This window comes from Chroicocephalus ridibundus, chromosome 1, assembly GCF_963924245.1.
Source record: "Chroicocephalus ridibundus chromosome 1, bChrRid1.1, whole genome shotgun sequence".
NCBI classification, from domain to species: Eukaryota; Metazoa; Chordata; class Aves; order Charadriiformes; family Laridae; genus Chroicocephalus; species Chroicocephalus ridibundus.
Genome location: NC_086284.1, coordinates 104,047,279 through 104,335,636, shown reverse-complemented (window position 1 = coordinate 104,335,636; position 288,358 = coordinate 104,047,279). Strand labels below are relative to the sequence as shown.

Here is a 288,358-nt window from a genome sequence, read left to right as displayed (position 1 = left end):
TTCAGTCAATTCAGTGTTCCTCACAGAAATCAATACCCCTGCAGAGATTCACTCTGGTCAGGAAACAACTTCACCCTTCCCCAGCAATGGTGGCTTCTGGTTTATGCCCAGAGAACTCCAGCGTTGCAGGACGGAGTCTCCAACCTGCCCTACCTCTGCGCAGCTCCCACTGAGAGCATAGCTGAAAGGAGACGATTACTGCTCCCAAAAACTCAGCCACAAAAGCAGCCTCAGATCAGAGCAGTCCTATCGGCTGCAGGTGGGGCACTGCATGTAGCAGCAGAAGGTACCATCTCTCCCGTACCCGTTTTGCTCATCACATTGCTGTGACACCATAGCTGATGCAGAATACAGCTCTACACATTCACCAGAAAAAATACAACCCTCCAGTGGGGAATATTCACTAGTGATCCCTCATGTATTTTGTAATTACATTGTGCTGGTTTTTGATATACAGAATGTTATTCGACAGATTACAGAACATAAATCTTTGTCTACTTTTTGCCTCTTCCAAGCTGCTTCCAGTTCCAGTTTAAAAACCTCTCCTCATCATAAGCAGATCAGTCCCTCTACACAGGGTTAACCCACTACATTTGAAAGAACTATGAGGAAGCACTTAGTCATCTGGACAAGAGCAGCTTGGCAGGAACACCTGTCTGCTGCTACATTGCTCTATTTCTGAGTAGCCAAATCTCACAAGATACATTGCATTATTTGGAAAAGTGCTTTAAAAAAAAAAAAAAAACCAAAGTCTTTATGATGTATGTTTCTTCTCTCCAAAGCCAGGCACAAATTTCTTTGTGGTATTAGCTCTTAGATCGAGATTAATGGAGATACAGATGGAGCCATGCAAATGACACTAAATATCAAAGATAAACATTCACTTTACCTGGTCTGGTCAGTTCACTAAAGAGCTGAAGTAGAAAACAAGGATCGTAGAAGTCATCAAGATTCTCGACAGTTTCATCTCTATACAGCGACTCTTGGGTCTCCTGAAACCAAATCCAAACCAGTATTTGTACAGAACAACACCGATTTCCAGCTTGGTTTCAAACTTCCCCAACGACCTCATCCCATTATAAAGGAACCAATACTAAACCTTGCAAAATATAACGCAACACAGGGTGAGACACACTTGTGTTTAAATCTGGCTTTCACTACCAGGGTTCCAAAATTATTTCTTCGGACTAGCACAAACAGATACAGAAGCATGTTAGTAAACTGTATGAAAGACTGAAGAGCCCATTGTTAGTGGATCCCTGGACAGTCAAATTTAACAAATGTTTAAAAGTCAAATTCTGGTCTCACTTATACATGGCAATCTTTGCAATGCTGCACAATCACACCTGCCGACAAGATGTGGTCCATACATTGCAATTCATCTGAAAAGTGCTCCTAAATAATTAATCCCAGATCTCCTATGAATTTAAATTGCTCTCCTGATGTAAATAAATTGCAATATGTTACACGAATGCAAGAAAGAAATGACTACAGCGAAAGGCTTTTTTTCTACATCAAAAGAAGGACAGTTCATCAGTCTGAACCCAAGCACCTGTGATGACAGAAGACGGCGATGCTGAGGGAAAGACAGAATTGTCTTCATCATCTTTTCACGATCTAGCAGACACAGAATCTCCTCCATGCTTGGTTGCTGCCATAGTGACTTCCCTAGACTCTTGCAAGTCTTGTGATGCTCCACAGCAGCTGGACCCCATAGCAGCATTCTTAAACATTGTTAGAAGTAAAGGCATTACTCAACAAACTGCTAGCACTGAGTGAAAAGCAATTACAGAGGATATAAATTAGTATTTAAATTTTCCTTTCACTTGTACTTATTATCCTGTGGGAACTTGAAACTAGAACTCGTTTCCCTGGCAACACCTTTTTCATCCATCCAAAAGCTTTTCAAATTCAGTCTGAGGGTGTCTCATTAACTATTTGCTACCCTGTTAGTCCAAATCAGAACTTACCTTCTCAGAAAGAACACTTTTTTTATTTAGGCTATAAATGCAGGTAAATACAATAAGCAGCTGCATGAAGAGATGGTGATCAAGACCTGGTGAGACATGGTTGTCTCAAATGCAATCAGTATTTCAAACCAGCTTCACTGTGGTTCAATAAAACATAAATCCTTACTCTCCTCCCCCGAGTTGCTCCTTAGACCCCACCTACTTTGCTACTGTGCTTTAAGTGCTATTGATATCGTCATTTATTATGTGGGTACTGCCAGGAGCATGCCTTAGTGTCAGTGAGGCAGCTGGAGCAACGGTATTAGGCTTCTTATCAACCAGAACCTGAAGGCTCCCATTTGTGACACAATTTGGGCTCTGCTGGGTTACATGTACAGCACTTTTCCTGGATATTCACTCAAACTCTTCTGTGCTGGCATCAAGTATAACCAAGTGTCTGGCTACCAATTCACTTCAGAGCATAGTATGAAATTGTTTTTCCTTTAAAAGGGCTACAAAAGTTCTGGGACCTAACTACCTCTGAAATCAGCCTCTTCCTCGCATAACACCCTCTCATTTGCAAATGCTTTCAGTAAAGATTTATGCAAGATGTGTCTAGTACCAGAGCCCTGGCTTCTGGAAACTACTTCAATTCCGTGCTAAGAAGAACCTTCATTTGCTGTCCCCCTTCACAGGCTGCAAGGATTATCTACATTCTCAGACAAAGCTACAGGAGATTCTTAATTCAGAGTCCTGTCCTGCTCCAGATGCCTGAACCAGTACTCTTGCATTGCTGTTAACATTTATGCCCATGCTTCAAAGACAGAAAAGTGCATTTGAGCAAGGCAGAGCAAAACCAGCAGTGTCTGTAAGAACTAACTGTTACCAACAACAGACCTCCCTGTGGACTGCTTGGGCACAGGGCCTGAAAAGAAACTTGCTGATTTTACACAATACATGGTTCTCTCTTATGAAGCATGAAGATGTAGATGTGCATGGCTGCGCTATAAGGAGAGACGCAGTTCAGACTGGTGAAAGACAAAGCAGGCATTGATACCATGTTAATATCCCAAAACTAACAACACATGTGTTAATGCAAGAGGTTATACACTCAGTCATCCACTGGCATATTCCTCTCCTCTCCAGCAAAGCACCAGAGCTGAGTATCACGCATACAGGGGAAAGATCATTGAAAAGGGCAAGGGCTGTGCTGGGTGGCAAACCCTGTATGCCAAGGGAACAAGGAAAGGGGAAGGTGTGCTACGCTAGCAACCTGGGCTTTGGCCTTTATCTGTGATAAAACCCTATAATGGGTTCTTACTATGGAGAGCGAGGGACTACGGAAATGAGAGAGTCCCTCACCCAACCCACAGATACCCAGAAGTTTGGGCAACACACGAGAATGGCATTAAGAGTAGGAAATACATAGGAAAAATGTTCCCAAAAGCAACATTCACCTCTAGGTTTAACCTTGCTCGCTGTTTACCTCAGTTAAAAATAAGACCCTGGAAAAATGCTAGCTGTGAGACTGCTTGTTTGTATGTAGTTAGCTGAACAAAGGAAGGTGGTCAGCTTACCTGGAACTTATAAGACTTTGATTATTCTTCTCATACAACTGAAGCAGTAGCAGTACCTTCTGATCTAAAAAACAAGATGAAACCCAAAGTCAGGCACCTATGAAGATGAAAACCCAAGATCTAGTAGGAAGTACCTTTCTCAGGCTAACACACTTACCTACAGCACTCAGTGTAGCCCCGTAGGCACCCAGCAACACGGCAAGGTGACTGCTCTCACAGAGAGAAGGGCTGAGTTTCACAACTGTCAGCAATATATCCACCAAGGCCTCTGAAATAAACACACAGCTTTACCTTCATTGCTCTCTCGGTTAGATAGTGCGTATATAAATACCCCTACACACATATACCCTCTCTAAATAGATGCATACACAGTACTGTACATTTTATATCAAGATCTACCTCTATAATACCAAAACCATTTCCTCAACTACACTAAAGGATGATTACGATGCATTTCATGCAAGTAGAACAACTTTTTATGAAGAAGTTAAAACAGTATTTCCAAGCTGGACGTACAAATGTTATTGTGAGGTGAGGTCCACAATGTAGCACACTACCCTGCAGAAATTTTCCATGTGTACACATTTGCTCTCAGGTTAAAAAGAAGTGCTATACCCTATCCTACCATACCGCAGCTCCCTCCCCTCCCAAGAAGGCACCTTAAACTAACTCAGGAGTTGCACAGAGTGGAGACAGACGTCCCAGCAACCTCCCCAAGCTACTCAAGAAGTTACAGCTAGAACTCATAAGTTTGCACCCCAGCTGCAGTAACTTATAAAAATTCTTCTACACTGTGCATTTAAACAGGGATCATCACGGCAGAATCCAATTCATTAGCAAGCTATAGCAACTCTGTCCTGGAGCATACAAAAGTTATCCACCTTTATTTTATAACTAGCTGGCAAACAGATCAATTAAGCGATCAGGTTACTCAAAGGCAAACAGGGTATCTGTGGCAGATTCAAGACCTGAATTCAGATTTCTTTACTCCCAGTATCTGAAAAGGCATGGCCTTTTTCCCTTAATATCTACAGGAATATAAAATGTATGTCAAAAGAAAACAGATCATAAAGACAACAGCCTGAATAAAGGCACTCTTGACACCAAGTTTCTGAATTACTGAAGTTAGCCCCAAATAATCCATCTTGCTGCTCTACAGAAATACATTCAAAAGGTAAAACACAAACAGTATGCAGCAAAATCTATTACTTATTTTTAATTTCACTAAATTCGTGACTTCACAAGAGCTTTTTGCTCATCTTAGGTGATTTAAAACTTTAAAGTTTGTTTACATGTTGCTCACAGATTCACTGAATCTCAAAGCCCTGCAGAGGGGGAAAAAGCTGAGGTATATGTAGATTAAATGATTGGTTCAAGGTCAGGCAGTATTTCAGTTGGCAGAGACGAAGAAACAAAGCCAATCCTACACATGAACTAGCACTCAATTTATATTACTCATAGAAGGATACTCCTCATGAAAGGTTGCAGTATGAAATACACATCGATTAAATTAACATTTCTTATACAACTTGCAAAATCAACTTAAAATCTTCTGCATCAACCTATTTTAAAACACGTTTAAACATCACATACGTTTCTAAATGAACCTATCTGCACCTACAAGTGATCTTACACTAACAACCTTGCAGAAACCAAAAGAATCAATTCAAGATTTCAACAGGGTTAAAAACCGACCAAACAAAAAAACCCAAACCCACCTTTTCAGTAGATTTAGAAAACCTAAGTTTTTAAAACTGGCAGCCATAAACCAAATGCAACATTTGGATCCCAGTAGAGCTATAATTAAAAACTAAATGCTAATATTCTGGAATTGTTTAATAGCTCTGCAAGTACATGTAGGTGGATAGGTTACTGGATGGATAAACTATAACGCAAGGAAGACAAGATTACTAAATATAGTTAAAAGGAAGAAGATGATAAAAAAATACCTCTTGTCGTCTGGATGTTCATGCCATCGTCTTCTCTTGACCTCAGTATGGCTGACAAAAATAGAGAGTGCTGCGTGACCATCATGTGAAGTTTGGAGAGCTTGAGTAATCTCTGACTAAGTGAGGATTCTTTTTTGTATAATAACTGAATAGCAACGTTCAGGACTTTCAAAAATGCTTCATTTCTGTAGCGGTACCTTTAGAAGCAAGGATCACAGAAAAGTCAGACCCCAACAAAACCCAAGGAAATCTGCTTGAAAAAAATCTGTTTAAGATATGAAAACTTGCAGAGAAAGCAAACTTAGTAAAACCAAAGCAAATTAAGGAAAATGAAAACACATGCACCTCTTTCCCTGAGCTGTTTCGATTTAAGTCTTTTTAAGATATACCGGTATCTTAATCATAAAAAATAAAGGAGAATCAACACACAGTCACACTTGTAGCTGCACTGATCTTAATAAAGGATTAAAATTTGCTTACTAACCCTTCAGAAAGAAACCCTTCAGATTAACACTTCTACCTCCACAGAAGCTAAGATTATCCTAACCTATTTTTTATTTCCTTTATTTAAACGGTTTAAATGGAAAAGTGAAATATCTGATGCTGTTTTCACATGAATTGTATTTAAGAAATATCTTAAATAAAAAGAAAAGAAGTTATACCAGCATAAAGCTTCTTTATGCCAGCTGAAAAGAAGCTAGTCCAGCTATCCACTTAGCTATGTTAGTTATGCTAACTGGAGCACAAAATCCAAATCTGCCTGCAGTTGTGCAGGTTCAGGCTCCAATGAAGCCAGCAGATGCGACATAAAGTGCACCCTGACAAACAAGGAGCACCATCAAATCTGACTGAATTCAAGTGAGACAGAGTTTTTCCAATAAAATGCAGGACAACGCCAAGTGAAGAGAACTGCACCTCCAACAGCACCTTTGGTGCATCTCAAAATTACTTACTTGAGTCCCGTCTTCACAAAGCTGTACCAGTCATCTGGGTCCACTTCTTCAACAAAGCGCTGTGCATGTCGTAAGTAAAAACACATTGTTTACAATTAGCGCACAGAGCTTCTACAGATCATGAAGGCCAGCCATTTCCATTCAACAGACATGCTAACAACATGCAAGACAAACACCCAGGTGGGATGATCAATGGATAACAGGGAAGAAAGCTCCTGGATACAACAATCCTACCTCCTCATTCAAATGAAACCGCAAGTCTTGTTTTGTTGGTCCTGGGATCAAGGGAGCATATGGACTGTATGCAATCAAAAAACAAGCTGGTCTGTAGGTACCAAAAGACCCAGCGTCTTGAAACTCTTCACACTCCCAAAGTGTGAAAGGAATAAAAAGCCAGCAAGTCAAAGCAAAAGACTCAGGTACAAGGTTTTTATGTACCTGCAATGTATATAAGCTAAGCAAGGTTTGCATGTGGCAAATAGGGGTGGCTGGGTGTATGTGTTACTTACAAAAACTGATCTTCCCTGAAATGCTATAAACCACAATAAACAACAAGTTTTAAGAAGACTGCCAGCTGTCCCAGTAATGGCAGGTGCTAACCTTGTCAGGCCTGCGAACACCATCAGGACGAATATTATGAGGCAGCTCCTGAGGTCCTGCAAGACTCCTGTCCTGTACAACCAATCATGCACTAACAGGGAGTGTCACCAGAAGCCAGCAAGAGGTCAACTGCATTCACTGCCTGCAGACCTTCATTTTTGTGTCTTACAGGGATCCACCTACCTTACTGAACTACAAAAGAAACAGTAGTACAGAGGGAATAATCAAGTAGTGTTCTTTATGATTAAAGTTTGGATTTCTATGATCAACCTGATTTCTGCCACAGACTTCAGAAAACATGGGTCTTGTTGGAAGTACCTGTATCACTTCTTTTTTTTTAATAAAAACATGCATTGGCAACCTTTGATTTTTAACTCTTGAATACCTCAAACTCTGTTTTTCAAAGGGGACTGTTAACAGAAAGCCATCATCAAGAACAACTCAAAACTGCTTCTTATAAAGGATTAGGCAAGGCTAAGTTAACTCCATAAAAGCTGTTAAAAGCCCACAGAAGCCATAATCTATAAAACAGAAAATAAAGTCTATGTTTACCCAAAATACAAGAGCATAAAAACATATATGCACAAAGTCACATTCTGGCAGTGCAGATAAGAAGTCTCACCAACAACTCTTCTAGCCTCAGCAGCATGGACTTCTCCATTTCTTGCTTGCTTTCTTCTTTACTGCTGTTGTACATGAAAACTAACCCCTTCATGCAGGCTGACAACAGGCATCTCCTCCAGGAATGCAGCTCTTCAGAGTTTTCAAGCACCCTAGATATGGCATCTGCCACTGTCCAACTGCAGAAAGATATTTATATATTTTTTAATGTTATAACATGCTTTGTATATATCCTAAAGATGTCTTGCTGCCAAAGCTTTGAAGTGACAGACCATCTGGAGGAGAGGATATGATTGTTGTTCACAGTATTTGCATTCATGCATATCTATCAAAATGTTTCACAGGACAAACCTAGTCCTGAAACAAGGCAAATGGATTTGCCTACCTCTCGTTATTTTCTGCTTTCTCAAGAGCAGCCGGAAGCCGGTCAATAAGCTTTTGCAGCCCTTTGCTTTCTGAAGATGGCAACAGCTTCGAAAGAACTTGCAGTTTCACAGTGGTCTCCTGCAATGCTTCTGTGTCTTGAAATATACCACAGAGCTCCTTCCACAGAGCTTTCCTCAAGACAGGTATAACACCTGAGGCAACTGTTGGGAGAGAGCAGGGGACACAGGTTTCACCATCTAAGTGTGTTAAGCCACAACAGACTTATAACTACAAAAATCCAAAATTGCTTTTCTAATCAAGCTCCAGATTACTTAGTTTCTAGGAAATTACACTACAGTAGCTGCTAAGCTGCTACAGAGGAGCGCACTCTGTATTGCTCCATAGCACCATTAGGAAGTATTTAGCATATGTACCAGACAACCACTTGCACACAGCTGAAACGATTAGACATGAGCAAACAATGCAGACCTTCAAAAGTGGGACAACTTCCTGATAAAAGGCTTTGTCCTTGCATCTCAGGAAGGACGAAACCATACCAGTTCTCTAACCCTGGCTCAAAGGAAATTTTCTCTCACATCAACAGACAGCTAACAGATACCTTATAAATCAAGTCAGTCGGACAGCAGTTTCCCCTTCTAGTGCTCAAGCACGAAACCACTGGTGTGCATTAGGTGCTAGAGAAAGGCTTAGTTCTTTAAACCATCCTCTACTTTCCTGTGTGCTGACAAGGTCTTTTCACTACTTGAATTTCTCCTAGATAGAGCTAAGCCTTCTCCACCAACAGTTACAGTCAGCCTGTTTCTGTTGCTATTCACATTTCTACGCAATAAGAGAAATGGAATCAAAGTGATCCTGTTCTGTCGAGCTGAATCCTAACTCATAGTTTTGCCAGTAGAAAATTTAACAGTCTTGTCAATTTAATGCTGCTGTTGGATTGGAAAGTTTTGGACTGCCAGCTTAGGAAGGCATTACTGTAAGAAGCTATTCTTGGGAGATTTATTTTAGAAGAAACTTTCGGACCCTTACACTTGTAAAAGTGAAAGCTCACGTTCTGCAAAACCATATGGCTATGGCATTCCACTCACCAGACAGTGTTCTATCTATGCCTGAGAAAAAGTTTTTACCTCCTACACTAAACCAAGATAAGCATGAAGACAGATTTTCACATGCACTAAGTATTAAATAAGGGTTTCAAAAGAGAAAACTGGGCAACAACTACCGTAACAGTATTTTGCTTCAGTCTAACGGTCACCCTTCACAACAGTCCTTTACCTTTTGTGCTGTAGAGGTACTTATAAGAGAATCATTAGAAGTTAGACACGTAAATTTTATCACCTCTACTTATTGTGCAGAGGATCCAAGACTTTAAGGCCAGCAGAGCCTACACTGAGAATCTGGCCTCCCGAATCACAAACAGGGATCAGTTGTGGCTTTACCTGCGGAAGGTCGGGTGAAATCAAACTGGTCTCTGCATTGCAAATACACATAAATGAGTGGAAGGAAGCTCTCCATGTTTTCCCTGAGGTACCTTCCAGTGGCACTGCTGAGACACCACAGCTCAAACTGGAGCAGGTGAGTCCTACAGTGTTTTATCAGCATGCCTACAATGGCAAGGGAGGTTTCTGACCTCTGGTTAAGGCAGTGAACATGCACCTCTACACTGACTGCGTGTGCAAGGACTGGCTCGCTTTGGAGAGCCTGAAGGAAAACTTTCTCCAAATCTTTGCTGACTGATGCTGACATCAATATCCCCAAAGCTTTAATGTGGTCTGTAGACAGCAGTAGTTCTCCTCGCTGGGGCTGCTTTTGGTAGCTCTCTGTGAGGAGCTGCACCACAATCTGTCCATAGAAGCTTAGTTGTTTCCCTTTTTTAGGGGATTTTTCAGATTTCTGAGTAGTCAAGCTCGTCTCAGGAAGTCGCAGCATGGTTAAAGTGATCTCCTTCAGCTGAGCTGCAGCCATGTATATGTGCAGCTCCTCCAGAGCCTCCAGCTGGCGAGACTTCTTGGGAGAGACCTGGTTTCTGTCTTTCCCCGCAGCCTTTAGCTCTTTCAAGACACTTTTTGTGATAGCTTCAAAATACTTCGATAACACATGCTTGTGATCCATGCTCTGCAACATCGGGGCACCCGTTTTCAGCAGCTGGAGCACACCGGAATTGAGGTGAGCCGACAGGAGCTTCACAGCGACAGGGTTTAAATTGTGCTGAGGAAGAGAACGTTGTTCTAAAGCCAGGAACCAACTCTCCAGTGTAGGATGTCTGAAAATCAACATGAGCGTATCTTCTAGTGTCTGTAACAAATGGTTGTAACAATATCACTGAATGGACAATTATACTTTGGAGGGGGAAAAAAAAAATAAAAATCGTTCATCTGCCTATTTTCCAGAGCATGTTTATTACAATTACTGAACATGAAATTGTCTATCAACTAGTCAGAGAATAAAATTATTAACAAACTACAAGCACGTAAATACCATTCTTCTAACATTTATAATGTGGGAGGCACGCCTTCACTCAATATTCTCCACATGTCTAAGTACATTTCCAGGGGAAAATTGTATATTCTGAGGTTTGTCAATCCAATTCCATTCTAGTTTCCACTCACAAATCCACAGAAGATGAAAGGGGGGCAACAATTCATTCCTTCAAGTACATAATTTTCATAAACAGGCTTTATACGGGGCTTAGGGAATAGAATTTCTTCTGCAAAGGTGAGTGATCTCTGTCAGGACCTCTCTTGACTGTATTCCAGCTCAGGGGTGAGACTGTGGATGATGGAGTCTGGTCAAATCTACAGACAGTAGTTTCGTAACTGCCGGACCACATGTTCAAAGTTCTGAATTCCTCCTCCTAGACCTTAACAGCATCTCTCTGCATCAACCTGCTTTCATTCAATACAACTCTGTGAAAAACAGAGTGTATGATATCCTGTTCACTCCCTGCCCTTCTGAGGACCTGGCAAATGCTATAGTAATGCTTCTACAAAACAGTAAAATCCTACTCAAGCCCTTATACAGCAAGCGTATGACAGACACACTTCAATCCTAACCAAAATCCCAGAAATCCTCATGACTATTATCAAGTCATAGCAGTCACAAAGCCTGATCCTTGCCAGATCCCCTGTTCTCTGTCACCTTTAGACAGTTCCATGCTTTGGTGGTTGGTGAAAAGACATTGACATAAATTGTGCTCAAAAAATTGTTCATGTCTAAGATAATTTGCTTTAATTCAGCAAAAATTATGACTATTTCCCTAGAGAATAAATAAAACCAAAGTTTACTAACAGGTGAGCTTCTGGCCTGTGTATCAAGGGATTTGGTACCTTGTCATTTGAAGACTCCTCTGTAATCAGAGATTCCTCATCCATAAAGAGATCTGATTCAGTCTGATGCTCTTCTCGTTTCTGCTGACTATCCAACTCTATCTGATTTCCCCGGCACAACAGGCTGCTCAGCAGGTCCATATAAAGGTCAACAAGGTGAGGACCAAAAGTTCTACCAAGCTGTGAAAATAACAGACATCTTGGAAGTTGAGAAAAGAGAAGGATGGGAGCAGAAGGATAATTATCCAACAGGAGCAGAAATTAGAACTTCCTAGATTACAACCTTTTCTGGGGCAAGGAATCACTCCCCGCTATAGAAATCTGATTCTAAGAAAAGTCTCAGGGTGGCAAATAAATATTTATAGATTTTCATTTACACTGTGACTTTTGGTGTAACACAGGCCAATGAATTTCACTCTCTGGGGAGGCTTCTTATGGAAACCCAGGAGATGGACTAAAATCTGGAGTCTATTTGCACTACACATAATTCAGTAAGATAACCCATGCAAAGTAAATCCAAGACTCCTCAATAATTACAAGGATGGATATTTGTTTACAAATTATGTGCAGGTTTGTCTGGTGCTCTATAGCCCCAGTGAGAGCTGAGTATGTAAAAAAGCTGCAGAACTGGATCCTTAAGTTTTAACAGCCAAGTCAGTTGTACTTGCTGCATTAAAATAAAACAATCTAACTCACAATATCATCACAATATTGCTCTTACACTGCCAAAGTTCTCCACTGTGGATTTCAGGTATAGTAACACATGCTTTACTCCTAACAAAAGCTGTTCAGGCGGGAGCTGGGAAGCCAGGTCTCTCAATTTTGTCTGGATATCATCTTCTAGTAAGGTATCGCTTCCTCTCTCATAGGCTTTCTTTAGCAAAGTGGTAAATACAGAATCCAGGACCACAGGAGGTTCTTTGCATACATCTTTGCATTTTTTAAACTGTTCAAAATGGAAAAAAAAACATAAGAGATAAATAAAGATGAGTATGAATCGGAAGTTTCTTTAGCTACCTCTGTTTAGAAATTAGTTCTGTGCTGGAAGAGGGACTGAAGCTCCAGGAGCATACGTGTACAGTCCTGCTATCAAAGAGCTAGTCAAAGGTGTCCCATGGCAAATCTGTATATGGTCACTGCTGGGCTAACAGAAAACCACAGCCGGACCACGCATTCCCAACCCACACCTGGGTGAACTCCAGCCACTGTAAATTGGATCCTTGGGCCACATCACACACTCTTCCAGATGAGGAGCTGTAGTCTGGGTGATCGTGTACAACCCTTGAGCCCTGGCTTCACTTCCCAACCACAGCACGGACTTCTTGTGTCATTAGAGAAAAGCCCTTAAGCAAATTTGTGTCCCAATGTCATCAAGAAGCAATACAGAATTAGCTTAATGTAAATGCACTTTCTGATGGAAATGTAACCTTTATACACTGTGAGGTTTTATAGAAATACTGGCTCAAGCATTCAAGTGACTTCAGGTATTCCGTACCACAGGTTCCTGAGATTGCTGGGGTATCCAGAGTTTATAGTACTGGTTAAATCGGTAGAGCTGAGGATACTTAGAAACTTTCAGGGACTGTAGATCTTTATCATAGAGCTGGAACATCAAGCAGAGGGCGAGGGGTTCTCTCTGGGAGTGCAGGAGGTCAGTGAAAACAGCAACAAGATATTCTACGATGTGTGCTCCTACATAAGCAAAATAAAAAAAATGAAACCCGTTGACAGAAGTAATCTGCATGAGCACAGACACTAGGGCAGCCCTCTTTCCTTAAGACTTGGGCAACAGGCCATATAGCATCATCTAGAAAACTACCAAATAGGATTAAAAGGTGCTTGTGATGAGCTAGGCAAGTGCTCCTGACCCACTGAGGTATCTGGAAAAATACTCCATACAGTAGTCACCACTGAAGTAAATAATCACCCCACTTTAAGATATATGCTTAGGTTGGCCTGTTTCCTTCCCGACAAGCATAAAACTAACTCCGCTTTTACTGTGTTATGCTAAACTTGTCCGTATTTTGATGGATAAGGACCCCAGCAAAGCACCACCTAATAGGAGAACTGATTTGTACTGGGGAGAACACACCTAGGTTAACATGCACTGGTTAAATATGGAGGATTTTCTTTCAGAACTGTGACTTTCAGTTCCACTCTAGGTGGTACTCAACAGCCAAATATACATAGGACTTAGTGAGGTGCTGTGTGGTTGGCAAATCCTCCTCTGAGGTGCACAAAATCCTTTCCTCAAGGAGGCGGTAGAACTTTGGAACATTCACCCCCTGGAGCTTCATATCTGAAGAATTTTTCTTTGGAAAACGCATCTATTTTCTATTCAACGTCCTGTCTTCTCTTCCCTACTGACTGGTCTCAGTGGAATAGCTGCCTACAGCCATTGAAACCACCTTCCTCTCACAATATGCATACTCTGAGCTTACAACACTGTTATTGAAGCACAACTGCTTCCAGGCCAAGACTGCCCATGCACGGACAGTGTCTCTGCACTGCTCCTCAGTCCCCTCCGTGCTCAGAGCCTGGGGTCATCCTCCTCCTCCACCTTCCCTGTATCTCATAGGGGAAAGGTGGGCTCTCTTTTTCTAACCTGGACAAGTTTATCTTCCCACTCTAGGAGCTCCCCAGAGTCAAATGGGAGTTTATAGAATGCCTGCATTTCCATCTATTTTTCCTAATCCAGAAACAATAAGCGAGCTTCTTTAAAGGCAGGAAAATAGGACAGAAGCACCTCATAAGCTTTAATGCCTCTCTTGAGCAGGGAACACCATAAATCTGCATCTCCTTCTGCTTGCAATTAAGATAATAAAACGTCTCAAGGAGCTCATTGGGTAAGAATGATCCCACTTTCACGTCACTAGCATAGACGATACATAGAAACAAAAAAGTCTGTACCCGTTCCATTTTCAGTCTGAAGCAACAGTATATTCCTAGCTTCTAATGCAGCAGGGACAACAGCACTGAATGGAAATGTTTGGATAATCATGTCTTCATTTAAAGTGAGACCAATTTCTTCATCTAAGCCATCACTGCCCTCAATTAGGACATCCACCATATCCAGGACATCTATTAAGTGAAGAAAAAACATAAGGAGAGGATTCAGACTAACTAGAAAACAACAGAGGCAGAATCCAACACTCCAGGAATACAAGGCAGCTTCTGAATTCCTAAAGCAGCAAAAAGAATGAGAGACACATTTGCCTAGCAATGTAATGCTAAATACAACTGTAAAAATTACTGTCTCTTACTGTGTTTTTATCTTTACTTTTTGCCTTTCAACATTGCTGTCCAGCTGACAGAAGTAAGGGAAGGAAAGAGGTGCATCAGCTACTGCTATCATGACAGCAGGTAAGGATGATCAGAGCGAAAAAGTGACAGGAAATGTGTACAGGGAAGTACAAAGGAAGCAGCCACTTCCCAATTAAAAGAACATCCTGAGCAGTCCTTGAAAAGTTTCACAGCTCTGTATGTCCAGAGAATCAAGTCTTGGTCATGAAAGAGTCAAAGACAGCTTTAACATACAAAGAAGATACCATGTATTCCGTGGCTGACATTACACCTCTGTAATACAGTCAACTCAAGGCAACTGATCCACCTGGTACCAAGTGTAAAACTATCTCAATTATCTTACATTTACATACTGCAAAATCCTACGCAGGGACTGTTACAGCAGAACAGCTAGCACATGGTAAGTTGTCCAAGTGTCAACATCTGCAAACTTTTTAGTTTGTCTGCTGTAGGGCTGTGACTGGTCCCAGACAGCAGAAGCAGCAAAATTGCAGTTGTGTGCCTGGGAGTAATAAAGTTCCCAGGGCACCCCAGCCCCTTCCTCCTGGATGAGCAGCCCCAGGGAGAGGAACTGTAATAGTTTTCGTTTTAGTTAGAAAATGCAGCTGCACAAGCCTGAAGAGAGAAATTTAAAATACTGTTAAAATGGCATAACTGCATCAGAAATTACTTCTGGGGGTAAAGAGGTAACTTTGCAATTCAAACTTCTACTTCTGATACTAAATACAACTGGAGGGCTGAATCCAATAGGTCCTTACTTAAGCAGGATTTCCATAGTTAGCAGTCGTCAGTTTGCATATTAGGGTTAGAAAATTTAGCACAAGGTCTTGTAACTCTCTGTTGTTCAGGGAATAACCACATACCGTCAATGTGAGAGATGGGGATGCTGACGTTATCAGAGTCTTGTTTAAACATATTAACTTGGAGCATACTGGCTTCCTGAACAAGGTCTGCTGCTTTATCTGTATATGGATAGGGATTTGTCACCAGTTTCAACAGGATCTGTTAACAAAAGTTGAGAGAAAAGTAAAGCGCACAAGCTATTAGGTCTACAGGATCCATATCTTGTAAAGAGAGACTATGTTCTAAAAGTGGTTAGAAGCTGGGAAAATTTTAGGAGGACAACTTCCATATATTCCTGCAGGAATCTGCCTATGGTTACTGCTGTACATGGGACGCTGGGCCTGCTGGAAAAAGAAATGTTCACTGCAATTTTGCACCTGAAGTGCTACCACACATTGAGTCCCTGGGAAACTGCAATGAAAAGGAAGCACTGGGCATTTAACATCCTGAAAAGCAAACAGGAAATGTCAGCTTTTCTTGTGAAAGATTACAATTTATTCAGGTCTAATAATTTTGGCAGGTATTGCCACATAAAGAGGAGATAAGAGCTACCCACATACAGAACACTCTACTCTTTTATCAACAGTGCTGTAATAACAATTTATCTTTCTGGATTTAATTTTCCTCCAAATCATTTCACTGTCCTCCCACCCAAGACAAGAAAGATGCCAGCTCTGTATAAAGAATTACAAACACTGCTTTTCTCAGAATTCATTCACTGATCTTTGACAGGTTTCTCAACAATAGCAACAAAATAATTAGTTTCCATTAACGCTATTCTTGGCATTGTTTATCCAGCTAATTTGAACAGTTGTTACCCTTTCCAAAAATTGAATCACTGCTTCCTTTTTGTCTTCTTTTGTATTATCCAAGTGTTCCAGCCAAATTGAAAGTTCCTTCCATGTGTACTCAAACACTCCACTGTCACGTAAAACCTGACCAGAAAACAAAAAAAAACCCCATAACAATTTAAATACAAAACCCCAAAAAAGCACAGATCTTTTTGTACAGCAACTTTATGTTTTCCTCTTCTTGGGAAGAAAAAAAGAAGAGCAGGCTCATGAAAAGAAATATCAGTCATTCTCACCCCCACAGTTCAAAAGGCCTTACTCCCACTCACCAGGGCCATTCTAACTGTTCAACAGTTACTAAAACTGAATGCATTTTTTAAAACAAAATCTCCCAAGACTGTATAGTCTGACCTCAGCCTAACTAGGACCAAGGCCTAGTATCTTCAGCACGGCTATTTGCTTACTGGTCTCTGAGCAAGAGCAGTAAGAAGTGAGGCACGACTATGTTACAGCTGACGAGTGAAACCCCCTGAGCTCTGCCAGAGACACACAGGCTCTGTAGGAAAAGGGCAGGAAACCGTCCCAGGGCAGAGAAAGGAGGGCTTTAAGAACTACCAAAGTAAGAAACAAAACATGGCTTACTCTCTCAAAACTGGTAAAATCAGCTGACAGCAACTTCTTTCTGCTCCTGTCTTCTCAGAGCCTCTCCCTCTCTCACCTGCTGTCTGCAGCACAAACCCAGTAAACTCCACTTGGTTCCTGCCCTCACACTGACCATGTGTATGGGATAGATCCCATATGCACCCCATTCAAGTTACGCTGTCAACAGCTATTCACCAGGCTGGGCAGCGAGCACATGGCGATCTCACTATGAACATTCATTCCCATGCATGTGGAATGCTAGACTTTTCTAGAAGCACTCAGGGCACAGGAACCTGCTTCAGCACATGCCAGGGCACCATGTACCAGATCCAGAGGCCGTTGTGCTACCTGCAGGGCTGCTCACTGCAGCAGTGTCTCTGCTGCTTCACTGCTCGAGGCCTACGGTGCAGGGACAGAGAGGAAGAGAGCCTGCTACAGTACAGAGCCACAGCCAGGGCCAATCCATCTCATTGGTCCCAGCCTGCAAAAAAGCCTTATATGTCAGACAGCTTCAGCAAAGTGGCCTGAAAAAAAAGATGTGCTTCCTACAATGTGGGCTACTACAACTCTGTCTCACACACTGGCAAGGAAGGTCCCCCCAAGACACAGACAAAGGTAAAAGCCAGGATAAAGGCTAGGAGACTTTGGTCAAGTCCTTCTGTTGTCAGCAGTCAGTCAGCACAAGCCCTACCGAGGTCAAAGTTGTCTGGACACAGAGCATTCGATCCCTGCACCGCAGTAAATCTTGTAAATTCAGGGGAGCAGGCTATACTGCTTTAAGAGGGTTGTACTTCTTTATACCATTATAGCAAGAAACAAAGAGTGCCATACCCTTAAAAACAGCCTGTAGGGGGGCTTTTGAAAACTACTGAGGTAATACAAAAGGAAAATCACTGCTAAAATAAACATAAATCTACTTGTGCTTAAAACAGTTGGGCAGATAGGTAAACCATCAAATAAACAAACAGTGGGTTGTGACCACAGCAAGGTCCAGAAGGAAGCGCAGGCAAACTCACAGTTACTGTGGGTGGTGAGGTAGATGCAATTTTACCACAGTCAAGTAACAAGCATTAAAATATTTAGAAATTTTTGCCCACTTTCATGCTATCTAAATTCATGCCCTTATCTGAGGCACACAAATTAGGAACTCGGTGACCCTATGCTACGTCTGTTAAAGAAAGAGAGGAGGAGGAGGGAAAAGAGGAGGAAGAGGAATGGCTGTCTGAAGGACAATCCAGATGACAGGCAATTTGAACAGCACAGTGGTAGAACCACCTGCCCCTCACTCTCAACAACAGAAGAAACCTTGACCAGCTTCCTAACTCTGGAATCTATGTTAAGTGACTGTAATTATGTGGGATGAATCTGTCCGTGCCTTTGTTTTTCCCCACACACAAAGGAAGTTATCACAGTTCATTTGGTCTACATTTACTCTGTGTACACCACCATCAGCTATAAAAATAACATCGCTGCTTACATGAATCTGACAGGATAATTCATTTAAAGAAAGAAAAAAAAAAAAGAAAAAAGGATTCATTTTTAAATAATTAACTATTTTTGGCAGAGTCTTGAAATAGAAATACACTTGCAGCTCTCATGAAAACAGGCAGGAACAGAATGTGAAATCCAAAAACATGCCTTCCGATTATATGGCACTGTGTTGAAAAATAAGCAAAACACACTCATTAACATCTATTCTTAGCACCCTTTCTGCTGACACAACTGCCCTAACTTCACTGCTCCTGTGTTCTCTTCAGAGAAAATGAAATGGACTGAATCTAAAAGAGGAAACAAGAATGACTCAGGCAGCCCACGTCTCCACTCAGCAAAAGAATCCAAATACACTAGGAAAACTGTACGGGGTAGCTTCTGATTGAGATATTCATTACTGTGGGACAAAGTTAACCTGCCTTTAATCCCTTATGGCGATCAAGGGCAACTAGAACCTAGTTCAATCACTGTAACTCTGGTGCAGTGGTTTGGACATTACAATTGCACCCTGTGATTGAAACTAAATGCAGAAATTAAATGCAAAAAGCTGTATACAGACTTGTATACCACTATTACTATGGGACATTGCATGAGGAGCTCTGTTCAGGCCTTCGAACAGCGTTTTGGATCTTCTCTTAGCGGGGACCGTTGTTTGGTTGGGTTTGTTTTTATTTTAGGTCTCTACCCCAGCTTCGATAACCAGAAGATGCCCAGTTTTAAAAAGATATTTGAACCGACAGCCACTGGTGCCCTCATGAGATCTGTAGTTGATCAGCACTTCTGAAAAGTCATATAACTTATTTAAATGCACAGAAGGGGATTTTAATTCATTTTTAAGGCAACAGTACTCCTTGCATCAGAGCTTGTATCAGACTGTAACAAACAGGACTTTTTTGCAAGGCCAGAACAAACTAGCTAAGGCTTTAGGAAGGTTGCAGTGATGAAGTATAGATTAAATAAATGAAGATAAAAGAGAAAGATCAAAAAAAAAAAAATCTCTTCTTGATCAATGTCAAGACCTTTACAGGTACAAACTACATCGGTTTATTACAGTATCAAAACCAATTCAGCCAAGAGAGGGTGGGTAAACATTAAAGACATTTTCCTTACTATTTCATCAACTTGCAGCAAATTCAGTTGACAGCATTTACTTTCATAGAATACTTAGCCAACAGGTAGTTATCTTACAGAAATTTCCAAGAACAGCCTCAGAAACAGGAAAGACAATGGTTGGCCACACAAGTATGCAGTAAAGGTATCAGCTTTAAGAAAAATTTTAGAGCACATAAATTTTAGATTAATAAGATATAGTGAATATCCCGATATTTCAGATCAAACACTTACCTTGATGATCAGCTTTTTGGTTGAAATTTTCAGATGAGAATGGTTACTTGTAACAAACATTTTCATCAGTAAATAGAATACTGATTTTTCACCAGATGCCTTCTCTGTCTCAGAAACATTCTAAAAGAAAAATATATTAAAATTCCCCTGGTACAGCAACACTTTACAGGATTATGTTGCATTGAAGCAGATATGTAATGAAAGTATATTATTTTATAGACCTGCCCAAAAATACCAAGGCCAGAAATCAATGGCATCATTTATACTACTTTGCTTTCAGAAAATAGAGTACAACGGTTTTTTGGAAAGTGGAAGAAGAGAGGAGTAACAAAAATACCAATAAAAGAGTCCAAGATAAAGCCACATTCCTCCACAACCATCCACCCTACTTCTATTTTTTTTCTCCCCAAGAATTCAGATTTCCTACAAGTACTGTCTGAATAAGAAATATAATCATTTAAGAGACTGATCTCCAAAGAACAGGAAAACAATGCAAGTCACAGTGATGTCAAATGCTGTCTGAACATCAAATGACGATCCTTCAGCCACCTCCCCTGCGTTTCTCACTGACTTGCATTTGATGTCTAACAACTGTAACCCTCTATAACATCGCCAGATTTGGCTTGTAACTTTTCTGTTAAAATCTGTCTATACTAGAAGGGCAAAGCCAAAAGAAAATACTTTAACTTCTTTGCCTGTTTCCAGTTTTTCCTTTGCTTGCTCTTAACCCTCCTCAGTCTTCCTTTATGGCCAACTGGAAACGACAGAAAATCTCCTACAAAGCAGGATCGCAGTCACAACACCCACACGTCTCTCTGCTTCCCCCCAATGCTAGGCCCACTCTTTTCTCCAGACATGAGAAGCAGGCTGCCAACAGCTCTCTTACTTTACAAGCCTGCAGTAAAAAAGAGAGCAGGGGCCCTGAAGGTTTCCTGTAATCATGGAGAGGAAGGACAGCCTTAAACGACAGAATCTTCCCCAGGACTGTGTGGGATGGCTCCTACCAGCAGCTCATTCCCTTGGTCTGAAATCTCAGGCTTTACAGACAAGTGGAAACCAGCAAATTCCCAATCTTGCCCCTCCACAAGGAGAGGAAGAGCTGAAGGAACCATTGTCCAGCCCTCTTCAGGGAGGCAAAAATTTCTGTCCTTGTAGAACAACTTTTCAGCTCAGACAGGATTCTTCACTAATGCTAAGACTATAATTCTGACTGGTTTTACAAAAGGATCACCTCCTACAACTAGGACTAGTTTAAAACTAGGCAGTGACAGATGTAAAGACTTGAGGACAAGAGGCTAAAGAAACATAAATCTGCCTTGCGGTTTCCTACCTGTACTCTGAACCAGGCAAATTTATTTGCAGGAAGTTCCAAAGCTACTTTCAGTATATGGTGCTGCAGAACAGGAGGAACCTCCTCTCGGAGGCCTTTTTCAGTGACGATACCTGAGGTTTGAAAGCAATACAGTCATCAACTTTATTTTGGTATATTTTCCTGAGACTTCAGGAACACAAATTATTTAGGGTTTCAAACCACCACTGTGAGATAAGCTGGCAATCCACAAACTTTGATACCATGACATCCCCAGACACATTATGGTTATGTTTGGCCAATTTAAGGCTGGAATCCAGCCCTCAGCGGGGAGAGACTAACACCTGTTCTCAGCACAAGCCATTACTGGTACATGGGAATACAAAATCTCTTCTATCAGTCCCAGTGACCCCAAAAAGCTGTGTCCCACAGGAAGTAAAGAGGATGGATAAACTAGAGACCAAAATATTGGTCTCTAGTCAGAGAATAAATTGCTGGACAGCAATAATTGGTCAGAATTATTCACCTTACAGCTGTGCAGAGACCCTTGCAACGTACTCCAAAACTGTCCTGCCCACACTTTAACAGCCTTTAACAATTAAGTTATATACAGAGATCAACTGTATAAAGCTTTTGTTTCAGTGTGCTTTTCATCGTCTGTGTAGTATCTTCGTGGTCCATGTTAGAGACAACTATAAATTTTAAAAACGCAGCATCACTACACAGTCTAGCCAATAGTAAGACCAAACAATAAAACTGTACCAGCTGTGTAAAGCACATATTGCTACAAGGTAGAAGAATATGCTGCCTTTGGAGTGTATGTTTCAATCGGGTGAGAGGAAGGAACGACAGAACTCTCAAGCTGGCATCTGAGAGAGTAAAGTTTCAAGATTAATTTACACCATCATTTTCTACCATATCATCTGCATCAAAATGAATATACAGGCTCACTTCATCACATTTGTTTGAGAAACTTTCTGCTCTATTCAACTTTTTAATTTTATTATTTTATACTGTAACAAAACATACCATCAAAGAGACTCGTGGCTCATAAAAAGGTGTCCTACCTTTTGTCCATTTTGAAAAAGCAGACCAATGCTAAAAATCATGGGATAAACGGGATATGTGACTTGGTAAGTCACCAAGTATACAAGCCAATTAAACATGCTTTGACAGAGGGAAAAAAACCTCAAGCATGAGACAGTTGATTCACAGGGTTTTTTTAATTTAAAGCCCGTTTTTTCCCCCTGGCAAATTTCAACCAAGGCATTTACATAACGCCCATTCTTATACATGCCAGACCTGCCTAAAACACAGATAGTTGCTCTGCTCTGGTGGCCTACAAGCTCTAGTGGCCCACAGACAGCAATGATGCCCAAACAACATTTTGCTTTCTCCTTCAGTCCCAATTTTAAATGGCTGTATTTATTGTGCCACAAGCAGTACTGGAGGATCTTGCCCACAGCCCGTAATTGGTGGCTGATCATCCTTACTGCATTAAGGAGGTACAGAACGTCTCTGTTTACTTCTGCCATATGTAGAGGAATACCCTCTGTGAACATGACATCAGAGACAAAAATAGAACAACGCTGCTAAAGTGCTTCCTCATATAGATTTTCCACAGGAGATAACACCATACAGAATACTGTTCTTCTTCCCACACACTGCCAAACTGTGATAAAGTAATTCAAAACACAGCAAATGGAAAATATACTTGAATATTAAAACATTTTCCAGAGGAGACAGATGAATTTGTATGTGCTTCTCCCCCACCCCAAACTTCTGTGAACTATACTGTTAAAAAAAAATTCTGTCATTGCAGCTAAGAAGAGTTTGGAAATAACTTACTTATGTTGGATTGTTGACATAGGTCTAGGAGAATTACACACCCAAATCTCATTAAGACTTCGACATAAGTCTTCCTCAGAAACATTAGAATTAAAACCCCATAAAGACCAAATTTTTGCAAGAATATGACACACAAAGAGGAAGACTGTAGGGCAACCTACCACTTACAACAACTGAGTGTAGCAGAGCAGCTATGGAATTTAAGAGGGCAGAGTGCCAAAGTACTGCAAAAATAGCAACAATAAATGCCAACACAAGTAAGAAACTACAATGAGTTACTTTTAGATAACAGTTCTTCCTCTATCTACACAGAAGAGCAAACATTCTCTTCTGCTGTGGACTTTGTAAATATCCAGAGAAAGAAATGAAGGTAATAGAAATACCTATCACATACCTTTTAGCAGCTTGCTAAAATCAAAGTTGCTCCGTGCTACCAAGTGGGGCACAACCTTCTGATAAAGGCATATGACCTGAAGCAGTGCAGCTTTCAGAAACAGTGTCTCAGCATCATCTGAGCCTAAACAAAGTGTTTACATAATTAGTTTCTTCTTCCTTCATACCAAAAGAGCAAAGTGTAGCACCAGCATTATCCAACATGGGAATTACTAACTGTATTTCTAATAGACTTGCATATGAAATGATCAGTTACCTTCCTCATTAACAAGAATGGGGGGAAAAAAATGGAATCCCCAGCTTCCCTCCCCAGCATTCCTGTGTGAATATTTTAAAAAGTAAACTAGCTTATTCAGTGCTTAAACTGACATTTAAAGTGCTCACATATATAAAAGACAATCTCAACATTTGGATTCTCACTATAAGAATCCAATCAGTCCCACTGCTGTTCAATTTAAGGCTGAGCAACAGAAAAAAGTGAAGGCAAGGACACGGTCAGGCTGCTGGTTTCCGGGGACACTATTTTTACCTAATGCCAGGTAGGTTTGACTGGGGAAGTGCAGGACACAGTACACTAATTTTTTATTTCAGTTAAAGGTTTCTTTCTTTGCCTTCCCTCTTTCAAAATAATACTTTCTCAACGTGACCTCTTGGCAAGAAGAAGACAACAAATATCTGTACGAGAGAAACACCAACCCCAGTTAAGGCAGCTGTTTACTTCTCAGGAAAAGCCATTTCAGCAGCTAAACATTCTTTTAGTTTATGAGGATGCATAAAAGCTACTTGTTATCCAGTCACTAATGAAAGGAAGCAAAAGAAATGAAGGGCAGGGGCAGCCAGAACTTTTTTTTTAACACCTACTTTTTGCCTGTTAACTGGGTCTCCCTCAGGGAGCCATGAAGAACTGGATGGATGCCATGCATAAACTTTTGTCTTTGTTTGCCTGAGTCTCAACTCCCATTACAAAAGAATTCTCTAGTGGCCACAGTGCAAACAAAGCTGTAAAAGGTGAGCCCAGAGTAAGTGATACAGTATCATCACCCTAGTATGCAGAGAAACTACAGCTACAGTACTTTAGAGATGAGCTGCTCCGTTGGTTTCAGCAGGCATTCTACCAATAAAGAGCCTTGGAGTGTCAGTGTTGATAACTATTTTGCTGCCCAAAGCCACGCATAGAAGGTCATACACTGAAAAACTCTCTGCTCCAGGAAGTCTCACTGTGTAATATGCCCTGTGAACTGGCTATAGATTTATCTTCCCTCTGTAAGTAAAACATTGCAGGCTGCTAGCCAAGCTACAGAGAGTACTAAAACTTCCAGTTCCCTGCAATGGGACTACGAAAGCAAGTCCTTCAGGACAGATCCTGGTTTCAAGAGAGAAAAACTGAAGCCTTCACTCCAACCCTCTCTCCCTCTTCCAACACTTGCATGCTTTTACTCCTGTGATACAACAACACAAGCATTTGTGTAGCCACAGTAACTAACTACTTCAAAAAAATTAACTCATGGTAAAATAACTTGGCCAACCTAAAATCCCTCAAAAAATTATTTTTCAGACATATCAGTTTCCCTACCTGTTTTATTGTGTGTGCAAAATACTACTACTAGCATAAATGGGTCAAGAACAGGAGGATTAAGTTCAACAAGGGGAACAACTCCATTCGCCAGTACATGCTGTGGGCCATCCAATTGGAAAGCAGACTGGCAGACACGGACCTGGGGGTTCTGGTGGACACCAGGTTGAACATGAACCAGCAATGTGCCCTTGCCACAGAGAAGGCTGCTAGTATCCTGGACCGCAACAGGCAAAGCATTGCCAGCGGGTCAAGTCAGGTGAGCCTTCCTCTCTACTCAGCACTGATGAGGCCACACCTGGAGTGCTGTGTCCAGTTCTGGGCTCCCCAGTACAAGAGAGACAGGGACACACTGGAGAGAGTACAACAAAGGGCCACAAAGATGATGAAAGAAAAGGAGCATCTCTCCTGCAAGGGAAGGCTGGGAGAGCTGGAACCGTTCAACTTGGAGAAGAGAATGCTCAGGGGAAACTCACCAACGTATAGAAATACCTGAAGGGGGGGTGCAAAGAGGACAGAACCAGGCTCTTTTCAGTGGTGCCCAGTGGCAGGACCAGAGGCAACAGACACAAACTGAAACACAGGAGTTTTCCTCTGAACATCAGGAAACACTTTTCTACTGTGAGGGTGACTGAGCACTGGCACAGGTTACCCAGGGGGGCCGTTGGAGTCTCCATCCTTGGAGATGTTAAAAAGCTGTTTGGACATGGTCCTGGGCAACCAGGTTTAGGCAGGGGGATTGGACAACATGACCTCCAGAGGTCCCTTCCAACCTCAACCGTTCTGTGATTCTGCGATGGCAGAAAGGAAAACTGCTTAACTTCCTTGTAGCAATGGCAGACTATTTGTCAAACTGCGTTCGTAGGCAATTCTGACACTGGTCAGAATTAAACTGCCCAGAGAACTGAACAATGCAAAGATGAATAGTAAATGCACAAGTGACATCTGGACTCTGCTGAAGTTAACTACCTTACACAGGATGAGGATTTCACAACATCCATTCACACACATGTAGGAAGGGGTAACTCCACCTGATTTGCCTACCATGCTGTTCAGCAACTTCTGCTGTCTCAGTCGTCTCCTTCACAGTGGAGGTATCACTTTCCCTTTTCTCCTGTTGGCCATCATGGTGTTCTTTCCCTTGCTTCAGAAGGGCCTGCCAGGCAGCCACTATGTTGTTCATATCTGGTAGAACCTAGAAGCAAAATGAGTAAATTGCAGTGGCTCTCCTGCATGAGACAAAGCTACTGTGATAAAAATATTCACAACCAACCAACAAGAAGTTGGTTGCTGTTCTTCACAAAGGTAGTAACTGATCTTGTATGCCATCAGAAAAAGATCTGAAATCAAGCAGTGTACTTTCACTTCTGCAGAACATAAATACTGGAAAAAACATTTTATTCAAGAAGTTTCCTGGGAAAAATTTAACATTTGGTTCTTTATCCCCATGGTATATTTTCAACCCAAGTGCTACCTTGCCTAGTAACTTCTAACTCTGAATGAACTTTGCTGGCTACGACTTCCTTGAACCACAAGGATAATTCGCTTCTGAGCCTGCTCTTGGAATTCATTTGCAGCACAATCGCTGCCAATGCCACAAATTTATCTCACAACAAAATTTTATTTGCATTTCCATCAGACAGCTTTGTTAAGAAATGTAGTCTACTACTACATCAGTTATTAACCTTTTAACCCACAGTATTCCCACACCACCACCACCCAAAGATACTATCCTTCTGGCTCCCAGGCCACAACCACTTCGGCAGAAAGTGCAGAGGAACAGTTACCTGCTGCAAAATGACTCATGTTAGACCCCAATTTTCTTTTTACTTTGTACCTTGCTGATGGCTTCTCTGTACAGCTGTACAAATTCCTGCATCATTGACAGTGTGTAGACTTCTGACTTCTGCCAAGTTTCTTCATTCAAACAGTACTCAATATTCTTCAAGGCTCTTCTCAGAATCATTGATACAAGTGACAGTATGCTGTGCTTCACTACTACGCTGGGTAACTAAAAGAAAGAAGTTGAATTATATGACATTTCAGTGCTTCTTCTTATGCTTTGCACATAACCTGTACTCTGAATATATGTTAAAATTTGTTAATAAATTAATTACTTCCTAAACCTTGGCTTGCAGGAAAGAATCTGTAGGTTTTCAGATTCCCAGCCTAAACCACTCGTGAGCATTGGCAGAGTTGGTGTCTATGAATGGCTCTTGGAAGCAGCATCAATGAGTTAATTAATTTTCCAGGGCTTCCCCAAGCCAGCTTTATGCTGGGACAGAAAATATAAAATATATGTAATTAACCAACGTAAGAAACTTCTTGGATGATCACACACTTAAATCAAACAGTATTAACTCAGACAGAAAAATCCACTGAAATACTACAGACTGCTCTTACATTTAGTCCTTGGGTGAACATTATTTTATTGCACACTGCAGGGACTGTTGTTACCATCACCATAGAAAGCAACCTGGGAAGAGGAATAAACTCTGAAGTCTTAAAAGAATTGGAAATCTCTCGTTGGGCCTCATAGATCTGAAATAAAAATAACAATTTAATCAACATTGATATAGTCCTGGAGATAATAGCTTCTTCGGCGGAGCATTTCACAGAAGGGCTTTGACTTGTCAAAAGTGATGACAGCACTAAATATCAATTTTTATGCAGAAATGCTACAGCCCATCCTCCAGACTTCTATTCAACTAAATGGAATATCTGTTATGTGACCTGCACCCTTGCTAAAGGCCACCCCTTTTTAACAAAAAGGGCTACAGATCCTACTTGCCCAATTTAAGCTTAAGCAAAGAGTCAGAGGAACACTCAAAAAGGACAGAAGGATTTTCTATCTGAGCTTCGATGTCGCTGCATCTCAAAAAATGTATCATCAACATGATGTCTCCCACTGCTTCTTATGACAATTCCTTCTTTGCTGGTTCAGTTAAATGTTTATACAGCCTCCTGCTCTGAGCATGGCTTTTTACCAAATGACCTTCCAACTCACTCTATATCTACACTTTTTAAAGCAGCTGTGGCTCTGAGCCATGGCTCATTTTCCTCAGCACCCACAGAAAACAGGATGCCGTTTTCCCCCCTTCATTTACCATCTTCGACATTTAACAGCATCCTGCTGCTGCTTTTCTAACATACCTACGGTAATTGATGGTGTTATTTCAGAACCATTAAGTCCTTCCTGTTTAGCTCGCTTAAACCTCAGTCACCTAACTTCCCTGCTGCTGGACTGGTTTATTTTTAAAATAATTATTTATGAAATATTGTGCCTGTCTGCTTTTTAGTGATTTTAATAAACTCTAACGCATTGTGCATTTACAGCTGCGAAGACAATACACGAGTTTCCTCTGATACAGAACAGCTGCTTCTGAAACAAAACCAAAAAAACCCACTCCCTGATCTTCAGCTCAGTTCCTCTGAAATCAATGAAATCTTGTTCCTTGTCACTATGAAGACGTCGGCTAAATTCATTCATTCAGAGTTAGGTTACACCTAACGTGGCCCCATCACAGGCTGGCTGGGCTCTCTACTGCACAGTACCCAAACTGAGATATTATAATGCCATTCCAATGCAAAAGTAATTTATCTGTAATAAAAGCAATCAAAGGCAGGCTTACCAATCTACTACCAAGTTCCTTGGCTTGGTAACTTTTCTGTAGGTCAGGAACATTTGACTTTACCATTACTATTGCAATTTTGTGTAATTCTGCACTACTGTTTAACAAAAACAATTTTTGGAAGAGAAAAAGAGTATTGGGATTGTATTTTTCTGTGGAGATGTGGTGTGCATCATTCATACTCTTACCTTTTTGAGTAACTTCAGATTATCCATCCAAGCTGACTTCAGTCTAGGAACAAAGGAATACTGGGTCTCCTTAAAGTATCTATTCAATAAATCTGGGCATACTTTAAAAATATTCACCATGAGATCAGCAACCATTTCGTCTTCTGTTGCAGTTTTTAAACCAAGCAGAAAGCGCAGAAGCACCACATTTCCTCCCCTATTGAAGACAAAAAAACACTTTAAAAAAGAAATCCCTATTTCGATACTTTACACGTGATGCTAACTCTGCAACTCCTCTAACCATTGCTGGGGTAAATTCAACACAAGACCTTTCACACTGCTTGCGTAATTTCAGAGTTTATACTCAGAAAAGTAAGAACTGACTTTACCTCCAGGTTTTCTGCATGACAAACAGTAATTATTTTTAATTAAAACCACAATGTTTCAGAAATATTCTAACCAAACTTCACAAAGCTAAAAACGTAGAATTAAAATTTAATATTAAACTTGGAAGCATTTTCTGTGGTCCTTCAGTTCTTTTTTTTTTTTTTTTTTTAAGTTTTCTTCTGTATGTCCCTAAACAAAGTGAGAATACCGCAGATGCCAGATGAATACCAGTTAAAATTTTGTTTAAAGCAATAAACAACCTGCTCCAGCACCACTCAGTATTAGTACCTGCTATTACAATCTAGTACCTTTCTTGCCCAGCTAATGTGATGAAGCATAAACTCACCCTATGAGGAGAACCCCTCCATGGAATTACAAGAGTCTCAATTATTTTCTCTATCAGTCATAACCTTAGTGCAAATGTATTTTAACTAGTTAGCAAAAGCAAACAGTAGGGCAAATAAGTGCTTCCAGATTAGGTGTTGCAGGCAAAATTCTGGCACTACTGAAATCCATGTCAGCATTTTGCCAAAATCTGGGATAAACCATGTCTGGTTCTACAAAATGTAAATTAGACTAGATATTTCACCACCCTCTGCTTAACACCGCAGCTTTGGTACTTTACTGTCATATCAAAAGAATCTAGGGTCCAAAAATCACACCTTGCAGTAAGGGACTTGGTATCTAGCTATTCATGGAGACGGTTCAGAGAAACACAACCGTTGCCTAAGCCCCTATGAATAGGGCAGAGCATTCTCTCCTCTAGTAAATAGAAGTATAAGGAGATCCAGTAGTTTGATCTTGGGAAGCTAAAAACAAAAACAATAAAAACCCAAACGTATTTATTTCTTCTGACACCGAAGAAAGAGAGACAGAAGCGGAATTCAGTGAAGTTACTGGCAAAGGCCTGGAAGGGCAGACAAGGTAACTAGTGAGGTGTCTCTTGTTCCCAGCACAAAGCACACATACAACCGCAGCTGTCTGGTCACTTACTTGCCAGAAGTTCCAAGACTTGGATCATAGAAAGTTATGCCATGTTTCAAAGAGCAGCAGACTTCCATTAAGAAATTATGAACAAGTTCCCGTACCATCATCTTTCCTGCCTCTTCAGAACCTCGAGTCACCTACAAAAATCAGAAAGGAGTAAAAAAGGAATATGATTTTTGGTATCACAGAAGAAAATCTTACATCAGTTTCACTCTTCTCAAAATTTAATGAAGCTCCTTTTATACAGAAATGCTAAAAGATAGTTTAGCTTTTGTTCAGATTAACAAGACAAATTTCAGTTTCTGTATTAAATACATTAAATATTAGAGTTGTTTTGTTGTTTCGAGGAAAGCAAACCTCCCAAATTTAGGTACTTCGGGCTTTTTGCAAAGTCAGACAGAAGAAGATAGAGAGAAGTCAAGCTAAAGAAAAGCAGTGATATTAAACTTCCATAAATTGGGCAAGCCATCCTGGGACTTTGAAGTCAAGGACCTACTATTTAACCTGAAATAACCAACTTTCAACCTTGCAGGACAGGTTCACTATGGGAAAATTCAGAAAGACCAAAAAAAAAAAAAAAGTCACTGAAATCTTCAGCACAAAGCATGCAAAACAAGCATGCGTACATTTGTTGGACCAATTTGGCAGAAGACAGAACAACTTTAATACGGGGCAAGAAAGATAGATAGCTAAAAACTGAATATGCCAATGCTTCAGGGAAATGTGAGACATCAATGCCATTACAGTTACCATCCAAAAATGGAAGAAATGACCAAATATCCATGCCAAGTAAAAACTAAAAAAAAGTGAACCCAGGTTCCATTAAGCTTTTACAACCAGCACAACTCTAGACCCCTACAAATGAGAAGTTTCTTGACAACTGTGGTTGGGAAAATCACAAACCATATGACTCACAAGAACTGCATGGAATTGTAAGAATTTAAAATTACTCAAAACTGAAATGCGTGTTTATGAATAGTGTCACAGATTTGCACAGCTCCAAGCAGACACCTACTAGAAACAGATCTCCTCCAAAATGCATTTACAATATGTCAGGATTGGAATGGAATAGGCATAAACATCCAGTAGAGCAAGGATAAGAAGGCAGTTGTTCAGTGTTACAAGTTTTGAAGAATGGTTGGGCTTCTAAAGATCAAGCGTTAATCAACACAAAGATGAAGAATCTGCAGCCAAAACCCAGTGGAAGCATAGAAGTCTTTCTACTGCTTTGCATTGGCCTTATAGCCATGCCTTAGATATTCTCACAGTGAAAGGGGGGAAAACAGAGATTACATGATTAAGAAAAATAAAAAAAGCAAAAAAGTAACCGATTTATGAGAAGATGACAAAATATCTGCAGTACTAACACACACCCACCAGCTGCGGCCCTGATCCTTGCCTCATCTATGACTTTAGGAATGTCATTTCACAGGCCAATAGAACCAATAACAGCTCAGCCCTCAGAAACCCTGTCAGCCCCTCAAGCAATGCAAGCTGAAAAGGCTGGCAACCATCTCGGGAGTTTAGCTCTCAGCTAAACTAATCTAAAGCTAATCAGCATGTAGGATGGGAATGAGGCATATGGTACGAACATTGTTTCTGATATATTCTCCAATACAGACACAAACGCGTCCAGGCAATGGAATACAGTACTCACAACCAAAATCCCCAGTTCTCCCTGGTTAACGGATTTGCACTGCAGTTCTGGTAATCAGGGAGGGGAAAGGAGCCCTCCTCCTTGAGCAGTGAGGAGCAGCAGAAAGTCAGGGTGTCTTTTTAAGTAGCCTCAGCAGATCCCTCTTCTTGAGAGATCAAGGTTAGAGTTACTAGGAGCTATTTCAAAACCAGTGGGCTGCAAGGGGATGGGGGGTGGCGTGGAAAAAAGCAAGATAAGGACTCTAAGTTACAAAGAAGTAAGTTACCAGACCTTTAAATCCCCAGGGCTGACATCAGTAATCCCATTCCACCGGTAAAGTGAAGCGATGCGAATCAACACTTCTGCAGTAAAAAAGCGCACCTTCTGGGTTTTGGTGATACTTTTATTTTCGACCACCTGAAAACAATGAGAAAAAAAAAACAAACAAACAGACAACTCTGTTTATTGCAAGTTATCACAAAATAATGGCAAATTAGCAACACACGTCATTCCTCTAGTACACACACAGTTCGCTCTCCTCACTAGAGGAGACTAAAAGGTTCTGCCTGTCCTGTTAACACTTCTTTCACATGTTCCTGCTCCCATCTTGACGCAGTTGAAGCCATAGGACTCTACACCAACTTCTGCAAACACTACACATGCTAACAGGATAGACTTTCAAGTTCAACTAAAGAGCACAGAACATATTTAGAGTAGCACAGCCACAGACTAGGATCATGGAAACCTGCTGGTAGAGGTGGTAGAACTCACTACAAATAAAGTTTGAATGAGAGGGATTTTTTAAATTCTCGTTTTCCTTGCTAAACTGAAGGAGTCATACAGTGTGTTAGGTTTCATCAATAACCTAACAGTACACAATGTACAATTCCCACATGGGAAAATCTTCATTTAGAAAACAAAGCTTCAAGGAGGTTTATTTTATATTTAAATGCTAGCGTTTCTCTTCTTCTTCTTCCAGAGTTATTGCAATAGAAAAATGAAAGAATATTTTTGGCTTTAAATTGTCAGTTGTGAAAAGCCTGAGTCTGAGGCAGGCTCTTTGGTTACACTCTAAATTTGAAAATATGTTTTCTTCTTTTTCTCAACTGCAACTTCCTACAGTAATGCCAAACACAGATTCAAAAAAATCATAGATACTGGAAATAAAAACATTTTAAAAACATTTGTATAGAAACAAATATCTGGTGCAGTTGCTGTACCCACAGCTGCAATAAGCTGATGCATCACAGTAAAATAGGCACTGCCATGCTCAGAAACTAAGGAACAACAGAGCACAGGAAAGTCAGTCAAGACTAAACCAACACTCACACCTTTGAGCAATTCCTACTTTCAAGTTTTCTGTCTCAACCCTGCTATATCACGAGGTTATTTCTTTCTGCTTTCAAAGAATCAGAAAAAACAACTTCAAAGAGGAGCTGACTTACCTCTCCAACAGTACTTTCTGATAGGAGGTGGTATGTACCCTTCCTTTTTCAAAAAAACTTCTTTGATTTTGGGAAGACAATTTTATGATAAAACTTACCTTTTCCTCTACCACACCAAGAAACACCTTTGACTGAATTTACCTCCTGAAGCAGAAACTTCGCCATCCTAATGGTAAGCAACTCCAAAGACCAGCTAACCAGGACCACAGGATGTGGCCTCAACAGAGCCCTGCCAAGACTGGTAGGGGAATGGTAACACACACCCTTCAGCTGCAACCAGACAGCTCCTAGGAACCCATTTCATGGCACAGTCCCCATACTACAAACACACAAAATCCTTTTTCTCCTGGAAAGAAAATTGTACGTCATTACGTAGTTCAGAGGTAACAACCCTAGTCAAATCTAGCTGACCTCTTCATTTTGGCATGAGACGTGCTAATTGAAGGACCAATCTTACTGTCACTGGAACAACCAAAAAGACTCCAGTTCTTTTGACCTTCAGGCTTGGCACCAATGCAATCACAACCCATGAAACAATGGGAATCTGCTGGACACCACACACTAACGATGAGCTGAAATTAGCATCCAAGTACAAGCTACAAATTACTTCCTTTAAAAGAGGACACTGGAAAAGCATAACAAGCTTCAATCCTGAAACAGTAAAATGGCGAAGCTATCAACCTTCAATATTATTGGTAAAGGACACATTGACAAACTTTGAGCAGCAGCACAGTGCCAACATCTTAAAGAGCTGTACAATTTATGAGAAATTACTGCAAAACTGTTTACAGCAACACAGAAAATAGAAAACAAGAGACAGCACAGCATCAAGGGCATATCATACCTTAGTTCTCAGTGTGGAAAGTAGAAGATTGACAGTAGAAACTTTGTCTTCCTTTATTTCCGAGCGAAGAATATCTGGAATGAAATCTAAGAAGACATTTCAAATGTGAAAATGTGAAAGCTAATTTCGACTAAAATGCTTGAGGGAATTCATACCCATTTCTCTTCAATGTCATATTATTTACCTTGCTGTTATATTTATGGATGAACCAAATGGCTGCAATCAGAGTTCAGAAGGATAACGTGTCTGTAACTGAAGTGATGAACAAGTAGTGCTGCCAAATCCACTCTCACCGTAACTAGCTAATTTGCCAACTTGGTTATCAACACTTATTGCAACAGCATCTGTCACCTTCAAATATATTTTGCGCCCTAATGTGCTATGCAGTATTTCGACTTGAGTAAATGCCTATCCTTTTCACTGAAGGACTCACAACAGTTTCACTGACTGATTCTCAAATGTTTGGAGGTTACATTTTCAACCACATACATCATCTTTTGTCTCACCTGTCTTACCAAGGGTTGCAATTCACAACTTGAGAAACATCAGCAGTAGATTTCAAACAATTAAAGTCAACAGGAGTTTTACATTACCTTCAGCATGTAAGAGATCAAGTATTAATCAAGTGTATGTAAGATTCAACTTTCTGGATCCTCTTTTTTGTCAGTCCAGTTTGACCGCCTCCTCTAAGAGACAGGGAAGTAACATACTCCCAGACTGCACTCCCATGCAATGTCTCCATAAAGGATGCAAAGGACGTTACCCTGGTCTCCTGATCACTGACAAAAAGCGGTCTAATGGAGTACACAACAGTTGTCCGGCATGAGGAATAAAAGAATACTAGAATATGCACAGTCTTTATCACTTTTAAAATATTTTTAATGCAACATATGCACTATTACTGTGTCATTAGCAGCCGGAGGCTGTGAAGTTTTTTTTCTGCTTATTGAATCTATGGTCTCAAAGTTATATTACATTTACCTCTTTTGCATCTGTGTCACCAAGGGCTTCCTATTTTTGGACAGTTTTTGCAGACAGCAAACATTATTCTCAAGCAGAAGAGACACTCACTAGAATACTGCATAAGTGTAAAGCTTTACAGCTAATAAGATGAAAAATACATATTTTGTATCTTATTAGTGCTGTTTAACTGATTCACATTGTGATTTAGCTCATATTTCTTATCACCTATAAAAGACTCTGCCTTTAAAAAAAAAAAAAAAAAAACAAGCAATTGTGAAGTACCTTTTAATTCCAGCACCTGTGTCAAGATTGCATTGTCACCAGCAATTAAAAAGGAGACAGCAAACTGAATATAAGCCATACGGACATCACTTATCCCCTAGAAAAGATAAAAGGCACTATTAGCACACAGACTGTACAGAACTGCAAAATTAATGCTGCAACAATTGACTATCATCGTAAGTACTATAAACAGGTAAATTAAAAAACTTCTATAACCACGTTGCATGTAGCCATACACATGTATTTACATGCAATACATCCACAGTATATTAATTCGAAAAGCTTCTTGCGTTAAGCAGATCACAGTCTGTTAAAGTTAAAATCAAAAAGGAAGGTGTCTTATAGTTTTGCATATTTTCCCCATTCTCGATATATGAGATAGGCCATAAATAAAAAAAAGAAGACAATGTTAACAGTATTTTCATGCCAAACCCTTGTATACACATCACTGAACATCCTCACTTCTGCACCACTTGGTACACTGGTGAATTCACAAAAATACTCAAGAACGCTAATGGCAGTAGTGCTGCTGCAATTTCTTACTATATAGGCTTCCAGAGCAGTGCCAGCCTTGGGGACCCCCGCTGCTCATTGCCATTTCTAAGCTGCAGGGCATTACACCCATCCCTCAGCTATCACAGCTGCTCATGCAGCTACCTGGATCATATAACTCAGATTGGCTAAAAAAAAGAAAGAAGCTCTTAAAAAGGGGGCTAATACATTATAAAACTACAGATTCAGGCACAGTGTAAGTAATGAAAGCTTTGCCTAGAAAAGCATCACAGGATGTGAACATGATTTGTTAATTTTTTTTGAAACTTACTGTGCAAAACTAAGTTTCATGTAAAAATGCTTGAAAGTAGACACTAACTAGGCTAAACATGAGGCAGAGGTGACTTATGAAGGGGCTGAAAGAACAAATAAAGAGAAAGAAAAGAGATTTTGCTGTAAGCTTTGGGCCTGATATTTTTGTATTAGAAAATTCACCTATGTTATTATGTCACAACTGGCTAATTTCACTGAAGGCTGAGCAAGAGTAAGATCTTCAATCTGTTTCTGGAAACTTTTTTTCCTTGTACCTTACCTGCCTATCTAATAAGCTTGTGGTCAAAAGACTCCTACATCCATGCATTTTAATTTAAGGAGTGAAGGTACTCCTCGAGACAACTTCTGCAGTAAGGTCAAAACCTGTGAAATCTGACATTCCTGAGATTGTTTATATATAAGGCAATCAAGTAGAAGGCAAAATACAAACACACGCCTTTCTCCCTGAAACCACTATTTACAGTCTCATTTGTCACCACAGATGGCACAAACCCAACACAAATGTTCAAGTTTATTCTGCAAGTCATCTTTAAAAACTAGAAACAATCTATCAGCATTGAAAATAATACTGGATTTATTATACCTTTAAATCTGGAATTAAATATAAATATTCTTGTTCTGGAACAGTGGTTCAGGTCAACCCTAATTATTTTTAGCAAACTGAGAGGAAACAAGAAATAGTTCCTTTTGGAAAAAGAGGAGTGATTTTTTCTACTTAATTCCATATCCTCCTTAAGGATTTCCTCCAAGAGGTTGTTTAAACCTCCTGGTTATATTTTCAAATGCAATTATTCTGACTGTACTAGTACTGGGGAAAATCCTTGCTCCATTTCTACAACTGAAGAACCTCCATTTACTTCAGTGACCCAAACTGCAATCCACACATTGGAAAAAAGACTGAGCTCTTCCCAAACACATCACTGAATAGTTTTCAGAAGTTTACAGCAACTTTCACTCCATTTTAGACATGAAAAGGGTAGCCCACAGAAACTATACATTTATATTTCACCACAGCTTATTAGAAACAGACAAGGCACTTTGACGTTTTGCAGTAAATTCTACAAAGCATTGTAAAGACAAGGTTATCCTGAGGAGCTCTGCACCCTGACAAGATGAGAAAGACCAGCATGGGGAGGAAAATTAAGCAAGCTGTACGTCAAGGGTGCAGGCCAGTTCTCCCACTATTGCAGATATTCAGAAACAACCCCTGGGGATTTCCTATATAAATAGATGGAAAGCTCTTGCCCCATAGATCAGTTCTGCTCCAAATTAGAAACAATCAAGAAGCATTTTGGCCTGACACAGGACACGAAGGAAGAAGATGTATCTTGAAGATGAAAATACAGCAGAGACTTGGGCAACAGCTTAGTTTTAAATACTCGGCAAAGGAGAACTGATGAAGCTATGGCATAGCATTTCATGGCACACAGCAGCTTAATTTACCTTCTTACGTCTTTTTTTCAATAATCCAGGCAGAAACTTATTATTGAAATCAAAGTGGCTATACACATCCCTTGCGGAGTCTGGCCCCTGAGCCACCATTGCTGATAACAGGGTAAGGCACACTTGGTTCATCCTAAAATGAAAGGCAGGGGAAAACCTACAGGTTATTTCCAGGATGACAGTTACACAAACAACCAAATAAAGACATTAAAATTTAAAGAAAGACCTTTTTCCTGTAAAAGAAATTATGCCACTCCATCTCCAGCATCCACACAAGCCTTCAGGAGTTTCAGGCACAAAGCAGTTCTGAGTCACTCCCAACACAATCAATCAAGATAGCCATTAGGAAAGTATCCCTGGTCAAGCAAAGCTCTCGCTGCAGTTGATGGGAGCTTTAATTGAATATGTGACCAACCCCTTTAATGACCATCACAATACAGATTTAGGCCAAACACAAATTATTCCATTATTCATAAAGAACTTCGATCTTCTTTGTGAAAAACCTATTTCTACAAGCATATTTCTCGGACAGACCCCCCAATCCTGCAAATGCTTATGCACTTTAAAGCCACAAGGAGATCCGCAGAAGTCACAGCTGATGCTAAAGTTAAGGACACACAGAGTGTAGGCCAAAGTTAAAACTGCATTTTTTGTGTTTTAGCTGAATGACAGAGGTTTTCTTCAGTTTAAGTATGCAGCGTGGTCCTGTCATGAAGTAAATCCCAAGATCTACACTCAGTTTTGATTCTTGCTCACTGACTACTGGGAAAATAGGCCAAAGTTAAAACTGCATTTTTTGTGTTTTAGCTGAATGACAGAGGTTTTCTTCAGTTTAAGTATGCAGCGTGGTCCTGTCATGAAGTAAATCCCAAGATCTACACTCAGTTTTGATTCTTGCTCACTGACTACTGGGAAAATTTGCCTGAGGAAACAGAACAGAAGTTAAAACAACCAAAGCCATTATAATGGCAACTGGGAAGTAGGGGAGAGGGAAGAAGAGAAAAGGGAATGCCTATTCATATCCTTCCCAAAAATTAAGCTGTAATGAGAGGCTGGATATTCACTTTATGAAGTGTGACAAAAGGAAGAAAGTGCCAAGAACTTCTAAATTCATGGGAGTCTGACATTTATTTCAATAGGAACATGACCTGGCCACCAGGTATACATCTGCAGACCTCCATCATCTGAATAGCCACTACCCCCTAAGGGTTTTGGAATCTGTCCATCATGTCTCATTCATGGACAATCTGTAAGAAAGCCATATGATTAAAGCAGAGATCCCACCTAGACATACCACAATAAAACCCCTTTGCACATCAAAGAGGTAGCACTGAAAAAGTAGTTCACATACTATCAAAATACCATCAGAAATCTGCAGCCTCCTCTATGCAGGTTCTAGAAGGATTTCGTCAAAAGCCGTAATCTTTCAATGCTAATAAGAAGTGTAGATCTTGCATAGTTTCAAAATTTATTTACAATATACCTATCCATCTGTATTTGGCATTCTATGTACAGTAAGACCAACTGAGTGGTGCAGGAAGCATGGTTGGGTCCGTGAACTGGAAAGCAGAAAATGCTTTTCTAATTCTGGCCTCTCCAAAGACCAAAAGACAAGTCATTGGCCTTGGACAAGTCATTTGCAGTCTCTATTTTTTTCTCTCCCTTCCAGGTTTGTATAAAAATGTCTCTGCCACTTGGGACTTCTCACCCTGTCCACAGAACATGAGAAACTATTGTTTAGACTGGACAAGATAACACATGAGTGCTTCAATCGGCCTAAAATGGCCTTAGATTTAAGAGACAAGAAAAGTTACAGAGGAAAAGCCAATCTGAAAGAAAAAATTCTACTATAAACATGGAAATCTGACTACAAAACATACAGGGAAATAAAACACTCAAGAGCAGCTCTTTTTGCCATAAAACCATGGACTGCTCAGCCTCTGTGAACTAGAAGAAAGCCTGTTCCCCCCTGTTCCATGCAGTACGTTTCACTTCACAAACCAAGTAGCATTAAAATAACAGGACTCAAGATACTATGCACTTCACCTCTCACCAGGACAGGCACAATCAATGAAAACTACAGCCTCAGGAAAGTATCGTATAGGATTAGATTAGATTGTATATTATATATCAGAGCTTCCACCCTTCAAAGACTTCCACGTGCAATTATTCTATGAAATGTGGAACAGTATCATTAAATAAGCCAAGATGAATTTTGCCACACCTTGTACACATGTGCAAGACCCAGACAGCCCCTCGGCATCAATTCAGAGCAACTGACAGATTCTCCACAACAGTACAGAGAAGACTTACCTGGGATTTTCAGAATATAAAGCAGCATAGACTGATTTCATATGGGAATGAATCAACTTTTTGACTATGTTCATTCCCACAACAGAGAAATGGGAGAGGTCGCTGGCTGTCCTCAGTAAAATGGCCTCTAGAGCTTGGAAGATTAATAGCATCTGTAAGATAATAGAGATATGTTATTACCTGCCAATATCGAGTATGGCTTGAAATTATTAGCTGAGCAAACAGTAACAAACACCATTAAAACAAAGAGTAACCCCACCACAAGATGAAAGCTTCCACATATGAAGTTAAATTCTGAATTCTCTCACAAATTAATGCTTCCTCTTCTAAAGGATTAGTTCTGAGAGTGCAAGGAAGCCCCTATACAACTACTAAATGAAAGACCAGAGAACCACAGTAGGTCAGCCGACTTCTCTTTTTTTTCAGTTGCTAAACTCATGGAATTCAGTAGTAGGGAGGGACAACCCCCGCTGGAAGCCTAAGCCAACGTGCTGACTGAAGGCCTGGACAAATAAACTGAATGTTAAAAAGGGTCCCTCCTCATGTGTGAGTTGACACCTAAATACATGATTCATCTCCGTATGCACAACAGCTTCTGGGGATGCAAGCACGGACTGCAGTGCAAATCTCAGCACAAGCTGACTGATCTGAAGGCCCTTTACAAGCTGGAGGCAGGGGTCTAGGGCTAATGAACCAATGCTTTAAGAGATAACTGCTAGTAAGTGCTCAATGAAACATGCTGAAGAAAACCATCTAAGCTGCTCCAGTCTTGCAATTAACTCCTTCTAGATGAGGCCAGAGCCCACACAACACTGGGACCGTATTCATTACAAGTATTAGCATCTATTTGTAAAAGGATCTTGCAGGAAGCAAGAACACTGTGTCACTGGACACGACACAGGTCAACATTATACAGACAAAAATTATAATCTAAGGTAAAGACCAACAAGTGGAGGCTAAAAAGAACACTGTGCAATTTTATGTTGTAAGCAGACTTAAGTTAATAATGCTGCCACAGTATTCGCAGTGAAAAGAGTTTTTTAATTCTTTAGTTCATTCATTATATTCTGATGGGGAAAAATTGGGTCCAGCTCAGATAAGAAAAATGAGGTCAACTTTACCAGTGGCTTCCTACAAATACTGATGTGTCAGGGAGATGTCTAGTTATCTAAAACAATTACTTTCACTGGACTTTTTTTTTTCCTTTGCTTAACTGCTTCTGTTGACTCCCTTATTTCATAAATGGTCTTTTGATGACATTTAAAGAACCTTAACAGCTTGATTTTCGCAGAACTACTGGTTGTGTGTATCATTAAATCCAGGAACACCTCTGCACTGAGAAGGGCATTCCCCACTTGATCAGTGCTTCTGCCACTGTGACTTCCAGGAAAAAAAAACAACAAAAAAACAAAAGCATGCCAATAACAAGTTTTCAGTTATTTATGCCAGAAAGTACTTCTTCAGTGGTTTTCAGTGGTTTCTCTCCCACTCAAGACACACGCTGCCAGTCATTAAACTACGGCACCTACACCCAACTTACTTCACTTTCACACTTCTTTTCTCCATCCAGGAGTTTGAATATTTCAGCGCACTCCATGGAAATTTTTATGTACCCCTCCACGACATCATATATTTCGGGTGACGGCAGCGTCTTCGCAACGGAGACGAAGGTATTCAGACCTGCAGGGACACAGTTTCACCCGGGGACCCCACGGCCTCGCCCGTGACACGCTACGAGCCCCCCCACCCCGGCTCCCCGGGCCCAGGGACATGCCGGGACGGCCGCCCGGCCTCTGCGGCGGGCCCACGGTATAGCAACAGCAACCATCACCATCTTCATTACCATCACCATCATCGCCATCCCCACGACGTCGCTCTAGGGACAGGACAAGTCTCTGGGGAGCCGCTCTAGCCCCTGGTGCGCCGGCGGAGCACGCCTTTACCTCAGGACCGCACCAGCACGCCGGCCGCCGCCACCCCACGCCCGGCCCGGCCCCTCACCCTTCCTGGCGGTGGCGGGGTCCCGCAGCAGCGCCTTGAAGCGGGCGCCGTTGAATTCCCCCTCCTCCTCTTTCTCTTTCTCCTTCTCCTTCTTCTCCTCGCGGCAGGCTCGCTTGGCCGCCGGCGGGCCGGCCGCGGGCACGCCGCGGCGCTTCACCGCCATGGCGCTGCCGCCGCACCGCCAGAGCCGCCCCGGAAGCGGCCGCCGCGCCCCGGCAGGAAGCACCGGCGGCAGCGGCCTTCCCCCCCACGCCGCGGCCCCGCTGACGGCGAAGGCAGGGGAGCGGGGCTGGGCCCGGCTCCTCAGAGCAGCGGGGCCGCGCCTCTCCCGCCGTGAGGAACCGAGGCCCGGCCGCAGCGTGTAAGGGCATCTCGTCCAGCCCCCGCCCGCCCCGAGCCGATCTCCCTCCGTGAGGTTTCGTGGCCTCGCTGCTCCTCCGGTCTCTGCCCCAGCTGCCGTGCGGCTCGTACGGAGCCCCTCGGGGCTTTCTCGGTGGAAAATGCCCCCCGGCGTGTTTTTGTGAGGCAGCCGCGGGCACTGGGCCGCTCCTCCCTGCTGACGGGCCTGGCCCTCTCACACATTTCGGTTGACGCTTCCTTGCCCAGAACTGCCCGGTGTGTGTGCAGGTATTCCTTGTCAGCGGCCTTCCTGGGCGAGCGTTCAGTGCATCGAAGCATAAACTACCCTTCGCATAATGTGAGCGTGCCTTTGGTTGACAGTGCGATCAGTGCCCAAGTGGACTTTTAAAAGAGTTAAAAAATAGTTATCACACCTTTTCTTTCTTCCCGCTTCTGTCTCAGGGTGCTTCGGTCGCCTCACTGGAAGTGCAGCCGTACGTGCCCGGCTGGTACTGCTGAGGCGTGAAAGCTTCTGGAGCAGGGGGGCTTCGAAAGCAGATCTCCAGCACCCTGCAATGGTCTCATCCATCGCTGCTCGCAAGGCCAGGCAGGTTTTTGTCTCCGCTGGTATGACAGTTTCACAGGACTACAGCCCCATGCGGCCCTGAACTAAGGAGACACAAACGTTGGAGTGGAAGGGGAAAGCACAGGATGCCAGGAAGCAGGGAGGGGAGAAAACTGCTTTGGATACTAGAGAAAAGCTAAAACGACTTCCATTTGCAAAAGCAATAGTCCGTGTTTACATTACATTTTTAAATCTGTCTTGTTAAAATGTCCTATATAAACACTGACAATTACGAACAAATAATACAAGGGCACTGGTCGCCTGTAAGCCTGGGGAGCACTTTACTCAAGGTGGCCAAATATATTGTTCTTTAGACTTAAACTGAAACCAGAGGTTTTGCTTTCAGCAAGAGTTTTCCCAGGAGAATCGCAGCGATAAGGAAGAATAGAAAAAGTCTTGTTCCAACAAACTGTTAGATATGAAATGCCAACAGTTGAAACAGTAGTGGAAGATAAAGGAGATTGTTATATTAAGTCAGTTAAAGAAAAAGAAAATCAAGTCACTGATCTACCCAAAATCGATTCTTTTTCCTATTTATAAGTGAAAAATGAAAGCAACATTAATATTTTTCTGTTTTTCCTGACATGAGTTTTTGTTAAAACTGTTTTTTTTAACAAAATACTGTTAAAAAAAAGTGGTCCAGAAGAGGGCAATATTAACAGCCATTCTAAGACTTAGGATGGACAAATGCTTTAATGTTCATGGAAGATGCTGCGATATTTTGAGAACAGATGGTGTAGTAAAATAAAAGAATGTGAAGTTAGAAGGCACAAAAGGGTAAAATAAAAGGAGTACATGAGACTGGGGGAAAAAGGAAATGTGAAAATACAAATTTCTAGGAAGTAGGTCCAAGGGCTTTTTTAAAATAACTTAGAAGAACAAGGCTAAAAAGCATCTTAATGCTGCAGTTACATCATACTCCAAACTCTGCTCATCATTCATGATATTTCAAGAAATACTTAATTTTTAACTCTAGATTTCAACTATTTTTATGCTTGTTTTGATGGCAGTTTCATTTGGAATTCACCATAGTATCGGAAATTCTATGCAAGGGCAGAGACTGTTCAATTCTTCCGTAAAACCTTATTGATGAGTTGTTCTGAATGATGGGAATCCTTTGTTTCAACCTTACAGTTTTCTTGAAAATTAATTGAAGGTATGCAGATATACCGATACATTTGCAATTCCAGAAATTGGGGGCACATAATATGGAAAGTAAATAACATTCTAAAGACTGAGTTGTTTTGGTTTTGAGGGGATGAAAAGGAAGACTAGAGCTAGTAGAACTGAAAAGAAATTATTTAGCACAGCTTTTAGAAGGCTCAAAGCACCCACCTTCCAGGTGGAAGTCATAGTTGTCAGACTTACAAGCCTGATCACTATCATCACACCATATTTCATAGAATATCCAGTATAAAAATATTACTGCAAAATGCTAGCGAAAATTATTTTAATTTCAATTTTAAATTCATTTGTTCTCTCTGCTTGCTGCCTGAGTAGCTGTCATAGGCTATAATGACCACGGTGAGGAAGACTCTTAGTTTCACTTCAAGCCAGATTACTTCCATGTTCTTGCTGTAGTGTACTTTGAAGCCTACGTCCTTTTCTTTCTCTATGACAATTTTCCTCCCCCAGGTCTGGTTTTTTGGCAAGCTCCATTCCTGGAGGCCCAATGCAAGAACGAGGCATCAAGCTCAGACAAAGTTCATCTGCTCAGCTGTGCCTACATGTTTAACAGATGTAAGCAGTGAATGAGTCAAGTATTAATTTGTGAGCTGCACAGCTTTCAGTAAATTGAAATACATTTCTGTGATTCTTGCCAGATGAACATATAATCATATCCAAGATACACATTGCCCCTTTGGCATTTGCAAGTCTGAAAAATAATTTCTGGTCCCTTACATGAACCTTAGCTCTTGCCCTTGTTCAACGAACAGTTCCAGATACAAAACTAATCAAGCCAAGAGACCCTTTCCTGCACCAGCCATAATCTGACCTCTGAAGCCTTTACTGGCTTGAACAGTATCTAAAGTAACAAGACCCAGCCCTGCAGTCCTGCCTAATTTGCCTCCCAAACTTGAACATTATTCCTCGCTTTAGGATCCTCCCTCATGCAATCCTGAAGACAAAATCTGTTTTGGCAGATTAGGCCACTTCTTGCCCAATAGCTTCATCAAGGCCTATCTTCTGATTTCCGACATAAACACGCCGGTCCTGCTCACCCAGCCCCTATCTCTAGGCTTTAGCTATAGCTCTGCAATACTCGCTATGCCAGCCCTCCAGCTTAAAGTCTGTTGATACGAATTTACATCATTCCCTAATCATGCTCTGGCGACCTTTACTAAACTCAGCCCCATCTCCTGGCCTGCAACCTCACACTGCAGATGAACGACTGTCCCTATGAGTAGGGCTGCTGACAGACCTGTACCTAAACAGAGCCATACAGCCCATGCTAATCCTGGATCAGACTTAACCTTCAAAACCACTGATGTTTGGTTTAGCGGGGCCCCTAGCAGTTACAGCACCGCTGCACTACTATTGCTCTCAGTGGTGGTATCACTTGATGCCCATATGTGATCTGTGATCCCCTGCTCCACACTAATTTTGGTCCAGAGCATGTAGGAAATGCAGTGGTTTCTTACAACGAATTTTTCACTTGATGTATAAATTAATTATAGAAAGCATTCAGAAGGACTGAATTTCGTCAAAAAATCACGTTTAAAACTGCTGTTCTCAGTGTTCTTTCATGGTTTACAGAATTATTTCCCAGAACATTTGCTTCAGTTTTTCCCAAAATTTCAAGTTCCTGTGTGAGATACAGCTGTTTCCACTTTCTAGCCTTTGACACCTGAGGCATGGGGTCACAGAGGTAGAGAGGGTGGATGCTGCCAAGAGATGGGCTAAGTGTCAGGACCACTTCCTCAACACAGCCTTGCAAAAAGGGAATATTCCCCACACAGCCCAACACCATCACTTATCCATCATCACATGTCCAAATGCCCTGTGCCCCATACTTCCACCATCCTCGCTCTGATCAGCCCCGCTCACACACTTGGACACACAGACACTGCAGAGCTTGAATTCCAGAAGCTTAGAAACAAGGGGTCTGGGTGACGGGCAAGAACAGTGTATGGACTCAGGAACTGAGAGGGGAGGCTGGGCTGAGGCCTGGTGAAACTGCCCTGCAATGCCAATGCTGCTCTGGCGTAAAAGTTACAGCAATCTAGTAAAACCACCGCTTTTTTTTTGCTCTTGGTGCTGAAAATCAAAATCACCCCTCTTCCTTCAGTCTCTTAGTTTTCAGCTGGAGCAGCACTTCTCTGAATAGCTAAAGGAGTGCATTTTAAAACCTGACTAATGACAGTTTATCTTCCCGACCGTTCCACTAGAGCCCTATCGATACCAAAGGATCCAGCTTGCCTGCGGAGTCAGCAGTATGAACGTGCATTAGCACCAGGGTTATGAGCCAGAGCATGGTATGAATCGGGAATCAGGCTGCTTGCCCAGATGCTGAAGATGGATGGAAAGATCAGAAAAGAAGGGAAGAGGACAGAAAAGTGGGAAGCTCAGTGAGCAGACTGGGAAAAGCTAAGGGACATATAAGCTATGAAAGCACATATCTACTTGTTATGAACTGAATAAACCCTTTAGTTTAATGTACAGAATGAGACCTTTGGCACTATGGGATAGTTACACCCAGAGACAGAAAAAAGGGTATCTTCCGTGCGTACTGAAATCCTTCCCGCCTTCTATACGTGGAATAATCTTCAGCCATCGTCAAGCCCAAGTTAATTTAACATAATCACTGAGCATCTCTTCAGAATTTACCATGGAAGCCTTATGGTCCTGAGGGGAAAAGCAAGCACTTAGAAACAATGCAATATTATTTTCAAATTTTGTTCTTTGGTCCTAATTTTGAGGTGTTCAGGTTGAATTAGTGTGAGGTCTGGATCTCAAAACTACTAACTGTCACTGAATAGATATTGATACAGGCTACTCTTTTCTGAAACACTACCAGTTGTGCACGCCTTTGCATACCTGACTCAGGAGACCTTGAGGCCTGATTTTCCAAGGCTTTTAGAAAAGCCACTGCTTTTTCAGTGCTTTGACATTGATTCTGTGGCTTTAAAAAGCTGCTGTCTTGAATTTCAAGTACACAAAATCATTAGTCATTTTGGAAAATCTTAGCCTAGATACATATTAAAGGAGAAACAGTGACAACAACCAGCCAACCTTCGTAAGGCACTTTCACAAGTAAACAGGCTGATTTCCAAGATTGTGGTCCACCCAGAAGCTCTGTCCTGATGTCCTTCCTAAACTGGGAGGAAAGACACATAGTCTCTTCCAGTCTTTGAAGATGCATGTCAGGAAGTGACCAGGGATGACTCAAGTGCTTTAGGAGGGCAAGGACAACAAAGTCAGGACATTTTTTTCTTGATGCATTTATTCTTCCTCCACCTTAGGTCTTTTTTTTTTTTCTTGTTTCCAGCAGTAAGCTGTGTGAGATGGGGCATGCCTCCTACTTCATGTCTATACAAGTGCCCAGGTGTACTGCTAGAAAAAAATAATCTGTATAAAGGAGAGGTGCCAGTAAAACTGTCAGCATTCAGAAGGATGAGGAGTGGTGACCTTTCTGCTGTGTGTGATGAGGAAGTTGGAATAAGATTTCATTCAGATGGAATGAAACATGAGGAGATTGGTTTTACAGACTTCATATGTTACATCTTACTGTTTTTTTGTGAAGTGGACAGGGTCTCTCTGATGTTCTGATTAGTTCGGCCAAGAGCTGACTATGTAGGAAGCAGCTTATGACCACTGTTGTGGTTTGGGCTCAAAACTTGCTAAATAACTTTGCTCCCTCTGAGGTGAGTAAAAAAAAATGGCAGCAAATAGCAAATATTTCCCCTCCTTCTAAACCTGCTGGGTGAAGTACTGTGCTCTGTATTCATTCAAACTTCTGCTTACGCACATGAGAATGTTTCCTAACTACGGCTTGCAGATTTGGTCCTCTCCAGTTCAAATTACTGCACACTTGAAGATCTTGTTAGAGCTTAAAATCTGTAGCACTCTGTGAGAACTTACAGCATCTAAAACACATTTAGAATTGAAAAAATACAAGAGAGGCTTCTCTACCACTATTTTCATTGTGGTGTCCATAGGAATAGAGGTTGTGTTGGGAAAAATGTGCTGTGTTATTTTAAATAATCGCCATATAGTGATTACTGTAAAGCATGTGCTTGGTTTTAAGTGGTCTGATACTCATTTCCATAGAAACAGAGAGAGGATAGCAGCCCACTTGTTTGAACTGTCTTGTAGATTGCATCTGTGTCAGAATGCAGGAATATAAAGCATTTAAAGATGTGGGAAAAGCCTGGGGTTTTGTACTTAGATTTTTTGTTTTATCCCCAAAGCCAAAGAGAACTTCTTAGAAACTTTATTCTGGGAGAAGAGAGTGAAAATGACATCTATCAGCTCCTAATAAATTTACTGGGGAGAAAAGAGGAAGAAGAAGCACTAGGAGGTATAGTGGGGAGATGTGTATATATACGTGAAAAAGTATTTCTGAGATTATACATTTCTGATAATTTTTGTTACTGTGCTATAAATCTTGTTGTGATTTTTTTTACTAATAGAAAATTTTAGGCCATCTAACTCAACTGTCTTCTATTATTTCACATTGTTTATTTCCTAACTGACAGCACTAATTTTATTTGAATTTCCACACTAAGCCATGATATGAGTTTCAAATTGGCAGTTTGGCTGAAGTTCAGAGAAGAATGAATAATACGGAGAAAAAAGAAATTAAGAGCTCAGGTTTTGGCTTTGCTCTTGCAAAGCTTCCATGCAACAACACAGTTCCTGTATTTTTGACACTGTGAAATGATTTCTTTTCTCACCAAGTTCAAAAGAGAGAAACTGTTTGAAGCAGACATATATCTAGCCTGGATTCTAACTTACAGGCTTTCATTTTTTCTTTGGGGAAAAAATGAATCTCAGTCCTGTTGCTCATAAGGAAAGGCTAAGGCTGAGAGATTCTGTAATTCTACATGCTGAACATGTCTGGATTAGTTATATTGTCTTCCAACTATTGAGCATTGCCAGCCTGTAGAAGCTGCTTTCAAGGCTATGGCAAAGAACCACATTTTGCACATCAGGATAAATAATACTTTCTCCCTTTCTACCTTTGCGTTTTACACCAATCTCTCTAAATTTACTATTTAAGCACTACCTCTAGCAGGGAATAGCGGGAATAGCAGGGATTACCAAAAACATTACAGATTTTAGGTTAATGTTGAATAGCAAAGTAGCCCCCATTCGGGTGAAAAAAAAAAACCAAAAAACCAAGTTGCCCTCCTCCATAGAAAGGCATCCCTAAAAGGCAGATATCTATACACAGGAGCACCCAACTCATTCTTGTGTTGTTATTCAGCCCTCACTGCTTCACCTCCCTGGAGGTTACCTACAACATTTTGAACCTCTCCCAGTTCAGTCATTCCGCTTGAAAACTGCCTTTGCCTTTGGGTTATACCTGCACAGTGCCAAAAGCATACCAGACTCATTCCTGCACCACTGGATGGTCTTTTTCGTACAGCACCACAGGGCTAGAAAAAGCAATGTTATCATCTCATTGAAAAGAGAAGATTCACAAGTTCTCACTAGGCAAACAGACCTTCGGGATCTTCTGATTCAAAGCCTTTCAAGCACGAGTACAGAATATTTCTCAGTCATTTTTTACATTTTATATATTCCTCTGCATTAATCGTGTACTTGTCACAGATCCATTGTCTGCTCGGAGTCACACACAGCAAACTGAGTTGCCATTCTTGACATCTATGTTCCAGGGATCAATTCAAAGAGGAGGAGGTGGCACACTGCCTGTTAGAGCTATAGCAGGTGGCCTGAATATGAGATATCTCTCCATTGACTGTACAGGGAGTGAGGGTCTGGCATCTTGAAGCCATCGATCATCTGACTGCACTCACCTGAAGTTACAGTAGATATGTAGCTATGGTAGACATGGCAGGTATGAAGTTAGGGCAGACAAATAAGTTCACTGTAGTCATCTAAACAATTTTCTAGAAGATACGAGTATGGCCCCCAAATGCTTTCTTTTATGGAGGGGTAAAAATCTGTGCTCCTTATAACATTCCCCTGGCATTCATTTCTGCCTTCGGTGGGACTGACCTGTGCCAGCAAGTGCGGGAAGTATTAGATTAAATGACCAGGTATGGCAAGATCAAGGAATAAATGAGAAGAGTAGGCAGAAGACTTCCACAGTTGGGAGACACAGGGTAACTGGTTCAGTTCAGAGGCAAACACTGTCCTTATCTGAAGTAGCCAGAAGAAAGAGCTTCACACACCTGGCAGAGTTACCGTTCTCTCTTCCCATCTGTGTTTGCAGTTGCAGATGCTTCAGAGCTATTCCATTTTATCCTGTTACTTCGGCATCTTTGATCCCATTTATCAGAGTTTGGTAAAACTTAATGTAACGTCCCTGACCTCAAGCAGGTTCATGTGAAACCTGGTTTTTCTCTTATCTGCTAAAGAGTAAGGAAGCATGACTATAATGTATGTGTTACCCAGTTGTTGTTCTGTGTGTAAAGAGAGAGGGGGTGAGGAAAGAAAATGGATTCAGATTCAAACATGAAGTTCAAGCTGGTCAAAGTTCAGTGTAACCTCCAGAAAGAGGTTCCAAAATTTGGAAATTCAAAGCTGGATGTCACCCAACTTCAGTTGGAGCAGGAGGAGAGGAATGGATTTAACAGAATTGGTTTGGTTCTGTCACCTCTCACTCATGGGGTTTTTTTTTCAGGAGAAAGATCAGTGCGAACATGCATGCCAGGATGTAAACAGCTAGATGTTGCCTACCCACTTTATACCCAAGCACAACCCCAGGGCAGAAGATGCTTTCATGCTCTGTTTCCAGTGTTGCTTCTAGGCTTTCTTTCCCAAGGGCAGCTCTTACAGGAACTAGGAAATGAGTGTCTTTATTTATTCTCTTTAGTCCAAATTATATCTCCAAATTATATTTGAAGGTGGCTTAGCAGGTTGTAACGACAATTTGTTTGAACTTCCCGCTGGTTTACTTTTCAGTCTTACAAAAGATTTCCGAGAACAATGTGAACTCTCTCAAAGTAACTTAAGATGTTTTCTCACCTTGCAGTGAAAAAGCTTTAAGCAAGCCTACACACTTCAAACTCAGCTATGCTGAACGAGTCTTAAAGCTGAGGGCTGCGATAAGGTGGCGTCAGGCAACCACACGAGGAGAGGAAACAGAGAAAGGGAAAGTTTCTTTTGCAACGTGGAAGAGTCGGGGCCGTTTCCTAACACAGCTACTGAAATCCCTCACCCAGAGATCCTGCCAGGCATAGCTGCCAGCTGGGTTTCCCCCGGAGACCTGCGACACCCATGTATAAGGGTGAGGAGCTGGGCTGGAGCAGCAGATTTGGCAAGGTCTGCCATGGGGGGCAAGGAGGTCCGAAGGAGGGAAAGAAAGCAGTGATGGGGAGCACCTCGCACCTGCCTCGGGGAAAAATAAAAGCAGGGAAATGCTGTCACAGGAGCCGGGGGGGTGTGTGTGTAAGTCCGTGACGGCCCTCCAACCACCGCCAAGCAGAAACGAGGGGGGAAAAATAAGTTAAAAACAAAGCCCTCCGCACGGGGTGCGAAGGCGAAATCGCGCCTCTGCGCCAAGAGGGAGGTGCCGGGACCTCCAGCTGCCCGGAGAGGGGTGGAGAGAGCCGGGGGAGGGCGGGCGAGGTGCAGCCGGCTCTGAGTCAGCTCTGCCCGCACGATGTGCCTTGAGGGCAGTGCCAGCCACGGCGCCGCCGAGAAGCCTCTTCCTTTCCCCACCGCCCCCGCGGGCTCCCCCGCCGCGGCGACCACTCGACTCCCGAGGCCCCGCATCGGGACACCTTCCCCCCCACCCCTTCCATCCTCCTCCCGCCGCGGCGGGGGGCGGCTGCGCTGCGGCCTCGGGCAGGGCTGCTCCGCCTTCCTCCTCCTCCTCCTCCCGCCCGGTCCCGGGGCAGCCGGCGCTGCCCCGCGGCGGAGGGCGCCCGGCGGGCCGGGGGTTGGCCGTGCCGCCAGCCGGGGCCGGGCTCCATCATGTGAGGCGGCGGGTCTGGCCCCCCGCCCCGAGCTGCCCTCTCCCGCACCATGAGGGACGGGGACGCGGGGCAGCACCCACGCCGCAGACAGGTAGAGCCCGGGCGGCTCCTCCGCCTCCTCTCCTGCCTGATCCTCGTGTGCGGCGCGGAGGTGGCGGCGCTGGCCGACTTCTCAGGTACGGGGCGGCAGGGCCGGGGCCGGCTAACGGTCACCCGGGAGGCGGCGGCCGGCGCTGGGGGGCTGAGGGGCTCCGCGGGGCTCGGCCGCGGCGGGTGAGGGGGCTCCGTGGGGCTCGGCGGCGGCCGCCGGGGCAGGAGGAGGCGGGCGGGGGGTCTGGCGGCTCTCCCTCCCGGCTGCCTCAGGAGGGGAGCAGCCGTACCCCGGGCACCCGCGGAGGGGCGCGGGCGTGAGGTGCCGGGGCTGCCCGCCGCCCCGTCCTCCCCGGCCCGGAGGCGGACCCCGCCCGAAACATCTGCGGGAGCTGCGTAGTGACCGGGGAGCTGCAGGCACGCCGTGTCCCGGGGCCGGGAAGCGGGCCTGGACCCAGGGGAGCCGGGGGACATGATTCAGATGTGCCGTAGCAGCGGCAGCGAGTGAAGGAGGGGAGGAAGGAAGAGAGGGTTAAAAGGGGTCCAGGTGGGAAGGGGCGTGAGGACTTGAACCGTGGGCTTCTTCTCAGCTAACGCGCTGGGAAAGCCGTGCGTGAATCAGGCCAGGGCCTGACCAAAAAGTGCGTGGAAGTCCCTGGAAAGATTCCCACTTTTCTCCCGGAGACTTGGAGTCGGGCCCTGCCCGAGCCGTCCTGAGCTCCAGTAGCCAACAAACCCTGTGCTTTTCTCCACTGGGAGAGCGTTTCGCCTGGTAGCGCTGGGATGGCGAGAGCCGAGGCGCTAGCTGTCATTGGGAAATCCCATCCGTGATCGCTGCAGGGGTGCTGCGCCAGTGCAAAATGAAGTGACTGTCAAAACTGGGAAGGCATCCTTGTTTGCAGCAGAAGGAAGAAGCGATCTTTCTTTTCTGCTTGGGAAACCCACGCTCTTGTAACTCTTCTTGTGCCCCAGGACATCTCCCTGCTATTAGAAAGTTACTTAGAAGAGCAGTTTCTCTCCTTTCTATATTTAACAGTAAGCACAGCATATTCCTGGCAGTTGCAAGGTTAAGGAACTGCCTCGAGGGCAAAAAGCAAACCTTACCCTTAATGAACAGAGCAGAACTTTCCAAAAGCCAGTTGAGTGCACCGGAACAAAGTTAGTATATAATTAATAGTCCAAATGTGTTGTTTTGTATATTAATAGAGCTCATGTTAATACAGTTCGAAATGCTGGTGATGGTTCTGTAGAAACTATTTTCTCGGCAATAGGAGAATACAGTTTGTGATTTTATTATTGTGTCCAACTCTAAGCCCGAGCATTTCTAAGCAAGCAACCACCAAATATAAAGACCAGAGTTACATACTTGGATAAACTACGTTTCTCCTATTGGATTCCTTTCACATGTAAAAGGCTTTTAAATGCTTGCTATCTCATTCTTTGGTGTTTTATTGGCTTAACTGCTGGCTTGTAGATGTTAGTTTTGGAATCACATGGTAGTTCTCCACAAGAAAATAAAATAAATGTTCAAATTTCCCCTTTCAAATAGCCGCTGAGTTAAAAAAATATCCCTCTAGTTTATCTAGGAAAGTTCCTCTCACAGAAGTCCATTCACTCTTCAAATGAAGTTATTTAGATAAGGTTATCCAAGATACATTTCAGAAGTACAGCTGTATCCAGTATTCATTGTGCATTGAAGTTTCTGAATAGGTAGAATGACCAAGGAAAAATCTCTGTCTCACCCCAGAGATCAGTATTAAAAATGTCATGCAGACAAATCAGTAAATAAGATGTAGAAAAGAAAATCAGATTCCAAAATCCTTGCCAGACTGGGAAGTTTCCAGGCCTGAACAAATTCTACTCTCATTTTCTTTTTAATTTTAACATGGAGATCTAATCCAGAATGACAGAAAAGACCGAAATGCTACTGGAGCCTTTTAAAAAAAGGTATCCAGAGCACATGGAGAAGTTTTTTAGCTACTTCAAAAGTAGGTGCTGTGGGCCAGGAACTGTTAGGTGTAGGATGATACTGCCATCCCCAGTCTGTTTAATACCTGTTGAAGAATTACGACAAGCTCCGTAACAGCAGCTTCAAGCTGAGCTTCTAAGAGCTGCTGAATTTCCTTATTTGCTCCCTCCCTCAGCAGGAACAGCGACTTGATTTTTTTTTTTTTTTTTTTCCATAAGCTCTGCTGAATTTACATGAAAACAAATCTGCCCCGTTTAAAGGGGCAGCGTCCCGCGGCTGCCAAGGTGCAGGCAGCCCCCCGGGGGATTATCCCAAGGGATGAGGAGCTGAGAGCTGGCTCTCCCCCTGCTTAACCCACCACCCACACTTTCACCCTTCTGGAAAGGGTCGGCTCTAACCCTGCCCTTATGAGGGTAAAGCTTCCAGGCAGCAGGTCATAGGTTTCCAGGTGCAGCCTGTGTCGTAGCAAAAGGAGCTGAGATCTGCACCTGGAATGTGCCCTGCGCAGTTTCACCTGGCACTGGGAATTTAGGAGTGCACAGAGAATTGGAACGCCAGTTGCTTAAACTTTTCCTCCTTTTTATAGATTTCAGGGTTTTATACTCCGATTATCAGACGTGTGCTTTTTTGGGTCGTTGCCTTTTCCCCTCCGTGTGTTTCCAGCATCAGATCTCTACCTCAGCAGCCCAAACTCTCTTCCCTTCTTCCTTCTCCCCCCACCTTCCCAGATGGCTGTCAGATTGCATCAACTGCACATGTGATCTTTGTTGTTCTCTTTATGTATGTATTAAATCATGCTAGCAATTCTAACCTGCCCAGAGTCCATTTGTTAATCACAAGACCTAGCTGCTTGCTTGTAACAACACAAAGATGACCCCTCTTGGGAATTTGTTTGATGTTTTGGAAAGGGGAGCAGGGAACAGTGTATGTGGATAGTGAAGGGTTGTTTGGGTTTTTTTTTTTCTTTTTATGTTTGGCTCGTATTTATTTCCCCATTCAGAAAACTGTGATCAATTTTTATGGATCACTTCACGGAACAGGAGGAGTGAAACTAGTACAGTATTTGTCCCTCCCTTTTCATAAGAGAGAGGTTGGCAGCTCTGGCTGGAAGTAGTCTCTCTTCATTTGTTTATTGCAGGTCAGTTGCCATTGAGGTCTTCTTATTACTCCTGCCCTTACAGGATATAGAGCTGCAGGTTGTTGTTCCCATATGTTTCTCAGTCCAGCTTTTAACAATGAAAAAAAATTCTGTTGGTGCTTTTTTTTTTCCCCCCCAGACATTTCTTCACTGTACAATAACATTTTATGAATTGGGATGTGAATTGGTATTTTCTAGGGAGAAAAATGTTCTGAAACAAGATTCCAGCAGCAATTCTAAATCAAACTCTGTGGGGAGGACTGAGCGTTACTGAGCAAAATTAGTTTCTCCTTTTAATAACAGGCGATATTTGAGGTAAAGTAGTGTTGATACACATGATACTTGAAGATCCACATAATCTATTCTTCTCCAGCAGTTTGGTGACATCGAAGTGGAGGTTTGCCCTGAGGTTTGCAGTCCTCTATGTGATTAATTTTTTAAAGTGGAATCCCAAGTGTATATGCCCAAATTTGAAAATGAAAACTGAAGGTTTGGAAGAAGAGATAGAGACTTAATCCACAGTTCTTTCCTTAGATCTTCATGCATATTGGTTTGATCCTACAGCTAGAGAATTTTCTTCCCCTTGTGCCTGTTTTTCAAAAGACATCTAAAATCCTTTTTTACCTAAATATTTATGTCCACAGTTTCATTCCTGCTTGACAAAGCTCTATCCTCATGTTGTTTTTCTCAGTGATCACTTGCAGCTTTCACATTTGAGATCAGGTCCCAGACCAGGAGACTGAAGACTGCTGTGAATTTTGCTAATTCTCCAATCTCTGGGAGCCAAAATCCTAAATACTCTGGGCTCCCAGGACACTGGCAGAAGTGGAGGGGGACACGTTTTTCGAGAAATGAAGGCCACAGGACAGCCATTTCCTCACAGCTCCTCTTATATTCAAGGACTGGTTCCCAACACGGGCAAAATAAGGAGCTGGCAAGACACGCAAACTTATAATACTAGTACTTATATACCTCTTTTAGTGCTATAAAAAGCCCAGTTCTCTGCTACCACTGCTCCTGAGGGGGGGTTGGTTTTGCTGGGGGTGGTGGCTGTTGCTTAGGAGCGTGTAGCTTCCCGACAGCAGAAGTCACTGCTCCTTCATCTTATCCCTCTGCCCTCCTTGCTGGCAATGGGAAAAGGGCTGCGTTTTCCCCTTGGCTGTCTGTCCTACCCCTGCTCTGCCTCACACCTTTTCCTCCTCTGTGGCAAAAGTGAACTGCCCTCTTATCCTTCTGGAAGCAAATTCCTTCTCACAAGCAGCACTGAAGAACATTCATTTACCTTTTTTATATTTACTTGTGGATATTTTGCATCCATCCTTTCACTTCTTCCTCTTTTTTTCCATGCTACTTGGAGCTTAAGGGCTTTTGCTTGAACTGGCCTCCTTTGCTCACTTCATCAGTCAATCTCCCTTTCTTTACCTGAGTCCCAGCCAGGTTTTCTGGGCAGCTTTTAAGAAACGCGGCTGTAACCAAAGATCAAAAATGAACTAACTCTGTGATTGCATAACTGGGCTGAAGAATGACTTTCTGGATGTGAACAGAAAAAGCAGCCTGCTGCTTAGGTAGAACCTTTTAATCTTTGTCCGCAGGTGTCAACTTCTCTTTCTTTTTCCAGAACCGTTCAGACGGCATTGCTTTAAATCCATAGACTTGATCTTCTGACCCAACAATGGAAAACAAATGGATCTAATGAAAAAGCAAACTAGTTCACCCAAGAAATACAATCTGATCTTGTGGCCTTTCTGCATTAAAAGTTTCCATTAAGTTCTGTGGCACTCGCCCATCCCCGATTCCCCCAGGCAAAAGGAAAGCAAACAAATGCTTCAAGCAAATGCTTTGTTTGTAATAATGTGGCAGGATCAATCATGACCAACCACAATGATGCAGAGGTTTTTTTGTTGATTTTGTGTTGGTCAGATAAAATCCTGTATAAATTTTCTTGAGCCTGTTCTGTTGACTCACTGTGGCAAGTGGAGCTTGTCCTTTGACCAGGATATTTAAAGAAGTGCTAAAAAGAGTGATGTCAATGATGCCTTTTCTTAATACCGCCTTGTAAATGTCAAATGCAAATTTTGGTTGCTTTGTTTAAAGAAAAACATTTTGTTTTAAAAACATGTTTCAGTAATACGGGAGTTAAACCTCAAAGTCTGCTTTAAGGTTTCTTAAACCGGAGCAGGTTTGCATCTGGGATTTGTTCTGCAGAACAAGAGAGGTGTGTGTCAGAAGGGAGATTTTAGTTTAGATCATGCTGCTGAGATCCGAGGTTTTGTTTCAGGCTTGTCTCTGCAGTTCTTGCTGCTTTCCTGAGGAAGTGTAGCTTATGAAATCCCATTTTAGGTGTGTATTTTGCCTAACATTTTTGTTAAATCCACTGATCAGATTTAATCATCCTTGTTAGAGAAGTTAAAGCTTTGGTCCTATTAAGTTCCTACATGTCTTGTGAGCATAAGCAGCTAGGCCCTACTGGCATCCCCTCAAGAAAGGATGCTGCTCCGGAAGCTCTCCCAAAGTGAGTTAAAGCGTAGTGTGATGCCCTTGCCCCTACAGCAGATGTTGGGAAATTCAGGCATGAGACACAAACCTGTAGGAAACTTGACTTGCTGAGTTCCAGTGCTCAGACACCAACATGGTTGAGTCTATCTTTCAGATTCCTGTACCTTTGGGGCATGAACTCCCTTTGTTTTCACTGTGCAAATTGCTGGCACCTGACACATCATATGTTATTTTTATTCAAAATAAATAGCAGAGATAGCTCCCTGCTGCCTTTCCTATTCCATCTGCTACTGATACCCTTCTTAGTAAGACAGAGCTTCCAGACAGTCTCAGCTTTATTAGAGAAAGGAGTTACAGACCTGTTCCAAATAAATACTCAGATTTTGATGGAAGTGTCCCCAGACAGAGAAAGCACTGTTTGACCAGTCACCAGTTATCAGAATTCTGTCATCTGCCAACCATAATCTACAATTAAAATTGAAATATTTTGATATATTACCAAACACAGAGAAAATAGTGTCTTAAATGGAGCTGAAGAGCAGAAGGAGGCATGGTTGCACCTTATTTGTTCAGCCTTGGTGAGTCATTTCATCTGAATTTCTATGCGTTTTAGGAGTTTTGTTTCAAAGGTCTATTGTGTGGCTTCTGGCAACAAATTAAATACCAGTGATGTTTGGCTCTTAATTTAGAATTAATTTTAAAGCATCACTCATAATATAAGACCTGATTGAAAGCATGTGGAGGTCACTGGAAGGATTCCCAAGGATTTCACTGGGCTTTGGATGAGGGTCTCAACCCACAAATATCTGTTTATTTTTCTTCATTGTGTTTATTCTTGGATGGGAAGACAAGCATTAATTTTTCAGAATAATTTTGCAATTTTGGTCTTTTCATTTCTTGAGGCTAAAACTGAATTGGGGACCATGAAATGTTGTCGTAAAGGAAATCATCAGGCTATGAGGGTAAGGTGGGGGGTTTTTTGCTTTTGTGGCTTGGACTCACTGTGCTATGAGGCAACATAACACTGCAGATATGTGAGCTGCCAGAGGATGGGCAAATTCCCTGATCTCTAATTTATCTGATTTTTTGAGTGTCAAGTATAAATGGGAATATAAAGAAATGCAGAGTTTGAGTCAGAGTTCTGTTTCCAAATGAAACCTGTATTTTGTTTTCTGAGGAGCTGGCAATGAAGAGCCGCCCCTCTCAAGTTTGCATGGAGGTTCAGGTTCATAAATTCAAGTTTTCAAAGAAGTATTTTCCTCTAGTCCCTGAGGTTCTCCTACTTGCAGTCTTTGGGAAGGTCATAACTTTGCTGTCTCTTGGGCATAATGATTCACTCATTCTGTCTCCAGAAGCAGTTGCCGCCCATTGAGCCTTTCTCTTGTTACTTTGTGTTAATGACGCTAGAAGATGCTACTCTGTCTGTAATCAAAAGAAAAATTTATTGGCAAGGGCAAAAAAGAGCCTCACAGTCTTCCTTAAAAGTGTTGTACCTCCTGTCAGCATCTTAGGATAGGAGGGAGGAAATCTTCCTTTTCTACTGTAATAGTTCCAGATTAAGTCCCAGGACAAGTGGCTTCATGGAATAGCTGAGAGAACTATAACTGACTGTAGTGTGGAGTTTACTACAGACCAAAATCTTTGGGGATCAGTAATAAGTTGCCTCTTCCTAACACGAGAAGGGAAAAGGGAAATAAAAAGAGAAAGTGAGTGAGAAAAAGGAATTGCATAGGGATCTCTCTGATTTCCTCATAAAGCCATTGGGCTACAATGAAAATAAGCATCACTAAGAGAAAACACAAGGGAATGTGAAACTGTGGAGCTGAAGGAAACAGAGAACAGCCTCCTCAGGATATGAGAGAGAATAAGCATCTGGTCTGTGAGTGCAGGATTCATGGATTTTTTCCACTCTGCAGAAATTTAATACACATAACTGCAAGTCTGAGCTGAGTTGCATGGATATGAAGAGGTTATGTGGTTCCTGGAGAAACAATGCCCATTTGGCATAACCAAAAAGTTACAGGAGGTCTATATTTTCTTCATGATGTCTTGGTTCTGTTTTTCTAAAAAGAGCTCATGGCTTGATTTCTTATGTGTGCTGCTACTCACTGAATAAACCCTGTTCGCATATTAGAGTTTGATGTGGTTTCATGCTGAATTATCTGCTGGTTACCTGGGTCCTTTCTCTGGCTTAAGTGTGACCAAGCTCTTGCTTAATTTGACCCTCAGATTTAGCAGACAGTGAGAGTCAGGTTCAATAAAATGGTTATGATCCAAGTTAGGATCCATGAGGTTTGACTATGATGGAAAAAAAAATAAGTGAAACAGTTTCCTTAGGAAAGTGCACACATTGATAAAGCAGTTCATGGAAAACCTGAGTGAGGTCTTCATCACTGATGCCTGCTTTGATTGCCATACTATCTCAAAAGCATTTTCACTTTTAACTTAAGCATTTTTTTATTGAAGGCTTAATCCTTCATCTGTCAGTAAGGCCAGCGAAAACAAATTACTCCATTAGTAGCAGTCTGATGAGCTCTCTAGCGTATGTATGCTGTCTCTTCAGCAGCGAGTGGACTTTTATTATTAGTAAGGCGTTGAGTTGGAAGTGACAGCTCTTGTTTTGACCTGTCAGCTCAGTGTTTAATTTTCATGAAACTTGTAGGAAGTTTATTTCTTTGAGTTCTGTACCCCTCAGGTTTGAGACTGGCCATTGAGTTTAAAAGTTGTTGAGTTGAGTAAGGGAATGGCAGATGGACTGAGGTCATGATCTCATAAGCTTCATTTCCTTTAGAAATGGTCAACTGAAAACTCTGAAGGTCTGATCCTGAGAAAAGTAACAGCTTTGGATGCTCTGAAACCAATCTAGACGTTCGGAAATGGAAAGTTTTTCGATGGTTGCTAGCTTATAACTGTAACTGGATTAGCACTAGTTTTTCTAAGTGAACATCCACCCTCACGTCAGAAAGGTTTAGATAACATCAAAAATACAATGATTGTGCAAAAATTATTTTCCTTGCATGGCAAAACAGCTTTTCATACCATCTCCTGCAGTAAAAGCAAAAGGATAAAGTTAGTAGGGTAGCAATCACTAGTAAAAAGTATGAGTGTTGAGAGAAATAGTAGAAAAAGGCATACTGAAGGAAAACAAGCAATGGAGGGAAATAAAGTCAAATTAGTGACTGCAAAAAAGCATGTATTAAGCAAGCATACATTTTTATGTGTATCTGCTGAGTGAAGCTGTTATGCTCTTTTCTGAACAGTAATTAGAATAAACAATGCTTCTGCCTAAGGGTATTTCTTATTGATAAAAGACCAAGTCTGGTTAGAGTGACTCAAACAGTATGCTTACAACGCACTGTGATGAAAAATAATAAAATGATGGGGCAAGAAACACAATGTTGTGAATTTTAGAAACAGTGTCTTTCCTGGATAACATTTTGCCCTGTGTCACAATTACTAGTTCTAAAAGAGAGCTACCACAGAGAGAACTTGCAGGCAACCGAGATAAGAGACTAAAGAGAATTACAGGAGGCAGATCCTTGCTTCTGTGAATGGAGCCAAATAAGCACTGTCACATCCACACACACAGCCCGGCTCTGAAAGCAGTGATTATGCAGAAGCCCTGAACAGTACCGTGTGGTGTAGCTGCCTCTAAAGACCAGTGGAGGGGATGGCAGAGGGGATGGGGGAGGAAACTTAGGGGTTGATTTCTCTTCAGTGCTTCCTTCACAAACCAATGGAGAAAATATTGCTGGAGAAGTACTGCAGCTGGATCCCAAATACCAATAAGTATCAGATTGATGCTTCTAATGGTGTTTGTAGTAGAGTTTATCAACAATTCTGTTATCACCGCATGAGATCTCTTCCTTCAACCTTGCCAATTTTGCTTGTGCATTTTTAATGACTCTTGGCACAATTCTTCATAAAACTGCAGGGGCTGATGTAGATTTACCGAATGGATTAGCCTTCTGGGACTCCCACAACAATATGCGTGCTCTTTCAGTCTATTTTGATCTAAAATGGATTTGTATGTCTTTAAAACGAGCTAGCAAATTGCTGTGCTAATTAAGCTAGATTGAACAATGCACAGGAACTAATATTACTAAATCTATATATGAAGGCCCGATTCTGAGAATCCTTGTAGGCTGTGTGCTACTCAGCTTTGGGCTCTAAAAATATTACATTGCAAAGCTGTTTGCTTGCCAACAAGACATTACATCAGTCAACGCTGAGATTGCATTTAATATGTGCTAGGCATTCGACTCACAGCTTGAAATGCTGTTCTCCTTGATGCTTCCATATGGTGAGGTTCATGCCAGTGCAGTGAGGCTGGACAGAATATACACATTTCTTCTTTAATGCTGACAACTGAAAAAGGCCCTTAGAGCCTTGTGTTAGCATCCTCCACCATCAGGAATGAATCCAGCAAATCAGAGTACCCTGTACTGTCTTGTGCCATGTGTGGGAGTCACATCTCTTGACTGACTGCTTCCAGGCTTTTTGGTAGTCGTATTTTTTTAAACTGAAACTTTCTAAGTTCCAAGTTTTTCAGTGTTTTTAAGAGGAAAAAAAAAATATCTTTCCACTATTTTCATACCGTCAGGTTCATTACTGCCATTATTGTTGCTATTCAAAGCAATAATGCCAGTTGCGAATGTTGAGTATAAAAACTATAAGCTTTTAAGAGCCCTGTTTCACACACAGAGGTATCTATTCACTACCTTTGCTCCTTCAGGCCAGTTATTTTTGTCTGTCATTGTTATTATGGTTTATGAGTCCTCCTTTGCAACAAGAAATGATCGGTAAGGCTTAAAGCTTTGTTCAGCTGCTCAGCTGCAGTGTTTTGTGTGTTTTTCTGGTGCTATGTTTTTTTTGGTTGAAGTTCTTTGTCAACACAGTGGATGCTGTGACTAATTTGGCTAATTCTGGAAGAAAGGATTATGCTTGAATTCTGTATTGATGTTTTGAGTCTCAGTAGAAAGTTACAATGAGTGAGTAGTCTGGGTTATGCAGACAGTTGGGTGGGATGATACCTTCTGGCCTTCACATCAATGGGATATGTTTATTGCCGTATGATTCAGGCTTAACTTCTGAGCCAGTCTGTAACTGGCTTGTACAGGATTTTGTATGCAGAGCACCCCATACATTGCTTATGAATGTGTGTCTTGGATAAATGGGAAAGCTCCTAGTGGAGCTTTCACACAGAGGCATAGAGATGTTATTGGGACACTGCAGTGTTGCCAAGTTTTTCTAATTTAGACAATTCTCACAGCAGTTGACTTTTTTTTTTTAGTAATGTTTCATATTGTTTTAAAGAAGAGTGACATTTATTACTTTTGAAAAAAGAAAGAGGAAATCTATAGCCCTCCTTCTTTCAGAATAATGCTTGAAAAAGCAACTGCTGTAGCTAAACACCACCTCCCCCTCCATCACCCAACAACCCAGAAAACAAAGAGAAAAACCCCCAACATTAGGTTTAAAACATTAAGTCATCTAAGGTTTTTTATAGAGTCTGCTTAAGATTCTGTTTCCCCAGGGAAAGAAACCCCATAACTCACAAGTCCAGGTTTCCCAGTCCAGGGGCATGAACAGCCATGACCTGACTCCATCCACGCTGGGGTGAGCCGTGGTTGTGCTCCAGCCCTCCCTGTGCCTTGCTTTCCAAGGGAAGGGAATCTCCTCATGTGCTGGCCAGAGAGAAGCTAGCGAGTAGTTCCCTGGCATGCAGGGAACCCAGGCTTAGAGGTGTGTTGTAGTCCAGGCACAGTCTCTAGCTCCCCTATTAGATATTTAAAAAAAAAAAAAGTTTTCTCAGAATTCACAACGAACAGATATTGATTAATTAAACAAATACAAAACGAGAGATTCTGAACAACAAATAGTGCCCTGAAGTGCCTGTAGCTTGGGTGATGTGCTGGGACGGTGCCTGAAAGTGACACAATCCTGCTGTCTGATTTGGACGGTGACACAACCCCACTGTCTATTTTGGATGACCTGATTTAACTGTGCCAGCTGAGAGAAATGCAGAAAAGGAAGCGTGCCTCAGAAAGACTGACAGACCCATTCAGCTGTTACAATGCCCTCTCTCCTGATAATCATGGCTGTTATTAATTGTGGAGATAAGAACATATTTTTCCCCTAACCTTACATTGTCATTCGGCTAAACTTGCTGCCTCAAGGGAAGTGTGGTTTTGTACAGAAGTTGGCAAACAATATAAGGATACTCATGGTCTCAAGAAGATGAAGCTTTCTACCGGGGTGACTACAAGGCCATGCTGCCCAGGAAAGGAGGGAAAACAGCTGCTCAGCGCAGGATGGACATGGACCTGTTGTAAGTGAGTCCAGAGGAGGGCCACGAAGATGCTCAAAGGGCTGGAACACCTCTCCTACGAGGACAGGCTGAGGGAGTTGGGGTTGTTCAGCCTGGAGAAGAGAAGGCTCCAGGGAGACCTTATAGCGGCCTTACAGTACCTGAAGGGGGCCTACAGGAAAGGTGGGGAGGGATCTTTATCAGGGAGTGTAGTGATAGGACAAGGGGTAGTGGTTTCAAACTGAAAGAGGGGAGATTCAGATGAGATATTAGGAAGAAATTCTTTCCTGTGAGGGTGGTGAGGCACTGGAACAGGTTGCCCAGGGAAGTTGTGGATGCCCCATCCCTGGAAGTGTTCAAGGCCAGGCTGGATGGGGCTCTGAGCAGCCTGGTCTAGTGGGAGGTGTCTCTGCCCAGGGCAGGGGGGCTGGCACAAGATGGTCTTTAAGGTCCCTTCCAACCCAAACCATTCTATCATTCTATGAACTGGAAGCTACTCCCCCCTGTGCAAGCACTGCTCTGGGACTGAGGTGAGAGGTGGCAGCTGCCAAGAAAACTTTATGCCCTCGCTGAGCCCCATCGTTTGGGTGGCCACAGGGCAGGCAGTGCCCCGGTATGTGAAAATGGGCCAGCATGAGGAGAGGAAAGAAGCTGGAGTTTTTCAGGGAAGAGCAAGAGGAAATCATGACTTTTCCGAGTGGGAATTCTTTCTCAGCATGGGCTGTGATCTGCCCAGTCGGCAACACTCTTCGCAAAGGGCTGACCGCTCCACCTGTGTCTGCATAGTCTGTGTGTATAGTAATAAAAAATGCCGGTTTACGTGGTCTGCCTTGTGAAACGAGCAATTTAGATACTAGTACGTCACCACTTCTCTTATCAGAGAACATTAGGTTTCAGCCAATTTCCATTACTATTTTTATCCTTTATTGTGTGCAAATACACAAGGATTTTAATAACAGCAGAGTCACTTTAAATGCATCTTGGAAGGCTGGAGAACATGATGTCTTATTTTCACCAGTCTGTCTAACGCTATTTTTACAAGTGAAGCATATTGCTTATACAGAATCAGAGCAAGTTTTTTAAAAAGGCATTTTTTTAAAGGATTGAATAGTTGCAATTGTTGGAGAAAGGTGCTTAGATACTGGATTAGGAATTTGCAGGATCAAAGTAGCAGTTAAGATGCCAGGGAACTCATCCAAATCACAACATAGCTGATATTCTTTAGGGAATACTGGGCTGTTTTGTATACAGCACTCTTGGCTCCAAGTAACTTAAAACCTGAAGAATTGAAATGATTACAAATATCGGGCTAAATCTTTCAAGGTGTTGAGTGCCCACAACTCACGTTGGGCTGAATGCTCTTTTACACTGCGGCCCTTTATGCTATGATGGCACCGTCAAAGGTATTCAGCAGCAGTAAATGCCATCGGAGGCCCCTTTACAGTAGGGGACCATAGCAAAATCACTTGGGTGCAATTGGGCATTCGGCCCATTTTCCTGGCAATACTCAGCACCTTTCAGGAGCAGGCTGACAGAGGAGTGGCTCCGGCAGGAAAGCTCAATTATTTGTGATCTCAATTACACGGAAGATGTAGGGGATGGATTTGGTTTGGATTTTTTGTTGGGGTTTTTTTGTTGTTTTTTTTTTTTTTTAACCTGTGAGACGCCATGGGGATTTCTGCTGGCTGGTCTCCTTGAGATCTAGACTGCAAATACAGGGCATGAAATTCTCTCCATCCTGATTTTAGTGCCAGTGCTCAGATTGAATTCAATGAGGTGAGGAATTCACTTGCATCTTTGCTGCACTGGAAGGTGCATCTAGCTGACTCCTGTTCTCTCTTGGACTCTGGATGAGGAACAGCAAAGACAATAGCAGAGCAGGCTTCCCCTTTCTCCAAACTTAGTAATTGATAGGGGAGCTGAATTTTCCTATCCAGTTGCACAGCTGGTGCTGGGAAAGATGCCAGAGAACCAAAATATTTTATTTTCATATAATTTACTTGGAATACTTAAATTTCTATTTTAAAAACCTTTTTTTAAATTGTTTGTCTTTGGTGAAAGGTTTGAAAAGAGCAAAAGGTGTGAAAATTAAATGGCATGAGCAAACTCTTTTTCAATATTTTCTTTGAGAAAACTAATTTTTTTTAATTATACAAAAAACTTGTCATTCTAGTTCTGATTCAGTCACTGAAACAAGAAAATATGGTTTGTTTGGTTTTGGTTTTTTGCGATACACTTAACAGTAATAATGTCACCACAGTGGGGGTAAGCAAGGCTTCTGAGGAGAAGATACTAGCTTTTGTCTTTCATGAGACCAATTATATGTTTGTAAAAGAGACAAAAATTATAATTTTTGAAATTAAAAAGATACATATGTGCCATGGTTTCAGCTGGGATGGAGTTAATTTTATTTTTTTTTGCTAGCAGCTGGTGTAGTGCTATGTTTTGGATTTGGGATGGGAATAGTGTTGGTAGTGCGCTAGTGGTTTTGGTTGTTGCCAAGCAGTCAAGACCTTTTCTGCTCCTCACACCACCCCGACAGTGAGTGGACTTGGGGGGCCACAAGCAGTTGCGAAGAGGCACAGCCGGGACAGCTGACCCGAACTGACTAAAGAAATATTCCATGCCATATGACGTCATGCTCAGTATATAAAGCTGGGGAAGAAGAAGGAAGGGGGGGACATTTGGAGTGACGGCGTTTGTGTTCCCAAGTAACCATTAGCGTGTGCTGGAGCCCTGCTTTCCTGGAGATGGCTGAACACCTGCCTGCCCAAGGGAAGCAGTGAATGAATCCCTTGGTTTGCTTTGCTTGTGTGTGAGGCTTTTGCTTTGCGTATTAAACTGCCTTTATCTCAACCCACGAGTTTTCCTCACTTTTACTCTTCTGATTGTCTCCCCCATCTGAACTGGGGGGAGTGAGCAAGCGGCTCCATGATTCTAGCTGCCGGCTGGGGTTAAATCACAACAGCATGTAATCATGGTCTCAGTTTTAAAACCTCTACAAATCTTTTCTCAAATTAATCAATGGAGGCTCTTAGTGCTTTCTCATTACTTAGTATGTTGGCCTTGGAGAATTTTGTTCAGGTTTTTTGACGTGAATGTGGATGAACTTGGTGTTCTAGAAGTTGGGAATTTATTTTAGAGAGACTTATACAGAATTTAAAGCACGTATAAGAATAACGAAACTATTCAAATATAGTTACTGTATGCACATTAATAAAAAGTTTGGTTAATAGTGTAAGAATTAGAAAACAGATTTGCTTTGATTGTAGCATATTGGGTTGTCATAAAACTCATGGGGAAAAAAGTGGGTTTGGGTCTAATTTCCATGTGTTTGTGGATGAGAGTAGAGGAAGGATATTGCTTTGGTTGCAGACTGGTATTTTGTATCCTTTATCTCTCCTGTTCCTCATGTCTATTCTTCCCCTTCACTTAGAAGCCTTTTCTGCTTAAAGATAGATTTCAATCAAGTGTGACGGAGTGGTAGAGATATCAAAGCCTTGTAAGTATAGGTGAGGAAAGTTTTTGAATTAGATTACCTCCAATAGTTTCCCATCACAATGGCTAATTTGTAATGGTCAAAGGTAGCAACCTGCATGTTTCCATTAAAGTATTCTGCAGAACAAAGAGAAGGGCAGTAGGAGGTTAGATTTGTAAATATTTGCGGTGATAACAGAAATCTTGGCTAAAGAGGCAATGAAATACAAATCGGAAAAACTGCTGTCATTAGCTCTGCTGCTCATGGACTCACTTATTAAAAGATGCAAATGGATGGTGCAGTGGACAGCTGCGTACAGATCCTACCTCTCCCTCTCCTGGTAACACTGACAAACTTTTTAGCAAATACAAAATTCTGTGTATCTTACATTTGTGTTTCTGTCCAGCACTTATGGACACCTTGCCTCTGTTGTCGTAGCATCTGATCCAGTGATACAGGGAGAATCACTTTTATTATCACCTGTGGGGAAACATGACTGCCTAGGAGACCAGAAGTGCACAGCATCAGTTTAAGACGAGGTGTAAGAAATACCTTAGCCAGCTGGAACACAAGAGTCTAGCCCGCGAAACCAAGTAGTAGCCCTTCTGACTTCTGCAAACATGCCATGAGATTGTTAGCAACGACGACTGGCAAGGACCTGAGCCCATTTATTGTCTGTGAAATGACGTCTCCGACATAGTGCCGCTGCTGGAGTGCTGGTAGGGCTCTGACTCACTGCCACACAACCTCTTGTTTTCCAGACCCAAGCATTACTAGCATGTAAAGGTTGACCCATTCACAGAACCATGTGGTGTGGCAGCGGGCCATACGTATAACCTTGACTACAATGCCCTTTCCAGAGACTAACTGTGGTTTTCTTATTATCTAACGAACTTGTCGTTTCCTGTACTAGTTGTAACAGAGCTGAATATTTTCTAGGTTACCTAACCAAACTCCTGCAAAATCATACTGCCTATGCCTGCGATGGGGAACATTTGAGTCTGCACTGTCCTCGGCATTCAACAATAAGTGTTCAGTCAGCATTTTACGGGCAAGACTACCACATGTGTAGTACTCAGGAGCCTGAAACCAGGATGACAGAACCCATAAACTGTGTGGCGCCCACCTCTTTGCAGGTATCGCATGTTGTAAAGGCTCTTAATGCACAGAATGTTTTTGTCTGTTTCCATGCAGTGAGCTATGCTGTGTGAAAACGGCGAGTGTTCACAATGTTGAATGAAATGACATCGTGTCTATGTCAGTTTACCATCAAAAGTATTACAACTGAAAGGATTTGTCTGGCCAGCAGGATATTACCATAGGATTGTGAAAGCTTTGTAGATTGCCTTCTATTTTGATGAGCCTTGCTCGGGAAACCCCCTTCTTAAAGTTGCCTAAGACAGTCTTAATCCATCACACAGGCCCTCCTTGTCCCCAGGAGAGGATAAAACATCGGACAGAGCTGGGTTACAAATCCACTGAATACGATGGCATTCTGGTTGGCATTAGGCTTGTTCCATGCCTGTCTTAACTCACTGAAAAGGCACCGTTACAGCTAAACAGCAGATCCTAAGCACTTCTGCAGGTATCTGCAGTTCTGTGAATACGTGATTTGTATCAGTAATATCCTATGGTTTTTTTGCTGGGCCCACTTAAGTGTAGCTTGAAATGATTTATACTTCATAAATTACTTTCTGCTGTGGAGGCTTTTGTAACAAGGGTTAGAAGGTCTGACTTACATTGCTGTCAAAGACTTGTTTCATCATAGTGAAAATACCCAGTGTTAGGCCAAATTCAGTAAATCATTGCAAAAATGAGTAGTCATGGAATCTGAACATGTTCTGTTGGTGAAGCTGTTGTAAATGCTTTACAGAAACTTTGACGAAGCTTGCAACATTTGTGCTTGCAGCCGACACATTGCTTCTTGACAACAGGGAATGTCTGTTCCCGCCACTAGTGAGTTGAAGAGTTTTACGGAGTGGTTTGGTGGTAATATCCTCCCTCCAGAAACAATATTAGGGCAGTTTTACAAGTGTGGCTTGCCCATGCTGTACTGCAACTTCTAAAAGGCATTCCAGACATGACCTATAGGCCATGTGAAAGTACATCTCTCCACCAAAAACAGTAGGCCAGATGCATCCTTGATGTCGTTTTACTGACCACAGTGAAGTGACACCAATGATTATTTTGGGCTTGTGAGTGCCTTTGTGATGTCTCCATGGGCAGTTTTTTCCCTTGAATGTAATAAACACAGCATGGGATAACTGTTGTATAAACTATCGTCATCATTCAGGCACTGTCACTGATCAAAGGCATGCAAGCATTTTGATGAGGCCACAAGCATGAGAGATACGAATGCTCTGCATCTCAGGGAGTTCCGGTTCTGTCAAGGAGAAGAGACACATCCTGTAAACTGGTTTCTTAGAAAAGAGCACCAGTGATCTCATCCCTCCTCCCCTTCCCTTTGGAACCGCATCTGCAGTCTGCATAATCGGGCGTGATGCTACCCTGCAGTCGGGAGGAAGCATAACAGGCATTTTTTACAGTGACCTCCCATTAAAAGGATCACTGCAAAGTTAGATCTGTCTTGAGATATTAACAGCCCAGTGCTATGTCATTTTGAGTATCATGTTTGCTTTTGTGGTAGCGTGTTTTTGCACAGCAACATGATAGAAAATGCGACTGCTGTTTGCGTTAAGTAGGAGAAAATACAAACAGATGCACAGGAGATGATTCAGCTCAGGTGCAAACAGAAGGTGACTCAGTAGGGTACAGCTATCTCCACTTGCTAAAGATGTAACTGTATTGCACTGGCCTGTTCCAGAACAATCCCAATTAAGGAGGAGTTATTTGTTTGACTTCCAACTCTGTAAAAGACAAATTGACTGATAAAATTAAGTCTGCTGTGCTTTTCCTTCCCTTTTAAATTCTTTAGAGTGCACTTAATGCTCAAAAAGTGTTGGACGCAAGTCCTCTTCTTCTACCAACGGGAACAAAAAGGCAAGAGTTTTATAGGATTGCAGCGGTGTGCTGCCTATGTATATCATTTCTGCTTGGGAGGGATGGCTTCCAGGGATGACAGGAGGGATTCAGCCACTGCCAACTCTCTCAGCCTGGAAACAAGAGTGCAGCTTATGCTGTCACAGTGGTAAATTTCTGATTTGGCCTCTTGGTATGACTGAGACCCCTTATGATGAGAAACAAGGCAAAATCTCCCATAGATGTTATGAGAGTACCTAAAATTATTAGAGTGGTATCTTACAGTTACTGCTGTTAAGAGCAGGGTGACCTGGAGACAATGCCCTCATCACAGTCTGCTCTGATTTTACACATCAAGAATCCTGGGCACAACAACAGAAACTATTCAAAAATAGCGTATAGAAAGCCCTCTCTAAACTGGGCTTTGAAGATTAATAGGAATTTCATAAGTATACTGCTGCATTTAGACTGGATTTTTTTAGGTGCTTTGGCTTGTGCCTGTGTTAAATACTGGACTCAGACTCCTCTTGGGCAATGTCTTCGTATTTTCTATACAGCTCCCAAACCACTGATGAAGTGGGAACACTAATGTGAGCACTAGGAGTACTCAGTCCTTCTGCTGAACTTGGTGAGGGCCCATGTGACCCTCTGTGTTTAACACTGCTGACCTTTTTATTGTCCTCCTCTGTTGCCACTCCCAGTGAAGCTGCAGAGTAAGAACCATGGTATAGGGCTGGGCCAAAAAATCTGGGGTAGGTATGGCCTTAGAACAGCATTTGGGAAAAAAAAAAAAAAAAAAAGACAAGCAGGCTTAGGATAGACAGGCACATCTGGGCTATCCGATCAAAGCAATTCTGAAATTTGTTCAAGTGGCAAGTCAAGTAAATACCTGATAATGTGTGTAAATGCAAGCAAGAAGTAAGGGCCCCTTAAGCAGGAGGTCCTGCACGTGGCTTAAAGCTGGGGTGTACTTAAGCGTCACTAAGCACACCAAGTCATGAGTTAGAACTCTTTTGAGTGAAGATACTACAGACCATGATAAGGTAAACTTGAGTAGATTGGGATGAAATGGTTAAAAAGACATCTTTTTGAGTTATCATGCTTCACCTGGACATTGCAGTCCCATAAATGCTCTGAGGAGTGCGTGAGAGCCTCAGGCACATTGGTGAAGAGGCTGGGGGCTGAGGGTGTTCCCACTTGCTCAGGGCTCTGCAGAGAGACCCAAGCACCACAGAGGCTATGGTGGCACACAGCAAGATCTGGCTGACCGGCTGGGGGCAGAGGGAAAAGTGACAAACAACAGCAAATTGGTAACATCCTAAGTTGCCTTGGGCATTGCTGTGATGAATACATTCCCATAAACTTGGCCATGACTCAAAAGATGTGGCTTAAATCCAGTGATACGGAAGTTTCTTACATGTTCATAGTCAAAAAGTTGTGAAGGAGTGATTTTCACCTGTATAGAACAAAGTACAACTAAGTGTTCTCATTGCTGTATAGCTTCATGCCTTGTTTTCAAGCCTATGCTTTTTGCCCGTTGTTCTAGAAAGTACTGGATGAATGCCAAAACCTGAGATCCTGCCAGCTTCTTGTCAATAGTCGGGTTTTTGGGCCTGATCTGTGTCCAGGGACCACTAAATTCCTCCTTGTCTCCTTTAAATGCAAACCTAGTAAGTAATCCACATCAGGCAAATGTGTTTTTGTGTGTGTTTTGTTGTTCGTTTTGGTTAAAATGCTGCTGCACAAGGCTTTGCATAAATCTGTGTGAAGTTTTGAGGCTCTTAGATTAATAGCAAATTGGGTTTTTTCTGCTTTGCCTTAGCTCTCCATTGTGTTTACAACTTCAGTGTGCTTGCTGCCAATTTAATGACCAGTGTAGTTTGGCAGAGTCAGATGTCAGACATCAGACTAGAAAGGAAAAATGTTTTGGAAATTATTTTTAAAGAGATGGCAGCGATAATGTCATATTAGAAATATAGAGCTGAACAGCAAAAAACAAGTGGTTGGGCTAAGGATCCAAATGATGAAGAAGATATCGTAATAAGCAATATGCAAAAACGCTTCAGGAGGTAGGACCAAAGCTTTCAAAGATCCTCTGTTACTACCTCCCATTTATAGAATAATGGCTGGAGGATACACGTGCATGGCTGACTTTATTACAGAATTTCATTGTAGAACCTGTGTTCGATGCACATAATTGACGTTGGTATGTAAAGGGACAAATCCTGCCTCAAAGAGAATGCACTTTGTAAATATGAGAAAAGTGTAAGAAAGATTAAGACAATCACCATGAGGTTTCATTTATTTGTATTTTTAAATTGTTTTTCTTGTTGCTATTGTATATGAGAACAAGCCTCAGTAGCCCGGGGGCTCAGCTTTTGTTGGCAGCTAATCCCCAGTGTGGCTGAAATGGGTCCCAAAGAAAATAGTTGAATGATGATTTATGGGTAGGTTTACCAGCCAACTCAGAAATACCATCCCACAACTAAAGGAGGAAGCACAAAAGAGATTTTCTTTAATCAGAGCATTAAGATAGACATCACTGGTGGAATAGGAACAGGGGTGGCAAGCAAACTGAAGGGCAAAGTATTGAAGTCAGAGCAGAGATACCGGAATGGAGTAGGCAGGTGTTACCTTTGGCAAAGCATTGGTACAAGAACTCCCAGGGAGATTTACTGGGCCAATCATCGGGGGGGAAAAAAATGTGAAATTTAACGTTTTTATGATCTGTTTGATTATCTTATCATTTAAAGATTTTTTTTTTTTTTTTACATATTACGGTTACTGCATTATTAATAGTAGATGGATTTGAAGATCATAGTTGTGTCTGTATCATTCAAAATCTCCCTTTACTAATCAAAAGTGGATTGGGATCCTGTTTGTTACTTTTATAAGCTGCTTAGTATTTTTCCCACTGGAAATGAGCTACTTAGAATATATAAGATTCTCTGTAATCTGGATTTTACAAAAACCTGTGGAAAGTGAATTTAACATCAAGTGCTGCCTTCAGAACTGAGGAATAGTCCAGTTTCAGTGCAAATTACGTGATTTCATGTGACAGGAAATTTTTACTTGTAGGTAAGACACCAATATTCTTAGGCTTGGCTGTGGAAAACATCCTTACTGAAGAAGTCACTTGAGTATAACTTTATTTTACAGTCTCCTTGCCTTCAAGCAGGCACTTAAGCAATTGCCTGACTCCCTTGGTTTTTCGTCTACTTAGAAATACTGTATTTTCCTCTGTTATTGCTGTATCCCTGCAGAGGTCTCTCTTGTATTCCTACTGTGTCTTAACACCTCTTGGGTGTTTTTTTTTCTGTTGTCCGTACTTCCATAGCCTCTCCAGCAGCCACGGAGTGCAGCTGTACAGACACAGAGCCCCTCTTTAGGCTGTCAGCCCTTGGGTCAGATCCTCTGTTTTCTTGGCATGATCCTCATGGGTGTACGGTATGGCAGGTGCTTCTGCAGAAGTAACAATCTGCAGCAGGTCAAGAATTTTTAAAAATCACACTTTTTACACTTAAACTTGTGACTGCTGATGAGCTCAAATGGAAGAAACTGCACTATTACCGAGAACATTAACCCGTTTTTTTATCTGTTCTATTCTAAATGAAACAATAATGTTTTCTTTATTGAATAGATAGGAGGTTTTTCTCTCTCCAGTTCCCCTAGCACCAACAGCCGCGCTCCACTCGCTGGGATACCACTCAGTAACAATAAGGTTTCCCTTTTCTCCTGCTTAGCTCAGGAACCTCCTTTTCCTGTTTTCACATTTTTGAAAGACAAAAAAATGGAGCAGAGTAAACTCTTCTCCCTGGCGTTATCTGCACTGAAAAGGTTTGCCACCATACCTAGACCAGCAAGACTTGAGCGGTAAAATGCTGCAAGCAGAGCAGCTGCTTAGGCCAGCAAGAGACCTCCTTGGCCAGACGGCAGATTTTAACCAGTCCCTAGGAGGGATGAACCATGCTGTCTGGAAGACGATCTCACTGGCTTTCCCCACCTCTGTGCTGAGAGCGCTGCCAGTGTGCCTGTGCCAGCTGGGAAAGGGAGGGGGTGTATTTTTCTCAGCCTCCTGATTCACAGCAATACTTTGTCAGCAAAACTTTCAAATGAGCCCGTGCTGGATAGTCAACGCCCAGGGAAAGTCACTGACCTTGGTGGAGCCATGCAAATGTAGCTGAGAGCACTGTCTGGCTCAGGGTACGTAGCCCGTCCCCGTGCCTTTGTGCCTCCCATTCTTGGGTGCTCACTTAGTGCTGTGCACGGCGGCACTGGGTGATGCCAGCCGTCCCCATGATTGATGAGTGGTCGGAGGCTCTCAGCACTCAGGCGGGCATCTGAAGTAGGCGTAAGAATGCAACATTGTCCCTGGGAGAGACAATAGGAAAGGACGAGGCTTCTCCCACTGAGCAGCGGTGGAAAGCAAGCCAGGAAATCAGGCGGGAAGGGGGGAGGCTGTTCCACTGGGAGAGGAGATTGGCAAAAGTTAACTTTTCAGTTCCTTTCAAAAAGGAGCCGGAGGCTTTAGATAGTCATATGGGAGCAATTCAGTTGGAGGAAACACTCCGCTTTGCTGTTGGCTTTGTCTCTGGTTGTAATAGTGCCACATATCACTCGCAACAGAACTTGCAGAAAAGCTGTTTTCTGTCATGCTGCTATTTGCTATTAACAGTCCAGCCGAGTAAATTGCCTCATGCTACCATATTGTTATTTGCTTCTATTTTAGCTGAATACAAAACCAAATCAGCATGTGAAAACCAGGAACTGAAACTCCACTGTCAGGAGTCCAAGTTCCTTATCATCTACTCTGCCACCTATGGCAGATGGGCACACGAGGAGAACGTCTGCTCGACAGAAGTGGAGCGCATCCCCCCCTTTGGTATGTTTTTACGCTGTTGATAGACCTTCTCCAAGCAGGTGCGCAGAGGAGAGGGGAAACATACAGGGAGAAAACTTTAGATGCAAGAGCAATGGTGTTTTGAAAGCGCCAGTGGTTGAAATATAATAGAGATTATTTCTGAAACTCAAACAAATTGCCCAGTATGAGAAAGAAACATGGAATAAGAAATGCAGCAAAGGAATAAAGTTTCATATAGTTAATCGGTCCTTAGTATGATTAACATCAGAAACTCTAGTTCTGCTAGCTGTCTTGAACTTAGGTGACGTATACTAAAAATCAGCTGTTTGCCTCTCTTCTTCCTCCAACTTCTGACAATGATTAGGCAGCCCAAGTGTCGTGACACTTTGTCTTACTGCTACCTTCTTCTTCGATCTCTGTTTCTGCCAGCTCTTACTTGCCTTAAATGCAGACTGTAAGGATAGGGTCCATAGGTTTGCTTTGGATGCTGTTGTATGACCAGACTCCAAGGCTCTAGTAGTATACTAGAAAATTAAATGTGCCTGGGATTTCTCTCTGGCACCAAGTCCAGCAGACAGGAATGTTCTATGTATGTAGTGTGAAACTCTTACCCTCCAAAGCAGGATGACTGCATGCAGACTGCTTCTTGAGGCGGCTCCCTGGCCTGTGCTAGCTCCTCAGCTGTGATGGCGAGTTGCTGAGAGGATACTGTTGGCCTGGGCCAGACGGGTGCAGGGACCATACTTATCGGAGTGGAGCGCTGCATTGCAGTGCCAGAAACATGCCCTCTCACTGCTGATTTACTAGCACAGGTGCATCCCAGTATATATAAAACACATAGTATTAATGTCACTGTAATATTAATATTGCTTTGGTCAGACTGTGAACACTTTCAGGCACGGACCATTCCCTTTTGAATAGGTAGAAGAACCCAAAACATCATAAGCAGTTGTATGGTCTACATCGATAACCAGTCATTGACTTCACTGTGTAGTCTCAGCTGGGGTATGAATAATGACTTAGGACTCACTTTTTATCACTAAATTATCTAAATTTGTAGTAGCATGTGGTCGTGAGGGTGCTTGATGCTTGTATGAATAATATGGTCAGTGGTTGACACTGAAGGTATGAAGGTAAATTTTCATGCCATGGAGAAGGCCAGCAAAAGATCTATGTGCTGTTCAAATCCCTTAATGCCACACAGGGAAGGACTGATATGACTAATGCCAGCCCTGTGCAAAGGCTGAACTTTACTCCTAAGAAACATGCTACAAGTGAAATCTATAAGAAGCATCTCTGAACATCAAGAAGAGATCAATAATTAGTCTTAAAAGCCATTTTTCTGCAAGCCAATGTTTCTGTTTATTTATAAAGATGTTATTAAAAATGTATTGGCTGAAAATCATAATCTGTTCTTAGACAAGAAGCTATTTAAAATTGCCAGGTCTGTGTTTCATGCTGGTTATCTTCTGTCGCCCTTCACACAGACTTCAGCTCTGACTGTCTGTTTTGTGGAGGAAACATTTTAACGGATTTTTGACAGACCCATGCATCCTTTGTGATGGTGGCATTAGTGTATGACACAAGGCAGAGCAGAGATAGCTCAGTTGATCGAGAAAGGCTGCCACCATGCTTATTTCTTGCACTCTATTCACCTCTGGAAATCACTTGCCTCTAACGTCAGCACTTAGAGTTCACAGATCAGAATATTGCAAACCTTTCTTACTGGATAAAATTTCCCAGTATAAATAGAGAAAGAATCTGCAATAGCAACAAACTCTCTGCTGTGGCCCCCTGCATACGAGCACCTCTTGAGCAACACCCTGGCTGTTGCTGGTTTTATGTTGTATAAAGCAACCTAAAACTGTAGTAATAGGAGAAAGCATAAAACATGAGACAAACGCAAGGTAGACCTATAGAAGGTAGATCCTTTTATAGATTTCTCAGTGCTTAATGGAAGTGCTTGGCCTCTTTCTGCATGGTACCAGTAACCCTCTGCAGTGAGAATAATTTTCAAAAGCACCTATATGGCTTGGGAGTACACGTTCAGTTATCACAAAAGACTTAGCACTTAAGAACCAGATCCAATTGACTCCAGATCTGTCTGTCTCAAGCTTAAATTTTATTTATGTGGTTAGTTAAGCACATGCAGATGTGAGTGGGTGCATGATTAGACTTTTTAAATGTCTGTGTACCTTTCTCTTGGGGAAAGCAATGGTAATTTGAATGTCAGTGTGATTTTAACGATATAAGACAATTTAGAAAACTAACTTCAGCCCCTCTTCATTCCTGAAGCAGAGCCCACGTGCTTGTATATGTTTGCACCAAAAGCTAAATCGGCTCCAACACACATCCATTGTTGTTTATATCCACGTTTGTGCATCTCAGCCTAAAGGCAATGCTTGAACCTTTCCATTTCTTTCACTGCATCACAGGGAAACTGTGAGGCGTTTTTTTAGTACTATGCGGAAGAGAAGTCATCTGTAGATCCCAATGACAAGTACAGGAAGTCTCTGTTGAGCTCAGGAGTTTTGTATCTATCCATACTCGATATGGTCCTGCTAGGAGTACTGGGTATTGAATTAATTAGATACTTAGCTAGATTTTGGTGACTTCATGTTGCATGTAATATAGTTGATAAGCAATTAATGACAGACAGCAGCTTTGGACTGAGACGGGTGCATTCTGAACTATGGCTTTTCTGTGAACAGTCTGTCAAATCAGCTGACAGATTTTCGGAGCTTTGCTTCAAAGGGAACACAGGAGAACGTAAAGTTTCTTTACCATAAAGGCTTTTCTCTGTATAGGAAACAGTATATAAATCCATCTCTGGTGTTGGGGATATCTGTGTGGCCTTGGAGCTCTTGTAGGATCCTGAGCTTCAGCTCAACGTTTAGCATGACTGCCTCCTCTTGGAACTAGTTTTCTGAGCCAGTTTAATAATGTAAATTAGGTGCCATTTTCAATACAGAGGAGGAAGAAGAGCAATGGTATCGTGGTGTCACCCCTGCTAGATAAAGCCTTTACAGTAGAGTTGTTCTCTGGTCTGGTTAAGTCTTGCTTGCCCTAGGCAATGGAATAGCTTTAGGACAAAGCAAAGCCAACTGAAATACCCACCCAGGGTGGGTTATGGGAAACATATGTTCAAGTCCCTGCCCTGATTCAGGTAAAGAGAAGATCTGAATCTGGGTAAAGATTTGAACTACGGAGTACAAGAAATGCTCTAGCGTGTACCGTAGCTGGTAAGACAGCACTACTTTCAGTCAAGATTGATACCTAATTATATATGTAACTTGCACCTTTCATTTCAAAATGTCTTTTACTTTTGTTAAAAATGACCAGAAATAAAAACCTGCACTTAGAACAACTCATCTTGCTCAGTGCAGTTTGCGGGAGAGGAAAGGTTCGTCAAAGAATGTGGCATTTCCATATAAGATCACTATAAAACATTTTTCCTGTTTTTTATAACTTTCACCATCAAACTGAAATATGGTATTTTTACATGGTTTTGCTCTCTGACTTGTCATCAGGGCCGTTTATTCCTATGAGCAGTCACCTTTGCCCACTTCGAAGAACAGTATATAAAATCTCGTCTCCAGGCATTTTAGGATATTTTGCCTTGAGGAAAAGTTTCTTCTACAAAGTAAGCTCGTACCATAAGTAGCAAAGTTCATTGAAACACAGGGAATTATTTCCATTGTAAGATCTCTGCATCATTGCAGGAAAAGAAAAAATTCCAAGCAGTGTCCTGCTTCTGCAGCTGTTTAAACGACTGGCACTGTTAAGACTATACAGAATTTACAGAAAGTCACTGCCTTGTTTTACTAAGATTATCAAAAACTTCACAGGAAAAATAAAACTTTTTTGGGTGCAGTTTTGTAGCAGATGGTTCTGCTTAGACGAATCTATTGTGCCCAGCACCAAAGCGGGAAACCGTAGCAGTTTGTTCCTGTGTGAGTTACTGCCTTTTCTGACATATTATCTCTTTTATATTTGTACTAACATGTGCATAAGGAAAGAGAAAATTTATTGGCCAAAAGAAGTCAAAGAGTTGTGCCAGAACAGGTTACCATAGAGAGTGTGGGGAAGATTCAGGTCAACAAACACTTCTCAAATCATAAATTATTATTGTTAATACATGAAAGTACTTGAAAGAAGGCTTGGTAGTGGGTCACCTCTAGCTGCAACTTGCAAGGTAGAATACCAAAATGTCCTTCCCGGAAATTTCACACGGATGTGCAATGGCTGGTCAGATGTGCATTCCCTCAAGCACTAATGACCAGCAGAGTCCCGAGTTACATATCTTCATTACTGGAAGGTAGGGTCCTTTCCAGCACAGCCCTCTTTCACCTGTTCCCACTTTTGGGAGTTTGAGAGGAGAAGTGAAGAATTCAGGCGCTCTCATCACAGCGTCTACCACGGTATGACATACCCTGGGGCCGGGTTTTGTCCTAATCCCCTCTTCTCAGTGAAATGGCATTCAGGTAAGGAGAAGGAGTGTTAGCAAGGCAAGAAAGAGAGATTTCCAAAATCCTGTAGTTGCTTCCTTCCAGCCCAACAATACGTCATGACTTTGTTATATAACAGTATTTTGTGATACTGTGATTCCTTTTTTTTTTTTTTCCTGTATTGGTATTGTGGACAATTCAAAGGACCTACACCTCTCTTTTCAATCATTAGCAGTGATTAAAAATTTTTTGGTTTCTTTCTCTTACTAAGAGGTATGTATTCCTCCTAGTGTAAGCCAGTCCCTTATACCAGTCTCTTGAAAGAAGATGTAAATGGAGTAAAGGTACAATCAGCTATAGGCAGATCTGGAAATGCTTACACTCTGAAGTTACTAGGTTCATGCTAGCTATAGACTTCTAGGTGCCATAAAACACAAACCATGTGAGTTGGGCAAAATTTAGGAAACGCTGGATGTTGAGGTATAGGCACTTCAAGGAGCACTTAGTCAATTAACAAAAACACTGAGCCCAGGCCTCTGCTGGAGGAAGAAGCAAGAGCTTGTAGCTCAGAGCTGCTACAGAGAAAGTGATAAAGTCCTTTCTAGACCACAAGCGTCACTGGCTCAAGGCCTGAGTATGCCCTTCCATTCCTGAGCATCATCTGCTTAGCATATATTTACTAGCTAACTGTGGGGCTGATTTCAAACACAAGCCCTGTGGGCACTCATGCAAGTGGCAGGCTCCTGAATGGAAGAAACCTGAGGCTGCAGTTATTTTAGTTACACGACACAGGACCTCTTAACAGGGACACTGTGAAAGAGCAAATGTGCTCCAGCTGTGAAGGCAGCAGGATGGTGTGAGCGGGGTAGATGCAGAGGCACTGTTCTGTAGCAGGACCAGGGCTCAGGGACATGGGGTAGGTCCACATGTCCCTTTGCAGCTTCTGCCACTAGTGCCTTGCTGCTTTGGATGTGGGAGACAACAGTCAACTGAATTTTATGGGTGCAAAAGTAAGGATAAAATTGTTCAGAAATCCTTAAGTCAGCTCCCTCTGTGTGAAGACATCAGATATGAGAAGTTCCTTGTCCGTGTCAGCCTGAGCAAACTAGGAAGCTTAGTGGGTGCTTTGGGCCCCAAAAGGTGCCAGTAAGAGCCATTGCACCCCTTGACCCCAACAAATCTTGTCAAGACAAAGCTCCCCAAAAAGAAAAGGTGTTCAAAGCAGTGGCAGGTTGAGAAGCAATTGTTTGAAGGGAGGAGAGAGCAGCCACCGTTTTTAGAGTCCAGTTAACTTTCCGCTGAGATGAACAGGGAGGGTCACATTTGGCTGAGCAGCTGTTTGAAGTTACTTGGAGCGCACTCAAGACGCACATCACTTCATCCATTAATGTTTTCTTGACTAGCAATTCAAGGGTTTTCACGTGTATAGTTTTTTCTAGCTTAGATTTTTGAACTGTTTGGAAAAGTACACTTGGCCGTCGAGTCTAAAACAAGCCAGGGAGCTCCTGCCTGCGTACGTGCAGACCCAAATGGTGTAAGACAAAGCAACGAGCATCTGAGCGGGGTGGGGGGGGGTGTCTGGTTCCTGCTGCCACCAGCAAGCGTGGGCCGCCACTTGTCTCTTGCCCTCGGTGTTGGTGCTGGCACACAGATCCCCCACTCTGTGCGCATGCACAAGAGAAAGACCAGGGTTGGTTTTTTTGTGCAAGGTGCTTAAAGCCTGAATTCTGAACTCGGAGACGCTTGTAAATTAAACCAAGCAATGGGCTAATCTCATGCAGGCTACAAGGGCCTCACAACAGGCACCGCAGTGAGAGGGAGAGAGAGGGTGCAGCTTTTCAGAAAGCCTTGGTGCTGTATTCACTTCTAAGGAATGGCCTGCGCTGGCAGTAAGTAGTATTTTTAGCGTATCGTACTGCCTTGTTTACTGACAATACTTGGGCTGGAATATAAAGGTACCGGCAACACTTTTCATAAGTGCTGCTGATCATATTGTGTGTTTTTGCTAGAATCAGCAGTTCAAATGGCCTTTTTCTGATGCATAGGCAGGGCCCTGTGTGCCATGCTCTTGCATAAATTACCATATTGTTATGGTAACTTTCTTTAGGAGCCTGCAGCCTTAGCTTACTCTGAACTCCATAGTTTCCCCTTGTCAGTTCTTATGCCCAGAGCTGATATTTGGGCTCCACAAAGCACAAGCCATCCCGATTTGGTAGTGTGAAATCTTTGCTTTCAGTTGATTTTAAAAGCGAGCTCCTTATTCTTTTGCGGGTAGGCACAGCCCAGAAAGCATAAAGCAGCATAAGCCAGCAGTTTGGGATGAAAGCAAGAAGCAACTGGGCTCTGGTATTGCAGTGACAAATTGTGGACGGCTTTCTTTTTTGTGTGCCCTGGTCCTTCACCAACATGTTACTTTTTATGTCATGCAGATGGACATTTGAGACACGTACCCTGCCCACCGTGTCCTGAGGCTCATCCTGTGCATAGCGATGTGGGAGAAGACGGCGGTTAGTGGTGTCTGGAGAGGGTGTGACAGGAGGCTGTTGGCAGAGCTTGGCACGAGATGCTCAGGCCAGTTCTGGCTGCTCCATCACCTGCAGGTCTTGTGTGGCAGGGTGGAAAGAAAGGAAAGGAAAGCTCCTCCTGTCTGCATTGAGAGAAGCTTTAAGAAACCAGAAGACAAATTGCTTCTCATTAAAGCTTGCATGATTTATGGCATGTCATTTGCATGCCAAAACTTTCCTAAACAAAGCTAATTAGGGAGCTGAAAGAGCCTTTCCTCCTGAAACAAGGCTTTCTACTCTAACTGTTAAATAGCTGCAGTCAGATTTGATAGTTGATTACTGCGTTAAGAACCTCTTCTTGACACCCGTATCTTCATGCCATCCATATAAGTGTCGGTTTCAAAAGATCCACCAACAGTCTTGGTGTGTAGCGGGCAACTTTGAGAGAAAGGCGTGAAGAATGGAGTGTTTTCCCAGCCACACATGGCTGCCTTTTCCACCACTGCTGGTGGGTGCCACCAGGCTTCTAGCATGCTGGGAAAGTGCCTTTCAAGAGGCAGTTTATTTTAAATGTATGGTACCAATTTAGCAAGCCCCATGAACATATGTGTAGCTCAGACATTACTTAGATATTCAGAAAAAAGACACATTGCATATTTGTGTTCATCTCCTGATTGGTGATTTCTTTGGGCCCGTTCAGTGGGACTATTCACGTGTTTACTCAAAACGCAGCACTGACTGAATCCACCTCTCGTTCAGACACTGCAATAAGGTGTTTGACCAGAAGGAGGATAAGTTATTCCTAGCGTGAGCTCTGCGTTGCTTTAGGTGGATTGCTATTAGACCCCAAGCAAGCTTGGTTGAAACTGGCTGGAGCATCCCTTCAGCACACACTGATTCCTCTGACGTCGGTGCAGATACGCTTCTGTAATGCCTGCTCGTGGGAGATTGTACAGGCAAAGCTGAAGGCATTGAAAAGTGGCCTTTGGTACGGAGTACACAGAATTCCTCCAAGCTGAAATCATTGCTCAGCTGGCATGGTAGCTGCCAGGAGAGCTAGTGCGGAGATAGCAAGGACACACGTAAATCAGAGAGAAAAAAATTGAACGTATTTTGACTGAATCACTAAAAGCCGAAATCTTGTTAGACCCCAGGAAGCTGTTAAGTAGGGAGGCTTTGTATAGGTATGTTAACATCTGTGGTGTCCTGCAAAAGTAAGCCAGCCTTGGTTTGCATTTACTCACCTGTGACACCAGGCAAGCCTTGGGAAGTCCTCCAGAAACTAGCCTGCCAGGAGCCTGCAGGCATGTGACGACTGGCTCCTCTGGTAGAAGAGCCAAATCCAACATGAATATAGACGATAAGGAGCTATTAACTCCCACAAAAACATGAGCAAACATCTACCAAAGGCAAAATGAAACACGTACTCACTGTATCACCGAATTTGTAGAAAACCATCAGCACAACAGACTCCTGTTTTTTAAGACACTGTGAGTAGCTCCCAGGGCAGGAAATTCTGCAGAAAACATAATTCAGTTTGCCAGATTGCTGTTGTGCTCCCAATCCATTCATTTATGAATCATCTGATAATTCCTCCTGATATTCTTCAGTTGTTTTTGTACTTGCCAAAATAAGCTACTTGGCTGCCTGAAATGTCCACCCAAATATATCCTTATTCATCTGAAATCACGAGGGAGGACAAGTAAAATGTCTGAGGTACCGAATCAGAACTACCCAGTGTTTTAGGTCAGCCTTCCCTGCCTGCCCAGTAGCCGGCCAGGACACACTGGCATTAGGATTTTAGGTCTCTGAAAAGACAAAGGAAGAGTTGCTCTCCCAAAAATCCATGTCCAAAGGTAACCTGCGAGTCCTTTGCCAAACAAATGGATCAGCCCAGTGTCTCCCCATGGCCCTGCTCAAGCATGTGACTGACTTAGTGCTGGTGTCAAGGGATTAACTCTAAAAATCACAAATCTGTCCCATTTTCACATATTAAATGCCAGTCGTCTTTGTCAAGAACTCCAGTCTCAAACCTCCTCTTTCTTTTCAAACAAGACTGATTAGGGGAACCTTTGGGGTGTCTTCGCAGGCGCTGTTTCTCCTTCCTCTGAGAAGGCGCAAACGAGCTTCAGCAGTTGGAAGGTGACAAGATGCCGTCCTTGTCTAAGTTTTATTATAGGACTGTTTTAATGCCCAGAGAAATATGTTCTCAGACCTCTAGAGTGTCCATGCCTTGGAAGACTAGAGTGAGAAATATCTATCGTCCACAGAAAGTCATAAAATGCGTGAGGTAACACTGACTGGAAGCGGACAGCTTCAGGAAAGCGTTACTTATTCCAGACTTGTCATTTCTGTGTACTTTCTGTTTAGAAAACAAAACTAAGGGGTGTTTTTGCTTTGTGGCTTAGAGTTTAGCACATGCAGATACTGGGAATTTAATCACATCTAGAGACGTTCTTTGTGTTTTTAAAGCAGATTTTTTAAAGTTAGTCTGACACACGCACTTTCCCACTCAAATAATTTCAGCTTCAGTGCAAAATCCTGCTTATCAAGTTTTATTCTTTCATAAATTGTGGTAGAAGGCGTGAGTCTTGAATAAAGAGATCCCAGCTCTGAGTGTAGATGTTAGCAAGGCAGGTTTTCACACACGGTGCATGTTTCTTGCTCAGTCCGCAGGGGGAGGTTCAGCAATCTGGACTCTCTTCATCTGCGCAAAGTCAGGGGTAGTTTAGGCTGCTTTAAAATGATGTGGGTTACCTCCTGTAATTAGGGCATGAAGGCAGTGCAGTGTAGATGCCGTTGAGGTTGCTTTAGGCATGCAAACTTGGCCTGTGGTGGCAGCCTTACTAGAACAGCCTGGAATTTGGTACGGGAGGAAAAAGCCAAATGTTTCCCTAGTTAAATATTGAGCCCATTTTGACCTCTTCGCCACGGCAGAATGGCTCCTACCAGTGACAGGCAGCATAAAGCAAAAGCTACCTTTAGTACAGCAAACTTCACTGTAGGCCTAGCTGTTGCGACACACAAATATTGATCTCACCTGACTTGAACTGAAATCAGACATCCAGTCAAATCATCTCAATGACCCAGGGACCAAGAGAAAGACCTGCAAACAGCATTGCATCTCCCTTTATTTGCACACTCATCTTGAGATGGAGTAGGTGGAGGGCTATTTGGACGTGCTTAATCTTTCCAAGTCATTGTGAAGGGAACATAGAGGTCTTACACTGGGCACCTCGTTTGGAGCTTGACGTGAATCTTACTGCGACCTTAGTAGGCACCTGGAAGTCGGCATGAGGTAGTTAGCTTGCTGCAAGTTCACTTTTTCATTGCAGCTGACTTCCTTGCATTGGCAAATATTAATATTTAATTCTGACATCCTTCTTAGGCCAACATATACCTGAAATCAATAGCACATTTGTATCTCTAGTAGTGCATGTGGCAGCTATCATTTCTGATAACACCGGGGTTGTGTATTTATTGTCTGTATTTTTCTTTCAGACTGTTTGTCTTACACGGCGCTAGAAGTTGTATCAAAAAGGTGTTACGGGAAACAGAGATGCAAAATCATTGTCACTAGCCGGGATTTTGGAAGTCCGTGCCTACCTGGAGTGACAAAATACCTTAACGTCAGCTATGCGTGTGGTAAGAGCGAATGCATGATCATTTTAAAGCCCTCATTCTGCTTGCAAAGCAAAACAATGCCAAATGGTGCACACATATGGAGAGACACACACACATGCACACAGAGGCTTCCTAAATCTCCTCTTACTTTTAACATAGGAAGTTTGTGACATAGCCATACAAGAACAACCAAAATATGTGAACAATCCCATGGGCAGAGGTGCACCTAATGTAAACTCGGGCACTGAGGGTTTTTTTCCTATAAAAATGCAATTAACAGTAAAATATAAAGTACGTGTTTTAATATTTTGTGAAATACTATCAAAATAAGAGTCTGTTCTACAGAATGGACCTGCAACAGAGCTAGGAAAAATAACCTGGCATTGCCTGCCTTCAGTGCCGGTAAAGCAGTCCAGCATAATTGAAGCACTATACACAAACCCAGTCCTGAAATCTGATTCACATGAGCACACCTACAGCCTTCAGCCTTGCAGAGGGATTTCCTTTCTCATGGACAAAGTCTCACTAAAAGTAAAGGTCTGAGGTTATGCATCCCTTGCAGGACTGAAGCCTGCTTCAGCTCATTCCTCAGACAAAAGGGAACAGTTTTCCATACTCTTTACTGTAGACTACTATATTTACATCAGGGGAAAGCAGAAATCCCTACAGTTCTTCTTCTCAAAAGCAAAGGCTGTGGGATAACAACGTGTAATATCAATAAAGGTGAGAGAAAACTGGTTGCAGAACTTCAGTGTAGTGCCTTATTTTGGTATTGCACGTTCTTAGGAATGGCTGCATATTTCTTAAGCCTCAGACAGATTTCCTCAGGCTTTGTTTTCTGCTGCTGGCTAGCTGCGGGGTGGCAGTGTGAGGGTCAGGGGTGATTGTCTCTTACGTGCCTCTGCTTCAACCAGAGGATGCGTAAAAGCCTTTTCACCAAGTTAGTGCTCTGCTTACTGTGCACCGCTTGGAAAGCTGCCAGCCCTGCTCCTTTCTGGCTCGCTCTGGTCTGTAGGGAGTCACAGCAGTAGCTCCACGGGGACATATCATAGAGTCCTTTCGCTGCATCTCTACTGAGTAGTGGTCAAAGGGCACAGGTTATCTGAGACGTGCTTTTGGGAACAGCAATGTGGGATTGATTACCAGATCACCGTGTACCTGAAGACCAGAGGAAAATGAGCCCCGTCTGCTTCCTTGCTGGCATGAGAGATTTTCAGTCGTGAGTTAGTTGTCAGGTGAGATGCATTGCAGTAATTCAGCTTTATATTGTTGAAGAGAGCTGGGGATCTGCCTTGGCAATAATACATTTTATTATTGTGCAGTTGCCTTCATGCTGAAGTAACTTTATGAATGAGTCAACAGAATTCTCTTTAATTAGAGTAAAGGATAATTATAACAGATCGTTCTTTCTTGCACATCTGTGTACTGGAAAACCAGCGTATGTTTGTTTGCAGTGAGGATATGCATTCTGTTATTTAGTGAAGTGGTTTTGGAAAAACATGTGGGTAATAAATATTGTTGGTGTGTGTTGCTGGCACATTTTAAGACTTTTTCTTCTGCCAGATTCTACTGAGCGGTGCAATGTGAAGCATTAGCCAATGATTTGCAGGTCTAATTATTTTACAGATCATCTAGTGAACATGGGAAGAGTTTGGGCATATTCCAGAATGACATTTTACATACTTTCCCCTCACTAAAAGATCCCTGCTAACCTGGTGCTTCCCAAGATAAGGTAAATAGGCCTCCCCCTGAAGTGACAGGAGCACAACAGAGCAGACCATGTTCTCTGAGGGCCGTGCCACACTTGAAAGTATTTCTATCATGGTCAGGAATGTGAAAAAAATCATCCTCCCCACCTCAGGGATCAGCGACTGTTTAGGGCTAGTGTGTTTGGCTGCATTTTTATTTTTGCAGTTAATTCCTGCGAGTCAAAACTTAGCAGGAGCCAGGAGGTGCTGGTTTCTCGCGGTCTTGGTGTCCCCAGTGACCTGAGCATCATCTCGTGTCTGCATGGGGTGACGTCTCCTGGCTCTTGCTGAGGCTAGACTTGAGGAGCCTCTCAGGAAACACAGCTCCTGATGCCCTGCCTTGTGTCTGCACTCCCTGGATGCCGTTCTAAGTCCTTGTGTGGGCTGCCTTTGGCAGCTTGTGGTAGGTGACTGACTCCTACCCTGTTTGACAAAGTAGTGCTGGCACAAGTTGTAGTATAGATGTGATTATCTTGATAAAAATTCCTCGTGCTAGTACCAGTTATTCTGCTCAGCGACCTGATGCGGCCTATCCTAGTTCAAGTCCTTGTGTCTGAAATGAAGCCGTAATGAAAATTAACGATGCAAGCAGCCAGGAGCTTTTTTTGTCCATGCCGTTTTGAATTAAGCATCCCCCTACAACAGTTACTCCAATGGTATATTAAATAGCCATTCAAACCCGATGGGAAGCCATGGGGAGAGGATTCAGTCCTGTAGCAAGCAAAGCCCTGGGAAGTTCCCCTTAGGAAGAGAGCAGGAGGAACATCAGCACAGGTGAAGGAGCCCCCGCCTGGGCACCAGGCCATGCCACGGGAGTTTCAGGTCACACAAAGGCGCTGGGGAGGGTGTGTCCTCCCAGGACGTTGTTCATAACACGTGCACATTGTTCATAACAGCCAGGCCTGCAAATTCGGAGTGCAGCCTGAAAACAAACCGACCTGCTCGCTGCCTGCCTCATGCACCAACAAAAATATTCTGCCGCTGGAGAACAGTTAAGAATTGCGATGAGGTACAAGCCAAAATAGAAATGAGCTCATTCTGCCCTATCTCTGTTGGCCTTCTATTGCAAACAGGAGCTGAGAGTCCCAAAAAAATTCCTTCATCAGGAAAGGAAACAGCTATGACTTTGAGCCCACACACAAAGAAAAGTTCTGCTCAGAAAGAAGTGCTATTTTTAGTTGTTTTTCAAATGAAAACTATGCTAAGCCCCAAACCTCAGTCTCCTCTGTTGTGTTTAACTTTCCTTAACACTATTTATTGGCAAATGTTTCTATGTGGGAGAGAGGTGAGCCTCATACCTGAAATTTCTTACTTTTATTGCCCCCTTCACATCAGTCTGAAGATCAGTCAATCTGCCTTCACATAGTACAGGGAACAGGTGCCAAGCTCTGGGTTTCTGAAGGGCCCATTCATCTAACACAGAATAAGTGAACTCTCAGTGTCTGCATGATGCACCTGCTTTTAGCTCTTTTACTTATTTCCAGAAGAGTGTGAAAACTTATTAAGGGAAAAAAAAACCAATGAAATGAGAAGGACGCAGCCCACTCCCACCCTTCCCATCCTGAGCACCTTCCTCCTCGGTGACCATTCGTCTCAGAGGCTTTGTGGAGGATGTCACACAAGACTTTAAACAGTTCTCTGAGAACTGCAGTGAATTATACTCATCAAAAAACAGTATCTAGAGGCAGTTTCGCATCTGACTGTAGCCCAGTCCTGAATTTGTAGGCCAATTTTGTCTCCTGTCCACTGGTTGGACTACCCCTTGTGGGGCAGAAAACAAGGGGGCAGAAAACAAGAGGGTCGGTCCCTGCGCTGTATGCAGCTGCATTGATGTTCCTGGAGCTCCACGTGGGCTGGCATGTGAATCCAGTCACAGGTCCAGAGCTGCCCTTACTAGTCCCTACCAAAAAATCGCAGCGTTATCTGTCGCCTTTGGTGTTTCACTGATCTTTAGGTGAAAATTATTGGCTGTCTACCTGTGCATCCCATCCCCTAGGCTTGCTTTGTCTGCTGCACTTGCCCTTTTCTTCTTTCCCTGCCCAACCCACCTTCCTTTCAGTCTTCTTCCCAGTTACTTTATTCCCTTTCCCACCTCATTTTCCTCCTCCCCTGCGCTAACCCTGTGAGCGGCATGCTCTTTGCCACCATCCCATGCCACAGCATCTCAGAGCCGTGCCTCCTGGATTTGTGGGTGGTGGTGGAGGGAGGAGGACGTGTCGCTGAGCACGGCCCTTCTCCTGGGGCCCCCGCGTATGCAGGGCCCTGCGTTTGCCAGCTGTTGGGGTTAGAGTATTACTGGATTTGTAAAAGTCGAGGCAACACAGTGGCAGCAGCCCCAGCCCGGGCTGGTACGGGGGGGATAAGCAGCCTGGGGCTGCACCACACACCACCTCTGCAAACGCTCCTGTCCTCCGAGCGTGAGGGAGCATCTTTGGGCCACAAAGGAAGCTCAGGTTGGCTGCAGCGCCGGGGCCAGGCTTGCACACCAGCAGGGCTGGCACTTGCCCGCAGTGGCTCTGGACACAGCCACCCGCTCTGATCTCTGAGTGACGGAGCCACCTGCTCCGATCCCTTCAATGCCACCCAATTAATAAACCCAGGGTTAGCAGTGGGATGCATAATTAACTGGCGATCTGGTGCCGAAAACTAACAGTACACAATGTCTTTTTGTATTTTCAGTTCCTAAATCTATCCTCACAGCTGTCAACACCCTGGTCACCGATAGCAAGTCTTCCATCAAACAGAATGACGGTACGTACCATCAAAAAAATACGGTTTGCTGCTTTCCTTTGTCTTTGATTGAAATAGGACATTTTCCCACTGCAGAGCTTGGTCTGAGGGAGGTGGGACGAGGTAATGGAAGCCCCGCTGAAACTGCTGCCCTTCCCCTTGGAGGTCAGCGTGACAGGCTGGAGCAGGATGGGACCGGTGTGAGCACAGTCCTGCTGTCACAGCAACGCTGCGAAACAAGTGACCCGTCCAGACCTCCCCATAAGCAGCGTGCTGTCTCCTAACTTTGATTGAACCAGGGGAAGAGTAGAAGTGAAACTGCAGTTGTGAAGAGTCTTTTAAGAGTTATGCCAACACCAGCTCTTCTTAAAGGCAAATCAAATTAATGATGTGGCTGATGTATATTTACTGTCATCAATAATGGGAGCGTACTGCAGTGATTGGGCTGGGAAGTCCATTTGAGAGCTGTGAGACTTAATGGAAATAAATTATTTCAGAAAACTTAATGGGAATAGGCAAGGGGATTTCACTTGGTAATAGATTCTTTTAAAGAACTTTGCCATTTTCTAGAGAGTCAGTATTGTGAATACTTTGTTATTTATACTTTATTTCAGTAGTTTTTTATTGTTTGGTCTGATGTGCTGCAAGTTTCTTGTGGCACAGCGCCGGCCTGCCTGTGTTTTAGACAGGCTTGTTAGTTCAAAAGTTATTGGGTGAGTATCAGCTTAGTAGCTTCATCATCTGTGATATGACTGAAACTGCTGTCCCTCCTCGTGTCGTAGGTGTCGACCTTGATCCAAAGGAATCAAGACTTCCAAAGAAAGACGGAATTATTGTTAGCAACTCCTTGGCTACATTTGCGTACATTAGAGGTAGGAAAATGAGGCTGAGATTGTTTGGTTCATTAGATCATGGCATTTTGGGAAAAGGGAGGATCACCTCAGAAGGTCACAACTGGTAATCCCACGTTTATAGTAACGGTATTATTACAATATAATCACAGTCTTGTGGCTGGGACGATCACAGCATAACTGATATTTATAGAATATTTTCCGTCTCGAAGGATCCAAACTCTTCTCGAGACTGCAGCCAAGATTTTTTTAATGAATATTTTCAATGGGGACTGTCAGTTGTTCAGTATTTTTGAAAACCTGATCCTGGTCTGGGAGCAGCACTGGAGACATCCATTTTTGGAACTGTTGGTTTGCATACATATAAGGATCATTGAGGGGCATTGAAAAAAAAATAAAAATAACCAAACACCAAAGCCAGCCATCTCTGGTATGGGACGTGGCAGGTTTTGTGACTTAGCAACATGAAGGCAAATTTTGTTTGAGGCAAATAAATTAGTGATCACCGGATCTCTGACACCGCAGGAGAAGTTATGAACTTTGGAAGTGAGCAAAGGCTGATGTTGAGAAGCAATTCTGGAGCTAAGATTGCTGCTCTTCTAGAAAATGGCAAGAACCACGCAGCTGTTGAGCATCATCCCACAGCCTTTGCAAGGGCACAGCACGAAGGGCAGCCACAGCCTGCCGGCACGGCGAGACAAACCATCCCTGCCGGCAGCTCTCCTCAAACCCCCAGACCCCACCACCCTTGAGACCTCCTAGCAGCACCCCAAGCAGCCAGGGTTGGATTTTACCAACCCTGTTGAGAAAGGCTGTTCCCACATCCGTCTCACTTGTTGCTATACTGAGAAGTGATCTCAGACTATGTCAAGGAAGAAAAATGCTCCCTACTCAGCCCGGCCTGGAGATGCTGCCGTGGCTCCACGGAGCCCAGAGTTGCTCTTCCCATGCCCCCTCTTCATGAGGGTAAGGCCCATTTTGGCAGGATGGCTGGAAAAAAAAAAAAAAAAAAAGGGTGTGCTGCCTCTAGCTGGTTGAGAATGCTAGTAAGCTGCTAATAAAAAGATGGGATAATGTTGTTATTTTGTAATGTTATTAAGAGGCTGGGATTTTCGCACAGTAACTTGAAGAGGCAGAGACGGCAACGCTCAGACTGCAAGTGCAGGGTGGTTTTGGCGCGTGACAGAAAAAGCCTCCCCACAGCCCACGTCCCCGCCAAGCACCCTCCACCCATTATGGCTACGTAGTGGCTTCAGAAACGACAGCAGCTGATTTTTTTTGTAGCTAGTCTTTGGCAGAGTTTGTTCAGTGTTTAAGGACTGGCTTTGTGATTTCAGATCACTCTGAAAGAGCTGCTCTCCTGTTCGTGTCCAGCGTTTGTGTGGGATTATTCTTCACGGTGTGTGCTTTGGTCTGCGTGTCGTGCTCGAAGGACTTCAGGAAATTGCACAGAAAGAAGGATCACTTGGTGCCAGAAAGTGACGGAGCGGACGAGAACAGTGAAAATGAGGAGGAGGAGGAGGAGGAGGAGGAAGATTCCTCCGATTCGGATGTCGAGGATGAGGTAGCGGGACTTTACAGACCTTCTTACTCAGGTTATAATTCAACAGAGGCAGCAGAACTGGCCGAAAGGATAGAGCGCAGGGAGCAAATCATGCAAGAAATTTGGATGAACAGTGGTTTGGATATGACACCTCCTAGAAATATGAATACGTTTTATATTAACGAACAATAAATGGCTTATTTTGGACGACACCCTAGCCCTTTTTTTTTGAAAAAGAAATGTACCTTCTGTGAAGGAACATTTGTATCAGTGCATATAATTATTTGTAAAATAAGAAGAAATATATGCAATAAAAGGAGAGTTTCAAACCTTTGGCTGTCTAGAAATCATTCTGTGAAAAACGCTTTTTCAAGCTTTCATAGTTTTAAGTTATGTTACGTTTTCACTGTAATTTGGAATCGACTGCCACATGCAGGTTATGGAATATTAAAAAAGGAGAAAAATCATTTGGGCAGCATAATATGGAGAAGCACCTTCTGCCTATTGGATATGGCTCTTGTAGCCAGTTAGCGTGCCGCAGCTCATAAACTGCATGAGAACGTGCTCTACTGATGAGAAACATGAGGAGTATTAATAGCACGAGCAGGACAAAACAAAATTAAACGCAGGTTCTTAAAGCTTTTCTGCTGTTTCCTTAACCCAGCCTTTCCCTGATAAATCCCATTCCTCTGGTGACAGTGATCCTATTAGAAGGGGGTTAAGTTCTGCTCGCTTGGAGTCCTGTTGACGCAGTTACTTAGACGAGAGGCTTGAAAGACGGGTCCCTCTCTGGGCTGGGAGGTCTGGAAACACATCCGCAAAGAAGTGCCCAGTATTTCAGTGAAAATTTTCAAGGCTTGGGAATTAGTTTCCTTAATAGCAGTCCTCTCGATTGTAATGCAACAGCACCTGAAGTCAGGCACGCACTTCGGCGTAGAGAGATTTCACAACAGCTCTCCAAGTCTGTTCCTTCGTTTTTAAAGCACGTAGCCACCAGATAAGGCTCGCCCGAGGAAGAAAAGCACTGGTGGAGCATGGACGTAAGGGCAAAAATCAATCTGCATTCAAGAGCTTCAGTGCCCCGTTGTTAAGGACAAGGTCACCCTTCAGCCATCGGAAGGTGCCTGCCCGAGACGTAATTCTGCTGTTAACCATGCTGGCGAATTTGAGAAGCACAAGCTCGAAAAATGGCTGCTTTCGTAAAAGACTCTTGAAGTTGACACATACTAAGAACACTTACTTCCTAGGTGAAATGCTGTGTTAATTTTTCTGATATTAAAGCATGGTTTAGAGCCGGCACTTGATTGAAGGTTAGATTCTCAGGATTTTTTTTCTATAAGTTTGCAATCTTCACTTGAAAATCGTTCAGACTAGTCAGATTTGGTTTCAGCGGACAGAAACTTAAATCAGAAATGTATCATCTCAGCTGAACACACAACCTTCCTGTCTTTAAATAAAACGTCTCCAATATTTTAACTGCAGCCCATAGGGAATTTACTGAACAAAAGGAGGAAAAATGTCACTTCCTATTGGTAATACTTCATGAGTTCACTGTGCTTTCCCGCTCAGACGCTGTGCGTCTAGGTAGAGCGAAGTAGTATGAAACACTTGGAAAGAAAAAAAGCGGCATGACTTGTCATTTCCTACTGATATAAAGTCGAATTAAGCATGGGAAAACTTTAAAGAGAGGAAGGGGGCTTGCTCAGATGACTAACGCGCAATCCCGTGCTCGACTGGAAAAATCTTAGCAGCGATTAGCATCCTATCGGCGGAAGGAAGAGAGGCTGCAGAGATGGACGGAGAGCTTAGGTCACCCGTGACACTGGGAAACTGCATCCAACGCAGGAGCCTGACTCGACTCGCCCCCTTTCCAGCATAAAGTCATCGTAGCCGGTGCCACTGCACGATATTGATGAATAGGTTTGGGGCTGGCAAAACCCTCCCGCGCCTTTGTCGTGAGGGTGGAAGGCGTCAGGTTTTCCTTTTGCCGTCCCCGTGGGTAGGTGTGGGACAGCCCTGGTCAGCAGCTGGCTCCTTCCTCCTGACTCATGGGGGCAGGTGCCACCCATTTCCCGGTCAGAAAGAAAGGGGACTGATCTGCATCCCAACAATTCCCCCTGCTGACAGACCGTACTAGTGAAAGAAATGGATCTTCTTCCTCTTATGGACCCTCCGAAGAGGTCATCATTCGATTGCAGAGGGCAGGCTGGGCTCCAACGTGTGGTGAGCAGGGCTGAGGGCTGGGGCTCCCAGGGCCTGCCCCTTCCCCGGCCCAGGGCTCTGCTCCGCTGTCTCCCCAAATGCTGAGCCCCAGTGAAACTCCCTCCTGAAGACACTGGGACCCACAGACCAGCTGATCTCCAGCTGATCTATTTTTGGAAGTTATCTGTCTGGCAGTCAATATTTATACTCGCTGAAATTTATTATCTTTCCTCATTCTTTGACTGTAAGCCCCTGTGAGGTTTCAGTCCTGAAGGTGGCATCACAACAAAACCCGGGAGTTAGTCTTCCCACCAGAATTTTACTTTGCTTATGCCTAGGTAAAATTAGCGTGTCCTAGGGGCTGGCCACAGAATCACAGACTGGCTGAGGTTGGAAGGCACCTCTGGAAGTCATCTGGTCCAACTCCCCTTGCTCAAGCAGAGCCATCCGGAGTAGTCTACCCAGGACCATGTCCAGATGGCTTTTGAATATCTCCAAGGATGGAGACTCCACAGGCTCTCTGGGCAACCTGTGCCAGTCACCCTCACAGTGAAAAAGTGTTTCCTGATGTTCAGAGGAAAACTCCTGTGTTCCAGTTTGTGCCCATTGCCTCTGGTCCTGTCACTGGGCACCACAGGTCCCCTCCCTGTTTTGTTCACTTCATCCATGCACGTCTTCCATTTGATAGTCCTGCTTTGGGGTACCCAGCTGAAACCAGGGGTGTTCATTCCTGGTGATGAAGCCACCAAAGTGGCAGCAGATCAGCAGAAACCAGTCTAACTTAGAGGTTAGTCCCTTCCTTGGAACAAAACTGCAAAATACTTTACTTTTCCCAACTCCCAGTTCTCTCACCTACTTCTTCGACCCTGGAGGAAAAAAATCCCTTGTATTAAAGTGAAAATTAGCAATTTATTTTTCTGTTACCTTTGCACATTTGCCTGTAAATGACTTAACAGACCTGATTCCCCTCCCTGCCTGCGCCTGCCACAGGCTGCAGACGGGCAGTAGAAGATTTCCACGGGTGCCAGAGAAGATCCTGCTTCCCAATATGGAACATTTCACAGCCTGTGGGAACATGTTTTGAGAAAAAAAAAAAAGCGCTTAGTAATGCACGCTTTAAATGTTTAAATGTATCCTCAAACAGGGTGGCAGAGCCCTGTTGTGAGCCACAGCACCAGCAGTAACTCGTTACGGCAGGGAAAGCAGCTTTTGCTCCGCACCGGGAGGTCAAGCTTCACTCAGGAGCTGTTCCCTCGGATTAATTGTTTATCGTCTGAGTTTGGGTTGCTATTTTATACTTTTTGCATAAGTTCTCCAAGTCTAGTTGGGGCAAGCTATCAATTAGTGGTTCACCTCGTTCCCAAATGTTCGCTGTTCACAGCAGTCTGAAAGTTGGAGTGAAAACAAACAAGGACAAACCCGAGAAACAGACGCTGAATTATTTCACTCTTTATGAATTGACACCTTCTGCAGAAAAAGCATCCAGCACAGAAAACTGATGGGGAACGTACTTATCTGACCCAAGCCCACACAAATCACAATTTTCTGTGAAAACACAGCATCTGCCCATTAAAGAGGATCAGTGGTTACAGTGAGCTGGGCTCGTCTTGACGGCAGGTCTGCTTTACTGGAACAGGAGCGAGGGTAAGAATCAATCGGATTTGGCTGGTTATTAGTGGGATGCATAAACTGAAAAAAACCTCCAAGAAGCAGAAATGCCGTGGCCGGTATCTACTCATTTCTGGAAGAAAAAAAAAAACAACAGCCCCAACATGTAGTTGGCCCAGTACTGTAGTAAAAAACTCCTTTTCCAGCGCTGTAGAAAATGGCAGGACTTGTGGCTTCTCAGAGAGAAAGAGACAAATCATAAAATGGGTTGGAAGGGATCTTTAAAGGTCATAGTCTTTAAAGGTGTAGTCCAACCCTCCTGCAATGGGCAGGGACAACTTCAACTAGATCAGGTTGCTCAGAGCCCTGTCAAACTTGACCTTGACTGTTTCCAGGGATGGGGCATCTACCACCTCTCTGGGCAACCCGTTCCAGTGTCACCACCCTCATTGTAAAATTTTTTTTCCTTGTATCTAGTCTAAATCTTCCCTCTTTGAGTTTAAAGCCATTACCCCTTGTCTTATCACAACAGGCCCTGCTAAAAATGTTTGTCCCCATCTTTCCTGTAGGCCCCCTTTAAGTACTGAAAGGCTGCAATAAGGTCTTCCCAGCTTGATGTTACAAACAGCTCTGGTGACTGCCTGGTGTCGTGGTTTAACCCCAGCCAGCAACTAGGACAATGCACCCACTCGCTCACTTCCCCCTGGTGGGACGGGGAAGAGAATTGGAAAAGTGAGGAAAACTCGTGGGTTGAGACAAAGACAGTTTAATACGCAAAGCAAAAGCCTCACACACAAGCAAAGCAAACCAAGGGATTCATTCACTGCTTCCCATGGGCAGGCAGGTGTTCAGCCATCTCCAGGAGAGCAGGGCTCCAGCACGCGCTAATGGTTGCTTGAGAACACAAATGCTGTCACTCCAAATGTCCCCCCCCTTCCTTCTTCTTCCCCAGCTTTATATACTGAGCATGATGTCACATGGCATGGAATATCCCTTTGCTCAGTTGGGGTCAGCTGTCCCGGCTGTGTCTCCTCCCAACTTCTTGTGCCCCCCCCAGTCCACTCACTGTCGGGGTGGTGTGAGGAGCAGAAAAGGCCTTGGCTGCTTGGCAACAACCAAAACCACTAGTGCACTACCAACACTATTCCCATCCCAAATCCAAAACATAGCACTACACCAGCTGCTGGCAAGAAAGTCAACCCCATCCCAGCCAAAACCATGACACCTGGTTACAGCCTGGGCAGGCATCAGATGCCAGGAACGTGCCTTCAAACGCACAGGACACCTGAGAAATACGCATCCGGAGGGGGTGTGTTCATTAGTGACTATCCATTAACAATCCCTGTTGCAGAGCGATAACAGCTGTAGAGGATCACTGGCGTGCCGGCCCTGGGGTGAGCGCTGACCCAGCCCTATACAACTCCCCGGGATCTTTTTTAAGACCGTTGCATTTTTAAGACCATATATTTTTAAGACCTGAAGACACGATGGCAATGCCCAGTCGCTCTTCGCCTGGGGTAGCGAGAGCTCGGAAGTGTCAGGCAGGGCTCACACCACCTTCATGCAGCAGAGTCAACCAGCTGGGAGATAAAAATCCATAGGAAACTTTGGTAGGTCCAGTCACAACGGAGCTGCCTGTTTTTTGGTTTTCTTTTGAAAAATCAGGACCCTGAGCAACATGGTCTAGTTTTGAAGCTGGATCTAGTTCAGAACCAGGCTCCGCTCCAAGGGCGTGGTAGGACCAGCAGCCCTCGAGAGATCTTCCCAACCCAAATTGTTTTATGAGCCTGTGGCCAGCTCTAACCACACCTGGAAGCCAGCCTTCCGAGCTGCAACAACCCCTGCTCTCCAGCCTTTTGGTCATGTTGCAATTCCACCACTCCGCAGCAAAAAATTTAAAACGAGGTTGCCAAAAAAAAATCCCTCCTCGGGAAAGAGGGGAAAAGTCCTTTTCTGAATGAGGCCGCAGAGCGTTGCCGAGGGTGGGCGAGGCAGGAAGAGATGGAGCTGCAGACTCACAGCTGACCACTGCACCGGGGACAATTACGGGTTGAATCCTTAAACTGGGTGAGAGACAAAGCAGAGGTGGTGTGAAAGAGCACGACGCTTACGCAGCGGTGCCCCCAGACCCTGGCACGGTACCGGGAGTGGCGGCCGTATGCTGATTAGCAGGGCAAAAAAAAAAAAAAATCCCCACCCACCAATTTTTAGCTGCAACATTCTGAGTACTTGGCTGTTACTACTCAGCCTTTGCTGAGAGCTGCTCTCGCAAACACAACCCTTGGAATAAAACAATCATTACCTTTTCTTTTTCCTTGAGGAAGTGCCAGATTTCCTATTTTTGCTATGAACTTCCTCATTCTCAACGCAACCCCGCTGCAGCTCCTGTACAGCCCGTACTCACGGGAGCACGGGACGGGCACACATGCAGCCCTCGACGCAGGCAGGCAGGTGGGTTTGGGTGATGCACGGTCACGTACCCATCACGTGTGGGCAGCCGGGGCTGGGTGGCAAGGAAGGGACAGCCCGCAGGTAACCTGGGGCCACCCCACCCCCCACCCCCCCCCCATCACCCAGCACCCTGAGATGGTGGGAAAGGATGGGACCAGCCAGAGGAAAGGTGTGAGCTCGTGCTTTTGGTGACTCCCGAATCGCACACCAAGGATAACCAGGCAGGAGGATGCAATTCACTGCATCTTCCTCCAAGACTGGTGTGCCAAAGAGCACGGGCTTAGGAGGTCACTGGCAGACAGCAAATCCTCCCATCTGCTGGCAGTGAGACCTTGCTGCCCATGGTGACAGGTGTCTTCTGCTTTCTGGCCCCATCGGGCCAGATCTTTGCAGGTTCCTGGCTCCCACAGTTGTTGGTGCTGAGCAGGAACAAGAGCTGCAACCCAGCGGGACTTCAGGGCTGACAAAAGCAGCAGCTCCATCTCCCTGCACACACTGAGCCCCCTCCTCTGTCATGGAGTCAGGAACAGAGTGTTCATCACCCCCCAGCCCAGGGTCACCTCTGCAGCAGGGACAGCCCACCACAGACACCCCGTAGAATCATTTAGGTTGGAAGAGACCTTTGAGATCACCAAGGTCAACCGTTAACCTAACACTGGCAAGTTACCACTAAGTCATGTCCTTCAGTGCTACATCTACACGTCTTTTAAATACCTCCAGGGATGGTGACTCCACCACTTCCCTGGGCAGCCCGTTCCAATGCTTGATAACCCTTTGAGTGAAGTAGTTTTTCCTAATATCCAGTCTAAACCTCCCCTGGTGCAGCTTGAGGCTGTTTCCTCTTGTCCTATCGCCTGTTACTTGGGAGAAGAGACTGACCCCCACCTCTCTACAACCTCCTTTCAGGTAGCTGTAGAGAGCAATAAGGTCTCCTCTCAGCCTCCTTTTCTCCAGGCTAAACAACCCCAGCTCCCTCAGCTGCTCCTTATAGGACTTGTTCTCCAGACCCCTCACCAGCTTCGTTGCCCTTCTCTGGACCCGCTCCAGCACCTCAGTATCCCTTCTGTAGTGAGGGGCCCAAAACTGGCCACAGTATTCAAAGTGCCTCAGCAGTGCCGAGTACACGGGGACAATCACTTCCCTAGTCCTGCTGGCCACACTATTTCTGACTACAAGCCAGGATGCTGTTGGCCTTCTTGGCCACCTGGGCACACTGCTGGCTCATATTCAGCTGTCAGTTGACCAGCACCCACAGGTCCTTTTCTGCCAGGCAGCTCTCCAGCCACTCCTCCCCGAGCCTGTAGCGCTGCATGGGCTTCCCCCATCCCGCAGTCACGTGGACAGTGGTCCCCTCCCGACATCTGCAAAACCTCCAACTGAGCACAAGGGGTTGTGGGTGGAGGAGAGGGGAATGGAGGGGGAAAACAATCAGGAAATTGTCACAGGAGTGTTTTAAAACACTCTGTATTTTAGGCTCACCCTGCTCTAAGACCTTCCAGTACAACAGCCAAATTCCCGCTCTCCAGCGGCTTTTGCCCATGACCCTCACGCGGTGAAACGAAACAGGAAAATACCTTTGTGGAGTCAGGAGAACACACAGCAGGTGCAGGGCTGGTCAACCCCTGGAGCAGCATCAGCGTCCCAAGGCTGCGGAGCAGGGCCCATCCCACACCCTGGGAGCAGAGCCGAGCCCCGGGGGGGAGAAAGCGTCACCGGAGCCACGTCCATGCAGCACCCAGTGCCCGTACCTCGCTTCCTCTCACCCACCTGTTCAAGGAAACCTCAATGGCACGTTAAGGGCTGTAACGGCATTAGCAATTCTCACAACACACAATATAAATGTCCATTAATCGGGATGGTGATACGGCCACAAAGTAAACATTTTAGCAACGTTCTGCTGTGCGTGTCCCTTGATAGAAAGCGGATTTTTCCCTTTAGAAGGGCATGCCTGCTATCAAACTTCCAGAAATGAACAGTTTAGAAGAAAGATAAGATCCTTTTGCAAATTTGCAAACCTACATGTGGTATTCCTATCTCATAGTTCTCAAACTCTTTAGATATTTAAATACCTATAGGCTTTGCTTTGTTCCTGTAATCTTTCTCCAGTAAGTTCATTCCATCTCAGCCACAACAAATGAAGCCAGCGGATCCACAGCCGCTGCTGTGAGAACTCAGAAGAGCATTGATCCTACGGACTGTTTCCTCAGCTGAAGAAGAAAATGGCCAATTACAGCAGAGAACTGCAGTCAAAGGTAGATAGAACAAAATGGACTTCCTTCTGTGTTAATTACTTCCTATGCCTGATTTTCCCTCGCTTTGAGAGGGGAAATGACAACATTGTAAGCCCCATAATCAAAGGTCCTGTTCAAAAGCCCCCCCTCGGAGTCCTCCATATAATGGCAATTTAGACGTCTCTTTTTCACTGAAACAGTAACTCTCGACAAGCCTTGGAAATACAATAAAGCTTCTTGGGCTCCTTTGACACGTAGGCCAGCCGCAGAGAGAACTCTGCCGGGAGGAAGGCGCTAGCAACACGTCAGGGTTTTGTCACGGAAAACCAGTTACTTGCAGTCATGGATGTGCAGCGGGGTTTAAACGAGCGAGATCCAGGGCGTATAAATACTTTACAGCTTATGTTATTTTCATTTTGTCTCCTCTGCTATTGAATACTTTCCTGGTATCAAGGACATTAAATCGAATGGCCAAAAGCCAATGCTGACTTCAGTTATTTACAGGACCGGGAGCTCACAGAACAAACTCTTCAAAATAATACTAATCTAAGATGAAAGCTCTATTTGTAAGAGGGATTCAGTTGGATGTTTTCAAGCATTCATTATAACTGATCCAAAACATCTGGGAAGCTTCCTGCCAAGGCCACTAATCTCAATGCAGTTATGACTAAACTAAAGTAATGAAAAAAAGGCTACTTTTGAATGACAAGGAGCAGGCAAGTAAGTGCCGAGGTGCATAAATGCCAATAAATTAGCACCACTGGGTGAGGTCACATCGCAACCACCGATCCCGCAGCGGATCTCCACCTCCGGTAGCTTCGGAGCAGTCCCTCTTTCAGGGATCTACCTCCTGGGTCAGCCTGACAAAAACCACATGGCACCGCTGGCTCTCCTCAGATGGCATCTTAAGCAGAAAAGATGAGATTCTGGGGTGCAGGAAGCATTGTCACAGGCAGCAGAGGAAACAAAGCGGAATTTAGTTTGGGAACTGCCAGGTTATAACAGCCTCTTGGATACAACGTGTGCCAGGCTGCCACACAACTCCCTTTAGAACCTTATAAACAGGGCTACATTTTTTTCTGGCTGCCAAAAGGACGCGAGTATTTTAGAACATTGCTGGAAAAGAGGGAAACAAATGTGCAACAACCCAGTGCTGTGGGTTGCAATGATGCCAGTGATATTAAGAAATTAAGTATTTCCAGGTTTTCTGCACTCTACCCTTTGATGACAGCAAAGGAGAGCACTAGGAAGAAAAGCCATCAGCTATAAAAATGGTTAAAATCCTCCAAAGAATTGCACAGGATGCTGATTTTCATCTGACAGAATGGTAGAACAAGGTATTCTTTTAAAACATGCTCCGTTTTCTTAACACATTGAAATAATTCCAAGTAGTTTATAAAATATTTGAAGTTTCGCAACTTAGAAAACTCCCATGGTGATCTTTTTTGGTAAAAAACATATTACTGTTAGGTTGATATTTCAGAAAAACAACCAGATACAAAACCCTCCTATAAGTAAAAGAATCAGCAATTGAAGTAAAACCACCATTAATAGTTAATGGCATAAACTCTCTTTTCCATATTCAATCTTCCAGACGCAGGTTCAACAAACACTTCAGTTTAACTTGATCAGTGTCACTTCGATACTACTACTTAAAGAAAACAATGATTTCTTTAATTGCAATGGAAAAAACCAGCAAGCAAAACATTTTCTTTTTGTTATTTTACAGTGACTCAAACAAGCAGAGATATTTAAAGCCAGCAGTATTGAGATTTGTGAATCTGGAGAGCCACAGCCAGGTATTTTTAGCCGACAGCTGGCGAGCACAGAATTTACTTCCATCTCGTCGCACTGGTAGGTTTGGCAAGGCAGGAGGCTTCTGGTTGATAGCATCTCAGATGTCTGTGTTTTCAAATGTCTCTGCCACTAAGCCCTCCTGACATGAGGATTAAGGCATGAATTAAGACAAAAAAAACTATCAATGAAAAATGTCAAATGCAGGTGTAAGTGCCATAACGTGGCACCTGCAAAAAATATTTCACATTAAAATTTGACGCAAACTACGTGCTGATGAGCAACTGCCTGTTCTCGAGACTGGTGGAGTTTGTGACCATGATCTGCTTTGGCTCAAGTGGAAAGGAAGCAGACGTGTGCAGGGGCAACCTGGTCTCCAGAAGTACATTGCCAACACCAAAACCAAGGTCCTCGGCTGCCTTGCCTTTCTGCGCCGCGGAACTGAAAAGGTGGGCGGTCTCGGCTCCTGCTGCCCTAGGGACAACTGCTTTGGGGTATGAATGAAGACATCACTTTAACTGCTGGCTGTAAGCGCCCGCAGTTCACCTCTTTTTAAAACACTCAGTTGGTCCTCACACAGAATTGTCAGGGCAGCCTGGCTTTTCCACTGCTCAGCAAGCTGACAAGGACGCACAGCTGCCTCCGTAGAAAAGCATCTCCTTTTAAGCAGACAGAAGTCGAGACATGTAAAACTTGAGTAACTTGCTTCTAAACATTAATATCTACCCAGATAATTCTAGAGATTTAATTATCCATTAGTCATATAGTATGCCAAATCAGAATCCTCTCTTCAACAACCGACACAATTACTTCAAGCCTACTCACATTTCCCTTGTTAGTCTTGAACCCAGAACTGGCTGATGATACATTTTAGAACCAGTGACAGGATCCTAAACATCAAGCATGTAGTGGAAACTCTCTCCGATAAATGTAATGATTTCTCCTTTTAAAATGCTGATTTGTTAGAAACTAAACATTTCTAGCCCAGTCATAATCTTGGAAGTACTTCCGTGTTGGAGATCTTGCCCTATTAAACTTGGTTTCACTGTATCCAAGCTACTTTGTAATCAGGTTTCTGTTTACAGAAAAAAGCAGGTGGCTTTGCAGATAAAAGCATCATGGCTAACAGTTTGTTCAACGGAATGGGATCACTAGGTTGGCTTCCAATGTCAGTGCAAACTACACCAAAGGAATGAAAATGAAGCATTCCACAAGGATTTTTGTGTTATTTGTGTTTATATAAAAATATTTCCTTTAAACAATTGTTAAGAGGTCAACTCATTTAAAAATTATAGTTTGGAATTAGCTATGTTGAAATGCAAACAAGCACATAACAATCACTAACTCACTGGATTAGCCTGGGAAAACTGATTTCTTATCAAATAAATTACCTTCTACAGACTGTAACATCTAAAATAAACGCAAAAATGAGGAAGAAAGTATAAAGACCACTCAAAACAATACCAAACATTCTAGTGCATATTTATTAGCTATATTATCTATGAAATAGTTTAATATTTCAATATTCAAATTACAAGTTTCTAATAAAACAACAAACTTCAACAGGATTGATTCCACCCTTTGCAGAGACAAGTGCTGCTACAGTTACACAGAAATGTAAACTTTAATTGAAAACCTAAGGCTGAAACAGGCACCTGCTACGGAAGGGACAATTCCAGCTTGTGTCGGAAGAACCTACTGCACCCAACACAACTCCTCACTGCAAACAAGTCTATCAACCAAACAGCTTACAGAGGCAAAAAGGTGTTTGCAGAGCTTCATCTTGGACCCCATTTGATGTCTTTTACACCATGAAATTGCCTTTTCAAAGCATGGTTGTCTGCCCACTCAGCATTTAGAAATGAGTCGTCGTCATCCTCTTCTAGTTTCTGTAAACAGAATGAACAAGTTAAGCAGGCGGTAACAAATGTAACCTGCGGCTAGCGTCTACAACAGCACAGCTCGCATACAGTAAAAAGACACTGTTACCTTAAGTTCCTCCTGCTTTCTGTAGTAATACAGCATCATCTGTTTTTGCTCTTCGTGACTAATCAGAGGTTCACGCCCTGGAGCTCCTTGTCCTTTCTGAAAGGGAAATCATAAATTTTATTTATGATGACATTTGCGATACAAAAGAGACGCTGCTACGCAAAGATAGCAAAATCTTTCTTCAGACAATAGGATTTTTCAAATTTAATAAGGTCCCTCAGGACAGGAAAATAAATGTTGAGAAACTTCTGCCGCATTCAGTAAGAATTATTTTTTCATCTCAGCATCTGAATCATGCTGTCAATTTTGTGGACATCAATGGAAGCCGCAAACAGGATTGAGTCTCTTTTACTGAAGTTTCCTCTCTAAAAGACATAATAAATTTCTCTACTTTACGGCCGTTCTAGATGTCTCAGGATGGGCCCATCCATCTTTAGCTCCCCTGCTAATACAGACTCAAGATGGCATATGACTTAGTAAAGCAGGGAAGGAAAGCAGTTACAAAACACTAAAATAAAAGAAATTTTATTTGTTACTACAAATAAAAGAACTTCTCTTTTTTTCCAGGCAACTGTCCTCGTGGAAGAAATGACGCACACAGCAGAAAACAGCTGATGACAGCTATTGTCAACAATAGCAAACATAACAGTTTGAATGGAGATGGTGAATCCTCTCTGAAACAAAAAGGGTCTGAGGTGGTTTAAATTAGCTCTCCAACACAAGAATGCAGGCACCTCTTGTCAGATAGAAAACCACCGCACGACTTTGCGTTCTCTGAAGAAGTCCATCATCTAACGAGACAGTAAGACAACTTTCTTGGGAGCCTACACTTAATGGCTGTTGAGTTGTCACACAACTTCTCAGCCAACCTGATAGGAAAGAGAAAGCAATTCTGGTCTTCTAAATGACAAACACATAAATCACTTGACTCCTCTTTGAGTAATTCTATTACAGACATCTGCAGATAATAAGATCTGCCATAACCAGTAATGCTTTCTGTTGCAGAGAAGCTCTCACTGGCATGGAAGTGAAATGCAGCTCCGGAGTAATCCTGAGCTAGGGGTAAGTACTCCGAGACATTTGACATTCACAAAAGCACCCTCTGAATGTGATTTTATACAGAGAGACAGATACATACACACACAAACACGGTGAGCACCTTCTGACAAAGCTCTGAGAATGAACTGAAACACCAAACATTCTTCCCTTGAGTATGGCACTCTCACCAGAAATGAACACAACTGCACAGTTAGTACAAAATCATTTTGCCCAAAAAACAATCAACAGTCCCAGTGGCTTGGTGCTAATTCTGATATTGCCAGAACAGGACCGTTGCGTCAGACATCAGTATACACTTGATGACTGGCTTTTGCTGAAGCATCAGGTCTATAACGGAGGAGCAGCAGGAGGTCTTGGCCTCATTTTAGCTCATTACTCCATAGGATGACTCATCAGACCTATGTTTACAATTAATACAGAAGGCCTTATCTGTTTCATCACATCTGATGACTGGAAAGTCTCGTTTCTTTCAGCTGGAAGCTTTAGGTGAGCCGCAGCTGACAGCACCACTGGGTGGTTTTTCCTTCTAGCACTCAGTGAGTTCTCACTGAACACTTTGGGAGGGTGTAAATTCAGGCTGGCTCTGAAGCCAACTGAAAAGCCAGTTGAGGTTTCTTAAACTTTTCAGTTGCTATTTCATCTATTTTTAAATATCTCATTGCTGTACTTCAGAAAAGTGCTATGGAGCAAGTAATAGCAACTACAGTATTTAACTGACAGGCAAAGGAATTACTAAAGAAAAACACAGAATATAATAAATGAAAACCTTAAAATAGATGTAGTTTTAAGCCAGAACTAATCTAAACCATTTTATACACCTACAGACAATTCTCTTCCACAGAGAATTAGACAGCCAAAGGTGAATAACTTGTAAAGAAATCTCCCAGCGATACTTACTTTCTGTATCTTGACAATGATGGTTGTTTTCTCATTTTTGCCTACATAGTCAGAGAGCAACTTTGTTTCTTTCAACTCCTTTCCTGCCCACCATAATTGTGCTTCTGATTCTTCTATAACTTCAAGTCCAGCCTGTGACAAATAAACAAAAAGGGTGTTGGTTTTTTGCCTTTTTTTCAAAACCTGAAAAATTTTCAGGGAAAATCTTTCTGGAATTCTTAACAGAAAGGCCAATGTAATTCACCTGATTTTACACTATACTTCTGCTACATTTTTCTCCTCATATTAATCTACAGCATTTTCATTTATATCCCATTCAATCTTCATCTAACATAAACACTTTGGGCAATAAATTCTCAATACTGGCATTAGAAAGAAACTACAAGCTATTTAAAATGGATCCAAAACTTAGCTGAACTCAACTCTGTAACATTTGAAATAAACTTCATTAACCTTATTTCTAGTTAAGCTATTGGTGTGCTTTTACATAAACTATCAGACAAAAATACTGAACAAAATTTGTCGTGCAAATGAAAAAACCTTCATTGACAAAACAGAGAACAGTATAACACATATTTAACCCAGGCACTACAGATAATCCAAATACATTACTGCATACATGAGTTCCCGACAAGTCTTCTTTATCTTCAAACTCCATCCGAACTGGATCATGCGGAGGCAATCCCATTGGATACACAATCATCACGGCCCCTCGGAGCTGGTCCAATGCATCTTTCACCATCTCCATGTTAACACACACATTGGCCTGAACTTGTTTCTGAAACACAGGCAGGGATCATTGGTAATTTAAAAAACACATGCAGAAAGACTTTGCTTTGTAGTCAGCTCAAAGGTAACAGTGGGATATTTGAGCAAAGCTAACTGGCTGCACAAAGATATTAGGAGCACAAATTTTCTCAATTGCATATTGACTTCTGGATACATCACTACACTTTTGCCCTCTCCATTTAGCTTGCTTACACTGGGGCGGGGGGGGGTGGGGGGTGGGAGGGGAAGGCAAAAAAATAAAATAAAAATCTTCACTAAATCGTGCAGGAGGTATTTAATAACAGATGTCTGTGGGATACAGGCATTCAAACAAGTACGCGTATGACCACAGAAACTGGATGGGGAGTTTTTTGTTCCAAGTACTTAAGATTCACGAACAAGATTCAAAACAGTAGAATTCGAGTGAGGGCAAGAGTGGGGCCTAAAACTTCAGGAAAAAAATAGAGCACATGTGAGCAGAAGAGTAAAACTTGGCATATTGCACGGCTTATGCAGAGATCTGTAAGATCAAATACTTGACATCATTCCAAACCCTACTGCAACAGAGGGTTTGGACAGAGGAAAAACGACGCGTCTGGAAGAGAAGATAAAGTTTTTGCTTATGGATTTCACAGTTCCAATATTTTAAGCAACAAGGTTTATAAAAAAGAGAGTAAGGGAATGTTGCCTCCTTGTGGACATTCTTAAACTAGTTAACTGGCAAGTACAATTGGTTTCTTAATCTCAGATGATCAGCCTTTTTTTTTTTTTTTTTTAAATACACAGGTGTATTTCTCCATTTTCATCATTATAAAGTGATGAACGTAACAAACCACTTCACCAACTATCATTAACTTCATTCACCAGCGAACGGCTGTAATTTCTGGAGTAACTAAGCACGCATTGCACTGTGGCCTGTTCTCTTTAATATCTTTATCAACAATGTGACTGAGGGGATCGAGTCCACCCTCAGGACGTTTGCAAACAACAAGGTGAGTGGGAGTGTTGACCTGTTTCAGGGTAGAAAGGGTCTACAGAGGGATCTGGACAGGCTGGATCGATGGGTCGAGGCGAGCTGCATGAGGTTCAACAAGGCCAAGTGCCGGGTCCTGAGCTTGGGTCGCAACAATCCCATGCAGCGCTAGAGGCTCGGGGAGGAGTGGCTGGAGAGCTGCCTGGCAGAAAAGGACCTGGGGGTGCTGGCTGACAGACGGTTGAATATGAGCCAGCAGTGTGCCCAGGTGGCCAAGAAGGCCAACAGCATCCTGGCCTGTATCAGGAATAGTGTGGCCAGCAGGACTAGGGAAGTGATTGTCCCCCTGTACTCAGCACTGCTGAGGCCCCACCTCGAATATTGTGTCCAGTTTTGGGCTCCTCACTACAAGAAAGACATTGAGGTGCTGGAGCGGGTCCAGAGAAGGGCAACGAAGCTGGTGAGGGGTCTGGAGAACAAGTCCTGTGAGGAGCGGCTGAGGGAACAGGAGTTGTTTAGCCTGGAGAAGAGAAGGCTGAGGGGAGACCTTATTGATCTCTACAACTACCTGGGAGAAGGCTGTAGTGACATGGGGTCAGTCTCTTCTCCCAAGTAACAGATGACAGGACAAGAGGAAACAGCCTCAAGCTGCGCCAGGGGAGGTTTAGATTGGATATTAGGAAAAATTCCTTCACTAAAAGGGTTATTATCAAGCATTGGAACGGGCTGCCCAGGGAAGTGGTGGAGTCACCATCCCTGGAGGTATTTAAAAGGCATGCAGATGTAGCACTGAAGCACATGGTTTAGTGGTAACTTGGCAGTGTTATGTTAACGGTTGACCTTGACGATCTTAAAGGTCTCTTCCAGCCAAAACGATTCTATGATTCTGTGAATTTTGCAACTTTTTATTGTAAATGACAACATATAGTTAGAAGTTTCACCCAGGAAGTCCTGAAAAGTGGAGACCAGATCTGAAGATATCTTCGACTTAAGAAGTAAAACTAGATATTATTAATTTCCTCCGAGTTTAGAAACAGAGTTGATGAGATGCGATCCAACAGAAAAAGAAGTCCATCTGGAGAAAATCTTTTGAGTCCAGAAGCTTTAATCTGAAACATCTCTCATTTTGTGTAGATTTTGCTACGACTCAGAACAGTTTGGCTGAAATCCTGCCTCAATTCAGAAAAGGTTTGCTGCAATTCAGCACACTGGAAGTACTGCCAGGCGACAGGGCAGCTCCTCTGCTTGCCTCCACAAGGCCTTTGGAAACACTGAGCTGCTCACTCCAAATCACCGATATGCCACTGTTATCAGCAACAAAACAGCCAAGAAGGCCAACTTAAGCGCACAGGCAACACTAAAAATTCAGTAACGCTATCTATTTGCATAAGTGGTTTAAAGCTGTTTTAAAGTTCCACACACACCAATTCCCAGAATTGTAGGGGTAGGGAGAAGAAAATTACTTTCACATGTTTACAAAAAAAAGCAACCTGACAATAAATATTACTTAATTTGTGTTTCAAAATCATATGAAATTTGAGACACAATACAGACCATCTACAGATTTGGTAAAGTGAGGCTGAATAATTGAGACCATAGTATCATCAGGACATACCCTCACACTTATCTTTAAACACACAAACTCATTGGGACTAAGCATGAGTCTGAGTACTTGTAAAACCAAGGCCTAATCTAAGCGATTAGAACATATTTTTCAATTAATTACACATGAAACTCAAAAGACTATGTTAAGGAGCAGAAGGTATTTTTTTCCAGGAACATCACAGAACGCTGTTAATTTTTCACCACAAAACACAACAAGCATTCACCTAAAGAACGCATCAATAGCAAATTAAGAGCCTGTGAATAAAATTAAACGTGATTTAATCATTCAATGTGGGCTCGGTTGCCAGCATTCACTTGGAGTTTAATATCTGATTCCTTAACTTGTTGAACCGAGTTGCCAAAAGCCATTAAGAAAATCATTAACAGAAATGTCAGCTTTTATTAGACTATTCACATCACTTCATGATACTACTCAAAAATTCTCACCCCTTGCGCTGAAAAAAGTCTATTTTTTCTTAAGCTGCCCAACTACATAGCACCTATTAAGACAGTACCACATACCATGTGCTACTTCAGGAAACTTACCTTAGAGATTAATGCCTTGGCTTCCTCTATTGTCTTCTTTATAACTTGCTGCATTTTTTCATTTGGAGCTAAAAATAAGAGACACGTATTTAATAGTCTACACTTATGACAAAAAACCCAAGCAAATGACCTGTCCAGGTTATTCTCTACTGTAAGCAAATGAAACATTGTTAAATCACAAAGCAAGAGAGACACGACTAAGTTGCAGTCCATTTACCAGTTTGATAGTGCATCACCATATTTCTTACTAACTTAAGAAACAAAAGAGTATTTCTCCTGGGAAAGACAAACTTACTTTTGCACAAAGACATCTGACTGGTATTTGGAACTTCATCTGGGATAAAAGTACTGAGTAGAAAGCAACAGCCATAATTTCATAATCGCCACAACCAAAACCAAGACTCTCTTTCCCATGCCATACTTAGGTCTACGGTGGGCTGTGCTGGCAGACATGCATAAAAGGGGACAAGAGCTTGGGGTTTTCTGACTTTTTTCCAATTAAGATTTCAACCTAACACCAAATGCAGTTTTGTGAATACAACGTGCATTTCACATTATAATTACCTATTTCACTTGTTACAAAACACCTCTCCTCAAAAACAAAAATCCAATTTAATCATATTCATTCACAGCTGAATATTTAAATGCACCATTTGATGGTATTTCGTTTGGCCCACGTTTACATGCTGTTCAATATGTAACTTTGTTCATATTACAAAGGTGTCCTCCTGCTAACAAATAAATACCCAAGTACAACTACAAGTAAAAGCGGTACTGTTCTGACGTTAAAGTTGCTTGTAAATTTTTACTGTAAGGCCCAACACTGCTCAAAACCATGCCAAACAAGACAGACTTTGCTCGAGACATTCAGCTATTTCTGAGAACACAATTAGGAGGGAAGACATTTAGCTATAAGCTCTTGATCAAGTTCAGCAAGGGCTTAAATTTTATTGGGCAACGTGTTGTGTTAGAAGAATTTTTTTCCCCAAAATAAGACACCTGGAGTAAGATGTTTGTGCATGACAAGTTAAGATTTAAGTTAGTCGAAGATTCCTCCTTAACTGAGCTGCCCTGCAATCAACATCTAAAGGGCTGTCAACCCGACAAGGGCTGCTGTGGTGTCAGGGACAGACAGCAAGAAGACAATCGCGGTCTCTTCCGTGCAATCAGTCCTCACGCGCCTGGCTGTACAGTGGTGCTCGATACACACGCCAAGCACTAAAGCAAAACCACTTGGCTGGAGCTGCAGCAAGAAAAAGTGACAGGAGTGACTTCAGTAAGTCTGAGCCACAGTGAATGAGAAAAAAGGAGAAATAGTAGAAAAACAACCTGTTAACGTATCTTGCAGCCTCTGGAGAAAAACAGTACACAGGTATACATTTACAAATTACAGTGAAAGAGTCAAACTTGCTTCTGATAATTGTTTACTTATCTTTGGAGTTCACTTTTCAAGTACTACAGTTGCAAAGTTAAACAGCATATGTGCTGAAGAGATATACTACTATTTTGGCTTTAAATCACCATTACACCAGGTCCTAATCCAAGACAGAAGACTTATGTATGTAACTGATAGCTTAACTGATCTATTGTGAAAACAGACGCTTGAAATAGCTACTTCTTAACAAATCTACGACTGCCTTTAATATAGTTTATTTATAGGATGATTTTTATAATTAGCTGCCCTGGTTTCAGCTGGGATAGAGTTAATTTTCTTTCTAGCGGTTGCTGTGTTTTCAGATTTGGTATGAAAGGAATGTCAATAATGCATATTGGTTTAGTTGTTGCTAGGCAATGTTTATACTATTCAAGAACTTTTTCCAACTTCCTATAGAAGCCAAGGAGCACAGACAGAACAACAGAATGGCCAGTGGAATATTCCACACCGTAGACGTCATGCTCAGTATATAAATGGGGGTTGGCCGGGGGGGGAAATCAGTGATCACTGCCCAAGAGGAGCTGGGCAACCAATTCACCAGGTGGTGAGAGTGATTTGTGTTGTGTTACCTTATCTTGTATATTCTTTTACCATTATTATTATTATTTTCCTTTTTCTGTTATTGTCCTATTAAACTGCCTTTATCTCAGCCCACGAGTTCCCCCCCCGCCCCCCTTTCCTTCCTCCTAGTTTTCTCCCTCTTCTCCCTGCCATTCTGGGGAAGGAGGGGGAGAACTGTGCGAGCGGCTGCGTGATCCTAGCTGCCGGCTGGGGTTAAACCACAACATTAGCAAATCAACATGAGCCAGCTAACACACTGGCCTGAAATCAAATGTATACTTGGTATCTACTTGGGTTTTTTCTTCTTCCAGGATAGTGAGGTAAAAGTGAAAGGTCCAGAATTATGTTTTTTATGTTCCTCATTATATAATAGGTTTTCTGTGTCTGGAGGGAAAGAAACAAACATTTACAGTCGATTTACCGTGTCCATTTCTTCGCCCAATTTCATCCTTCTTGAAGACACTTCCACCACTTGGCACACACTTTTCTGCCCACTCATCCTTTAACTTCAGCTCTTCGATTTGCTCATCTGTCAGTCCTTGCATATTATAAGGCAAGAAAATACCATGCTCTGCCAGCTCCTCCATCTCTTTAAAGGGTTTAAAGAACAAGATTAAAATTTTGTGTTATTGAGAACATACAATTTACAAAAGCCTTTCACATACATACATGCAGGGAAAACCATACTCCTAGCCTTCAGCTTTTAAAGAGCTAAGTATATAGAATAACTAATAAGGTATATAAATACACGTATGTAGATACATATGCTGTAATTACATTACAATTTATACATTTCACACATATGAAACAATGTAACAAATGACATAGTGCAGGTACGCAAACCTACACATACTTCCTAGCCATAAACTTTTTCTGTTTGGTATTTCCTTAGTCAGCTTTAGCTGACTGCGTATTCCTTTTTCTAAGTACTTTTGGGAAAGCAACTTTTTTCAAAATGGGGAAACATTTTATTGTTATACAGTAATTAATTTATTTGCAGTTGAGAAATATGTAACTGGACTACCTATAGCTTTGTCCATACCACATCTGACCCAAAGGGTCAGATTCACACAGAGTATGAAACAAAAAATAAAGAAAAGTCTCCATAGTAATTTATGTCTAATCAAGTAGCAACGGTCCAGGATAATTCTAGCTGAGACAACAGAGAGGTGTAAATGCTGGTTACCAATGCACAGTCCCACGCAGTGAGAACAGGCAGCGTGTGGATGCGGTTTCCTAACCCTGTTATCTAGCCTACAGCATCTGATCCTTGGCCTGCAAGCTACACTCATTACTTTCCCCCAGAACTACTAATCCAGCTGTCGCCCACTTCATAGCATCCTTTCCTTGAAGGCCATCCAGCCTCTTTACCTTCACTACACTAATTAAAGCACATCCATATCACAACAGACACACCAAAAGTACCCCGAGTCCCAAGACATGGCAATTTTGTTCTCATGGCTGGGAATACGGGCACCCACATGAAAACATACAGGCTAAAACTAAATTAGCAAGTACTGTGGAGCAACAGCAGCAGATCTGCAGAACGAGTGAGTGCTGAAAATATTGTAATCACAGTGTCTGGGCTTTGGAGTTTTTTTTAATTTCGGATTCGCATGAGTATGGCCTCATACACTGCATACATATTTGCAGCTGGAGCACACCAGGTGTAGACGGGCTGCACCCTTCAGGTCAGTCTCATCTGAAGGGAACCTGAACTCGTGCGTTACCAGGCTGATACACAATACAAACCAAAGCGGGTCAGCAGGGACAAACAGTAAATGTTTTTCAAAAGCCACCTCGTGAATTGAACTAAAGCACTCATTTAGACACATCCAGTGATTCTCCATCATGTGGCAAGTGGATGCCTTGCACCAAGCATGCAGTAGACAACCGGACAACATTGACAACAATCATTTCGTTTGTAGGGTACACTGCTGGTCACAAAGGATTTATGCAGCCGCTCTGGGACAGGACACACTGCAGTTCAGTCATGCCACGGATGAGTTTTCAGCCATGTACAGTGGCAAGCTTGGAGCTGCACGGGCTCCAAAAAATAAGGACTACAAAAATACCAGAAGGTGGGAATTTGCACATGGTTTGGTGGTTTCGGTGGGTACGCACTGTTCTCTTAAACTTAGGGGAGGATGGCTCGCCTGCTGCCAAGCTGGCATTTAAGAGGTATTTCTTAACTTCTGCCAGCGTAGAACTCCTGCCAGGCCGCAGCCAAGTAACCTCCCAGCGCCACCCCCTCTGCTCCCGGTCTGCGAGCCAACGAACACCCGGGAGACGGAGCAGCTCCTGAGCCCTGCTTCCCGCTGCTCCGAAGGCCGCCCGTCCCCCCGCCTCAGCGCTTCGCACCCGCCGGAGGCCCGGCCGGGCGGTGAGCCCGCTCGGGCGCAGGGGGAGAAGCCAGCGCCCGCCGGGGCTAGGGTGGGAGGAGGCCGGCGGGCCGGTACCTGAGCAGAGGCGCTGCACCTTCAGCCTCCCGTTGTAGATGCGGGCGACGAGGGGCGCCAGCTCGGCCAGGCGGGCGCTGCCGGCCGCCTCCAGCAGGAACTGGCTCTCGTCGCCGCGCTTCACGTGCAGCCGCACCATGGCGGGGCCGGGGCGGGCGGCGGCGCCGCTCTGCGCGGGGAGAAGAAGAGGAGGAGGCGGCGGCGGCAGCCGTTAGTACCGTTACACCCCCACAGCAACCGCACCGCGTCCCTGGATACCGGCGGCGGGAAGGGAGAGAGAGGGGAAAAGGCGGCGCCCGGCACTTCCCGGACACCCTGAGAGCGCGGTGCCGCCCGCCCCGCTGCCGCCCGAGCGCCCACCGCAGCCGCCCGAGCGCCCACCGGAGCGGCCAGCGGCCGTATCCACCACCCGGCGCCGGCCCTCTCCGTCGGCGCTTCCGCTTCCGGCCCTCCCGCTGTCGTCATCAGAGCCGCTTAAAGGGCCCGCGCCACCCCTCCGGGCGGGTGTGTGTGTGGGTGGCGCGGCGGCCCCCGAGAAACAAAGAGAGAAAAAGGTAAAACTCCTTTAGGGCAGGTACGTTTATTTTCATGAATACACCGCCGCCTTCCGCAGACAGGGTGGGTACGGCGGGGGCTCGGTGGTGCAGCTGCGGGACGGACGGACGGAGCGAGCGGGGGGTGCTGGGGGCGCGGGGGGGTGGGGGAGTCCGTGCGCCGCAAAGCGAGAAAATGGTCACATTTCACAGAGCCGTCTACCACAGGGAACACAGAATTCATGAAATAGGCGTCGAGCGATTCTAATTTTAATTCTTAGTATTTTCAGAACTTCTGCTAGTAATTATTTCCCTTAATACACGTTACAGTGGTTAAGCTATAGATATATAAATACACACTATGTTTTTTTGGGAACGTTTCTTGTGATCTCTGCAGTAATTTGCCGTCGATCTCCGTAATCCCGTAAAGTGTAGAGGTGCTGTATACCAGGTACATTTTAGACAGTAGTTTTTCATCACTGTAATTAAATATTCAACAAAGAACATATTTATCACGTAACTCCCACTAGCAAAAAAGTTCCCTGGCCCCCTCCCCCCCCCCCCAAATTGTTTTGCTAATGTAAGAATATACCAAAACACCAATCACATGGATGTGCAGAGCAACAGGTTTAAAACAAGGTCATTCACACACCGAAGCACAAAGCGTGTAAGTACCACGGCTGTTTAAAATGTACAAGTACTGTTTAATGACCTGAACAGGGGAAAAAAGCACAATATAAAACTCACTGTCGTCACTCCTCCGTCCAACTGCAGCTCATGGCTAAGCATATACTGTTTAAAGGAAGAGTGTTTCGATAGCATTTGAGAATTTAAAGGGGGGGAAAAAAAAAAGGTACTGTCATCCTGTCTTTTGCTACTATAACGCTAGTGTGTTGCGTTGCAGTCCCTGGTTGTGCAGAACCAGTAGAGTTTGTTCGCAAGAAAGCCAATGCGTGTAGGCGTGTATTTGCAGTCCCCCGGCAGGTGACAACCTTGTGACAAATTCAGCTCTGGATGAAAGCACGCAGCTGCCTCTACGAGTTATGTCTTCAGACACTGCAAATTTTAAGAACCGCAGGGTTTTATAAGCATACATAAATGGAGCTAAGGAAATCAGTTATTTTAAATTGCCTCAAGATGACAACGTATTGTATTTTATGTAATCTCACGTGAGCTTTAGAAAATCATAAAAGCACAAAGAGTTGCTGTTTTTATAGCATAATATGTAGAACCGTGACTTAGCCTTCACTAGCCTCAGAGCAGCACCACACAGAGGAGGGTCCCTGTCTCTGGGCGAGGAAGAGTCACTCGGTTTGAACTGCCAAAGTGACAGAATGATATTGTTCAGCTCAGAGAATTACTGTTCTCCCGTTTACTTTGAAAGTAAGATTTAAAAAACTAGACCAGTAGATGGGGAGGATGCTGGGCAGACGGGCCAGTCACACAAGACAACTTCCTCCTCTTGATGTTGTAACGTGGCTGCTGACTCCCTCGCTCGGGTCTTTCCATAGGACAAAAAAAGCCCTCCTGGCCTGCAAAAGAGGAGACTGGGACGAGCCAGCTTCAACACGTTGTCTGCAACTGGTAAAGGCTGCTTTGTTTCTCAAAACCCAAGGGGAATTTTTTCCCTGAGGTTGAGGGAAAGCTTGTTCTATCAGTTGTTTCCAATTTGTGGAAAAAAAAGTATCTTTAAAATAGTAATGCATAAATGGAAGATATGGAACAATTGTTCTGAAGTAATGCTAGTGAGTATATGTCACAATAAGATTTAGTAGCTGAAATGTACTGACACAGAAAATTAAAGTCAAATATTGAATATATTAATACGCAAAGTTTTGTTTGTATCTTGAAATTAAACTATTTTTTTTGTGCCTCAAGTTCAAATATAAGCCTTACAAATATCCATAGCCTCTGTTATAAATTAAACAACTTCTAAACAATACTCGTCAACATTCAAATCTCAATAAACTTTGGCAGCTCTTTGGTAAATACTGATAAATATCAATCAACAAAACAGTAAAAAGGGAGCGGGGAGGCTACCAGCAGGGAGCCTCTTTTTTTGAAATTCCACAAAGGGGAACAGAAAGGAGAGAGCTCCCTAAGCAAAACTATTTGCAAGATTGGGGTATTTTAATGAGATTAGTAGCTCATCTTTTTTTTCTCTGTCTATTCAAATACTATTACATCGGGATTTTAATAAATTTCAGATAGGTTTTTGTGCTCTACCGTATATACATATTCAAAATTTATACACAAACAATAGTGGCTGTTTATGAGTAGAGTTAAGTTTCAGTGCACTTGACAATTAATTATTGCACACAGAATAATCTCAAATGCCCAATTGTTCTACTGGATAAATGTAGCAACAAATATAACCTCTTATATTTTTGAACATCTATCTTTCTGTAAAATCTTGTGTTGCTGACACCTTAGGTGCCAAAGAAGTGAAAGGATCAGCGGGGGAGCTGTTGCTGGTTATTCTTGATGGTACAGGAGGTGCAGGTGGTCTTCTTGCTGGCATTGTATAGAAGCAATCAGTAGAACTTTTATTCCAGTCATTATCGAAGTCAAAGTCTGAACCAAGAAAAGTATTTTGTTCAGTGCCCAGCAAATCTGGAGATCCAGCTGACTTCCTGGAGCTGATTTGCTTAAAATCTGGAACACTTTTAGATGGCTTTAGCTTTACGTTGAAATTCTCCTCCTCATCATCAAACGTTACCCATCCTTTTGGCTGTACATTTTTTACCATGAGAGATTTACTTCGCAAGCAAAAAGTGTTTTCAGGTGCATCAACAGAAAATGCAGGCTTGCTTGTATTACAACTGGGGGGATTTAGAGAAGGGAAAGGATTGCAAGCGGCATGTCCTTCTAGTAAATGTGGAGTTATTTCAGACTCTCGCGTCTCCGTTCTGAATGGGTTTCCAGCATTAGGAGTTCTTTCAGTGAATGGATTTGTGCAGTTCAGTCCAGTAATAAATGGATTTGGAGAGCTGCGCTTATGTTCCTGGGATGCGTGAAAGGTTGGAATAGGAGGCATTGCTGGCATGCAACTTACAGTATTCAAAGTATCAGCATTTCTTTGTGTTGCTGAAGGCAACTGTATCAACTCCTTTTGGTTTAAAGTTGTAACGGGTGATGTTCGAACAGATGTCTGCATCTTGGACACAAGCAGCTTAAAGGACAAATCTTCAAAAGGGTCACTGTTTAACTGTGTTCCAAGTTTAGTGCCGTACGTTCCATTTGTTTTAATCTGGAAAGAAAACAAGGTGCTTAGTAATCACGTAGCTTCTGTTGTAAGATTACTACTAACTCCCCATTTCTTACTCTCCTATGCGAAGAAAAGAAGCTCGTGCGCTTAAACTGAAACTTCAATACGATTTGGCTGTAACTTGCACAATGCACTTGTAGTAGAATGATTGCTTCTTTTCTGGAAAACAATAACCCTTAACCCCCTTTTCTGGACAAAAGCCTACTAGCTGTTAAACACAGTTTTCCCCCGTGTTGGTTGATGCAGCTTGAATCTACTTCATGCAGGTCAGAATCCTAGCCAAAAGCACTAGTGGACATTGTGTAAGAAAATCTTGAAGAAACTTGGGAAATGATGCTATATTCTAAACAAGTGATAACCTGGCACAAATACAAAATAAAAAACTCTACGTTTCGTTGTTTGAGAGTTTATAACACTGATGTTACAAGCGATATTTAAGCATCACAATGAAAGGAAAAATTAGTGTAATTAGTATATGCACTTCAAATATTTCTATGTAGACATATGCATCCGTAGGCATCTCCAGTGCATCTTGACATGTGAAGGTACAGTCATCCATTTGTAATATTTTAAAATGGCAAGTTATCATTGTTTAGAATAATACTAAATGGAGAAGACAGAGTTTTCTCCACAGAACTTCTCATCTTTTAAATAAAACAAATTATTCCTGCTTTTATACCTTTCTTCAAACAACAGTGCAGCTTTTATACCTCGTAACAACTGTCCAAAAAGGTAGAATATCTACCTTTGTTCAAGTCATCACACTGACAGAACAGTTTGGAGCTTCCCCTTATTGAATGAATGCAAAGAATTACGCTCAAGTTAGAACCAGCTTCTGAGAATCCAAATTTTAAAAACAAATGTGTCATTTTAACACATCACCTTATTATACCCAAATAGTTTGGATATTTAGCACGAAAATTCTGTTAACTAATGTTTTGTTGAACTAGGATGCTAGCTAAAACTATCAACTAAGATACAACATTATTATAGCCTAACCTCAGTCTTTAAAGGTCTTGTTTTTACTGCATTTATTGTGCATAGTTTGAATCATGTCTCCACATATCCACTGCCTAATCAGCTATGCAAAATTAGTCTACGGGCTTTAGAGACTCTCAGGAATAATAAGAATATTGTAGGTTTCTCCCAATGTATCCAGCATAGCAATTTCTTTTAAAAATTGCGGTTGTAGCTTGAATTGGTTGGAAAGAAAAAAGAAGCATGTGGACAACAATGCATTTGCTCTGGTGGGTTTTTTTGAAACAATAATGTCTGTTACATGCCTCCCTGGTACTACTCCCTCAGAGAGTTTCTAAAATAGATGAGGCCTAATGTTACCAAACCATAAATAGAGTAGTTAAACATTGGTATTTTTTATGTAAATACTAAGTTTTTTGGAAAATAATATTAAAACAAAGGCATCGAGTAAATGAGGGGGGAAATGTAAAGACTGAACTGTAGAAAGAATACAAATCAAATGCAGCTTGGCACCAGCTGGTTAAGTCCTGCGTTCATTAACCAAGTAATCAAAAAGTACAAGATCCTAAGGAAACTGTGAACCCCAATTGCTCTCTATTGTAGGTAAAAATTTGCTCTGAATAACTGTGTAACCACATGCTTTTAGAATTGTAGCAAACAGTATATTTTACTTTGAGTAATAGTAAGTTCTCTGTTCTTTGAGAAATGGGAAATACGGGTTTTATTTTGAAAAAACTTTGGCAGTGCAATTGCATCAGGATTTATTTGTATCATAGAGAAATGTTAACTCCAGCACCTACTCATTTCTTTCCAAATAGACTGAGACCAGGAGGTTCAGCAGTGACTAAGCGACATACGTGAGGTTCCAACTGTTTCATAAAAGATGATGAGGCAAAATATTTGCTATGGTGCTAATAAATACAGTTATCAGTATCATTTTTAATTGCATTATGAAAGGGAAAAGCAAACTATGGTATGACAGTCAATTCATTAATGCGGACAGGTGATTTTTAACGTGGATGAGACTGCAGATGTATGAAAACAAGATTCATACATCTTTTCTGCTTGAATAGATGGAGACCACATACAAGATTGGTAAATAGTCAGATACCTGTTACCCTGATGGTTGCTCCTGCTTGTGAAAGAGAAACAGACATCAAAGGAAAGAAAATTAGGAAGAAAATCCAAGTAACAAAGCAACCTCATATTAACAATACTTTTAAGTTTTCACAAAGCCATTTTTTGAGATATGAATACAAACCAAAAATACATACTACACACTCTGCTAAATTTTAAATTTCTGTTGCATTCTATCGTAAGACTTATAAGCGCTACCATTAAGAGACAAAAAACCCAGCTCAAGCCAATTCTACTGTTATTTCCATACAGACATTCACTGTGCAGCTGATTGTGCTATTTTTTGAAGACTGATTGTAAGAATTGGGTTACTGACAGTCTAATTCGAACCATCTATTAACACAAAATGCGCTATAGCCCTCATTCTGGGAACTGTGTTGGTATAATCACTCATCTATAGTAATAGTTTTTCAAGCTGAAAAAACCCCATAAGACTTCTCATTCAATCAAAAAACAAAATCTCCTTAATTTACAACAAATAAAATCTATTTACGATAACTACTTTTCTGTTTTAATGTATTGCCTGGTAATCTATAGAATCCTGAATATTCCCATTGTATATAAGAAATTAGTTTTATAAGGAGAGATTTACATTCTTAAATATCACAGTCACATTTTGAATCAAAGGATGGGCTTGGAATCTACTACCTCTCAAAAGATTTTTGTATTTATTTAAAGACCTTTTCTCAGAAAACTTCATATTTACAAGTGATAATCAAGAAATGAAATAAACATTGTTTAACTAAACTAAAAAATAAAAAAGGAAAAAAAAACAGAAAACAGAAATAAAAAACCTAAGCTGGAGACAATAAATGAAGCTCAAAGTGAGCCTCCCTTGTGATTGCACAGCCTGCATTAATCAAAGGAATTTGATTGCAGAGAAAATTGTAGCTCCCTGAACTGGTCTTAAACTGTCTGCTTTGGATATTGTTAACAATATAGCCACAGCATTACGCAGCTCAAAAAACTGTTCACGGTGTTCGTAAGCATATTTGTGATTGCTGTGTCTACACACAGATAAATGTAATTTTCATAATGATTTTGAAAGAACTGCTTGCACCTCTTTCACAAAATGATCAGCGGTAAAACTACGTTTAGAAAGTGTAAGGCTTCCAAGAGTGACACAATGCAACCTCTTTCTAATCACAAAATTGGTACATTCACAAATACCTTATGCCTCCATGTATATTCTCTGCTGGCAACAATGCTTTCTAACAAATGACAAAAAGTCCTGATATTCTATCTGTGTATTCAAAAATAGCCTCCATTTTTTAGCCTAAGTTTCCAAACAACAAAAAAAAGTTAACAGGCAGAGAGAGAGGTTCAGCAGAAAGAAAGGAAGAGCATTTAAAGATTTTTCAATTAGAATTCAAAATCAGCTCACTGAGGACTGAATTTGGCAGCTTCGTTGTGGTACAGAATAGGTATTAACTAACTGCTTTAGTGAAAGTGGCCTACAGATGTAGAGATAAGGTAAAATCTAGAATACTGATGAAAACTTACATAGTTGTAAATATCCACGGGTGAGTTTATGTTTAAAAAAACACAAACACCAGAAAACAAACCCACAAATTTACTCTTTGTAAAAGGTGAGCACAAACCCATCAGCTTCAATTAATTTGTGCTTTTATTCAAGTAGAATTATTATCTGGCCTAGCACCTGATAATGTAAAAACTAACAGCACTGGCCTTTAGTGAAAAAGTTTAGCCTTATGTATATATAAACAACACTGAAAACCTACTTCTGCATTTTTTTAAACAGTAGGAAGAAACTATGGCTTTTCCTAGAAAATGGGGTTGTTTTTTTTTAAAACAACACTCTAAACGATCCCACAGAACAGAATATTAATGTTACTGTGTTAAATTTTCAGATTATTTTGATATGTTTCTACATTTTAATTGACACCGGGGAATGGGGAGAAATGTATTTCTATTACGTATCTATCAGTATTGTCTTCCTGCAATCAATTATCATCAACATAGAGCACTACATCATGTGGTCCATAAAGCTTACTTTATAAGCAAAATCTGTGCTAGCTACTATAAGTCATGCACATGTCATTATAAAATTAAATATCTTAGCTTGAGAATTTTTCCATACAAAGTTATCAAATTACGACATAATTTTAAGAACAAGCTGTCCATAAGTTTTAAGTCTGTCATAAGAAATCTTAAGTTAAATGTTTAGTATTTAAGATGTTAGTTATTCATGGACAATACATAAGCAATTAAGTATTATCCTACTAGAGCCTGATGATCTTTGAATCCAATCTTTTGATCTTTATTTTTGTTTATTTGCTTGCTTTAGGAGTTTCTCAAAAATCTATAGCAATCAGTACAAGCTGTGTTAATTTACCTAATGAAAAAACATATATACAAGGGTTTTTTTACTTACTTGCTGCTGTGAAGGAGGAGATTCGGAAGGCAAACTGTGAGATGATCGGCTGCGAGGAGGCGGTTGTGGGGGTTCCAGACTTTGTGGGGCACTTGTCTGAGATGGATGTGATGCCACAGGTATCAGAGGCTCCTGCATCCTTAGCACAGGCGGTGGCTGAGTGGTGGGCTGAGCAGGTCCAGCAGCCTGAGGCTTTAGTGGTTCAGGAAGCAATGGTGAGCCTGCAAGTACATTTGCAGTGTTTCTCGTTGTAAAGAATTGTAATAGAAATGTTAAGAATGCAGTGAATGAAAACATGTGACTGCAGAAGCACCAGAACTGCAGAAGAAGGAGCTGTAAGACCAGCAGGTGTTCATGGCAATTAGATTAGAAGTCATTGAAAGCTCAGCATATATCCATTAAGAATTATTGCCGCAGATACAAAATACAGAACCAGAAACCATGTCATTCTTAAATGTACTTCAGTTGTATTTAAAAGGATTTTGGAAGTCACTATTATAAAATGCATATTTTGATATTAACACAATTAAAAAAAATATTTAAGTTTAGGAAGTGTCTTTGAGAGTTAAACATAAACACTATTCCAAATATGATTACAGAGCGACCAGCGCAGAGAACAGTCCAGCAGTCAACACAGATGATAGGACACACCAATGTGCTCAAGAATGAAACACAGCAATCTGATCAGTTTCTCTTGATAGCATGAAATCTACGGGTCTAGATCTCATTCGACTGCTGCCTATTATCTGATAAGGGTTTACAATACATGTGGATGGTTAACAGAAACTGTCAAATGTTACTACGTTCAAGAAACTTAATTTCTAGTGAAAAACGAAGACATCCGTTGAAAGCAAAGCATTCAAAACAGAGACAGTACCTCTTGACTGAATAGTGACATTTATATTTAACTTCTAAAGTAAACTCACCCCTTGGTGGTTCAGCTGGTTTGGTCTGAGTTTCAGGTGCTGGTCTCCCCCCAGAGGGACGGACATGGCTTTGAGGTGCACTAATAACTCCAGCTCGAGGTGGAACAGTCTGACATAATAATTGGGAAAAAGAAAGTATTTTACTTTTGCTTCGGATCTGTAGTCATCTCCTGCTAAATAATTCAGGATAATTAGGACTCTGTGAAAAATAAATTCTTTGATAACAATTGCTGAACTAATTTTTTATGCACATATAAAAGCAAAGAATATATTCTCAAAACATGGTGAAGGTTCAATTCAAAGCAAAGGATTTTTACAGCAGTCTTCAACTTTATATAAATATTTACCTGTGCAACAATGTTAGAAACACTTATTATTTTGTTACTATTAAAAAATTAATTTTACCTAAGCCTGTGAATTGTTGTAAGCAACAAAAGCAACAACAGCAACTAGTTTATTTGCAGATCTTGTAAGGACACATTGATAACCCACCATCAATGCAGACTGTAGAAACAATCTACCTTTTAGGCTATAATTATAGCCTGCCATTTGCAACCAACAGCCACAGTCACTTTTATATAGTGGAAGTCCAAGATATGCATAAAAGACAATGGTTAGTTCTTTTCTCTGAAGCTTATGTTTGCTAATTGTAAGGCAGTTACTCGTCTTCCTCAGCGAACAGGATTAATAAAACATACATTCTGCCTCATCTGAAGACTGGAGTCTTCCCAGACTCGCTGGAATAGAAGTTAATATGCTGGGAAGAGAATTGCTCTCATAAAACAAAATTAAAAAGTCTACATCTGTATTTAAAGAGAAACAGAAAACTGTTCCAGATTACAACTGAAGCTGAGTGAGTTACAAACACCACACTTGAAAGCTGAATGTAAAGCGTTAGAATAAAAATGCTAGATTTCAGGAAAAAACCAACCAAACCAAACCAAAAAAGATCATGAGGCAAGACAGGAAAAGGACTTGGGGGTACTGGTGGATGAAAAGCTGGACATGAGTCAACAATGTGTGCTTGCAGCCCAGAAAGCCAATTGCATCCTGGGCTGCATCAAAAGAACTGTGGCCAGCAGATCGAGAGAGGCAATTCTCCCCCTCTACTCTGCTCTCGTGAGACCCCACCTGGAATACTGCATCCAGCTCTGGAGCCCCCAACATAAGAAGGACATGGATCTATTGGAGCAGGTCCAGAGGAGGGCCACGAAGATGATCAGAGGGCTGGAGCACCTCTCCTATGAAGACAGGCTGAGAGAGTTGGGGATGTTCAGCCTGGAGAAGAGAAGGCTCCAGGGACACCTTAAAGCAGCCTTCCAGTACCTGAAGGGGGCCTACAAGAAAGCTGGGGAGGGGCTGTTTGCAAGGGTATGTAGTGATAGGATGAGGGGCAATGGTTTTGAACTAGAGCAGGGTAGGTTTAGATTAGACATTAGGATGAAGTTCTTTACTGTGAGGGTGGTGAGGCACTGGAACAGGTTGCCCAGAGAAATGGTGGAGGCCCCATCCCTGGAGACATTCAAGGTCAGGCTTGATGAGGCTCTGAGCAACCTGATCTAATCAAAGATGTCCCTGCTTACTGCAGGGGGGTTGGACTAGATGACCTTTAAAGGTCCCTTCCAACCCAACACATTCTATGATTCTATAGTTTGTAAGATTTGTTTCCTCTATAATTTTGTGTATTTGGTATATTCTGACAAAATCTTAGTAACAGTGGATGGTCTAGAAATGGGTTTCAGAGCAAACCCTATTTACACAACTCTCTACACAAACATGATTTAAAAAAAGCAAAGAAACTTCACCACTACAAAATAAGTATCATCCTTGATCTTACTTTTACTAGATGTATGTACTCTACTTCAAAGACTGTATAACGTCTGATTCATTATGCTTGGCTGAGTCCCTTTAACAACTTTCTAAATGCTTTAAACCACCTAACCTCTGAAATATCTGTCTTCTCTTTAATTGCCAAGATGCATTTTGTCATTTCTTTAAATATTCTGAAAGTGGGGAAAAGGATGGTTGGATTGAATGCCAAAATGTATTTAAAAAAAAAATCAAAAAGAAACAGAAAGGAATTCTAAAATAATCCTCGAGACTGCTCAGTGGGAAGCGGCGGCCGCTGTGGCTACTGTCCCTGGTCCTGAAATCCTTGAAATTAAATGCTGCCCAAAAAATAACCTGAGAAAAAAGGAAGCAGCAATGTCAGTTAGGAAATCCAAACAGGCGTTGAGCTAGGGCTTGAAAAGCCAAGCAGATCTTAGGAGATGTTTTTTTCAGACCTTCTATTGCATTTGTTTGGTTGGTTTTTTGTGGTTTTGTTTTGTTTGTTTTGGTTTGTTTTTTAAAGAAAATCTCAACATCTGCGAAAGAAGAGATGCAGTCAGCTTTGTCTTGTCAAATTATGGTGGCAATTGCAGTATCATGGTCCTTTCTGGAAAAGGGTAAGCATCTCTAACTGTAGTCCAGCCTGGGTCCTGAGAAACATAACACAAGAGAACAGTACGGCTTTTTTTTCTTTCTTGTTCATATGAACAAAAATTCTTGCACTTATGCCAGTTCCAAGATACTGGTGGAGTGTCTTCTGTACACCAGATTTTTTTTATTGAATTGTTTTGATTTAGAAATGGCAAATCCTGTGCTGACTTCAGATTACCAAAAAAAAAAAAAAAAGTGAGGCGCATGGTGATAATGAATACATTCTTTCCTGTGTTTACCAAGTTTTCTTTACCCAGATTTTAGAACATGGCATTTTACATTTCTGGGAAAATAACAAAAAAGTGCAAAGATCAAGAACTGTTCACTGTGAGAATCAACGTCTTTGAGAAAACCAACATCAACAAAAAGTTATTTCAATGGTGGCTTTCAACAATAGTTTTCAGTAGTTTCAATACTGTACAAGAGTACAAAAGAAACAGCAATAGCAGTAATGTACAACTCCTTTAATCATAGAATATGTTGGGTTGAAGGGACCTTTAAACATCATCTAGTCCAACCGCCCTGCAGTAAGCAGGGACATCTTTAACTAGATCAGATTGCTCAGAGCCTCATCAAGCCTGGCCTTGAATGTCTCCACGGATGGGGCCTCCACCACTTCTCTGGGCAACCTGTTCCAGTGCCTCACTTAAGAGCTTCTTAAGCTCTACAAAAACTGTGATATCTATGCACAGCTGGCAGTGCTCTTTTGTTTCTTGCTCATTTAAGTGGTGGAAAAGGACTCTAGAACCTTTTATAAAACAAATTTATATGGATTTAACTTAAACTCTTTAGTTAGCTGCATCTTTATTTTAATGGCTTCTTCACACGCTCTCTCATTCACAACAACTGGTCTAACACTTTACCTGAAAGAATGATATGGCGTCGAAGAAGAGGTGCCATATTTATAGATATTTCAGAAACCTCATCAGTATCTATCCCACTGACATTGATGCAAGCAGAATGCTTTTAAGCCTTACTAAAGACTTGTATCTGTGCTCTCCATCCTGTGAGTGTCATTGTGAACATTATCCCAATGAGAAGAGAGGTCACAGAGTTCTCTAATGACCAAGAAACCAATAAGAAAGAGCCAACTTTTGCTGCTTTTTAGTCTATGAGAGATCCAGGTATAAAGAGGTATGATCCAAGTTAAAGAGCCTGGAAATGCCACAGCAGAGGGAACAAAGTAAGCACAAATACTGTGGTTGATGTAGATATAGAAAGAAATGAAGAGTCCCTCATGCTGCTGTAAAAATTCTCTCTGAAATATGCTGCAAAGTCTAAAGCATTATCAACAAACAATACCATTTCTTAGTAAGTCTTTAAGGCATTAAAACGCTTTCTCCTTCCCTAATGCAAGGCTTCTGTTTACTGCTGTTAATAAGGCAGACGTCTCCCATCTCTTGATTTCTTGCTTGTAGTGAAGCATTCAAGTGCCTGTAAATCCTTCATTCAGTTCCTTCGGTTCAGTTCCACAAATAAAGAATGAAATGCACAACTAATGTTTGTTGAATGTTTTGTTGAAATAGCTGAATGTTTCACTTTTACATGAAGACCCTTATAAATTTTTAAAACAAGGTATGAAATTCCATTACACACCAAATAATCAGCAATCAACTGCCTATATAATACATTAACTGCCTGCAAGCAATTCACTGCCGCCAGGATACACATTTCAGCCCAGAAGATAATACATTTCATCATACCAAATCAGCAATGTAGTCAACAGGAACATGTAATACAAAGAATAACAGTGTGGTTATTTGAAAGTGGACATAAAATGGTTTATTATTTGGAAGCCTATGAAGTGACTGCATAGAGTGCAAAATTATTAATAAAGTCATGGCCGGTACATATATTCTGAAATATTTTTAGTCGAGACAAGAATTGCTGGGAGAATTAACTCATATAAGCTGTAAAGTGACTAGTAAATTTTACAGTTTACTTACATCTGTTATGACTTAAGAAAACCCACTGACGGTGTAATAAACTGTAGAAACTTAGGAGGAAAGTTATTTTAAGACAGAACACCTACCGGTCTGGTTGTACCATATCCAGCAGTTCCTGTGCTTGAAATTCCAGTTGAAGGTGGAGGCTGATTACGAACTGGAACAGATATTAGAGATCGCTGACTTAGAACATATTTCAAAATCAACTTCTTTCTGTATTATAATTAGTACAAAGCATGTATCTGTATTACCTAAGTTATCTTTTCTTTGTGTTCCAGGGCTTTTTTGTGCTTTGAAGCATGGAAAAAAAATTAGATTATCTTTGTTAGATGAACTACAAATGGGTAATATACGGTAATGGTACATTATCACTAATGGAAATGGGAGCAAAAAGACATTAGTGATTTTTTTTTAAGTTGTTACATATTAAAGTCTATCCATCAACTAAGCTGTTACTCTAGCACACTCTTATCCCATGGCACACATGAAGTAGTAATTCGACCCTTTAATTACAAATTAAGTCAAATCACCTATTTGTTGCAAGCTAAAGACGCCCACTTGTACAGGTACCCTGTGTTCTCAATCGTGCTAGAAGAAGTTGTTTTCTTTTGTAGTATATTCTGCAGATATTCTAATAGCAGTCTTTAAAACACAGAGAACTTATGTAACGTGCTGATTCAAAAAATCATGCGATTGGAAGAGTACATCTGTAATTATACATGGTTCAGCAACCTACAGAGTTTACACCACAGTTCCTGAACCTGCTCTCTTTGTTTATGGGATAAATATATTACAGCACCAACCTCAACATTTACATGCTGATGCTAATGACAGCCTTGTACGCAACATTCAAGTTGTGAAGTGCAAGATATGAAAAAATTACCTTTACCTCAGAAAAGTGCACAATTTCTAACAGGCAAAGAAGTTTACGATTCTGGCTCGTGTTTCTGTTGCCTGTTTCCCAGGAAGGTAAAATCACCGTGTCAGTTACAGTAACTGGAAGGAATACTCTGTGGTACATAAGACACTTAGTTTATCAAGTTGACTTCCAGCTGTCAGACAGCCCTGCTTTCTTAGAACGAGTTAGAATGGGTTTCTGGGTACAGTTCTCAGAAATGCAACTCATACCCTGAGCAAGCTGGCACCAGTTTACCCTACTGAGAGCAGGGGATTGGAGTAGATAACCACCAGAGGTCCCTTCCAACCTGAACTATTCCTATGCATATAGTGATTGTGCCAATTTAGAAAAATGAACCAGCAATATAGCCAAAATTAGTTGTAGTATACAGGAGGGCATCTTGATTGTGACTATACTAGGACTTTCACTGCTGTACCTGTATTTGCTACAAAGGGTCACATTAAGAAGAAACCCAAAACCACAATTCCGCTGGCATGGCTAGAACAGGACCCATTCAGAGCTATACGCACATACTCCAACTAGAATAATACAAGAGAGATGCTTCTCATAAATGTATGTCACATACATTTAGGCACCAGCATGAAAATACATACACTGTATTTTGTACATACATCTCTTCAGGAAGTGACAAAAATATTAAATTCTAGGCTAAATTATTTAAATGCAAATTTCCCCGAATTATATGAACATATGTAGTTCTTTATAGAAAAAGTAGGCTTCCTAGATTCCTGATTTAGTTACAGGAATAGTATTTACTCTAGCAATCAGTCAGTTACAGCTTCCTGTGAGATTCAGTCTTCAAAGTATTCTTCTTGATTAGTGCAGTCTAAGATTTCACTTAGTTTTTCATAAATGAAGACTGCCTTCTATAACAATTCACACTATCAGTGAAAAGCAGCAAGCAGCTTGCCTGTCTGAAAACTATGTTAAATAAAAGAAAAAAGTTCCTACACAATAAATACCTCCATGAAACCACCTTTAGTATCACAAGGGCAATAGTATTACTCAGGTATTAAATTAGAAATCCATTTCTAGAATACAAAAATTGTTATGTTACCTTCTACTTCTCTCCTAGCTACCCCAGGACTGGGAGGAGCTCCAAGACCTTTTCAGAGAAAGAAGAGAAGCTGTACATTGCATAAGAAAAGCAGTAGATTGAGAAAGTAAAACCAGCAAGAACACTGCCACAAGACAGCTTTACATAATTTAAAAATGGCCTAGCTAGATTGTAGTTACTTGTAGGAGATAACTGTTTGCAGCAGCATGGGGAAACCAGACTGATACAAATTAGAGATCAGCAAGCATGATCATGTTTAGAAACATACTATTATTTCAATTTTACATGACAGTTGAAAGAGAATTTCATTTCTTCAGTATTCACTCTCCACAAACTTTTAAAAATTCAGAATGATATTAAAAGTCTGTCTTGAAACTCTTCTAAAGCAGAGTGCATATCTATACTCAAACACTTGAAAATGTACATCAATTATACCCTGCAACATTAAGTCTGCTTCCTGTAACTCAGGAGAATACTATGTAGTATGTTTCTGCCAAGACTACATGTGAATAACGAAGTTTATGGAATAAATACATTTCCCAATTTATATAATGTATTGTATCCTACAGAATTGTATCATTAAGTTATCTCCAAGCAGCACTCTGTACTTGGGAATGCTGTACGAACTGGCGCGTAGTAGGTGTTACAGTTCAGATTGAGAGAAAGAAGATTTTCAATCATGCATAACCATGCTGAATTATTTTATTTCTGCAAGGTGATCAAGCATATGCTGGGTCCATAAAATTGTATGGTAAAAACATGGCAGGACATAGATAGCACTAGAGACGGTATGCAAGGAGAAATCCTTAAGGCATGCGCATAGGAATAAGTAACAGAAATATCTGGCAACTCTGGAGTGGCTCAAGTATAGAGGAAGGAAAGGGAGCCAGCGTTCAAGAAGCCTACCTTAAAAGCAACTTTTGCCTTAGCGATGACACAGCCTCATGCTTTCTCATCATGTGCCAGTGTGTGGTATCTGCTCAGGAGCTCTCTATGATCTGGAAAGAGTGCTGTGAATTTTGTCAGATATGGGTGGAGGTGTCACTCAGAGTAGGAAGAGTGAAGGTTGCACATGAGGCTGGTAATGTGGTTGTCTCCAGAGATGTCAAATCTCTGGTTTGGCTGAACATCTGGTTCAAAGATGTTAAATACTGGCATATGTCATATTCTGGGTGAGTTCCAGGCTCTGCCAATTAACCTTAGACTTCCATTGCAAAAGTTTCTGACAGTGAACTTCTCCGCGAGAGAAGCAGCACTGAGGAGGGATGAACAGAGAGCGTTTGTAAGGAGGAGGCACAGGAGGAAAGCACTGCCTGAGAACGTTTCATTGCTTTCAGGTACTAGCTCTGCCCTTCACCCATGCAACCCAGAGGAACCCTGGGGGAGAAAAGAAAGTGGTAACCCCTAGCTATGAGAGGCCTACCTGCTAACTGGTGGAAAACAGAGGTGGAGAGCAGCCCAATAGAGTACAGGACACTCCTCTGAACCCTCTGTGGTTACAGAGACATAAAGCTAACTGTTTGTCTCAACGTATTAATGGAAATAGACACAATAAAACCCCTCGAGGAGCAGGGAACTAGCCTGTTCATTTCTCAGACCTCCTGCACTTTCTCCTCCCAAAGCTCAACTCAGCCCATACTTTGAATAGGTATTTTCAGGATGCTCTTTTTAAGTAAATGTTTTTTTTTGCAAGATTATTAATCAAGTCAACTCCTTTCAGGAGAAGGAAGGCAGAAAACCTCTTGGCCCACGGCACATAGACATGTTCCTGTGTTGGTGCACCATACAGAGGAAGACTTCTGTACGGGATTTAAAAAGGTTTTGCAAATTTAAAAATTTTCATTATATGGGAAAAGGCATAAAGGTCAAATCCCCCAAACTCTACTTACTAACAATACTCTTCAACAGTGATGAAACAAAATCATGATGCTGTGATAATGCTATTACAGTTGGCATTATAGGAAGATTTTAATCTTAAGGACAGTGAAAAATGTACATCTGAACCTGAAACACATTTTTGAGTATCATTTTAAACTGTTACTGTAATCTGTATATAGCTTGAAATCTCTATTTCAGTTTGAAACAGTATTTTGTAAGTAAAGATATCACATACTTGTTTTAAATAGTATTTTAAGGAAAGGGGTTGGATTTATACAGAAACAACCTGTAACTTATCCCGTGACGTCTTTTAGACAGAACTGCATGTTTTGCAAAGATTACATTGACACATTAGCTTAAGGGGAAAATAAAGCAACCCCAACTTCTCATAAAGTAAAATGTGCATATATGCACACGTGTGTGTGTGTGTCTACACACACATATATATAAAATCTAGGCCATTTGCCATTTGAACAATGCATTTACTGTTTTAGCATTCAGGCTTCTTGTTTCATCTATTACTGAACATTCTTTCTTCAGCAAGAAAAGAAAAAAGGTGCTCTTCCCCATATTAGGAAAAAAAAACCCAACACAACCAACAACAAAAAGCTTTTTCGAAATGACTGCCATATCCTAAAGCACCCAAACAACCTGAACTCCGTCCTGCAAAAGCTCCAAAGATATTGAATGGCCCTTGCAAGGCTAAGTTTAATGTTTGACAATAAATATTAGCATACACTAATAAGTGCTTGCTGCTTGGGTGCATGTATTTCCATAGCTTAATGTGCTTGCATTTTTTTTAATTTCAACTTTATTACTGTATTTTCTAGGTTTACTTTATTTATTTGGAGGATAATCACATTTCATTTAGTGCATTTTACCCAAATTATTGCATATACTGAAAATATTGTGCATTCTCTCAATCTTAACGCCATTTTAACAGTTTAAACCAATGATAAAAGACAACTATCAGCCTTTCCTGCATCAATCAGGAAAAGTCTGACTAATATTACTGAAGGAGAAAAAAACAAAAGAAAACAAACATTATTTTTTAACTGCAAGTAACTGACAATTAGTAGCGTTTATAATTTTTAATGTTGTGTAAGAATTTACTCTGTAGTGTATAAAAAAAAAAAATAATCTTTAAACAGAGTGCAACGTTTTCATTTTTAACTTTAAACAATTGAGAGCTTATAAAATCCTCAGTGGAAATCTTTCGTATTAGCAGGCGAAAACAAGGAAACTTTGCAACCTCCTGTTTCCTTGAATTGTGAGTTACTTCTGATGTAAAATATGACCAAACTCTAAAGCAAACTTAGGTGCCCAAATCCTGCTTCCATCTTCAAAGCATACTGAGCCATTAGAAGAAATCTTATGGGCACTGAAGGGAGTGAAGCACCCAGAAAAAAAGGTTAAGACGCATGGGGAAGAAGAAGAAAGTAACATTTAAAACGCACAACATTTTAACATGACCGAACGTCACTTTGCATGTGCTACAGAAGTCTAAAAACAAAGTTTAATATGCTTCTACAGGACACAGAGGTATTTGCACTGTGCTTTAGGAGCCTTCATTCTAGGTAAGAGAAACAGATGCCATTTTCCCAAGCATAGTGACACACTGTGACATTTATACTGCTTCCAGTCCTGTGCCAGCTTGCTCAGGGCTGAGCTCAGGTACCGCTGAAAAGCAAAGCATTATGCCTTATAAACGTACGCCATGAGTGGAAAATGAAGAGGAGAGAAAAAAGCAGGATGAGCTTTGGGTCAGAATAACATATGAAAAAAATGTACTACAATCTCTTTTAAAAGATTGCATAAAACTTGCTTTTTATGCAACTACAGTTCTCCATGGCAAGCTATGCTGGGAAAGAGGGCATAAAAAAGAAGGCTGGTCTTTGCACAATTGAGACAAACTAGGCAAACAGGATTGTGTCAGTGCACATAAAACTATATAGGACTGAAGCAGTACAATGAATTAAATCCCACATATGTTGTGCGTTATGTATAAACTGTCTATTTTCTAAAACTTTAGCATTTTAACTAATTGGAAATATTGTGCCTTTGGTACAACCTCCTCCCCTCAACGGCATCTAAGAGCCATGCACATCTCTGCGTGACATCAGAAGTAGTTAGCCGATATTTATATACTATGTAAAATAGTCTACTTATTTTCTGAGATTGCTCAAAACTTTTGAATTATTTTCTCAAAAAACGCTCTTTCCTACCGAGTGGCAGTGTCTGAAAAGCCATTAATAAAGTATTTCACAGCCACTAACTGTTCTCACTCTATCCCATGTATTAATGAGCAGGACAGCTCAACTATGAAGCGTGTGACAAAGAAGGACAAAGATTAGTTTCAAGAAGAAGCACTTTTGAGAACACGTGAGTCGTTATATGCAATATATACTGTAATATCTGCAAAAGCAGGTCACGCTGGAAAAAAACAGAACTAGCCTTAAGGGTTGATAAGGCCGTCAGCATTATCAAAAGGGAAGGAATTAGGGGAGAATTATTTCAGGATTTTGCTATTTTGTAAAGACCTGTAGCTCCCGAGTGCCTTCAAAGTAACTGAGTAAATTCTTTTGCTAAGTTTATGTTTCTGAATTATGTGCCAGTTCCAAGAACTATGGAGGATGTTTTGTGTCCCTCGGAAGGACTTAGGAGCACATTTCAGACTTAGAAACAGAAAATAAACTATCCATATGTTAGTGTTCAGCTATGAGACTAATACAGCTCAGTGATTTGGAGCCCTCTGTTAACTGGTGATCGTTTGGGGGAAACTGGGCCAAGACCAGCAGTAGTTTCAACTTGAACAATTAATTAATGGATAATCACTGCAAGTAGCTACAATCACAACCCATTTTTCAATGCTCTTTGTCATGGACTGAGAGAAAAAAGCTAGCCTTTTCACAACTAAAGACAAAATTCCACTTTCACAGAAAAATTAGCTGGGTGTATTTTGACCAGCACAAAGTAATAAAAACCTGGAACAATTTTAATCTATCTGACTATAATGTACAAACTTCTGGAGAAATATTTTTTCGCTAAAAAGTCAAATGTAATTCAGAAGAGGATACAAACCCTGAGAAGAGAATTACATTGATCTTTAAGAATTACGGATTTTTATACCTTTGGACATCATCATATTAAGTACTGTCACAACAGACCACCATAGTAGTTTTGCTATGTAGTCATATTGAAAACAATTAAAATCATTACCTCCAAATTCTTTTCTAGCAGGTGCAGGACTCCTACCGCCTTACAGTATTTAAGAAATGAATGCAGCAATAATGAAAAATATCAGTACAGTAAGAGGGAAGAAAAAGAATGAGAAAGTTAAAAATGACAAGGGTCAGTTTGTTAGTAACTGTGTTGCCCATATGCTTCTGAACATCCAGTTTCTTAGTGCTCAATTGTTTATATTTTCAGATGATCCAGATGAACTCTACATTAAAAGCTCAGACATGATAAAATGCATACATACTGATGCCAAAATTAAAGCAATATAAATCAATGAATGCACACGATTATTTATCTTTTGTTTAAAAAATGAAGATGTTATAAAAATGAAAATGTGGAGTAAACGCTGCTGTAGGAACTCCACATTTTTAAACTGTGAAAATAAGTTTATAAAAATTTTAAAACTTATTCACTAAGCAAAGGCAATAATATTTAAATGGTACTGGAAAATGCTGTTATTTCCCATGCTGGTATTGCTATTAAATGTACCAACTAAACATTTTAGTGAAAAACCGGTATGTTCCATTGAGCCCCAAACCAACAATATAATACGTAGTTTGGGCGTGGAACTTCAAAGCTCATCTCACAGACTTGAAACAAAATATTTCTGACCTCCTGATATACATCACCGCATTACCTGATGGTGGAGGTGGCCTCTGCGGTGGAGCAGGGCGTGCAGGAGGAGCAACGGGGCGAGGTGGCGGAGGACGCTTAGGCTCCAAGCTCTGAGAAGACTCTTTCTGCTGGGTACCAAGCTGAAATTCACCTGGAGAATGCGACAGAAAACAATGCAAAAATTAATCACTTATACATTCTAATCACAATAAAGCTTTTCTAATAGCAAGTTATTTTCACAGAGAGGACAGTCAGTCCCCAGCCCTGGAAACAATGATATAAAAGGTTTTGAGAGAGGAATAAACCAACGGTGAAAACAAGCAGATTTCCTAAACCAAGACTTTTGTCTCATATGCTTTAATCAGTATATGCTTTTCATGGAATCCTAAACATTCTTAAAAATTGCAGAGTTCCAAATGCTGATTTTGACACTAGTCTGCGAACTAAGTGCTCTGGAAAAAAACGTTACAAGGCGAATCCTGGAGGCATTTTAGCAGTCTTTGTAAAGTTACTCTAAATTACATTGGAATAAACTGTTCTAGAAGCCATTCCAAACACTGTAATTCTAAATGTCCACTTTGTCACTAAAATAAAGTTGTGTTTAAACAGAAGCTTTCATATTATACACCCAATCTACAAATCTGCTGATTACAATTTACATATTGCAGCTGACAGGAGCATTAACTGAGATGGGCTGTATTTGAAGAGTGTGACTAAAGTGAACTAGGATTATACTGACACATTGCAACAGAATTCTTGACCAAAGGTTTCAAACAAATCAACTTATCCTATTAATCACATAACTTTGAGATGTCTCTTTCATGATGAAGCGCTAAAAAACTACAGCAAGTTATGTAGTTTGCAGTGGCGTAGATCAGTGGACAGTGTACTAAATAAGACTCAGGAAACAAAGCGCTTCCACTGCCTATTAGGAAAACTGAGACACAAAGGATGAGGTGATTTGCCCAAGGCCACTTACGCGTAAAGTGCTAAGATAATTACAAGAATAGCCTTTTATATTAATCTAAAAGCTCTATTAAAAATAATCTACAAGGTAGTATTCTACCACCGGGCCATACAGCTGCCAGATTGTACAGTAGTAATAGAGGCAGTCGAGCTATATAATACACACCGTGTGTGGAAACTGGTGGTCCGGGAGTTTTTGTGGGTGCTCGGCTTGGTCTCACCGGGAGCGTAGGTCCATCTGACAGCGTAGGGGATTGACAGGGACTGGAACGCGGTGAAGAGCTTGGGGAGGTTCCAAGACCAGAGCTCGAAGTGGGCTGTAGATGCTGAGGAAGGATTTCTTCTACTTCAGCACTATAGTCATCAATGTCTCCTAAATAACAAACCCCACCCCAAAAAAGAAAAAGCATGTAAAATAAAGAGAATAGATACTTATTTTTAAAAGTGGGGAAATGATAAACTGATTCTGGGCATGGGATTTTCTGCAAAAAGCCCTCAAGTTCCAAGGAATTAGCTCAACAACAAAAGTATGATCCTTAAATCATACATGAAGAATGCATATGTATTCCAGCTGGTTGGAAATACTCCAGATGCACAATATATATTACAGATAAATATTACAGGTAATTATAATAGTGTGGCAACTGCTATGTTGCTTAATCTAAGAAACAATTAGCTCTTACAAAGAAGACCTTTGCAAAAATTATTTCCCTGGTTTGCAATAGATGGCAAGCTTCACATCATTCTGCAGAGGGCTGGGCAGGGGATTTCAAGATATCTGCTATTTATAATGCCTTCTGTTTGAAAAGGTCTAAGGATCTTTAAAATAAAAGGTTCAACATGGACGTGCCTTTGAAAAGTAAACAGTCAATATAGAATATTTTTATGTTTATATTCAAAATGCCTAAAATAGACAATTATCCCATCACACTCCAGAGTAAGACCATAGTAATCCTTTGTTCCATAACTTCAAGTCTTCTCTCTCTTGAGGTACGTGAACCACAGACAATGTTCTACAGAAGCTCCAGCTTCAACTTTGCGCTGCTCAGCAGTAACAGAGTAACCAGGCTGCTAATTAGACATTAGCTCTCAATTTAAGAGATTTGAGATGTCACATTTTAAGGGAATCATACCATTTCATGTAGGACTATTAATAAAAACAACCAATCATACAGGTGTCTAAACTGTTAAAGTTCCGTTTTCTACCTGCACTGGAAAACAGATGAAGCACCATACGACACCCAGACTAACGCAAATTCCAACTTTTCATAAAGGTTTCCCATATCTGTACCCTTACCAAAATGTATCTTCCTTTATGAAATACCTGTACAAAAAACCCCTTAGTCTACTCCTTCCAGTAAACATAGCTGCCGTCTCTTTTCTTGAAACTTTTGCAACGTAATGTTTGCCACTAAGGAGCTTGGACAGAAATTCAAAGCAAATGAGCTACTCAAACTTTGAATAAATCAATATAGGCACAATGACTACATCTAGAAAGTACATCTGTTCAAGAAATGATAAAAACCCAACCTTGTAAAATACATATGGAAATGCAATACACCCAGGAAGTGTCAGCAGGTAAGGTGTGGTTGGGTTTTTTTGCTGCTGTTCAAAAAACAGCTGGTTTACTTGCCAACGATAAGAAGAACATATTTTAATGTAAAAGAGAATGGAGCGCACCTTTCATAAAAGTTAATTACTAGATTAAAAAATAAGCCGTGACAAAGTACACAGATTAGAAATATTCAAGTAAAGAAAAGCAAAAATGCAGAGGCACAATTACTGCAACAGTGATATTTAGCAACTTGAGGATTCTGCTAGAAAAGTATGACATGAAAAGATATAAAAACACTTAAGGGAAAAACCAAAACTGACAAAACCCAGGTGTGCTGGTTTTGTCTGGGATAGTTAATTTTCTTCATAGTAGCAGGCATGGGGCTATGTTTTGGGTTTCTGCTGAAAACAGCGTTGATAATACATGGATGTGTTAGTTACCGCTGAGCAGTGCTCACACAGAGTCAAGGCCTTTTCTGCTCCCACACCGCCCCACCAGCGAGTGGACTGGGGCGGGCACAAGAAGCTGGGAGGAGACACAGCTGGGACACCTGACCCCAACTGAGCAAAGGGCTATTCCGTGCCATATGACGTCATGCTCAGGAATATAAAACTAGGGGAAGAAGAAGGAAGTGGAGGACACACATTTGGAGTGATGGCGTTTTGTCTTCTCAAGTAACCATTACACATGAGGGAGCCCTGCTTTCCTGGAGATGGCTGAACACCTGCCTGCCCATGGGAAGCAGTGAATGAATTCTTTGGTTTGCTTTGCTTGTGCAAGCAGTTTTTGCTTTACTTATTAAACTCTCTTTATCTCACCCCACAAGTTTTCTCACTTTTACTCTTCCAATTCTCTTCCTAATCCCGCTGCGGGGGGCATGAGTGAGCAGCTGCGTGGTGCTTAGCTGCCGGCTGGGCTTAAACCATGACACCAGGGAACCGGGAAACAGCAACTCATCAATGCCGAAGATCAGCCTGTTCCAAGCAGCAACAGAGGCTGAAGGTTTCCTTGCCTGACTCATACGTGCCTGCCTGTCAAAGGCTCACCAGGTGTCTTCTTGGGGGTGGTACGCATATCAATGCTTAGCATGGGAGCTCATTAGTCCTCTTAAACTATTGGGAAAAAAATAATTGTTTTGCACTCTGAAGTTGTGTATATCCTGCTTGTAGCGTGAACAGTAAAAGCTGCCTGAATTAAGTGACCCTGAGAAGGCAGGTCACAGGGTAAAAGTGAGAGGAATAAAGAGAGTGCCAGGAAATTAGTAAAACCTAGAGATAGAGTGCAAACCGACACTGCCCAACAAGTTGTCAAGATACTGCTGGAAATAAAAGGATTTCTAACTTATCTGTTTTAGATAAACTTGTTAAGTTAAAGTATTGATATATGCATTAAATTAACCGCATTATTTAGGACTCATTTCAAAATGAGGAATACGTTATTTCAACAAACCTTCCATATCGTAGTCTGCAGTAACCTCAGCATCTTCACAAAGCAAAGTGGAGCTTGTTGATGAAGGCAGCCCAATATTAATCTTCTCTAGATTCATTTCATCTTCCAGACTTCTGATCCAATCTGGATTTTTCAAGCTTATGTTTATAATCCTTCCTAATATCTGAATTGCCAAAAAAGTATGCACAAAAGAGAACATTAAAATTCAGCACTCGAGATTTAAAAAGAAAAAAAATATTACTGAAAGTATCACAAATAAGGTTTTCAGAATTCCTGGGACTAAACAACGACAGTGACACAGAAGAAAAATAATTACGGTTTTCACTTCATTTTGATAATTAAGTACATATATGTAGTTTAAACTGTTAATGACAAGTATTTAATATTTTTCTAAAGAAAAACTAACAATTTGTCTCATAAGCTTTTCCTTTTCAGTTAATAGGAAAGCTTCTGGTTTCTTTATTCCAACAGAAAAACTACTCTTCGTCAAGAGAAAGACTTAATAAATGACTTAGTAAAGTCATTTTTTAGATACTAATAAAACAGCAGGCCTTCATTCTGCAAAGTGACACATGACACTGAGCCCCTACCCTGCATGGACTGTCAGTGAAACTCTCAGCAGATGCAAGGATCCATCTGCAAACATCACATTACACAATCCAAGTCTTAACAGGAACATAGATCAGTAAAAATTTGAACATGAAAATTAAAATTTTTACAAAGATTAAATACTGGCCCTACAGAAGTCAGAGAGAGATGAATTTTTGATGTTTTTATGTGATTGCAGTACAGGAGTGCTAATTTTTTAATAACTACAGGCTATAAATATGATAAACTCTTTCATACTACAAACTCAAGGTAAAAGTTCTGCATTTTAAATAATTTTTAAAAATTTTAAATCCCTGATTTGATGAAGACGCCCCTCAATATGGGATCATGTCTCTAAGAGTCCTCCTGATGAAAATAAATTGTTTGGTACTTCTCTCAGCTGGCTTTTGAAACTCAGCATAATGCTATGTAGTTATCGAAATTTAAAAAAAAAGAAAAAAGAAAAAAGACTAGATGCAACAGTCTAGTACTCAACATGAAAAACTTTTAAGAATTAAAAACAAAGAAACAAACAAAAAACCCAACCCACCCAAGTATTCTTTAAAAAGTTGGATTTTCTCTTGCTATACAAACGTTCAGTAATTTTTACATTACCTCAGTGCCATTCAAATTCATAACATTCAAAGCAGAGCTTCCTTCCAAAAATGTTACCCACATCTTGTCTTCCACGAACCTGCAAAGTCCATTGGAAACAATAATTAAAATACTTTATCCTCCCTACTAACTTTTAAAGCCTCTTATCTTAAAGGTTTTTCAATGTTTCACCTGATGGAGAAGAATTATTTTAAATTCATTAAAACATATATAATTGGCTAATAAGCTTTAACTGAATCATTGCAAGAAAAAAAAAAAAAACAAAAAAAAAACAAAAAAAAAGCAAAATAGAACAAGGTAAATACCACACAGCAAACGCACTGTCCTCTTAAAAATTACGTGACTACAGTTACATACATTCAATAGTAATTGTGTGGCTACAGGTTATATATTTGTCTTAGGCGTTCCATGTTACATCACACTATGGACTTGGGACTATGCTCCTAGTCTTCTGAAAAAAAAAAAAAAAAAAACAAACGAAAACCAAACCAAAAAAAAACCCAAACAAAAATGCCAAGTGAAATACCACAACACTTATAGTTCAATTAACAGCTTGGTGAAAATGCAACAGTCTCAGGGATCCTCTCATCATCAGTTCATTTAAAACTACCAACCTAATTTTAGAATACAAAATTTGTATAAAATTGCATAAATAACAAACTTTAAATCTGACTGATTTCTGACAAAGTCAGTATGATACTCTATCTCAAAAATAAAAGAGTATCTGGAAAAATTAAGTCTGAAAACTGAGACACAAACAGGTATGTAAAACTAATTTTCAACTGTAAAGACATTAAAGATGAAATCTAAATGTTAAAAATGAAGCAGATCGTAACTGAAATGCCTGCTAAGAAAGTAACCATATTCAGGAAATAGGTGGGAAAAATGAAGAGGAATAGAGATTAAAAGTAAAAATTCTTTTTAACCTTATAAGTATGACTTCACCATAGCTTGCAAATTTTTGAAGAAGATCATCAATCAAGTTATCATCAAAATAGTTTTCTTCTGCTGAAGAACTTCTGATGGAGACCATTACAGTACCATCAGGCGGTCCTTGCATTGCAATCACCTCCTTATAAACTTTTTGTCTCTCTTCTGCTTCAATTTCAAATATGTCGATGTCAATCAATGCAACCACAGGCCTTGGAAAAAAATACACGAGAAAAACCTGTAAGCAAAGTATCTGAGCAACAAAACATATAGCATGAATATTAAATCTTCCATTATCAGGAAGTAATGTATAAAATAAAACTGAAACCTATGATCAGATGTTTTCAGCTCTGCTCTTCCGTAGTGCAACAAAGTACCAGGATTCCATGTATAAGGGACATTACTGTCATCGTGAAAACTAGCGTTCAGAAGATCCAAGTCTTCAGCTACATTCAGTATTAAGGAAAAGAGGAAAACCACAGTGATTGCAAGAATATGCTTTAAAAACCAAGCTATTTGTAAAAAGAGAAAAAGTAACCCAAAACCTAGTGTTTTACAGAAAAAAAAACCCAACAGAAATTCCTTTTGAACTACTGAAATATCAGTAACTGGTATCTGATCCTTGATCCTGTTCAGCATCACTGTATTTATTGCAGATGCTATTATAAGCTTTCTGTCTCACACAAAGTCAGGGACAGAAGCTCAGAATCACTGGCACTGTAAATGTCACTCAATGGATTCTACAAGCCAGTTAAAGTAATATTTTAAACAATTTAAGGAAGCACTCAAACCTGATCGGTCAAAAGGCCATTTTCTTCTTCTCCAAAGAACACGATCTGTCCATGCCGGTGTGCGACATTTTTCACTGGTGTCATAGTCGTCAGAAAACAGATCATATTTGTATGTAGGAGCAAAATTTATTTTCCCTTCCAAAAATCCCCTAAAAATCTGTAAGAAACAAAGCAGTTACGTGTCATGCCAGAAGACAGAAACAGATGGGAAACAGCTTGAAACTAATCAGAATTCTCTTTTCTAACAGTGAAAACACATCTCAGGAAAAAAAAAAGTCATTTGACAATATGAGTCCTTCTCCAAATTTTATCCGCTGAAAACATTCTGCATTTGCCCCTAAGACTAAAAATGACCCAGACAGATCAGCGTTAAACAGAAGTATGTCAACATATATATCTTTAGACCCAGGCTCATGAGCAACCTACTGTTCTTCCAGTGTCATTCAAAACTTGAGGTCATCCAGAACACAGATGATGTCCACGGCACTTCAATTAGTTGGTTAGTTGCTCATGTGTCAGCAAAAGTTGGGAAATACGGTTTATATTTTAGGTACCTATCTGAACATGCACAGCATTCCCCCAAATTGACACAAGATGCCCCACCAATAAATAGGAGTTAAGGTGGGGGGGAGGGTGTGTGGAGAAGAAAAATAAAGAGTACTTAATACATTCAATATGAACTGAAAGATTAGAGGCATAACATCACCATTTTTTCTCAAGCAAATAGGAAAACAGAATAAAAAGAGATATTATGTGAAATTATCTGCCAAGAGTACATATGGTATTTAGAGATACAGAGTCAATTTAAACGAATGAAAAATCCGTTAGGTACTTTGCAATATAAACAGATACAGCCAGCTGACAGAACACCCTAGAAGGCCAGGAGATTTGCTCACTCCTTAAGTTTTTAAATTAGGTGTTTAAATTAGACATAAGCTAAAACCCTTTAGTTAACTTAACCAGCTCCAGTCTTGAGTTTAATCTCATATGGGCAGTTTTACTTCACATCAGAGATCTGTAAAATATAAATCTAACTTATATCTTACAGTCAAGTCTGCATTAATCACAGGTTAGCCTGCTTTTCTTGTTGGAAATATAAATTGAAATCCAGTCAATTTAAAAAAATCAATGTCAGAAGATCAATGTCAGAATGTCAGAAGATCCGCAACTTCTGAGACAATTAATTTATTTGCCTTCAATAATTATTTCTTAACCTACTTTTACAAGGAAAGTTGCTATGTAAACACCTTTCCTGGACAGCAGATATATCAGTTAATAGCCACATGCAACAACTGTGGAGCTACCCTCGGTTAGCCAGCTGATACCCCCTGCTGCCCAGCCAGCCACTTCCAAATAATGGAATATTACCCCAACAGTGCAATACCACCCCTTCTTCTCCTCAGCCAGGAAACTACTTTGAGTTTTTTTCATATTGCATTGCCAGCAATGCCCACGTGCAGCCCAGAAAGCCAACCGCATCCTGGGCTGTATCAAAAGAAGCATGGCCAGAAGGTTGAGGGAGGTGATTCTACCTCTCTAGTCCACTCTGGTGAGACCCCACCTGGAGCACTGCGTCCAGCTCTGGAGTCCCCAACATAAGAAGGACATGGACCTCTTGGAACGGGTCCAGAGGAGGGCCACAAAGATGATCAGAGGGCTGGAGCACCTCTCCTATGAAGACAGGCTGAGAGAGCTGGGGCTGTTCACCCTGGAGAAGAGAAGGCTCCAGGGACACCTTAAAGCAGCCTTCCAGTACCTGAAGGGGCCTACAGGAAAGATGGGGAGGGACTCTTTGTCAGGGAGCGGAGTGACAGGACGAGGGGTAACAGTTTTAAACTGAAAGGGTGTAGATTTAGATTGGATATCAGGAAGAAATTCTTTCCTGTGAGGGTGGTGAGGCACTGGAACAGGTTGCCCAGAGAAGCTGTGGCTGCCCCATCCCTGGAAGTGTTCAAGGCCAGGCTGGATGGGGCTTTGAGCAGCCTGGTCTAGTGGGAGGTGTCCCTGCCCATGGCAGGGGGGTTGGAACTAGATGATCTTTAAGGTCCCTTCCAACCCAAACCATTCTATGATTCTATTCTGGTAGTTTTCAGCTTCGCAACTGCTGTAAGTGTCCCCAAGTGTTGTAAGTGTCCCCTACACCTCTCTTGTTTTGGTCAAATTACTGGTCAGTCATGCTGTCTGCCCTTTTGAACATACATCTCTTATTCTCTAGGAACTGGGCTAGAAAAAAAAATAAAATGTTCTGATGCACAAGACACCAGCAGAAATGGAAGAGAACTCTAATTCAGAAAAAACACTGCTTATGATCAAAGTACCGGCAAGCAGACAAAGCTAAAACCAGAGGATTGACTCTCATTTTGCTACTCAGAGCATTCCCACGTAAAGCTGGAAAGAAAGAATACACACTTTCACACAAAATTTGATTCATTACAAATATTCCTTTAATGGCTACATGCTGCCTCCCAAGAAACCCTGAAAATCTAAAATCTGAAGCTTTCTTCAGATTTTGTTATTCTGTGCTCTTTTTCTTCTTAAGTAAAAATGCTACCGTTTGGACTATTCCTTTTTCCAACAGACTGACAGTAACAGCATTAGACCTATTACTTCCATAGGTCTTCTATACTACTTCTATACGTATTTTTAAATAGTTGCACCTGATAAAAAGAAAAATATTGTAATTAGTAAACTCCAACACAAAGTTCTAAAAAGATGATAGAGTTTCTTTTTTTTTTTTTTTTCAGGAGAGAAAAAAAAACCCTCAATCCTTCAGCTAGTCATTGTATTTGTATCACTGCCTCTTCAGGTCATTTACTCCAAATAGGTTACTGAATGTTGCTAAGTTACTAAATGTTGCTATGTCCCATCCTTCCATACTACTACCTGGAAAAAAGTGGTAAGTAAAACGTGCTGAGGATATAGATTTACAAGCACCACAGAAAATTACTAAAGCCAAAAAGAAAAATAAAGTATTCTTAAGTGTGATGACACTTTTAGATACCTGTCCGGAATTTTTCTGATTGATAAGTTGGTCTCCTGCTATAAGGGCATCCCAGTTCTGTTGTCGTATTAGGTCCTTAACCTCCTCGTTTGGAATATCTATTCGATAATTAAAGTCACCACACCAAAAGATATAGTCATGGGAAAAGAGCATCCTTCCCTGTAAAACAGGAGCATGCAATGAAGTTAAAAACAACCAAGTGACGAATTTACTACTTCCAGGTGCAGAAGTTCAGCTTATAACTAAAAAATATGCATAATTTCTAGCTGATGAAGACAACTGAAATACATGTTAGTATTTAGTGCTCAGATGGTTAGAACAACATAGCCAACTGTATGGTATTCACACATATAGAATATGAAAGTAGTAACGTTTCTTACATAGTTTGCATTTCTAAAGAAACATGAATCATCTGAATTAGATTCTAAAATTCTTCATCTTTCTACTCCTGTTTTAGAAGTCTAAGATGATGACTGCTACCTGTGTCACAAAGAGCTTACAAAGGAGAACAAAACACTACCCTGGGATCCTGTGGCACAATATCCTTAAAAAGTGCAAATCAAGGGCTTTATTTTCATATTTAATTGAAAACTTTTCAGTTACATACAATTTTCATGCTAGGGAGAGACAGAAGGGTTGTTAGTTTAAACGAAGCCTAGGGTTTTAGGTGAGAACTTTTACTTCCGCCTTTGTTTTGATTTTTCCATTGCCCTTAAGTAAATCAAAGCAGATACACTGGGAGATTAAAACAGTGGTGTTTAGGAAACTGTTTCTGGGCATCATAAGAATACAGTACTTTCAAGAAAAACTGAGACATGACCATGGGGACAAATTTAGAAACTAAAAAACCCTGTAAAATCAGATGTCAGACTCTTGCACAGTGCCATAGAAACAAATGACAGTTGGACTACAAAATTTAAGACAGCTTTAAGTCTCAAGGAAGCATTTTGTGGCACTGATAAAATTATCAAGTATTTACTTGGTGTTTGATAATCCTTTCTGAGAATATGGTACAGAACTTTACAATCCAACTTGACAAAAATGAGTAAATAAGAAGTTAAAATCGTTCCTGTGTATTGAAAATAGTGCTGTTTCCCATGGATTCCCATGGATTTTTTTCTCACAGTTGATTAATGCTGGTGCCTACAGAAGTTCTACTGCATGTCAGGAATCTATATGGTCTCTTTCCTATGCTAAATCCTTGATGCCTAATGCAAGTGAATTTACGCTTCATCATCTCTATCAGTCATCGCACTGGAAAGGTTTATTATTTCTGCAGTCATCTATTTTAACAAAAATTGTGGGAACTTCATTATCTCTGAGACCTCTAACCCAAGGAAATTTGATTTCCACAGGAATCTGGGGAGGGGAAAAAAAATAAACAGAGCTTTTGAATGACATTGCTGGAGCTCAAAGGGTTTAACTTCTCATTCATTATGGAATTTGAACACTGTTGCTTACCATTGGAAAACTGAGTTTGCGAGCTATTTCTACGAAGTCTTCATTTCTCTCTTTAACTTGTGATTGCCCTGCAGCAAAATGACTGCAGACAAAGCAAAGACTGGATGTATGAAACAACATCCGAATTGCTACTGCACCTTTATTACCAGTGGCTCCTCCCATGCCAGTCTTTACAGTATCAACAGCAACATCCCTAAAAGAGGTAAACAACTATTAAAACTTCAAATACAATAGCACAGAAATTAACAGCTTTAACTATGTCTGAGTATGACATTATGTTGGTAGAAGAACATTTTCACATTGTTTTTTCAGCAGTAAGGCCACTGGGATATTTAAAAAAAATGCCAACAGCTATTCAGCAGGTAACAACATAACACTTCAGCTTTTCAAGCTTTCTTGGCAACTGCTGAACCATTTAAAAACTAAGATAAAAGAATTTAAGCAACTAGTTCCCCAGAAGATGGAACAGCTCTTTTAGAGCCCCACACGCTTCCTAGTACACTTGTTCTGTTAGCTTGTAATATAAAGCAAACGGAAGGTGACCCAGCTTGGGCACAGCTGTGTGTTCACTGACCTGATAAAAGGAGCATGCTGGGGCCTGATGAACACAAAAAGGCAGACGCCCACCAACTGCTCAGAAGCCAGCAGCACATACTTGTAATCTCTTGATATAGTCTTCTGCAGTTCAGCAGCCCAGAGCTTCTGATTGGTTGTGCTAGTAGTGAGATTAAAAATGCCAGTTTTAAAATAAATTAAATTAAGCAGGTACCTAAACTGTTGATCTGCTTGAATAAACATCATACAATAATCTTAACTAAACATTGGGGTAGTACGCCAAAGCCAAGTTGTGAATGGGGCTCAAATGCCTCTCTTTAGCAGAGACACAAGCTATAGGCTGTTGTGACATTATCATTGCAATCAGCCTCATAAAATGCTGCCTCACTTTTCTCAACACCACAGACAATGTTAGGACCCAGGGCTACCTTTCCTGTATTTCTCAGGCTAGACTAGAGGAGCAAAACCTAAGAATTTTTCTAAGGAGTTACTTCCTAGCCTATAGTTCAGTCAATATTGGAAAATACAGAGATCTCCACGGTCTTAGATCAAGAAGAAACTTCCTTGGAGACCTAACAGACTACAGTTTTCAGAGCTAGCGTTGGATAGAAATGAAAAATATCAGACCTGGAAACAGCGTTAACTAGACATAGTGTGAAGATGCTTTTTCCAATGGGTTAAAGCTTGCTAAACACCAGAAAATATGCAAAATAGGCAGACAAAACAATGGACAAAGGGAATACAATCCTAGGACTACACATAAAGATTTCATCACTGGTATCACCCACCACTGGTAAAAATATATTTTCATAACCTGCTTTGCTAGGGTTGAAAAATCCAAACTCCACAATAATATATACATGTAATACATGGCACGACAGTGAAAACTGTCAGTACAGAAGGAAGCCTTGCTTTATACAGAACAAAATCTGATACAAGACACTATATAAAGGCATACCAACAATACATGCTTTTGGAAGGAAATTCGCAGGACTCGCTCTTCCCAGCAGTAGGAAGACAAGACACTGCAGGACACTACGAGCATTGGAGGTAAATTAAAGTGTTAAATGAAAGAAAAAGTTGAGAGGCTGCTGAAGGTGCAATCCAAAATACGGTCAAGTACCGACGGTTTGGATTCTTGAGATTACATTAGACATGATCTAAGTGATCACAGCTTTGCTAGGGAAAGCTAAGTCAAGCCTGCAATCCTGGCACAGAAACCGGCCAGAGACAACTGGAATACAGTCAAAAATTAATCCAGACTAATCCCAACCATTACAAAACAGGAGAAAAAAAAAATTCACTCAAAAAACGTGATTATCAACTAAACCAGTACTGTATAGGTTGTATCACCTACCTGGCATTCACAATGTTTCCTGCATTTAACTCCACCATTTCTTCAAATCCAATGGCAAATATGTCTACAGGCTTACTTTTGCGATCTGCATTTAAATATTAAAAAAGCTATTTGTCATCTATAATTAACTTAAGAACCAAGACCTCACATATCTATTTTAATGTTTATGATCTAATTATGAAAATCTGAGTTTTCAAGAAAAAATTGACAGAATACAAATCTTACCTTGGAATTCATGAATACCAGCTAACTTTGGTGCATCTAGAAGCCAGTCAGTGAGGGTCTGATTTCTAAAGGCAATACTTCTAAACTGCTTCCCCCCGTTGACGTTCCACGTCCCGACGCAGACTCTAATTTTTTTCGGTTTTGCATACTTATAAAAGTTTTCACACATACTCTTTAGCACTTTTACAGATGCTGCAAAAACATTTGAAAAGACATTATTTTTATATAGCATGTTTCTTCAGAAAACTTGGCAATGAGATCTTTCCCTTAAAATAGCGGCAACAAATCCATGCACAGACATATAGAAAGTTAAACTGTGAAAGCAAGATGAATGCAGCTTTTCATGAGGGAAAGTACATTTGCAGATATATTACTTGTCTGGGTAGGATACTGACTGAATGAAAGACAGCAGTAATTTGTTCAAAGTAATATATATAAAAATAAATAGCAGATAAAAGAAACGTAATTTCTATGTTTTATAAATATCTGTCATTCTTTCGCCCTATCTGTGATTCTCTATGGAAACCTTTATTTGTCACACCTGCCAACACAGATATCTACCTCATTTTCACAGATTACATTTACGAAATTCAACCTCCATTACAAAAACAACTTACAGATACGTTAATTTCTAGAAGTGTAAAAATGACTGATATACCACATTTACTAAAATAGATAAGGTACATTATTTTAGCGTATTAGAGTATGTCTGTCTAAGCCACAAATCTGAATTATTCTTTAGATCAGTTGAATTCCTAAGATTCTGCTTTAGTGAGGAAAGTAAGCTACGATTCAAAACAATTAAACTCATTTCTCTGTAATGCCAGCCTTCCTCTGTGTCTTGTTTCTATCTGCCAGATAGGAGAGAGAGTAATGACCCATGTGTAAAGGGCATTGTGAGTAACAAATAAACAAAAAGGATTATTCAGTGGTCAGACGCCAGAGTTACAGAGATTTTAAAGCCCCTTCATAAATCAGCTGCATAATATACTCACACAGATGTATTTCCTAATGCAAATGAGCAGATCTGATATTTTTATAAATTACGCTCCTTTTTTTCTTTAATTTCAGCGTAATAAAAATTGCATCAGGTGTAAACTGTATTGTTTGCATTGTACTTTACCTAAGTGATATTAATTTACCTATTTTGAATACTCTCAGGGTTACGGGTCTGTGAGAATCATATAAACAGTATCAGATAGAATTCTTCCCTTCACTGTGTGCTATCTTGCAAAATGGTCAGCTATTTTCATTCACACAATATTTTAATTCAAATCCCCCAAATAGGATGATTAGTGAGATGTTGTTGTCTTTTTAGTTATTCTTTTTAAGTTTACAACCTTTAAATTGGCTACAGAATCTTGGCTACCCAATTAAAACAAAAATCAGAGATTTTCTAGCCCTCATGGTTTTGAAACAAACTGGAAACAATAGAAGAAAAAAATATATTGTATCTGTTGTTTGTGAACACTTTGACTGCTGAACAGGTCATATATCCATACATGGGCTAATCACACATAAAAGACAATGAACTGACCAGTGTCTCCTAGGGGTACTAACAAGCAGATCATGCTTGGGATCGTGCTTTCCTTATCATAATCCAGGTAAGTGAAGCCAAGAAAAGAGCAAGGAGCCAACAGAACACTTTACACCTTCAGATGAGAGCCAAATACTGAGTCTACTTCTGAACGCATTTACACACTAGATAACAGTCAATTCAAGAAGTCCACCAAATGCCAGAAAAGCCTCCAATGTTCAAGGACAGAAGCTACCCAAGCACCTGGCCACTGAAGAGAAACCAATCCATGAAATGCTGTAGCCACAACACATACGAGGACCCAAATCATCCAAAGGATTAGCTGAACCCGAGGAACCCAAAATAGCATCACAGAGAGCTTTGAAGATCTGCACAGATCAGCCTTCGTAGTACTCTGAGCAAGTTTAAAAGCAGAGTTTGGACTTTTATTCTCTCCACTTGAGTTCCTTCTCTTTCTTATGCAAATTTAGCAATTTTCAGATTAATTTTAAATAGTTACTCCAAATAATTCATATTTGCTATGAAGCAGCTGTTAAGAAAAGCGGCAAAATTGAATTATTGCCTATTTAACTCCTGACAGTGTCATGAACCCTTAATGGGAAAAATCTTACTAGGATAGAATCTATCTTTAGAAGTGAACTGACAACATGCTTATTTCAAACATGAAATTCATACCTTTAAACTAGCAAGCTTTCTAAATTGTAGAATGACTTTTTTTCTAAATCAGAATACATTTTTTTAAAAGTGAAATTTTCACCTGTTTTCCAAAATACTGAATGAGCCAATTGTTTTTCCGAGCTCCTGAGCCTCCCACAAACATTATTTTCCTACACATTTCTAGCTATTTATCTTTTCAAGAAAATTGTGTCTCACTCTACAATGTTAAAAATCCAATCCATTACATTTTCTGTTATTTTGCAGCAAAAATACTGTAACTGCTGTTCATACTAGGCAGGCAGACACTTGGAAATTGATTCTACAAAGGGAACATTAACTTAAAATTCTTGGTGGGATATTCTGTGCAAATGAACTTGATTGAACTATTTTACTACATCATCCAAATTACTGTAGATATGTTGCAAAATATGGAATTTGTATCCAGATGGAACCCACAGCGAAATGTTACATCAGGAAGTTAAAAAATAGCTGACATGTATGACTCTTCATCAGTTGTGGGCTGGGCTGATATAGTCCAGGTGGTAACACTCTAAGTGACAATGTGACTGTTTATTCCAATAAACAGTTTTTAACACCGACAAAATGCCAGTGAAGCAGTTATTTCAGGTGTATATTACCTGTGACTCAGATTTCATTATTTAAGTACTCAGTAAGAGTTAAGTATATGCAGTAAAACGCTAATAGCAAAAGCAAAGCTAAGTTGAATGTAAAGGGAAAAAACCCCAACATTTAAAGCTCAAAAATACAGATGAAATAGTTTTTGGGGGGGGGGGCGGATAAAAATAAAAAGCTTTAAACACTTCAGATGTATTTGAACAACAACAATCTAGCCAACAACAAATCCTAATGCTTGCTTCTAAAGATCATCCCTTGTCAATCTTCAGTACCTGGGGCCAGCGGCTACTACCCAAGCACACAGTTTCAGGGGATACTGTGCACAGTTTTGCTATTCTCTTAAAATGGGAGACTCATCTGAACAATTTTTAAGAGCTTCCTTGTTTCTTTCCCTCCTCCTCCTCTCCCTTTGTCTTATCAAGAATGTACTTTTTTCTTCTCACGCAGAAACCAAGCATCTGATCTGGTTTTACTGAACCTGCTTCCAAGAGGTAGCACAATGAATCCTGTTAAGGCAATGGCTCAGAAACAGCCGTTTAAATTTTCTCAACACATAGTGAAATCTGAACACAGGAGCATTACGAATATTTTATTTTCAATAATAGTTTCTGGGAACAAGGAGATAATGCAGTGTTGCACAGCTGACAAGTACTCATAGCCCTGCCTTTTAAAAATATGGAATATGTATATATCACATCTCTCCAAATGGAGCAGCTTCATGTTAAATTACAGCTTAAATTACAAGAAAAAGGAGAATTTCCACTAAGAATTAGAGAATTTTGAAAACAAAGTTCAAAGGCATTATGTCACTTAGTTTACTAACTTGCAATGATAATAACTAAGAGTTCTCAGAAGGTTCTTAAATTGAAGAGATCTTTCATGCCATTTTCCTCTAACTGGCTCATGCTGACACATTCTTATTACTACGTAACACTTCTTCATGTTCACAGTATTGCTGAATCCTCCAAAGCCAGCCTTTCATATTTTAGGCATCAACATCACAGACATTGGTCAAGATATTACGGCAATGTCTCAAAGCAGAAGATTAGGAGTTAACTATAAAGTTCCCTCTTCAGGCCTTCGATTCTCCAAGAGTTTTACCTAAATAGATGCTCTAATACTTTAATTTTGTGTCACGTGCAGAGGTAGCTGTACCTCAGCGGTTTTGACTGTGCTTTTGCTCCACAAAACACAAGTGCCAGCACGTTATTTCAGATCATTCCAGTACAACATTAACCTTTGCTGGGAGATATCACAAAATCAGTCTGTTTCATACAAGAACACAAGCCGGTAGAGCCTTCTAACGGCAAATAAGATGCAGTTACAAATTGTGCTGAAGAATTTTACCTCTTACCCTAAGCAAAACATTTAGACAAAATAAAAATAAAGAAGCTCCCAAACCAGATAAAAAAAAGCAAATTCCTCTACAGCTAGGATAAAGCATTTGCAAAAATAAACCCCAAAGAACTGGTTGTCTCTTTTCATAACTCACACCCCAGCACAACCGCAACATTTTTCACCCCTTATATTTTAACTTTTCTTGTATTACAGAGCTTTTCCTAGATTAAGGAAATTTAGGGCACGGGAATGCCAGATCCAAACACTACTAGGAAAATGTGAGCCCACAACCAAATACTATGCAAACAGGCACAAGAAAAAAGCCAGAGAAGAACAATAGCTGCTCAGATATTTACAGCTTAATTTACTATACTATACCTGATTGTAACGATTGCTCTGAAACTATGGATGCAGTAAGAAGGAAACAAGAAAAAAATTAGTCAAGTAAGTAATTGTTTTTTAAGATTTTCCAGCAATATGTGAGAGAACATGCTGTAACATACCATTTATTACACACAACCATTTGCATCAGTTAAGCACATCTTTTATGCTGCAAAATCTAAAACATTCCACAACAGTATTAACAAACTCTCTTTCCTTGCTTCTTTAATAATGGATTTACTTATGATGAAGTATCTCTCTAGTTAATTCACCACCTAGCAGACACTGCAAAGACGTTATGTTCAGTGAAGAGGGATTAATAATCCTCAGCTGACAGGAGCTGCAAATACTGAAAGGACAGCTTGCATTCACAGACAAAGTGAGAAGAAACGAAAACGACTCTCAACTAATTTTGAGGCAAGGCCGATTTAGCAGGTTTCAGATACGGAAAGTTACAATAACACAAAACCTTGTGGTAAAGAAATGAGAGGAAAACAAGTCTTTCAGGTTCCACATAGGAAATATATAAATACCCAGAAGATGAAGACTACAATTGGGCAAGAATTTTTTTTCTTGTGCTACAGATTTGCACTGACACATTTTTCTCATTCTAGCTTGAGAAATGTCCAGGAGAAAGGGGGGAAGAAAAAAAAAAAAAAAAAGAAAAATTAAGAATGTTATTAACCCCTAAAAACGGCAATAACCCCCCATTTAAGACACTCTTGCCTGGGATCTTCTAAAGATGACTCAAATTTAAGTTCCTTCTTTGCCCAAGAATCAGCTCCTCTATTTTTTTATATCCCAGGAGAGTAGTCTAAACACAGCCCTAAACCTGGCCGACTTACTATTGCCATGCCCACCAGACCTGCAGAAGGGTGGGACGTGACTGTAGTCCTGGGGACCATGTAGGCTACACCTCTCTTTGGGGATGCAGGGTTGAGCTCCCAGTTCTGATTAGGTGCACCACCTTCCTGTAACCAGACCACTCAAGTCCCACATGGCTACTCTGCCTAAGCAGGGTTTCTTATTGAAATCTCTCTGATTTTGAGGTAGAATTTCACCCATAGCCTGACAAGCTTTTGTAGCGCGCATGTTCCTGGGGAAGACTTCTTCTCACGAAAAAGACATTTTGCAATGGAAAATCATTCATCAGGAATCTTCTGATAGCTCCTGTTATATTAAATTTTCTTCCATTACCAAATCCCCTTTTGTTACTCAGTACCTTAGAAACCAAAATGAAGATAAATACCAACATTCTTAAGCTTGAGAAAATACCAAATGCTTTCTATCTAGTTTAACACCATGGTGAGAAGTTCTTCACTGACATGACAGATTCAATTAAGGAAGGCATTTAGCAAACAATAAAAAGCCCTAGTATTTTAATAAATCAGGATTTCCCCCCCCCCAAATTCAGCACATAATTGTCATGATTAACACTTGCTATAAATGGATTTGAAGAACTGAACAAAACATATCTAACACACATCTACCGTAAAATTCTGGCAAATATGCTCTACAGATATTTACCTATTACACCACCAGACATGAACAAAATATAAACATTAAAGAAATTACAGCAGCATGTTAGTTTGGTAATATTAGTAAAGCAGAAGTAACTTTCATCTTTTAATAAGCCAACAGAACATAAGATAGCATTTATACTTTCCAATATTGCTTTGAAAACAGACTCCATACAGCTTTCTTACACCAAATAGTTATCAGACAGATTAAAATCCTGAAAGACACATACCGCGTAAACTGCTGGTGGTTAAGAGAGCCCGTGCTTTATCTGCTAAATCACTATTTAGGGTATTTCCCAATAACAAAACATCAATGGCCTCCTGCTTGGAGCTATCAAAAAAGTTATTTTGAATCGTTCTGGTCACAGAACGAGCACCATCCTTCAGCTTTCCAGCCTGTTAGGGAGGAACACGTATAAAATATTTTATGTTGGACACTGCTTACAATAACATTAGCAATATTCAGTAACATATTTGTAAACTGCATTAATGATTTTAAAATCTAAGGCAATTTCCTTCTTTAAGTGTTAAATAAAGTCTTCCAAGCCTACTGTACTAGGTGTGCTTTCCCTCACCACCCACAAATGATAAACAACACAGAAATACCTTCAAGGCATATCTAACAACCAGATTATTCCAGTTTAAATTCTTTAAATTAACAAAATACTGCAGGAAGTGGAATAATTTTTTGTTCCCCCTAAACCCTTGGTCTTCAAAAATTAAATTGGTATAGTGCCATGTTTAGACTGTGATACGGGATTTTGGGCTTTTCCCCAAATAGTGAGAGATGAGCAAGCACGTGAGTCCAAATGTCACGATACGTGAATTTGTATGTATATGCACATACGAGCATATTAGTTCAGAATTTATGTTCCGAAATATCCATGTTAAAAAAGGGATAGCTTCAACTTACTAAGACCCGTTACCTTTTTGAAAATAACATGCAAGTCTCATGCAGTATCCCAGGAGGAACACGTACACTAATCTCTAGCTCCATATGTACGAAGACACTGTCATTGCACACACTGCACACAAGTGACACGACTGAACAGTGCTCCAAAAGAACAGTGTCCAACTACCTGACCTAAACAAGAATCTCCAAGAGATGTATTCCTACCACAGATACTCTCTGTGGGTCAGGCACCTACAGGGTAACGTAATCAACATCCCCTGCAGTCTCATACTTGACTCAAAACCCAGCAGCGTTAATCTGTGTACACAGCACTGACAATGACCTCACAGACACAGAGACATTTTCTTGATTACAGGGCTTACTGTGCTTATATGTGTATTTTGCCTGTGAGGTGTATGTAAACACATGCTATTACATTTACAGGAAATACAGACTGTAACCCATCAGGGATGCTGCATGGTATTATATTATTATAAAAAAATACTCAAAGTTCACCGCTTGCATTGTTCATGAAGGTCTCTTGAATGCATAAGAAAAAAAGGCAAAAGCTTAAGAAAACTACAAAACCAACCCATCATTTAGTTCTATGAATTGTACCAGACAACAAGAAAGAAACTACTCTTTTGTCAAGGATAAGTAGTAGTAAACTGGCACCATGATTTTTGGAAGACAATGTGGATGAGGTGTTGGGGAGCATACTATTGCAATAGGATTTTAATAGGATGCTGCTCCCTTTCTGTCAGAAAATGTGTAACTTATGACATGATCCAAAAAAAACCACACTCACCATTCACATATCAGGCAATTAATTGAAAGGAACCCAGAGAAAGCAAAAGAAAGAGTAGGTAAGGAGTTAGATGTAACGAGTATTATAATACTTTAAAAAGGACTGGTTTTCAGTATAGAAATGTACATTAACACATTTAAAGTATTTTTTCTCCTATCCTACATTCCTTATTTTTACTTCTAAGTTCTCTTGGACTCTGAAGAATCAAAGTGACGAACAAGAAATGGAAACGTTTCAAACATCAAACTTTTCATTTGAGAAATGAGAATAAGAAATGCAACTTAAAAGCTACATTTTAAAACATATTATCAGAGTACTCAAGAAGGTATTGAGTAGTGACCTGGTCGAGCTTCATTGCCAGAATGGCAATTATCGTATGGCTTTCCAAGCGTTAAAGACCCTCTTCAAATAGATGGACTTCTATCAGGGACGCTGTGTTTGATTTATGAGATGTGGTACTCATTAACAGTTGTACCAGGGCAGGGATGCCTGGGACAATGATTGACTACTCTGTATTATTACAAAGACAGCAGAGTAAACGTTACTCTGTATTTTACAGATTTAAAAAGGAAGTGTAAATACAGTAAATACATTTGACAAATGAGAAAAAAATTAGGTAGCCAAATGAATGGCAGAAAAGTATTAATTTAGGAAAAGAAACAATTAAGGTTGAATGAGAAGGTCAGGAGAAGGGGAGACACCCCATTAAGTACTTACTGTAGTTTTCCAGATGGTCTGGGTGATACTTTTGTAAGAAAATAAAACTAAACATCTTTAACCAGATTCCACTCTATACCAAAATACAAGCAATTTCCAAATGAAGAAGTCTTGTATGCATCAGCAAAGGGTAGAATAAGCAACAAATCTATTTTACTTATTTTCTGTTTATGTAGCTTACTGCAATGCCTTGTGCATGTGCAGAGAAGGTCCCTGATATGGTTTGAATGAACAAGTGATGGAAGAACAAAACAGTCGACTAGAAGTACATAGTATATAATATGGAATGAGAAGCAGCGCGTTATTAAATAAAAAGAATGGTACGAAAATAAATTCTTGAAGGAACTAAGGGCAAAAGTTGCGATGGTTCAACATTTGTTTGTCTTGACAGGTATCACCTGATAAGAGAGAGAATTATGGAAACAAAGAGAATTATGGAAACAAAGAAAGCAACATCGTTAGAAAAAAAATAAAAGACAGCATTAGAAAAACCTGAACAACTCAGGCATCAACAAAGACAAAACCAGTCAATGAGAAACAGAGCATTACACTGTCATGTAGCAGGGAATTGTTATCACAACATTAGAAAGCAAGGTAGAAACAGAATTTGGTTTTTTTTCAGTAATCACAAAACTAGAAAAAAAACCAGCTGGAGAAACATGCAAACAAAAACCACCCAGCTGCCACTTGTTTAATTTTGACACTGTTAACAAATGCTAAAAGCATGAACAACAACATCCAGTGAAACATATTTTAAAAGAAAGGTGATATAGTGAATGAAACTGAAACAATAGGAGGTAGAGGTACAGAGACAAAAAATGAAAATATTCAAAGAAACTAAAGTTGATTTGAATATACATTTTTCTGAACTATGATCTAAAGAAATAAAAGTTTTGAGTCTCATCCTTTCCTGCAGAATGGTGTTATCTGGGAGGCATGGACATGGCTGAGAACGGATGTACTGAAACAAGATCTGGTTGTCAACATAACCAACCTTTTTATGCTATTTTTTTTGTTTGGTTGGTTTTTTTAGGATTACAACAAAAGCATATTTTAAAAAATAAAATCTCATAGTTGTTATATTAATGACAGATTTTTTAAAAACCCATAGAGAATACTGCTAAAGTTTTTATTAAAATGTACTTTACCTTAGCTTTTCCTTCGAGGGCTCCAGTTCCAGCATAAATTTTACTGACAGAATCACCATTCACAGACCACATGGATCGGAAAACTTCCTGAAAGCGAGTAACCAACTGAGGTTTCTCAGCTAATCCTAATACCTCCAGTTGTTTTGTTAGCATCTGCAACAGTTGAAGACGACATTTGCAAAAGAAAAATCTTTACATGTATTTATTAAAAGGTACATCATATTTTTTCAGCATATACGCACACAAAAAAAATAATCTTTGGTTTATATGTATCATTCTGAACAAACTGACACTATGTTTGAAAGGCTGCATCGTACATGTAACTTTAGCACCAGTATTTCATATTCTTTTAAAGATAGGTAGTAATATAGGAAAAGAATTATGTAGTTGATTTGCAAATATTTTCAACTAAAAATTTACTAGTTACAAGGTAAGCTATTTTTGGTCCTCAAGTCTTTCTATTTACATAATTTATAATTAGGGCAATTCATATTCTTCCCAAAAAAGTGTAATACCAAACACACTGACCTCTATTACCAACTGCAGCAGCAATAGAGCTCTGTGATCAGTGAAACAGCAACGGCTTCTGTCACTCACTCTGTTTTCATGCGTAACACACTGTAATCTTTACCTTTTTACCCTCCCAATCAATATACCTGAATTAATTTTCCATGATGCCCAGTCTACATTAGATGCATTTAAATTGTATACATATAATATATATAAAAGTATTATTTTACATTTAGGTACATTACTTAAAGGTAGCATTATGCTCATGGAAGTAGAATGGGACATTGGACCTTGTTTGAAATAGTGGTTTATGGAATCACGATTATTTTTAAAAAGTCTAGTAAGTTTCTAGTGTTTGTGGCTACCAACATAATACTGAAAACAAATTTAAAAAAAACCTAAATAAAAAAAAGCTATTTTCAAGAGCTTTTAAAAAATCTTTAAAACCTTGAGGTTTCCAATGGCAAGAAGGAATAGTCTAAAAAGCTGAGCATAAAATGACATAAATACAAAATTCTGAAGGTTGGGCAGGAATTAACAAAAGTTACAAAAGGAAACTTGCAGCCAAAATTAAGCAGAAATAAACAAGAAAATAAGCTTCAGAAATTGGGTGCTTCATCTCATAATTTTAGGTGGTCATCCAGAGCTCAGTACTTGTTACATGAGGTACCTATCATGTTAAAAAAGTAAGAATTTAAATATCTCATTTAAATAGAAATTTAAAATTAAGCAAGCAGCTCAATAGAATTTACCATTTTCCTTCTAGTTAATTAGTTTTATACTTTTAGCTCTCATATTCTAGCTGAAATCATAATTCAGCTCTTACCAAGGAAAAATTTGGCACACCTGGCCAAAAAAAAAAAAAGACGACAATATTTAATCCAGTTCTTAAAGAGTAAGAAAGGAAAACATAGGGCTGCAAAGCTAAGTTTGCCATGTAAGTACTATATGCATTAAAAGTGTATAAAGATTTGTTCTTATGCCATAGCAAACTACTGTATTATCAGTCAAAATACAAGAGGCAATGTTTCGCATGGCTTATTTAAGATAACCTAATTACTTACTTAAAGCTTGCATCTCTATCTACAGTGAACTGTTAAACTCCAGCAAACAGATTTAGGGCCAGGAAAGGCTTTAAGGTAATCATTTGTCTCTCCCATGGTAAAGTCAATATAGGACGGACAGCTATACAAACTACATAATGCAATAAAATGCTGTGAGATTTTTCAAAACATGCCACTACTCAACACACAGTGAACTAAAGAAAATAATAAGAATCCTAAATTCCACCAGAATTTGTATAATTAGCAGGTACTAAGAGATGTGCTTATTTTTCTTCATTTTAGTAATTAAAAGGTGTGACCCCCCCATGGTACACGCAGAGCTGAAACAACGGAGAAAAAAGGCATTAGATCTCTCAAACTGTGTTGTATCTGCTACAGTGTGTACTGACGTTGAATGTTAAGAGAAAAATTTTCAGAGTATTTGCATGAGGGTAAACAGTTCAGTATTCTATTTGACTAAAACACCAATGAATTGGCAACAGTGTTCACTAGGTAAACGCAGCAGCAAATCACTACACGTTTCAGAATCAGAAATGTTTGCTCTACAGCCAATGGATATTGCAGTTCTCACAGAAATTCCTCCTATAGACACTAAAACAAGAGCATTTTAATTAAATAAAACTCAGAAAACAAAAGAATAATCCTTTTACTTTGATGTTACAGCACCCATAATTTTTCATTTTTAAACATGACAAATATTTTATCTTTAGGAGTCAAACTCAGCTTATTAAGATGAGTGGAGCTGTCAAAAGTTTTTCAGAGCTGCTCTTTTAGCCCAGTCGGTACTATTTTACTCCATCAATTTCGATCAGGTTCATGTGTTCAAGCTCTACTTCATAAGCCTACAGGCCAGAACCCTGGTTTCAATAGCAAGCCAGTGTGCTGAAGTACAACCCTGCAGGAGAGCCGAATCCCACGGTTAATTTCCAGCTACTTAATCTGAGCGGGGGCCAAAGCCTCAACCATGATATCCCATGAATTCCCACGCAGAATTCACAGCACAGTGCTGTGAAAATATGAACACACAGCACTGGCGGATGCTAAGAACAGTAATCCTGTGTGCTGAAGACATTCATCTAAGAGTAACTGTGAATGCAAGTGGGTTTGTGAGGACTACAACGCTGCTACCTCTTCTAGAATTGCAAGCCTGAAACTTGACATAAGAAACAGACACCTAAAAAAGAATGAATATTTTTCATAATGCTGCATGACTACTCTTTTATTACAACTACTGCACAATTACTGCTTCTGCAGCTACTGAGATCTGGGACAAGGAAAGTATCATGCTATAAATCAAACTGCCATCAACAAAGCATTTTAATTAATCTTTCATAGGGAAGGTAATGCTACTTTTACATTGCTACAGAAGCATCGGGAGCAGTCGTGTATCTGGACACTGTTTTTCCTACCTCTAAGCCAAAGAAAGCCTGCACGCTGTTTGTTCTATCCAGACAGTCCAAGCAGTTTGTTCTGACAGTACCGCTTTGAGATCTGTGCCAAGGACAATGAGAGACAGCGAGAGAAAACAACTGAAATAACTCATTTAACATAGATATCATCAACAAAGACAGGGACATCAAGATCTGAATCAGAATAGTAAATCAGGGTATTGTCAGTGCAACGTTACTGCCATCGCAAGTATGTTTATAAAGGCGTCAGCAATAGAGGCTTAGCTCCAATAACAGCAGTGAATTTTGCAGCAGTGTTCACTATACAAAACTAATTTATTTTCTGTAAATAACGTGGTCTTTCTTCTTCAGTTTTTCTCAATTCTCCTTGCTTTCTTGGTTAAAGTGTTATGCAGGATTATGTTTTCTTTAGAAACAATCCAACTAACACACTTCCCAAGAATCTCAGAGGGAAATAACAACACTTAGTTAAAACAAAAATGGAAAAAAAATTAGGACAGTTCTAGGATTTGTTTAACTAAACTAAAAGTAACAAGAATTTGTGATAAAACTAAAGACAATTTCAACCCCTCATTACTTTCTCTTTCCTCCCCAAATAAAAATGAAAAATAAGCCTCTCCCCCCTGGCTCGACAGATGCTTGAGACCCTCAGGCACTCTGAGCTGCTCCCCTTTCTTTGAGAGAAGGCCATTAACTCATGCTATAAAGCTCTCAAGAAGGACCGTATTAGGCAACATCCATGTTCTTCTTGCCTGGCTAGGAGTACAAAATTCTGATGCCTCTCCGAATCATACACACTTATTCCTCACTTTCATCATTCCCACTACACACTTTGTCCAATTAAGTCAGTAATGCTTCATCACATTTACTTGGAGATCTAACCATAAACTGTAGAAAGTTTTGAAGAACTTTTTCCAAGACTATTTTTTATATTACTATCTCCGTATTGGATTTGAAATACAAAGCAACTTGCTATCGTGAAAAAACAGGGAAAACCCCTGACATTCTCCAGAGATGGTCCATGAACTTATCAAAATCATAGAATCATAGAATGGTTCGGGTTGGAAGGGACCTTAAAGATCATCTAGTTCCAACCCCTTGCCATGGGCAGGGACACCTCCCACTAGACCAGGCTGCTCAAAGCCCCATCCAGCCTGGCCTTGAACAGCTCCAGGGATGGGGCATCTACACCTTCTCTGGGCAACCTGTTCCAGTGCCTCACCACTGATCGTCACTGTATTTTTAATTAACACAATTCTTCAAGCTATCACAAGTCGCAGCCTGTTTTGCTTTCGTTCTGTTCTCCACTGAGACCAAATGGTGTTCTCCCAACACAAAGCGTCAACACCACTTTAAAGCTTTTTGGAGGATGGTCAGTGATGTTTTGAGGTGGAGGTGGGACCTAAGCACCTTCCCACTAAATCTAGTCTTATTCAGGCCTACCACAACCTGCCTCTGCGGGATTTAATCCCACAGCCAGGTTAGAGCAGAGAGTGGCACTGGAATCCTCCCCTCCTCTCCCGCTGCACTAGAAGATGAAACCCCACTGCGCGTGGCACAATCCCCTCACTCAACAATTCTCTTTCTCATGGAGAACCTCACTCAGCAGTTTGCTCTGGTATTAATTTAAAAGGAGGAAGGGTGTGGAAGGGAGAAGAGCAGGAATGTTGCCTGCTTCTAGCTCTGCTTCCCTTTTCCTGTTGAGATAAGCACAAGCTTTGCTCTAGGAAGCGGGGTGAGGAAATAGGGACAGAAGTACAAGTAGAACAGGACTGGGAGGTACAGAGCAGGGCAGAAATCATGCATTCCATTCACATTTTGTGGAGAATTGAATCTCACAAATGAGGATCCAGGTGCAAGCAGATTTAGAAAAAGATTGCACTGAACACCAGCATTTACAACAGACAGAACATGGTATGCTCCATTGCTGAGGAAAACATGAATAGCATTATACAGGAAGATGGAAAAATATTCATTCTTTAATCCCATGTGCACTCTTGAAAAAAGACAATTACCCATTTTCACCAGAATGGTGAGGTCAAATGCCTGAAATTAAGTCATGCCCCATCAGTTTCTCAAAGACATTTTCCATTAAGATTTTTAGAGCATATACAGAATGAGACAAAATTTTAATAAAGTAAAAGTAAGTTCTCTTTTGGTGGCTGAGCATCATCTTGGATACAATAAAACCACAATAACAGAACTAATATTTTTTTCTCTTATCTTTTTGCTAAGGGGTCAAAAACATCCTGGAATCATAATTTAATTTGAAGAAATTTACAGAAGTTATTCACACAAACCTTTTAACTTCCTTTCCATCAAAATAAAAAAATCCACACTCTAAGAATTTCTGGACTTGAGGTTTAAGCACACTGTGTAGTTTTTCTGCCTTTCCACCTTTAACCATTTGATGATAGTCGAAGTTCACCATTTTGATATCAGCTGAATGTTCAGATGCTTTCAAATGGCTCTGACATTGTAAAAAGAGAAGAAAAAAGTATAAATATACCAATAACTGAATATAGAGTAGTATAAGCTAAATAAGAGGCTACATATATTTTTAAAGCTGTTTTATTAGCTATCTTGTTTATTACATGCTCTCTTTTAGGTAAACTTAAACCATTTTTACCACTATTGTTCAACAAATCACTCAGAACTGATTCATATTTTGCCTGTGGTTTTTCTTGTCACGATCAAAGTCAGTTTTTTCCTTACTATCCCAGGGGTCACTAAGACAGTCTGCAGCCTCTTCTACTGTTAACACACTTCAATTTGCTAAGAGCTATTTCAGTGGAAACGCCTTTCACTAACAGTCACCATTTTAGATATACCTGGCAGCAACAGGGACTGAGTAAACACTCCATAAACTACTACTGAAAAAAACAGACAAATTACTTGGGTTACTGTGAAGGGTGGCTTGAGCAAAACTTTCCCTAATATTCCCTGAAAAACCCTGAAGTGCTCACACAATCTTTGTTGGCAAAGCTATGATCCGCATTGGGCACTGACATGCATCTGGGAGCACTAACGTCTCCTGTCAGGATAAGTAGATACAGAAAAAATACCAGTGAATGGTCTAAGATATTCAACCATTACAATACAAAGGGAAAAGGAAGAAGGGAAAGGCAAACAACAGATGGCTATTGACATGTTCTCTGGCTTCAGACAGAACTTCTCAAATTGTCGGTATTTATGGACTACAATGTGACAGCTATTTTTAACCTAACTAGCAGGAGTTCATGAAAATGACCACTTACAGAAGAAACATTTCTATTTAATCATGAAGCGGCTTTTATGTTTAAATTGATAAATTAATTTGTGATTTTTTTAAAAAATATTAAGGAATATATCCAGGAATCCCAAGGGAAAGATTTTTAAAAAGAAACATCACAGTATTAAACACCACAAAGAATCATTCATTTATTCACCAATTTTACAGTGCAAAAAATATTTATTTTATAAGTAAGCCACTAATAAGCATGAAATATGAAAATAACTGAAAATCCCTCAACATTGTCTATGTTGCTGTTACAATTTTTCAGCAAAGTAACCAATCTGAACATAATCAAACACTAGTTATATAGAGAGCTTTTAAAAATTCGTTTCACATTATATATCTTAAGCAGTGCTTTTATGATAAATACAATTTTAACCACAAGTGGTAATAGCTCCATAACATAGCAAAGCTGTTTCTTTTTTGAAATCTACATAAAAGCTTCATCGCAAACAGGCAAATTCCAATGATATGCACAGAGAGAGAATTGTCATACTCACCTGAAAAGCTTTGCTGAGCATGTGCTCCCCTTCTTTTGCCCCCAGTAAATTTACAATAATTTGCTTGCCATATAAATTTTTAAGAGTTTGGAAATGCCTGTTAACAGAAGAAAAATTCCACACTCATTTTCTCGCATGCAGAAAATTAACATGAGCACCTGCAACACTTGACTGAGACACTGCAGAAGTGTACTGGGTACTCTAATAATTGCCGCAAGCCTTTTATTATGTCACGTCCAAACAAATCAATGCAACTCAATAATAGCATACAACCATTGACTGCTATTTAATTAGCATAACAGCACCAATTTAACAACATACGTTTAGTTAAAACCATAAGGCTGTGAAGCTGAAGTGTGATGGCAGGAATAAAATCAAAATATAAACTTTACTTTTATACGGCAGCTGACAAATACAGGTTATTCAATGTAAACATGCTACATTTTTTGTTTTCAATTTAACAAAATATTTCACTATTTTAAATTTTCTTCAATGTTTTCAACAAGGCACTCAAAGGCATAAACAATCCTGTAGAAGTTTGAAAAAGCTGCCCAGGCAGCCCGTTGCTTTGCTGAATCACACATTTTTATAGACTCCCAGTTGGAATAACATATCCCATCCCTCTGATGTATCACTTATCAGAGGTTTGTAGTGCATTAACAAAAATTTAAGACATTCTTTCACCTGTCAAAAGCTGGTGCATTCGCCTCAAAACCTCTTGACATTCTGACACGATGGGATCCCACCTATGACATGGAGACCACATTAAATTATTTGTCTTTACACATTTGATTAATCATTCTTCAAAGACTTCTTTTGATCCTAAATATGATCTGAGAATTCCCTTCATTTGCTAAATGAAATCTCCAAAATTAATTCTGCTTGCTACAGTGTGCATTCTTTTTATAAGCTTTCTTAAATTCCTCCTCTTTTTTCTAAAAAACACTTTTTTCATTGAATATACTTAGTCCTATCATCTAATTACTTTTTGTTTTGAGTAAAAGGCACGTAAAGGTTTCAGTAGTTCTACTGCAAAATGCTTATATGTCTAGTTTAAAGAACCTTGAGTCACTGTGAGGCATGAAATCTTTTTTATCTTCCCTGTAAAAATTGTATCGCAGTGTTAGCTGCTGATACAATCCCTCTTTCAAGAAAACTGAGATAAAATTATATTACAGTAACTCTTGATCCATATTGACTTCTTGAAAAGACTTATGCTCAAGAACAATTCAGAAGAAAATAGTGTCTTTGGGTGCCCTTAGATAACCTATTTTAAAATAGCAATTCAAACAGAAAACCTCAGAACTTCAAAGAGAAAACATCTAAAAAGCAATGGACGTTCAAATATTGTGCAAAACAGCATTCAGAGACTCGAGAGTAGCAGGCTTGGTGAATTAAACAATAACACCAACTCACTTCCAAAGGATAACATCACCCTGACAGGTAACTGTGCAGAAGAGCCTAAAAGTAACTGTAAGATGTTTAAAAAGACACGAATAAGAATTATCTGTATATTTAAATCTACCTCCTGCTTACCTGCAGGCCTGGCTGTTCCCAAAATAATGGAACAGATCCTCGAATCTGTATGAACGATGACACAGAGTCATCTAAAAATATGACCTGTTAAGAAAAAAAGAAAAGCATGGTATTAATAGGTTTTATAGAGTGTAAGGTTTTAGGTTTCTTAGCTTTAGCAAAATATAGAGGAAAGAAAATTTATTTACGTATTACATATTCTACACCACAAGCTAAAATATTGTATTCTCTAAACTTTTCTCTCTATCCCCTCTGAACAATTCATAAAAGAAGTTCTGTCACTCCCATGCTTCCTTGCAGAATCATGATTCACAACATCTAAGAAAATACAGCAGGCTTTTATTATTTGGGACTGAATTACTTCTGTGCTAAGAGTAACTTGTTTTAAATAACTTGGTAAGGCATTCCTGTAGGAACAGTCAAAACGTACATCAGGGAACAGAAAATAAAAATACAGCATACTCAGAACACCTACACAGATTTTATGTAACAGAATCCAAAATACAATGGTCTATTAAGTATACAGGAAAGGAAACTTTAAATGGAATGATATGCCACAGTCATCTAGTGGCATTAGCCTGCCAAGAAACTTGGACAGAGAAACTGTAACAGTGTTCTGACTAAACTCCTGAAATGGGATGTTGCCCTGGTTTCAGTTGGGAAAGAGTTAATTTTCTTTCTCATGATTGCTGTGAAAGGAATGTCAATAATACCTGTTGGTTTTAGTTGTGGCTAAGGGATGTTTACACTATTCAAGGACTGTTTTCAGTTTCACATAGAAGAATAGACAGAATGATGGAATGGCCAATGAAATATTCCATACCATGGATCTCATGCTCAGTATATAAATCGAGGTTAGCCAGGGGGTGGGAAGCCATGATCACTGCTTGGGACGGTGCCAATTCACCAGGCAGTGAGAGTGACCCCTGCCGTTATTGTTATTATTATTGTTATTTTTCCTTTTCTGTTATTGTTTCTATTAAACTGTCTTTATCTCAACCCAGAAGGGTGGGGTTTTTTCCTCCCTTTCCCCTCCCTTTTTCCCCTCTTTCCCTTCACCCTTCCTGGGGGGAAGAGTCGGTGGCTGCATGGTTCTAGTTGCCAGCTGAGGTTAAACCATGACAGATGTGTACAAGCAAAACCCTTCCTGGATAAAATCCTACTGAACTACCTAGGCTTTGCAATGAGTCAGTGAGTCAACCAAAGATACCTACTCACATGAATACAGTTTTGCAGGAACAACAGCTTGGTAACTAAATTATCGTAAGAAGTGAGCAAAGAAAGGCCAGCAGAGAGTGATTTAACAGCTTCTTGCATTTCTTTATAATAAGAGCAAAGATATGAGATGAAACGCAGTGGAATTGCAGTGGCTTTAAAAACTACCTTTCAGAGGAACTGTGTTGAGTAATCATAGGAATGCTTTTATCTTTCCTGAACCACATGGTACTGTGTATTTGCCAAAAATTTCTTGCTTGTTTCTAAGCTCTTTCACTTTGCTATTTGCTCAGGCCAAAAGAAGTACACACCCACCTACAGCTCAGGAGGCTAAAAGGACGTACAGCCACCTGCAACAGTTCAGCTGATGGATAACAGCTTCTTAAGCTATTGAAACTCAAGACCCATCCATGCTCTTACCCTAAGCTACACCAAGATCATCAAATTATGTAAGCGACTTAGATTCCTTATTTAGCAGCAAAGGAACTATTCCGATATCTGTGGGTTACAGACTCGAGTTGTGATCTGTTGATTTAGGGCAAAAAATTATCCACACGCATATCTTATCTATCAGTCAAGCAATGTGCACTCTAGTGTAACATACCTGCTCTGTTTCAACAAAATTAGCAACATGACCATCATCATTTGTCCCCCGGACATTAAATCTGGTGCCAGCCCGTTCACAGCTTAGTCGTGAAATGAGACAAGCCTTTGCCTGCTTGTGAGCCGCATAAATTGTCCTTATCTCCACTCCTCCACACATGAGACGTAACAACCAGTCGTCACAGTTCACACCATAGTGCTTCAGATGTAAATGCAGTGACTGGTTCCTGTCAGGGAAAAAAAAAAAAAAAATAATTACTGGAAGGAAATAAAACATAGCTCAAATTGTTACACCAGCTACTAACTTCTTATATTTTACACCCACTACTACAAATAAGAAAAGAAAAATACGCATGTTATAATTTTATGATATAACTCTTATTTAAACATACTTGAAATAGCAAAGTTTACAAGAGAACAGATTAAATGCTTGCACAATAAGAATATGGGGTGAAGTCATGAATTTTAATGACCTTAAAAAAATAACCCTTATAGCCTCTGCTCTTCACCCAGCAAAAAACAACACTCCAAGCTTGTTTATATTTCTCCACTCAGCCTTGCTTTGAGAAGCCAAAGATTACAGACTCTGGGAAAAGCAAGCCAGAATTCCAATTATGGGGTTACTTTTTGTCATGGGTAAAGCACCATTCAATTTCACAACATCACAAAATAAAGCTAGAAAAAAAAATTCTTGTCAATATACATTGATTATTTCTATTATACATCACCATAACACATCACTTGCCCAGACAAGCTTCCAGGAACACATTCATAGCCAACTGATTTTCAAATTTCTGTAAATATCAATTTCAGGGTTAAGTCTTGGTACATTATATACTGCACATATCGTTCTCTAATACCAATTATTGCTCAAATGAAAGATCCACAGTTTGGATACACCTGTGCATTAAGTAGTACCAATCAACAGTGTAGTAAGTAAATACAACTAAAGTTTGGGTTTTGTGAATGTTTTTTTTTTTTGTTTTACCTCACTCTAGTGGGGCTTGGCTTTTGATCTTCTTCGGAAACATTCACTTGTATAAAAAGGAAGTAAAGTTTTCTGCATAGCAAAGAAAAGTAAACTCTAGTAAGACGGCTGGTTTCGTCACCGCCCAGAAAATTCTACCATAATTGCAAATAACATATATGGCATAAAGGTTGAAGCTATTCACTTTTATTTTAGCCTTTTCATTCTAAATTTCCAATTTCAAAACAAAAAAAAATCTGTAACTTAGCAAACACTTCACTTCAATCACTAATGAAGATTCAAATCCCATGAATCAGGTATGCATTCACTTTACAGAAAAGTATATAGATGCATTACAATAGAAGACTGAGAAAGCAAACAATATTCTTTCCCTGGGCAATCAGAGACTGGAACTTTTGAATAGAAAAGGCCCAAGAAAGCTTACTCAAGTGCATAAGCAGAATACTTTCTGTTATTGACTTTTAGCATTTACATTTCTAGATCTTGGAATCTAGGACATTCCACCTACTTCCTGCGAGGACTGATTCTTACTGAAAAAAAAAGAGCCAGGTAACTTAAGAAGTTTTATGACAGGCGTCAAAATCAGCTAAGCTTATCTGGACAGGCTCAACATGTATCTTCCTTTCTCAAGCCTTGAAATACTGACTTACCAACACAGAGACAGTATTTTTCCAGATGCAGAGAGACAACAACTAGGTTCCTATAACTCCTGTAGACCTATATCAAGGTAGATGTGTTTCTGAAAACTAGAGCTTATTTTCTTAATACACATATTTTGTCTAATATAACAATCTGAACATATTCCTCTATCTCACCAAAATAGCTGCCAAGAGTAGAGTAGCACTGGCATACATGCCAGAGCTGATCTAGTGTCTTGTATGTTGGACAGAAGAGTGGGGCAGACGCAGCTTTTCACCTGTTCTAGCAACATACTGCCAAGTCTTCAGACCCTTCTAAGGTTCACAGACACATACACCATTTTTAACGAAGGTTGAAAATATGAGAGCAGAATTTCTTACATGACAGTACGCATCACTGGCGTTATTTAAGCTGCTTATTAGCAGAAAAAGCAGTATTCCTTTTACCAAGAATTTTCTATGTGAAAACCTATACTTTATTCAAACATTTTCTGTAAAAAGACAGTGAGTTCAGCATCCAAGCAATGTGCACTGTAGCATACCCTACCTGGTCTGTTTCAACGAAATCAGCAACATGACAATTGTCTGTGTAATAAAACTTTTAAAGCCCTTTCATGTGTTGGAAACTCACTTGGAAACTGTACATAAACACCACACCATTTTAGAATCCAGAATGTTCAAAAGATTACAATTTTCTTTAAAGCTCCATTACCACACTCATTTAAAAAAAAAACTGACACATTTGATGAAGAATTAAGAGAATGGTGTCTCTTAAGCTGAAACATAACATCACAACTGTTCAGATCAAAGTGTAACACCATAAGCAGCGAAAATCTGCCTTCCAATTAAGAAACTCCAAGTGGCCATGGAAACATTGTATCGTTAATAACACACTTAAGTCCTTAAAATAATGCTATCGTATCTCATCAACATTTGTGGGACAAAGGTGTACCTTTAAGACCTGATAAAGACAAGGATAAAAACTTGCCACAGATTAGTTTGTACAGGCATGCATTATTCTATACAATGTCTGATAAAACGCATTATGAACTCACCAGAAAAACCTATTGTCAGTGGTGTGCTCCTGCATGCTGCGGTGAGCATTGAGACTAAGATCTAAACTGACACCAGTCGCAGACCATGCAAAATAAAAGTTTCCCGAGTTCAAAACTTTGCGCACTTCTGAAATACGATCCTCATCTGTTGAATCAATTCGTAACGATACAAATTCAGTGGAAGTAACTCGAAAAACTTCAGAGTCTTGAATCTTTCCCACAGACATGCATCCTGTTACTAGAACCAGATAATGTAACAACGTGTCTCCTGGAAAACAAGAAAAGGCACAGGTAACAGAACGTGTCTTAGTGGAGTTGATGTATTTATAGACCTAAATGCACGCAATCTGACCCCAGTTTGCCTGAAAAAAGTAGACAAAGAACCAAGATCAAGAACTCATTCTCAAGTGCTACAGAAGAAAGGGAAACGCAAACAGGAGAAACTGCTGCAAATAACAGGGACTGTGAAAACGGAAGTTATTTTTGTCCACTCCCTTATTTCTGGGAGCGCTCAAACTCGCAAGTTACTCTGCAAAGCCAAAAAATAAAAAGAAAAAAACAGCCCAGTTCCTGTTGCGAAGATCCTGTGCTGCGCAGTTTTACAGAAGCAGCCCAATTTTCTTTCCCAAATGAAAAATTAAGGTTGTACATATTTTACTCACCAAGGTTTAATCTTAATACACCCAAGAGCCCATATGCATCCATTACTTTGGAGTAGGTGTTCTTGATTGTGTCTTTTTCTGCAGAAGCTATGGAGAGAAAACATAAGATTTTATGATGTAAAAGACCACTATGGCAGGGAGAATGAGTCCACTCTAAACTGAAAATCCAAGCGACTACAAAAGTAGCACTTACGTGAAGCTTCTGGAAAGAAACCAAAATGTATGAGCATATGGCATTTTATAACGGAAAACGAGTATTTGATTTTATAACGAAGTATGATCACGCTATGTTTTTATGCAACAAAAAAAGGACTTGTAAAAACTCCAAGTGATATTAAAAGAGAACGTCGGCATTTTAACATCATCATCTCCTAATATAAAAAGCATCTAAAACACCGGCAAATGAGTTGCATGAGAATGCTTTCCTGTAATTAGTTAAAATTAGAGTAGTGCTAAATGCTGCTTTTTTTTTTCATGAAAAAAATTATCCCTTTTCTCCAAGAATAAAACTGTGATGTGGCAGTATCGTTTCCAGATAAGTAAACAAGATTACCACAAGTGCATTTTAAATAGTTTTAGATATATTCCGAGCAAATCAAAACTCTTGTAGGTCCACAAGATAATGGTATTTAAAAGCCATGTCTTAGATAAGGAAAACACAATTTTCATAGGCGTTTTTGAAAAAAGAAAATTTGTAATATTTTAGAAGGAATTAAAGTATATCTACCCTTATTCAACTAGGAGTTAATGATAGTGTACACTTTAGAACTTTAATCAGCACTTGAAAAACCAGGCCCACAAGCTTGACTGCAGAGCCAGGTGACAGAAATGTTGCAGAGCAGAAACAGGATCCCACCCGTCCCGAGCTTTTGCTCATGACTGAGACTGCACCTGAAGTGCAAAGACCGACAGTTCCAGCTGTGCCACTGGACCCATGGGGACTGAGATTTCTGAGTCACCAAGGATTTGCACCTTCTCCCTCCTCAGAAATTATCTGCTAATTAATTTTCACTTTGACACTAAAAAAAAAATAAATCAGAATTCAACAAAAAGAAAACCATAAATTGAAATGCCTATTGCCCTAGCATTCTGCTATGCTCTTTCTGATATTAGCTATATTTTCTTCAGAATATCTGTTGTCAATCTTTCTGAGTATTCCCTAAGCTTAGCATAGCCCTGCCTGTGCACAAGCCTAGCCCTTCTGTCCAAATTTCCGCCAGCTCTATTATTAAAGTGGATCAGAAACTCCAATATAGATGAAACAATTATTTAACCTCAGCCTGAAATCTAAGCTTATTCAATGTTTCATTAAGTGCATTTTAAAAAAGCTTCTTTAACTATTTGCACCGATACGCTGTATTCCTGTAATCCAGATGCTGAAGATAAGAGAGTTACAGCAGCATGATTATTTCCAGAGTCCTCACCCATAATAAGTGTTAAGACTTGCAGCCAATCTAAATATATTGTTTATGGACAGTGATTTTGTCAGCAGCACTAAACCATGTTTTTCTTAACCAGATCACCATCGGGATGGAAAGAACAACTTCTAAACTTCAAAAACTGGTTCTTTCAATCCATTTTTCCAGCAAGCATTTACATGATGTCAACGTGCTCTTCTAAACTCAATTTTTGGTAACCAGAGAACTGCTACATTCTTCTTTCACATTTCAAATTATTAATGAAAGAAGAGGTTTAGTTTCAAACTTTTTGCAGGATTTTTTTTAAAAGTGCCTGCCGGTATTTAATGATATTTCAGAACAGCGGCCTTTCTGTCTCCTATGGAGTTATTCTCTTTTTCCATTGCATAAAACACCCATTATCTTTGCTAAGCCTTAATAAGCAAACGCCCAAAGAAAATTAAGTTAACATGGGCTTTGCAAATTCAGATCAACAAAAAAGGTCCCAGCTAATAAAGCCGCAAAGGGTTGCGAAAACAAACAAACAAAAAATGGAAACAGAAAAACTTACTGTTGCTAGCCAATTATTTTCTTAACAAAGCACCCAAGCACCAACCAAAAGACTTTCATGCCATGTTTTTCAGTTACGTTAGATCTAATACAGTGTGAAGTCTGAGCAAAGCTTTTCCACAGTGAGAGTGTAGGTATTTCTATCTTGCACTGCCTGTACTTTTCCCGTCTTTTTTTTTTTTTTTTTAAGGCCAAAATTCACATGGAAAAACAGTAAACATCACACAACTCAGAAGGTTCGCTTCATCCATCCCGCCCTGGCCCATCCTCACCCACCGCCTCTGCAGAGCCCGAGCCTAGGCGCAAGGTACATTTATCAGGTCCCGCGGCAGGCAGCCAGGACACAGAAGACATCACCTGCAACACACTCCTACCACCCTCCCATAAGGCACATCACACCTACTACAAATTACAACTTCATAACAGAAATTCTTAACCAGATTCCCCTTCATTGAGGGCACCTGTTTGAGCCTCTATCAGTCAGCATTCATGAAACCTGAAAGAATTATGAGATTTGGTGATGACAGGTATTAGCTAATACAGAGGGATAAAAAATGGTTATCACATAAACCTCCTTTTCCTTAAGAAACAGAGTTAAAATGAAAGCAGTCACCAAAGTAGCACTGACAGCAGAAAAGGGAGCAACTCCACAGCACCCCACTGCTTCCTCTTCCCTACTGCAGCAGCACCAACCCGTGCCACGCAGGGTTGTTTCGGGTGGTTGACTGCAGCAGTGCTCAGGCTGCTTTCGGCGTAATGCACAATGAGGGACTTCCCACCGGCTACAATATTAAGGAAAGGCACTTGAGTTTTCCAAAAACCAAAACAAAATCAGGAACAAGACACAGCTGCACCACACTCCTTTCCATTTTCTTCCATTTGAACTGTTAGGACACCATGGGGACCAGCATCTCCCTGGGGGCCAAGGCACTGGTAGTCCTGGGGGCTCCCCCATGGAGGCAGGGCAGGCTGGGGGCAGCCCCAGCCCAGGACATCAGGCGTCTCCATGGGGATGGGCTGAGGACAGGCCAGGATGTCAGTCTGCGGGCAAAGGTCAGGCCTGATGAGGGTAACCGGGGCCAGATACAGCCCCAGGATGGCCAGGCAGGCCATGGGGACAGGCCAAGGCTGGGCTGGGACATCAGCCCGGCTTGGCAGGGCCCACGTCCAGGCTGGGCAGGGCTGGGGAGAGCTGGAGACCAACACTTTGCTGCAGCATCGCTGGGGCAGGGACTGACAGCCCTGAGGGGACTGAAATGGTGTCCTGGGCTGTGGGCCAGCGTGTAATCTATTACTGACTGACTGCCACTGCACATGGCATTTCCCATTTCTGAAGATACCAGAATTAAATTTACAGGTTTTCATATCACTTCGTACCAAACAGTATGAATTACAATGTAAGTGCTCTGGAACCACCCAGACAGTCCCCATAAGTATCACATTTAACTATTCCTTCTTCACCGAAGCAGTAAGCTTCAGGAAGATCTATGGTCTCTCACTTCATTCAGCATGCAAAGTCATCGGATGCAGCTGGATTCGCAAAAGCCACTGAAAGTACAAAAATATATGGCTAACACCCCACCACTATAATATCATATATTCAGTGTATGCAAAGCCAACTTTCTGTTTCCTCTATGAATAGATGAAATTACCAACGGGGTGAACTGCAGCTTAGAAGTTAAACCACAGGAAGGCTAAGGTAATCCTGACAGAGGGAGAGAGCATTTCCAAGAGCATTTCCTCATTTCCTCTGTAACATTCTTAATGAATGACAACATCTCTTCCCAGAATGGTGGGTTGGCCTGCAGCCATGAGAACCCTTTTGACTTTGATTTATGAGCTCCGTATCTTGAAAAAATGCAGCTAATATAAATATGCACTCAGAAAAACATAAAGTCCTACAAATTAATGAACCTACTTCTTGAAAAATTGACTTTTCTGTTTATTCATCTTCAAATAGCTGGAAGTAAGCAAACACAATTAAGGCTGTCTGAAAAAAATATAAAACACCGTCACTCACCAAGAAGAACGAATTAAGACATGCAACTTCTAAAGACAGAAAATGCCAGCTGGAATGACAACTTTTGTCCATAACACTGGACTTAACAGATTTTAAATTATACTGTAGAAGAGCACTAAACAGTAGACAATGCAAGCAAACATATGTCTGTGTATAAAGATGGACACAAAACATTATGAGGCAGTATTTCTTCCATTACTTTGTGTCAGTTCAGATGTTATGCAGAAAGGAAATTAAAAGCAGCTTCTGCTTAACCCACTGCATTAATTAGATTCAAGTTTATTAATTTCTAAAACAGAAATAATGACTTGCTATTTAACAATACAAAAAGAAACCCCAACAAAACCACAACACTTTTAATGTGGTTTTCAGGTCAAGTTGTAATGCATCCTTGTAGAAAGCCAAAAAGCCTCATTTGCGGTGTCAAGAGAAAAAGAATAAAATAATTTTAAGTCATGCTTTATTAAAAATTATCAGGTCATAGTATTTTTAAATGTTAACATCTCATTTGTTTCAAGTTAAATCACAAGTGCGCATCTGTAATAATCACACTTTATCAATCACTGACTCATTTAAGAAAGGTGACCGATTACACTGTTTTAAAGGGATTATGTCAGCCTGCTTACTGTTACACAAATGGAATGCATTAAAAAATCCTGTCTCCAGGACAACTTGGTTCAACATGTATTCTGCTTAATTGCAGATCAGAAATTAGTTTTGCCATTTTAACAACTATAAAGCTAAGATCACGTTAAACGTTATCATTTAGGCTTTCTACAGTTACGTTCTCTTCTTGGTGGGTTCACAAGGTGCCATGATGACATATTGTTAAGTTAGTGGCTACAATTCCCAGCTGGAACATGGGACACCGAGTTGGGAACAAAGACACGCTCAAGAAATTATATGCAGTTCCTTCAGAAACAAGACTTCTCATTTAAGTTAGGTGAGAAAAAGCTCATGCTATTGTCACTTTAAAAAGCTTAAAAACTGAAAAATTTATAAACTATTCTTACACAGTTTGGTTTTGAGCTTTTAAGATTGATATTTTCAAGCTTTTTGTCAAATTGGGACAGTTAAACTTGTGGTATTTAAATTAAAGCTAACACTTTAATATTACCACGTAGGTGACATTACAATCAGAGTGGAGTCACCACTTACCAATAAATCAACCAATTGAAGAACCATTTTACTACTTTTGACAGTTTCCTGACATGAATAGACACACAGAAAACTGGATGGCAACTGATATTTAAATCTGCCATAATTCATATGAAGCTTGTTTTGAATAAATAGGATAATTTTTCCCCACTCTATTTGCTAGTTCAAATTATGAAGTACTACTATTCACTTCACAAAGACATTTATAGGTTACTATAATCAATTCATATCTTATGACTATGGGGAGGAACCCCCAAATAACAAATCACCGCTACCCAGCAATGAAAAAAACCCCAGACATCTCTAGATGTGAGCAATTATACTTAAGCACTACACAGCAGAAAAAAACCCACAGTTACAAACAACAACAAAAAAAATTAATTGTAACAGATGAGCAAATAAAAGGCTTGGTTGCTTCAACACTATATTCCAATACTATGCAAATTTACTTCACAAAATCTATCGTTTCAGCTAACACTGATGGGGGGGGGGGAAAAACCAAATTGAGAAATAGAAGTGTGAAAACAAAGCTGACCTATGGAACAGCCTACAAGCACTTCCTTTCTATCAGATTTGGGCTTTCTGACCTAGTTACACGTTCTCCATTGAAAACAAAACTTTATAGCACCAATAATCTACAGAGATTTTCCTCCAATACTGAATGCTTTGATTAAAATATAGTTATTTTACATGAAAGTCAACTGTTGCAATTTTTGCCCGTACAAGTCAATTCACAAAATTACAAAATTTTCAATTTAAATACCTGCTAGTATGCAAAAAAGCTGCCAAATTAGCAGAGATGTAGAAATGCTAGTTAGTTTCTCTAAATTATGTTGGAGTAATTCCATAAGTATGCAAACTAGGCTTCTTACAGACCTTTAATTAGAAAGGGCTATCATTCACTAGATGTCCAGTAGAACAAAACCAAGACTCTTACTATCAGGTGTGCCACCATAGAAATGAAAACTTACTGACTTGAAAAGGGAACATTCATAAAGAGAATTGTTTGTTGCCAGTGAAATCCCTTGTTAAAATCATGCAAAAGGCTGTGGCACACATACAGAATACTCTTTACTATTGCTGTAAAGCTAGTCTACCTTAAGAGGCAAAAAGCCTTCAGATTCTGTTGTAGGCAATTTCTTTTTAATATTTCCAGAACTGTGTACCAAATTCTTGCAGATCCATTGCGCCATTCAAAGAGGTCATAGTCCTCCCAGGCAAGAGTTACTGCCTCCACCGACCTCCTGGGGAAGATTCTTACTGTAGTTCTTATACTTTGCAAAGTATGCTAGGCTAGCAGACGTGTTCTTTGTTAAACCATGTGATTTTGTTGAAAATGCCTGGAAAGCAATGAGCGGAACATCTTCCCAGTCGATTTGAAAGGATGGTGAATTCTAGCAGAACCCTAGGAAAAGCACCTGATGACAGGAGGACTGCTTACAGCCTCCTCCACCAGCACGGCTGCCCTTAGCATCCACTGTAGCTGTTGCTTCCCTGCAGCTTCTTAACTGTTTTAAGATACTGTTAATGGGAAGACATAGCCCAGAAGATGACACTTAGCCAAAACAGTAATAAGACGGGAAGATGAAATTCCTATTTGCCTTTGCATCCTAATCCCTTTACATGGGTCTCTTCAAATTGGCTTCAGATTAATATAGTATTACACTGAAATACATTCAAAATACAGCCTGTATTTGACCTTTCCTCTCTACCATAAAGACACTCTTCCCAGAGGACAAATTACTGCCTGAAGAATTTTAATTCTTCTTCTTATACCTTTATATATGTATATAAAATAGGAAAATATTTATATTAAGCTTATTTTATAGGATCCCATAATGAAAAGCAGAATGTAGTAATTCATTTTGAAATCTCCTCCTTCCCTAGTTAAAGAAATGTGGTTCCACTCAAACCTCTGTATAAACAATTATTGGGGGGATGGGGGCAGAGAATCACACAGTGGCAGTTTATTACTGGTGGCAGCAAACACCAAAGGAAAACAAACCTCTGGTTGGGAGCATACAGAATATAGACTCCTTAATAATTATGTACATATAGCAGGTGCTCATCAAATGTATCTGTCAGTATGCTTCTTTTCTGCGTGTCTAAGTTTCATCAAGCACCACATCAACTTAAAATCTCTTGCAAAATTATTATATCCCACCTGCCACTGTGTATAGATAATAGCATACCTACTCCCCCTTCCCTCCCCCCCCACCCCCAACCCCCACAAGAATGCAATGTGGAAGAATTTTCTTTTTAAAAAGAAGTGGAATGTGAATGGGTGATAGAGTAGCATTGTTAAACATGACTGAATACCAAGATGCCTGTTGCACACAGGTTATTACAGCTCTTACTTTATCTAGCTCTACAGAAAACTCTACAGAAAGCTCAGTGTGGGCATCGTGCCTCTTCCTGTTCACACCTGCTCTCTTCTCAGCTTTACCATAAGATTGAAGTCAAAGGATGCGCACGAAGCTTCTGCTCTCTCCGCTCGGGGCTCAGTATATTCCCAGACGACAGAACATTCTCCTTTACTCATCACAGGCGACAGGAGTAAAGATAGCTTCCCACTCATTTCATTATGACTCACCAGAGAGGAACAGGAGAGAGAACACCCTTCTGCTCAGTCAATGAAACCTTTACAGGTAAGATATGTCATTAAAGAGTCCTATTTCAAAGAATAAATATACTGTCTATTTTATATGTCAAATAAGAAAAAATAGATTTATGACATCCTCCCACTAAATTCTAAACAAACCAGTAGTGAAGCTGATGACATTTAAAACTAAGTGCTCTTACAAGGCCTTGAGAAGCAAGTTGGCAGGGTCCCCTCAGACTTCAGTATCTTGGGCTAACCCAATACTAGGAGTAAGTCGATAAAAGAGGTATTAAATATATAAAGGCATGCAAAGTATTTATCAGACTTTTTGGTCACAGTAACATTAGCTAATCCACCTTAAAAGCAGTACATAGAACACTTCCAGCAGAAGCATGGCTTGAGCTGCTTCCACATTCAGACTGAATAATCGTGCAACAACCACCTCTGTGAATTATCCCTTTGACCTTTCTTCCATCTTATTTTGTTGACTTGAATAACAGATTCCATGCACATACAACACGCACTGCAAATCACACAATATCTGAGTTGTATAGCATTTCATACAGAGGCCTAACTAAACCCTCTGAATCATCTTGCAATGCTTCAATGAATGTAAAGGGGATGAAGGTTAATACCGTTATCCTTCCCTCAGCAAAACGACAGATGTGCTCCCTTTAAGATGACATTTAAAGGATCAGTAAGCTTTCATTCCTTTCTCTTAGTCCATTTCAAATCCAAATTTCTATATATGGAGACCCCAGAAGGTGCAGTTCACTAAGGCTCTCAGAACTGAAACACATGAATCTCTTTTAATAGTAAAGTGTATTTCACTAGGTTGTGCCTATATTATACATTCTGCACACAGGTAAGAACTATGATTGGGTATAAGGTTAACACCTTATTTTATCTTCAGTATTTATTAAAGTCTTTTGAAAAATGTCTAACAGTTTGAGATCAGTATTGTCAATTTTTGTAGAGTCTAAAACGTGTTAGCACCATCAGCAAAAAATACAAGTTTTTGACAGTTAAAGCGATGCTGTTCCGGATTTAAATTTATATATACTTGATCTGACCATTTTTCTATCTATTCACACAGAGTTTACAAACATCTGGGGAATCTTCCCCAAGGGCCAGTCTTTCATTAACTTTGGCTTTTAGATTTGTACCAATATCCAGAAGTTCGTAAGGCTACAGCCTAGAATCTTCTGACTGGTTTCTGTGGCATGACTAGAGAGATGGAGAAGTAGTACTTTACCAATCTTCCCCGAGCACTAATAATTGTACTCCTTTAAATATGTATTAAAAAGAATAGATAACAGAAGCAAACCACAAGCAGAGAAAGAGGAAAAAAAAACCATCCTGAGCTAGGGAACTCCAGCACTTTTTCTCCTGTCAGTTCAAGGGTATGATTGTGATCTTTCAGCCATTAACAAAAGAATCATGTTTCAGTACCTAAAGAGTTTAGGTACAGAAAGCCAATTAAAGCAAAATGCCACAGTTGTGCATCAGGAAAATATGCCCATTTACCACATAGAAAAAGAGTAAGCAGTTTACTGGTTAAGGTTATTGAATACAATATTCAGAGTAACTACTTCTAGCTAAGTATGAATGTTTACTATGTTGTAACCTACCAATTAGAATACCAAGGACAAACCTTTACAGATTAATAACATGCTATTACTAAGTACAGAATCCAAGAGGAGAGAGGCTTTCAAACTTCCTTCGGGTTCCACTTCCTCTCTTTGCTAACAACGTGAGGCATAGAAGAGGGCAGAAACTTTGACATGGTTTTTAATTTTTACAGAAGAAAGTTTATCCAGATGCCTGCAGTGTATCGCCGTACAAAAAGCTACTAACTTACTGTCCTTTTTGAGCGTAACTTTCAGGAATAAATTATTATTGCTCCTTAAGTAGCCTAAACACGTTCAAAATTACTAAATACATGCTAAAATAAAGTTTTCCACAAATCTTCAAAGCATTTTTCCCCATTTTACGGATTTCATTAAACCTGTTCACTAGCTTTATGACTGGATGCTTATTCCCAACCCAATCCACACTACACAATGCCTTTCAAATACTGCTGGCAAAATCAATGAGATTACTTACATACATAGTAAGAAGAAACTGTATCAGAAAAAAAAAATCTCAAAAATAGGAGGCAAGCACTCATTGTTTTTCACCTGGATCATCATACGATTGCAGCTATAATGTCAACCATGCTGGCATGTCTCATTGCTAGGCCTCTAACAGTTAATGGCAGCTTGCTCTAATCGCACATTAAAGATGCGGACTAAGCTTTGTGCTAGAGAGCACTTGTTCACACAGCCTGTCCAGTACAGATGGTTCTATGGCCCGACTGCTAAGTACCTTACACAGGACACAGGGACAGTCAGGTCCCTCAGAAAGAGGCCATGCCACTGCCAATGAGCACGCTCACGTACAGGAGAGCCAACGGCAAATATCAAAGAAAGGAAACATGTCTCAAGTTCCACTCTTCTTTGGAAATCATGTTTCTGAGTCTTGTTAGAGAACACACTCCCCATTCAGCCTACTCCACAATCTCAAAGCCAGAGCATCCTCCTGAAAGACAGGTTTTTGAGTCCACTCAGCCTTCAGACAGTGAATCAAATCTCCCATTTTCTGACTGGGTGCTCAGAATAGCTAGGCTAGAAAACCACAAACAGGTACCAGAAAGAATTAATCAAAAAAGTTATTGACTAAAAAAAAATAAAATTACTTCCACCATATGAAAACTTTCTATCAGAGAGTCAAAAACAAGCTTAGAAACCCTGTGGAACCAGGTGCTCAGACTTTCTGAAGAATACAAATCAAACTATATTTTAAAACCCTATCTGTAGGCTTCATGGATCTCTTCTGCACTTCTCACTTTAGTGCCCTCCTTCAACTATGACTTAAAAAAAAAAAAAAAGGGGGGGGGAAGGGGCAAAAAGAATTTAAGGGAAACATTTAATGCATTTATCACTGAAAACATGTAAAAATAACTTTGCAATGCAAGACACCTTGCTCCAAATATTACTCATTTTATTACAAGACAAATCAATACAGAGTCTCAAGATAGGTTAAAAATACAGGGACAAAATAAAGCTAAAAATCAAAAAGCCATTAAAAATCATGATACAAAATGAGATGAAAACCAAACTAAGATGATATACCATTTAAGAATATAGAATTTTTTATTATGAAATACAACACAGAGAACTAGCATTTCAATGAGTTATGTATTCAAAAGAAGAAGGTTGTTCAGAACCAAAGAAATAAGCAGATGTTGTTGGAAGCTATTAGAAGAAGAAAATTTAGTATACATGAAAACATACATGCATGACGAAATGCAATTAAATGTGTAAAATTCTCTCTCAACAGATGAGGATATGAAAATGCCTTCCCCCCCCATTTAAATAAGAAGCCTCTCCATTAGCAAATAAGGAAACACAACAGTTGCTTCTTTACATTCCGTAAATAAACAGCTTACACAATGTCAAGTCTGACGACTTTTTATATTGTAGTTATCAAAACATATCGACTTACAGAGGACAGCCACAGCTCCGGATTCAAACATGAGACATTCTTCTCTGTTTCTGGTTTCCACTATTACACTGAATGGAAGTGGATCCAGCTTGTGATAGACACGGTATCCTTTACTGAAAGCCATTTTGCCTTTATCAGAGGCAGTCCTGTCCAACACAAGATGATGTTAGTGAAACCTTCTTATGCTTCCAGATACCTTCTGCAAAACAGGTCTGACTTGCATCCTTTCCTAGGGATTTTGTACGTTTTACAAAAACAAATGACACAAAAAGACCTGCTCGCTCTTTCTCCCTCATGAGACTTATTTTATCTCATGTTCCAGAACAAATATAGGGACTATCTAAAGACAACATAACAATGTTTCAAAAACACAATTACCCAGAGAAACATCTTTCAATATAAATGATTTATTTGAAAGCTTCTGAGAGACAACAAGAATTTCTTTCATAACACTTCATAAATAGGATTTCTTCTTAGGGGAAAAAAAAAAAAGAATGAAAATAATATTCTCTAGCCACCACAAATACGTAAGAGTGGCAACTATCTTAATCATAAACTAATGCCAAATGCAGACAACCAGAAGCCTGAGTAGGCTTCAATTTTTAGATCTATTTACCGATTCTGACCTTGTACAAAAGGACAGCAAATTTTAAACAGCAAAGCTGTTAAGACATTTCAAAAGATTGTACAAAAACGTTAGCCTATTTTGGTTTCCCTTTTTAAAAGAAAGCAGGTTTTTATTGGGATTTAAACCCTCCCCTGCAGCAGCTGATGACTTGAAACATTGCAGCATTGTAGTAGTGAAACTGCCTGTAAGCTATAGAGGTAAGATCTTCCTTTAAAACAATAAAAAAAACAAACAAACAAACCACCAAACAAAAAGAAACTATAAACAAACGCGAGCATAGCCAAATTTTTAAGGGCTTAAGCTCAGAAAACATACAGCGAGGGAAGATTATTCCCGAAAGCCCGGAGCAGGGTTTTTTTTACCCTCCCCCCTCCCTTCAGCTCCGTGTCCGTAACCTCTAGGGCGGACACAGACTTCACACCGCCCGTAAGGAACACGTCGGCCCCCACCCTCGGGCGCAGCCCCTGCGGGTCCAGCACCGCCCGGGGAACAGCGGCCCCAGCCCGGCTCTTCACCCGAAGCCCCTCTCCCTTACCGGGCAGGAGGAAAGAGGCCGCCAAGCCTCCCGGCCGAATGGCAGCCCCGGGGCCGGCACCGGGCCAACAGATACCCGCCTCGCTACCACCTGCCGGCCGGGGCAGGCGCGCACCGCCCCCCCTCACAGCCCGGTGCCGCCGGTACCCACGACGCTGACAGAGCCTCCATCTTGTCTGGCGCCCCCGCGGCCCGAACCCCGCAACGGCGACAGCTGGGCCGGCTCTGCCGCGTACTGACAGGTGCCAAGCGCCCCCCGGTGCTGCTGCTGCTGCCACCGCCGCCACCCCCCCCCCCCCCCCCCCTCCAGCCTCCCCCAGCCGCAGCGATACCGGCGCCTCCCTCACCGGCCGCTGCCGCCAACGGCCGCTCCGCTCTGCTCCGCGCCGCGGGAGCCGGCGGGACCTCACTTCCGTTCCGGCCCCTCCATCCCTTCCGCATTGCGCCTCCCGCCACCGGAAGTCGGTAGAAGGCGTGAAGGGCGGGGGTCGCCGCCGGGGGGGAGGGTGACAGGGTAGTGCGCGCGGGGGAGCAGCCGTTAGAGCGGTTGCCGGCCGCCCCGCGGGGGTGCGGGAGGGCGGTTGATCGGCAGGGCGTGCGGGACAAGGAGGTGTTGGTCCGCGGCAGACAGCGACGGCGGGCTGGGTGGAGGCTTTGCCAGAGCCCGGTTCCTGTGAGCGGCGACCCTCGGGTAGGCCCTGTCAGGGACACGCTGAACCAGCGCGTCGGGCAGGCCCCGCTGTGAGGGTGGGGTTCAGCTTGAGGAAACCTCGCCCCTTAGGGAAAAGCCTGTTGGGGAGAGTTTGAGGAAACCCGCCCCTTTAGGGGAAAAATAAGAAGAGAGCCCTTAGAATAACTTCTGGTTTTGTATTGTCTTGTGGCAGTGGTGGGTTGCATGCTTCAAAGTTGAAAAATGTGCTACGGATGCATAGAAAGGCTATGTTAAAACACAGTCAGCCCCAGTCCTGGCTGTGTATTTATTGCAGGTGCAGCAGGGAGAAAAATCTTAGGGGTAGGTTCACAAATAGCGGTGCAAACTGAAAAACCCTGCCGTGAGTGTGCCATGGGCAGAGAAGCTGCCAGTGCAGATGCTCACTGGGTGCCTCCGGTTCAGTGGGAGCATTCAATCACAGCTAAAACCTACCTCTTCCTGACAGGCTTCAAAAGTTTTAGGGACAGACCGTAAGCATCTCTTTAGAAATTTCCATTCAGCCTGTGCAAGCTATAAGTGGAGGAGGAGTACAGCTTCACTGTATTGTGTTGGTGATACATTGCAAGCTGCTGAGGAGACTACAGAAGACAGGCTTGAGAGCTACATGCTGAAGTCAAGAGAGAAGTGGGCTTTGCTGCTCTTCAGGTAACCCTGGGGCCAGGAGGGCAGTATGAGTGGAGAGCTGAAGTAGAAAAAAACCCAAAATCTGAAACTGTCCTTATGTCCAATCGAAACCTACCCTCTTTCAGTTTAAAACCATTACCCCTTGTCCTGTCACAACAGGCTTTGGTAAAAAGTCCCTCTCCCGCTGTCTTGTAGGCCCCCTTCAGATACTGGAAGGCTGCTATAAGGTCTCCCTGGAGCCTTCTCTTCTCCAGGTTGAACAGCCCCAGCTCTCTCAGCCTGTCTTCATAGGAGAGGTGCTCCAGCCCTCTCATCATCTTCGTGGCCCTCCTCTGGACTCGCTTCAACAGGTCCGTGTTCTTCTTATGTTGGGGGCCCCAGAGCTGGACGCAGGACTCCAGGTGGGGTCTCATGGAGGGGGGCAGAGGGGGAGAACCGCCTCCCTCCACCTGCTGGCCACGTTTTTTGTTATGTGGCCCCAGATACAACTGTCTGCCTGGGCTGCAAGCATGCATTCTGGCTTATGTCCCATTTTTCATCCACCACTATCAGTTTACATCAGCTGAGAATGTAAAATATGTATTGCTATCCAATAGTGCAAGCTTTGATAAAGCTATTATTAACTTCAGAAAATACTGCTGGTTTTAAGTTAATGGAAAAGGAGAATGAATATTTGATTCTAAGTGCCAGTGTAGTATACTACATAATATAGCAAAACATATTACAAAGTTTAATTTGTTCTTAAATTTTGTGTATTAAAAGGTTTGGCTAATTTTTCCCCACCTGCCAACTGAATTTCAGAATCTCACTAACCTTAAATCTATGGAAACGTGACTGGAGCTCAGGGAGCAGGGAGGAGGTAGAGGAGTCAGGAATGAAGAAGTGAAGTTGAGATGGGGATAAAGGGGCAGGGGGGAAGGTATTGTGTTAATTGTCTTTGTTTCTCAGTATCCAAATCTATTTTAATTGGCAATAAATTAAATTAATTCCCCAAGTCAAGTCTGTTTCCCCTGATGGTAATTGTTAAGTGATCTCCCAATGTTTACTGTGACCCATTAGCTTTTTTCATCCCATTTTCTCGCCCTGCCCTGTTGAGGAGGGGAGTGAGGGAGTGTCTGGGTGGGCCTCTGGCTGCACCCTAAGGTCAACCCACCATGACTTCACTGGGCTTCAGAGCAGAGCAGGGCACAGGCACCACTGGCAGTGAGGCCACCCACAGTTTTACCCCTTCCCACCAAGTGTTCAAACCACCATTTTCTCAGGCCCATCTGTGGTGCTGTGCAGCGCTACACTGGCACATCACCAGCAAATAAATGAAAGTTTGGAAATTGTATTTAGTTTGCATATCCTTCTCCAGCACTTATCTTAGGCCTTACTCCTGCAAACTCCTACCGCTTATTAAATCTTTCAAGCTGAGCTTGCTCACCACTTGTTGCAGGTGCAGGTTGTTCTCTGAACTGCTACCCCCTTGAGGTAGTAACCAAGTGTGTACATTATAATTTTAGTATCTTTAGTTCAATGAACATCTCACCCCGATTGGAGTGTTTGGGTAAAATGGCAATATGTAATTTAAGTGCAATACAATGATTTTAAGCCATGTGTCCCCAGAGTGTGTGAGGCCCGTAGTCACTGAACCTACATCCCACTTAATGTTTCCCACTAGCTAGGTATCACAAAAGTTTTAAGACAGTAAATAGACAATGCTCAAGAACTTGTATGACACCTGGGCTATGAAAATTTGGGCTTAAGTCCAAAGAAAAATACTACTACATAAGAAACATGTTGGAGATACATCTGTGCTTCACTCCAGGTCTCTGCTCTATGAAAACATTTAACTATGCACATAAAGCACAAAAGTAATGTAAGTGATGCCAGTGGGACAGCTCACATATTTGAACAAAATTGTATGCTTAAGTCATTGTTTGGAGCAGAGCCTTAAACTGCCGGCCCTTGTATTATTAAGTTTGTCTCCATGCAACTATTTTATTCCCATTCATTTATTTCTGCATATTTAGAGGAAGAGTTTTAGTTACATACAGAAATTAAGTACTCTTGGACAAAAAAAATCCTACATTATTTCATGGTGCAGACAGACTAATTCAACTAGCAGTTGTAAGGCTGCCAAAGTTTGATGTTTGGAGTCTCCCATGCAGGGCAAAACTGCTCAACTCTCATCCATCCTGTTGGTCGCGTGTGAGCTTCTCAAAAAACCACAACCATCCTCTCTCCTTGCAACAACCATTTTTGCAGCCTCCTCAGAGTTCTCTTTTCTGTGTGGGCCACTACTAACTCTTGCAGGAATGGTTTGCTTGTGACTTCACTGGTAAAGCTAACGGGCAGGTCACAGGAATTGTCATTTCCTTTTAGAGCGCTGGTCACAGGATATTTAATTCTCACTGGGCAACTAATAAGCCTAAGATGACAAGGATACTGCTTTTAAGCACCACCACGCGTAATGGGACAGTTCAACCTGTTCAAATAAACCTCACAAAGTCTTTCTAGTAAAGCTATGTCAAAACTGCAGGGGGCATATCCCTTTCTAAAGGTTCTTTCTAAAGAAAACACCGTTTTCGTAGAATAACTTAGGGAGAACTGAAAGCAGAACCAGCGATTAGCAAACTTTTGCAGAAAATGAGATGTTTCTGAAAGGAGAAAGATGAATCACGTGGCTCCCTGTATCTGCACATTTTTTCCTCAAACTTCTCCATTTCACATTTCAGATTTAATTTTGTTTTCCTTTATAGTACAGGACAAGTTTTTCCCTTTGCTATTGGTGACCTCTGGGGTAAAAGTAATCATATATAACTGCATAATAAAATAATTATAATAATTAAATAACTGTAATAAGTCTGTAATATATTATCCTGTTTATAAAAATGTCAGACTGACAATTTTACATGCAATTTTTTCTTACATGTTCTACATCTTTCCTTTTCCTAAACCACGCTAACTACTAAAGAGGTTATTAGACTTTCTCAAGAGTCCCTGTAGTGTTCTGAGCAGAAATAGGATTGCCATGTCACTTAATGTCTTAGTACCTTTGCATGTGGGATTTCATCATCTTGGGCATCAGTCCCTTAACATGTTTTAATTATTTCTTAATTTTGATAGTGAACAGTGAGATACACATAGTAAACTGTGGGAGAAAAATGTTAAAGCAGTTGTCCTTGGATTATACCTCAACCAAGCGGCAGTTGTGTAACATTGTTTAGTGGTCATCATATGAAGTATGACCACTTTGCTACCAGCATTTAATTTGCATCAGTAAATGAGATACAGGTGAAATGGTAGAAGTGAAAGTGGTTATTTCGTTTATAAATAAAGTTGTGTAACATTATTTACATAAAATCTTTAAGTGCCTATACAAGTCTAACCATTCATACATAAGAAAGGCACCACACTGCCCAAAAGGAGAAGTTAGATTATTTATCACCCGTAAGTATACTTTGCTGCAAATTTCTTCGTGTTATCATTCTCCAAATGTGACATTGTATGGGGACAGGAAGGAGACGCTCCTCAAGTGTGCCAGGGCTTAGGCACCATAGCCACATGGTGTCATTGTAGTAGAGGGAGGATGGGCTAAGTGCAATATGAATAGCTGGTCTTCCGCAGCAGTTAATTAGGAAAATTACTACAGGCTATCCTGAAAAAAGATTCTCTGTAGCTATAATTTATAATGAGGTTACAAGGAAGATACTTTCTTAATTTCCTCCCTTACGCTCCTAGTCACAATCCAAAATGGAACAAAACGCCTGGATTTTTAATAATAAATATCTTGAGCTTTGCTGCTCTGCTGGTCTGGAGCTCCATTAGTAGCGTGCATACCTACTGAAACTGCAGTTAAGTTTTGTAGTGTCATATATATATACTGTTAGAAGAAAAGCAAAGTTGGAGATGGTAGCCGATGGTTTGAACCTACGGCTTTTCTCCTCCCTGAACTACAGCCAGGGAGAGAGTGAGGGAATGACTCATCACAAGCATCCTTCCCAGTGAGGCAGCAGGGAGCGTGAATAAACATGATTTCCAAAACCAAGTCCAGTTACTGTTGTTTTATTAGCCCAGCCCAGCCCCACCACAGGGAGACCGGCTGTACAGCAGAGCAAGGCTGAAGCGGGCTGTCAGAGCCGATGGATTACTGTTGACCAGCTTTTGTGAAGGGGCCACCTTTTTTGATAGAGGCACCTGTCAAAGGTGGCACCTGACAGAGGCACGCCAATAGAGAATAGTTGTTTCCAACCTGTTTCCTGCATTCTCTAGCTTTATTACCCCCAAGTGTTTGAAAAATTTCGTAATTGAAAATCCAAACTCTGACACCTCCTAGTCAAGTACTTTCCTTATTTTCCAGTGTTGAAACCTTTGAATCTGCTACCTTGCGGCTTCAGTATTAGATGGCAGTCAAAATTCTGGATGTAGAAAAACGGTTGAAAAGCTTTGCCATTTGAGGTAGTGATTCTGAACGAATTCGACAGTACACAATGCACACTTACGTTAATATATTGAAATAGAGTCAACCAGCACACCTATCATTTCCTTTAGGAATTCCTTCCTAAAGGAATAAAGTTTACCAAGTTGCACTGCAACAGCTCCTTGACAGACCAGTTTATTGAAACAACTTTTAAAAGCAGATATTTCTGAATACTCCATCAATCCCAACAGTTCGGAAAAACAATTGTTCAGTGTCCAAATGAAGTGTGCATGTTACAAATTGTACATTTTTTATATACTCATCTATACCACATGACATGAGCATAAAATACAATGATTTCCAATGTTACTCAGTATGCCAATTTATTGCTGCAGTTCCCCCCAAAAGTAGAGCACACCTGGAAATAGCTCTCAATCCAAGGCTATTACGGCTGTTCTCACGCCTTGGACCCTAAGATCAAGTCGCTAGTGTTTCAATGTAAATCACCAGATATTTAAAGCGTTTTCTTTTAATTTTAGATGTAAATAAAATGCTCTTTTGCAAGACTATTCTTAGACGGTATTTAGTGGGAAGTGTAACATCTCAATATTAACTACAATATAAATACTTCAAATCATAGGATACAAAATTTTCTTCACCTTCATTTTCCTTGACATCTTTAGCCATACCAATCAGAAGAAACGGGTTCTATGTATGAAGTTACAAAAAGAAAAAAGAGAAAAAAGAAAAAAACAGTGAATTTAACCAACTTCTGCAAGGAACGAGGGTCCAGAGTTCACGGGTAAACTCTTACTCCTACAAAATGAAAGGTGTTTGGGGCTCAGGAAGTGCTGTCATGTATACTTGTGCAATAATCACAAGTTCTCATTGTATGCCTGTATTAAAAATAAAAATAAAATTAAGCATTGATTTGTGTTTTCCTTTCTGTTTTAGGAACAGTCTTAAGAGTTCCATATTCTGAAGGCAAAAAATTTTTTAGCTATTCCAATCTGAGTGCAACAGAGCTGCTTTTTAAAGGTCAGGTTCCATTTGAAAATCTCTCTATTCTTTAGCTCAAATGATACTCACATATTTAAATGTTTTGCCAGCCCTTTTGACCAATAATATGATCATTTTATTGTCAAAATAAGTATTTTTTAGCAAATGAAAAGCTTATTCCAACAGTACAAGATCTCTATATCCAGTGTGAAAGCAACATGGTGGTATAAATATACGCATACGTTGTATTACACATAATATATTATACACATTCCAGTTAACCATGGAACAATTAACAGGAGTAGATGACTACTAATCATGGGTACAAAGTATTTTTGTAAACAAGATTTTGAGAACCTTTAAGGAAAATCTGATTTCTGGAAATATGACAATCTTGGGATTCTGTTTTTGTTTTCAAAGCAGTCAATTTTTTTTTTTCTTTTAAGGATGCTGTATATAAGAATGCACTTTGTATTAAAACAAAGATCAATACTTTACAGTTTAAGAAACTTTACATATGTACATAAATTACACATCAGGAATGGTTTTAAAGCTCAAAATGACTTGTCGGAAAAGTCTATTTTCCTTCTATTAAAATCTTTAACTCTTTTACGTTGTGATCATTCGCAACTGTCACAGCATGATCCAGTGCTCGGATACTTGCTAGAAGCTTTATGATCTGCTTTATATGCTCCCTAGAAACGAGAAAGGAGAAGTCAGTGCAGGAACGGAACACTTACGTGCACGTATTAATATTTCAACAGAAGACTACATTATGAATCCATATAGCAAATCAGTTTCAGATAATTTCACGTCATCTCTCCTCCATTTGCTTAGTCTGATAAAACAAGTTGGTTATCAGCTTTGTAGTGAAATTGAAAAATTTATTTTGGGAGTAGGAATTAATCATACATTATGGTTTAATACTAGATGCGGTATAATCTCAAGAAAAAGTCTTGGACGACTTACGGTACTGTGCAATGAGTCACAGCTCTCTTGGTAACTAATGTGTAAGCCAAGAAGAAAAATAAAATCAAGGCAGCAAGTATGCTTTAATGCATGCCTTAAAAAGGTATAAGGCTTGCCACCAATGAATTGCATTACAATTCAGGTCAATCTAGGAAGCTTAGAGTGAACAAACTGCTAGGAGACTGTACTTCCTCAGCCATCCAGAACAATTTTCGTATCTTGCTAGGAGGATGGACATGAAATTTAGACCAATCTCACAAATACCAGAAGTTCAAGATTAATCTTAAAAATGAACCTAGCTGATCCATAAAAAAGCATCCAACATTTGAAAAACTAGCACCAACAGACACAGGTAAAGATACACTTCCCTCTCAGCAGAAATTAACGCATTTTTGTTTCAAACAACTGTACCAGGTTTCATATGAAAAGACATGGCATTCTTCAGTTATAAAGAGTAGTATTTCTGCTGCAGACTTATTTTATCTGCTTAATGGGGGCAATGGATCTTTTTAAATGCTGGGAAAAAGCAGGAGGACAGAAGATAGAAATTAAATTAGAACTCACTATGAAAAAAAAGGATTAATTGGATGGTTCTTTTCCAATACAAAGTTTTACCAGGTTATCATTTCATCTGGTAAAGAAAGTTCTTTCAAATTTAGAAACAGGCTACTAAAAGAGAGAAAGTTTGATCTCTACTGGATTCTCTCTCAACTCCCTCATTTCAATTCCAGCATCATGCTGAGCTAGGCGTTTTGGTTTCAGAGAAGTAACGTCTACTTTGAATGTGGATCATGGGGAAATTTAAATTGGTATGTGACATTGCTATTATACTTTGGACACAAAGTTCTGAGCCATAACCTGAGAGTGGATAAAAAGTTGTTTAGCACAACCCAGCGTGGCACAAAGCCTGGTGTTCTCTTAAAATGAGATGATTCATATCCCGCAGTCAAAAGTGACTCTAAAGACAGGAAAGTGTCTAACAACCAACATGGTAAATGTAAAAAATATTGATACCAGAAAAGAACCCAAAACTCTTAACTGAGATTTTTCTGCTATTGTTTAAAGGAAATTTCTGTCTCTGTGTTTCAGTGCTATGCATAAGATCAAAAAGAGAGAAGGATCTAATCCCCTGGAGAGCCTCAATAATTGAAGAGTAACTCAACAATGGCTCAAGCAAGTTCAACTATCAAGAATGACTAATGCCGGCAGCAAGGGTTCGCCTTTCCAAGTTTCAGGTTTGCTGGAACAACTGAACTATTGACCTGGAAATCTCTCCTTCTTATGCAACAGCACAGGAGTAAACAATCTTCCGGTCTTGTTATATTCCCCTGTATGAGTGCAACATTTTGGTTTTTAAGTTTATCGTTGCTTAAAATGATGCGCCCATAGCACTGCAGGTTACTTGGCCAGCAGTAACATTTATGCATCTAATCCAAACTTTTAACTATGCTGGTTAGCAGATACAAGTAAAATGACTCTTCGATCTAGGGGAAAACAGGTTCATCTAGTCGGTTGTGTAAATAAAGCTAGAACTTTTGTACTGTATACAAAAGCACAATTTGTAATTTAGAAGTCATTATGCAGGAATTTGCCACAGGCTCACAAGGTGGAACAGTCCAAACCCAGTAACAACAAAATTTGCCAGAATCGGGGCCACTAAGCAGTAGCGCAAAATGCATTGCAAATGTTGAAGATTTCCAGCAGTTGCTGTTTTCAGACACCTTAAAAAATCTCCTCATACCATAATATTTTTTGGAGATATTTACCTATGTTTGCATGCATAAGCAAAATAACACAGAGCACAAGAATTGCAGTGCAAGAATTGCATTAACTCCAGTTACCTTGCATTTCTCTTCTCTACATCAGAGCAACCAATGCTGTTTCTATAAATTGTATCAGCCAGATGAACAAGGTATCTACAGAAGTTTTCTAATTGAGAAATCGTCTTGTCTCCTTTTAGATTAGCGAACCACTGTTTAGGAAAGCAAGCAATTACCTAGACATAACAGGAAAAAGAAAGTTAAACAAAACGTAACAAAATTTTAAAAGTTATCTAACATGATTTGCACAGTCTGCCAGGGAAGATTGCAGTGACAAGGTCCAACTGAGTGAAACTGTGGGCAAAGAGATCCAAAATTCAAGCAGTAAAACACTGAAACCTACACCATACCTAAACTATCTATAGGTATGAGCCAGAGAAGCTCCTTTCTTTAGTTTGCGTATTAAAAAAAGAAATCTAATTTTTTTCACTGACATTACAATATTGATATATCAAAGCCAAGATTTTATAGGTAACCTCAAGTTTTAACTACATTTTTCCTTAACTCACAAATTTCATGTGATTTTAAATAATGTTTGATTTTACTTACACTTTGAGCTTTCTTAATGCTGTCCTCTCCATACTCAGAGTTTTGAAAAGCCATAAGAATATATCTATTTAGCAGACCATCTATTGACAGCTCCTGGAGAGTTTTATTTGAAAGGATTCCATACCACTGGAGAAAGTTTCCTAATAACTGAAAATACAACACAGGGAAAATAAGTATTTAAAAGTCTACTGAAACCAGGAAGTTCATCAAACACTCTACAGCCTCTTCAAATGCAACAGCATGGCCAAGGTAAGCAGTGGAAATATGCCTTCTATTAGTTTCAAAACTATTCAGAATCCATGAAGTACCAGCTTAGTGTGTTACGAATTCTCGTACAACCACCCCCACCACAACTTTGCTCATGTTTTGCACAAGAAATCAGAAAAAAGAATTAAAGTTTTAAGCCGGCTTGTTCTCAGAATTTGATGTCAATGTCAAGCCAAGTCAGACCTGGCATATGCCACACAGGGACAAACTCACAGCCCGCTTGTCAATGAAATCCCCAGCTACGCTGTCAGCATACCCTTGTTTCCAAGGCACGGTGACACAAGAGACACAGAGAGTGTCACGGGGGAGTGCTGGCTAAGCCAGCAGTACAGTTGTTATTCCCCACCAGCGTATGGCCTGTGGGGAATTGCTGCCACCCTCGTACAAATGAACGCAGCCAGCAGCCTACTGTTGAGGCAGACCATCAGGAAACAGTAAACGAGGGCCTGCCTCCCAGCTTCTATTTCTGCTCGTCTGTGATGCTATAACTGACTCACTAGCGCAAGAGAGCTGTATTTTTAATGCTTCCCTAAAATAAAACAGTGGTAACAGCATGCATAGCTCTAAACTGCCCAGGCTCTTACAGATACTGGCAGAAGCAGGCAATCTCGCTTTTAAAAGAGACACAAGCCCTAAACAAGCAATCCGTTTCACTTTTAACAACAGTAGTTTAATAAACGAGCTTTGTGCATTTTTTGCTCTAGACAGCATTTAAGACGTTGACTTTTATTTCAAAGTGAAAGGATTCAGTGCCAAGTATTTTAAGTAAGTGAAGTGATTGCAAACCTATTCAGAATACAGTCTCCCTCACTGCTGCAATTTAAATAAAAAATTCCAGATAAGAGTTCTGTTTGCACGATCATGGAGATCAGCAGCCCAATTGACGTGGGTCTCATACTTTACTTTCCTGTTTAGTTGGGAGTTAGTTTTCTTCATAGCCTTTTACTGGAGATAAACTACATCACTCATAGCTTCTCAGACCATTGCAAACTCTACATGGCACACTCCACACCGAGAGATTTTTTCTGTCACGCTCTTTATCGTTTCAATTAAACTAAGATTACAAATGCTCTTATACTTTACAAATAGCAGTGAGCTTTCCGAAAGGGGCCAAGTTATTTTCATGAAGATTCTCACACTACATGTATTAAAAAAACCACCACAAAACAAGCTCCCTCATTCCACATAAATGAAATAAAAGCATCGTATTTTATTCTGACAAGAACAATGACATTAAAAAATACAGATTGAGTATGCTAAGTAAACCCACAATGTCCAAGTTAAAATGATGGTGCTTTCACTTGGCCATCTTTTGAAGAGGGCACAGTGCATTATCAAAGACTAAGAATCCTAATTTAAAGTTCTTTCAACTAAAGTTAAAGCAATTTCCATGTAATTTTTCACAAATGTGAAGAAGATTTTATTGCTACACTGTCTAGACCAAAGTTTTACCGGATGTATTTACTGACTTACCTTAACAGAGGACCAAAACTGACGTTGGAAAAACAAATATGGACCAGAGTTCTTGTTTTCTAAGATGCTGGAAAGTAAGAGATTTCTTTAATGAGCAACCAAGACCACCTCTGTCTGGAGTTTGCTGGCTTCCTCCTTCCCACACACAGTTCATTTTTATAAATATTCCCTTCCATCCTGCACGTGTCTGCTCAATCCTCACAGCATGCTAATGAAAGATCTCCTGTATCCAGCCAGTGAACAATACTGGGAAAAAACCCCCCCGTCAACTACGGACAGAAGACACCAACTTGCTAATAAAGGTCTAACACCATGGTTGAAAGCAAACTTACTTTTTTGGGTATAAGGGCATGAATACATCATCATCTAGCGTTCTCCTCATTCTGAGCAATAATGCCTTTAAAAGCATCTGAAACGGAAAAATTTTGTTTTGAAAAGTGTCCAAAACACTGATTAGTACTTAACCACTCAGAAATTGATTTTCAAAGCAACAAAGAACATCTGTGACCCTAATAGTAAAAGGCATACATACTCCAGTACACATATAAATAAAGTCTTGAAGGAGACTTAATTAACAGAGCTGAAATTTGATACTTTCAATAAAAACTGAAGGCAATGGAATTACTTCATCATTAAGCTTAGCTACACAATTAGCTACTGTGAAGTCAGGGCTTTTGTCACTTTTAATATTCTGCTAACTTCCCCATACACATGCACTTTGGCCTATCTCCCATTATTCTAAAGGCAAGGCATACATTGCATTAGCTTCGGCACCTGAACTCATGACATCCGTATTGACAGAAGGTAAGTAAAACAATCACATTTCAAGGCAATGCACTTGAAAAGGTTACAAAGATCTAAAAAAGAAAAGCCTGAATATTTGTAGCTGACCCTTAAAGCAAAACTGCAGACCAACAAGTCTTAGTACATTTGGGAACTCTTTATCTCTAGCACCTATTTTGGGGACACTTCACTGAGTTCCTCCTCCTAACTTATCACTGTACTTGACTCTGTAACTAGCTGCAGAGCATCAAATAATTGTTAAATTCTCTTTCTTGCTCCTCACTAAGCATGTTGTGTTCTCCAATGTAGTGTATTAAAAACATTCACATTCCTTAACTTATCCAAGATAAATTTAAGAACAAACAACTTACTTGTGTATTTTTGTTCTCTGCATTTACCACCGAAGGATATCCATCTACTAATTTCTGTACAATTGCTACCATTCTAGATGTTTGTGTTGTAGAAAAAGGATCCCATATATTTTCAGAAATCACTGTTAAGAGATTAAAGAATTACTCCACTTTCCAAATACTCAAATACAGGTACTAAGTAGTCAGACAGTAATTCACGAAACAGTAAGATCTGAAAGCACAAGCAAGCACCAGCTTCCACACTCACATACACAACTTTTCCCCCCTTTTCTTTCTAAGGCTATACCTGTTAATTTAGGAAGAACAACTCTCTCTACAATGGTAGGTAATAGTGAAATATCAGCATCATCTTTCACTTGCTCCTGTTCTTCACAGCCATAAAACAGCAATGATTCAAACCACAACATAGTCTCAAAATCTCGACACTTGCCCTAATAAAAAAAGAATTGAGGTTAGATTCCTAAACAAAGATTTGAAGTCAACACACTTAAAAAAAAGCATTATATAAGCAAGCGTGATACACTCACAAACCAGAACAAAACTACTTTAAAACAGTCTACCAAGTGTGCTAAGCAGGCAGGGTAAGCATCAATTGAGCACAATAACAACTCAAAAATCTAGTCCTTTTTGTCTATGTGTCAGGTACTCAGCCTCACTGGAAATAATAAAAAAAACCCAATATATTGTGACTCGAGACCAAATAGTCTCTTAACCTCGCACAAGGATAGGCAAGTTACTTCACCTCCTGCTTTGGCTCCCCTACTTCTGAAGCAGTGATATACTACTTCCTTCAGAAACACAGGCAAGCTTGATTCCTGAGAAATGGAGAAAATGTTCTGCCTCTTTGCCTGGACACTACTAATCCTGCCATCACAGTTGGATTAGTGTATATATGGACAACTCAACCCAACTAAAACCTGGGAGAGGATGGGGAACAAGGTCAATTTTCCATAAATCAGCCAAATGAACCAATGTATTCTACAACCACACAATCACTAGATCTAATGAAAGCTAAAATGATGCTTTTTTTGGCAGCTGTTGCCCTACGGATTTTTAACTTCTTATCACACCTAAGCCAAATAAAACCCCACAGATTAGGGTCAAAGTGAGAAGTATAGTTCATTTGTGCTGCATAATAAAAAAATCAAGTTTTCTGGATGAAAAAATCTCCTTTTACGAATGCTTTATAAGCATTCTGTTAAGTTAGAAAAATTAACAGGACCAGTAACACAAAGTAGTGAAAAAGATTAGATTTGAGAATTCTGTACCATGTCTCCAACTAATCTGAGTTTTGTTTTGCCAGCCTGGGAACTCACATAGAAACAGCATGGGGAAAGGGAGAATTTACAAAAACAGTTTTAAATTTATTGAGGACAGCTTTCATAAATTTTCCATCATTTATTCAAATTTAATACTCTGAATGCCCTCCAGAGCTTGACTCTTCCTTCCCTTCCTCTGCAATCAGAGCAGAGGCAACAGAAGATCTCCTTTGACAAATATCCTCTTAGTAGTCAAGACAAAAAAAAACACTTCTGAAAAATGGAGAGATTCAGTCATTTCTGAGACAGGCTGACACATCTGCAGAACGTGCTGTAGCTTAGCTAAGTTTTGAAATGGGAGAAGACATTCTGCTTTATTAGCCTAGTTTCCTAAAAAAACAAGCTTATGCAATTGCACTTACTCCGTGCCTTGACCCACTCCCATTCCCCAGTAAAAGCCAACATGGCAGAAAAAAAAGCTAACTTCCTATCAGAACCGTGAAAATAAGCACCTGACTGCAGCAGAAACACCTTCCAAGAGCTTTCACTGGTACGAAGAACAGTGGGAGTCAAAAGCTACCTGAACTGTTTGTCCTGCTGGCTACTCGTGTCAGCACACATATGCAGCCTGGACAATGAACATGTGCCAGGAATACTGGGCTGCAACAACGCTGTCCTGCTTTTCCCATGTTCCCTACCTAGAAACTGGGCAATGAGTACTATGAGGAAGACTTGGAAATCGACAACCAGAGTTCTACAGGGTACGACGGCGTAGGTGAGAGAAAGATATATAATGCAGAGACATAGGTTGTAAATCAAAATAAAAACAAGCTTCTTAGCTCCACTTCTGAAGAAACAACATCTCTAGAATCACAATTTTCTCTTATGTATTTTAAAACCTAAATGTGTTATTTAAGAAGCTGTTTGGCCTTTTGGTCTACTAATCACGATTTTCTCTTATGTATTTTAAAACCTAAATGCGTGATTTAAGAAGCTGTTTGACTTTTTGGTCTACACCACCCACTGAGAAGGTACTGGCATGGGCTGAATTGAACTTCAGCCTGCTGACAACACAGAGGACAACGGTCCAGACTCCTGCACAGAAAAGCTTCACTCCAATAGAGGTGCCCATTTTAAACTTCATACCTAGAATACGCATTAATGAGAAGCATACATCAAAGGCGCAATTCACTTTGCTCTGCAGAAGAGCAAAAGAATTACTATGCAGAAGCTTACATAGAAGATACTTGCACAGGACCTTACCTCCAAAGGAGTCCAGATAAGCAGCTGAAGTCTGATCAAAGGGTTAAACAGCTTTGGTAAACAGAGACCAATATAAGCATCTTTATAAGAAGCAAAATACTTTGAGCGCCAAGCTTCAAACTGTGACTTAATACAATCAATTGAGTAAAAGCTTTCCAGAACATCTTCAAAAACTTTGCTGGATTCTTTCAATATACGATCTGGTGGGGGAGGAAAATAGTAGTAAATTAATCACCCGTAATACCTCTTTCAAGAGGGACTTTGATGCTCACTGGCCTAAGCTAACTCCTATGAACACAACCAAAAAAGCATCACCTTTAAAAGTTCTCTTACTTCTGCCTCAAATATATGAAGCAATAAAAAACATGAGTACTCTCTAATATACTGTTTTATCATAGGTCTTGCTTTAAACATTTCATACAATGATTTTCAGTTACCAGACATTGGACTGGTGATGAACTGGGCCGTACTCATAAAGGTAAGAGAATACTGCGGATCTAACTTCAAAGCTGACTTTGCTCTGCATGGGAGTTTGGAACAGCTGATCTCCGGGTCCCTTCCAAGCCAAATTATTTTGCAACTGTGCTCAACCAAGTGCAAGTACAGAAGGGCATCTCAAATCAGCCATACGAATCTGCCTTTCAGACAGAGCGGGTTCTGGCAGACACCATACTAAACTGCTGAACATAACATGCTGTGAGCACCGGGCAACCGCTACAATCCCTCAGCACCTTCCTTAGGTTTTTTTTGTATTTACAGTACCAATATTCTATGCAGTCCAAAACTTCTCTCTATATTATTTTCCTTTCATCTTTTCTACTTCCCAGGATTAGTTTCATTTTAATCAGTCTTTTTTGCCACAGCCACAGTTTTAAATGTTCAGTTACAGCAGTAACCTGCACACAACTAACATAACTAGTACACACAGCAGGTAGAGACAGAGCTGATGGAACATGAGATTATGTCATATAAACATATGACTTTTCACACTGGGGTCAAGAAGAGATGCTACAAATAAAGTTAGCAGGTCTAAACTGCATCCCTCTGTTCCATATAGCTCACTGCTGATTCTGGACTAACATGAGAGCTACGAAGGATTAAAAAAAAAAAAAAGCTTTAGAAATTCTATGCTTACTCAGAAACTGCTGAAACTCCTACAAAACGCTTTTGTACACATAAAAGTGCCAAGTTACAAAGAGCAATTCAGCCACACTGAATTTTTAATCTAAATCATTTAACTTCGCAAAGTTAGCAAAATAATGTTTGAATTAAATTAAAAAAAGTCTCACTAAGGTGGGGTATTTAGTTTGCTGCAAGCTGCACAACAGGTTGGCGTAAGAGACATTGAGGATCCATCAAGGAACAGTTTCTAAACTTTCTCCAAAATACAATCAAATATACAGACAGGGCTGCACTTGGATCAATTTTTTTTTTCTGCCAAATGTTCTATATTTTGTTACATAAAGCTTCAGTAGCTTTTCTAACCTCGCTCCATGTTGAAGTTCGTAATATCCGTTGAAGTTTCCTCATCATCGCTGGAAAGGCCTTCAAGGTGATCTGCCATCTTCCCAGTTTGCTCTCTTGCTTGTCTACGACGAGCTCTGAAAACAATCGGCACTATAAAAACAGCTATTACTTCCCCCTACCCCGCCACCCAGCCAAAAAAAGAACTGCCTAAGCTTGTCGTGATTTTTAAAGTAAGGAAATCCAGGTTGAAAAAAAACTTCCACTATGTCACAACCTCAAACAATCCACTATATCGCTGCCTCAAACAATGGAAGAAAGAGAAACCAGCAGAGACGGAATGGATTTGCTATGCTTTCTTTTAGTGATGTTTACATCAGTATCGCGTAATGGTGCCTTGTTTTGTACACTTGCACGCTGAGTTGGGATATATAAGAATACTCCTGCCCAGCATACCAGCTAAAGTGTTTTCTTTCCTCTGCAGGAAAGGAGCAACCACTGCTACTTACGTTAGTACATCACACAGGACAACTGTATTCTGCAAGCAGGCAAAGACTCCTAATGGACAAGAAATCTCAGTACTCTACCTTCTAGCTTCTCTTTCTGCAGTCCGACGCTTTACTTGCTCTTGATAGATCACTCTGTCTCGTCCAAAAGATTCAAGATTTGGTGCCATCAGTGCTTTATCTGTAAAATTACATTGAAGAAAATTAAAATGCTTATCTAAGATTTATATAAACGTGTTGTAGGCAGTTTCGTAAGAGCCTTTTACCTACTTTAAACTAAGTGTAACTTGAACTAGAAAGTCGAAGTTTTCAAAAAGATGCACCCAGAAGCCTGAATTTACAGGTGTAGAGGTTAAAAGAGGAAGTAGAGGAGTTTGGAAAAATCTCCACTTAAACATCAAATAGTTTTCACAATACTTCTCTCTTGTCCCTCTCACAACAGTGTCCAACTGTATAAAAGTCAACAGCTTTAATAGAAATTGCTTGAATTGAATGTTTCCAGACAAAAAGTGCTCCTTATATAAACACGTTCACCATTATCTTTTGAAAAGAAAATGAACAGAAAGAAAGGCAGAGAAGAGTGACCGGAGCAGGAATATATGATATTTCAGAGTTCTAGTCATAGTGCTTTCTAAGTTTCTATGCTCTAGATTGTCTAAAGTTTAAAACGCATCAAAATCTACAGGAAAATAAATCAGCTCCCCTTCTTTTTTTAAGTTGTGATTCATCATAGATGTTCCCGATTATAGAAAACACCACAGCTAACCAGTGAAGCTGACCAGCCACCAGCAGGCAGACCCAAGAATGTTTCCAGTTCATCTTTTTCAGGTAAATTTTTTAAAAGTGGACTGAATGTTAGCCAGCGCTCAAGTCCACCCACTAAAATATAAACATGGAAGATTCAACAAAAGCCTACCTAAATTTTGGAAGTAAATTTACATGATCTAACTAAAACTTTTTACAAATCCATCAATGAAAAAATTAATGATGTTCGATGTCAGTATTCCAATTCTATATCAGAACTACCAAGAGCCTTAACATACAGATGAAGCCATCATTTATCCAATTTTTTAAAATGTTACTCAAAGCTGAGCTACTTGTCTATATGTAGAAATTAAGTAAAAGTTGTCAGACAAATTCATCCCTTTAGTGTTCTGAAATGGTGGGAGGAAAAGCAGATTGTCTACGCCTGCAACACACACCAAATCAAAGGCTGGCATCAATTCCTAGTTTCTGTGACAATTTGAGGGACAGAACTGAACTATTTCTAGACAGAGTGAAATTCACCCTTAAGACTCCCAGATACTAAATAAGATCTCTTTAAAACCCAGCTTTGACGATGACAACTATTCCCATCCCACCATTAAACTCCAGTCTAAAAGATTCCAATTTAAGCTTCTTTTAGGAAATATGTTTCTAGTACACTAGGTTTCTAGTTCTCATAACAGCATTTTTATGGTAAAACTGTAAGGCCTACATGTGATGTCTGGGGCTCGAAATAAAGTCCTGAAGGGAGCATGTATGCTAAACACACTGTAAAGGGATGGCCAACTCTGATGTCCTAATGCTTTATCACACTCAGTAAGTTCTATCTAATGGTATTAATAAAACTTCATCTCTGAACACACTGTGACAGAATAGGAAATGGCTTTTATTATAGGATTTTAGGTCAGCAATAGAACAGACAAGACAGCCATTTTTAAAAATGGGAAGCTCTCCGAAGTAGAAGGACAACTGCTATTAATAAGATAATTTACCCATTGTAACATGCTGAATAAAGCCTCCTCCAAGGAACGTATACTTCCGTCCAAGTTAACGTTTGTACTTTTGTAGAGTTTTACATACTGAAGAGTAATCACCAGAAGAAAACTCTTCAACGAGAATCCCCCATCCACACACTCACAGTAAGCAGCAGGTATTTTAACTGGCTAATTTTAATCTTTATTTCATATAGGGTCACTTTGTATTAGTCTGAATTTTAACAATGGCATCAGCCTCTTCCAGTTCCTTAGCTTTACCAGTTAAGGGTCTGAAATGAAATATGTATGCTGCCTACAAATTAAAGCATTAGACAGAAGTCAACTCTAGCCCAGTGCTTCAAAGCTTTGTACAGAGTTAACTGTAGATGTTATAGGAAATTTATAGATTCAAGGAGGTTAAAAACAAAAAAAAGAAAAAAGTCCTGACATAAGAGGAAAATTGGGAGTCACATACTACCACTACTACCACTGCCACCGTGTGTACATTTTCAGTGCTAGGAAAGAGAAAATATAGTTAAGAGCAACAGAAGAGAGAGATGAAGTCATGAGTTAGAGTGGCTTTGAGTTTAAAACAAAATAGATTAGAGAGCTTTTAATCTAAACTTCCTTCTACCAATCTCAAGAGTAAGGATAAACTTTAAGACAGTCATACTTTAAACATTTACATTTAAATTAAGCCATACTAAGTAAACAAGGTTGTTTAATGAATAATAAAAACCTTCAAGATGGACTGACTTGAATGGCTTGAAAACTCCGAAGATTCATCTTTAATATCATCTTGTCGTCTTTGGACAAGGCGGGAAGCTCGCTGTTTGTACAGCTGGTGCATTGCGGATTCAAGCTCGTTAATCAGAGGCACCTGCAAAAATATAACACACTACGTAATATCAAATTCTTCAGGTGCTTAGTTTCTGGGGTACCATACTATTCCGAAGCATAATTCTGTCATTCTACTTCTAGCACCACAAACTGTTTCCTTTTACCCATTTGTTTCATTTTGACCAGTACATATTTCAACTTGAAGAAGCAGCATGCATTTAACAACGTTGACAGCTTTCAACTGTAGCAATAGCGTTCTGAAAATAACTTCTGTTGATTGAATGAGTCTACTCAGTAAGACAACCATTTTAGAGCGTGAAATGTTATTTCAAGTACTCTTCTCTACCAAGTGTGTTACATATTGTGTTACAGTGCTTAGAATTCACAGACCTCGCTGTTTCCTCCCTATTTTTAAACAAGAACATAGTAGTACTCTACATTTCATTGAGAAAATAACCTGACTGTATACAGTGAAAAAACAAAGCATGAACCTAACCTCATGAAGCCAGCAGGTATTGTTTTGCTATAACTCTTATTAACATATGCTGAAATATTATTACTGAAATGCAATAAAACAGTGCATAAGCACGCTATGCCAACAACTCTAGACTATCATTAGAATTAAAATTGTACAATATATGTAAGTTATGCATTAAATATAACCTTTGAACAATACAGACTTAAGTTGGATCAGACCTGCCACTATTTTTTTTTTTTTGTAAAGTGGATGAAATTTTCAGTGGCAACTATAACAAAAATAGATGATATTGTAACAGCTATGAATTTCCTGACCTTAAAGAGCTCACTAATTCACTGCTCACTTTAAAGTTAAAATTAGATTATTATAAATATTCAAATGCAAACCAGAACTTTTCACAATGTCTTAATTTGGAAAGGCAAGTCCTTTTGGTATAAACACTTAAGCCATAACCTCCTTACCTCCGAGACATATGCTTAGTCCACAGTCTTCCAGCCTTTTAGCTCAAATATTTCACTGCTGCCTACCGTCCAGGATTAAGGGTTTTTTCAAAACAAAAGATAAAATCAGAGCTTGTTTCCTGATGTAATTTAGAATGTGACTCAGCAGCTATTAAAGAATCTCCTCCAGTACAATATAAGATCATGAGATTATAGCTAACGGGCCATTTCAGCTATCTGAAAATGACACACAGATAGATGGTCTTCAAGGTTCCTTCCAACTCTAACCATTCTATGAATCTATGAGATATTAAAAGGAAAGACATACTAACTCTGTGGTATAAACTGGGCTACAGGGATTAAAATGAAAGCAACTCTGCACCAACTCAAAATATGAACAACTTTCTTTTGGAGAAAACAGAGTAGCGAGAAATAGGAGGAAGGAATATCCCAGCGCTGGAAGTGTATATTTCGAATTTAAAACAATCTTGAAAACAGAAATAATAACTAAAAGATACTAGTTTTACTGCAGTTTACCATATAAAATATAGCTTCTTCTCTTAAGTGTGTAAAGGGAATTCTAAAATTGAAAACTTAAATGAAAATTTTTTAAAGCATCCATAGAGGTTCTTCCTGTAATTGTCACGATTAAAAAAAAACAAAACAGCTATGTATTCAGATACATGAATTCACTCAAAATATTTCCTATTTAAAACACAAGAGACTTGAAGCCATTATTCTTCTATAATCAATACTGTGGTTCATGAATGACTAACAAATTCACTGACTACTATAAAGTTACAGTTCATTTATTGTGTTTTGTTTAGTCAATACCTTATATTCAATGTTTTGGGGTTTTTTTCCTTCGCTTTCACTGTGAACAGTGTAAGAGGAAAAGTGGAAAGCTCTCTGAACATTTAGATGACAAGGATAATTTTAACCTACAGTCCTCCTCTCTGACACTCACAGTGCATTTTGATAATTCGCTTTTGCAGGTAAAAATAACAGTTCACCTAACTGTGCTGTCAAAGATAGGCTTGGAACAATTTAATCTTTCTGTATCCCTTGCATATTCCTACATTCAAATTGTACAGACATCGTTACTACTTTCTAGCCTTCTCAGAAGGCATAATTTTTACAGTAATTACTTGTGATGGATGTCATACAAGCACCTTCCACTCCATTGGTTTTATCATTTATGGGGGGAAAAAAAAAAATCATAGAGAATTTCTCATTTCTATTGCATGTTTCTAAAATTTGCATAATAGCTGCCTTATTATACTCTCCACTGCACCGTACCAATAGGTAGAGTGCTTCTAACACTACAAACAAAATGATTTTGCGTGATTGGGGGTCACAAAGGGTTGAGCATGGTGAATAGGTGCAGAAGTAAGATGGTAGGGGGAAGAGAGCCTAATTCATTATGGTATTTTCTGGTCTCCAAAACTAAGACAATAGACATACAAGAAAACTCTAGGGAATGGATTCTTTTGGAGTGGACAAGTGCTTCTTCAACAAACCACTTTCTCATGCAGATCAGTACCAATGTGAGTTTGACTAATAACCATGACTAGTCCTAATAAAATAAAGAGAAAGCATCAAAGCATCCTATTTGAAAGGATAGCGAGGGACCTAGCTTTACACATATTTACGATATGTCTTCATATATGTATGTGTGTGCACATATATATACACACACACACACAATATTGTTATTACACATACGGATACACATTTTATATGCTTACGTATATTGTAACAACTATGTACATTATATATTATAAAGACACACACATTTTAAATACAAAATACTCAGGGCCAAAGGTTCTAGAAAAAAAGCTGAAAGTAATTTATATCTACATTCAAAAAATAAGAAGAATTTACTGTCCTGCTGCATTTCCTTATTTCATGTAAATAAAAACTGATACTGATTTTATTGCTTTATTTTGTTTGCTCCCCCATCTCCTTTTTACAAAACCATGTGGTGTCCTGTGGACTGCTGTTTTTGAACTTGATAGTACTTTGATAGTACAGATTATCTGGCCAAAGAACTGAGGATTATACAGGACTTCATAATAAATGTAATGCTCCTGTTAAAGTGATCATGTCACCTCCTAATTTTGCAACTCGTTGTACATACAGGTACTGCAGCAGCCTCCAACTGAAAACAGCAAAACTGTGAATGCCCTTAAGAAGCATGAGATGATAAAAACCACATCTTAAAAGTTCAATGGACTGTAATGGCAGGTGGAGTATGGGAAGGGTGGGAAGGGGAAGGAAGGTATCAAGGTATAGAATCCTTAAAAGACCAACTACCAGGAAAGCAAAGGTATATTGTAAGAAAGCAACTTTAACAAGGCTGTTTGGTAAATTATCAGCGGCTAATTTGCTGTATAACAGCTGGAATTGATTTATTTACTAGTATAGCTAGATAGGTCAATAACCTTCCTATGAACTGAACTCATTACACTGTTAGTTAACAGGAAACTCTCCTAGTTTATACAAAATCTGGGAGACTATAGGACCTGATTTATACTCAGAAAGGTACATTCTAGAACAATTCACTTAAAGAAAATATTTGAACAAGACAGCATGGCCTATCAAAGAGAACCTCCAGACATGACTTATAGTTATCACAAAAAGAAATTTAACAAGAGGTGTTTTGAATGCGAATGCTAAATAGAGATACAGGTATTTAATTTGTCTTCTGAAATACAGATTTATCACAGAGAAAGAATGTAAAAAGTTATCTTCAAGTAAGAATTTAGGCATCTGGGCAACCAGCACAGACAGCACTGAAAAGGAAAGTACCTTTACTACCCCTCAATAGCTAACGCCAATACAGACTCAGGAATACTGCTTCTTCAGTAAACAACATCTATTGTAAATAATCAATTAGCTGTGTGAATTAACTGGTCCACACTTCCTGGGTTTGCTGACGACACAATTATTCTCCCACTTACAGGACTGAAGATGGGACTCTCCCAATATCACTAATGTTGAACAATTAATGTCTAACCGATTAGCAACCAGAATGCTTTAATATTTCTCCCCCACACCTAGCAAGCTAGGTAAGCAATAGCTTCAAATAGTCAACTAATTCTGACAGCTAATGTACTAAGAAGATACTATACTATTGTATTAAAGTCAGAAGACACTGAAGAAATAGCCTATGTACTGCTAACTGAATTTTATAGCTCCTTTGTGTGTTATGTATGTATCTATCTATATCTCTAAATAACTATATTTACAACAAATTAAGTAATTAAAGCATAATTAATAACATAAGAAAGAAAGACCAAGTTTTCAACTTAGACATACACGTAAGTACCACATTACATGAAAGAAGTATATTTTTAAGTTTGTGTGTCTTCAGACAGCTACACTAGTTTTAAAACTTTCCTCCTTCGGTCACTAGAAGAATACCAAATATGTGAAACTGCCTGGCAGGAGGAAGTTTACCCTCACACAAAATACAAGCCTCTGTTACTGTGTTCACAAAGCATTCCAGAAACTAGCAATGTTGTAATTCAGCCCTTATTTTTGTTAACCTGATATCCAACACAAGTAAAAAGCAGCATCTGAGTAAAGCTGAAATGCCAGAGTATCTGCCAAAATCCTAAAGACATATAATCTAAAAGTGTTTTTAGGTGATCTAAAGTCAGTGATCTCTTACACTGTGAAACAGAGGTTTTTGATAACCAACTTAAGATGATGAAGTTATCTTTTCAACCTTCGAATAACCAAACCTTTAGAAGAATATGTTCTCAGGGGACTTTTTTCGGAAACAGAGGGAGGGGAGATGTGGTGTCTGGCATGTACTAGGAGTCCCTATTTTTCTTTTTTTTTTTCTTTTTTTTTTTTTTTTTTTTTTTTTTTTAAAAAGATGAACATGTTTGCATCCTTACCTTTTCACTGAAACACTCAAGCAAGTCTTGGACATACCCTCGCATTTCTTGCAAAAACTTATACTGTTCACCAATACCCCCAGAAGACCCTTCTAATCTTTCAATTGCCTTGGTAGAGTCCTCTCGGCTTTGCTGATGTTTCTCATATTGCTGCCGATTAGCTTTGTGCAATTCTTTCATAGAGTCCAACCTGAAGGGCAACGGATAAATAGCAAATTTATATCCAAAAGTCTATGTATTTCAGACTGTTGAGAAATTATACAGACAGTGCAAGTACCAAGTCTATATATGGGAAATACTGCAAAGACATATTCTCTAACTTTCATTTGACGGTTTCTCCCCTCTCTACATAAACAGCAAGGCTAATGGTTTAAATTAATTTGCTAGACTACGGTGAGTGCATTGCGTTGGCCACTCCTACTGATTTTTACAGGAGCTGATAGCACTTAGAATAGTACAAGGCTGGCCCTAAAACAAAACTGGGAGGAAGGGTTTCGGTGGGGGCAGGGTGGGGAAACTATAGTTTATACAAAGCAGTCTTATTCCTCTACTAACTTGATTCACTGTCAAAGGCTGTAACCCTACAAGGGGCATACAAACCAATTTTGAAGACATGTAAAGTGCAAGTTGTTCATTACAAATGATTTCTCACTGCAATTGGGTTATTCATTCAGTAGGACCTTTTGCGTACCTGACAAGCAGATTACAGTGTTTAAAGCAAAAAAACCCTATATAAACTAAAATTCTTTATCTACTGAAGGGGGAAAAAAATCTGATTCACAGTTTAAATTAATGCGACTTGACAAGCTAAACACCTCACTGGCCTTTCAATTCTTGACTATAAGACTATGCAGTGTCCAGAAGACGCAACTCAGACCTGTCTTCAACAAGATCAATGGCCTCATATTTAAAGCTTCACTTCCAGAGAAGCAATCCAAGGAGATTTTTCGAACAAAGTGTCAATGTCATCTTCACTTTGAGCTTTTTTTGTTTGCCTTTTTTTTTTTTGATGTGCCAGTCAGTACTTTTCCAGCGATGAAACTCTGTGTTTGCTCACCGAGACTAAAAGACGCCTGAGGAACAGAAAGCTAGGGAACAGGTCTTTAAGTCTAAAAAGATGGTCTGTCCTACCTGTCTTTAAGCTGTTTCTTTACCAAATCAATAGTAACAGGAGTCATCTCATTACTGGGAGTTTTGAAAGGAACTGTATTATCTGTTTTTTGAGACTTGGTTTCCGATGATCCATATGCAGCGTAAGTGTATGGAATGCCATATGATGAACCATAAGATAGTGTCTGGTAAGTGTTCTGGTAGTACAGATTATTCACTTCAGCAGGCTGACTTGGTTGAACCTAATGGAAGAGAAAATGCAATTGTACTATATTAGACTTTAAAGAAAGGAGAAACTTATTCTCTTTCACATCTCAAATGTTATAAAGTGAAAAATGTAGGCAGGTATATTTACAAAATGTAATTATCAAGTGGACTTAAGTGTAGAACTCCCAACACCTTAGGTGGAAGAAACAAATTCCCTCAGAAGCACTTTCTTAAATGGACAAACTCTTAGTATCATTATGATTTTAAATATTTATTCTTATAACAGTTATTAAATGACAATTTTAACCAGCCTATAGCTCCTACGATAACCAAGTGTTTGTGACTACACTAAATTGTGCTAAGACTATTTACTAGAATTTCATGGGTTCTTAGAGTCAGTGTGATTTTGCTGAAATGTTTTTTTAAAAAAAACCAACGAACTATCCCCTTCAACTGACTGGCAACTTCACTACGAATGCACAGACAACACATGGTACAACCTGCTACAAATTCAAACTCCATGCTGCAACACAAGATACAGAAACAGCCAAGAAACACACATTGTTTACACAGACTCTACAAACCCAATGATAAACAAGAACAGAGGTCTCTTCAAAGTGGCATTATTTTAGCTCTGTTTTAGGCTGCAAATAAATGCTGGTTAACACCACCACAAACAATCAGTATCTACCCAGAATAGAGAGACGAATGAAACGGATACCACTGGATACTTAAAATCTGACCTCTCATTTCTATTTAAAGACTATCAGAAGTTACATGCTGAACTTCTCAGATGAAACAGCCTTCTGTAAACTATTCAAGTTTGTAATAGATATAGCCAATATAAGCAGAAACAAACCAGAAAGAGTTCACAACAAAATACATGCCTGAGGTATGTTGATTCCTTTCCGTATCTGTTCTTGCTCCCATCTACTGAGTTCTTCATCTTGCTCCCCTGCCACCAGTGCTTCATCATCGCTTCCCTCAATACCTTAATATGAGTAAAACAGACAAGCAACAAAAAGGAGAAGATAATGTATTCATAGTAAGAGGCTGAGAGACCACGCTTCAGTGGGAACATCTCAGTGCATCCTCCTTTCCTCTTCATAAGGAATTAAGGACGCTAGCCTGTGAATTATTATCACAGAGGTTCCACTTAAAAATCCAATGGGTAAATTTGCAACTAACTGCTGGTAAAACCCTCTAACGTTGAAATCCTATATATATAACTAATTGCCCTTTTCCAAAAGGTTATTTTACCTGCTTGTCAGCAAGAAACCAAAGAACTAATGTTTTTCTTTTCATAACTATGTACTTCCTCAAAAACAAAGTACAGGAACAATAGTAATTGATCCTCCATGTAAGTTTCTATCAGATTCAGTTGAGTTGTGTGCTTCCAAGCACAGGAACATAGTTTGTGCTCAAAATTTTATACACAGATTCCACTATGCAGTACTTTTCCTTAGAAATGGAATATAACTCCATATTCATGCCTGTTTAAAAAATGTGTTGTTTAAAAATGGTGAATGGGAGCACTTGCAGTGAAAACAGTGTGAACGTTTATCAGCTGTCTTTCTAAAAAGGTTTTACCTATTTCCTCAGCAATCTTTTGCCTTTGGGATTTTTCCTTCACTGCAAAAACTATCCTCCTCTTCTCGTCATCATCTTCATCATCACTGGCATCATTTTCATCTTCTCGAACAAGGCGGCCTTTACCTGGTTCACTGTCAACGGGGGTAAAGTCTCCAAGTTCACGAGCCATTTGACGCTTTTTCCTAGCGGCATGAATAAAAGCAGCATCTGGAATTTCTCCTAGAGATAGATGTTTGCACCGTTAAACAACCACTTCAACAATACAGGTATTATGACTTATTACTCATCGCTGCCACCCTACCAAACCATCTTTGCAAATAGAAAAAAACATGAGAGGAAAAAAAAATACATACTCACAGAAACATTTGCAAGCAACTTATAAGCTACACATGCAAACTTTCTGACCAAAACCCCTCAAAGTTGGGATCCTTCCCAAAATGTCTGGCTCCACTTCCAACAACTCACGTGCCATAAGAGCAGGAGCCTGACATTCCTATGGGAAATATTCATAAAGAAGAGGAAGCCCTTTACAGAGCTGACTATTGTAAAGGGAGGAGAAAACTAGGTTCTTGACTGTGTCACTTCCTGTCCTGATATCAATCTCAACTCTTTTTTGTTCCCTCAAAATAAGAACACTGGCCATTTTGACAGGGATGACAGCTCAGAGATGAAGAGCACACCAAATCGGACAAAGCTAATATGAGAAGACTGTACAATCAAGGGGAGACAAGAAAAGCAGACCTAATTAAAAAATCTAAAGTCCCTAGCACAAAATTAATGCAACTTAAATAAGTCATATAAAGAATGGTCCACCAAAATCAATTTTTGAAACGTAAATAATTTTTATCACTGCTTTGATTAGGCGTGGTTCAATTTATACTTGACATGAGATACTCTATTCAAGGCAGCAATATCTTTGGAGATGCAATAACGTACATATCTCACCATTTTGCAATTAACCCTAAAAAGAAAAATGATTTGGGAGTCAACTAAGAAATTCTTTTTCCCTTGAAATATGTCCAAGTCTGCGGACCCAGGACATCCATCTTCTATTTGGAGAGCAGGCTACCACAAGTTAGCTAACAACTGATAAACTAGTTTCAAAAATACTTTCTCAGACTGAATTGTTTGTCTTCGGGGCCCGACTAGAACCTCATTAGACAAAATGAAACAGGAAAAACATCTGAGATACCTTGCAGACCTGTAATTGAGAAATTCTAACTAAAGACAGAATTTTAATTGAAAGCAGTTAAAATTAACGTAAAGTCACTTTTTCCAAACCTAAATTTTCTTACAGTTTGTCATCACTTTGAGAGATAAATTCTTGCTTTTGACATCAAGATGAAGCATTCTGTAGTAAAACGTTTTCTTGTAAAATTCAACAGCCCTGGCAAACAGCAGTTTCCTGAATTGTCAGATGCTGGATATACTGCTGGAAAATGTTTCCTAAACTCTCAAATACATTAGTCTGCTGTAATTGCTGCATAAAGCATTTGTTAGCATATCAGATGTATTACAATAACCAACCTGGGCGGAGAACATTCAGTGATGACAGAGCACTTGAAAAAGCCCCCCCAGCTTTTGGTTTTTCTTCTTCCTTCTCACTTTCAACTTCCATTTCTTCTTCACCATGCTCACTGTTCGCAGTCCCATCTTCTTGACCTATATCCTTAATCTGTCCTGTCTTTTCTAGTGGTGGTTCGACTGGTAAGACAACAAAGCCCACATTTTACTCTTTTTATAAAGACCACTCAGAAATATTTTTTTTAAGGTAAAAGTAAAAATGCCCCATACCACTGCATAGGCAACTTAAAGATTCTAATAAGATAGAATTTGTGGGTTTTTTAAATGCAGACAAAGCCTTTTTAAAATCTTTAAGATTTTTAAAAGACTAATTTAATTAACTTAAGGGCAATTTTCTGCATGGGACCACGTTCAACTCTCATGCACTTCAGCTATACCATTGCAATCTCTCAGCTTGTGCTCATAGCTTTGTAGGTTATTACACAAAAACCTAACTGGAAAAGGAATCATTACACTTTGAATGAAGCAATGAGCTTCCCAAAAACCAACAGCAGAAGTAGAATGAAACTGAAATCCCAGGCTCTATTCCAAGCTCTAGAGTACTGTACGTCGTTAAAAGATCCTTCTGCTCCAACGCTTTCGTCCTGTCATCTTAATCATCAAGTCTGCTCTAAGGTCCAAGTCCTGAAACAGGCAGCTATTGAATAACACTTAATAACAAAGAACACCACACTGCTCACCCCCAAAATCTTCCTTTTCAAGAAGATGCATTACAAGGACACATCCTGTCAGATAAGCACCAGACACAGTTCTAAACTAATTTAATTCATTCCTAATTCAATAGGAAGAAACTCATCTGACATAAACAGCTGAAACACAGAAACTACTGAGGTCTACTGACAACCGAATACGTCTCTGAGAAGTTTCATCCTTCTACATTCACTTTCACATGACAGAGAATCAAAGAACTCTCTACTAGCTTCAGAACGGCATTTGTGAGGTTCAAATGAACACATTTAATGGATACTTGACTTCAGTTCTAAATGCTAAATCCTCTAAAAAGACTAACAATTAATTTTGAAAACAACTAGTTTGCATTTAAAACACTTAATCTTTGCCATTACAAAAGTTACTGTTAGTTTTGCAGTTACCATCTGTTGGAGAATTGACCTCTGTTCTAACTTTTGATTTTTCAAGATCTTCTTTGTATTCTTTCTTCAATTGTTTTACAATCTTTTTGCTGTAACTTGATTTCTTCACTTTAAAAACTTCTTCGGTTTCTTTAAAAGAGAAGTTGGGAAACATTTCATTAGACCTGCCAAGAAGTATACTTACCTATTAAATCTCTTAATTTTGTACCTAGAATTTAACACTAACAACATAACTTAATTCAACTTTACATTTCAACTGTTGCAACAAAACCAGTCCCATAGGCTTTCATGTGGATTCATGTCTATCTTGTTTTTTTGCGCTCATTTTCAAGTGTATTCATCCCACTCACAGCAGGGTCGCAGAAAAACAAAGCAGAAGTTACACAAAAACGTACCCACATGGCCTGATCTTATTTGACTGTAGTAATTTTTTTTTTTAACAAACAAAGGAAAACCACCCGATCCTTCACTGTGACTATGCATTTGGAAGAAAACAACAAGAAGCCCCAATGTTTTGGGTCAACAGTCTTTTCACAGCCACACATATACACAACTGGTTTTGACTGTATTACCAGTTCAAATGCCTGCAGCACTACAACCTACCAAAAGCTGTGCAATAAGTTAAAGAACTAAACAGCACAGAAAAAAAATAAAATCAAAGTTTGATGTAGGAAATGCACGAGTGTTTGGGGTTTTTTGTTGTTGTTTGTTTAAGTCTTTAGTGTAATTCCATGTTTCTGGTATTTCTGTCAAGATTTCAAATCACTAGTCTTAGAATCCAAGTTCCAGTGATTACAAGAGAATTCCTTCTAAGACAATTCAAAATACATACTAATTCTCCTGCTGACAAAAGATAACACAAAAATAAGCTCCTCATTTTGTTCACCCTAAACTTCTAGGATGCAGTGAACTCTGGAGTTTGAGGAGTGTTTTTTCATAATTTTTAATACATAATAACTATTATTCATAATTAGATTATCTGAGTGTGAATGGACCAATTAATGAGTCCTGGATTAATTCTGCTGGAGTCCAGCAGAACTATTATCTGAAACACTGCACAAACGCACTATGCCATTTTCCCAAAAGCTAAGGCCCAGAAACCTCTCAACCACTTTTTCCGCTATTTGTGAAGCTTCATCTAATAAACCTTGTGGATGGCCAGATGAACTAACTCTGAAAAAAAAAAAACCAACCCCAAACCACCAGTAGCTTCACATGGAGTTTGCTAGGACAACAGGCAGTCCAACGTCACCTGTGAACACCAGCCACCTCAGATGAAGGCCAATTCCACGCAAAGCCGCAGGGAAGATGCCCCTCGACCAGCACAGCGGGTTCTGGGGGGTATCAGGGGGGCTGCACAGGGGCTGGGCCCGGTGCCTCACAGACCCTGGTCAGGCTGAAGCCTGCGCGCTGACCCAGCTGCAGCCAGGGCGACACGGGTGGAAGAGCCGGGCACCAGCAACGCAGAGGCAGAAATCTACCCCGTTAAACCGGAATGAAACCCGCGGGACACCACCCCCCGCTGCCGGGAGCACCCGAAGGAGCCGGGTCGGGCCCAGGGACCAAGGCGGCTGCCGATGGGGCGTTCCCTGCCCGGGTCCCCTCTCACCGCCCCGGTCTCTAACGCGACCCATCACCCTCATGCCACACCGGGCAAACCGACTGCCTTAAAACAAAAAAATAAAGCAAGGCTCCCGGCTCTCTTCGGGACGACAGGCAGAGGCCCGGTGCAGGCCCACAGGCTCCCGGTCCCTCCCAGCCCTGCAGGCAGCGAGGCGAAGGCAGTCCCGTCCCCGCCGTGTCCCCCCCCCCCCCCCCGTCTTCTCCTCACCCTCCTCCTCGTCCTGGAAGCTGAGCAGGCTGGCCCGCGGCACCTCTTTGTTCTCCCGCGGCCGCTTCTTCTCCTTGGGCCGCCCGGCCGCCGGCAGCCCGTTGCCCTGCTGCTGCTGCGGCGCCGGCGGCGGGGGGGGCAGGAGGGCGGTCGCCGGCAGAGCCCCCAGGCCTGCCCTGTCGCCTCCCACCAAGCCCAGCCCTAAGCCCAGAGCCGCGCCGTAGCCGGCGGCGCAGGCGAAGGCAGCGGGGCTGCCGGGCAGGGCGAGGGGCACGCAGCCGGCGGGCAGCGGCAGGAGCCCGGAGCCCGCCGCCAGCGCCATGGAGGCCTCGCCGGGCCCTTCCCCCCCGGCTGCCGGCGCCGCCGGCTCCTGAGGAGGCTCTTCGTCCCGCTCCTCGTCCTCCTCCTCCGAGTCGTTCCGCTTCCGTACGTTCACCCTCCGCGCCTTGCGGAACATCCCGCCAACGGACACAGACAACGAAAACAACCAGCCGTCGCGCCGCGCCGCTCCGGCCCCGGCGCCGCCCGCTCCCGCCAGCCCGCGCCGCGGCCCAGGCCCGGCTCCCCGAGCATGATCGCCGCCGCGCCCGCCGCCACAGCGCCCCCTACCGCCGCCCGCCCGCCGCCGCCCACCCGCCAACAGCGAGCGGCCGCCCGACCATAGAGAGGCGGCGGGGGCGGGGGATAGAGAGTGCGCGGCGGGGAGCGTAGAGAGCCAGGGCTAGAGCGGCCCGCCGCGCCGCCCGCCTCCCCCTCCCCTTCCTTTCCCAGCGGCCGCCGCTGCCGCCATCTTGTGTCGAGACGGGGAGCGGGGCGGGAGGAGGTGGTGTGCGCGGCCCCTGGGGGAGTGCGCCATGGCGGGAGAGCGGGTGATGTCGTGCCACACGGGGTAAAGGGGGGTGCCGAGCTTCCGCCTCCCCACCTCCGCCGCTGGGGTCTTGTTTTCCACAGGCAGCGGCCAGGGTGGTCGCCTCAGCCGGGTCTCGCTCCCCGGCTCAGCACAGCCTCTGCGGGAAAGACCCCGCGCCCTCGCTGAGGAAATCTTGGCTTCTGGCGTAGAGGGGGGGAGGTAACGTGGTTGTCCTCTTCGCTAGTGATAAACGGTGGCGTCTTTCATGTGGCATCTGCGGGGTTCGGTTTAGGCTGGGAGCATCCTGAGAAGTCAGTCGAGCCGGTCTTAGTGTCTGTTGTGTTGACTGAAAGAAAAACTGCTAGTTTGGTGGCCTTTTTAAAGACAGTCTTTCCAGGTACAAGTATTGGGAGCTGGAAGGACCTCTTTCCAGCCTTCCCGCCATATCAGGAGGACCAGACTCCCTTGCAGCCCGGCTTTGCCAGCCATGTTGGTAGTCTGCCCAGGAGGACGTGCAGGGGGCCTGGCTGGTCTCCTGCAGCCTCTCACTGTGGCAAGATCTCCCATAGAAAGCATCGCATTACTTTTGTGCTTGTTCTCAGTCTGTATTGACTTCCCAAAGACACACCAGAGTTACTAGTAGAAAGGAAAACTGTAAATTTTCAGCTCTTCTTTCAATTTTTTTTCTGATGCAAAAAAACCAGCTCGGTTTCCATTCATTGGCATATGCAATAGTGATGCGTCCAGGTTAAAGACTGACAAACACAGGTTGAACCTGATGTGTGGAGAATGAAACCATTGTGTATGTAAATATTAATTGCTGTAAATATAAAATACTGTAGGGTTTTGAGTGTGGTTAAGCATGAGTATCTTACACTGTGATTTAAAACAGATTCATAAAATCACGTAATTATTTCTGCAAAGTGATGCTTAATGTACAACTGTGTGTAGTTTATATGCAGACAAAACAAAGTTCCACCAACAGAACTAATAAAATGTGCCATCTATGTGGTATATATTTTGTATGCATTGCTCTGAAGAAATTCTGCAAGGTTCTAATGCAGTACTTTAATGTGGCAAAGACATATAAAATTGAAATTGTGAGAATCAGGTTCTTGGTATCTGCTAGAAAAGAACATCAGAGTTGAAAAGATCACTTCAGTATCGGTGCTGTGGATTTCTGCTGTGCAGTAATCAAGAGGAGAATTCTTGCCTGATTCCAGGAAAATCTCTGCCATGCTTACTTGGGCATGGAAATAAAAGGTCTTTTACGTCAGCCTTATTTAAAACACTACAGTGGCAAAAGTAACCAAAACTGTGATTTGCAGTGCTAGAAAGCCCATGGATTTATTAATTTCATGGTTTCTTCCCAACAAGGCCAGAATACATACATTCTCAGTTACTGCTGCAGGTGTGAAATTTGAGCGATAGCAGCAGCCAACCAGTGCTGTCTTGGCAATGTGGAAGTACTGTGTTATTCAGCACATTTTTTACTAGAGGGCAGCAGAGCCTCAGTGAATTCGCTGAAGATCATTTCAGTTTGATTTTCCCAGATTTTAAAGAGAGGGTTGGTAACATTTAGAAATCAATACATTTGTGTGTGACAGCTGTATTTTATTTTTTTTTTTTACAACACTATGCTGTGCAGGATTAGTGACTTGCCAGTCTGTGAAGGCAAGGTTAGTACTTTTGCACAGACAATTGGAGCAGACAATATGAATTATTTGCCTGTGTCTATAATACCTTCCAGGCGTGTAACGCGCACGCACACACACACGCACTCCCCTGCCAATCTGTGTTAGCCCAGCTCCAGTTCCTAACCATTTTGTAACCTGTGACACAATCGTGAGAGGTATCATTAGAAATATTTGTGATTTGGAGAGGAGGCTTACAGTTTGTTGCCAAGATGCTGACAAAGGAAACAGCGTCTTTGCAGCAGCTGATTTAATAGCTCTCTGGTTGAGTTAAATTGAGTTCAGTTCCCTAGCCTTCAAACATCCACATGCTTAAATCTGTTAATTTGCAATTGCAAATAGACCCCATTAATTCAATAGTTACTGCATTGTTGATTTCAGTGGGAAAGCTCACAGTAATAGAAGGTGTGCATGTATTTAAGTATGCTGAAAAATTAAGTTTTGCTTCCTAGCAAAACTGATCTGTCATTGATTACAGTTATAGAAAAAGTCTTTCTTTAAAGTTGTTGAAGCAAATTCACTGGTTCCTTAGAATCTTGATAGCCGTTCCCTTCAGTACACGTATTTTATCCCAATTTCATGTAATCCTTTGCTGGCAATGCAAGACTGCTAGGACTTGCTGTTCCGAAGCCTTTATTGTACTGTATGGATGGATCCTGGCCTTAATCGTATCTCATAGAATGCAAATCCTGCAGACATGGGCAAGGAACAGACTTTGGGCTATATAAATAGTCCCGATGTGGGGGTGGCAATCTTTCTCCCGCAACATGTCTGAAAATTGTTTGTGACATGTCTGCCAGAAGCCTTGCTTTCCTTATCAGACAAGAGTCGTTGGATGGGGTCTTTCTCCTTTCTCACAGGGGAGAACATGAGCAGATTATCACAAAAGATGAAGTCAGGTTCCCTGCATTTGGGGAAATTGCAGTCATCAGCACACTCAATGTGCAAGAGACGGGCCTGTCCCTGGGAAAAAACACGTTTGTGAGTATGGTGTCTCACCTGTGAGGTGGCCTCTTTGCCCAGTGCTTTCCCATGATGTGTGCTGTGGCTTGGCAGAGGTCACAGCTTCCTGGTCATCCCCCAAACACACCTTTGACTTTGCGCTTAGGTTGGAGGCTGCCTGCATTGCCCGTCCCTGCTTTTGTAAGAGGCTGCGTCACCCAGCCTGAGCAGAGGGTTCCCAGCTCTGACTGAGTAGCAGAGGACAAGGACAGCTCAGCACTCCCAGTCTGAGTAACCTGTAACCACCTCGCACCCCTTGAACCTGACAGCAGTGGGCTGTATAGGCAGGGACATAGCCAGTAGATGGAGGGAAGAGATTATTCCCCTTGTCCCGGCACTTACAAGACTGCATTTGGAGTACTGCATGCAGTTTTGGCCCCCCCAGTGCAAGAAGGATGTGGATCAACTGAAGTGGTCTGGTGGAGAGCCACCAAGATGGTCAGGGGCTGGCGCATGTGGCTGTGAGAAAAGTGTGAGGGAACTGGGTTTGGTCAGCCTGGAGAAGGGAAGGCTGGGGTTAATACATGAAAAAAAGTTTCCCCATGAGGACAGGCAGGCAGTGGAGCAGGTTGCCCAATGAGGTTGTGCAGGTTCCATCCTTGGGGGTCTTCAGGACCCGACTGCAGAAAACTCTGAGCTGCCTGGTCTGATTCCAGAGGTGGTCCTGCTTGGGGCAGGTGGTTGGACTGGAGACCTCCCAGGCTGCCCACTAACCCGAGTGATTCACCAGGAGGCTCAGGTTCTTCTACAACTGGCGGTACATGGTTATGACTTTTTCTGTCTGAGGCACAAGCTTGAAACAAAATTTATCTGCAGATTTCAATTCTTAGCTTACAATGTATAAAAATAATTTGTACTGATGCTTTCTAAAACAGTTGTTTCACATTTTCTTTGTTCAAGAAAGCATTTACTGAATCAGTCTGATGAGTCTGTCTTACTTTAAGCACCTCCTTGTAGAGTGCTATTGCAGTCAGAACTGTTCATCCCATAACAGCTTCTCCTGGCCAAACCAAACAGACTTAAAAGAAGTCCCATCTCTCTCTTAGCAGTTTGCCGTGCCTCCGACTACTGAATATGTTAAATAACTCAGTAAATGAATGTTACAACATAGCTCTTGTTATCTGGGGTTGAGAAAACATCAGAGTACAACAGGCTGGGAAAGTGCTCCGTGATACTAGAGACGTTTTCCACACTGTATGACTTCAGCAAAGAATATCCATTGAAAAGCGAGGTATCCAGAAAAGAAATATATGCAAGCATTTGCCTGTCTTTGTTGTGCAGTGCAAGTGAGTCTTCTTTTTCGTTGTTGCTGCTGCTAGAGATGGTTACGCTCTGCTCTGGAAATCGTCCCTTGACCTTATTTACCCGGAGCTTTCTAAGTCCCCAAATGGCCAAGTATTCTGTTGGGAGAGGAGTGGTGCCACAGAAGGACAGCTTCAAATCCCACACCCTTGTGAAGTTGAGGAGCATCTCCAGCAGGGAGGTGTCTGTGAACCAAATGGTCAGGTGGTTATTGTAGGTAGTTTTTTCCATGGTAGAAGGCAACACCGTTTTGCAATTGCACATCAAGTTTGCCAGGCAGTAATCACAATCACGGATATCCGCCGAGCAGCTGCAGTTGCGAATTGTGTTTTCCTTGGTGAAAATTAGCGTGTGGTTCTTCTGACTTCTCACAAAACTGCCAGTGATGTGTATGCCAAGGAAGCCGGCCAAAATGAGAGCCAGCCAAAAGGAGAAAGCAGAGAAGGGTATTGGCTTCATTAGTACTGGTGCCAAGCTGCCAAGTGTCTCCTCCTTTTACTCAGTGAATTATATCACTTGGCTTTACCTACTGAGGAAAAACAAATTCTTTATTATACTAAAGACCACTTAACGGTTCATATTACTTTGCTTTTCCCACTCGTTATCTGTCTCATCTATTCAGAACCATATTGCAGTTTTGCAGGTTGCTCTGCGTTAGAGGGGAAGCACAGCTACATTGATTAAGAAAAATGAATTGTGATCCATGTTTGGGATTCTTCTTTCACTCCTCTTTTGCTCTACATGGTTTCATCTGCCTATGGGGCAGCTTGGACACCCTCTTCTCTAGCCAGGCAGCTCCTCAGCCTGCCCACTGTGAAGGTAAGGGCAGGACTCCTCCTGCTCATTTCTCCTTTCTGCTTTCTCTTTGTCCGCTTTCCAACAGATAGGGGTGACAAATGACCCTGTTCTCCACTTCACCAAGTGAGGCAATCTGAGAAGGGCTAAAGACAAGCGTTTTGTTTTACACCTGAATCACTAAGTAAGGGTTGTGATAACCTTCCCTTTAAACTGCGTGTGGGATATACTGGGCAAAGGGAAAGAAAGGGTGGCTAAGGGCAGAAGCACTGCTAGATGCAGTACATATCCTGAGCTATGCGGTATGCCAATAAAACCTGCTTTTGATCCATATGAAGCTACATCTGCTCCAGCCTTAGCCTGTAAGTTTTGGGGACTAAGGACCATCTCTCACTGTGTCTCTGCATAGCAACTAGCATAGGTTAGATCCTGGCTTTGGTGGTTGCTCTTCCTCTCTTCATTTAACCTGGCAAAGCAAAGTAGCACCTCCATGCACGCATATGACAATGGAGCGAGTTTCCATCCCAGCCATGCTCCACCTCAAATGGCTGGGAGCATGTTTGGTGGGGACTTTTGGATTCTCAGCTACCAGCCCTTTGGTTTTCAGAGCAGGGCTGGATCTTAGCAGGAGCTTCTGGGTTCTCCTGGCATATTATTGGGTGATGGTACAAGCAACGATGCAGAATGTAATTTCTCAACACAAATTAGAAGGTGTTGGAAAGTTTGTCTGATTTGATTGTAATTGTTTTGAAGCACCAAGAGACACTAGAGCCAAATTTTGACAAAAGGTGTCAGGTCCTAGTGAAGGCAGCAGTAGGGCATGCAGTGGGCAGAATTTGGTCCTTGGTATGTGAAAAGATTGATGCATGTCTCCAGCACCTCAGAAAACATGGCAATACAACTGCAGTTTTGGAGAAACATACCAGATAAAAAGCAAAATAATAAAAACAAAATTTGTTTTTGTCTGTTATTCAGTCAGTCTTCCATCATTAGACAGTGGGGTCCTCTGCTATAAACTTCATGGTCATTTAACAGACAATTAAAGGGAAGAGTCTTTAGGAGCACACTAAGGTTCTCGTAATCATTAGCACTATCATATGCCTGGTAGCTTACCAGGTATGTGATTTAGATCTAAATGTTTTAAGCTCAGTTCCTGCTGAAAATTCAAGTGACAATGTCCTTTGACTAATACTAAATTTAAAAAAAAACAACCCCAAAACTGCATCTTAACAGAATAGTTTGTGTCCCGCTTCCCATATTTCTCACTTATAGAGGATATAGTACTCTAGTCTGCCTTTTTGCTTTGAAATTCAGTCTCTTGTCAGTGAATCTGTAGAAACTGTGATGGTTTGTAAATGACCAGGACTTTGCCATCCATGGGAAAAGGATAAAAAAGGGGAGTTACGTGAACATGGGAGAAAAATCTGCACCTAAGAAATGGTGGACTCTGGGCCAGACATTACCACCAGATCTTTTCCAGGAATTAGATGTTTAGCTTGTGATAGACAGTTGCATGAAAACATCAGCTCGTTGCTTAACAGCAGTCGAAAAGTAATTAAGTTGTTAAGATGTAATAGGAAAATGATGGAAAAAAGGAGACAGTGCCGTTGAGCTACTGCATAAATCACTTGTTTGATGACACTTGCCTGTTGTGTGCAGGTCAGATCTCACCATTTCAGAAAGGATATCACAGGACTGAAGTTCAGAGAAGAGCAACAAGAGTGGTGAGAGATGGAGGGCTTCCTTTAAGTAAGGTGGGACTAGGAAAGGTAGGAGTCTAGGTGGGAAGACACAGTTGAGGCAGGATATGGTGGTGATCTAGAACAGCACTAATAACATGGAGATGGTGGGTAAAAATCAGTTTTTCCAAGAACAAGAGCAAGACTATTTTTCTCAAATAAAACCAGGAGGGTCACAGCTGACTCGTTGGTCCTTAGCAAAGCATGTGGAGGGTGCAAAAAGTTTTCACAAATTCAGAGCAGGACTGGATAAGTTCAGTGAGGAGATGTCCATGGCAGTTATCATGTACACAGGCGCCACACCTGGCTACAGAAGGCCCTGTGCTGAAAATAGTTGGATGCAAAGAAAGTTATAGCAGGAAGTATCACATGTTCTTGTCCTATGCGAAATCTCCCCTACGCACCTTCTTACGGCTGCACATGGAGATGGCTACTTGACTAGATGGATCTGTGGTCTGACAGATTATGGTCATATATAAGACCTATAAGAATGCATGCAAATAAATAGTGTAAATGCATGCAAACTGACTCAAACGTGATTTAATTCTGTAGGTACTCCCTCAATTTACTATGTTGCTTTCCTAAATGGAGGATACAGACATTGTAATGCTTAAATCAAATATTTAAGCCATGTTGTGGAACATACCAGAAATACCAGTCCAACTGTTAGCTAATGTTTAACTTCAAAGGTCAGACTCATCCAAGCTGTAGTTGTTCTGGTGTTGTTACTGCTAGATTAATTTGGTCTCCAGTATCTAAGCATCTAATCATGCATCACAATGAAAATCCTATTACTAAACCTCCACGCTGTGCTTGTTTTCTCAGCCCTTAACCATGGCTAACAGTTGTGATGAATCAGAAACCTGTAATATCACCTCTATTTCACAACTCAGTGAAATTATTTGGATTTATCTGTTTTGGAGGTAATATTTGCAAGAAGAATTCCTAGATGATGTTAACAATATGAGTTTGAACTAAGTAAAAGAGATTTTAATTGAAGACTCAGAACTTCTGCATTTCAGACTCCCACCTGCGTCAAAAGGGGTGATACTGCTTTTTCCATATAACATGTGAGACTTAATAGTCATAAAACATTAGAATAATATACTTCGATGCATCCTCATTAGTTTTAACTCTTGATTCCCTTTCATATTTTTTTTTCAGTACCTGAAGAGCGGAGATCCTTTAGTTCTCTACTGTCTTGCAGCCAACCAAAGAAAATTCTCTTTCAAGTTTAGCTTAGCTGATAGCATTTGGGCTTCGTCCATCAAAATACAAACAAAATCCTAAATCTTGGCATTCCAGGAAATGTTATCTCCAGAAATACTTGCTATCGTCTTCTTCTCACTGCAAGGCAGAAACATTCCTATCAGTTCCATTCTCGGTATTTTGTTTCTGTGTGGCTTTGGTGAGTGGTATGCAAACAGCGAAATATATGTTGCATATTGTCCATGAAATGTCCAAGTCATCTGCAATGCACCTTTACTTAAGCTACCAATTATCTACAGAAAAATGTGCATTATGTGGCTCTTAATCAAATTATTTTTCTGTTTGCACTGGTTAAGGCTTGGGAAAAAGCTGGCTTCAAATTTTAGGGGTGGGGGGAGCTGCCTTGCAAGGAAGAAGCGAGGTAAATCATAGATAAAACTTAACCACACTAATTTGATGACTCTGAATTGTATCTTTTTGAATTATTAGTGCTGTCAAGGCACTGTTAGGAGGGAGGGGGTCACAATTTAGCAAGAGGTTCTTTGCACTAAAAGTCTGGGGAGAGGTCTTTAGCTTGTCTTCTCTAGCTCTGTCTCTGGCTCAAAACAGTCTGAGTTTCAGTAAGGAAGATAAGAATGTGAAGCAATAGTCACAGACGTGGCAGTTGAGGGACAGGACTTTGCCAGGGTAAAAGATCTGGGGAAAAGAAAGAGGATCAAAGACAAGCATGGGTCTGCAAAACAGGGCCAGGGCCTGAATATATGTACCTGCAGGATGACGTCTTGTTATTATGAAGCAAAATGGTTGAGGTGATCTGAGTTTAATCATTGAAAGGACTGAAACACAGATTTGTTAATGTTGGTGTTTTTTTAACTTGGTGTGTTGATGTCATGGTGAGCTACGCAAAGAATAAACCTTTTGTCTCTCAGGAAGTGCTTTTGAAGTTGCAAAAGCTAACAGAGTTATTTTAAAAAATCTTCCTCCTTCGCAGATATTCTTTATGTTTTGGATTGCTTGTAATGCAAAGATGCCTTCAGTAGGGCTCTTGGAGATACACAAAAGCCCTTTGTTGTAATACTGCCATTAAGTTAAAGAAAATATGGGGTGATTCTCATGCCTAATCTGGGTCTCTGTTCTCCATCATCTCCAAATTTACAAAGAATGACGGATCATCTTCATAAAACTGGAGAATTTGGGCTGTGGGATACATCTTTCCACCATGCTCCCTCTCTGAGGATTACCCACTCCCCTTAACAGAGATAGTTTATCCATTGAGCTCACTAAAATATTTTTATATATAACCTATAGAAACCCAAAGAATTCGTCAGATCGTGCTAAATGTTACAAATTTCCATACAGTTTTCTAGGGAATATTGGTGGGTATGGCGCCTTTTCTTCCCTAATTTTCAAATCAAGGCTTCCAATGTGCTCAGTACATATTCAGAGACTAAGCAACAGTCTTATCATATGCATTTAATATGCATGTGTACAACTAGTTCTGCAGCCTTCTTCCTTGATCATGGCTAGGAGACAGCATTTCAGTGATAAAACAACCCAACAGATTTAGTCTATGTCTTACTCGTGTACTATGCTACCAACTTTGGCAAAAGGAGGCTTGTCATACAGCTATGAAGAAAACAGCTATGGGTGTTGTTTCTACTTAAAACTTTAAAAATCTATGGCTTTTTAAAGATTCATCCACCTGACATAATGGATTTTACAATTTGTTTCCGTAAGCCATTTGATATTTCCTTGCATAACATAGCATAGCAGGTATGGCAGTCCTATAAAAATAATGTAAGCATTTTTCAGCTTCCCAGTTTATACTAGAAGATTGCTGAACTCAAGAAACGCGAATGGTATTTCAAATCTGAACTTGGCAAATTAGCTCTTCCCTCACAGATGGGTAACCAAAACCTACCTGCCTTTGTGTATGGTTCTGGTGCAAAGAGTAACTCCATTGTCTACAGAAGCTCAAGCTAAGTAGGAGCTGGTCTGCATTTTACTTCCATATAATTGCTCAATTCAGCTGTTTTAGACAGTTGTTCTTGTCCAAGCTTATACCCAATGTTCATCAGTCCTTGAAAGTGTCTGCAGTAATAAAAATGGTAATACATTTTCATATCAGAAATGATTGAACTTGTTCATTAACCAGTTGCAGTGAGCTGATTAACAAATACATTTTGATTAAAACACAGAATGGCTCTGTAGCCTAAACATGGTATGCGCTGTGGGAGTCTTGTGCTGTTGCTGAAGGTTTGGTTTGAACTTTTGAGTAAAAGAATCTAGAGCTCTACCAGGCTGCAAGATGACCTCCCGCAGAGGTAATATCACTTTGGGGTCATCTCTTTGTCCAATGCAGCAAAGAACTAATTAGTCCAAACAGATGATGGTTGATTCCAACAACACGGTCTCTTCATGATGGTATTATTCCTAACAACATCCCAACCAACCATGTTTCAAATGAGGCCTAAGTAGGATATAATAACATGCCCTTCACCCAACTGCACTGATACTTTTTCTAAGTTGGTCTTATACAGTCAGCTAACACTTACACAGTGTTTTGAAATTATGCACTGTGATTGCAACTTTTCCTTTTGTCAGCTACTGGTCAGTTTTTGTTACAGCTGCAACCTTCAACAAATCCACCGGTAAACCGGAGATAAAGTCTTCTTTCCTTCCCTTTCCATCTTGACATAGTCCGGTTTTGGAAACACAATTAGAAGTGAAAAAAACAAGGGCGAGTAAAGCTAGTAGCTAAATAGCTGCTGGGTCATGCCCCCCACACCACCTTGCTGTCCAGAGTCACAATGTGGTAAGCATTTAATGTTTGAGAATGAAGTGGAAAATTAAATAAGTGTATGAGAACGGCTCAGTGCCTTGAATAGCAATTAGACTGTGTTGCCCCAGAGGTCTTTCCTTATGCCTGTTTTTTCTTATGCCTGGGTAAGCAGTCACCCGACTTCACTGAGCAGTGGTAGAGTACCCCTACCCCATGGGAATTACTGAGAGTTGTTCCAGTTCTCCTCCAAGCAGCTGACAGTGTTTTTCCAGTGGTTACCTGCCAATTACAGCATTAAAACACCTTGGAATGGTTTTGAAGTGTGGATTTTGGTTTTTATGAATTGAAGAGATACCTCAGTTCAGGTATCAGAAGGCAAAGATTCAGCCATTACAAAAAGCATACTGATAGAAACTCTGCCACTGCAAGGGCTTTCTGGGAAATGGGGAGGTGGAAGTGAGATACGTTCAAGATCCAGAGATTCTTAACTGGCCTGAAGATGTTAATCATCAAGAAGACTTTGATGATTGGTATCATCTTGATTTTCACGTGGCATTTAAGCTGTCTGAAGTCCAAAGCAACCACCCAGTTTTCCTTATAGACTCCTGTAGAAAATCTTCCTTGACACTGAGGGGAAGCTCTTGCTTCACCCCAAATTGGAGAGCTTTCTGTTATAACCAGACCTGTTTAGCTGAATACTTGGAGAACAGGGAAGAAACATCAGCTCTAAGCACGAAGAGCAATTCCATAACAACTAAATAAATCTATAGTAAAGCATGTCTAGGAGTACCTGGACACAGCACCTAAACCCCAGAGCACAGACTCAGCAGATGCAGGTGGATGAGGAGGAAATCCCAGCAGCCTGTATGGTGGAACAAGGAGGTAGCTGTGCATGAAGGACACAGCTGTAGAGAGAAGAAGGGGGAAAGGTGGTGAGAAGGGGCTGGGTGGAGGAGAGTCAAGTGCAGCCCAGATGGAGGGATGGAGGAATGAAGGAGAAGGGAGGAGGAGGAAGCCTTCCTCAGCAAATCAGGAATCACAGAATTTTCAGAGTTGGAAGGGACCTCTAGAGATCTCTAGTCCAACTCCCCTGCTACAGCAGGATTGCCCAGAGCACATTACTCAGGGCTGCATCCAGGCGGGTCTTGAAAGTCTCCAGAGAAGGGGACTCCACAACCTCCCTGGGCAGCCTGTTCCAGTGCTCTGTCACCCTCACCGTAAAGAAGTGTTTTCTCATATTTGATCGGAACTTCCTATGTTCCAGCTTGTGCCTGTTACCTCTCATCCTGTTACTGGGAACCACTGAAAAGAGTCTGGCTCCATCCTCCTTAAACCCACCCTTTAGATACTTGTAAACATTAATAAGGTCCCCCCTCAGCCTTCTCTTCTCCAGGCTAAAGAGTCCCAGCTCTCTCAGCCTTTCCTCGTAAGGGAGATGCTCCAATCCCTCAATCATATTTGTTGCCCTATGCTGGACTCTCTCCAGTAGTTCCCTGTCTCTCTTGAACTGAGGAGCCCAGAACTGGATGCAGTATTCCAGTTGTGGCCTCACCAGTGCAGAGTAGAGGGGGAGAATGACCTCCCTTGACCTGCTGGCCACACTCTTCCCTATGCAGCCCAGAATTCCATTGGCCTTCTTGGCAACAAGGGCACATTGCTTGCTCAGGGATAGTTTGCTGTCTAGCAGGATCCGCAAATCCTTTTCTTCAGAGCTGCTTTCCAGCAGGTCCACCCCTAACCCGTATTGGTGCCTGACATTCTTCCTCCCCAGGTGCAGGACCCTACACTTGTCCTTGTTGAACCTCATTAGGTTCTTCTCTGCCCAGCTCTCCAGCCTGTCTAGGTCACACTGGATGGCAGCACGGCCCTCTGGGGTGTCAGCCACCCCACCCAGTTTGGTATCATCAGCAAACTTGCTGAGGATATACTCTGTCCCCTCATCCAAGTCGTTGATGAAAATGTTAAACAATACTGGTCCAAGTATTGACCCCTGGGGGACACCACTGGTTACAGGCCTCCAACTCGACCCTGCTCCATTAATCACAACCCTCTGAGTCCTGTCACACAGCCAGCTCTCAATCCACCTCACTGTCCCCTCGTCTAGTCCACGCTTTCTCAGTTTCCTAAGGAGGATGTTATGAGAGACAGTGTCAAAAGCCTTGCTGAAGTCAAAGTAGATGACATCTGCTGCTCTGCCCTCATCCAGCCAACAAGTTATAACATCATAGAAGGCTATGAGGTTGGTCAAGCATGATTTACCCTTGGTAAATCCATGTTGACCACTTCCAATAACTTCCTGCTCCTGAACATGCTTGGATATGACATCCAGAACGAGTCGCTCCATTACCTTCCCAGGGACGAAGGCGAGACTAACCAGAAGCTCTTTAATAGGGCAGAACATACAGAGAGAGTACAAAACTAAGGTCCTGGGGCAGGGTTTTTTTGCTAACTTTACAAGCATGTCTTGACAGAAAGTAAAAGAAAAGGAACAACATTTCTCTAGAAGGGACACCCATTCTGCTTCTTTGGCTCCTAATTTGTGTGGTTTATACCTGATCCAATATTCGTTGTTAAGTATTGAGCTGTTCCTTCCATGCAAAAACTGGAGAAAACCAAGATGCCAACAGCTGCTTCGGAGTCCCTCCAGCCCCTCCAGTCCCTCCAGCCTGCAGTGCTGGCCTGGGGAGGAGGGAAGGCAGCCACCGCTTTGGAGCTGCGATCTCTGATAGGGAGAAGAAGCAGCTGCATTGCCTGCTTAGCAGCAAACAAAAATCCTAATGATTTTAGGGAAATCTTACTTGCTGCCGGTAGCAATAACCTGCTTCTGAAAAAACATTTTTGAGTGATATGAATCTGGCAAATCATTTGCTCATTTTTGTCCTAAGTGGGGGACCTTTCAAGTGAAAATTGGACTAGACATAGATACCAGCAGAAAATGATTGCAGTTTGATTGCTTCAGCCATGCGTGTTTTCAGATGTGTGTCCTCTTTCCTGCATTGAAACCCCTGTTTTATTACATGTTATCCCAAAAGTTTTCTAGCACAAGATTCTGTCCCCACTCCTTTTTCTTTGCAGGTTTTGATAGCTAAAGGAGATTTTCAATGCTTATTTAGTAATAGTGTCATTTCAGGTTTCTGAATTTGCTTTGATCACTATTTTTTATTTTCTTTTTTTTTGCTAATTGCAGATCTGTGTATTAAGAAAACTGCAAAAAAGCAATAAAAAGCCTTTGACTGTTGTGTGAGAATGCTACTGTCTCAAGGAAAGTTAATCCTATTCAATGGAAGTCCCAAGCCTATACAATTAATTTCTTCACAGGGTGCTTTCTTCCATTCTCTATTCAGAAAAAAACCTAATTAAAACCCCTCATTGATCACTTGTGTTAACATGTGCCTATGTGAAAGTGCTGTATTAAGCAAAGAGCAGCTTAAATCCATATAATCTTGTGCAGCTTGAGTAATGTACACAGGATGAATACCAAAACCACCCAATTTAGACCAAAATAGCATGAAAGGCTGGACCAAAAGCATTTGGAAGAACTACGAAGACTGCCTCTTTCTTTTCCTGTTTCCATGCAGGTATGGGAGGGAGGGAAAGAGGGATATGTAAAAAAAAATACATTGCATTTTGGCATGAAGGTGGGAGGAAGGAGGTGGGTGCAGCAGCTTAACTGGGCTGGCCTCAGCGGGACCGATGCGTTACTCACCCATCGTGCAGAGACCTCAAAAGGGAGGCAGGGGAAGAGGAGCCCAGACAAGCTCCCATCACTCTAAGGAGCAAAGCACGCCCCAGGCTTGCCTTCATCTGTGTAGTCTTTCAATTGTATTTAATACCAGTCTAACCTGTAAAATCTTTGTTGAAAAAGGGGTTTTTAAAGGCTGCACAGGGCTGCCGTTGGGTGGCTGTGCTGTGCACGCATCCTGACTAACTGGAGGTTTTTGAAGTGCAATTCCTTTGGCATTTGAAAGAGTAAAGTGAAATCTTCCTTTTTGTTTTCTTTTTTCCCCTTTTTTTTTTTTTCCCCTCAAAGATAATACTAACAATTTGCTTGAAAGCCTATCGGATCTTCTGGGAAAAAAACACACACCTTTTATTGTTAAATTGTAACTGAAAAAAATAACACCTCTGGTTTGCAGAGCGGCATGCACATGAGGAAGGGTGAGGTTAGCTTTTAACATCTACTGAACTAAGCAGGTGTTAAAATACGAGATTACAGGAAAATGTAAAGGGCTATGTAAAATAAAAAGAGTCAGTCCCATAATAAGTCTAATCTGACTCTTCGCTGCAAAACAGCTACGTTATCTGACCAGAAAGCCCCAGGGAGGCTCAAGCCTTGAGGGAAACAAAGTGCTAGATTTGACCTTTTTTACTCTGTGGGATTTTCAGGAGTTCCCTAAGCGGGCTGATGGCAGTAAGAGAGGTATTTTTTTTCCGTCTCTTTGTTTAAACAATTGCCGTATATATTTAGTTACTCCACAGATAAAGGTAGGAAAATAACTTCTGTGATAAAAGCTGCTGTTCTACAGACTTCCAGGCTGCAGTGTGATCCATGCTTGTTGTCAATAATTTGAAAATTTTATTTGCCTTTGATTGTGCTGCAAAAGCCTGGGCTGCTGTCATTTGGCTGAGCCGCCAGTGCTGTAGCGGTGGTGCCGTCAAGTGTAGCGGAACAAATTCCTTCCCAGCAATGATAAAAATGCAAGGTAAAATAGGCAACTCTGTTTCATTGAACTTGAACAACACACAGACCCTTGAAAATGTTCCCGTATGGGTATTTTGGTATTCAGGTATACACAGGCTCCGGGACGGACAATTCATCTAAAAACACGTCTGCAAAATCATCAATCCTGTCTATCCCATGCAAAACTTCTGTCCATACTGGGGGCAAATGTTACCGCAGGGAAGATTGTGACATGTAACTGCAGGGAGGCAGATTAATAGGAGAAAACTCAAAGGAAAGGAAGAAGTCCTGTCCTCCCAAAGGATTGGGAGTGGTGGTACCTCCCTTTTCCCCATGGATGAAGGTCACCCTCGGCAGGTCACAGCCTGATTATTCCCAACCCTGAGAGAGCAGAAAGGATGGATGTGTAAGGCCTTCATTTCCATGCCCTGCTTCACACATGCAGTCTGTGCTTTTCCTAATAAAGAGCGGGGGACCAAGATGAGTGGCAGGATTTGCTCTGCCAAAACAGGTCTGGAGCTATTCCAGCTTGGAGGTGGGCACAGTACATGCTGTCTGGGAAGGCTGACACACACTGATCTGGGTATTCACCTTTAAATTGCATCAGGATAAGCATTTACACAAATGAAAAGTGAGACGAAAGCGGTATAAAGCTCTACCAACTCAGAAGAGCACTGTCCTGCAACAGCTTTACAAAGCAGCTCAAACACACCTTACCCACTCGAGCAACATAGGCAGGATTTTTCATTACACCTGTGCAACTGGATTGAAATCCGTGGTATAAATCTGACCTAATACAATGGAAAATCAGAATTTTATTTCTAGCAGTGCCTTATGGCAGTGTGTCTCCATCCTGCCTGCTAGTACAGCCTAGGACTACAAGTCTCAGTTTTCTATTCAGTGCTTATGAAGCCCTTTAAGAGTCTCAGAGGGAAGGCATTACAGAAATATAAGTTTCTTCCTGTTGATATCTAACCAGGCAGCTCTTCCAGACTGTTGACTGCTGGATATTTCCCTGCAGTGCCTTCTGCAGCTTTCAAACAACAGAGGTGCTAGCAGCTTGAACTCTTGTCCTGATGCTTATAAGTGCACCCTGTACCAAAAAGGTGTCAGGAATCCAAAATCACGCCCTGCCTTTCTGTTAAAGAGAAAGCCCAGAGTATACAGTTATGTGTTACACTGTGAAGAGATCTTACTTCTACTCTAAATTATAGATTAGTACTTTTCAATAAGTTCCTTGTTCGCTTCTTGAACAATCTAGCCTTTTTCCTTCCAATAGGCTAATTTTATTTATTTTTGTAAAAGAGAAGCCTCAGCAAATAAAACTTCCTCCAGTACTGCTGCTGACTCTGAGTGCACTGAATGTATGTAAGCTACAGTGTTAGGGGGGTTGTGCTTCCTGTGATTTAAAGTCTCAGTATTGAAAAAAAAAAAGTATATACATGCATAAAGCCTGAATTTGTATGGTCACGGATGCACGAGTGCATCACATTTTCATACAACAATAATTGTAAGGTATGTGCAATCAAGTCCCTCTTTATTCATCTGTCCTCAGGAAGGGACCCCTTCTGGGAAATCAGGTGTCCTGAGGACGGGTGGTCAGCACTGCCTGAAAACCAGAGTTATCCTGGGTGGCTCAAGCTGAGTACTTGAACACTGAGGTACTAAAATTAATTTTAAAGCCACTTTTTAAAATTCTCATTTTTTTAACATCAAACCAACTACTCCCTGGAGCAAGGGTTCTTACACTGAGTGTACTTCAGGAAAGAAAGCTTGACTGCAACTTTTTGTTATTATTTCCCAGTGCTCTTCCTAGCCTGACCGGGATAAAAGTTGAAGTTAAGCATTACACCAAATTAAAGATCTGCCAAGCCCAAAACATAATGCTTACTTCATGAATGAAAATGGTGTAAAAAGCGTACTTCGATACTTTGTTTTCTATTGTTCAAATCCTAAACTAAGAAAAAATAAAGATGTGAGAGGAGAAAGCTGCAGGGTAGAAAGCTGTTATGAAATGTTAATGGTGACTAAGCAGCTGGAGACTGAAACTCTGGAGTAGGGCCTCCTGGTGCCGGGTATCTTGGCTCCCGTTCATTCACCGGGTTGTCATTGCCATTGAGACTCCAGAGCTATAGAGAGATGGTATATTTACTTTGTTGTGTCCTTCCTGTATCACTGACTTGATTTGCAGATTAAATGGCAAAACAAAACACAGGTAAATTAAATGGCAGAATAAAACACAGGTCCTAGCTGCTCCTTCCCTCATCCTCCTCTTCCACTGCTCTTCTCAAGGCAGTTTTAACTTAATAAAATGACTCAACTCCTGTCAGCTGGAATAATTCCCACCAACACTTCTGTCACCTTTAAAGATTTGCCTAAAGAAGTATTTGCAACAAGGAGCAGAATCATTCCACCGTGCTTTGTGGTTATTATTCATAGAGCTGTTAATTATTACCTAAGGCATGCAGATACAGCGTATAAACAATTGCAACATATGAAAGACAAACTTTGCAGAACCTGTTATTTCACCGTGATTACAAAACAACAAATCTGAAACAAAACACCTGCCAGGAACAGAGTTAATGGCAAGGAAATAATTATGCTGGAAGAGAAACAGTCTTATTAATAAAAATACCAGCTATTAAACGTACTTTGGTTATTTACCCTACCTCTTCCAGAGCCGAAACAAAGACAGCGACTTACTCTTTCTCCGGATGCCGGCGGATGGGTTTGTCACTGCCTGGCTTCTCGCCTGGCCGAGCTTGCGGAGTCCGGGATGCTCGGCTGCGGCTGGGAGCGGGGTCAGCTTGTGGGGCAGCCGGCAGTGCCTCCTCTCCCACCCGCTGCTGCTCTTTTATGTCTTCACAGGCCGGCAACCCATGCTGTTCCCCTGACAACCGGGAGAGCGGTCCAAGGTCTACCCCAGATCATTAACGCCACGGCGGCAGGATCTCCCTACCTGTCTTTATTACCATTGCTCCCAAGCCGCCGGGTGCGCCGTCAGACACAGAGAGCTCGCCTGGAAACACTCAGAGGTGACCAACAGCCTCCCTGCTTGCTCTAGGAGGGAAGCTGGGGTGTAGCTGAGCGGTGGGAGCTGGTGGCCCGTGTTCGCAGGGGGATGGCCAGCTTGGGGCGTAGGGAGGGAGATGGGACCTCCAGCGTGCTGTGCTCCCCTCCTGGCACCGCACTGGCCCTCCATTTGGGGAGCCTTGTGACCATCCCCATGGGGTGGATTCTGCTCTGCCCGCTTTCCGGGGGCTTTGTGTGTAGGTTTAAAACAAAAAACCCAGGTCCTGTTTGAGAGCCTACTCGCCCAACTGGGAAGAGTAACTGGAAATTTTCATTTCACAGCCTAGCAGAGGCTCAAACACAGGCTCAACCTTAGCAGAGTTTGAGAGCAATGCAGCTCTCAGCCATGCCTCAAACGCTGTGGGTGCTTCTCTGTGATCTGGCATGGAAAACATCATCTTTGTGGCATGTTTTACAATGCTGTTGCCACAGAAGAATACTTACCAAAAGCTAGGATCTCTACAGCTAGCCTGGTACTAACTAGCCTGAATAACCAGCGGGACTATTTGTAACGACAGGCCAGTCATAAGCGGCTTCACACAGAAATGCAGTAGTAAGAGCATCCTAAAAAACGATGATGCAACATGCTTTGGGGGCAAAGGTATTCTGGCAGGGCACCTGCAGGGAATGAAAAGTAAGAATTGCTGTGATTCAAATGAAAAGGTATTTGCTGCTTTTCCAAAAACAACGCCTGGCCTTTACATGCCCAAGAGCCCTCTGGGAACTGCCAGTGCTGTTACCTCAGTAAGGGCATTTTGCCAAATCCAGGAATTAGAGTGTCATTTATGTCCAACCCAGAGAAGTATTTGGGCATTTTATCATCACTGAACCAACAGAAGTCAGACACTAAAATGTTGCTGTGATTCAAGTCCTACCTTACTCCTTTATGAGTTGTATTGCGTATGCAAATGTAAAGGAAAACAATCCAACCAATTATACTATCGATATTTCAGGCAAGTTGTCTGATTTGTGAATTTGGGACTTGTGTCCTTACTTTTTTTTTTTTTTTTCCTGGAAGAGCTGGTGCGTGAGAAACTTCAGTCCCCTCTCACCCCTATTCAGAATTGAAAGAGCACTATTTTGCTCTCTGCCCATCAGAAGTCCGTTCAGATGCTTGAATTCACAAGATACCCATTCAGCTCCTGACGGAGATGCCCAATAGCTCCTGTTCGGGGGAACCCTGTTTTGTAATAAAGGCATGGGCTGGGCATCAGGCAAATATGAGGAGCGTATAGGATCTGTTCACTGGAGTTCTTCTCTGTTGTTAATGATACACAATAAGAGACACTTTGCCTTACTTATATCACTTGTACGGTAGTGGCAAATTTGACTGTGTACACTTATCACACGGTCTGTTGTATTTCACGATAAACTCCACTTTAAACCTATTTTGCCCTTCTTGGATGCATCTAATATGGGAAGACCTTCATTCTCTCTTTGCTTCAAACCATCTTTAGCTTTATGTTTTCCTTTAGGGCTAGCATAAAGTGCCTTTGTTTCTGGTAATTTCAGTCTTCCTTTGGTCCACTGGGTGTTGTCAAGTAATTTAAGAAAGGGTCTGGCTGGCAGCCAGCTCAATAGCCCAGCTATAGAAACTGAGTGAACCTGGTTTCGTCACCTGCATGCACATCCACTCCAAGGAACCAACAGGTTTGGAGGAACTCTGAATGAACATCCTCAAAAAGAGCATTATTTGCCCTCGTCATTCAACAGTACAAAACATGAGAAAAGGGTAAACCAATGAAGAGCCTTCCCTTAACCCGACTGTAATCTTTTCTTGCAAGATATTATCATCTGGCACAAGCAAAGTAGAAGAAAATGATAGGTTGTTAAGGCTGGGTCATCCTTCCTGAGTTGTCCCTGGGGCAAATGGAGAGAGAATTTGAAGTTGAGTTACTGCCAGCTTCTCTCTCTTCCACCTTGACACACCACATTGCTTGTTTATGTTGCTACTGCCATGTTGTGGCACAAGACAAAAAAAGATCCTTCCGTTGAAGGACCTCGCTGTGAACATATAAGATGCTGTCAATTATAAAAACACAGTTTATTGAAGGTTATTGGATTTTTCTCATAGTTTTTGTTTGTTGCTTTCATATACACTACAAAATGTGCATGCCACTCATGTTAACTATGAAATAGTTTTTTTTCTACTCTAGTGATTTCTAAAGAAGTTTTTTATTGCAATGCTCAAGAGTTCGATGTTCAAGAAAAACAAGATGAGGCCCACAGTCTTACAAGTGATTTCATCTTGCTGCTGAGAAGTTGCATAATAGACATCACCTGCACAGGGGTTGATATTGCAACTTCACATTATAGGTGGGAGCAATGGGCAGCTCTGGTCAGGACTCCTTTGTCTCTCACACACTTGTGTCTGCACATATGATTTTTGACATTTTTAAAAAGTTTGCTTATCTTCTTCACTCCCAGCTATGCACCTAAAGAGGTACAGAGCCAGCTTTTGCATCGCCAGCTCTTCAGCCATTACTGCTCAGGAGTCTGTTCCAGTGTTGGAGAATTTTTTTCCCTCCTATCAAGTTGCATCCTCCTGTATTTCCCACTGTCTCTTGCTTTCCCATTGTGCACCTCAGTAGCAAGCCTATTTCTATCTTTTCGATGACTTCCCAATAGATATGGGGAGGTGGCTATTAGGTCCCCCCATAGCCTTCTTTTCTCAAGGCTGAACAAGCCCCATTCCCTCTGCCTCTCCACACAGGACAAGTGCTCCAGCCTTGACCATCCCGGTGGCCCTCTCCCAGCCTTGCCCCAGTTTATTGATGCCTTTCTTGTACAGCGAATCCCACAACTACAAGCATTACTCCAGATGTAGTCTAACAAATGCTGAGTAAACGGGGAAAATCCTTTCCCTTGACCTGCTGGCTGTGCTCCTGTTCAAACATCCCAGGATGCTGATGGCCCTCTCTGCTGCTGGGGCCAGCCGCTGGCCCATGCTCAGCTTGCTGACAGCCCAGACCTCCAGGGCCTTTTCTGAAGAACTGTCCCCAACCAGGCAGTCCCCAGCTCTTACCACTGAAAGGGGCTATTCCCTCCCGGGTGCAGGATTTGGTAGTTGTCCGCGTTAAATTTCTTGAGGTTCCTGTCACCCTTTCTTGCAGCCTGTTGAGGTCCCTCTGAGTGACAGCCTGGCCCTTGAGCATATTGACTCATCCCTACAGTTTGCTTGGTTTGGTATTGAATTATTCACCCCAGTCTTTGAGCTCAGCACAGTGTTTGTTTGCCTCAGGTTGCTGTATAGCTTCATCTCTGGAAATGTTAATTGTCAAACCCAAGCATTTGGGCAACAAGGTGAAACAAAACACTGGTAGCTTCAGGTCTATGCTAAAAATACCGAGAATTTCTATGAAGTGAGATTTCAGTACCTGGCTATAGCTCCACAGCGGATGCAGCTTTCAACGTCTGTGCTTTCCCTCTAGAGACCCTTTTTACGAGCTGCTTTTCTCGCAGGGGGAGAGGGATGAGGAGAGATGGTGGCTGCAGAACGGCTCGGTGCAAGGTGCACGGCTGCCATCCTGTGGCACGCAGCCTGCCCGTGGGCTGCCGCAGGGCACAAGCTGGGTCTCGAACATCTATTAGTACCAGTTATTAAGATCTGAATTGGAGTAACATCTTCTGAGCCCAGCTAAGATCACACTGCTACTTATACAAGCTGCTGTACAAACCGAGAGGAGGCCCCTGCCCTGAAGGGTCCAGAAAGAGACAGGGACCCAAGAGGAGCTCCTGAAATCACGCAGTGGAGTGGAGGGGACACTGGAGGGCTCTGCCATTTAAATGACATCTTTTCCTTCATGTCTGCCTGCAGTATAATCCTTGACGACAAGCTTTTCCTGCCCACACTGGAGAAAAGTCTCATTATTCCAACTAAGTCTCTGAACTATATAAAAACTAAAATAAAACAACGAAACTGGTCAAGAGTTCATTGGTTCAGTTGTACCTTCCTGCTCCACAGACACTGCCCACATTGCTGCCCTCTAGCTTTGGAGAGGTTAGCTGACTCTCCTGGGCACATTAAAATGAATAACAGAAACCCAGAAAGGCAGAGCTGAAAACCTTGTATACTCCATTCCCTAGGCTGTAAAGCAACTTCAGATCATCTTTTTAAAATCTCTACTTAAAGAGATTCCAATGCCTTCCGGTTTAACTCAGTATTTAATCAAACTCATCATTAGAAAGTTTTCCTGAGTACATAACCTGCAAATAAAGTAAGTTCTTTTTTTTTCCCCTCACTCTCAGTAGACCACATATTTTAAAAACAATTTTTAAAATGGTAATTTTGAGTCTTCCCTTTTCCAGAACAAACAGCTCTGTTGCCTTGTGCTCCTAAGCCGAGTTGCTAGACTTGACATTGCCAAGATGATGGCTGAAATCCAGCCCAACCTTTGGCCTTCCTGAAGCCTTTTCCCTCTGACACCCTGCAGCAGGACCGTGACCTCTTTTCTCCTTGTGCTCAGCCACGGGGCTACCACGAGCAACCACCAATCACTCTAGTACTATAGTACATTAGGCAGTGGTTTCTTCTTCTCTTAATTGATAGTTACTTCCCTGAGGGCCACATTCTGTAATATGCCAGGCACTCCCATCTCTGTCATTTCAGCTCTCACAACACTGCAGGATCAGACTCAACCTCTAATGGGTTCAGAGCCAGGCTGAGGGATGGATATCAGCTTTTCCTGGGTTCAGCTCTGTTTTATGGACTCAGAAGTGAGCCAAGTGGCTTTTGTCCGGCAGTGCTCCTGCTTATGTCCGGCATCTCTCAGGATGTCATCACGGGGAATGGTAACATGTTCCCATCTGTGTACAAAGTGGACTGCTACAAAAGCCCTTGCATAAGATGACTGATACCTTTTCCCACTTGTCTTTGAAGGAAAAGAGATACAGCTGTTAGCTGTTCTGTGTATGATCATATGTGTGCATATGTATAGCTTCTTGAACTGGGAAATTATTCTGAGTTTTAGTATTCCTCCAGGGAGAATGTGAAGGCTTGAGATTGGGGTGTATTTTCCCTTTGTCCTGTGCATTCTTCTCCTGTGAATGTGAAGATAAATCCTATAATGCATCAGAAATGCTGCAGCCTTAGGTCAATAAAAATAAGCAGCAATCCTGCAAGAGTATAAGTAGCAGAGAGGTTTTATGGAACGGAGCATATATCCCACAGTATGGAATATTATAATATCCCATATGCTGACATAGAGTAATAATAAACACATATGTTATGTATATACATATTACAGCAGTATTAAAACCATGTGAAATGAATGATGACTGTGTGTGATAAATCAATGCTTGCTTCTGAGTTGACTAGGGTTGACCGTTAGGATTGGTAGTTACTGTTCAGTATCCTCCATAAAGTGAACTGGATGTTTTGTCCTGTTGTCAGGGAACAAACATTTTTAAACAAACACCAAAACTTCACTTTGGATAAACATTTCTAAGCAAACACCAAAACCCCACTTCCACACTTGGCAGCAACCCGTGCTCATCTGAATCCACAGGCCAAGGACTGTGTACACATGAGCGAGATCACGTCTCCAGCTAAGGCTTGAGAAACCTGATGGAAAACAAGAAAAGAAGCTAGCCATACGGAGAGACAGATTATTTCAGAGGACTTTGGTTTCTTCTCAGAAGGAAGCCAAAATAATGTGCCTAGCTGAAAATATGGAGCCCACCCGACATAATGTTCTTTCTCAAGCATAGCCATGCTTGTCCTACTGTTCTACGTACAGTACAAGCAATTTTACAGCACAAAAAGGTCTCAACAGAAATAAACCTACTCCTGTTAAAAACACTTGCTCTGAAGACCTTATTCTGACTTCATCCAATCCAGCAGGTGATTTTAAGGAGTATAATTCTGCAGGGTACTTAACTGTATTTTCTCATTGGATGCCATAGAAAAAAATAACATTATTTTAATGTTGTTTGAAAAAGCTGAGCAGCATGGGCCTTACCCATGATGAGCAGTCATTATTCTACTATATGGCGTAATTCTGCATTATATTGCACTATATGCTATATATATAATACCATATTATATATAATGCATTATTCTGCATTCTATATAATATAATATTCTATAGAATGCTTATTCTGCATTATATGGGGTATCTAGTTCTGGGTTTATATTACACAGAGTGACTGAAATATTGTTTCTTTTAGGAGCTATATGTCATGGCTTTCTTGTTGGCTGTGAGTTGGTCACGTCCAACAATCCCCACAGGAATTGTGCTGTCAGTTATGGCTGTAGTTTTTGCTGTGGAGAAAGACATCAGCTAACAGCTGGACTAAAACCTCTGGCTGATTTAATGTATGGCACCATTCAGGTGCACAACAATCATGGTTGTGCCTAGATTTTGGCTGAAGTGTGGCTCTGCTGACCTTGGCTTTGTGGATGGTATAAATACCATACAAATGTGGTATAAATACTTAAAGGGTGGGTGTCAGGAGGATGGGACCAGGCTCTTTTCAGTGGTGCCCAGCAACAGGACAAGAGGTAACGGGCACAAACTTGAGCATAGGAAGTTCCACCTAAACATGAGGAGGAACTTCTTTACTTTGAGGGTGGCAGAGCACTGGAACAGGCTGCCCAGAGAGGCTGTGGAGTCTCCATCTCTGCAGACATTCAAAACCTACCTGGATGCGTTCCTGTCCAACCTGCTGTAGGTGACCCTGCTCTGGCAGGGGGGTTGGACTAGATGATCTCCAGAGGTCCCTTCCAGCCCTACCATTCTGTGATTCTGTGATGTCATTGCAGCTGAGCAGCTGGGTACAGAGTCACAATAAAGCTCAGCTCTCTCCATCTCCCACTGTATACCGCAACTTAGAGATTATTAAGAAAATCGGACTGTGGGTGTTCAGGGATGTGCCCGGCCAACTGTGTCATTTCTCGATGCCCTTTGACAGCAAGAAGCTCCCATCTGCCAGCTGGAGTCACTGGTCTCTGAGGGGAGGAGATTGTCTGGGCCCCTCAGTTCCTCAGAGGGATGCAACCTGTAGCAGGTCCATGAAATAGCTGGCGGGCAGTTGAGGTACAGGCTGAATTTCCCATCCCAACAACCTTTCCTTTTTATTCCTCTTCTTCTGAGTGCACCAACTACCCCCTCGGGCAGTCTTGGCCTTAATTCTCCAACAATAAACATAGCTAATGACAAACCACATCTAGTAAACAACAACTGCTTGATCTTTAGGGAAGCAAATCGCCAGCTTATCTAGACATCCAGAAGCACCGGAGGGTAGGAGAAGCTCTGGGGCTGCAGGCACCTCTCTGAGGTCCTCCTCAGGCAGTAGAGCGGTTGCCCGTCCACTATACCGAGCTGTATCGGGGGACACAAGGTGGAAGGACAGAGGACAGAAAGCATGCTGCCAAATTTCAGTTTGCAGCTGGCTTTTAGTTGAGCTGCCCCTGGGTGAGGGCAGTGGGAGATTGTACCTGGCCGGCAAAATGCTGCCTAGACATACCTGCGGTGGGTAAAAACATGCTCAATTATAGAATCATAGAATAGTTCGGGTTGGAAGGGACCTTAAAGATGATCTAGTTCCAACCCCCCTGCCATGGGCAGGGACACCTCCCACTAGACCAGGTCCCTCAAAGCCCCATCCAGCCTGGCCTTGAACACTTCCAGGGATGGGGCATCCACAGCTTCTCTGGGAAACCTGTTCCAGTGCCTCACCACCCTCACAGGAAAGAATTTCTTCCTGATATCTCATCTAAATCTCCCCTCTTTCAGTTTAAAACCATTACCCCTTGTCCTATTGCTCCACTCCCTGATAAAGAGTCCCTCCCCATCTTTCCTGTAGCCCCCTTCAGGTACCGTAAGGCCGCTATAAGGTCTCCTCGGAGCCTTCTCTTCTCCAGGCTGAACAGCCCCAGCTCTCTCAGCCTGTCCTCGTAGGAGAGGTGCTCCAGCCCCCTGAAGTGGCCGACATTGCGAGCGCCTCAGCAGCAAATTAAGGAATTAGTGTCCATCGTGGGGATTTCCAGTACTGCGGGAGGGATTTATGTTTTATGTAAACAACACACAGATGTGACAGCAGAGATGGGGCGGGGGGGGTGGGCAATCAGAAGTCACGGTGCTGCTGCTGCCTGCATTCAAGGACAACACGCAGCTGAACACACTCCGCCATGGATTCACCCGCCCAAGGCGGGCCCGCAAAACGAACCCGTGCGTACCGTTAACGTTTGTACGCCTCTCTCTGAGGCACGGCCGGTGAAGCGGCGACCGGCAGCCACCGGGGGGAGGCGTTGCCCCTCCCGCCGCCGGCGGGCCCCGGGACACTGCCGACCCAGCAGCGCCCGCCCGGCCGCCAGGCGGCGCCCTCAGCTCCGGCAGCGGCTCCGTCGCCTCAGGAGCGGGCGGGAGGAGACGCGCTGCAACCCCGCGCCGCTTCCCGGCCCGTGGGGGGCGAGCTCCGCCTGGCGGCCTGGCGGGCGCTGGGGCGGGATCGGGACCGGGCTCCTCGGCGACCCGTCCCCGGGCGCGGCGGCGGGAGTGAGGCCGAGCTGGCGTTGCGAGGACGACCTGCAGTCCCCTCCCGCCACCCCCGCAGCGTTTTCTGTCACAAACCCGACCTTCCTGGCCGTAAGGACAGGTCAGCTCCCCGGCTGGTATCGATCCATCGTGTGGTGTCACAGATTTCATCTCTCCACGGTAATGAGCAATTTGGGGCGGTTCTAGAGTCGACACTCTGGGCATCAACATTCTTTTTTTTTTTTTCTTTTTTTTCTTCTTTTTTTTTCTTTTTTCTTTCTTTTTTTCCTCATTTTCTGGGTTTCCCTTCTCTTTGGTTCCGCTGCGATCTATTTTAAAAGACAGTTTTAGCGATGCTGCTGAGTCAAGTATTTTGGTGGACTTCAAGAATCATTTATCATTTATCTTCCCTTAAAAGCATTTGTCTTCCCTGGGAGGCAGAACAAAAAAGCAGTATGCACACGGAAACCACCTACTAAGACCCCCGAAGCTGAAGATTTCCCTTTGGAAACTTGTAGGAAAATGACCGTGAATCTCACCCCTTCACACCAGTGTACTGCCCTCGAGCATCAACGTTAAACGGTGTAATGACGGGCTGCAACCCGTATTGAACAATAAAAGGAAGAGATGTGTATCCCACACACCCAGCAGCATTGCTGGATCGTTCACAGTGCATATAATTCTTCCTTTACTCACACAGCAGGCGGTGGGGGACATGACTTCGTGGCATGCCTGCCCTCTGCCCTGCAGCCCCTACCCGCCCCCCGTGCAGGGGGAAGACCCCCAGCGGCATGGAGCAGCCATAGCTGCTCTCCTCCAGCTTAGCCCCCCTGGCCAGGAGGGGACACAGATGGCTGGCTGGGGAGAAACCGGAGATGGGTTGAGTTTTCCTCATTCTGGCTGTGCTTGGGATTTCCCTTCAGCCCTCGCTGCTGTCCCCAGACAGCTCCGGTTCCCTGCCGCAGGCTCTTTGTCATTGCAAAGCGGGAGGCACCGGGCGAGCCTATGTCAATGAGAACGGATGCTCAGGGAGCCCAGGGTGACTGCTGGCCTCCCTGGGGGCAGATCCTCGCCAGAGCCTCCCTGGGCATGGAGGGACTGGGACGTGAGCATGGGCGGAACAGGACAGGGCACCGGGGGTAACCACTGCTGAAGCATTCCTGGGAGCTTTGGGACCAGGCTATGGAGGCACCAATGTCTGTGCTTGTCCCAGCTCTGGCAGGGGAGCCTTGCCTAGGATTAGATGTGCCTATTTTGAGTTAAACGCTGTGAGGGGTTCCTGAGCAACACCCTTCTCCAGGTCCCCAGCTGCCATCCCTGCAGACGGGGGCAGAGCCACTGGCGGGACCTCGGTACAGGGAGCAACTCCCTGTTCCAAACCAACTGGAGTGTGCATCTTTTTGACCATTAGTCTGCACTGCTGATCACGTATCTTTTCCATCCCTCCTCTCTCCCTTTTTTTTCCAAGGAACAGGGAGGTTTGTGAAGCTATGGAGAGCTTACATATTAGGTCTCGGCAAGGGTAATTTTTATGGGGGGGGGAATGGAGGGAATCCTGTTACCTGTCTCCCTGCCTGAGCCTTTGGAATCACTGTCCTAAGAGCCTGGTTCAGAGAAGATGCTGGGTTGGTTTGTATGCTTGAAAGTGACAGGGAATGAAAATAAAAGCAGTATTTATATTAAAGATGCAATGGAAGGGTGTTATGTCTTGGTCAGGAAAACAAAGCAGAAGGTGCTTAAGACTCATCGGTTTCATTGGAATTAAGAAGTTGGCTTAAGCAAGAGCTAGATATTCCTGACTACATTTTGACCATATGCTTATGGGAAAATTCATGGCCCCTCACAGGCAGTGATGCTAGTAAAAAGCAGTTTTCATTGCCATTAAAGTCCCTTAGAAAAAAATCTGATCAAAACCAGGCTTAAAGACCAAAACTGTGTCACTCTTGCATACACACTTATCTGCTCGTTTTTTGAGGCCATCTCTGCTCATCCTTTCTCAGTTTTCCTAAAGTGCCCTAAATTCACCTCTAGAGTAATAAATCTCATTACCGATGCTCTGAGTTTCCTTTTAGTACGTTTCTGTGTTTGAAGTGGAACACTGATAACAATTGTATCTTTACTGATGATCAGCATCTAACCATTTTTAAATGTTGATGTGGCATACTTGCACCAAGAATCATGCAGGATTTTTACAATGTGTCCTTCCCTTTGTGTCACACCTTTATCTCATTACCCAAGGTAGGAATGGCATTTAAATAGAGCACATTTATTTCTAGCTGAGGAGAAGTGCCTCGTTTCCTATGTAAAACATCCCTATTTAGGATCATCCAGATTAATTGCTTTTCCCATATTCACTGACCATCACAAAACAAGGCACCATCCAGTGAAAAGGATAGCTCCTTACACAAAATGAAGGAAAGAAGCCTTACAGTAGAGTTTTTAATATCCCAGTCCTGCCGAACAATTTGTTCAGACATCATTCAGGGCTCTGTATCAGATGAGGCGAGTGTGGCTGAATGAACTCGGTACCAGCAAACTTCCACTTAATCCTTATCCTTTTACAGAAGGCAAAAGGGCTTTCGTTAACTTTGTGCAATCAGGCTTTGAAAGAGCAGGCAGAGGAAAGAGGTGCGAAACATTCAGTGAAGCAGAGCCTCTGGCAAGCTTCATCTCCTCTGATCTCTGTCTGCTCCTATGACATATCCAGCAGCGAACACTGGAAGCAAAGGCTTGAAGCTTGTTCTTAGCTTAAGTGTAATTTTTTCTGGATGTGACCTTTTTTACACACTTAGAGTAACAGACTCAGGTGTGTTACTCTTCATTGGACCCCAAATGTGCTTCCAGCATTGATACCCAACTAAATAACAAATCTGATCAGCTGGTTAGCTTTCTCCTCAGCACTTCTATTAACCCTTCTGCCTACCAGGCTTCTGGTACAAATTCACCCTGGACAAAAAAATGAGGTGCTCAAATATAGACTGAGGATGTGAAAATGAACGTATTTCATGGAGCAGGTGGATCTTCAGAGCGCAGGAAGCTTCCTAGCTAAAAGGACCTCACCTCTGTGCTTTACTCCTGGAGGTCAGAGGGCAATAGCTGACCAGTTCTGGAGAACAATTCATTTTCCAGAATTAAGAAACCACATTAAATGAATACAAACATTTTACAAACACGGAATTTTATACACACAGTCTGTTGAGAGTAAAATCACTAAAAAGCCCTGAAAAAAATCTCAAGACTACACATGATACTGACTTTTTTACAATTACTGGAGTCAGGTGTGGAGTCAGGTCTCCACACCTGGCTCCTAATGCTGTCGCTATTTTAATGTCATATCAATTCTTTGAATTTCATACAGTCTTCATCAGCTCAGTTATTAATACGAAAACGTTTCCATTTCACTCCTTCAGATTAATTTCATGGTTTTTTTAAGATTTTTTTTTCCTTTCTAGGATGAAATCTCATCTTTTCCCTATTTACTTGGCAGGGATAGATCCCAACACAGTAATAGGAATTGTCTCAGAAACAACGAATTGTGAGGATTTTGGAAGAAATGTGAGAAATTCTAGTTAGGAAGGTGTTCGAATTTATCAGTTCTTTCAAATTATTTCCTAGGAAGTATATCCATAACTGTACTTATATAAATCTCTTTAGGTTGGTTTATGTTATCATAGATTGTAATCCTTCAAGAGGCAACAGTCCCTTACGTTTTTGCTTGGCAAGCTGTCTGTTTAAAGATAGCTCCTTTAGCTAAAGTTTACTGTCCTGATAGTTATTTTGCTATGAGATGGTATACTGGCCCTAAGCACATCTGAAGTTATTTCTCTGAAATCATGAAAAATCTATTTAACTTCATATTATGATGCCTACAGACTTCTGGGATCCTTATAGCTTGAGACCGTAATTGACCAATATTTCGTTATCTTATCCTTTTCTGCTTGAATCTTCCTGAGTGTTTGCCATGGCTAAGCTCCCCTGGGGGCTCTGCACTTTGATTTCCCCTCACCAGCACTTCTGGCCTCTCCAGCAAAACAATGCCTGGGCAATGGGGCACCAATGGGAAGATTTCACAGGGATGTCAGGGGCATTACAGAGGGTGAGAGAAGAGCTGAAGGAGTGGGGTCCATCATCACAAGGAAAACAGCTACTCTCCTCTTAGGATGAAGTATATCTTATGCTCTAGTCTTAAGGCTAGTGAGGCATCCTAGGTGTTGCAGGAGCTCAAGGAAAGCAAAGTAAAAAGAGAAAAGGAAGACAAATAAGTATTTGAGGGGCCTGCAGGCAATATTTGAGCCTCTGTAAACAGCAGGTACTAATGATCATGAAGGGAGCCTCTTCTTTGGCAACAAGGGCACTGTCTGCCTGACAGCAGCTGTGTCCTTGGTCAGTCAGGTCAGGAGGGAGTTGAAGGAGTCAATATCGTTGAGTTGCCTTATACCAACAACACTGAAGGAAGAAGAACAGGAATAGTGCAGTCCAGGGTTTATGTGGTACAACATGCATCCTTTTTTGTTATGGTGCAAATGCATATGGGATTGCTCTATCAAGTGCATGAAGCTTGTGTTTCAGATATACCTTTTCAGCACATGTTACTGGCTGACTTGGACAGGCTGTCTGCGGTGAATCGCATCCCATCCCCAACCCAAACCTCTTTCAGCATATAGGAAGCTTGGGTGCCTAGCTGAGCAGTGGAGATTTTATATCAGGACCCAGGCATCTTAAGGATTAGGTGTGGAGTTAATGGATGTCATAGCCCTGAAGGATTTTGCCTCTAGCACCTAGACGGGTGATGCTTCTGCATTTGCTTGTGCTGGAAATAGTTGCTAGAATAAACACCACTTAGCTTGAGAACTGAGATCACAAGCCATAGTCGTATATACCATACGATATTTCTATACGTCATTAGAATAAGACTTAATAACTCTTGATGATGTATACCAGTTGATGCGGCTTTTAATAATACTACTTTCAAAAGAACTTGTTTTACCACTGGATATTCTTACAAGTGATAAAGTCACAGGATGAAATCCTGCTTTATTTGGGTTGGTGAGGACTAAAACCACGAAGAGATTTAAAGCCAGTCCAACAATAGACCACAAGGTGTATCAGGACACAGAAAAGTGTGCTAGTGCTTCCAGCGAGTCATATAATTGATAGTTACCATGAAGCTCAACAATTATCTAAAATGCTACCCTGAAAAATGAACATTTGGAAAGACGCCAGATTGCCAACTCCAATGTTTATGATCAGACAACGCAGACGATGCTTTCTTTTAGAAAGTGGCTACAATGAGAAACACATGACAAAAGCATTTGATTTTATGTGTGTGGTCTTCATCAAATTAGCAAAAAATCCTAGGAGGGCAGGATGAGAGTTTGCAGGCATTGTTAAAGAAATTTATTTTTAAAGGGACCTTGAAAGAAGGCTGTATGAATAGCTGGGGAAAAAAGTCTGATTGGATGGTATACAGAAAAATTAGAGGAGTTATTACTAATTTTTGTTTTCATCTTTGGTAACCAGTCCTAAGACATTGTGAGTTCCTGGAAAGACTTGTTACTGTGGAAAAAAAAATCTGTTTAAGAGAGTCCTAAGTGCACTGTCCAAAAGTGGAGCCCCCCACATGTTGCTGATTACACGTGGAAATTTGGGCCAGCGCTAGGCCAGTGCCTTTATAGTGTTTTGGTTTTTGTTTTTTTCTTTTATGTGAAAAGTAGATTGGATTAGTATATGCTGTAATTCAAACTTTTCTTCTTTTCCTGAGGTAGAAGTAATCTGACACAGAAGCTGGTCATTGCTTGTTTTTGTGTTACTCTTTAAACTTTTTTTGCATAAGTGAAGAAGATAAATACTCACGGACAAGTAAAAAAAGATGCTAACAGGTGTTCTCTGTACAATGTGCTGCTCAGTGTTTTACGGTTAGCCAACTATACACATGCTAGGACTTTTCTTTTTCAAAACTAAACCTAATTAGTCCACTTATTCTACATGCAGCAGGCATTTGAAGAAATATCTAACGAACATGTGATCAGCTCCGGTGCTGTAAATACAAATGAAAGGTCACAGGCAGAACAGCTTCTGCTCGTGAAGTCTCCTGATTTAAAATGTGGCTCCCAGACTGATGATCACCCTGATCTTTTACTCATCCTTTTGGACAGCAAAAGCCTGCCCAAAACAGCAGCAGCCACTGTTCAGCTGAAGTGTCAATCTCACCACTCAAATATAATAAAATGAAATGAAAACATTTTCTTTCTTCCACAGTCTCCATCCAAAAGCTCTTTTTGAAGAAAAATATCTCTCCAGAAAAACCAATGACAGAGGAGAGGATGATTTTTCCAGTTTCAAAGTATATGGAAAATTGCAACATTATACCCTTTTGTCATCTAATTATGAGAAATAAAGGCTTCCCCCTTTTCCAGTGTTACATTTGCATTTATAATAGCATGTTGCCATGGCGAAATCTTATAATCCTTGAATTCTTTGATGGAAACACATCCTTACAGGAATATAAGAAAAAAAGAAAAGACTAACCAAAGCCGGTGGCATCCAGGCTTTTTTGCTCTGCTGGCCAGAGGCCTCCCTGCCGGTAGGCAGCTTTGCGGGCAGCGATGGAGCCGGCAGCGCGGGTCCGGAGGCAGAGGCTGCCCAGGGCCGTTTCATCTCGGTGACACTCAGGGAGGGCGTCCCGTGCGGAGCACGCGGAGGTGGCGTGTCCTCGCCGGGGGGACAAAAGAGGGCTGTATATGTCAAACGGAATCAAGCCGCAAAAAGCTGGAGAAGCTGCCTATTGTCCCCAGCTCGTGCTATTAAATGTGGGATTAAGGAGGAAACAGCCCCCCGGCTCATTGGGCCCATTCAAGAGGAGCTTGTTCCAAAATTTTTTGACAGGGGTGGCTTCTATTCAGAGCCCCAGCTGATATCACCAGCCGCACAAAGGGGCTTTAGGGGGTTAATTAAAACCAGGTAATGGAAAGAATCGAGTACTGACACTTCACAAATGCCACCATGGATCCAAAGCAAGAGAAAAGACATATGGTAGGAAGAGCAACCTCCCTGCTGCCATCAGCTCTCTTATATTCAGCTGGTGATTGATGCTTGATTATTTTTCGGGCAAAGCTAAACATTAGCAGTTAGTTCCCTTTCTTCTGCTGTGAAACGTGAGCGGGATTGGTTCACAGCCAGCATCACAGGGATCAGCAGCCCCTACCAGCCTCGGAGAGTCCCAGATGGTTACCCCAAATACTCCCGTACGAATCTTGCTGTGCCTCCCTTGCATTCATCTTCAGGTTATGAAATGCTACGGTCAGTGTTTCTCCCCCTGTCACTCCGGTGTGAAAGCATGCAGGATGCCGTAAAACTAACGATGCGCTGGTTTCTGAACACCGTGCTTAAAGCACAGCTGGGACCCTAAGGCATTTGCCGCAGACCTGTCTGGCAGCCAGGGCGCTGGGGCAGAGCAGCCATTCCGCACGCTGCTTGCAGAAACTGCTGTGGGAGTGTATAACTGCGACAAATAATTATCTAGTTCTAGATCTTCGCAAAACGGAGTGAATGAAAAGGAAAAAAATGCACACTTAGGACACCCACTAAACATCATAAGCTTATGCTGGGTTTGCCCAGTTGTGAACTCTGGGAAAAACAGCCAGAAGCATTTATTGTTTATAATGGGAGACTGCAGATGTGTATTACTTGGGCTTTTCTTTTATTAAATTTACTTCTGTTTTATTTTATAAAACCAAAGTACCTAAAACCAGAACAAAACACTTCCATCTAGACCAGAGCAAAAGGTTTGGCGTTGAGGTTTGGTTTCTTTTTTTCTACCAAGTTTTTTTTAATTATTTTTGTGGCAATCCCCTTTTGTGATCCTCTCCAGGGAACTGAGCTCTAGCTAGCACTAAATCAGCAGCCCCAAACTTTTCTGATAATGCCACTATTTACAGAGCGAGCGCTTTTTGTGATTTAACTGCTGAACGACATTGTATTTCAAGTGTGGTCTCAGCTCCTAAATTCAGAAGTGCTGCGCTAACTAGACATGAATATTACAGCCTGGAGAGAGGGGTCTATTCTAGAGATATTGACAGATGGACAATTTGCTGTAAATCAACCTGGGCCACTAACGTGCAGTACAACAGCTACTTCATGGCAATTTGTTTGCAAGTGGGCTATTACTCAGCAGTAAATGCGAAACAAATGTCCCTTCTCTGAGGGAGCAGAAAGCTTCCTTCCTTCTCCTCTGTGTTACCAGGGTAAGGGCATGGCTGCAAGCAGTTAATGTGAAAAAATATGGAGGTATAAACTGTCTTACCTCCGTGGACCTCAGTCCTGAGCGGGTGCAGTGGTACCACCGCCGGGATGAAGATGGCTTTGGTGGATTGGGGTGCACAAAGCGTACCCCCCACATCGAGGATGCTGTGTGGTAAATCTAACCCTTGCACATCTCACTGTCTTCCCTGCCCTTCAGAATGGGTTGGCCAGTGTTTCCCAGTTTCATAGGTATGTTGTAATGCCTGGAAGCCGTTCAAATATTAGGGCTGGGGGGGCTGCTGGAGAAGAGGAGAGAGATGGGGCATATTATTCCCAAGTACAGAGAACCTTCTTTCCACAAAAATATTTTATGTGCTTTATTTCTTAAATTTTGGGAAATTTTAGTTGAACCTTAAATGTAAATTGTAACAAATATTGACCTGTCCTTTGCAAAATGGTAGGGAACAAATGTTGAACAGTCCTGAAGGCAGAAACCTGTCATGAAAATCAGCCTTCTACTGACCATACACACCAAGCAGAAACCAAAGCGGCTTGGCAGTCTGGGCAGCAAACTGCTCTTAGCTTGAGGTGGAGGCTTCCTTTCTTCCCTGGAGGAGACACCTCAGTCCATCCCCGGGGCTTTTCCCTGCCTTAGATCCCTCCTGCTTGTCCCCCTCATCACTCTTGTAGAAGAGGCTGTACTGCAGAGACCCAAACACTACAAGTGTCCCGTTTGTCTCCTCTCCCACCCTTGCTTTCTCCCATCTAATTAGAAAAGCAGAAGGAAAAGAAATGCTTCAAGGCCGAACAAAGGTGAAGATGAGTCAAGTGGAAATCTCGGTCAGGTCTCATGTTGTCCCCAAAACTGCTCACTTCTAGGCGCAAGTCAATTTGTAATGAATCTTTGCGTAAGAAGACAAAATATTCTGATTATTATCATCTCTTATTGTTTAGTGCATGCCTTCACAGCACCAAGTGTTTGGAGTAGAGGCTGGTTTTCACCCTGCATCAGACTGCCAGGAAACGGCCGATGTGGGATTACTTGCCTCACACAGGGATTTTTGTTCCCAGGTGTGTAAATCTGGCACATCCAGCAAGGCATGTTTTTCAGAGGTGCTGCAAAACAAGGCATGTGCTGTGGGTATACCAGCTCTGGAGCCATCACCTCGAGATTTTTATGGTTGAGCAGTAACCAGTTGCTGACATCTTACTAATACTCTGACCTCAAAAAAAAAAAAAAAAAAGCAGCAACTAACTAGGGAACTCAAAAAATAGTCATATACATAGGGCTTTTACATTGTTTTAGAGCTACTATCAGATCCTGGATAAGGGAGAACCAAAGGGACAGTCGAGGAACATCCATCCCTATAAATATAGCTGTGTACTAGTTGCAACAATATCAAAGTCTTAAAGTGAAAAAGAGCCTTTCTCTGTTGTAGCCTTTCTTATTTTTCTTACGTGTTTAACAAGCATGTACCAAGGTGTTACCAACCACTGTTTGAGGATGGATTTTCACTGGTGGAAGATGATACACTTTCCTGGTGAAGTAGACCATGTGTTGCTGTAGTTTTGTGTATTTTTCTGGTGTAAGGAGAAGCAGTATCACAGTGATGTTTGTAGTGAACACGAAGAGAACTAGAGGTTGAACATCATACTGAAAAACAGAGACCCAGAACTAATGTTGCCTTGGGCCAGCACGTATCACTGCCACGGGAATCCTACAAGAGCTGAGCATGATTGCTTGTAAGGGACTCTAATCCTCAACTTTTATAAAATTAACTTCTAAACAGATGCCTCTGTATCGCAGAATTCATAGAATCATAGGATGGTTTGGGTTGGAAAGGACCTTAAAGATCATCTAGTCCAACCCCTCTATCTTGGGCAGGGACACCTTCCACTAGACCAGGCTGCTCAAACCCGTCCAACCTGACCTTGAACACTTCCAATGATGGGCCATCCACAACTTCTGTGGGGAATCTGGCCCAGCACAGTGACATTTTTCAATCTCTCAGTGTATAAATACTTATATATCAGCATGCAGCACTTCCACGGGATGCATGCATTGCTGTACATCCTCTCCTGGAATTGGCACCATAGGGGCTGCTGATGTGGGAGAGAGGGGTTTGCGGGGCTTGACCTGCTGCTTTTGCCCTCCCACCTCGCCACCAGCCTCCCTCTGCTCCCTCCCAGATGAGCCGGTGAGAGGGCAGCTTTGGTAACTCGGATCTGGTCACCCTGGGCGTTTGCCTGCTGGGGGGCAGCACCCTGCAGCTGGGATGGGGGAAACCTGGGGGCTAACCTGAAGCATTGGATCAGACACTTGCCAATAACACCTTTTCTTGCTGCTTTTGCCAGCAGGTAACGGGAGGCAAAGAGGCAGCCGCTGTATGCTTGCAAGGGGTGTCTAATCAAAGACTTTGAAGTTGCTGGGCTAAAGAGGATAGTCGCGATCCAGCAGAGACAGGGTAAAGACTAACTAAATGAAACACAGTTTGTATGGTTTCATGGGTCTGTTAACAGAAACATTGCCTTCTGGTAAAAAGGACATCTTGTGCATTGTTTCTCTCTGTACCAGTCCTTCCCAGCCCTTGGAATCTGTCTGTAAGAAAGATGTTTCCTTATTACCTTTGTAGCACCTCCAAGGTAGAGAATCCTGCTGCTCTAGTGGGCAAAAGGACATGTCACTTCCAAAAAGCCCCTGTTACAGGTGGGGCTTGGGTGGATGGGCAGGGGCACAGGGGCAGTGAGAGGCTGATGCTCAGTCTGCCTGGGGCAGAGAAGCTGCCCTTGGGAGGGACAGAGGAAGGGGACAGGACAAAGTGGGTCCATGAGCCTTGAGGGGTAGAATTTGCTGAGCAAAAAAGCAGTGGAATATGATGAGAGGCTTATGGACTGGTGCCCACTCAGAGAAGAAAAATGGGAATTTGGAAATGGCTGTATAAAAAACACCCAAAAGAAATGTCCGTTTCCATACCGACTATGTTTTTTCTTGTTGATATTACTCAGACTAGTTTTGCATTATTTCCATGGCTTGGCAACAGTAGTGTTTAGTGTGATATGTGTTCTTTCATAATACATTGAAGCCTGAGATCATTTCATGGCACAATACAACTGGTAAAATACTTTGCTTTTAAATTAAAATATGAAAGTACCGTTTCTAATAACATTCATGATCACAGCAAGTCGAGGAGAGATGAAAGATGAAAATGAAAGATGAGATGCTCTAAGGAATATGGTACAAGTGGGTCAAATTGGTACCCAAATTAGCAAAATAGCTCCATGCAGAGCAAGTTCTGGCCCGAAAGATCTGGTGGCTCTGATGCCACCAGAGCTGACCGTGTGGCACTATTTCAGGTGTCTCTCCACGGTGCTCTCCTCTTTGCCTGGCTGCAGGAAGACAATGCCAATATACAAGTTGTCTGGGAAGCAGTAACCCCTGTTGGATCCTGATTAACTCAGCATGAGCACTAGCTCAGGTGTCTCTGCGCCGGTGGTACAGTTTATCCCCAAAGTAGGAGTAAATCCATTATTATACCAGAGGCATTTTGCATCATCACTCAAAATATTAAAAAAATATCTTTCATCACCTGGCATAATTCTCCAAACTGCTGGCATTTGATTTCGAAGGTAGTCACGCAAACAATATATTCCTTACAAGTACCATCAGCAGGATGTGTGTTTTACCAAAAGCATCAACTTTATGTGTAAGCTCTGGAGGGATGTTTGTCGTAAGCTAATAACCTTGATTTTTGATGTTGCAAACCTTTCGTTCAAGTGTAGCCAGAGTTACCTTCAAAGTTTGTCACGAATTCAATGAACATAGTAGTTGGTCAACACACTAATTCTACACAAAAAAGAGCTGCCTCATTTGAAAACAAATTTCAATAGCTGATACACATCCCAAATTGTGGCATGTTTCTGTTAGTTTCACAAATACTAAATATCAGCATATTTTGTGCTGAATCTTTTGACAAGCATACAAGGTGTTGTAAGTCCCAAGCAGCAGACAGCCGCACAGGACTCAGGAGCCAGAGGAATACATCGGGGAACATCTCGAAAGCCCAGGCCTGACCCAGCAGCTGTTGTCCCCATGCTTTCAGCAGCTGGTCTGTGTTGACCAGATGACTGCACGTATTGCCCGCCACACTGTTTCCAACAGCCCTGGTAACTTTGGCTTTTGAAGCAATGTCTTCTTTTGCATCAACATACTTCTAATATATAGTGTAATTTTGTAATATCAGTCTCACTCATACTCCCGAAGGGAATGTTAGACATGCACCTCCTGCAAAGACCGCAGATACTTCTGACCTGGCCTAACATTTTGCTTTCTTCCAGCGTTGACACTCTCTTCCCATCTCCCACAGATCTGCAGAGTGACTCGTGGCCTGAGGACTCTTCTCCCTGGGTGGCATGCTTCCCCCACCATGGTGGCTCCTAACGCCCTTGCTTACCCACACGGAGGTCCCACACCACCTCAGTGGCTGCGCTGGCTGCAGGCTTTTCATAAGAGTAAACTACATGTCCATCACTAGTTAAAAGAAGATCCCACAAAAAAGTCTACCCTCAGAATGAAGCGTGACTTAAAGCCACAGCAAAACACAGTGGTAAAGAACAAGCTTTTTAGTTCATTTACAGGTTTTGGAGGATGATCACCTATTTCAGATGCCATCAGACCATCTATTCTCCCTAATCCCTGCCCCAAATGAATCAATAAAAAAGGGAGAATGAGCCAGATGATTGGTCTCTTTGGAGGAGGAAGAGAGAAAGGAGGAGGTGTACTTCGTCCTTTTTCAATTTTTTCTGCATTTTTGTCTTGGCTTCTTTAACCACCTTCTATCCCAACATCACCCTCCTGATCAGCTGAGTGTGTTGCTCCCCCTCCAGAGGCCAGCCTGGAGAAGATTAAAGCTTCCTGCCATATCTTGCCAGTTTTATTCAAGAAGCTTTGGAGTGTTTAAACACTCGCAAAAAGAACTGAAAGCTAAAAGCCAAACTCCTTCTAATCATGTATTTTAAGAAGAAGGAAAATATAGAAGATGTTTTCTGTCTTTCTGTTTGTTATGGGCATCATCACAGATTGGAGGTTGTGGAGTGATGCCTGCAAAAAAGAGTCACCCTGCATTTTTATTATCCAGTTTCTGGTAGGAAACACAGTAATAACTAATGAATGTAGTTTCCACTCTGATCCCCCTTTCCTGTTGAGTAGCTTTTCAGACAAATTCCTTTGTGCTAAAGCTTCCTGTTTGATCTCAGCTGGAAGAGGCCATTTTGGGAAACCTTAAAGAAAGCCTGCTCAAGACTTCTTTGAGGGGAGAGTTTTCCTTTACCTTCAGATGGCAATGCTGAATGCAGAATCACAGTTCTCATCATAAGCAAGGCATCAGCCTTGCCTATTTTTATTTCCCTTACTTGTGAAGCAGTACAAGATCGAGGAAAATTATTTCATGCTTACAAAGCTCCAGATCGTTTAAACCAGAATGGAGAGATACGCACAGTCTGCAGTGGTGTGTACGTGTTGGAACTTAGCTTAAAAAATCCCATAACAGTTTAATGATGTAAAGGCTGAAAGATATCATAGAATCATAGGATCATAGGGTTGGAAGGGACCTCTGGAGATCATCTAGACCAACCCCCCTGCCAGAGCAGGGTCATATACTAAAGAAAGGCATGCTATGAAAATGGTTGAGTGTCTTTTCCTTCACAGCCTTTCTCCTATTTCTCTTCATCAATAAAATGAAAACAAGGGAATGAGACAATATCACTAATAATAGTGACAAGGTTGCAAAATCTTGCAACATGCGTACATGTAGGAAAATTCAAATTATTAGGGATTCTCATATCGGAGCAAGTTGGCTGTGTTATGTTTAAAACTCATTGTATTGTTGCTGTCCTAAACTTGTACGTATTTTGATGCTGTCTTAAACTTACCATTTTCTTTGTCTTCCCAAACAGAGTACTGAATTAAAAAACAGCCCCATGTATTATAAATTCAATATATTACCTCGCCTAATGCCACCCTTAGCAATACAAAGCTGCAGAGGGACCCAGCTGCTTCTGGAAGAGCTTGGAGCGCTGAAGTCGCTGGTGTGCGGAGCAATCATCTGGAGGGATCAGCCGAGGAAACTCCTTCCTCACCAAGCCGGTTCCCAGATGGAGCTTCTTGGGACAAAGAGGAGATCTGACTGCCTGTGAAAGGCGGACACAGAGTGACAGAGAAAGCTGCGCTCCTTTTTCACATCGTTCTGTCTGGTAGGGGTGGCAAGTGGGCTCCAAAATTGGTAGTCTGGAGAAAATGAGGTTGGTGGCTGAACACTAACTCCCAGAGGTCAAGAAGCCATATTACAAAACTAGTCCCCAGTGGGACCGAGCATCGTTGGTGATACCAGGGGATGGACAAGGATGCTAAAACAGGGGGCTTTTTCCCTTTTGGAGGGCTTCCCGCTGAGGTCCTGCCCTGCCATCTGGGCTGTATCCATTGCGTGGGATGGTCAGAAGGATCAGGCCAGGGAGCCGTCAGCAAGACCATTTCCTCAAACTCTGCTTTCACATAAAATGACTGAAACAAGTTTTACACATGGCAATTTCCACAGCGCTTGTGTGCAAGGGAAAAATATTAATGCCTTTCCCTGTATCGACCAGAGTAGTCTCACTAATCTACAGTTTAGAAACTGCTCTCAATTAGCAGGTGCCCCTTTACCAGGCCAGCTGCATGAGAAATTAATTAAATTTAATGGATACCATTTTATATCTCAAACCATGTTTTATTTAAAGCTTCAGGAGGAAGCAATTAATTGCATTGTATACCGTGGATTCAAAATCTCGTAGGAAAATGTGATCCACTCTGATTTGCAAAACCAACGTAAGTCTGTATTTCTTGTAGGTAGGAGGAAAATATTTGCCTAATGTTTAAGGGTTCTGGTTCCTATTCTGTTCATGGGGATCCCATAAAGAAACATTTCTAGCAGAGATAAATTCCTGTCTGCCGGACATGCCTTGATTTAAAAAGAAAAAAGAAAAAAGAGAGAGAAAACAATCAGGGAATCTGCATTAATTTCTGTTTTGTAATTAACCAACCAGGGCACAAAGCTACTGAACTGAAGTAGACCTGGACATATTGCAGTTCACCCAAACCTCAAGAATTGCCACCAACTTAAATAATTTTCCAGTTCTGAACAAGAACAAAAAGCTGAAATGTTGACAACTTCCATAAAGCAAAATCCAAACAAGTATCTGCTCAAACAAATATCAAATATCACGTCACTACGGTTTGTTTCAAAAATTACAAAAGCCTTTATTTTAAGGGTGAGGCTTTTTACCTTTTTTGTGTATATCTGACTATACATTAACTTGATATGGAGTCATTTTCTGTCCACGCTGCGTTTACATGGCCCTGGGTTCCAGATGGGTGACTGCAGCCCCAGAGCAGCCTGGCAATGCACACTAAATCATCAAAATAAGTGGGGGAAAAGCCTGCAAACAAACTGAGTTCCTGCCATTTTCTTCAGCTGGGTACAAACAAATAAGAAATTAAGTTTCTGTCCTAAAAACTGTCAGAATGACTCTCCTCCTTTATTTATATTGTTCCTTAGGAAGAACAACAGGTTATAATTTTACTGAAAATAGCAAACTATCGTAAAAAGAAGGAAAGTGTTAGTATCTATAATTTGAAAACGACCTCTGACCCTAATAGTCTGAGATTAGAAAGCTGGGTAGGGGCCTCATCTCATATATTTTGGCGCTCCTCCTTGGCTGTATTGGTGGATAAGGGCCTGATCCAGCACCTGGTGAAGCCAGCACGAATCTCCCCTTTGACTTGAGCTGGCTGTGAGTGGTGTCCAGCAAATTACAAACATGTACATGTGGACCTGCAAGGGGGAAGCTCTGGGCTCTCATGAGCCAGTACAATTGTCCCTCTTGACATAATTGCCAGACACGCCAACAGTCCCACCACAGCAATCAGTCTGGCCACCCTCTCCACCAAGAAGCTGTTTGCGTGCTGCCATTTCCATCCCTTCCCTCCTCCTTTAGCCACAAGGTCACTGCCTGTGGCAGCTCTGCACAACCCCTCCTGTCACCCAGAAGAGCATCTCACTGCATCCCCCCGCACCCCTCCATCCCGCCATAAACACCCCCCACCGCAGCCAGAAAACCCATCTCTCTCCTTGACAAGTGTGTAAAGCCTTATTCCTGCTTGGCTGCAGCACGATGGTTGAATTCAACCTTGTGCCACCGAGTAAAGAAAAAGGAAATTTGAGGTTTTGCCTTCAGTTCTGGGGGAAAAAAATCATCTTCCCTGGCCTTTTTTTTTCCAGCAAGTGATGCAGGGTGGGAGGAGGAAAAGGGTCTTTTTTCATCTGAGAGCGAGTCGGCAATTAAAGCTGACTCTGCTTATTCATTAGATCACATTAAAAAAAAAAACACGGCAAAAGTGGAGGGGGAACTCTCTAAATAAATTTGGTGCACTCTTCCCTCATCCGTCAATAGTTATGACTAGTCAATATGCTCAATTTGTAAGCTAACTGCTTCTGAAGTAGAACCATATGGTTGCTTTAAAACATCTTTTTTGTGCTTAATTTGAAGCAATGATGCACCCTAATCAGCCGTGTGCGGATGAGACCCCTAATTGATGAATAATGAATCACGTGCTCTCGCTCTTGATTGCAGCATCACCAAATTAAGCCCTTTAATCACTTGAAGTTGAATTGTTTTGCAGGCCGAGGTTTGTTTTAATGGCCAAACCGTGGCGCTGCAGGTGGAGGGGACGCCTTGCGAGGTGCTATCCTCCACTGGCTCTGGTGGCAGGGCTGCTCCTCTCCCACTTCTCGGGCGCACAGAAGGCACATGGAGGAGGTCATGGCAAGACCTGCAGCATTGGGCTTTAACCGTGAGGGGCTAGAAAGGGCTTTGTTTTCCTCCCGATGTCACCACATCACTGCAGTCACTTGTCCTTGCTGGCCCTGTGGTGGTTCACACCTACTTGCCTCTGGCGTTGGCAAGTGCCAGGGTGGCCACGAGGCAATCGAGCCCGTGCTGCTTTGAGGGGGGGGATGGACATGGCCCAGGCACAGGACAGCAATGTTGCTTCGCCGTCATTCATTAACATCCTCCCAGGAGGCTTTTGGGACACGGTTTAGGCTGTGAACAACAGCTTAACAGGGTGAGTACGAGCAAGTCACGACATTCACTGTTAAATACCAAGCCTGGGCAATGGTGGGCAGTGCTTACGGTCCACATTTCTGCCTTTAGGTAAGAGGCTGTAAGGCCCTCTGCCCGGTGTGCTGGCATGAAACTCAGCCTGATTACACAGGAAAACCTAAGCAGGAAAGAGATGTCACCATCCGTAACCATAAACTTGTGGCTCCACGTTTCTTTCCCCCTGAATTTGTGATCGCCGATCCCTGCCCAGGGCCACTCTGGAGCTTGTTCTGCCTCTGGTGCTGCGGATGTACACACATGCAGGGCCAGATTTTTAAATAACTCTTGGTGCACCCAAGTCTGGATGCCTACCAACGTGAGGAGAGCTCAGATGGTCCCCTTTTCCCCCCGCAAAAAAACAGGACGGGACATCATTGCTGATGATTTTCATGGCGGTTACCTGTGCAGACACTGAAATGGCAATGAGAAGACTGCTACATTTCTAAATTAATGTCCTCGCTTAGATCAGGACCGACACTGAACTTAAAGCAAAGTTCTAAAGTTACATTTAATCAAAGAAGATACTTGTGCGCTAGCACTTAAAATAAGTAAAAAAAAAAAAAGTCAATAATGATTTGTCTGGTGTTCATTATAACACTGAAACATTTGTGCTATGTTATTTTTCCATTGCTACCTCCGAGCCTTTCATACAGAGGCTGAATTGATTATCCCTATCTGTCAGAAGCATCCAGCTCTGGCATTATTGACCTCATACAGTTAATTGCACAATTATCTTTCAACTCTGCAATGAAGTGCTGCTTATTCTTATGTTTTGAATTTTAAAAATCTTACTGTTGAACTCCTGTGCATGGACCTTTATCTGCAGCTGAATAAAAATCCCTATTTTCCCTTCTTCCTCACACTAATAAACATAACATAGCCACACTGGGCTGTGTCGTCTTTCCATTTCTAATGGCAACACAGTTCACAACTGTTTCAGTAGTACTGTGCATAAACAGTACATACGCTGGTATTCATGCGTAGTGATCTTGGGGAGCGACAAATAAGAAAGTAATTTACATCAAGAGGATCTGAATGCTTTAAATTAAAAGATGAAAGGCTCAACAACACTGGCATGGAATATTATTCCAAAACGTTGCAGTGACTCTGTGTTACCAGGCTGCTTTGGTGCCCTGTTCTTTCTCACACACAAATCGAACTTGGCCTTTTCTCCTTGATGTTATACGAGGCAAAAAAACCCAAAACCCTACGCAATGCTATTTGCCCTCCGGTATCTCTAAAAAAGCTGGGACACGTGTAACTTCTACACTCCACAGTATGTTAAAGGATGACCAGGTGTCTGGAGGCTGAGCTGTGCTCTTTCATCTGGCAAGCCTCTCAGTCCTCTGTTTTCTGAAGGGCCTACAAGCTGAGAAGGGCTCGTTGTCAGGGAGGACCATTTTAGATGCTGTGTTCTGATTCTCAGAAATTCTGCGTAACTGCAACTGCCACTGAAGATTTTAAAAAGTGGAGTGACAAAACTTGTTTGCAAGGCTGTAACAAAGTGCATTCCTCTTTATTTTTCAATAGATTGATAGTTGTCAATAACATTTTATTAAAATGCATCCAAATATCCATAGGGTTTTGGGTTTTTTTGCCTCATATCACATCCAATACATCCAAAACAGTACTACAAGTCCACTAAATCTGCAGTTTCCCTATCAGTTATCCATGCAGATGCTCCCTTCTGTCCTTTCCAAGGCGCAAAAGCTCCGTTCCTAACCCACTGCAAACTCCAGCATTCCCACACACCTCCAGTTTTTCACCAAAAGGCATCAGTAAACTTTTTTCCAGTCTTTGCTGTATTCATGTCGGACACTCCCATCTCCACTTCCTCTACCCTTCCATCTTGGTCCCTGTGTCTCACCACATGGCTGGTCTACGTTGGGATGTCTCTACCCTGCAATCACAGCTGTGCAGTCTGGATACACTCACATCAACTTTTGAATAAGTGATGTCTGGTGGTGGGCTGGCTCCAGGCTCAGGGATGGGCAAGAGCCAGGAGAGCAGGACTGCAGATGCTACGACAGGTACAGCTCGCTCTCCTTCCTCCTGGTGCAGTGCTGGCTGGGTGCTTTCTCCATTTCAGGGGATTCAGGCACAGACCTCCTTGTCTCTGTCCTTTTCTGGAGCTGCAGCAGCAGCAACTGGAACCCAAATCTTTGCAGCCACCTCAGGATGTGTCAGGTCATGAGATTTATCTCACCTCCCTTCATCCACCTGAGCTAGGTATGCAACCCAAAGGCGTTCTCCAGGCTCCCTCTATAGACATGGAAGACTGAGACCACCTTCTCCAGAGGGGGAAGATTTTGCCTTGTAACAAACTCCAGAGATGCCCAGTTAGGAGCCGTGTGGCTGAGAATGGCTTGTGAGCTGGGGCTTCATCTGCAAGACCATGGCAGACCCATGGCTTCGGGTTGGCCAGGAGCCTCGGCAGAGCAAGCTGGCTGCTCCAGTGCAGTGGGAGATATGCCATGTGAATCCAGACCCAGGCTGAAGGATTCCTGCTGTTATCTGCACTAACAGTTTACCATCCTTAAACTGACTTGAAAAAACAACCCGAAAATTCCCTGTCACCTGAAAAAAGGTTCTGCCCGACCCAGAGGCACATGGGCTTGGAGCATGCACCAAGCATCCCCCTGCCTTATCACTCTCCTGTAAAAGCAGAGGCTGTTGTCTCAGCTAAAGAGATCCCTTTGCCACCTTTGGTGCCCTGCAAAGCAGGGCAGTGGCTGCCCGGCAGGACGAATGGCAGGAGAGGGGAGAACCACATCCCTCCCGGCCCTGTTTCTAATGAGGGAAATCACATCCACTGCAAATAAAACCCTTGTCAAGGGGGAAGATCTTGCCAATAGCCCTGAAATCCCACACCAGTACAGGTCTCATCAGAGTGGGGCTGAGCACCACAGCCTCCAGCCTCAGCCATCAGGGTAATGGGGATGTGGCAGAGGTTTTGTACCGGCGCCTCTATGGCTTTCAGAGCAATTTCCCAGGGCTGTTGGAATAAAGCTGTCCCCATTGTCCCACGTAGTCACAGTAACCCCCCCACAACGTGATGTGAGGGCACTGCACTACATCTGCGGGGTCATCCCCGGGGGACACCCCATGGGGAGCAGCCAAGGCACCGGCTTGCCCCCGCACATTGCCAGGGATGCAGCTTCCAATTCCTCCAAATTTCGAGGGAGTAAGGAGCCATGGTGGGGAACCCAAGCCTAACCCCCAGCCCTGCCGCTGCACTTCTGCAGGGAAGGGGTTTTTTTAAACCAACTTCCTTGCAAGTGAAATCTGTGTCAGATGAGGTGAACGCTCACAAGTTATTTCAAACACGTCTTGAGATTATCCTTGTTTGTTACTTGTAAACCATATTCGGCTGGCTATTTTGGGGCTTTGCAGAATGATGGTCATTATGTGATATCGCAGACAGCTATTATTCCTGCTCCAGCTTTAATAAACGCCTGGCAGATTTAATAAAACTGATCCAGATTTAAAGTGTCCCTCTGGTGATAAATCACCCGGTAAAAATTTTCCACAGTCTACTCTTGCTCTGGGATTTCTGCTTAGTTCAATTCAGTAGGCAAAATGAGTCACCTTACCTTATGAAAATCAAGCTGTTTTCATCTAGTTCACGCATAGCTGCTGAACAAAAGAGTTCCTAAATCTAAATAATTATAGTTAATGATTAATGCAATTAACAACGTAAAAAATACTGCAAACAGTTTTAATCAGCAGGTATTAAAAATCATTGAAATGGGTGCTGCAAATCCCCAAGATTTGAGAATTAATTTGATCAGGCTTTCTTACTGCTTTGGCAAGAAAAAGGGGAGAAGCAGCTCAGGGTCTTCTGGCAAAACCAGGTTGCCCGAGGAGGTTGCCCCTTGCCAAATGTAGGAGTAGGTGCTTCCCCAATCCACCTTTTTTTTTTTTTTCTCATTTTAATGGTGGTGAGGGAAGGAAGCAACTCCTAAAACAAACTAATTTTTGGTCATTTTCTTCCCTTTGCAAACAGTTTGAAGACGGAGCGATTTGTACTTACAAATCTGTGCCATTAAGAGAGAGGGGACCCTAAATCCACATGCACACAAGCAGTAACTGTTTGTATGCCAAGCTGTTTGTAAGCCTGATTTGACAGCGTTGGGCTATTCATTCCTTTGTCAACCGTCCGTCGCAAAACGTTAACCTGCATGGGTCTTGGGGTATGGGAGAGCTAAATCTTCCTTCGACAACTGTATAATGACCAGACTGTTTCATTAGGAGGACAATTCACTCGACAAATCCAGCCCAAACAACTTATTTCACAATTTGTGAGTAGAATTAAATTTGGGGGGGGGGCGGGGGTGGGGGGAGGCGGGAGGCGGGAGAAGGTGAGTGGCACACAATGTGCCGCGGGATCAGCGCATTAGGACAAGTGCTCCAGCCCATTGCAGCGCCGGTCGTGGGCCTGAATCCTGCAAGGCTCGCCGCATGCAGATCAGCGGATTAGGGGGTCCCCGGCATCAGGTCAAGTGTCTAGAGGGTAGCTGATAAACACCCCAAACCTGACAACAGATTTTTCTTTCTTCCTGCTCCACTTGTTAAGTGCCGGAGCAAATCTTCTGAATGGCGGTGGAGTTTACTTAGGGGCCTTTTCTTCCAGAAGACACTCTATCCATTTTCTGAAGCCTATTTCAGGCAGTCTCTAGAATAAATTTGCTACGCATCCCGCACAAAACCCCCCCCTCTTCCCTCCCCCTTTGCAGTCTTAACTATAGCCTTTGTCTCAAGGTGTGTGAACAAGGGGGGAAGAACTCTGCACTGAGAAAAGCAAAATCAAGTCCCCCGCGGATTAAGTCGAGCACTTTGAAGATTGTCTGAACAACTGACTTTTCATCTTTAAAAAAAGTTATTTTTTTTTCCTTGGAGACAGCTCTACTTTTGAATGAAACATAACAATTTCTCTTTCCAGTGCTTTCACAAAAGGTGCCAGTTGTTGCGCTCAGAATCTGGTGGAGAGATTCGCTGAAGGGGGGATTCTCTGACAGAAAGTAACTTTGTCACAGTCACCTGGTGATCACAGGTCTTGCTAAGGAGAAATTAAAGGAGGCTTCGCCAAGAGGGCGTGAAATATACTCAAAACATTAAAAATCAAAGCCATCTCGTATTATAGAAGTGGGAAGCCTCTTCAGCCTGACCCGTGGATTCGGAGGTGGTGGCACAGGCAGCAGGCAATCTGCACGTTTCATGCTCTGTTAGACACTGGAGGATCTTAGCACTTCACGGGCACCTCCGGAGTCGGGACTGAAACGCAGCCTGCTAATGAGGTGAATAACTGTAAAGAGAGTACTGCTGGTTTTATTTACCTTGGGGCCGGGGCCAAGAAGGACGGAGACAGCAGATGATAGCAGCCTTTACCCTGCGCCGCTGCTCCCGACAGTGCAGTCATTTGTCCTCCAGCCTCTCTACTGTTGCCTTTGCCCTCCTGATGGCGCAGGCATGGCATGATCCCAGCTTCTGGCAGCAAGCAACAGATTATTCTCAATTTTAGATGGCAGTCACACTGCTGACTAGTTTGTAAAGGCAAAAAAAAGGTTGGCTGGTGGGAAAAATCCTGACCCAAGACCATGGGTCCCAGGCCACCCATATGGTTTCCACCGTCCCCTGCTCTGCTTTAGAGGGCTCTGGACTGAAGTTCTGACGTTTTTCTTATCTTCAACCCCCTTATTCCTATGTATGGCAACTCTCTGCCATGTCATGCCTCTCTTTTGCTTGGCCTGGGTCCTTCCTGCAGTGTCACAAAGAAACCATGGAGGTGTGAATGGAGACCTGAGCCTGTGGGAAGTTTCCACCCTTCACAGGTGTCTACAGCTCCAGGCAAGCCCAAACATCCCTACATTGCTCAATCAAGACACCACAAGAATAACCTGACTTTTATTTTTCTCTGTTTTGCAGGCGAAAAAAGAAACACACACACACCCCCAAATGGTGTCAGAGACCAACAGAGCAAACTACCCCTCTATGAACACACTCTGCTGTCGCCCCACATCCACTGGGGTAAAATTTGCCGCAGCGGATGTGGGGCTTCCTCTGCAGCAGGGGATTATCAGAGCGGGTGCTGCCTTGCTGGTGCTGCGGATGCTGTGGGCACGCAGTATCAGCATTCACAGCTGGCTTGCATGCCTGCAGCATCCGCAGCTCCCAGCAAGGCAGCATCTGCTCCACTGGTACTGCCATAGCGCTTCCCACCATGCTCTCCTGCAGCTCCTGTGAACCTGCTGTGCCTCAGGGCCACAAGCTTGGTCCATTGCATGGGCTGCCCCATCCGACTCCACGCATGCTATTCTCGTGTTCAGCATCTTCCTTTTAAGATGATTCCTTTTCTTCTAGCTGAGATGCACTTTGGGTAGAACAGAAGTAAGGACACAGGCTAAATGTTTGGCAATTAAGCTTCCTGTGCCGTCTGCAGTGTCCTGCCATCCTTACATGTATATTGCTACAACCGGTGCCAGCCATCCCCAAAACTGCACGCATGCATCTTCCGTTGACTTCAAAAGCACTTCTGTTTCAGGCAGCGGTCTATGGGAATTTCACCCATTGCTGCCTCCTCAGGGGTAGAGGCTTCAGGATGGCTTTGGGGCTGGAGGATCAGTAGTGGACAGATAGCACCTGTGACTCCAGGGTGCCAGGGCAAGACTAACGCTGCCGCTGTGGTGACTCATTCAAAATTAATGATGATTTGATCAAAATTAATGGCAAGGCTGGGACTTGCTGTTCTCTGTTTATCTGGAGACAAAGGGAAGCAGAAGCAGCTAGCGTGCAATTGGTGTGTAGGATGTGGTAAGTAACCTCCAGCTTCAGTGAAAGTTAAAAGGGTTTCTAGATTGAGATGCAATTCCTTCTCATTAATTCCATACGACTTGTTTTCCCAAAGAGAGGATTACGAGCAGGTTGGTCTCCCCCCGCTTCCTGTTTTGGTGTGATACGAGCATGGGTGTGCTTGGACAGCTGGACCCTCCAAAATCCCTTGGCCAGGAAATCAGCGTGGCCTTGACCTCCATGTTCCAGATGAAAAGGCATTTCATCTTGGTTTGCCCGGAGGAGAGCCTGCCTGCTTTCCACGCAGCGGAAGGTGGGACCTCCTCTGAACTCACTCCCAGCAAGGACCAGGGGAAGAGTTTCTGCATCAGAAGCAGGTTTTGTGCAGCTAAGTGGCCTAACCTTGCTGACTGCATTGAAGAAAAACCATTAGAAGAAAGGAGCTTTTGATGGGAAGAGTGAGATGCATACAGGTCAGAGCACATAATGAGATAAACTTTAACTTGAAACTAATTCTTGAGCTTATTATACTGTAACAGCTTTGGGAAAATCACTTCACATGGACATATTGCATTCTCTAAGATAGAGCTTCTACTAGCGCTAAGCCAAAGAGGTTATTTTCCTCTTTATTTCTAAATGCGCCAGCTTTAGAGGACGCTTTCACGGATTAGAAAAACGTGTTTCGGCTAAATCATGCTACCCATGTAGAGGTTGCATGTAATTAAATTCTATCGTTGAGATTACTGGTTATTAGATTATATATGTATTTTTTTAAAAAGCAAGCAAGGTTTTGCTTGTGTGACAAGGGGTGGCACGGAGAAAAACAGTAGTATGTGCAAAGAATTGCTAAATAACTGATAAATAGGCTTAAGTTATTTAAACTGGCATCACAAGTAGCTTAAGCAGTATGTTTTGTATCATCTAAATTTCTAAATACCTGTAGTATATTTGTAAACATGGCAATCTAACATTTTGCTGAGCAGCACATTCACATTCAAATTAACATAAATGAGGATTTAACAGCTGATTGCACAGTGTGAATGATAGTGACTAATTGTCAGCGAGGGAGAGAGTTGTAAGATGATGGTCCTAATGCGATCAGCGAGGAAATACGATGCCTTCTCGCGGGACGGATGGGAGCGTTTTTCAAGGCGGCCGCCCGCGCCTGGGGAGGCGAAGGCGGCTGAGGGGCGAGGTGGGCGAAGCGGGCAGTCGGAGGAGGGAGGCTCGGAGAGCTGGTGCGAGGGGGCGGCGTGAAACCTCGTTCCTGCGGGCCCCCACCTCCTCCTTTATGGCGGGGATCAATGGGTTGCCTTGGCTATTGAATGCTGGTCCTCCTGGAGGAAGCAATTGTTCGGAGGTGTGGCTCATTTCAGGCATTTAATCTCCGCTGAATGGGGGCTGTGTTACCCGTTTTGCTTTCGGTCGGGGTGGGGGGGTGGGGGGGTGGGGATCGCAGGCAGCTGGTCAGTGGGAAGCAACAATGACCGCCAGCGCCGAATGGGGGCAAGTGCCGGGCTGCGGGCGCCTGCGTCCCCACCGCTGACCCTGGCCGTCCCCCTTCCCGGGGGGCCGTGTTGTGCCCAGCGGGAGCCGAATTTTTCTCCACGCTGCCATTGCAGCCCCGGGGAGAGGCTTACCTGCGAGGTTTTGTCCTCGCCTAATAACATTTAGGCCTGATAGACCCACGCAACAAGGCCTGGAGCTGGGGGGGGGGCAATATGCATGGGGCAGCTGGAAGCAAAACAGGAAAACAACCCCCCTCGTTCCCCTAACGGGGGGCAGCCGGCAGCCTCTTTTGCTGCTGCTGCTGCTGCTGCTGCTGCTCGAGTCTGGGGGTTTCAGCACGTGTCTTCTGGAGCCCACCCTCCCAGCCGGGCGAGAGCAGTTGCAAAGGAACTTTCTTTGGGCAGTGGGGGGGTCAGCAGCCATGCCGTGGGCTGGCTGGCTGGTAGGGTCTCGTTTTGGATGGGCCGGGCCCACTTGCGCTGGTGGAGAGTGTGATCCAGCTGGGAAAACATCACTGGGAGCTTGCAGTTGCCGTGCTGGGACGGTGTCCGAGCACCTAGAGCCAGGCTGCCCACACAGCATGAGCTGCTGCTGCTTCCTTCTCCTCAGCTGGTGTCTCCCATAACACAGTTTTCCATCCTCACGGGTTAAGCCCTTGTTCCCTGAGGGAGCCTCACTGCATCCAGGCGCTAATTTAAGTGTAAAGAAGCAAGGCGTTAAAGGCGGCGTCTGTCGCGCAGTACCACCACCTCCATCTCCAGCATGGACACCCGGGAGGAAGCCTGGCAGACAGCACCTGGATTACCTCCAACATGTGCCCCTCAGTGGGAGGCATCGGTTTCCCCCAAGGAGCTGTCAATAACTTCCCAAAGGATCCCCCCTCTATCCACAAGCTGTGCAGGGAGCAGAGGTTAGATGTCCTGTGTTCAACGGTGAGAATGCCTCACACCCTAGCGTATTTTAACATCACCTTTCAGTTTGATGTGTTGGCGTGTTCACCTTTCAGTTCGAGGTGTCTGAGGAGCTATCCCCATCACTAAGGTCAGCTGTAGCCTCCTCCCTCTAGCCCCGTCTCCACCTCTTTCTTACCATGCTCCACGCAGGGACAAGGGGAGCCCTGAGGAAACCCCTCTCCCGCCCTGATTTGCACCAAGTCACTATCTCTGCCCCTCCGACCCCCAGCAAAAGGGAGGGGAAACAACATTTCTTCTTGTGGAGTTGACTATGCTGCTCAGACTGCCTGCTCTGTGGGACAGGGGCTCCGTCCTCCTCAGTACCCACCATGGTCAGGCACCATCCCCAGGGGCAAACGAGTAGCCATGAGGTAACACCAATGTTCCTCTTCGGGAGAAATTTTCTCAGTTAGACCTGGGTTAAATTTTGCCGAATAGTTGTGACACCAAGAAGACCAAGTGGTTGGGGTAACTTAAGCTGCTTATTTGGCCTGGTTTCACCTGTTTTGCCCAAATTTAAATACAATAAGACCAGAAAAATTAGATTTGTTGCAGGAGGAAGAGCTGCTTCCAGGGTTACTCAGGAGCCACAGTGGCTGCAGCACTCACCTGAGCAAGACTACACACACACACCCCAAAGAGCTTTGAGACCACATTTTCCTGCCTGAGCAGTGGACTATAGCCAGCAGGTTTCCCACACTTAACTTGTTGTGTGCATTTTGCTTTTGTTTCAACAAGAAAAAGATTACTTATCAATGGAGTTAAACTGAGGCTATTTTCCCCTTCGGCTTCTGAACGGAAGATTCATTTACTAGCAGAGCCTTGCATGACTTAAATCTCTCCTTCAGCCTTTTTCTTCAGACCGCCAGGTGCTCAAGCCCAAGCTCCCCACTCCACCTTGTTGTTGGATGCTCTGGCAGAGACTGCAGCCTTCTCACCTCCTGCCGTCCCACTCATGCCTCATTTATCCCACAGGGGGACTTCTGCAGCCCCTCTCTTTGCCAGGCTGAGTTTATTGACTTGGCTTAAGCTCTTTGAAATGGGGATACTGTGGCTGTGTGTCTGTACATGGCCTCGTATAACCGTGTCCTGACTTAGTGATACCATGCACCAAGAATTATAACCGGGAAGGGAAATCTTGACAACTGACTATTCACCATCACTTCTCTGTTACTTGACTTACTGTCTCAAATACCACTGTTGGACTCCAACTTTTCACCACTCCTCCTGGATTTGGCTTCCAGTGTGTTGTTTTGCTACTGAAGGTAATGTTAAAAGACGTTTATTTTTACAGGTCATCTCCCCTGTGATGTATCTGGACAGTCCCATAAGAAGATCAGACAGCATCCATAAACACTTCCTATCTCTGAGCACAGAGACCTGCTGGCAGGATGGTAGAGGAAAGGGTGCCTCAGCACCCTCACCTTTCCTGTGAGGATGGTGGGGCACTGGAACAGGTTGCCCAGAGAAGTTGTGGCTGCCCCATCCCTGGAAGTGTTCAAGGCCAGGCTGGATGGGGCTTTGAGCAGCCTGGTCTAGTGGGAGGTGTCCCTGCCTATGGCAGGGGGGTTGGAATTGGATCATCTTTAAGGTCATTTCTAACCCGAACCATTCTATGATTCTATGAAGGAAGAAGGTCACCTGAGGGAAACCCTCGCACAGAGGTATTGACCAAAGACTGGCTGTAGGGAGGGAAGAACAGGGTCACAAAACCAAACTGGGAGGATAATAACTCATTCAGATGAGGGCACCGAACGGCAGCCACAAAGAGACTCAGATGCACTTTCTCTTCCACCAGTCTCAAGGCAAGCAGGCTAACAAGGCTCCCAAGCCGAGCTGGGCTGCGGCCGCAGGGCAGCAGGCGAGGTTTTCAGCCGCTGGGAACACCCTCTGTGCTCCCGCTCCCTTCAGCAGCTCCTAATAACTTGGCGGCTCTGCAAAGGATCTGTTGGAGGCAATCACTTGCCTTAACTGAGATGCTGGGATGGCTGGAAATCGGAGAGTTGATTGTGTCTGTGCTCCCCTTGGCGTCTCTGCCTTTGATGGTTTTATGCTCCGTTATAGCTCAGCATCCCAGTGTAAGAGCCACTTGCCAGGCCGTCTCAGCAAGGGATGAAATTGCTGAACATATTGGACGTTTCTTTTTTTTTTTCTGTCAAGAACTCCTTATAGCACAACCCTATGATTAGCAGCATTAACCAGCCTGGCCACTGCGAGGGTGACTTTTATTGGAAACGATGACTCTGGGAGATCTACCTGACAAAAATGAAATAATTACCAGGGCCAAAAGCTTTAAGGAGATCTCCAGTTTTTAATAAAGACATTTCAACACATCAAAGGTTAGAGCAAATGGGCAAAATACTTTCCACAAAATCAAATATTTAATTCAAAGAAACATGAGAGTTAGTTAGTAAAAAAATTACAGGAAAAAGGAACTTTAAAGCAGCCCTACCTTCCAGTCTAAGCAAACACCAGTAATGCCAACCTAGCCATCTGAAAACAAAGCACATGGGAATTTGACTACTTTTGGGTCCTGAATCATGACTTAAAAAATATATACTCGGAGTCTGGCCACGGGCATATTCAGAGTTAGTTGCAGCAGCAAAGTACTGATCTAGTACATAGAGACTCTAAAAGCCAGAACTCAGTTCAGCAATCAGATCTAGGTTTTTCTTGGCAATGCCCCAGAAATTAATTGTTCTTGCAAGTAGCGTGAACCAAATCAGTGGCACTGAAACAATTTTTTTCTTCCAAACGGTAGACCTTCAAGAGTAACTGGCATGCACCGCACGTGAGCAGCTATGGCTAAATAGTTCTGATATGAAAACCATAGTATTGTGTAATTGAATTGCACTTTTTTCCTTGGCATTTTATCTTCTCTGAAAGGACCTGTCAAAATAATTCACAAATCATACCTGTCAGACCCAACTGAGTTACAGGAGAGGAAACAGCAGTCAGCCAGGACCCAGGGACGCCATGAGCTGGAGCTGCACCAGAACTTAGCCCTGCAGCCAGGACCCATTGCACCTTTGATGGCAGTGCAGAGTAGATGAGGTCTTCCTTTGAAGACCTCATTGGAGATGCAAACAAGCATCCTGATTCCTGGTCAAGCTTTGTAACGCAGTCTGCTTTTCAGCCTCTCTTGCTTGCTTTCCCTGATGCTCTTTCACCAAACACTGGCCTGTGGCTGTAGCCACTCAGGACTCTCCGCTGGCTCCCTCCCATGCTAGTCTTGCTAACGCCACCCAGCAGTGCCCAGGAGGAGGAGGCAGTGTTGTCCTGTCAGCACAGCTGGGTGTTACTTCTGAGGGTCAGGACAGCATTTCTGCAGCTGCTTTGCAGCATCACGCACACCCTCCAGCCAGTGCCCCTGGAATAAGCGTGAGCATCCCCAGCACAGCACTGTGTTGTGTGCATGAGTAAGCCTCATTTTTTTTCTCCTCCAGGTACTTCTGACGTGCTTTCTGGGTTTGCCTGGATGAGGATCCTGAGGAGCCTTCACATAGCATAGGGCTGGGTCCCCAGCTAGTGCTTAGCCTTGGGGACCCTTAGAAGGACATGGGGCTCTTGTCACTAACAGAGCAATGAGCCTCCAGAGTGCTCTGGCCATTTGTGCAAGCCCTGCAGACGGGACCTCTAAAGAGCTGCTGTCCCCCATGAAGAGCGAGAGGGGACTAAATCATCACTGTTCTTGAGCTGCACTAAAAAACTCCTTTTCCTACTGACACAGGCAGCAGTGAGGCACCGGTTACAGCAGTCCTGGGAGCTGGTGCCCTCAGCAGCTACTGCGAGGCTTGTAAGGACACATTAGGCCATCCCCATGAGGGTGATCAGAGCAGGCATGGACTCACAGGGTGAGGTGCAGTCCAGACAGGTCAACTTACTCATTCCATGTCCCTCCCTCCAAAGTTGGTCCCCAAAACCCATCATATGCAAAAGGTTTGTGTAACCTGTCCTTGAAGCCTCCACTGTTTCTCCAGTACCTCATGGTAGGAAATAGGAGGCAGGACCTGACCCCAAACTAGGGGAAGCCTAGACCAAGGAGCAAGGATGGAGGAGCACAGCTTCTCTCAGCAGCATGGTGAGCAGCCAGAAACAGGCAGTAAGATTGTGTTGTCTACCTACAAGTGGAGGGAGAGCGTTAATCTGGTTAAGTGGCCACTCCGTAACTCTCCCGGCCCTTTGTTGCTCACGGGACAGGGCGCTGCTGGTTGCCATCTGCAGCCAGCGCGGGCTCCACGTGGAGGGCCGGAGCCACGGGGGTGAGGCTGACACTGCTCCGGTGGCTTTCAATAGCAACAATGGCAGGCACTCAAAAGTGAGGAAGACGGCCTTGACGTATTTAGCACCATAACCCCCGTTGAAAATAATGAGAGCTGGCTCCTTTGTGGGTCTGGGGCTGAATGGGTGTAGTAAATCTTGTCGCCTTTAACTTCTGTGTCCGGGGAGCTTGGTGCTCCTCATTCATTCCTTAGACGCTAAGCCATTTTGCAGAGGGAAGGGCATGGTAGTACCTTATAACGTGCCCATGATAAATCACTTCATGCAGACTGATTTTTGGTATGTTTATAATCTCCTCCCTGTATGTTTATAATGTCTAGCCTTATTAGGGGCTTATGGCCATATCTTAATTTTCCCTCAAACCAGATGCATGTAATGATATTCATTTCTATTATTTTCCCAGCTGTACTGTCTTTTGCTGGTTAATCTTTCTTTCCATGTAGTTTAATAAGGGCTCTGTGGATGTGCATAGACTTCTCACTACCTCTTGAAAAAGAAAAAAAAGTCTTGTTTCATATTTCCAGACTTTTGTGAAATCATGGCAGCTAGCTGGCAGCTGTACTAGCTGGATATTGCCACTGTGAGAGACGCAGGTCAGCCAGTAGGACAACTCCACCCCTAGCCAAGGCAGGCTATAGGGGCACACCGGTGGAGAGGAGCAGGCTCCAGTTTACACATCACTTGTTATCTGGACAGCAAAGGCATTTAGATAAACAAAGCTCAACTCAGAGCTTCAGTGATAGTGTAGCAAATAACAGCAGGTGAAATGGCCTCCTGGCAAATGAGAAGCAGAGTTCTCTGATCTTTGAGGTTTTCATCCTGAGGTTACGTGGGCTGTCAGTGGGGAGGCCCTCAGGAGGGAGATGTGTCCTCCGCTCTCCTGCTGCTGCCCAGAGTTAGTTTCAGAAGGACTCAGGCTCGGTCTGGTGTTGAAGCTTGCCCTCGTCTTCTTCAGGGATGTCACTGGCTGAAACCTAACAAGTCTGGTTAACCATATGCAAGCTTCTGAAAGGCTGTGATTTGACTGATGGGGTGTATTTTCACAGTAATGAAAAGGCTAACCAGCTGCTACGTTTAAGATATACTGCCTCCAAAAAAGGGAAACTGGCAGCATTTTAGAGAAAAGGTTCACAGATTTTGTTTTTAGATAGGAGCAAAACATCATGCTTTCTTCTGTTCTGATTTTCAGGAACTGTTATGATGGAAAAGAAGTTGTGAAGGAAAAATAACCCCCAAGGTTTTCATAGTCTTTTAAATTTGCGACTGAAAATGGGACTGAAGGAGAAAATACCTTGAGGAACATTACTAATTGGAGGTGCTTCCTTTCTTTTCCCCTCTCCAGGTAGAATGAGGCGAGGATACCAGTTTACTTCTCTATCCCATTGGATTTAATGTGTTTGGGAAACTTTTTTGTCTTCTGTATGTTATGATGTTATCATGACCCATATTTCAGTTCCTGGGCTTCACATAATGCTGCTACTGCATCCTTTTTTCCAAAACAGATCAAAAGATAGTGGAGTTTGTCTATTCCGTCTCCTTAGGTACAGGAATTGGAAGAATAATTATCAGCTTGATTATTTTATTTTGTGCAAAAAAGAGAAACTGAAAGCACATTTGAACGAGAGTCCTTATACTTCGTGACATCCAACTGGTGAGCAGGACAAGGCTCAAGGCCATCTGCCCTAGCTGCTCCTGACATCTGCTATCTTAACTGGCCAGCCTGAGGATCAGAACGAGTTACTATTAATTATTGAAGGCAGCATTTTCAGTACTGGCTTCTTTAGCAGGGGTCAGTGTGATGTCCATTCAGTTGCAGACACACTGAAAACTAAATGCATGACCCCAGTCAAAGTTCATTGTAGAGACACAGATCTGGGCCATGACCTTAGAAATAGCTCAGCCTGCTTTGCAGGAACAAGAAAGCATAGAATTACCTATTAGAATAAAGTTACCATCTTAAAAATGGGTGTCCATATAGATCAGCAACTGCTGCCATAAATAAGTGGAAAGATTTCTGAGGATGAGTGACAGCAGCACCTAATAGTATAGATTTTTTTTGAATGATCTTTTCACCTGCAGTAAGCATCAGGTCAGAGGCTGGAGGCAGTGTCGTCTCATCTGGCATGCCGACTGCAGGACTGCAGCATCCAACGTCCCCGGAAAGGCAGAAAGGAGGAGGGACTGGGGAAAGTGACGCTGAGAATATAACTGCCCCTGAGATGCCACAGAGACTTTTTTACACTTTTTGTTAAAACAAATTTTGTTAAAAAAAATTTCTCAGTTCAGGTAAGTGGAGATGAGTGGAGTGAGGCAGCCCGTACCTGGACACGGAGGTGTCGGAGAGGCATACGGGGCTGGCAGCGAGGGAACGGGGATCCCCACGTGCTCTCTGCCTGTCAGGTGCCATACGCTGCTGCGAATAGAACGAGTCACTGAAGCAAACATAGAAACCAGCTGATTTAAACTGACGTTTCCAGATGCTCACTGTGGCGTCGTTGTTGAAAAAACCCTAGGGAGAGGGAAACCTGGAAATGTCCATTTGAGGCTGCAGCACTTCAGGACAGATTTCGCTATCCTGCCCAGAGGTTTCAGAGAGGATGGTGGCCTAAAAGCATTCCCTTGCCCTGGCTGTTACCTTGACAGGGCAGAAAGGGCCCTAGGTCACAAAGCTGTTGGCCCCCAGCAATGCCTGTCTTAAGTCTGCCCAAAATGTGCCAGGCAACAAAACAGAGCCACTTAAGCCATTGACTGCATCCTGGGAGCTGCTGTCAAGCTACAATGGTCTGCCCTGGTGTCGCAGTGAGGTCCTCAGTGCCAATTCTCCTTTAGTTTTCCTCTACTTGGAGGTGACAAAAGGCTCAGGTAGAATTTCCTTGGAGTTTCAGGCACCCCTTGCAGCTGCTCCCAGCCGTTATCCACAGGCCACCATTAGTAACCAAGCTTGTCACGGTGACTAACATCTACCCACATGTATCCCCACCCCAGAAGCCCACATCTCCTCTCCAGCAGCAACACCTGGAGGTCCAGATCACATTTCCATTCCCAAATCAGTGCTGGACTGCACAACGTGCATCACTTGTGCACGGTTTTTCGTTGAAACAGTCTCTGAGGAAAGCTGGTTTGTCAGAGCTGAACAGGAAAGAGGCATGGTGTTTCAGCTGACGTGAGTGCAAGTTTGCAAATCCCCATACGGCATTATATAGCTGGTGTGAGCAGAGTCACAGCTCCCATAAACACAGCCAGGAGGGTGTGTTTGCATTTCTTGGACATGCAGTGCATGGGGTAATCCTCCTCTTCTGGAAATTAGAAATACAGCAGAAAAACTGGGACTGGGCAGTTCAGATGGATGAAAGTATTTCTGGGTTTACCTAAATATATCACAAATGGTGTGTTTCTAACAGTGCTTAAATCTCCTTTTTGTGTGTGTGTGTGTGTGTTGGTGGATGTTACAGAAGAGGTGTGCAGGCTCTCCAGAAGTTCTTCACGCTGAGCATAAACCCACATGAACTGCCTTACCTGGAGAAAAGCAGAGCAATCCTTTAGGACACTGCAGGATTGATGGAAATGGCCCATAAATGTGGTGAACCTTGGGGATAAATGTGAAGGATAAATCAGAGGCCACATGCTCCACTTGCAATCCTTTGGACATTATTCCTGTTCCTGTAGGAGGGTGGATGTGGCTGTTCAAAACCAGAAATGGCATTTAAAAGAGGTATGCTGCTAAAGTCTACTTTTAGGGGAATTTTCAGGTATTCCGGTCTAGGAGGTTGCTGTCTAGCACATTGTTTCAACAAGCTGGTGAAAACCGTCAAGCATTTCACAGTGCAAGGAAGAGGTGAAAAATTACCCAAGAGCTATGTATGGGAGGCCCTTATGGAGGTACCCAGTGGAGTTCCCGTGGAAATGATCAGGGTGAGCATTAGATCAATGGCAAAAGAAACACTTAGTTAATGAAAAGACAAGACAAAAGACTGGCTGCGTGTCAAGCCCTCGAGAAAAAAAAGGGACAACAGAGCACAGATACAGCTTGAATCTGAGGGTCCTGCCCACGTTGTCCCCCCAGAGAAGGCAACAGGGGCTGTGCAGGGGAGAGAGGTCCCAACCAGAGGGTGACACCTGAGCCCCGTATAGACTTGAGAAGACAGCAAAGTTGATCTCGTGTTGTCAACAGAAAGGGAACCGAGGTAAGAAGACATCATACTAAAATTATGCAGGGGAAAATCTTGCCCTCGGTAAAAACTTTCACTGTCTTTTCTGGGAGGAGAATTTTACCCTCGGTTCTGGATCACAAAAATAATCAGACACTCTCTGAAAAACACCGTTTCCTGACTGCCTGTAAACACACATTTCTAAAGAACGTGCTGCTCCCTGTGGGGGAATGTGTGGACTAACTTTCAGTCAATATTTCTCAGGGATTTTCTTGCTCTTGTTGTTTCTTATCCTGTGAATATAGCCTGTTAACCAATGCCTGTTTTTGTTTTAATTATTATTATTTTGGAAATAACAAACAAATTTCTGGTTTAGCATAATCATCGCTTACTAAGTTCTGATTTTTGTCCCTAAGAAAATGACATAGACATTTCCTTCATTGCTGTTCATTTTACCAGCTATGCCCCAAATTGACAGGATAACATCTCTGGTTTTCATAGCTTCCTGCTCGGTAAACTTAAAGAATAAAAATAATGTAGCCCTTAGGAAAGAAACGGAAGCTGGCAGACACGTTTATGGTGTCAGCATGCCCCCAGCAATAATATATCCTGCTACAAAACACAAACGCAGCTATCCTGTAGTCTCCAAGACAAGACCACCCATAGGGTGACCGTGAAGCTCCTGCTACAAGGCTGGCTGAGGAGCCTGTGCTGGGATGAGCCTGTCAGCGCCTCTCAAACTTGGATCTGCTTCAGACCGATGTAGCAAGTGTTTGCCAGTGCACAACATGCTTATACCAGTAAGCTATAGACCTTTATAAAACACAGTATGTGCTTTGGTCTTACAGGAGATTGTGAATTCGTACTTTGAAACCTGAAGTTCTCATTAACAAGCTGAATCACGCATCTGGTATGATGAAATGGCTGAACTGACAAATATCGCTCTAGTGACAAAAATCAGTCAAGATGATTTCACTGCGGTTTTGCTTCAGGAGGGAAAATTCCAGTAGTGTCAGATGGACATTTTGGTCTTCTTGAAGAGAAACGTTCTAATTTGTTGTTGGGTTCTCAACTACTCAGCATTGCTCTTTGTGTCATACTACTTAGATTTTGTGTTATAGTAACTATTATAACACAACTGCAGGTAAATAAAGAGGAATCAGCATAGAACAGCTTGATCAACCCAACACAATTTCAGAATTTTCATGATATTATTTATTTCTTTATTTGTTGTTGAATAGCATCAAAATCAATGCTTTTTCAGATCCTTCCTTTTAAGAGAATTGCCGTTCTCCACACAATGATGATAATACAACCTCTGTCTCCTCTGAGGCATCCTGGGTAGATGAAATATGGTACCAGACACAAGCATGCCCAAAGCAAAGTCTGGGGTGTAAACCCTTCTCCCTGGGTCTCTACACTCTATGGTTTGTGGCAGCATGTGACTGCCCAGGGGAACCCTCCCAGAGCCTACATCCCTGAGCAGTTGTTAGGACAGCCCATGTAATCAAAATTAGAAGAAATATGGGCTGTCCATAAAAGCTGCACAGGTTGGTGACCTTTGGGTGGTGATCCAAAAGCAGAAGTAAGTATGATATACATCAACTCTGTATTCCCACACTTCACCATACACTGGGTTTGTTTGTTTGTTTGTTTTCTAAAGTGTGGAATGGACTTACCTTTATTGGTTCTCCGATATCTGTGACATCTTTAAAAAAATTTCTATTTTATGTTTCTTTACTTTAAAACATTTGGAAATAGTTTCATCCAATGCAACTCTACTTCTCAGAATGTAAAATACTTGATGAAAACTCATCACCCAAGTTTAATGGTGAGGACCTCTGTTTCTCCTGCCATCAGCACTATTTACCATTTATTATACCTGCAATATATACTAAACATATACCAAAAATTTACCATCTGTTGTGCCTGCAACAGGCCTGTGACCCCCTTTTGTCCTCCATAGGTATGAAAGAAGAGATGGCACGTTACCATTTCCTGTAAGTCCCACAGGATTTGATTTTTAAAAGCAACAACAGTTTTTATTTTGCTGACCATGAGCCAGATGAAGTTAATTCTAAGTATATGACCTGCCTCGTGCCTCGCAAAGGCTGCACGGGCGCTTACTCTCTTTGCTAGACCAGGGTCTGGAGGTGTGGTGGATCCTGGCCAGCATGTTGAGTACTTATGGCCACCAGTGTCAGGGAGGAAAAGGCAGATCCTGATGGAAAACAGAGTGTGTGGGATAAAGTGGGTTTTGACCTCAGGTTTGAAAGCTGCTAAAACATCTCCCCCGTAGTTCCGGTGCCTGCTCCTGAACAGTAATAGTATGCCTTTTTTATGAGGGAGGTTGTGAGGAAGTCCTCCTCCCTCTGCCATTTGTAGCTGATAACTCCATCTTTTGCCAAGCTGCAGATATCTGTCAGTTTATAAGTGTAGCTGCCTTTTTTTCTGATAAACTATACCTAGGACTGTTTTCTTCACTAAGGCATAGGTCCATTTATTCCCCTCATTCCTCTTACATTGTTCCTTATCCCCTTTTCATTTATGCTCTTCCATGGGAGTGTGGGTCCCGCCGCATCCTGCCGAGGTGTTGCCCCTGGACCGTGCTTGAGCTTTCAAACTGGTCTTGCAATAAGTGGCCATGCTTTTAGGGGCAAAGGCTTTGGGCTTCTTTTAACTCAAGTGCAAATTCAAGAAGGTGGTAGTGAATTCATATACGCACTTTTTTCCTTTTCATAAAAATATTTTTATATGTGTATTTTCAATGGTAGCAGATCTAAATAGTTTTTTTGTCCAATTAAGCACTGAACAAGGACAAATTCACAATATTCTGTACCTTCTCCCTTGCTTCAGTGGTTTCCAAAAGACACAGATCTGCAGCTTTGCCCATGCTTACCTGAGCCAATTTGCCATCGTTACTCATAACCTGTGCTGCCACAAAGTTTGGGCTCCTTGCTTTCTTCCTTTCTCTATTTCTTTTAATGAGGAATGTATGCTTTGGCAAACAAATAACCTTCAACAGAATTGTTGGCTGGTTTAAAATTCATGTTTAAAAAACATGTTTCGTTTTCTCATCAGCTGTGAGGTGGAGGAATGTATCATCTCTTGTGTTTTCAAATTTAAGAGTTCAGGGGAAAAAAATTCAGATCCATTAGCAATATTTGGAAGGGATGGGATGGGACCAGTCACTAAAGGAAAAAATGATTTACACAACTAAACTAGCAACTGTAAGAGACAACTACAGTGGTGGTGTGAAGGTCTCCAGCTCAACCACTTTGGCTTCTGGCCTCAGCCTGGTTCCTGCTGGCATCCTGATCACAAAAGTGTCTTGTTGCTTTCCCAAGAAGGGCACGAGCTTGGGCTTTAATTCTCTTAAAGAGGCTGAACAAACTTTAAAAGGATTGGTGAAACCCATGTTGAAGGAGTGAGTACTGGTATAACACAACTCTGCATTTTAAGAAGTAACTATTTTCCAGAGTCAGGAAAATTACTCTTCTGCATACATACGAGAAGTTTAAAGGCAACTTTGTGTCCTATTAGTATTCATCAAAAAGAAAAGCACGTTCATTAATAATAGCTTCAAAACCCTTCAAGCAAGACTTGGTCAGGGCAGTGCATTTGCCTGCGCAGCGCTGCGCTTGCAGTCTATGGCAGGTTCTCTCCCAAAGGCGTGAGACAGTCAGCCGAGCAATGCTAAAAACCCAACAGTACTGATAAAGCAGGAGGAGGACTTCCTTTTTCTGTGTGCATTTGAAGGAGCTGGATGTACATGTCACTTTGGAGAGGGATTGGGAAGCCCTTTTTTAGAGAGAGAGTGTCATTTTATGAAAGAATTAAGGCATGCATGAGATTTGTCTTTAACTTCTTATTTCCAGGCTTTTATTGTTTTCAGCTAACGAGGTACATCTGGATACACCCCGAAGTGTCAGGAAATCAAGGCTTCTGCCTATTCCGTTGTTTGTGTGAGAAGGTGTTCTGGGGTGTTTGCAGTCATTGTAATGCTAGAAGAGCTTTTGTGTGTGTTTCCTAGTTGGTTATCTCTAACATATGGAGTACAATGGGTCGGTTGAAGCAAAATCCTTGCTTACTCTTTCAGTGAGAAGGATAATAGGACATTCTCTCTGTAGTTGCTGGAGTAGGACCCACCATTTCCTAAAAGAAAGCACCCTGCGAAAAAAAGAAATATACTCAGGTACTGGTTTAACTTGGGTGAGGAGAGGGTGTCTCCCTGGATTTGGATCCAAGGGAAACAGACATTTCTTTTCTGCAAGAAATTCTGTGAGTTGTGAAATCATTTAAATGTTTTGTCCTGAAAATTTCCCATCAGCATGAGGCCTGTGAGCCCTGCGTGCCAGCTTCTTGAGGCCCAGCCATGGTTGCCAGGGTTTGTAGGGTTCCCGCTCCATGGCTCAGGGCAAGGAAGCCTTACGGTTCCCCAAGGTTTTGGGCATCTTGTTCACGTACTGATTTGTCAGGAGCCCTGACCCTATGAGTTATGGACACCTTGATGGGGAGGGAGAGGTGTCATAAAACTCTGAGGGCTGTCAGATCCCTAATCCCATCTCAGGGAGACTGGAAGATGGTGGGTGATTCATCTTGCAACATAGCCCATCGGCCATGCCCAGAGCTCTGAGTGGTGGGAGTACTGGATGTCTGACTTCAAAGATGTTTCCTGATAATAGTTTTAATACCCTAGTCATAAATGAAAGAAGCCAAGCTATTATAAAAGGACGGGGCATGTTTCTGACTGATGAAACAGCCAACCTGGATAAAACTCACCATATCTGTGCAATGCTCTTCCAGATCAAGCTGGCAGCACATTTCTGTCATATCATCTTAGCTAGGATTAGTTAACTCCTCAGCACTTCATGTATGTCCTTCTGTATGTGTTTACAGCACAATATTTCTAGCATATATTTATTTTATTAATAAATTATCCCCAGAAAGCAGTTCCCAAGTCAAGGCTCTGAATCTGTAGTTAGGATCCTGGACAAGCACTGCAAAGAGCTGGATTCATGTCCATCTTCTGCCCCTTGGTGACCATCTGCAGTCCGGCTGTGACCTGCAAACATGCTGGTGGGGCTCTCACAGCAGTTCTCAGTGAAGCAGAAAGAAAAGATATTTGATTAGGCTACTCACCTGAGTGGCGTTAAGCACTATTTTCTCCAGCTTTAAATCTAAAGCCTTAATCTTCCAGCAGTGCAGAGTAGTTTTTATTGCTAATGCACCCCCTGAAGTAACAATTAGAACCATTTTGTCAGTGTCCACTACACACTAAGAGGGTACGTGCAACTACAAACTTCTGTTATTGCTGCTATAAATGCAGTCCTCAATGCAGTATTAAAAGCATTATTTTAGACACCATCCTTAATATTCAACCTGTACTTCTTCCTGAGGTTTTCCATGGACAGTGATATATTCCCCCATGCCTACCAGCACATGGAGGATCCTGGAAGAGAGAAAAAGGCAGAAGGGAACTCGCATCCCTTAGAGGAATTAAAGACAGACGCTGTGTGCAAAAGCACAAAAGTTCAGACAATGGGCAGCTTTACAAAAAATATAGCATTTGGAGCTTTAGAGGTGAGGCCTGAAGTTCTTTGCTAACTAATTGGAAACTAATAAGGAAATTCATTTGCCTTCCTCTTAAAACTTGTGCATTGCTGACACACGCTGACTTTTGCTGCTTCTTCAGCAGCTACTGAAATAATTCACGATGTGAGATTTTTCACTATCACTCATGCCAGCCTGAGCAGAGTCGCATCCAGCCGAATTTTGCTCTTTATCAGTGCAAAACCAAAGTCACAGGGACACAGTCCAACAGGTACATTATTTTACCACCTGTTTCATGGCATCTCTGATGAGCTTACCTCATTCACACTAAGTTCAGAAGGTGTGATTTAGTTCTATGAAAGGAAGGATACAAAAATGAGCACACACAGAGGGCTGGTCATGAGGTGAGGAATTGCATGTAGATCTACCACAGCATAAACCAGACACCCACCAGACAATACCAGTCGTAAATAAAATAAATCTACAGATTTAGGCTGTTAGGAGTGTTGTGACAGAACTGTACAGAATTTGGTGCTGTCGTAAGACCCTGAATTAGGTTGCACGTAGACGTGTCCATGTCTGGTGTGTGACTGCTAAAGCCATCAGATATGGCATAGGTGGGACCCCTGCCCAAACTGCATGAAACAAGGTAACCAGCAAACATTTTTCAGCCCCAGGCTACGTGTGCTTATTTAGATTGAACTAGTACAATTAAAAATGCCACCCATCTGGTCTCACAGAGGCATGCTCCTCTTCTCAAGAAATTAATGTGCTTTTCAGCCTCTGTAACACGCAAGAATCCTAGGTGCTCACAAATCCTAAGTGAGGAGACTAGAGATACTTCAGATATTAGCGTTCCCTCCATCTTCATACAACAGACATGACAGAAGCCAAAGCAAGCCTTTCCTCTCTGATGTTTTTCAAAGAAACTATGCCTGCAAGCCTCTGTGCCATGAAGATACCCACCAGAAATGATGAATGCGGTAAGAGCCTTTTAAGTTCGGTGTGTCTCTTCCCACAATGTGGTGGAGCATGAAACCAAATGCAAGGGAGTCCCCAGAGGACAGCCCCACACCAGCAGCTTCCCCACTTCTGCTCATCATCTCTGCTGTGGCAACACGAGGGCTGCAGGTGGTTTCTCAGGGAGAAAGAGCACAGGCCATTTCAAGCTTTGAGAATTAAAGCTTAGCACCTGTATTATAATGGAAGGTCAACGAATAACCAGCCCCAAAGTACATCTGGATGTGCTTGGGAGGTAAGCGAGCCTCTGTATTTTATTCTAACTTTGTTTTCTGCATTGATTTAGCAGGGAGTGCAATGCAAAACCTACTCTAGATGAGGCAAAAAGCACAGACTGCATCAGTAACGTCCACACTCAAGAGGAAAGTGAGCAGCTCTCTTTGCCAAAGACAGATGGAAAATAGCTGTTCTGGTCAGTGCTGTTGTTTGAAGTGACCTGGGACTCTGACCAAACTCCAGAAAGCAAACTTTGGCAGAAGTAACCAAAATGACCTCCTCCCCACAAGGCAAGAAATGTAATTGCTGTCAGCTGCCCTCCTAGACCACTTTAGGGTATTTTCGTTGGAGCTGAGTGCTAGCCGGCTCCTTCTTGTGCATGGTCCCTGTGTCTCACTCAGATGATGAGAAACTCTCGGGGAGACATGCCTTGGCTCAGCCAGAAGCTATCGGTTCACAGCAGAGGTTGGTGGATGCTTTACAGGGGACCGTGCCATATAATAGGATACCTTGATCTTAAAATCTGTGACTGTCCATAGTCTGGGAAATTGAAAAACTAATCACTTGCTGGCCCATTAAGGCTGGAGAGATCTGGGTGGGTGTTATTCAATCAGATGCACCAAAATAAGCCCATTACCCCAGGGTGGTATTTTGCAAGTCTCCTCCCGCCTAGCTCTGCTTGTATTGCTGGAAGCGTGGCTGTTTTCTCCTGTTATGCTTAAACGCGACTAGCTGCTAGTCATCAAACTGCTCGGGGCGGGGGGGGTTGCGGCGGTTCACAGGGAATGGGCAAGCCCTTCTGCGTTGGCCGGGGGGGACCCCTCTGGCCCCATGTGGTCCGCTTCTCCCTGCCCACATACGGACCCATTTATGGGCACCCACGAGGACGGTGCCGGGCAGCTGTGGGATCAAAA

General features: G+C 41.9%; 6 protein-coding genes across 26 annotated transcripts in view; 1 reads left to right on the top strand and 5 right to left on the bottom strand.

The window, feature by feature from the left end:
* Positions 1-42,070, bottom strand: part of URB1 (URB1 ribosome biogenesis homolog) — a 55,229-nt gene extending 13,159 nt beyond the window's left edge. Inside the window, 30 exon segments of the mRNA XM_063346685.1 lie at positions 890-992; positions 1,553-1,724; positions 3,527-3,590; positions 3,684-3,794; positions 5,476-5,672; positions 6,429-6,487; positions 7,651-7,828; positions 8,035-8,236; positions 9,473-10,328; positions 11,360-11,539; positions 12,081-12,305; positions 12,855-13,051; positions 14,270-14,440; positions 15,526-15,664; positions 16,324-16,440; positions 19,774-19,893; positions 21,104-21,216; positions 23,325-23,447; positions 25,941-26,091; positions 26,734-26,907; positions 27,300-27,437; positions 28,717-28,912; positions 30,076-30,206; positions 31,997-32,122; positions 33,995-34,080; positions 35,240-35,336; positions 37,508-37,640; positions 39,821-39,972; positions 41,361-41,500; positions 41,822-42,070. Of these exon segments, the coding sequence (XP_063202755.1) occupies positions 890-992; positions 1,553-1,724; positions 3,527-3,590; positions 3,684-3,794; positions 5,476-5,672; positions 6,429-6,487; positions 7,651-7,828; positions 8,035-8,236; positions 9,473-10,328; positions 11,360-11,539; positions 12,081-12,305; positions 12,855-13,051; positions 14,270-14,440; positions 15,526-15,664; positions 16,324-16,440; positions 19,774-19,893; positions 21,104-21,216; positions 23,325-23,447; positions 25,941-26,091; positions 26,734-26,907; positions 27,300-27,437; positions 28,717-28,912; positions 30,076-30,206; positions 31,997-32,122; positions 33,995-34,080; positions 35,240-35,336; positions 37,508-37,640; positions 39,821-39,972; positions 41,361-41,500; positions 41,822-41,984 (5,014 nt within the window). The 5' untranslated portion in view covers positions 41,985-42,070.
* Positions 42,071-51,556: 9,486 nt separating this feature from the next.
* Positions 51,557-92,979, top strand: EVA1C (eva-1 homolog C). Of its 4 annotated transcripts, XM_063346646.1 has the most exons (9): positions 51,561-52,071; positions 68,316-68,512; positions 71,902-72,025; positions 75,085-75,237; positions 82,094-82,171; positions 85,670-85,813; positions 90,220-90,291; positions 91,053-91,142; positions 92,459-92,979. In XM_063346646.1, the coding sequence occupies exons 1-9, from the start codon at positions 51,945-51,947 to the stop codon at positions 92,854-92,856; spliced, it is 1,383 nt and encodes a 460-aa protein (XP_063202716.1). In that variant the 5' UTR covers positions 51,561-51,944; the 3' UTR covers positions 92,857-92,979. The 4 variants fall into 4 exon arrangements, with proteins under 4 accessions (XP_063202734.1, XP_063202716.1, XP_063202742.1 ...); XM_063346655.1 differs by lacking the exon at positions 82,094-82,171 and having other exon boundaries at positions 51,565-52,071; XM_063346664.1 differs by lacking the exons at positions 68,316-68,512; positions 71,902-72,025 and having other exon boundaries at positions 51,557-52,071.
* Positions 92,980-104,420: 11,441 nt separating this feature from the next.
* Positions 104,421-115,696, bottom strand: CFAP298 (cilia and flagella associated protein 298). Its single transcript, XM_063346632.1, has 7 exons — positions 115,243-115,696; positions 113,205-113,372; positions 110,788-110,855; positions 107,515-107,673; positions 106,896-107,027; positions 104,940-105,035; positions 104,421-104,839 (listed from the first exon to the last, which is right to left on the bottom strand). The coding sequence occupies exons 1-7, from the start codon at positions 115,379-115,381 to the stop codon at positions 104,729-104,731; spliced, it is 873 nt and encodes a 290-aa protein (XP_063202702.1). The 5' UTR covers positions 115,382-115,696; the 3' UTR covers positions 104,421-104,728.
* Positions 115,697-116,014: 318 nt separating this feature from the next.
* On the bottom strand, positions 116,015-185,875 carry SYNJ1 (synaptojanin 1). 9 transcript variants are annotated; one of them, XM_063346604.1, is made up of 33 exons: positions 185,653-185,875; positions 184,490-184,635; positions 173,197-173,283; positions 172,535-172,802; positions 169,855-170,080; positions 168,036-168,119; positions 167,184-167,245; positions 166,500-166,596; positions 165,026-165,195; positions 162,726-162,807; positions 159,743-159,895; positions 156,408-156,573; positions 154,655-154,678; positions 150,109-150,300; positions 149,884-149,968; positions 148,546-148,686; positions 147,972-148,164; positions 146,511-146,669; positions 143,510-143,666; positions 143,047-143,164; positions 142,715-142,930; positions 141,789-141,867; positions 140,586-140,748; positions 137,748-137,954; positions 136,638-136,766; positions 135,980-136,018; positions 130,883-130,930; positions 129,158-129,196; positions 128,993-129,063; positions 124,480-124,588; positions 123,554-123,774; positions 121,133-121,153; positions 118,889-119,025 (listed from the first exon to the last, which is right to left on the bottom strand). In XM_063346604.1, the coding sequence occupies exons 2-32, from the start codon at positions 184,611-184,613 to the stop codon at positions 121,136-121,138; spliced, it is 3,927 nt and encodes a 1,308-aa protein (XP_063202674.1). In that variant the 5' UTR covers positions 184,614-184,635; positions 185,653-185,875; the 3' UTR covers positions 118,889-119,025; positions 121,133-121,135. The 9 variants fall into 9 exon arrangements, with proteins under 9 accessions (XP_063202623.1, XP_063202643.1, XP_063202634.1 ...); XM_063346596.1 differs by having other exon boundaries at positions 121,133-121,156; positions 185,653-185,874; XM_063346553.1 differs by lacking the exon at positions 121,133-121,153 and having other exon boundaries at positions 116,015-119,025; positions 185,653-185,872.
* Positions 185,876-191,571: 5,696 nt separating this feature from the next.
* Positions 191,572-218,535, bottom strand: PAXBP1 (PAX3 and PAX7 binding protein 1). 2 transcript variants are annotated; one of them, XM_063346455.1, is made up of 18 exons: positions 217,937-218,535; positions 216,106-216,234; positions 214,958-215,134; positions 213,428-213,649; positions 212,725-212,828; positions 211,652-211,872; positions 210,521-210,710; positions 205,611-205,734; positions 203,197-203,296; positions 202,631-202,746; positions 201,146-201,345; positions 198,910-199,054; positions 198,624-198,745; positions 197,802-197,878; positions 197,470-197,536; positions 195,730-195,876; positions 195,202-195,356; positions 191,572-193,086 (listed from the first exon to the last, which is right to left on the bottom strand). In XM_063346455.1, exons 1-18 carry the CDS (start codon positions 218,391-218,393, stop codon positions 192,969-192,971), a joined length of 2,871 nt encoding a protein of 956 aa, XP_063202525.1. In that variant the 5' UTR covers positions 218,394-218,535; the 3' UTR covers positions 191,572-192,968. The 2 variants fall into 2 exon arrangements, with proteins under 2 accessions (XP_063202525.1, XP_063202532.1); XM_063346462.1 differs by having other exon boundaries at positions 213,554-213,649.
* A 157-nt stretch (positions 218,536-218,692) lies between these two features.
* EPCIP (exosomal polycystin 1 interacting protein) lies at positions 218,693-238,573 on the bottom strand. Of its 9 annotated transcripts, none has more exons than XM_063346524.1 (4): positions 236,694-238,573; positions 228,449-228,618; positions 226,486-226,665; positions 218,693-223,310 (listed from the first exon to the last, which is right to left on the bottom strand). In XM_063346524.1, exon 4 carries the CDS (start codon positions 223,241-223,243, stop codon positions 222,569-222,571), a length of 675 nt encoding a protein of 224 aa, XP_063202594.1. In that variant the 5' UTR covers positions 223,244-223,310; positions 226,486-226,665; positions 228,449-228,618; positions 236,694-238,573; the 3' UTR covers positions 218,693-222,568. The 9 variants fall into 9 exon arrangements, with proteins under 9 accessions (XP_063202594.1, XP_063202543.1, XP_063202560.1 ...); XM_063346473.1 differs by having other exon boundaries at positions 218,693-223,313; positions 236,694-238,572; XM_063346490.1 differs by lacking the exon at positions 236,694-238,573 and adding an exon at positions 229,083-229,142 and having other exon boundaries at positions 218,693-223,313.
* Between the last annotated feature and the right edge of the window lie 49,785 nt (positions 238,574-288,358).

Excerpts from the sequence above, each read along its gene's own strand:
- EVA1C (XM_063346646.1), top strand. The coding sequence starts at position 51,945 with ATGAGGGACGGGGACGCGGGGCAGCACCCACGCCGCAGACAGGTAGAG. Across the intron at positions 72,026-75,084 it reads CTCCTTTAAATGCAAACCTA|CTGAATACAAAACCAAATCA; the intron begins GTAAGTAATCCA and ends CTTCTATTTTAG. Across the intron at positions 85,814-90,219 it reads TAACGTCAGCTATGCGTGTG|TTCCTAAATCTATCCTCACA; the intron begins GTAAGAGCGAAT and ends TTGTATTTTCAG.
- CFAP298 (XM_063346632.1), bottom strand. The coding sequence starts at position 115,381 with ATGGTGCGGCTGCACGTGAAGCGCGGCGACGAGAGCCAGTTCCTGCTG. Across the intron at positions 110,856-113,204 it reads TGGGCGAAGAAATGGACACG|CTCCAAATGAAAAAATGCAG; the intron begins GTAAATCGACTG and ends TCTTATTTTTAG. Across the intron at positions 107,674-110,787 it reads CCAAGGCATTAATCTCTAAG|AAACAAGTTCAGGCCAATGT; the intron begins GTAAGTTTCCTG and ends CCTGTGTTTCAG.
- SYNJ1 (XM_063346553.1), bottom strand. The coding sequence starts at position 184,613 with ATGGCTTTCAGTAAAGGATACCGTGTCTATCACAAGCTGGATCCACTT. Across the intron at positions 141,868-142,714 it reads GGTGAAGTCATACTTATAAG|GTTCGTGGAAGACAAGATGT; the intron begins GTTAAAAAGAAT and ends TGGACTTTGCAG. Across the intron at positions 119,026-123,553 it reads CTCCTCCTTCACAGCAGCAA|ATTAAAACAAATGGAACGTA; the intron begins GTAAGTAAAAAA and ends TTTTCTTTCCAG.
- PAXBP1 (XM_063346455.1), bottom strand. The coding sequence starts at position 218,393 with ATGTTCCGCAAGGCGCGGAGGGTGAACGTACGGAAGCGGAACGACTCG. Across the intron at positions 213,650-214,957 it reads ACTGAATGTTCTCCGCCCAG|GAGAAATTCCAGATGCTGCT; the intron begins GTTGGTTATTGT and ends ATCTATCTCTAG. Across the intron at positions 198,746-198,909 it reads TGTTCTTCCTAAATTAACAG|TGATTTCTGAAAATATATGG; the intron begins GTATAGCCTTAG and ends ATCTCTTAACAG.
- EPCIP (XM_063346532.1), bottom strand. The coding sequence starts at position 223,243 with ATGAAGCCAATACCCTTCTCTGCTTTCTCCTTTTGGCTGGCTCTCATT.